General features: G+C 40.2%; 4 protein-coding genes and 2 long non-coding RNA genes across 21 annotated transcripts in view; 2 read left to right on the top strand and 4 right to left on the bottom strand.

The window, feature by feature from the left end:
- Positions 1-40,535, bottom strand: part of bcl2l11.L (BCL2 like 11 L homeolog) — an 88,118-nt gene extending 47,583 nt beyond the window's left edge. The window contains exons 1-3 of one of the 10 annotated variants that reach the window (XM_041562320.1): positions 39,793-40,119; positions 24,974-25,376; positions 3,996-4,096 (exon numbers count right to left, since the gene is read on the bottom strand). In XM_041562320.1, the coding sequence (XP_041418254.1) occupies positions 3,996-4,096; positions 24,974-25,361 (489 nt within the window). In that variant the 5' untranslated portion in view covers positions 25,362-25,376; positions 39,793-40,119. 10 annotated transcript variants of the gene reach the window in all.
- LOC108716608 overlaps positions 1-55,734 on the top strand; it is a 442,310-nt gene extending 386,576 nt beyond the window's left edge. For all 7 annotated transcript variants that reach the window (XR_005961207.1, XR_005961210.1, XR_005961206.1 and 4 more), the window contains one exon: positions 55,042-55,734. This is a non-coding gene — a long non-coding RNA (uncharacterized LOC108716608). The remainder of the gene's footprint in view (positions 1-55,041) is intronic.
- A 9,056-nt stretch (positions 55,735-64,790) lies between these two features.
- LOC108716607 (acyl-coenzyme A oxidase-like protein) lies at positions 64,791-216,077 on the bottom strand. Its single transcript, XM_018262858.1, has 19 exons — positions 215,689-216,077; positions 202,652-202,748; positions 200,478-200,561; positions 199,481-199,567; positions 194,879-194,977; positions 192,995-193,109; positions 181,867-181,953; positions 180,144-180,216; positions 171,165-171,297; positions 170,338-170,372; positions 147,690-147,806; positions 143,233-143,386; positions 139,626-139,715; positions 138,987-139,096; positions 128,550-128,661; positions 126,211-126,298; positions 114,080-114,150; positions 102,915-103,016; positions 64,791-67,054 (listed from the first exon to the last, which is right to left on the bottom strand). The coding sequence occupies exons 1-19, from the start codon at positions 215,817-215,819 to the stop codon at positions 66,872-66,874; spliced, it is 1,968 nt and encodes a 655-aa protein (XP_018118347.1). The 5' UTR covers positions 215,820-216,077; the 3' UTR covers positions 64,791-66,871.
- Positions 216,078-224,149: 8,072 nt separating this feature from the next.
- Positions 224,150-261,476, top strand: bub1.L (BUB1 mitotic checkpoint serine/threonine kinase L homeolog). The gene is given in 25 exon segments (NM_001088647.1): positions 224,150-224,195; positions 227,718-227,777; positions 227,860-228,001; positions 228,739-228,935; positions 229,146-229,189; positions 229,724-229,824; positions 230,975-231,036; positions 231,131-231,324; positions 231,948-232,099; positions 233,810-234,162; positions 234,545-234,603; positions 234,903-235,037; positions 242,265-242,378; positions 243,090-243,195; positions 243,275-243,347; positions 247,263-247,440; positions 251,269-251,356; positions 254,541-254,809; positions 255,310-255,456; positions 256,268-256,380; positions 256,767-256,928; positions 257,683-257,840; positions 258,742-258,919; positions 259,651-259,757; positions 260,245-261,476. Coding segments are annotated over 25 exon segments (3,408 nt in total). The 5' UTR covers positions 224,150-224,172; the 3' UTR covers positions 260,438-261,476.
- LOC121393631 lies at positions 240,146-241,150 on the bottom strand. Its single transcript, XR_005961204.1, has 2 exons — positions 240,832-241,150; positions 240,146-240,396 (listed from the first exon to the last, which is right to left on the bottom strand). It is a non-coding gene; the product is annotated as an uncharacterized LOC121393631 (long non-coding RNA).
- An 18,275-nt stretch (positions 261,477-279,751) lies between the features above and the next one.
- On the bottom strand, positions 279,752-283,002 carry LOC121393586 (protein kinase C delta type-like). Its single transcript, XM_041562415.1, has 5 exons — positions 282,958-283,002; positions 282,618-282,869; positions 280,980-281,171; positions 280,746-280,874; positions 279,752-280,319 (listed from the first exon to the last, which is right to left on the bottom strand). Exons 1-5 carry the CDS (start codon positions 283,000-283,002, stop codon positions 280,206-280,208), a joined length of 732 nt encoding a protein of 243 aa, XP_041418349.1. The 3' UTR covers positions 279,752-280,205.
- Positions 283,003-288,358: the final 5,356 nt, after the last annotated feature.

Below are 288,358 nucleotides of genomic sequence, written 5' to 3'. Positions count from 1 at the left end.
CACCCCATGTAGAAAGTGATAGGCCAATGTAATTTCTGTCTGTTACTACAGCCAAATAGGGTCTACTACTACTACATGCAAATGGGGTCCCCCACAGCACAGAAAACACATGGGGTGATATTAGCCTAAAGCTCAATATAGCAGCAAATATGGAAAAGTATTAGCATTATTTATTTTATGCCTTTTTAATATGCATTTAATTCCAAACGTTCAGCACCTTTGCTCATTTGGCTCACATTTTAGCATCAGTCAAAAATAGGATATTTATCTTCCTGCCCAAAATGGGAGTGTCAGCTTTAGCAGGAAACAGCTTCCAATGGCAACAGCTGTACTGGGAGGGACACCTATTACTGTGTCTGTGCCAGGGACTGCAGGAAAGCACAAACCGCAATACAGTCCACATTAAAACACATATCCAGACACTCAGTCCAATGTTTGTACACGTTTCCTGGCACCGCAAGATCTTGTGCTCGTTTCGAGAATTAAAATAACAGTAATATCGTTCTAGGCATACTTTTTCTAAGACTGAACATAATAACAATTATTTATGGAAGTGGCAAGCAACTTTTTAAGGCTGGGAAAACCCAATTTTCTCCACCCCAATGCAAGTACAGAGGTCAGCAAAGTCTGCTTAAACATGAAGCTTGACTTCCAGGGACCCTCAAATTATATAAGTTATAGTGTGGGGCAGAATTGTGCAGACACAAGTAAGACTGTAAGGGGGTTATACAATAAAAGGCACTAAGTTTGCCCAAGGGCAGTAACCAATCAGCACGTACCATATACTGGTCACCTGTTTAAAAGCAAGTATGTCATTGGTTGCTATAGGTAACTGCTTCTGGGCAAACTTAGTGCCTTTTACTGCATATGGGGGTAGGAGAGCTAAATCTACTGCCATACACTGAATACCCTAAATCTACTTAAACACGGAAATCACCTGTCAGAGCCCAACAACATTTGCCCAGATATATTTATTTTGGGCAGAATTATGCAGTCATGGGATTGCTCCACAGTGTAAATATGGGCCATTAGTTATGAAAAGGCCATATACATTATTGGGGGGTGCTACAGCCCTTTAAGAACAAGTACAGGCAAAGAAATATTTGGCAGTACAACATTGACCTCAGCTGAAGTTCCAACCACAGTATTGACAAATGACAGCAGGTTAGAGAAGCCACAATGGTATCCATTTAATGCATGCGAGTTTGCTGGCAAACACTATTTTACAAGTTTAAAACATTAGTAGAGCTGAATAATAAAAAAAAAAAAATCCTTCAATCAAAGTAATATTATTTAACACACAAGGAATCTATCTCCAAGTCCAACTCTGGCAGTGTCTGAATTCATTATCTATGCCTGGATGCACCAAAAGTAAAACCAAGGAACCCTTTAGTGCAAGCTACACAATAGAGCAGAGGTCCCCAACCTTTTTCACCCGTGAGCAACATTCAGATGTAAGAAGATTTGGGGAGCAACACAAGCATGAAAAATGTTCCTGGGTGGTGCCAAATAAGGGTTGCGATTGGCTATTAGTAGACCCAATGTGGACTGGCAGCCTACAGGAGGCTCTGTTTGGCAGTACATCTGTTTTTTATGCACCAAAACTTGCCTCCAAGAAAAATAATTCAAAAATAAGCACCTGCTTTGAGGCTACAGAGAGCAACATCCAAGGCGTTGGGGAGCAACTTGTTGCTCACAAACTACCGGTTCGGGATCACTGCTATAGAGAGTGCATTGCTTCTAAACACTAAATACTGCTCTAATGTGCCTTTTAGTGCTACAGAACTAGAATCTACCACAGCACCATAGATTCTGTTTATAGGACTCACTATGCTACACATATACATCAACAGCAGCTGGATGAGCCAACCTCTGGATTGGAAAGGGTTAAATAGTGAGTTGACTTAAATCACATACAACCACCAGAGTGTATCATCAGAGACTACTAAAGCGTAAGACTGCTTACTCCAGCAGTATACTGTTGCTAAAACTTTTTTATTGACTTCAGCACAAGACATGTTTTTGGATTGCCCCACTTCTCAAGCTTACCCTGATACATGGTACAGCCACTAAAAGCTTTTAGCAGCAGAAAACTGTGGCATAAAAGTCCTTATTGTTTAAAAGTTATGTTATAAGTTTTAATTAAACCACCCACTTACAGCAACAACTGTGGATTCGGGACATGCCTAGTCTGGGCAATTTTTAGCTGGCTACAAACTTAGCACTGCTCTGCAGAACTCTCCCCTGTGTTCTTCAGTGTTGTCAGGATCAGGACGTTGTTTTGTGATGAGCATTTGGTCTAAGCTGCCAGTCTGGGTTTATATCCACCAATTGGCTATGGCTAAATAGAAAGCCCGACCCCCACACATATAAATGTGTTGGCTGACCTCATATCAGGCTCCAATGTATATTATGCCAATGTTTAATCAGAAAACGGACTAAAAGGACTGCGACAAGTTCTTGCAGACGTAAGGCCTTTTTACACGAGTGCATGGGAGGACATAAACCCACGGGTTCTAAAGAGGACCTGTTTAAGAGGAAGTGGGCAACTCAGCTCCACCTTGTTGTGGCTTAGATCTCTCAGAAATTTCCCAGAAACCATGCACAGCACATTGCAGTAGTACTGAATCCCAGGACTGACACATATCGGCCTACATTTTCCTACCATGTATATACTTTGGGCATATCTTCCCCACCCAAGCCACATCAGTTGTACTGCATATACCCCTCCATTTGCAAGCACCATCACATATTCCTAAAACAAATAGCAGCTTTCACCCAGTAGCCATTTTCCCTCTGGCACATCATCAGTAACATTGAGACATGTATGCTGTAAAGTTCATGCAATGCAGAATGCAGTGTTACACAGGCACAAAATACTTTGATAAAAAGTTCTGCTGGGGTCGAGCACGGCTCAGGAGAGGTGGTTAGGAGTAAAATATAGGATTAGACAGCTAGAGCAGAGTTTCTATTGGAACCAGCAATGCTATATCTACATTGGCTGTTAGACTGGAGGGTGCGTTTAGTAATCTGAGCGGAGAAGAACTGAGCATGCTCATGAGCCAAGAGCCAAAGTAAATTCACGAGGGAGGGGGCAGTGTGCGTTAGAGGAGGAGAAGGAATTATAAGTAATAAGGTGATGCTGGAGTCTTACTGTTAATATTTTAATAACCAGAGTAGCAGGTATCTAAAGATTTCAAAGAGGCCGTTCACTGATTACATTTTTGTGGGAGGGGTTATATGTCCTTCAATGGATATTGTTTTGATAATAAAAATCTTTTTGTAATGAATCCCACTGAAGTTTGAGTGCAACATAAGTGATCAGTTCTTGGAACAATTGGAACCATAAAAACTACCAGCATTCTCTTTCACGCAATCAATTAACTGCGTATCTCTCCAGCTGTCTACTTAATTCTGTTACATAGTAATTGAAGCCCATCAATTTTAAAGGGCACCTGCTGTAAAAAAATATTCTCTCCAACCAAAGGTGCAGGCTAACAGAGTAAGCGCTCTTCTTTTCTAAAAAAAAAAAAAAAAAAAAAAAAAAAAAAAAAAAGTTACCACCAAGCAGAGTACAGGCTCTATTAGCCTGCACCTTTGGTTGTGGAGAATATTTTTTGGCAACAGGTGCCCAAGTATATCCTATCAAATTTTCAGTTGATTCAGAGAAAGGGAAAACCCCTAAATAGGTGAAAGGGGGATGGGGAGTCTTCCTGGCTTGAAATTGTAATTAGACCACTATGTGGATCAGCACTGTACTAACAGCATTAACTCTTTTGGCTCAGCACGTAATATATTTTGCTACCAAGTAAATGTAACTCATTTGTGGAATAAAAGGACATTATACGCATTTGCAATTATATTGATAGATTACAATAAAATCAAATGTTACTTTGCTTAAGAGTCTGTACGCTAGTTGGTCCTAACGCAGAGTCAAGTAATGTCAGGATATATATATGTTCCATCCCATCCACACAACATCAGTGTCCTCTTACCCGTCTCGGAGTAAACGAAGCATTAAATTCATCCCCAATCCGTCGGAGTTCCTGTGCTATCCACAGTTCTGGAGTCATCTGATCCACAGGATTTCTGGCAGCTGTAGGAAACATGAACAAATGTAAGCACAATGAAGAAGTAGGACTTTCTATAAAGCAGTTACATTACATTGTATATATCAAGGTGAGAACATAGACACCTAACTCATCTATCCATATTAATATCAAGCTATCCATAAGTGACTAAATACTCCCAATTAAGTTAGTTTCAGGCTGCTGGCTAGACACATTGGGGCTCATTTATCAACACTGGACAAATCTGTTACCCATAGAAACCAATCAATGAAAGAACAATGAATGCAACAATTTGGTTGCAATAGGTGACTGGCCATGGGCAGATTTGGCCAGTGTTAATAAATTACCCCCATTGTCATATATCTAGCAAACAGTGTCGTATCACTGGTTCATGGAAACCCAAGATGGTTGAATATATATTCTACCATATCTTAAAAAATTCCATACAGCGAACAGGTAATTACAGGAATGTTTCTTATACACATTTTAAAGACCAGTAAAATGGACATTATTGGCCACATCTATAAAGGCACTGTAAAAGGATAACAGAAGCCCAATATGTATGAATAACACATGTATATACACTGTAATATAGGCTACAGCTTCACTGCACATTCCAAACATCTCTATTAATTTGGCTCATGTTATAATAAATATTTATATTCATACACACACTTACATACAGGTATCCCTATTAGTGATGTGCGAATTTGTCCAGTTTTGCTTCGGCGAAAAATTAGCAAATTTCCCGCAAAATGGCGAAAAATTCGCCCACATCAATTTGGTCGCCGGCGTTAAAGTCAATGGGCATCTCATTAATGTTGAGGCGTGACGGTTTTGACGCCAGCGATTCTTCTGACACCTGCGAATTTTCACAGCAGTTTTGCAAATTTATTTGCCGGTGAATTTGTGCCTGTCGAATTTATTCGTCCATCACTAATCCCTATTTAAAACTAATTTATATTTATTCTACGAGTGTTTAAAAACATTGATGGATGTAATCATCACCACATCTACTGGAAGACTACTGCATACTGTATATGATAACCCTTTAAGCAGACTACTGTTTAGGGATGCACCGAATCCAGGATTCGGTTCAAAATTCGGCCTTTTTTTAGCAGAATTCGGATTCGGCTGAATCCAAGTCCCTGGCCGAACTGAATCCGAATTCAAAAAAATCACGCAACGTTTCATTACACAAAGAGGAAAATCAAAAAGATTTTTTGTAACCCTTTTTTTTTTCTTTCCCCCCTTGTTTCCATAATTTACATATGCAAATTAGGGGTTGGACTCTGTTTGGTATTTGCCCGAATCTTTCAAAAAGGATTTGGGATTAGCCCGAATCCTAATATTGGATTTGGTGTATCCCTTCTACTGTTGCATTACCATTCTTTTTCCATCCCTTCAACCTCATTTTGTACCCCTTGGTTCTAGCCAACGCCCTAAAATTGCGTTCCTCCTTAAAATATGTTAACTTTAATGTATTTAGAAGGAAAGAGAGTGATATTCTGAGACAATTTGCAATTAGTTTTCATTTTTTAATTATTTGTGGTTTTTGAGTTATTTAGCTTTTTATTCAGCAGGTCTCCAGTAGCCGAATGCAGCCAAAAGGTTGCTAGGGTTCAAATTATCCTAGCAACCATGCATTGATTTGAATAAAAGACTGGAATATGAACAGGAGGGGTGTGAATAGAAAGAAGAGTAATAAAAAGTAGCAATAACAGGATTTTTAATACTCACCGTTAAATCTGTTTCTCTGTAGTCGATAGGGGGACACAGGGACGCTAGGGGTTAAGCTCCATCCTCCAGGAGGCAGGACACTTATGAAAAATTTAAGGGGTGTGACTGGAGAGCCAGCTTGACCCCACACACTTACTGTACTAATCAGTTTGTACCAAAGATACTGCTATATTTAACTCCATAAAACTAAGAACAATAGCATAAAGGTAAAGCAAAGGAATATTCCCATTAGACCAACGTGGTCAACAACTTCACAATAGGGCGGGAAGCCCTGTGTCCCCCTATCGACTACAGAGAAACAGATTTAACGGTGAGTATTATAAATCCTGTTTTCTCAGTCGTCTCTGGGGGACACAGGGACGCTAGGGGACTTAACAAAGCAGCCCCAAAACAACGGGTGGGAATTTAATTTGTAATGGAAGAATTGACCCTATTATTGTACCACTGAGTGCAGTACTTTACGGCCAAACGCCGCCTCAGCTGAGGAGTAGGTGTCAATATTGTAGAATTTTGAAAATGTATGTACGGAGGACCAGGTGGCCGCTCTGCAGATCTACTCCACTGAGGCAGAATTGCGCAATGCCCATGATGCTCCGACTGCCCTCGTTGAGTGGGCTCGAACAGACAGTGGTGGGGCCTTCCCTTTTGAGAGATAGGCCTGCCGTATTGTTTCTTTAATCCATCGTGCTAAGGTTGCCTTGGAAGCTGCTTGGCCTCGTTTAGGCCCCACTGGCAGTAGAAAGTGATCTAGAACATCGAAAGTGCTTTGAACGTTCAATGTACCAACGGAGTGCTCTGACTACGTCCAACTTGTGTAGTCGGCGTTCCTTTTCATTCTTGGGATCAGGGCACAGCGTCGGTACTACAATTTCCTGATTGACGTGAAATACTACCTTTGGTAGGAAGGAAGGTAGTGTCCGTAGAACAGCTTTGTCTTTGTGGAAAATCAGGAAGGGTTCATCACATGACTCAGTTTGGACACTCGTCTTGCTGATGATATTGCCACGAGGAATAGAACCTTCTTGGTCAGTTGTGATTCTGAAATGGATCCCATGGGTTCAAAGGGCGGATCAAGCAGTGCCTCAAGTACTAGGTTTAGGTCCCACCCTGGCACTGGGGAACGGAACGGGGGCCTTATGTGTTGTACTCCCTGTACGAAGGTCTTTATTGAATCGTGGAGTGCTAGTCTTGTCTGAAAAATAGGGATGCACCGAATCCAGGATTCGGTTCGGGATTCGGCCAGGATTCGGCCTTTTTCAGCAGGATTCGGATTCGGCCGAATCCTTCTACCCGGCCGAACCGAATCCGAATCCTAATTTGCATATGCAAATTAGGGGCGGGAGGGAAATTGCGTGACTTTTTGTCAGAAAACAAGGAAGTAAAAAATGTTTTCCCCTTCCGTCCCTAATTTGCATATGCAAATTAGGGTTCGGATTCGGTTCGGTATTCGGCCGAATCTTTCACCAAGGATTCGGGGGTTCGGCCGAATCCAAAAAAGTGGATTCGGTGCATCCCTACTGAAAAAGAACCGATAAGGCTGAGATCTGGACCTTAATCGAACTTAGCTTGAGATTTAATCGGATTCCCCTCTGAAGAAAGGATAAAATCCTAGGAATGTCAAGTTCTCGAAAAGGCAGACCCCCTTCACAGCACCAGGTATGGTAGGAGTGCCAAATTCTATGATAAGATTTGGACGATGTTGCTTTTCGGGCTTTCAACATTGTAGAAATTACATCCTCTGTGTTCTAGCCCCTGTCTTCTCCAGATGTCGGACTCAATAGCCACCCCGTCAAAAGAAAAAGCCCTGGGTTGTGGTGGGCTATTGGCCCTTGAAGGAGGAGATCCGACCGTTGGGTCAAGTGTATTGGTTGATCTACCGACATGTCCTGTAGATCTGAGAACCATGTCCGTCGTGGCCAATGGTGCCACTACGATTACTGTGACTTGCGACTGTCTGATCTTCTTTAACACCCTGGGTAACATGGGTAGAGGTGGAAATACGTAGGCTAGATCAAACCGCCAGTCTTGAGTCATTGCGTCTGTTCCCTGCGCTGCCGGATCTCGACATCGAGCAAAATATGCTGGTACTTTGTGATTGCGTTTTGAGGCCATGAGGTCTATCTGTGGTTGACCCAGCGATGCACTAACTCGGCAAAAACCTCCGGATGTAATTCCCATTCTCCGGGCTCCAACTGATTGCGGCTGAGGTATTCCGCTTTGGTGTTGACTATCCCGGGTATGTGGATTGCAGACAGCGTCACTCTGTTGGTTTCTGCCCAATGTAATATCCGTTGAGCCTCTGCTAGTGCTGCCTTGCTGCGGGTTCCACCTTGTCGATTTATGTATGCCATTTTTGTGGCATTGTCGCTTTGTACTCGTACTGGTTTTGTTCGTAGCGGTTGTGTCCACACGTTGAGTGCCAGTCTCACAGCTCTTAATTCCAGTATGTTTATTGGGAGTTTTGTTTCGTCTGCTGACCAAAACCCTTGTGCTGAAAGATTGGTCCATGTGGCTCCCCAACCTTGCAGACTGGCGTCTGTGGCTATGACGTTCCAGTCTGGTGTCGCCCATGACTGACCGGTGTTGAGGTTGTGGGGTGTTAGCCACCAGAGGAGAGAGTTCCTGGTCGGTTGGGATAGGGAGAACGTTCGGGTGAGTGGTCCCCCTTTCCAGATGGCTAGTATGTTCGTCTGAAGTGGTCGAAGGTGTATCTGTGCAAACGGTACCTCCTCGATGACTGAGACCATGACCCCCAATACTCTCATCGCGGCCTGAATCGTTATCTTTTGTGCGTGAAGTAGGCGTTTTATCTGGTCTCTGAGTCTTTTCTGTTTGTCAAGAGGAAGACAGACTACTTGTGTGATTGTGTTGAATTCCATCCCCAAAAAGGTCGTTTGGTGACTGGGCTGTAGGTTGGATTTTGACCAATTCACTGTCCAGCCAAAACTCTGGAGCAATGAGATCGCTAGATGAAGGTCTTCTTTTGCCCTTTCCACTGATCTGGCTTTTATGAGCAAATCGTTCACATAGGGAGTGATTGAGATTCCCCTTAACCATAGAGCCGCCGCCGAGATCGCCATCAGTTTGGTGAATACTCGTGGGGCTGTTGATAAGCCGAAGGGTAGAGCTACAAACCGGTAGTGCTTGTTGGCAAATGCGAACCGTAGGAAGCGGTGATGGTGAGGCCAGATTGGCACATGGAGATAAGCGTCTTATGTCTAATGACATCATCAGTTGATCCTTCTCCATTCCCCTGATCACAGATCGCAGGGTTTCCATTTTGAATCGGGTCGAGCGGACAAATGTGTTCAGCAATTTTAGATCCAACACAGGTCTGAATGATCCGTCCTTCTTTGGGACGATGAATAGATTGGAGTAACCCAGAGAATTTTTCTTGAGAGGGTACAGGCACTATGACTCCTGATAGTTCCAAACTGGCGATGCATTTTAGGAAGGCTTGAGCCTTGATGCTGTTGGAGGGAACTCTGGACATGAAAAACTTGTTGGGGGGGGAAGACTGAGGAAGTCGATATGGTATCCCTCTGATACTATCTCTTTGACCCAGGCATCTGAAGAGTGACGGATCCATGCCTCCCGGAATCGCAGTAATTTGCCCCCTATTTCTTCCTGTGATTCCAGGGGGTGGGCCGTCATGCCGTTGACGATTTCTCGTGTGTCGGCTTGTTGTGGGTTTTGTTAGACTTCCATGTTAGCCGACCTCTGTCACTTGGCTTGTCCTGATAGCAAGGACACTTAAAAAACTGATTAGTACAGTAAGTGTGTGGGGTCAAGCTGGCTCTCCAGTCACGCCCCTTAAATTTTTCATAAGTGTCCTGCCTCCTGGAGGATGGAGCTTAACCCCTAGCGTCCCTGTGTCCCCCAGAGACAGAGAAAATAAAATATTTGTAGCCTTACAGAGCATTTGTTTTTTAGATGGGGTCAGTGACCCCATTTGAAAGCTGGAAAGAGTCAGAAGGCAAAGAATTCAAAAATGATTAAAAATAAATAATGAAGACCAATTGAAAAGTTGCTTCGAATTGGCCATTCTAGAACATACTAAACGTTAAAGGAACATTTTACCCCCCAAATAAATAAACAGTTTATATTGTTTGAAGAATCTTACCAAACTGGTATATATATATATATATATATATTTAAGTAAATATTGCACTTTTACATCTCTTGCCTTGAACCACCATTTCGTGATGGTCTGTGTGCTGTCTCAGAGATCACCTGACCAGAAATAATGTGGAAGCAAAAGGCAGATCTTTGTCTGTTAATTGGCTCATATGACCTAACATGTATGCTTGGTTTGTGTGCACCGTGAATCCTACAATCCCAGGAGGCGGCCCTTATTTTTTTAAAATGGCAATTTTCTATTTAGGATTACCAAACGGCACATACTACTAGTATATTGTTGTGAAAATGGTGTATTTAGATGAAGCAGGGTTTTACACGTTAGCAGTTTTATACAATATATTTTTATTCTGACCTACATTGTTCGGAGGTATAGTTTTCCTTTAAGGTAAAAGTGACCCACCCCTTTAACAGTGAACAATCAAGACAGCAAGATGGGCACCAGATAAAGTATCATTTGATCAAGGCATTTCGGGAAGATTAGGGGAGATTTAGTGGCCCGGCGACAAATCACCTCTTCTTTGGGGCGACTAATCTCCCCTAACTGCTTCCCCCTGCTTAAATGAAAAATCGCCTGTGGCATGGCACTTGGGTGCTTCGTTTTCCAAAGTCGCCCGAAGTTTACTCGTGAGGCAACTTCGGAATCTCCCAGTGTGACCTTACCCTTAGAGCTGTTTCAGAAAACAAAACAAACTCAATCATTCATAAAATAATGACAATTCTGCTGTACTGGGCAGTGCTCATACACCAGCCAAATAAGTTACTCTGTTGTGGAGGTGGAGAAGGGAGAAATTGGATTATTTTGGAAAGGGAATGTCCAAACAAGCATGTATCTATTTTTTTCCTCAAAGTTGAGACTGAGCCAAAGGCCACAAAGTGTTGTCTGGAGTTTGCTTGGACGATGTGCTGAAGGAGCTGATGTGACCAGGCTAAGGGGTTACTTGAGGTGTGGGTGTCATGTGCTGGTTGGCAGAGGATATTCATTCAGCAATATTTCTAGTACACAGTGGAAACATTTTGAAAGCCGAGAAGCAATTCAGATTTAGGGAAGAAGAGAGAGAGAGAGAAAAAAAAACTGTTGTGTTCAGCAGAGCGAGGAAAAACTCTCCTTCCCCACCCCAACATTTACACTTGCGCTCTAAACTTTTAGGTGCCAAAAACCCATCAAAACATCCTTTCACAGAGAGAACGTCGAAAGCTATCGATCATGTCCCGAGCTGTAGCTGGCGAGCTCCCCGCTGCTGCAAATACTCAACTCTGTATCATTAAAGCGCAGTAATTCAGGAAATTAATGTCGTGGTTAGAGTGGTTGATAGTGAAAATCAATCTGAGGCTTTCGGAAAGGACTTTCTGTGGTACTAACTGCAAGTGCAAGAGGCAAAATAAATATGAGAAAGATCTAAAGAGCAGTCGGCTGCAAAGGCAGAGAAGGCAAAGGATGAATGTGTTTTTTAAAGACTTTATTTTGATCCCTTAATTAGATGAAAAGTATTCAGCATAGTGACAAGCTTTCACTACAAGGAAACTAGAATTCAAAAATAGAAAGTATTTTTTTCTATGTTCTATAATAAGATTGAAGATTGAATGAAAATGCAGTCTGGACAGAAGCACAGTTTGTATTGACTTTATTTTGCTATTACAAAGGATGGCATCAATTAAACCTACACACATGCAGAACGATAGGACTCACAATGAAGAACTATCTACAGGTATGGGACCTGTTATCCAGAATGCTCAGGACCTGGTGTTTTCCAGATAAGAGATCTTTCTGTAATTTGGATCTTTATACCATATGTCTATTAGAAAATCATGTAAACCATTAAATAAACCCAATAGGCTGGTTTTGCCTCTAATAAGGATTCATTATATCTTAGCTGGGTTAAAGTACAAGGTTTGTTAGAACAGGTATGGGATCTGTTATCTGGAAACCCATTATCCAGAAAGCTCAGAATTACAGAAAGGCCATCTCCCATTGACTCAATTTTAATCAAATTTTTCAAAATGATTTCCTTTTTCTCTGTAATAATAAAACAGTACCTTATACTTGATCCCAACTAAGATATAATTAATCCTTATTGGAAGCAAAACCAGCCTATTGGGTTTATTTAATGGTTACATTATTTTCTAGTAGATTTAAGGTATGAAGATCCAAATTACGGAAAGATCCATTCTATGGAAAACCCCATGTCCCAAGAATCATGGATAATGGGTCCTATACCTGTACAGGGAAAAAGGACACTTAACATTTAGAATTACAGTAGAACCCCCATTTTAAATTTTTTAGGCGACCAGAAAAAAATTATTTAAAATCGAGGAAAATGTAAAATCAGGGAAATGTATGCATAATATATAGGCGGGACCACAAAACAACAATGTAAAATGAGGGAAAACTTAAAATCAGGGGATGTAAAATGGGGGTTTTATTGTATTTGGATAAAATGGCGTCTATGGGAGATGGCCTTTCTGCACGATGAGTTTTCAGATGACGGATCATTTACCTGTACTTTCAAAGTTTAAGGATAATTTAGAAACTAATAAATAGTATCCTATCAAAATAATCAAACTGGCATATACATATTAATTAATGTCTGATCAACAGAGGGGAATTAAAATACAAACAAAAAGTAGTCTCTAAAAAGTGGGCAATAACAATTTGAAGATACTGCCCCTATAAGGAAGAATTTTAGGATAACCCAAACGGCACTTCCCAATGACTTTTATTTTGCAAGAAGACGGCAGGCACTCTGCTGAAAAGTATCAAAGACTAGAAAAAGAGCTGACAGCCATGGGTATAAGGTAACCGATTGTAGCCACTTGGCTGTGCCTAACAAATGACTCTCCTCCCAGTAATTTTGCCTTTTGTTCTTTTTTAAGTGCCATGGGCCTGGCGACTAATTGCCTCTTCTGCGTGGCGACAATCTCCCCGAACTTCCTTCCGTTTGCTTGAATAAAGAATTGTTTGCACTAATGCACTTGGGGCGCTTTGATTCGAAATCGAAGCACCACTAGTGCATTCGCGCAGGCGATTCTTCATTCAAGCAGACGGAAGGCAGTTCGGGGAGATTGTCGCCACGCAGAAGAGGCAATTATCGAAGCGTAGCGAGTGCATTAGCGCAGACGATTCTTCATTCAAGCAGACGGAAGGCAGTTTGGGGAGATTGTCGCCACGCTGAAGAGGCAATTAGTCGCCAGGCGACTAAATCTCCCTGAATCTGCCCGTCTGCCACAACCCTTAGCAGTAAAGATCTGTGTCTCCAAAGATGCCCCAGTAGCTCCCAATCTTACTTTTCTACGGATTCCCTGCACAAACTTTGTTCTGCTGTCACTTACTGACCTTAGAATATAAATGTCACAATATAAGGCTGATTAGTGATTCATACAGATAATTACTACATAGCAGCACAGAAACCAGTGCAACTAGCATCAAAATGTAATAATCAGCCATGTAGTTTCAGATTATATTACAGGCCAACCTCATTTTCTACTTGATAATTTGTGACAACCCCTAAGTTTCATGAAACTGTAGTTTAGGGTCTGCAAGCAGAAATAAGTAACTCACCAAACTTGGGAAGTGGCCCAGGTGCACCGCCATGAGCCCTCAGCACGGAGAGCGGACAAGCCGAACAAAAACTTTATTGATCAGGCACTCAATGAAGGCAATTTTCCACCAGGCAGATAAATATCAAAGTGAAGTTTATTGTGTCCACAGCTAACGCGTTTCATGATAAACATTTAATCAACCCCTAAACTTAGCTTCTCAACAGCTGCTCAGAGCCCACTGAGCATGTGAGTGTCACATCAAAGATGGTGACCCCCTGTGACATGTTTGAAGTCCTGGATCATTGCTGCTATTGACAAGCTGAAACTTTAGGCTGGTGCAATAAGTTCAGTATATAAAAGATGGCATTTTAGTCATATTCATTTGTAGGGTTTAGCTCTCCTTTAAATCACTTGTGTGAGAATTTTTCTGACAGGCATGTCACGTTTTGCCATGAGCAAAATTACATAGAACCTGTACTACAATACCACCAAGAAATGAATGGACATTGTATGCATTTACTGTAGCTATTAAAAAAATCACTGTGCAGTGTTTTATCAATGAGAAAAATGACCTTCTCTTCCTGTTAATTTATGCCTCTAAAGCTCCTTCCTTTAGAAAGGAAACATTTATGCGGCCTTGGCAAAAACGAATAGGCCACATCTGCTGCAACCCCACTGCTACATCATAGAACATGCTACATCATAGAAAGCAATTACATATGTCCAAGCTGATCTGTCCTTCAGAAAACCATTCTAATTACTACTTATTCTCCAGGACATGACACTGTATGCAGTCCCCTAATCACCCTTTAAATAACTAATTCACAGCAAATAAACTTGCAGGCCTGTAACTGCCAGCCTGAGATCAAAATCTTGTTTTTCCTTGAATACTGAAATTACATAGGCTATTCTGCAATCCATTTGTACCAGTAGAGAGGGAGTGAGAGGAATTCAGAAGCAGTGGCCTGGCTAATACTGAAGAAAGTGCTCTAAATACTCATGGGTGTAAAAAAAAAATAGTTTGTATACTACGAAAAAAACAACCAACACATAATAAACTCGCAAAGTCTTTATTTATAACTCTTCAGAAAAGGTGATCAGGTGATCCATCGTGCGCCACTCTATTTCTCCTCCCTGCCTTCCTTATAGGAGATACGCAGGGAGGAGAAATTGAGCGCCGCACGATGGATCGCTGCCCTGACGCCTTTTCTAAAGAGGATCGCAAACGGATATTCGGTTAGTTATTTGTAAATAAAGACTTTGCGATTTTAAGTTTTAATATGTGTTGGTCGGGTTTTTTTCGTAGTATAGAAACCTTTTTTTTGTTACTGGTCCTTTAACTTTGCACTGTTCAGGACTTTCTATGTTGTGTTTCAAGTGCCGTGTATAAGTATTCAATCTCTTTATATGTATGGCCAGTTTATGGATTATTCTGATTAAAGGTCTGTAGTCTCAACCAACCAAATGATGTCTATATGAAGGAAGCGGCCTTCTCAGGTCTCACCCTTAAAAAGTAGTTTAATAAAGTTACATTTTTGTGTGATATAGATAGTGATATTTTGAGATAATTTGTAACTGGTGGTTTTAGAATTATATATCTTTTTCTGCAGCTTTCCAGGTTTGACCACTATCCAATTGCAACACTGTAAGGTTTGGAAGTCAGAGTGGATGATTCATAGGATAGGACCTCTATAGAAACAGGAGCAACAAAAAGTATTGGTAACAACAAGGGCCATTTTTATTAATATCGGAGACAAACATTGCAGGTGATGTTGCCCATAGCAACCAATAAGATCTTTGCTTTTGTTTTCTTGCTTGTAGTTGAATGTTCAAATCTAATTGCTGATTAGTGGCTACTGGCAACATCACCGATGATGTCTATAAATAAAAACATCCTTTCAAACTGTAACCTCAGATAACTTGTTGATTTCCCCTTTAATCAAGATTATTCAATTCAAACCCGTCATTTATAGTGGGTGATAGGGAGACACCCTGGGCAGCCCAATGTAAGCTCTGGAAAACGAGGTGTGCTAATGATGTGATTGTGACCCTTTAATGAGACTATTTTGCAAGTGTTGGAACAGTGCAGGATAGTGAAATTCAATCCAAGCCGAGCACCTTTTACATTTTTAGATTTCTTGGTGCCAGAAAAACACAGGCTGTGCATACAGTTCATTTTAACCAGCTCATGAACTACAGGGATCTCTGGCAGTTAAAGGACTCTGGAGTCTCCTCAGTCTGAGCTTCCTCTGCTCACAGTCAATTTTGGGAGTTAGCAAGGAAATTCAAGTTAAGTCTATCTGAATACATTTCCTTGGCATGGGTGGGTAACAAGAGCTCGGAAGGGTTTCTTTTCTTGCTGCACGTGTGCGTGACAAGTCCAGGCAGTTCTATAAATTCAGAGAACTTGCTTAAAAACAGCTGTTGGAAAAGCACCACCGCAAGTCATAAATCTTCACGAAGAGCTGCCAGCAGCCGTAACTCCCTTCCCAGCCTGCTCCCAAATCTGAACAAGTGTAGTGCTATTCACCATGAACTCTTCTGACCCGTATAGGAACCCAAATACCCATTAGTACTTTTTCATCATTAAAGGGGGGCTAATGCAATAACAGGTGCAAAGTTTGTTTCAAGTCTAGTAACCTACAGCAACCAATCAAATGTGTCAAACAGCAGGTAAGTCAAGGTTACGAGCTGCTCATCTACTGTGGGTTACTAAACCTGGAATAAACTTTGTACCCGTTATATTGCTACACCATATGCTTTAGCAGACTACAAAAGGAGCTACTAAAATGGACCCAAAAATCAGAGGTTTCACACCCTAAGATCTCAGTCTACCAAGTTATTCCGGTAGCTATTAAAGGGTGGTTCACCTTTAAATATGATATACACACCTCCCAACATTTTGGAAATAAAAAGAGGGACAAAAAAGTGTTTTGACCACGCCCATTTGTGTGGCCACACCCCTTAATTACCATGTTCATTTTACAAAATTAGGCAGGTTATGAAAGTTTGAACATATTTCTGTGTTTTTCCCTCCAGTTATTACAGTTTTGCTAATGAAGGTGAATTGCCCTTTAAGCTGTGAGTCTAACTTTTCCCAAGGGACCTATTATCTTATCTTGTTACAATTACTTATTTGCTTATCTAGAAATTGTTACAAAAGTATCTTATATTGGCAAAAGCCAATTAAGTTAGAAACTTCTTTTACTGGCTGCTCAGTGAAGAAAAAAAACGTGACTTTCCAGTACAAACGAGGGACTGCGGGTCGAGCTGTCAAAAGAGGGACTGTCCCTCTAAAAACGGGACAGTTGGGAGGTATGTGTTATAGAATGGCTAATTCTAAGCAACTTTTCAATTGTCCTTAATTTTTCCTTTAGTTTTTGAATTATTTGCCTTCTTCTTCTGACTCTCTTCAGCTTTCAAATGGGGGTCACTGACCACATTAAAAAAAACAAAAACTCTGTAAGGCTACACATTTATTGTTATTGCTACTTTTTATTACTCATCTTTCTATTCAGGTCATTTCCTATTCTAGCCGCTTATATAAATCAATGCTTGGTTGCTAGGTTAATTTGGACACTAGCAACCAGACTGCAGAAATTGCAAACTGGACAGTTGATGAATAAAAAAAAAAAAAGCTACATAACTCAAAAACCACAAATAAAAAATTAAAACCAATTGCAAATTGTCTCAGAATATCACTCTACAGCATACTAAAAGTGAATTTAAAGATAAATGACCCCTCTGTAATCAAAGGTAAAATTCCAAATGGTGCAAAAAGTGACATTGCAGCTGTCACATGACTGAATTAAGCTAAGAAAATGGTATTGTTCACAGTTTGATCTATTACTTATACGCTGTGCAGATTAGTGGCAGGTACAGGCTCTTCCTAATAGATCTACGTCATCTGTTTTAGAAGTAAACAAGCATTTAAAAGGAAAGGTATATCAATTATTCAGAATTCTAGGTACTGCCAAATTGCTTGGGTTGCTCAGGTATTTTATAGGCTGTTGTAAACTGCCGCCCCAGTGACGATAGTTAACTGTTCCACTTTGCGGCTGTATAGATCCCTTAATTGCTAATGCAGGCTCAATAACTAGGGGATGTTCAGACCGAATTGCCCAGCAGTTGACATTGAGTTACTTTTCAAAAGTAGCAAAATTTTCTTTGTGCCTAGGAGTTCAGAGTAGCTCCGTGTGGGATTGTGTCACAAATTACGTTTTCTCTGCCATTAGAACAAAAAAAATGCCAATTTGATCCGATGGCCAATTACAGCCTGAAAATGCACACTTGTGCAGATTGTAGCGGATCTGCAATTTCTCCACTGGTAGTAAGAACACTTTGGGGCCTATTTCCTAGGATTTGGATTAATTTTTTCCCCTGAATCTTGTTTTTTATCTAAAAATTCAAGTTTTTAAAAAAATTGTAAACATAATGAAATTAAACTTTGCCAAGTAAAGGTAGCGATGATCCTATTGGATGTTTTTCAGCCTTCTAGACTTTTAGAGGCTTATGTATTTTTTTTTGCTAGTAATTATTCAAAAAAAAAAAAAAATTTTAAAACACACATTTTTAGAGATTTTTTTTTTAAATGCACTTAAATCCGTTTTTACTTATTATATTTGAATCTTTTAATAACTTTCAGAGCATTCGTGATTGTAGAGAAATAGAGTTGGATTGTGGTTTCAAAAAGCTCTTATACCACTAAGATTCGACCTTTAAAGGAGAAGGAAAGCCACAGAGGCATTTTATTGCTGATAGATTAGCTGCAATAGTGCAAGGTAGAATGCTATATTTATTCTGTAGAATGTTTTACCATACCGGAGTAAAAAGCTCTTGACGCTCTCTATTTGTTTAGAATAGCAGCTGCCAAATTAGCTTGGTCTGACATCACTTCCTGCCTGAGTTTCCCTGCTCACTTATAACTCTGGGCTGAGATTACAGCAGAGAAGTGGGGGGGAGCAAACTGAGCATGCTCACGCCTGGGGCAAGGTCTAAGCTGAAGGTAGGAAGTCTGATACAGAAACCCATGTGTACACAATAGAAGGAAAGAAATGCAGTGTTTCTTTTGGCAGAGGACTCAGAGCAGTACAATTTTGAGGGTTTACCGGTCTATTTAGGTGGACCTTTCTGATAAGGCTTACTTAGTTTTAACTTTTCCTTCTCCTTTAATAAATAGGCCTCTGAATCACATCAGACTTGGGGTACTACTAACCCCTTTATATCATTACTATTTGAGCACCTTGTGATTTTATAGCACCAGGAATATGAAGAAGTGTGTGTGTTGTCTGTATTGCAGGACAGGGTTGGTGTATCGAATCCCCTTTCTGGATGCCTTTTACTACACACAGTTTGATCATGTCAGAGGCATTGTTCAAACACTTGCCAATTGGTGTGATCAAACTGAATAAAGAGTCATATTGCAATGTAATTAATATAAATGTATTTTTATTGCATACAACCTTTTTTTTTTTTTTAAATAATGCTTGTTCACTTCTAAAATGTAAGCCAATAAACAGGTCTCTAGTGACAATTCAGTTAGCATCTCTGGCATCACAGACTTGATGCAGCCTCTTCCTTCCTCTATATCAGACAAATAGAAGGCAAAAGTTTAAACAGCACAATAGGTACAAGCACATGTAGATTGACTGTGTTGCCAATTTAAGGAAAATAATTAAAAAAAAAAAAAAAAGGAACAGCAAATTATTAAGAGGCAGTGAATTCTGTTTAAATACTTTGTTTTAAAGAAGTGATTTTAAATATGGAATTATGGAAGTGCAGCATAGCTTTCCCTTGCTTTTGTTGGGGTGTTACTAACTGCTTAAAACACTCACAAATTACCTTTTTTTTAACCCAAACATACAACCCAAACTACCTTCCCTCCCCCATAGGCATAGACATATAGAGCATGAATAGGTTGTGGTGAAAGTACTTCTATGAATCACATGTAAATTCCCACAATTTCAAGTATGTTATAGGACCGCCCATTCTAAGCAACTTTCAATTGTTCTTCATTATTTCTTAATAATGCTCTGTAAAGCTACAAATGTATTGTTATTCACACAAGCAAAAAGATGGGAGCAGCTTCCATCTAAGTCTATTAATAACATCGAATTTTTTAAACTCGAACGAATTTAAACAACCTGAAAACTCTAATTGAATTAGAATTATAAAATCTTGATTCAAATTTTAAAAAACTCGATTTGAATGTCAGGCTACAAACATCACCAAATTGATCCCTGGATGTCTCCCATTGACTTATACAGTAATTCAGCAGGTTTTAGGTGGCGAATAGTCAAATTTGAGTTCTTAAAGGGCCAGAGTATGATAAATCTTGAAATTCGAATTAAAACTCAAATCGAGTTTGAATAATTCACAATTAAAATTTGAGAGTTTCAACCAAAAAATTTTTTTTTACGAAAAATAGAATTCAAATTTTCAGTTCGACCCTTATATATTACTCTACATCATACTAAACGTTAACTCAAAGGTGAATGATCCCTTTGATGCCTATACAGTTGAAACTCAATTTTACATCCCCTGATTTTACGTTTTCCCTCATTTTACATTGTTGTTTTGTGGTCCCACCTATATATTATGCATAATACATTTCCCCGATTTTACACCATTTTTTTCTGGTCCCCTGAAAAACGTAAAACAGGGGTTCTACTGTATTTGGTTGGTCTGTTTTAGCATCGCCATACTACCACAATATTTATCCATTCAGCCTGTAAACCCAATGGATACTAAATGCAATGTAAAATATTTAATTGCATAAAAGTAGATTAGGTGGGGCTTTGTGCAAAGAGCAGCACTGATCAAGGCTTGTGTTGCATAGTGCAAAGTTAGCACATACACTTTTGTTGCAGAGTAAAACGTGAAGTCTTAATGTAGCAGAGAACATCTTTTGGTGCCATCTGCAACATCAAACAAGCCAAATGTTCTTAGCCACACTTGCCAGAAAAGAAAACAAGTAGGCAATGCAAATTCAAGCTAATCTTAGATTCCAGGCTCTGCAGGAAAAATACTTCCCCCGAAACAGACCATACCAAAAAAGATCCACTTGTTTTAAAAGGTCACCAAACAAGTGGATCTTTGCCCAATTTGGCCAGCTATGTGCTACGCTAAATCAGACTCATCCAATTTTTACCGTTCCTTAAAGTCCTAGAAACTGCAAGAGCAATGTAAACATATAAAGGCGTTGCGCAAGAGACTGAAGGGTATGATTACTATGTCCTATAAGCAGTTATTTTTCAGGGGCACATTTCACTCAACAATGCACAGCTGTAACCACAGCTCCAGTCTAGAGATGAGGACACCAGCTTGTCAGGGGAGGTACACATGGTTGTAAATCAGTGTTATCATTTAGGAGACACTGTGGAAGCTGCCTGAATTCCCATACATTAAACCAAGTGAAATTCATTTATAGTATTCAGTGCCAGAAAGGGCACAGCTAATCCAGCTGGATCTTGGATCTATTTTCAAAATAAGGATGTCACCCATGTAGGCTTCCAGCTGCTGCAAACTTTAACTCCCTACTTGTTAGTTAAGACAAAATCTTCTATAAGTGCCCAATACGAATGGATGTATATATCCATCAATCTCAATCATCATGCACTCATGCAAACCATCTACCCCAGGTGGTATAAAATAAATAATGGGGGGGAGGGTTGGTGCCATTCCAAGTGCTGTGGTCCTCTTAAAGGAACAGTAACACCAAAAAAATTAAATGACATTATAATGTACTGTTGCCCTCCACTGATAAAACGGATGTTTTATGCTACAGAAACACTACTATAGTTTCTATAAAACAGCTGCTGTTTAGCCATGGGGCAGCTATTTTAACACAGGACACACAGTAGAGAACAGATTAGTTCTGAAGAATCCCATTGAATACTACAGAGCTCATCTGTTATCTGATGTGTATCCTGTGCCTTTTCTCCTTTTTCAGCTTGGAATGGCTGCCTCCATGGCTACACAGGAGATTTTTATATGAACTATAGTAGTCTTTCTAAAGCAAACACACCAGTTTTACCAGTGCAGTGCAGATTATATTTTCATTACTTTAAAACGCTTTCATTTTTTGGTGTTAGAATTCCTTTAAGAAAGCATGCACAACTTCACTGTACAGGCTGTTTTCTAGATTTCCAAAGCCCATTAAATATACAGCAGCCTCTCTTTCTGGCTTAAACAGTGGCTGAGAGGCCCTGTCCAAACACCAGATAGAGTTGAGATTTTTGAGGAGAAAACGTTCGTGTTTTTTTAAGATACACTTAAAAGCCCTAAATAATGGTCATTTGTGGAGAAACATTGGGGTGAAAACTCATTTGCTGTCCTAAATACTCAAAATAAACGAAGATTGAACCAATGTTTTCCTATGTAGCAACCGAATCAGGTGTCAACCGGTATATTTCTAGAGAGTGAGTGGAAATAGATAAGCACATGGGTTGTTACACAATAGATAGAACATTTTTTTTTTTAAAAAAAAAAAAAAAAAAAAGCCTACATGACAGCATAGCAAAACTAGGTAACCAAAAACAACTTACAGATGTAAATATCAAAAGAATCCCAGAAACGTGTGTGAAACAGTATTCAGCTCCATAGAAAGAAAGCAATGACAGCTCATGGCACTGTAGACAGTCTCAATTACTGTTTACATTGCACAGGCTGTTACATCACAGGCAACTTAACACTGCATACGGCTACAAAACAGTTCTCTAACAGGAAGATCATATACGCCAAAACATGTCTGTTGTTCTACAGTTTATACACAGAGTTTGAGGCAGTTGTGCATACAGACTAAGACATACACATATCATAAGCACATTACAAATGTTTAGAGGGCTTTTAAACCCTAAAAATGAATATGGCTAAAAATGCAATATTTTATATACTGAACTTATTGCATCAGCCTACAGTTTCGGCTTCTCAATAGCAGCAATGATCCAGGACTTCAAACCTGTCACAGGGGCTGTTGAGAAGCTAAGCTTAGGGGTCGTCTCAAATTATCCAGCAGAAAATGAGGTTGGCCTGTAATATAAGCTGATGATACAGGGCTGATTATCGATTTCTGATGCTAGTTGCACTGGTTTCTGTGCTGCCATGTAATAATTATCTGTATTAATTACTAATCAGCCTTATATTGTGACATTTCTATTCTATGTGTACTGTATATTGTGAGTGGGTCCCTAAGCTCAGTAAGCGACAGCAGCACAGAGCATGTGCAGTGAATCAGCAGAAAATAAGATGAGGAGCTACTGGGGCATCTTTGGAGACACAGATCTTTACTGCTAAAGGGCTGTGGTTGCCTTGGGCTGGAGCAAAAGCTCAGAACATAATGTGCAACATGTCTAGCTACTTCTTTGGTTAAGCTTTAGTTCTCCTTTAAACCGGATTTACTATTAATATTTATTAACTCTGAAAATGCACTCCAGTACTCTTGGCATTGCCCCTCGGTGCCAGCAGATCATCATCATGAATCCACATGTGCCACTTGTAAGCTTAAAGGGGTAGTTCACCTTTAAAGGGCATGTAAAGGTAAAAAATAAAATCCCATGTTTACTTTCTTTTTTGAAAAAGAAACCTATCTCCAATATCCCTAAGCAGCCCAGACCACACTGAGCATGTGCACGTGTCTTAGTCTTGCAAAGATGTTTAACAAAGCATAAATTATTTGTTTGATTAGACTTGTGGTGCAGTAAGTTCATGTTTATATTTAATATACAAAATACAGCATTTCTAGCCTTATTCTATTTTAGGCTTTACATGCCCTTTAAGCAGACTTTTAGTATGTTATGGAATGGCCAACGCTAAGCAACTTTTCCCATTTCAATAGTTTTTTTAATTATTTGCCTTCTTCTTTGTCATTCTTCAAATGGGCTAATGCACTGTAAGGCTACAAATGCATTAGTTATTGCTACTTTGTATCACATATTTATTAATCATTTTCTATTCAGGCCCTCACCTATTCATATTCCAAATTGCCTCAGAAGGTCACTCTCAACATCATACTAGAAGTTCATTTAAAGGATTACAACCCCTTTAAGAAGCAGCTACAATCACAGATGCAGAGGAGCAGTCTAATTAGGATGGGGAGGAATGTGGATTGACTTTTTTTCCTTTAAAAGGTCAACCAGTAAGTCTGATTTTTATCCCAAATAAGACAGAAAGCAAATATTGCCTGGGCTGCCAGTACAACCCATTTCCAACGCCACAGTGGCGCACTGGTTACCAACTGAAAAACAATAGAGACAACCTCCCCGAGATTTAAGGGATTTAAGAAACAAAGATGGTGCAGTCACTGGCATTGGAAGAAGGAGGTCTCTGCGGGATTAAAGATTTAAAGGGATTCTGTCATTTAGTTGTAATATTTGGTGTGTAGGCAGATATCTCACGTCATTTTGCCTGGTCATGTACTTTCAGAAAGAGGAAGAAGGAGGTCTCTGTGGGATTAAAGATTTAAAGGGATTCTGTCATTTAGTTGTAATATTTGGTGTGTAGGCAGATATCTTGCGTCATTTTGCCTGGTCATGTACTTTCAGAAAGAGCCAGCACTTTAGAGTGGAACTGCTTTCTGGCAGGCTGTTGTTTCTCCTACTCAATGTAACTGAAGGTGTCTCAGTGGGACCTGGATTTTTCACTATTGAGTGCTGTTTGTATATCTACCAGGGAGCTGTTATCTTGTGTTGGTTACCTTCCCATTGTTCTGTTGTTAGTCCGCAGGGGTGGAGGGTGAGATCACTCAAACTTGCAGTACAGCAGTAAAGAGTGACTGAAGTTTATCAGAGCAAAAGTCACATGACAAGAGCACCTGAGAAACTCACAATATGTCTAGTTCCGTATCAGATTTCAAAATTAGATATAAAAAAAAATCAGTTTGCTCTTTTGAAAAAAGGATTTCAGTGCTAAAGTCAGCTGGAGCAGCACTAAAATCTGATGCATTTGAAAAAAAACACAAACATGTTTTCCCATGACAGTATCCCTTTAAGAATTCCTATGTCAATAAATGTTTCACTGTGAGCCACTTCAGACCTCACTTAGCAGTATATAGGAAGAGGTAGCATTGTGGTTAAAGCGAATGGACATAGAAGGTTCCACATCTCCCATATAACACAGTACTGACTATGCAAACCTTTAGAAAGCCTCCACATCTACATATTGGTATAGAATGAGGAGAAGCACCAACACACTCGAGTGGTCAGTTGCCAATAGCAACCGATCAGCATTTTGCTTTTTGTCTTTTTTTTTTTATATATACATTTTAAAGAGTATACAGTATGCATAGCTTTTTGTTTTGATCGCACTGCTAAAAGTTAAATGTCTAATTGGTTGCTAGGTGCAAAACTGTACCACTGCAGTGACCCATATCATAGTATATTAACCAGGCCTCCAAAACAGATTTGAAGACAGATGTGAAATAATGTTTGTCACAATTTATAGTTATGGAGATAAAAAAAAAAAAGTACCGGAAAGCAAATACTGCTTACCCATTGCAGAAAGGAGGTGATTAAATGCCTGACAAGGAGGGCTTGGTGTTTGAGTTGATTTATCACAGCTCACAGGCCCAGGACTCCCTTCGAATGTAAAATAGCCACTTGAGGTTTTGGAGACAAGTGATGATCCTCTTACCAGCATGCAATGGGGTGATCTGTTGACAAAGGAACTGGGGCTATAAGGCGATAAAGTAGGACCCCAAGGAGTGCTGGCTGAGGAGCTCCCACCCTCATCTGATTGATTACCTTGAAAAGGACTGCTAAGAGAGGTGGGGGCCCCTCTTCTGCGAGGACGATGAGAATGTCGTCTGCTTGTTGATTGTAACTGGCCACCTTCACCACTATTACACTCCGGACTCAAGACCGACGGTTGTTTGGCCATTTGGTATGTTTATCTCTGTAATTAAACAAAAGGGCATGTTGAGCTACCTGACCACTACAAAAGTCAATTGTAACATGACCACTGTACTTCTTTGGATCGCTTTGCAATACTAGGGCAGTCTAGTAAACTAGGGGGACAGGAAGAGTGATCTATCTACAATCCAGGCTACCAATCATCAGCAAAGGGGTTCAGCAGTAGAGAAAACTGATAAAAAACATGTTTTATCAAGGATCTTCCAAGTAAAGCAGTATTTATTAAAGGGATTTCTGAGGCCTAGAATCAATGATGTGTAACATTTGAGCATTCCCTTTTTTTTTCATAGTAATTTAACTTGCAGGCCAGGGACATCACCTTTTGAATAAAATATATATATTTGCGGTGGACAAGATGACATACTCGAAACACTGACTGCACGTTTATATAGTCAGTTTTAGTCATCTGAAACCACAAAAGTGTAATAATATCATCTTGCTACTAGTGAAAGCTTTTGCAGATGAGGCAACAATCCTCATAAGGGTTCAGAACCCAGCAGATCTGGAGTGTGAGCAACTAAAAAAAGATAAGGCAAATCTCAGAAACGGACTCATATTGTGGTGCCGTGATCAGTAGCATTATACAGCCATTTACATGTTACAGAAGTATTTAAACAACCAAACCTACAGATTTTCACTTTACAAACCCTGTCCCCGGGACATTTGTGGCTATGAACCTAGCTCTAAAATACCATAGCCATGTTAAAATTCAAGTTCAAAACATGTTACATGTACTGTATATATGAAAGACACAAAAGAAACCACTATATATTTCTGTACGGTAATCAAAATAACAACAGCAGCCATAATTAGAATGAGATTAAGAGAATCTGTACCCATGTACTAGGCCAGTACCAATTCCTCACATGCCCCAGGGCTCTCACACTAGTAAATTTGAAGAAGGGTGTCATTAGCTGGAACTAACAAAGCCATAATTGTAACACTTGTACAGTCCCGTCACAGGTTTTTATTTTTTGGCACGCCAATCTAAATAACAGCAGGGGTATCTAATGAAATGATCACTGGTATTGCCTCAACTTAAAGGGAAACTGAGACAAGAGAGAGAGAAGGACTTCTGTTTGTAGGCTATCCCCAAATGCTCTTCCTTGTTAACATGTCTGGCCATGTCTAGTGGCAGGCTGGTTTGTATGGGTATAATGAGGTAGTGAGAACTACACAAGGACACGCTCAGATATTAAATTACTCCAGTGGTACACACAATGTGCTACTGTATATCATTACTTGACAAGCAACATTATGTACAGCAGACATCACAATGTCATCTTACTTGGAGGCAGTCAGACATTTAGCATAATGTCAAGAATCCTGCCCCGTTAAAATACATAGCTTTTATCTTGTATAACACCCTTTCCTTTCAGCAGTGTGATAATTGTTATGTTTTGCTTGCCAGTTCTCCTCCCCTTGAAAATTCCCAAGGTGGCGTCTGCCTTTCCCCTTAAAAGACTTGTCTCAGCTGTCATGAAGTATTTTACAGGCTCATTTTCCAGGTCATTACAGGAGAGAGGCTGGAAGCAAGTGCTGCTTGTAGGGACTGCACTGATTCTCTGGCGGAGCTGGCTGGCAGGGCTCCCTGTCCCAGTCCTATTGTTCTCTTTGGAAAATGCTGAGCGTAGCAAGTCTGGGAAGAGGTTTGGCAATGGCCACAAAGTTGTAAGTGCGTCACAATAGGTTTATAGTAGTGCAGAGAAGTTTGTTTTGCTCTTTATATGGGGGGAAGGAAGCTTTTTTTTTAAGCTTTTAGTGCAAGAGGGGGCATACAATAGCCTCTGGAAGAAAAGTGCAGACTTTTCCATGTATAATAAACTATTTTATTGCATTATTTATTAGTGGTCAGTCTAAACCAGAACACATAATTTGCAGTTAGAAAAACTCATCTGTGGTTTACAGATTGAGAATAATATCCTGTTAGAGCAGCCCAGAATACTGTCGGCAAGATTTTTATAGTCAAGTTCACTGATGCAGGGACACAAAAACACAGTCTCTGTCTCCTACTACAGGGCACGGACTGTATGGGGAACAGCAGGAACCATAACTAGGGCCAGTTAGTTTGTTTTGGGGTTTTTTTTAGCACCTGTATAACAAAATTGCTCAAAATAATCTGTGAGAGCTGTAAAGATATGGAATTCTCTCTCTGAATCAGTGGTACAGGCTGATACATTAGATAGCTTTAAGAAGGGGTTGGATGGCTTTCTAGCAAGTGAGGGAATACAGGGTTATGGAAGATAGCTCATAGTACAAGTTGATCCAGGGACTGGTCTGAGTCAGGAAGGAATTTTTTCCCCCTCTGAGGCAAATTGGAGAGGCTTCAGATGGGTTTGTTTACCTTCCTCTGGATCAACTAGCAGGCAGATTAAAAAAAAGTTAAAAGGTTGAACTTGATGGACGTGTGTCTTTTTTCAACCTAACTTACGATGTTAAGAGAGATTTGATTTTAATTTTAAAAGCCGTGACTACTTTTTAAGTCCATTTGTAAAACGACATATTAAACGGAATTGAAAGTCATCCAGTTGGACATTGAATATCCTAAATCTGACAAGTGACATCTCAGATATACGTTCCCAAGCTCTGTATGTAGATGCCTAGAATTGGTGCTACAGGCTTGGTTTTAATTGGGCAGAAACCCCATCTAGGTTTTGTGCTGTCCCTTTCTCTGGTGGCTACATGGGGAGAAAGCTTTCCTGTGAAACGAATGAAGCGCAGGGATAGATAAAGAGAAGGCATGATGGGTCCCTCTAGTGACTGTGACGCCAGGCTTGTTTGCAAACAAATGCTTGTGCCTACGCGAACACTCACACAGGGATTCAAATCCTGAATATCCCTCGCAGAGCTCCCAGTGCACACAATGAGCATGCCTGCTAGGCTTTATCAGTGTACGGCAATGGATCTGCTGGTGGCTTTACTCTTCATGTCTTAAACAGAATATTCCCCATATTATTTAAAATGCCACTTCCTGAATACTACACAAATGGCCAGTCTGTTGTTTACTACCCCCCCCCCAGACTGGAGGATTGTGGGAGATGTGGTGAGAGAGGCTGGCATAGAGCACTTGTGTAAAGAGGTCAGTAATAGACACAGAATTGAAGTTCAGACTGTTTATCAGCCCCACAGAAATGAGTTGTATAAAATGCCAATAGTGCTTCTATGTGACAGTCAGAAAGAACTGGCCACCAGACTACAACTCCCAGCATTCCCCGAGACACGGGCTGAAGTTACTAACACTATAGAGAAACTGTCTGACACAAAAGCAGCAGCACTTACATTCACAGCTTGGAATTCTTCATCGCTGCTCCTCCTCCTCCTCCTCACAAACCAGAGCTCCACAATTGGAAATAACGTAGTACAGCGTCAAGCAAAGGGGGCAGCGTCGTGACCGGCTAAATGTCAACAAGGACTTTACACAAAGAGCAATCCCGGCGAGCACAACACAAGCTCTCTCTCCACCAGCCTACGGAAGACTAACCGGGGTGAAAGACAAACCAGCTGAAAGCAAGCGTCCTGTTACTTAGACCACGCCCTGTAGCTTTTAATTGGCCAGTATAATCACCGCCCCGCCCTCCCCATACACACAGACAGCGCGAGTAGATTGTTTACAGGGTTTTTTTTCCCCCTCCCGCCCGGCGGCAGGGAAGGCTCGCGCCAGTCTTGATGCGAGGTCACGTGCAGGGCTGCGCCAAAATAGGCTGAAGGGCGAGCGGGAGAACGGAGACTCATCGGCCTTCCACCCAGTAAACTAGGACTGGGAGCAGGAAATATTTGGATCCTCGCTTGACCTGTACCCAGAAACGGACCCGTCACACTGACGTCACGGTGTCTGCTGCGTGACCTAAAGGAGTGGGGCACTGACTACCTTATTTGATATTGGTACCCGAGACTTTTTTCCTGAGCCGGCATTAGCGCTCCCCCTACAGGCCTATAGCGGAAGCGCAACTTCCACAGGTCTATAAGTAAAACACGAACATAGACCCGTGTATAGATAGATCTGTTTACATGTAGATAGAGACAGAATACGGTGTGTCTGGCAACCCACGCTCCAGGAAAGCAAGCCTTTGATTAGGTAAGAGGACAGATAGCCAGGAACAACCTGCTGTACGGTGTGACACGTGCAACACTGCAGCCAAGACATTACTGCAAATCCATAACGCCTCCCCTATGCCAATTACTGCAAATCCATAACCCCTCCCACTTGCCAATTACAGCAAATCCATAACCCCTCCCACTTGGCAATTACTGCAAATCCATAACTCCTCCCACTTGGCAATTACTGCAAATCCATAACTCCTCCCACTTGCCAATTACTGCAAAGCCATAACTCCTCCCACTTGCCAATTACTGCAAAGCCATAACTCCTCCCCCATGCCAATTACTGCAAATCCAAAACTCCTCCCACTTGCCAATTACTGCAAAAAGCCATAACTCCTCTCACTTGCCAATTACTGCAAATCCATAACTCCTCCCCTATGCCAATTACTGCAAAGCCATAACTCCTCCCCCAAGCCAATTACTGCAAATCCATAACTCCTCCCCATGCCAATTACTGCAAATCCATAACTCCTCCCCATGCCAATTACTGCAAATCCATAACTCCTCCCCCATGCCAATTACTGCAAATCCATAACTCCTCCCACTTGCCAATTACTGCAAATCCATAACTCCTCCCCATGTCAATTACTGCAAAGCCATAACTCCTCCCCCATACCAACTACTGCAAAGCCATAACTCCTCCCCCATGCCAATTACTGCAAATCCATAACTCCTCCCCCATGCCAATTACTGCAAAGCCATAACTCCTCCCCCATGCCAATTACAGCAAATCCATAACGCCTCCCCCATGCCAGATTTCATGAAATCATGCTGGGCACTACCAACTGAGTTCCGTTGGTTAATCCCACACCCCCGACCCAGAACCTGACAACAGCAAAGACAACCTGAGTGTTAGATCCCAGACAACCTGAGAAATGAGTGACACAGCTAGTAAAGAGAGTGCAGCTGGCTTGCACGGATTGCCCATTAATGGTACCTAGCCTACCTAGCTCCGTCTGCCAGCACTGGAGCACTTTCCAGCTGACCTCTGCAATATGGCAGCATGAAGAGCGCCCCCTGTGGGATAAATACTGGCATGTTGCAGATATCAGATGGAAAATGCTCCAGTGCTGACTACTGCTGCTGCTATTTATTCTATAAGGTGCATACATCCTTGTTTAACTGCTGAGAGGAAGAAAGGCTGCAGCATATGAATGGTTGTTTCATACCCAACAATAAAGTGATACTGTCATACTGCTAGATGGGATAGATACCCTGCCAAATGCCACAACTAAAAATCACAAGGTTAACGGGGGGCAACTAAGCAAAATAGGGTCCATTAAAAAACCGTCTCCAAATAGAATATATCTGAAAACACCTAGTAATGCCCAAATCCCACCCATGCAGTCTGCAATCCTTGCCCCTTTTCTTGCACTTTTTGAAACATGAGGTTAAACATACAAAACATAATACATAAAACCTGCACAGATCATGGATTGTCACACATACACAATGTGCCCCATGAAAAGATGTAGCATTCACGAAATCCCTCAAAACCCACACAATTCTGCTTCAACCAGAGACAAAAAGTGCAGAACCAAGCTGAGCTTCTCATGACCTGTACTCTAATTAGAAAAGTATGGATTTAATTCCCATTCCATTCAGACTGTGCAAGCAGAAGCCCATTCAGGCACAAATAACACATAGGGTCCTGAGCTCTGCACCTTGATAGGATGAGAGTCTCAGCTAAAAGAAAACTGCATATTACTATAGTATATAGTTCCAATTATATATATACCAGGGATCCCCAACCTTTTGAACCCGTGAGCAACATTCAGAAGTAAAAGGAGTTGGGGAGCAACATTAGCGTGAAAAATGTTCTTGGGGTGCCAAATAAGGGCTGTGATTGGCCATTTAGTAGCCCCTATGTGGATTGTCAACCTACATTGAGACTCTGTTTGGCAGTGCACCTGGTTTTTATTAGGGATGCCCCGAATCCACTATTTAGGATTCGGCTGAAACCCTCGAATCCATCACGAATGATTCGGCCGAATACGGAACCGTATTTGCATATGCAAATTAGGGGTGGGAAGGGAAAAACATTTTATACTTCCTTGTTTTGTGACAAAAAGTCACGCGATTTCCCTTTCCGCCCCCTAATTTTCTTACGCAAATTAGGATTCGGTTCGGCCAAATCCCAAACCAAATCCTGGATTCGGTGCAACCCTAGTTTTTATACAACCAAAACTTGCCTCCAAGCCCGGAATACAAAAATAAGCACCTGCTTCAAGGCAACTGAGATCAACATACAAGGGGTTGGAGAGCAACATGTTGCTCACAAGCTACTGGTTGGGGATCACTGATATATACAGTCACAACAATGAATGTAGGGAATAGCAGAATAGACATATTGCTTAAACAATAATTATATTTACAAATAAAATTTTAAAATTCATCAAACAGTATAAATTAAAGTAGATTGAAACATAGCTTAGAACATTTTCATTCATTATACAAAATTTATATTTATTTTCATATTTCCCATTAGTTTACAATTAACAATAAAGATGTAAATGCCCCATAGCCTCTAGCCTGTGCAGCATCTCTTGCAAACTTTGTCACTGATCACTCAATGAATCTCTTCCCACAGATACATAATATACGATGAATAAAGAATAGTAACCCCATGTTACAAGGAAATCATTTCTAGTGGCATGTCTTATGTGAATATTATATCTTTGTCATAAATAAATCATACAAACCAGTGGCATAACTAGATATTACTGGGCCCCACAGCAAATTATTTTTTCAGGCCCCCAAAATGCCTAGAGGTTGACCTGTTTTACCAATATATTTTGAAATTGTATTCGAATTAGGCTCTCATGGAGACCCTATACCTGTTGGGCCCCTCTGCTTCCTCTGTAGTTATGCCCCTGATACAAACCTAAGTATAACACAGCATATAAAACATACAAAAGTGCACCCAGAAGGTGCCAAAGGCTGTGAAGTCACGAGACAGCAATGACATCACTTAGCTCCAATTATAACTGCTGACATCATTAAGCACGGTTTGCAGGTTATTCATGGCTCTTGTGTTTTATATATATATATATATATATATATATATATATATATATATATATATATATATATATCACTATTCAGTTACTATTAGCTATTTATTGAAATCATAGTAGCAGTAGCAGAGTAGCAATGGCTCTTTCTCAAACGATATAGATAAGATTATCGCAACAGTAACACAAGGCTACACAGTATTGTCAAAGGCCAGTGGCACGCTTAGAATTTTTTCTGGTGTCTTATCTACGGCAGCTGAGAAGAGGCCTTCCTGTTCCCATCCACCCCATGTTATGTACACACTGACAGGCATAGCATTTGCATATACCCTTAAATTCCCCTAGATATATGTTTTCTCCTTTGCTACAATAAACTGCCGAGTTGTTTTCTGATACCATTAAATACTACATTTTTACTAACAAAAAATAATCATTGACTACCCCCCGGATAAGGGAATGTTCACTTTTTGTTGCATTTGGAATGCTGAAATCTGATTGGTTGAGTAGACAGGTTTACAGGCTGCACAATTTTATTTAGTATGTACCGTATGTTTATATGTATGGAAACCACCATACTTCTCCAGAGGTGAAAATGCCATCCTTAAAATACAAGCAGCATGACCGTAGTCTTTATAATTAATCAAGCATCTTTCAAATATAGAAATGATCTCCTCAGAGATAAATACCACTCGTAGACTGTCGGTCAAGCCTTCCTATCATTGAATCTCCCAGTGGGCTGGATGGATATTATGGCAAATTATACACTGTGTTATTTATATAAAATGCTACCTTACAGCAAAATAACAGAACAGATATAGAAATCACAATTGTATACATGACTTGCATGGTTGTGTACCAATATTCCCAGAATTGTTTTGCTTTTGTTTGGTGCGTGACATTGGTGTATCCCAGTGGCAAAGTTTTCAATGAAAAAATAAAAACAAGAAATAAAGGCTTTTAAATCATGGCGGTTCTTTTTAAAAGCAGAAGCAACTCCCACAACCTCTCAAAGGATAAGTAAACCTTTAAAATAAGTGAATGTAAAACTGATGAGGGTGCAGTGTACATTTACAATTTTTTTTACTATATAAAGATATTAAGGGATACGTGTACTGTTAAAGGACTAGTAACATCAAAAATCTTTTAACGCAATTTGTTAGTATACCACGGAAAAAAAAACACCAATTGAACTTTAAAATCGCACAGCCTTTAAGAAATAACTTAACAAAACTCTGATTGCGATCCTCTTCAGAAAGGCAACAATCGATTGTGCAGTGCTCAATTTCTACTCCCTGGTTATCTCCCATAAGGAAGGCAGGGAGGAGAAATTGAGCGCCGCACGATGGATAGTTGGATCGCCTTTTCTGTAGAGGAGCACAAGCGGAGTTTCAGTAAGTTATTTCTTAATAAAGGCTGTGTTATTTTAAAGTTTAATTAGTCTTTGTAGGGTTTTTTTTGTGATATACTAATATAACAAAAATGATATATATATATATATATATATATATATATATATATATATATATACATACACACACTAATATAACAAAATTTGATGTTACTGGTCCTTTAACATGAATGAATTTTGTTAAAGGGGACCCGTCACCCTAAACAATTATTCCAAATCCTATTTTATTACACTGTATAAATTATTTTAATCTGGGGACTCATAATTATAGAAAGCAGACAGGAGCCATTTTGTGGACACTGTTATTAAGACAAGCCTTGCATCATCTCAGAATCTTGTTTGTGCACCAGAATGGGGGACCTGATGTCCATCTCCATGCCCTGGCTACACAATTAAATGGTTAAGAGAACGGGGGAATGTGTGGAGAGCAGCGACATGTAGGAAGTGCTGAATGGAATGTGAAAGTAATTGCTTGCCCCGCCTCTATGCCTAAGGCATAGAGGAGGGGCATGCAATATTTGATTGACAGCTGAGATTTTTCAATGCATTTACAACAGCTATGAATGCTTTAATAACTAAAAAATGGATTTCATGTTTAATTTGAAAAGGACTTATACAGATTTGTATGTCTGGATGACAGGTCTACTTTAAAACAACTCCACCAGCTGGTCACGTTCGGTCCATTCTGACCACCAAGCAGTCAAGGAAGTTGTCAGGAGAAAGAAAGAGGTTGCTCTGATAATCTTCTGGTAGGAAAGATTTGAGAAAGGTTTCTGTTTTTTTCCTAACTGGAAGGACATCAGAGCAGCCTCTTTCTTCCTCTTGACAACTTCCTTGACTACTTGGTGGTCAAACTGGTCAGAAACTGATCAGCAGGTGGCGCTGTTGTAACAAAAGTAATTCTTATTAACAGTACATGTATCCTTTTATATCTTGGAATCAAACAATGTAAATTACAAAAGTGCTTAGATTTGTACATTCACATATTGTTTACTCATACTTCAAAAAGTGTTTTTCCCGGAGAATGACATTCATCCAGATGCATTTATATAATTGTGTGCCTCTCTGCAAATATCAGAAGCCCTTTTTTTTGTAGCAGGTCATTAGATTAGATCTAGTCCAAACTCTCTTTTTTATTGCACTAGAGTCAACATTTCTGTTTAGTCAATGCTGGGAACATAAAGCTCAAGTTCAGGCACTATGTCCATGCACATGATTCGGCGATACAATGCAGTTATTATGGTTCTCTGAGGTATGAGTAACAGGTGGCATGATACCCCTGTGCCACTACACTAAGATAAAGAAATGACCACACACTGGTAAAGGCACAACATTCCCTTCAGTTTCAATTGACTGATATAATCTTGTTTCTATTGCTAGTAAATGTTTATTGGTATCGATAGTGGAGATTCCTCTTGACCCTGGCATGCCAGATGCAATACAAACCTCCTTAATTATATCACAATGTTGGATTTAAACAGCCTGTGAAATGTCCTATGATATTGTATATTCATCTCTGCAGTTTTAATGCTGCTCAACACTACAATATATACTTTTTTTCTTGTGTGAAACGCTTCACATGTTGTACTTCAAATTCCTACACGCCTTGACAGCTTTTTTGGCTCTTATCAGAGACACTATGTATGTATGTATGTATGTATGTATATTTTTATTTGTAAAGCGCTCCTTGAGGGCAAAGCACTGTACAGCAAAACAATAAATTAGTAGTAACAAACAAGGGGTCATTGAAATAAAAAGTAACAATAAGTGCATTATTAGAAATACAATTCACATAAATATAAAAAATATAATTACAATACAGATTAAGTGCTCAGTGTCAAGGAAACAAAAGGCTAGAGGACCCTACCCCGTAGGGCTTACAGTCTAAATGGGAGGGTAACATACAGACACAATTCAGAGGGGTATTAAGGTGCTGTTGGTTACACTATAGCTCATTTTCCCATACCAATCAACAGATGTACAAGATAAATAAATGCTATGGTCAGTTCTACTCTAATATCACTCTGCTGTGAAATATATTGCAAATCTATAAAAATGCAGAAAAAGCTTCAAGCTTCACAGCAATTCTGCATTTAGCTGTAAATACATGTACTGGCAAAAAATACTTTGACACTGAGGGCAAGATTACAAATGATTGCTTGGGGGATTGAGTGAAAAATATGGTTACTGTTAGCAAAACAAATGTTCCAATTTACAAATCTTTTCCAGTATTGATTAGCAATCGAAATAATGTGAAAACATTTTACCACATAGACTTGCAAAGCATTTAAATTAATGCAAAGCTCACTTTTTTCCATAGATATTATGAATTGGTTCCCAAATTCTGCAGCCTTGCAAAATGTATGCTCAATGAAACAATGGAATTCAGCTATAGAAATGCTTTGATACATTTAAAAAATACATTTCCCCAATAAAAAAAAACATAATTCCAAGCAACTTTACAATATACATGTATTACAAATTTTCAGTAGTTTTAGGGGGTTATTTACTAAACTCCAAATGCGAAAAATTCATGATTTTTTTTACATTAAATTGGACTTTTAATAAAATCACGAATTTTTCGGAATTTATTAAACCCTGAGGATGGAAAAGCCCAAATCTGAAAATCCGGCATCTCAGACCTGTCGAGGTAGCATATAAGGCAATGGGAGAAGTCCTAATGATTTTTTGATGTGTGCTGGGTTTTTGGCAATACCCCGAAGTTTTCAGGCAACATTTCGGGTGAAAACCGGATAAAAGAAAATCAGATTTTTCACGTTTTTTTCTTGCAAACAAAATTTTTGTGAAAGTGTAATAATAAATAATCCCAAAAAACCTGTGCGTATTTGGTCTGGTTTTTTTTTCAAAAAAAAAAATTAGACCAATTCGGACTTTGATAAATAACCCCCATAAAGTTATTTGTAAAAAATATTTGCTATTGAAGGAAGCATTTGCTTAACTCATGGTTGTTACTTTTTAAACAATGTTCCAATGTTTTTTTTTGGGTTGACATTCCATTTATTTGTTCATTCTTACCCCGCCCCCCTTACAATTGTGGATGCAATAATGCTATTATTTGATGGTGACATCAAAGATGTGTAGGGAGTTTGAAATCTCAGTTGACTCACAGATAACTGATAATTGTGTGTGGTGGTGGTGGAACTGGTAGTTGTCAGCACTCAATAAACTATAGGCAATATATATATATGAAGAAGATAAATTTCTATAGTCTGTAGTCATGCACGGGCAACAAAAAGTTCACCTTTACCTTTTTAAACAGCACACATAATGCTTTTTTCAGTTGATTTCTGTTTTCTATTCTAAAATGTAACAATTGATTTTAACAATCGGTTCGTTTATTTTTTCCCTTTTCTTGTTCCCCGTACCATCTCAGAAAACCAGGACACCAGTTCAGTAATCTGTAAAAATGTGATGCATTCATTGATACATGATCCTGGATGTTTATTCAAGTTTTTTTATACACAGCAATTGTTACATTTGTAGCTGTTATTTAATGCTGCTCTGAAATGTAGCAACTAAGGAAGACAGACTTCCCCTTAGCTCATAACAAAGTTACAGATAAATGAATTAATGTCTGTATCAGCCATTCAACCACAATCCAGAGAATCTCTAGTACAGCACATCAGTATTTGCCCCAGATCTTACTAATGGGCGTTCCAGCTGAGATCCAGAAGTAGAGAGAGAACAGTCTCCCAAAATGTCTCCCTTCAGGCTGCCCCCTTCCTTCCCTGTCATAGACTGGACACGTTTGGAAAAAAAATGAAACAATCATTTTTAAAAACTAAATTTTAGAGAAATAAATGGAAAGTACTGAGTTGCACGATAATTAAAGGGATACGTTTATTTGCTTTGTTCTCTAACATGACGCTGTGTGAAGTAGAATTCAAAATAACATTTACTATCAGATACAGTAAATAATTCCCTTTATGATAAATGGATCACTGTCAGCTGTAAAAAAAAATATATATATATTGTTGTGGGAATTAGTTGTGACAGTTAAAATATGGTAACATGGACTATTGTTATATACGATGAGTTTGAGTGTGTATTCATTTATTTGTATGTAATCCTCAGAGTGATGATCGGACTACTCCCCCTGAACAAATAAATAAGAATTTATACAGTTGAACCTCAATTTTACGTCCCCTGATTTTAAGTTTTCCCTCATTTAACATTGCTGTTTTGTGGTCCCACCTATATATTATGCATGATACATTTCCCTGATTTTACATTTTCCTGGATTTTACATCATTGTTTTCTGCTCTGCTGAAAAATGTAAAGTGGGGGTTCTACTGTATCTCATATATATATATATATATATATCTCACATACCTGCTATACCCTGCGATACTCAGAATAGTTAGATAGCTGAGAAACACTGTGGGAATTTGTAGTGAAAGTAAAAAGAGTATGGTTTTATTGGACGAGTTTGAGTGTGTATTCATTTTTTTGTATGTAATCCTCAGAGTGATGATCGCTCTGAACAAAATTAGAGTTTTCCCTCATTTTACATTGTTTTGTGTTCCCACCTATATATTATGCATAATCCATTCCCCTGATTTTACATTTTCCTGGATTTTACATCTATTATTCCTGGTTCCCTGAAAAACGTAAAATAGGGGTTCTACTGTGTATATATATATATGATCACATGCATGTTATACCCTGCGATAATAATTAGATAGCTGAGAAACACTGTGGGAATTCACTGTGAAAGTAAAAAGAGTATGGTTTTATTGGACAAGTTTGAGTGAGTATTAATTTTTTTGTATGTAATCCTCAGAGTGATGATCGCTCTGAACAAATAAATAAGAATATATATATTTATATTACAGTGGAACCTCAATTTTACATCTCCTGATTTTAAGTTTTCCCTCATTTTACATTGTTTTGTGTTCCCACCTATATATTATGCATAATCCATTCCCCTGATTTTACATTTTCCTGGATTTTACACCTTTTATTTCTGGTTCCCTCAAAAATATAATATGGGGGTTCTACTGTATATATATATATATATTATCACATACATGTTATACCCTGCCATACTCAGAATAATTAGATTATCTGAGAAATACTGTAGTAAATGTTTCACACTCGCATTTTGCGGCAGGTTTTATCCACTTGACTACATCAGTGAAATAAAATAAAAGTTGTAGGAAAAAGATATATGGTGGCAGACAGTTTCCCATTATAGTTCCCAGGAGCAGCAATACACAATGCGCTTGTATCACTTAGTAGCAGGCAGGAGAGCAGCCACACAACATCTCCCAGCATGCACATCTATACGCCTATTTTATCTCTAGTGCATCTAAAAACAATCCCCGGTTATTAAACATGAATAAGAACAATAGACACGTTATTTTTGATGATGGGAAGTGAAGTGGCTAGGAAGGATAATAGGGTTTTAGTGTGTGGGGTGCAGGGAGCTCAGTGAAATGGGGGGGGATTTGCCTGAGCAAGTGACACCTGACTTACAGGCGAACTTGTAAATCCTGCACCTCCCTCCCCCCATGAGCGCGTTACTTTGGTAGCTTCCGTGCCAGCACTCCCAGCAGTGAGAGCCGCCATCCAATTCTAGTATCCTGTCCCGCGTCTCCAGCGTGACTACACACACCTACACGATCGTCCCGCCAACCCGACCCTCCTATTGCTGATGGAGACTGGATCTTATCGCTTAGAGCTGCACGTCGCACCTTGTCGCACATCAGCCACCCGCGGGGCTCAGTAGCGGCAGTGCCTGCAGACGATACTCGCTACACAGAAATTTCACACATTGAAATGGCGCTAAAGTCTATCACCCAAGCTCAATTGCCCGTGCGCATGCGTAATGGCATAGCCCGGGGGGCACTTACCCTGCCACACTGTCGCCAACACCGTGAGGATTATTTGCAGAAGATCTGCGACCCCGTCACGTTCCATCCTCTTCTCACTACAATGCAGAATCGCTGTATATATGAGCTGTGCGGGCTCGGTGGCTAAAGCGCACACACCGGACTGTCCTATCTCCAACCTGCAGCTGCGAGGAATGACAGGGAGAAGCGTCCGGTGGGCATCATGTAGCGCGTTAACTCCGCCCCCTGAGCGTGAATGTGAGGAGCGGGTGTAGCTTTCCAGACTCATCCACTGGCAGAACTCGGGGGGCGGAGGGACGAGCACCTCTTTCACCCCTATTGAACTTGCAGTCACCTCGTGTGTCGTGACCGTGCCCAAAGCCGCCCGTGAGGTGAGGGGAGAGAGAGGATATTATATAATGGACACAGCGTTTCATGTTCTACTTTCAACACAGTCAAACTCACAGTCAAACTCACAGTCAGTGGGTAATGAAAGCGCTACACTAGAATGCGTTTAACCCCTCATGTCTGTCTTTCTCTAGCTTTATCACTTCTCTCTCTTTATCACTTGCAATTATCTATCTACCTACCAATGGGACACACACACACTCTCTCTCCTTCCTCTTCCCATTCATTCTTCTTCCCTTTCCCCCATCATTCTCTCTCACTGCTGAACAACTTCCCTCAACTCAATCCCTGAGCCCCCAAATCATTCTCTAATATCTCAATCTTTAGCCCTGAGTACAGAATATAGTGAATAAAGTACCCCCTCTTGTAAAATATAAGGATATCATAAGTTACCGAGGAGTTTCATGACCATATAAAAACACGAGGCCGAAGGAACTCATAAGTAACTTCTAATATCTTCATATTTTACAACTGGGGGTACTTTATTTATTATAATACACAAATTTCAGTGAGTCATGTGACTGAAATGACATCAGAAGTCACCGTTTATAAGGATATAATTTACAAGATATTCATGGCTTTTGTGTATTATATAGTGAATAAAGTACCCCCTCTTGTAAAATATAAGGATATTATTAGTTACCGAGGAGTTTCATGACCATATAAAAACACGAGGCCGAAGGCCGAGTGTTTTTATACAGGTCATGGAACTCCGAGGTAACTTCTAATATCCTCATATTTTACAACTGGGGGTACTTTATTTATTATAATACACAAATTTTAGTGAGTCATGTGACAGAAATGACATCACTACTCACCGTTTATAACTGATGACATCACTACTCACCGTTTATAAGGATATAATTTACAGGATATTCATGGCTTTTGTGTATTATAAACATATACGAGCCCACGAATAATTCAATAAGTGTCTCTCTCTCTCTCTCATTCAAAAAGACCAGCAACTCCAGGATTTTAGTGCAAAACAAAAATATATTTATGTGAGTTTATACAACCATATATAGTCATATATATACACATTCCCCTATTCCCCCTACACTCGAGTGCCTTGCCAGATTTACCCAGGAATCCCAGATGAGATAATACCATGGGTACTAGTTACATCTAATTTAATTCTACCTTCCTCTCCATTCAGTTAAATTAAATCAGTTATCCAGATATCATGTGTAGCTTGTATTCATTTCATTCTTGGGTTCATGGTATCAGCAGTGATCAACATATTTACACACATAGGGGCATATTTATCAAAGGTCGAATTGAAAAAAATGGCGAAATTTGAATTCAAAAAGACCAACTGAAATTAAGTCAAAGTTTTATTTTTTTGGTGGAATAGGTCAGTTTTCGATCGAATAGGTCCGTATTCATACGAATCGAAGGAATAGCGCAATCGATCTAATTCGATTCGATTTCAGAAAAAAACCTTAAATTTTTCAAAGTCCAGCAATTGACTCCTTTCAGATTTATCAAGGGTCGAATTTTGAAGTTGAAAATACTTCGAAATTCGACCATCGAATTGAATTACTTCGACTTCGAATATCGAAGTCGAAGTTTTTTTGTAAATCGAATTGGCCATTTGCGGTTGAAGTAAAATCGTACAATTGAATCGAACGATTCGAAGGATTTCAGTGATCGATCAAACAATTTTACTTCGACTTCAAGGTCGAAGTTGAATTTGAAGCGACAGTACATGATAAATTTCGAATTTTTTGAAATTCTAATTTTTATCATTCGAAAATTCAACCTTTGATAAATCTGCCCCTACTTATTGTTATTGCTTCTTTTTATTACTCATCTTTCTGTTCCAACCCTCCCCCTATTAAAGGGGTTGTTCACCTTCCAAACACTTTTTTCAGTTCAGTTGTTTTCAGATTGTTCCCAAGAAATAAAGACTTTTTTTCAATTACTTTCCACTATTTATTTATTTTTACTGTTTTTCCAAAATCCAAGTTTAAAGTTGAATATCCGTTTCTCTGGCAGCTCAGTAATTCATTGCAGACTCTGAACTGTTACAATTTTGCAACATTTAGTTGATACCTTTCTCAGCAGCATCTCTGGAGTATTAGCAACTATTGTATCAATATTAACAGCTCCCTGTAATGAAACCCAGAGATTCTGGTCAGCAGGGACAAACACAAGAAATGTATCAACTAAATGTATCTATTTAGAACAGTTTACAGGGTCAGCGACTCCCCCTCCCAGAGCTGCTTTAGAAGGTGAAGAATTACACTTATTAATATTAGAAAAACAGTGACACATAGAAAATAGGAAGTCATTGGAAAAAGTCTTTATTTCTGGTTATCTATCTCAAAACAACTAGTTGAAGGTGAACAACCATATTCTCATTCAAATTAATGCATGGTTGCTAGGGTGATTTGGACCCTAGCAACCATATTGGTGACTGCAAACTGGAGAGCTGCTGAATAAAAAGCTAAATAACATACAAACCACAAATAATAAAAAATGAAAACCGATTGCAAATTGTCTCAGAATATCACTCTCTACATTATACTAAGGGGCCAATTCATTAACTTCGAGTGAAGGAATAGCTTCTTCGACCTTCGACTACGACTTCGGCTTCGAATCGAAGGATTCGAACTAAAAATTGTTCGACTATTCGACCATTCGATAGTCGAAGTACTGTCTCTTTAAGAAAAAACTTTGACCCCCTAGTTCGCCACCTAAAAGCTACCGAACCCAATGTTCCTTCGATCGTTGGATTAAAATCCTTCGAATCGTTCGATTCGAAGGATTTAATAGTTCGATCGAACGATTATTCCTTCGATCGTTCGATCTAAGTATTTGCGCAAAATCCTCGATAACCCTCGATATTCGACCCTTGATGAATTTGCCCCTTCAACAGTTAACTCAAAAGGCGAACAGCCCCTTTAAAGGAAACAATAATTGGGGAACAAAATATTTACATTTTTCTAACTTCACATATTTACTTGTTGAATTCATATGTTCTGTTAATTCCTAGTGGAATCCAGATGATTTCCTGATAATATTTAGGGGGTTTCCTCCAGATACAGTCCTGCTCCATGTACTGAACTGGAATTAATACCTTCCACATTTCCTCAACAGTGATACCTTTTACTATGTCCTAAACTGTATTTGATTAAAGTAACACCAATAGTATGTATCAACATTGGCAAAATGATCACTTTATTATATCTAGATTAAAGACACAAATATGAAGTGCCAACATCATAACATAAAATATAATAATATACAAATATGATGGTAGCTCAGACCAGTAATGCAGATTGTAGTAAATGTAAAGTAAATGCATTACAGTAATGTAGTAATAAATAAAATATATATATATATTTATAGAGAGAGAGAGAGAGAGAGAGAGAGAGAGAGAGAGATTCGCAATGCAGAGTAAACAGATGTGCTGAGGGTATTGCTCAGTTAGAAGCATGAGCTGTCATTTTCCAACTACTCCAGACGAAGAATATATAAGTTTTCAGGGTCTGGGTTTCATTGAGTCTGTCTATATACGCTTTCTATGCATTTCTTTTATTGTGGGGTTGCTGATCCTTATGTGAATCAAAAGGAAGTGATTTAACAATGCGATGTAAGCACATTTACTTGAATTCAGTTTTTGGAGTTTTAAATCTGCCTCATTGTTTTTGAAATTTCTGCAGTGCCACATGCCTCATAGACAGCGTTGTTTATAGTTCCTTTAGGAATTTATTATACTGTATTTACTTTCCTCTTATATTTATAAAGAGAGAACATTGCTGCCTGCTATGCACTCATGATACCCAGACTCACTTTCAGCCCATCACCCAAAATCCTACGTTAATGCCTTATGGGTGCCAGGATTTGATTGTACATATCAACACAAACAACTTAGAACAATGTGATGTATGAAGATCAACGTGTCCCATTTATTACAATACTAGTTCCAGTGTCTAATTACAATGAAAAATCATGACTTTTCTACTCAGGCAATAAGAGCCAACGCTTCTATAGGTTTCTCGGTGTAAACTGAACCTTGTTGTCTGTAGCAAATCAATTGGGAGAAACCGAGTCAGCATTTTTATGAATGACGATTTAAATGATTTCTATAAGAAATAGTTTTTTCACATTCGTTTCTCTACCCAGTGTGTCAACTAGTTTAAGTACCGATATCACATACGTATTTTAGTACTTACATCACTTATTAACACAAATGCTTTTCCTTTTAAATGAATTTTCTTCTTTGCGCACTGATTTACGTAGAGCGTTTATCTGTAAAATGAATTTACATTCGTATATTTACGCTCACTGGCCTGCTCAGTTACAGTAAATATCGCGTGGAAATTATATTTCTACGAACGAAGGTTAAAATATTCACATCATGGTACAAGAAAGAGGACTATTCGTTTCATTCTAAAATGCGCATCTAAGCAAAGAACGAAGCCGGTAAAGAACATTATTTTTGCCCTAGGTATGGGAATATAATTGCTTATTTAATTACATGACAATAAAGAAAAATAATTTAATTAAGGAAAATAAAATCCTGGGTCACAGTTGGTGGTTTAACTTCTTGCTGGAAGATATTCATTAATATTTCGTGCTCCATTTGGTGGGAGAGAAATACAGAATACGGTGGATTATTTTTCAGACCTTGATCCGACAATGCTACTTACCATTACTAACTTCTAAATAGCGATCTCAGCATCTAACAAATTCATTAAAGGGGAACTATAGCGAAAATAAACAATTAATACAAGCTCCAGCATACTGAAATAAATACAGTCAATTAAAAATGCTGTATTGTTTCTGAAATAATCAAGTTTATCTTGACTATTCCTCTCTCAGTATCTGTTTTTCCTCATTCTGTCTTCATTCAAGAGTTGGGTGTCAGATGAATGATCCAATATATCTTATAGGGGGGCTTATTTTACCTAGAAGATTTATTAGAGCTCAATCTTTTAAAATCACCAAACATCATGTCTCTCTACATGCAGAATTTGTGCAAAATGCAGTTATTTTTGTTAGATTTTGTTTGTACTGGAATCAGTTATTTGAGTGAGCTCTAATACATCTGCAAGGAAAGGAGCCCCCCTATAAAATATATTGGATCATTCATCTGACACCCAACCCAACCAAGACAGAATGAACAAAAACAGATGATGAGAGAGGAATAGTGAATATAAACTTGATTATTTAATTGATTGTATTTAGAAAGCTTCTTACTTCAGTATGAGGGTGCTTATATTCAATTTTCATTTTCATGATAGTTCCCCTTTAATGAATATAAATTGCTATGGAAGCGCTAGATCATTCAAACAAAGAGACATTTTACTGCAATGTTTTAAAGGGGTGGTTGACTTCTGAGTTAACTTTTATTATGATGTAGAGAGTGAGGTTCTGAGACAATTTGCTATTGGATTTGATTTTCAATTTTTTGTGGCTTTTGAGTTATTTCGCTTTTTGTTCAGTAGCTCTCCAGTCAATGTGGTTGCTAGGGACCAAGTTACCGTAACAACCATGCATATGCTTGAATAAGAGACTGGAATATGAATAGGAGAGGGCTGAATAAAAAGACGAGTAATAAAAAGTAGCAATAACGATACATTTGTAGCCTTACAGAGCATTTGTGTTTTAGAGGGGACCAGTGATCTCCATTTGAAAGCTGGAAAGTTTCAGAAATAGAAGACAAATAATTAAAATAAATAAATAAATAAATAAATGAAGACTAATTGAAAACTAGTTTAGAATTGGCCATTCTATAACATACTAAAATTTAAATTGATGGTAAACCACCCCTTTAAAGTTATATAGCATCTACCCAAAATAAATATAAGCACGTTCCACCCCCCAGATCTAAACTGTCTGAGATAAATTCTACAGTACATGAAAGAGGATTTCATGGATTTTGAAAGATAGTAACATAGGCGGGTGATTATATTTTCTCTGAGTGAGGCTACACTTGCCCATTCATAGTCAGATGTAGTGGATTCATAACTGGTGTAAAATGAACACCCCCCAACTACAATGCAAACAGTGCAGATGGGAGTGATTTTTCCAAAGAATATCTTCTAGAATTAGAATCACTGTCTGCCACCCTTGATTGTTTTCAATGGCAGGCATACCGGTGATTCTAAAAAAAATGACGATCCAAAAAATGATTAGGTTGAAAAAAAGACTCATGTCTATTAGGTTCTGCTTTTGGTCTCAATAACACCTGCCTAACTGCTAGCTGATCCAAAGGATCCAGTGAAAGGCAGTTGTACACAACAGGCACATTATATACAGTGAGAGGCAGTGGGTACAGACATCACACATACATTATAGTGAAAGGCAGTGGGGCTCATTTATTAACACTGGGCAAATTTGCCCATGGCCTGTTACCTATAGTAACCTACTGTATCTTTTGGTAGAGAAATGACTAAACATGGGCTGAAGCAGAGGAAACAGCAAACATAAGGAAGGGATTTGTCTGCTTATGATTAAGACCGAAACAGTTTAGGGGTTAACACCTTCCAGAAGCAGCTGGAGTGTGCCATAAAATAACTGAAAAGCCATCTATTCCTCCAGAACTCTGTTACATAACCTTTTCATGATACTGGGTCTCCTCTCAAAGTTTAATTCTGATCACACCCGATTTTCAGACCATTTGTGGATCTTCCCAACATTTTTTGTACCAAGGTGATCATTTTTAGTCGAAGATTTCTGTCAGCTAACGATAATATCTGACGATATCAATGGGTGCTTTAAATGAAAGGGCCAGCCGCAACAAACTTTCCTGGATTAGCGGGGCCCTCTTGCATGGCAGAAACCTGCCGAAGCTTACAAAAGCCACAGAAAGCTTCTGAAAGCCGGCGAACTGAGAAAGTCGTGAGAAGAGCCAAGCCACTGTATGGAGCTGAAAGCTGCTGAAAGAGCCAAAAGCCTCTGATTGGAGCCGAAAGCTGTGAAAAGAGCTGAAAGCCACTGTATGGAACTGAAAGCCACTGTATGGAGCTGAAAGCCGCAAAAAGAGCCGAAAGCCTCCGTTTGGAGCCGAAAGCTGCGAAAAGAGCTGAAAACAACTGTATGGAGCTGAAAGCCACGGAAAGAGCCAAAATCCGTGGATAGATCCTAAAGCCTCGGATTGGACCCGAAGAAGAGGAGAATAAAGAAGACCTTTAAAGTTAAGTTCCACTGAACACCAATGGTCTTTTTTTTTTTACGGGGACCAGGGGGCCCAGAAAATTTAGTTGTACAGGACCCTGTGATTTGTGATGGCGGCCCTGGTCACTACTATTTGTCAGACATAACTTTTGTACGATAGCTGTCAACTGATGTCCAGAACATCGTCTGATTTGTTTTCTTTGCCACATTATTTAATCTGAATGGTTAGTTGCAGGTCAGAAGATTGCAACAGACAATTGTTTTGATTGCAAGGATAAATCTGCACGTTCATGGCCAGCCTAAGTCCTGATAAAGTCTTACAGGAATGTGATTGGCTGGAGGGAGGTTTCTTGTATCTTTTTAAACCCTAGCCACTGCTAGTCTTTTTTAACTTTTATGGGGGACAATGGGCACCAATGTTTTTAAAAAACTTTTACGGGAGACCCTAGCCGCCAATTTTTTTTGACTACCAATGATTTTTTTAACTTGTAGGGGGGCCTGACCTCTAACGTTTTTAAAAAACTTTTATGGTGAGCCCTGGCGCCAATGTTTTTTTTTTTTTAATTTATAGGAAAGCCCTGACCACCAATTATTTAAACTTGTAGGGGGCCTGACCTCCAATGTTCTTTAAAAATGTTAATTGGGGGCCTGACCACAAATGTTTTTTTTCAAAAACTTTACTTATAGGGGGGCCCTGACCACCAATTATTTTTTTTAACTTGTAGGTGGGCCTGACCAATGTTTTTAAAAAAAACTTTTTATGGCGCCAATGTTTTTTTTTTAATTTATAGGGGGGCCCTGACCACCAATCATTTTTTTTTAAATTGTAGAGGGGCCTGACCTCCGATGTTTTTTTAAAAACATTAAAGGGGGGCCCTGGCACCAATGTTTTTTATTTAATTTATAGGGCCACCAATGGCTTTTTATAACTTGTTTGTGTTTACCATTTTTAGCGCTGATGTCTGTGTGGTCATTTTACTGTGGTGCGGGTGGGATCTGGGGTAGGGCTTGGGGGGCCGGGCTGTGGTGGGCGGGGTCCAGGGGGCCCAGAAAATTTAGTTGTACAGGACCCTGTGATTTGTGATGGCAGCCCTGGTCACTATTTGTCAGACATAACTTTTGTACAATTGCTGTCAACTGATGTCCAGAACATCATCTGATTTGTTTTCTTTGCCACATTATTTAATCTGAATGGTTAGTTGCAGGTCGGAAGATTGCAACAGACAATTGTTTCGATTGCAAGGATAAATCTGCACGTCTATGGCCAGCCTTAGTCCTAATAAAGTCTTACAGGAATGTGATTGGCTGGAGGGAGGTTAACATTCAACCTACAGCCAATCTGCTTTCCAGGCAGCTATACAGGAACCTAAACTTGGATGCCAAAACCAGGCAGGACCAAAGTATTATAGAAGATACCTACAATGCAGTCTGCAGCAACAACGCCCCCAATATCTATCCCCCACACACAGGCAGTTTGTTTGTATTATTTTTTCCTCTATGTTTTTTTTAGGTGTCAGAGGCTTAGGCTCTCCTAGCCTTAAAGGGGTTGTTCACCTTTGAGTTAATTTTTAGTATGATGTAGAGAGTCATATGCTGAGATAATTTGCAATTGGTTTTCATTTATTTATTACTTGTGCTTTTGAGTTACTTATCTTTTTTAATTCGCACATCTCCAGTTTGCAAGTTCAGCAATCTGGTTGCTAGGGTACAAATTACCTTAGCAACCATGCATGAATTTAAAGAGAAACTATCATGAAAATGTAATATAAGCTTCAGCATATTGAAATAAGACATTTTCCAAATATAATCAATTAAACATTCTGTACCATTTCTGAAATAATCAAGTTTATGTTCCCTATCCCTCTCTCATCATTTGTTTCTCTTCATTCTATAGTCTTCATGCAGGAGTTGGATGTCAGATATTCATTGACAGTTAGATCCAATGTATCTTATTGGGGGCTCCTTTTGCCTAGAATAGGTATCAGAGCTCACTCTATTAAAATCACCAGACATCCTGTCTCTCTACATGCAGAATTTGTGCAAAAGGAAGTTATTTTGTTAGGTTTTGTTTGTAATGGAATCAGTTATTTGAGTGAGCTCAGTGGCGGAACTACCGGGGGAGCAGGGGGTGCGAGCGGGCCAGGGCCCCGCACCCCCTCAGGGACCCCCGGCAGCTCACGCGCCACTGACAAATGCGGCCGTACTGAGGGGGCGGGGCCCGGCTGCGCGTCACGCACCAGGGCCCGCCCCCCTCTAGTGACGCTACTGAGTGAGCTCTAATACATCTGCTAGGAAAGGAAGCCCCCCAATGACTATAAGGAAACCCCCCAATGACTATAAGGAAGCCCCCCAATGACTATCTGACACCCAACTGCTGCAAAAAGAGAGAATGAAGAGAAACAGATGGTGAGAGAGGGATAGTGAACATAAACTTGATTATTTCAGAAATGATGCAGAATATTTTATTGATTGTATTTAGAAAGTTTTTCTATTTCAGTATGATGAAGCTCATATTACATTTTCATCTTTGCGATAGTTCCACATTAAATAGGAGAATTGAATATGAATAGGAGAGGCCTGAATAGAAAGAAGAGTAATAAAAAGTAGAAATAACAATACATTTGTAGCCTTACAGAGCATTTGTTTTTAGATGGGGGTCAGTGATCCCCTGTTGAATGCTGGAAAATGTCAGAAAAAAGGGAAATAATGAAAAAAAACTATAAAATAATGAAGACCAATTGTTGCTTAGAATTGGACTTTCTATAACATGCTAAAAGTTAACTACAAGGTAAATCACATCCAGGTATGATTCTAGGAGCAAATTCCTTTATTCTTTCTTTTTTTAGAGATTGGCACAGCTATCAGACATGGCAATCTCCTTTACCCTTAGTTTGGCTGATTTATACATGGGATTTGGGGAGTATAGTTTTATAGATGTTAAATACAAACTCTTTACAAACTCTGTACAGACTGCATGTTCCTGATTTGACAAATTTCGTATCATTTCTTAAATAGCTCAATGCCATGTACTATTTGTAGCAAAGTTTTCTCTACTGTGATTATAAAGGACAGTGATCTGGGCACTACCACTAGTTTTAAACCATTCTGCTGAACTCTGATTTGCACCCCAAGAGAATACACCCCTCTCCATAATAATGTGAATGTTCCACTGGGATCATTGTTACAGTTAGTGCCCTGTAATGACAAACATGATTTTAATTGGGCTATTTGGAATCACATTCTATTTTCTATTTGTGACTGGTTTTCTGATATTGATGTTTAAAGTTTAATTTTCCATCTTCTCATGTCTTTCTGAAGCAGCTCTGGCAGGGGGGCTGCTTTATGCATTATATTTTTATAGAGACCTGCATTGTTCGGGCTATAGTTTTCCTTTAAAGGAGAAGGAAAGCTACTGATGCAGTTTTATACCAATAGATTAGCCACAATAGTGCTATATTTATTCAGCAGAATGTGCTACTATACCTGAGTAAACATCCATAGAATCTCTCTCTGTTTGTTTAAAGGGATAACTTTTCTTTAAAAAAAAATGTATCAGCAAATAATGCCGCTCCAGCAGAATTCTGCACTGAAGAGCAAACAGATTTAATTTAAAATATTTTTTATTTTGAAATTTGGCATGGAGAAGATTTGAGCATTTTAGAGCTCAAAATAAAGTCAGATATCTTTTGAGTTGCGTAGACATGAGAAAAAAATCGTGCTTTGCTATTGCATGACCTGGGTCGTATTGAAGTACAATGACTGTCTCCAAGCAGTTCTATTGTGCAGCACTGGCTCCTTCTGAAAGCTCAAAATCAGATAGACTGCAGCCTTGACACCAATATTACAGAAGAATAACTTTTTAAATGGTAGAGTGAATTATTTGCATTTTGCAATGTAAATAGTGTCATGCCGCTCCTGGTACTTTAAGAGCCAAATTTCCAGTTTTCAAACCGGACATTCAGCTCTTCTAGTGCAGAGAGCGCAGTAAGGATCTCTGTACTACCGCACTGGCCCTCTCTGCCGCCCCCTCATGGACCCCCTGAGGCGCAAAAAGGTAAGCGCACGGGGAAGGGGGCGGCAGCAAATGCTGCTGCCTCAGCCGGCGGAGGGGCCAGGATTGCCCCTGGTCCCTTTTTTGCCTAATATTGATAGAATTCTGACTCTCTAGTGTTCCAGAAGACAGTCATCTACTGAGAATCCCTTTTTAACAACCAAGGGATGCACTGAATCCACTATTTTAAAATTCGGCTGAATCCCGAACCCCTTGTGAAAGATTCATCCGAATACCAAACCCAATCTGAACCCTAATTTGCATATGTGGATTAAGGTGGCCATAGACGCAGAGATCCGCTCGTTTGGCGATGTCGGCCAAACGAGTGGATCTCTCCCCACTATGCCCACATTGAGGTGGGCGATATCGGGCTGATCTGATCGGCCCAACAATCAGATCATAATGCAACTGATAAGGGCGGTTGGATTGCGGGACTGCATAAACACACAGATGCGCCCCCGAGGGATTTTTTAATCTGACCAATCAAGATCTGGCCAACTTTTCGCCAGTTATCAATCAGGGAAGCCCGTTGGATGGCCCCACACACGGGCCAATAAGCACAGGGCCGGGTTTACATTTCTTGCCCCCCTAGGCCCAGCTGCGGTGTCACCCCCTCCCCAATCTCTTGGAAGCAAATTACTGAGCCCTCCCTGAATACTTGAACAACACTGGGGGTCTTACAGAGCCACCCAGCATGAAGTGCTGCCCTCACAATCAGCACCCAATACTAACATGTCTTTAGAACATTACATCCACTGTCCACAGACAGATAAAGTACGTTTTTATAGTAAATTCATTTACAATTTACTGGCATAGGATTGTTCAGCGACACCTTTTTAATTTGGATGCAGAGATGTGTCCCTTGTTTTGATAATCACCGACTTGTGCTCCAGTGGCAGTTAAACATTAATTATAGAATAATTTTTTTTTAAAATCTCAGCAGCACCATTTGAATCTATTTTGTTCGCAATACATTAGTCAGCAGACAGCACAGCATATGTATGTAATTAACCATCTGGCCTGCCAACTGTAAGATTAACAGTAAAGAAAAAAATACAGTACTGCGCAGCCTGCACTTTTTAATTGTACAAGGCACTGTTCTCTACCCCCTTTTTCGGGATTGAATAAAGTACCGGATCCTGGGTTGGAATGGCTACGTGGGGGTGACAATGCTTTATGAAAATAAATGCCACAGTTTTTAAACACAGAGCTCAGCAAGTGGTCTGTTTTGACTATTACTGTAAGACAGTGATCCCCAACCAGTAGCTCGTGAGCAACATGTTGCTCACCAACCCCTTTGATGTTGCTCCCAGTGGCCTCAAAGCAAGTGTTTATTTTGTAATTCCAGGCTTGGAGGCAGGTTTTGGTTGTATAAAAACCAGGTGCACTGCCAAACAGAGCCTCAATGTAGGTTGACAATCCACATAGGGGCTACTAAATGTCCAATCACAGCCCTTATTTAGCAGCCCAAGAACATTTTTCATGCTTGTGTTGCTCCCCAACTCATTTTACTTCTGAATGTTGCTCACGGGTTCAAAAGGTTGGGGATCCCTGCTGTAAGACATAAAGACTTTAGGGGTGCCTGTATGCCGCCCCTAAACATCTTGCGCCCTAGGTCCGGGCCTAGGCAGCCTCTCCATAAATCAAGGTCAGGCACTTGAATTTGGCTGAATCCGAATGCTGTTGAAAAAGGCTGGATCCCAAAACAAATCCTGGATTTAGCGCATACCTAAAACAAACCCCTCGCTTCCCCTAGATGCAGCCTTTGTTAGGCTTTCGGATAAGCAACTGCTCATTATACAGACTGCTTCTCAGGGAACTGCTGGTTTGCTTTGGTGGTGGTGTGTGTAAGAACCAGAAGGAGAATGTGACTTTTCTTCAGATTTTGCAGTTTAACACAAGAAATAATAGAAACTGTAGCTATTACCTAAGCTTTTTGAAGGGTTAATAAAGTATAAGATACTGAACTTTATAGCAAATAACAATACCATGAGTTTGTCGCAGCTTTGTTTCAGCGTAATAGAACTTGCCAGACTAACTTAATTTCTTTTTATGAGAAGGTAAATAGGGACCTAGATTCTGAGATGTGATTTACTTAGACTTTGCTAAAGCATTTGATACAGTGCCACACAAAAGGTTACTGGTTAAATTAAGGAATGTTGGCCTGGAACATAGTATTTGTACCTGGATAGAGAACTGGCTAAAAGATAGACAACAAAGAGTGGTGGTTAATGGAACATTTATTAGAAGAGTACCGCAGGGCTCTGTACTAGGTCCCTTGCTTTTCAACTGGTTTAATAATGGAGCTGGGCATTGAACTATAGGTTCCATGCAGGATGCTGCCACTTTGCAGAGTGATTTGTCTAAGTTGGAAAACTGGGCAGCAAACTGGAAAATGAGGTTCAATGTTGATAAATGCAGGTTATGCACTTTGGCAAAAATAATATAAATGCAAGTTATACACTAAATGGCAGTGTGTTGGGAGTTTCCTTAAATGAGAAGGATCTAGGGGTCTTTGTAGATAACAAGTTGTCTAATTCTGGGCAGTGTCATTCTGTGGCTACTAAAGCAAATAAAGTTGTGTCTTGCATAAAAAAGGGCATTAACTCAAGGGATGAAAACATAATTATGCCTCTTTATAGGTCCCTGGTGAGGCCTCATCTGGAGTATGCAGTGCAGTTTTGGACTCCAGTCCTTAAGAGAGAGCTATAAATAATTTATATTAAAACAATTGTTTTTTAGATGGGGTTAATGACCACCATTTGATAGCTGAAAAGACTCAGAAGAAGGAGGCAAATAATGCAAAAACTGTAAAACAGAAAAATGAAGGCCAATTGCAAAGTTGCATAGAATTAGCCATTCTAGAACATATTAAAAGTCAATTTAGAGGGGTTGTTCACCATTGAGTTACCTTTTAGTATGATGTAGAGAGTGAGATAATTTGCAATTGGTTTTCACTTTTTATTTGTAGTTTTTAAGTTATTTAGCTTTTTATTCATTAGCTCTCCAGTTTGCAATTTCAGCAATCTGGTTGCTGGGGTCCAAATTACCCTAGCAACCATGCAGTTATTTGAATGGGAGACTGGAATATGAATAGGAGATGGTAAGATGAGCAATACAAAGTAGCAATAAGTAGCATTTGTTTTTAGATGGGGCCAGTGACCCCCATTTGAAAGTTGGAAAGAAATTGCAAATAATTAAATAATTATAAAAAATAAATAATGAAGAGTAATTGAAAAAATGCTCAGAATTGGACATTCTACAACATTCTAAATGTGAAGGTGAATCATCCCTTTAATAGTAGTATAGAAATACAAGTAACACCAGCAGCAAATCAAATAGCTCCCATGAGGAACAGCAGTATTTTAGTAGGAGGACAGAATTACTCCCTATATTACAATTATTAGGGAAAGATGGAAATAGATGGAGCTGAAGTTTGATCTTCCAGGGATAGTGCTGTTTTTTTCTAAGAGGAGCACCAGCCCTGGGAACAAACCTAGTGATTGAATTCATTGGGGGTGCTTAACATTTTGGGCTTTCCTTGTCTTTTACATTTGCACATCGAATAACAAATTGAGTCCAGTTACCTGTTGCAAAAATATTTGTTGAGCTTTACAGACATGCTTCCCGTTTGTCTTATACTGCTCATTTTCAGTCTAATGACTATTTTCTCTTTGTTTCAGGCTGCCAAGCCATCGGAGGTGGAACCTAATACCACTGAAGTGCCACAAAATATTGCCTGAATGAGAGATACAGGAAATGACCTTCAAAGCTCTCCAACATAATAACAAAACCAGTGAGAAAGAGGTTTAAAAAAACTTTGGAAGACGTTTAATTCTTTTGCAGTGAAGATTGTCATTTATGTAGCATGCCCATAGCCTAATGTACTTTAGGCCACTTGACAGTGCTCCTTCCTCCGCTGTCCATGGGTCCCGTGCAACATCTGCATATCACTTACTGTACCATTCAATGACACTTTATGTCTCTCTCTCAATGTGATAGAAGTGATAGAACTGAGCAGAGAAGCATCAGAACCTCTTCCTGCTTCAGAAAATTAAGTTTTTGCTGTTCTTTATGGGCCTTGTCATCTGAACCAGTTTCATTAACATCATGAGAATGTAGAAAGTATGCACTTCAACAGTTGGAGATCAAGCAGAACGGTGGGCAAAGAATTTACGGTTGTGAAATGTTTTATAAACTCTTATGTACAATAAGAATCCCTGGAAAATATGGTGGCTAGTTTAAGGGAATGTGTGCAGAATTGTATATGCTCATAATACAAAAGAACCATCAATATCCATTGGCACACACAAGGAACATAAGGCAGGCAGAGTATGGCACACACAGGGAGCATAGGGCAGGCAGAGTATGGCACACACAGGGAGTATAGGGCAGCCAGAGTATGACACACACAGGAGCATAGGGAAGGCACGGTAGGGCACACACAGGAGCATAGGGCAGGCACAGTATGACACACACAGGGATCATAGGGCAGGCAGGGTATGGCACACACAGGGAGCATAGGGCAGGCACAGTATGGCGCACACACAGGAGCATAGGGCAGCCAGAGTATGACACACATGAGCATAGGGCAGGCAGAGTATGGCATACACAGGAGCATAGGGCAGGCAGAGTATGGCACACACACAGGGAGCATAGGGCAGGCACAGTATGGCATACACAGTAAGCATAGGGCAGGCAGGGTATGGCACACACAGGAGCATAGGGCAGGCAGGGTATGGCACACACAGGAGCATAGGGCAGGCAGGGTATGGCACACACAGGGAGCATAGGGCAGGCACAGTATGTGGCGCACACACAGGAGCATAGGGCAGCCAGAGTATGACACACATGAGAATAGGGCAGGCAGAGTATGGCATACACAGGAGCATAGGGCAGGCAGAGTATGGCACACACACAGGGAGCACAGGGCAGGCACAGTATGGCATACACAGTAAGCATAGGGCAGGCAGGGTATGGCACACACAGGAGCATAGGGCAGGCAGGGTATGGCACACACAGGAGCATAGGGCAGGCAGGGTATGGCACACACAGGAGCATAGGGCAGGCAGGGTATGGCACACACAGGGAGCATAGGGAAAGCAGAACAGAGCAGGACACAGGGAAATCTATCAGGACCACTCTAAGATGTACTACATACAGTGACACAGTGCTGGTGCCCCATTAGCATTTTATATAAGGCCATGAACATGGGTCTCAGGTGTGAACAGTAAAGGGATTTAGGGGTGTGAACAATAGAGGTGTCACAAGTGTGAACGCCGGATTTTATAGTCTGAATTTGAGGTGTAAACAATGCAGGGGTGAGTTAATCGCAGTACTGATACCTTTTTAATCTTACACATGGTAAACAGTCACAGCAGGCAGACTTTCATGTGGAAGGGCCACACAAAGGGAGGGGGGGGGGTTGCAGGCCAGATGAGGCCCTTGGCCACCAGTTGGACATCCCTGGTTTATATAAACAAGCTGTTGTATTGAAATGGGGGCAGCCAGTCAAGCACATGACACACAGTAGATAACAGATACATTCTGAAAAATCCCATTGAATACTACAGAGCTTATCTGTTATCTGCTGTGTATCCTGTGCCTTTTCTCCTTTTTCAACTTTTAATGGCTGCCCCCATGGTTACAGAAACTTGTTTATATAAACTATAGTAGAGTTTCTGAAGCAAACACAACCTTTGTACCAGTGCAGTACAACAATACATCATATTTTCATTGCACTTACATTTTTTTTGGTGTTACTGTTCCTTTAACAATGATACTCAGCCAGAAGGTGTGGGACTTGAATGACCACATAAACCACAGGTTAATCCTTGATTATAGTGGATGTTATTCTCCTGGAGAAGACTCGCCTAACTCAAACTGAAGTGTCAGCCATTAAATGCCTGTGAGTGATTCAGCAGTATCATTGAACATATCTTAGACTGAGGTGCCTGGGACCCGGCCAAGGCTGTGACCTCAAGGGCCTGATGTCTGACCCTCGGTGCCTCATATCTTTTACATCCTTCCTCTGGAAGTGATTGGGGGAGAGGGGCCTTGGGGGAGGGTCTGCAGAATCCGTGGGGAGAGGACCTGGCCCACCATGTCTTTTCCAGGAGTCCCGCTGGTCCAGTTTGACCTGCATTCAGCTGACTCCATGCACTCCTCAGTAGTATGCATTTTAATCAACAGGACAGACCCCTACAGATGATTAAACCTAATTATTTATTTCAACATATGAGAGTGCTTGCATTTATATATTGTATATCCACCACCCTGTACCATGAGACAATGTCCAAACCTTGCATTAGGTGGCACTTTATCAGGGGGCTGCAAAAATCCACCCCTGGTAAGTTTAAGGGTCATGTATGTGTTTTTTATTCACCATTCCTATGTCTGTTATGTTTCTGTGTTACTTTATTCTCAATATAGACTGAACAACAAGAAATAATCAATTGTGAGTTCAAGTGCTTCAGTGTAGGCTTTGTTATTATGTTACATGAAAGACAGAGGGATAGAAAAGGGTGGAGGAGTGTGTTTGTATGTAAAGCCTGAATTAGCGCTAAAGAAATAACCATTGCTGGGACTGGTGAGGGAGTGGAATCCCTCTGGGTAGAGATTTTGACTGGGCAAAAGGTTACAAAAAGAATTATCATTGGTGTATGTTATAAACCACGAGTATAAGTGTCGAGTATGAAGCCCAGCTACTCTTGCAGATACAAGCGGCTTCACAGCTGGGTCAAGTTGTTGCTATGGGTGACTTCAATTATCCAGACATTGACTGGGGTAATGGGGTTGCCAAGACAGAAAAAGCTACTAGGTTTGTAAATATGCTGAATGACAACTTTTTATTCCAGCTCGTTCAAGAACCTACTAGGAATAACTCTCTTTTGGACCTTGTAATAACTAATAATACTGAACTCATCTCTAGCATTTAGGGCAGGGATCCCCAACCTTTTGAACCCGTGTGCAACATTCAGAAGTAAAAAGAGTTGGGGAGCAACACTAGCATGAAAAATGTTCTTGGGCTGCCAAATAAGTGCTGTGATTGGCCATTTGGTAGCCTCTATGTGGGTTGTAAACTTAGTGCACCTGGGTTTTATACAACCAAAACTTGCCTCCAAGCCTAGAATTCAAAAATAAGCTCCTGCTTTGAGGCCACTGGGAGCAACATCCAAGGGGTTGGAGAGAAACATTTTGCTCACAAGCTACTGGTTGGGGATCACTGATTTAGGGAATAGTGATCATAACATAGTCTCCTTTGAGATTCTGTTGCAGAAGCAATTCTATAAGGGAGTAACTAAAACACTAAATTTCAGACATGCAAACTTTGACAGTATAAGGGCATCTCTGCAACATATTAAGTGGGAAATGCTTTTCACAGGGTTAAACACGGAACAAAAATTTGAAGTCTTTAAAATGCTGCTTAATAAATATACATGTCAGTATATTCCACTTGTAAGCAAGGAACGTCGTTGCAAAGCAAAACCTTTTTGGTTCAATAGAAGCGTTGGTGTTGAGGTGGGTAAGAAAAGACCTGCTTTTAAGGCTTTCAAGTTAGCTGGGACAGCCGAAACATTTATAAGGTACAAGGAGGCCAATACAGTAAATCATGCAAAAAAGGCAGGCAAGCTAAAATTGATATGGAAAAGGATATTGCAGCAAGCAGTAAAAAGAATCCAAAATTATCTTTTAAATATGTAAATAGCAAAAAAAATGAAGCAGGATGGGGTTTGGAGCTGGAGAGAGTGCAGAGACTAAGTGCAACTAAACTGGTTAGAGGGACGGAAGACTTAAATTATGAGGGTAGACTGTCAAGGTTGGGGTTGTTTTCTCTGGATAAAAGGCGCTTATGAGGAGACATGATTACACTTTACAAGTACATTAGAGGACATTATAGACAAATAGCAGGGGACCTTTTTACCCATAAAGTGGATCACCGTACCAGAGGCCACCCCTTCAGACTAGAAGAAAAGAACTTTCATTTGAAGCAACGTAGGTGGTTCTTCACAGTCAGGACAGTGAGGTTGTGGAATGCACTGCCGGGTGATGTTGTGATGCTGATTCAGTTAATGACTATAAGAATGGCTTGGATGATTTTTTGGACAGACATAACACCAAAGGCTATTGTGATACTAAGCTCTATAGTTAGTATAGATATGGGTATATAGAATTTAATTAAAAGTAGGGAGGGGTGTGTGTATGGATGATGGGTTTTCATTTGGAGGGGTTGAACTTGATGGACTTTGTCTTTTTCAACCCAATTTAACTATGTAACTGCTGGATATTTTACCAAAGTACTTGTCCCCATATGTAATTAGGCAAAAAGTTTGCCCAGGAGCAGTAACCCATAGTGAGTTGTTTGCTTTTAAACAGGAGTTTATATTGGTTATTGCCCCTGGGCAAACTTTGTGCCTTTTATTAAATAACCCCCCTCCCCCCCAGCTTTGATCCACACCTCATATCATTTATTTCCAGGTAAGCATTGATACAGCATCCAATAACTAAATGTGAAGCTTCTCTGTAGAAACAGGGGCCTCAACAAGAGGCACAGAAACAGGTCTTGATTGGGAGTCAAACTAGGCCCTGGCATTTCAACTGCACAGAGGCTCAAACATTCCCCACAGCCCAATAAATAGTGACTGTCTATGGCATCTTACAGCAGCCCCTCTGGCATTTGCCAGAATCCACAGATTGCCAGTCCAGCCCTGCACAGAAATATTACATGCAACCAGGGCCCCAGATAATCCTTGCAATAGCTGATGCACACACTCGCTAGCTGATTCACACACACTCGCTAGCTGATGCACACACACTCGCTAGCTGATGCACTCACTCGCTAGCTGATGCACACACTCGCTAGCTGATACACACACTCGCTAGCTGATTCACACACTCGCTAGCTCATGCACACACTCGCTAGCTCATGCACACACTCGATAGCTGATGCACACACTCGCTAGCTGATTCACACACTCGCTAGCTGATGCACACACACTCGCTAGCTGATGCACACACTCGCTAGCTGATTCACACACTCGCTAGCTGATTCACACACTCGCTAGCTGATGCGCACACACTCGCTAGCTGATGCGCACACACTCGCTAGCTGATGCACACACACTCGCTAGCTGATGCACACACTCGCTAGCTGATTCACACACTCGCTAGCTGATGCACCACACTCGGCTAAGCTGATGCACACACTCGCTAGCTTGATGCACACACTCGCTAGCTGATGCACACACTCGCTAGCTGATGCACACACTCGCTAGCTGATGCACACACTCGCTAGCTGATGCACACACTCGCTAGCTGATGCACACACTCGCTAGCTGATGCACACACTCGCTAGCTGATTCACACACTCGCTAGCTGATTCACACACTCGCTAGCTGATGCACACACACTCGCTAGCTGATGCACACACTCGCTAGCTGATGCACACACTCGCTAGCTGATGCACACACTCGCTAGCTGATGCACACACTCGCTAGCTGATGCACACACTCGCTAGCTGATGCACACACACTCGCAAGCTGATGCACACACACTCGCAAGCTGATGCACACACACTCGGCAGCTGATGCACACACACTCGGCAGCTGATGCACACACTCGCTAGCTGATGCACACATACTCGCTAGCTGATTCACACACTCGCTAGCGGATGCACACACTCGCTAGCGGATGCACACACTCGCTAGCTGATGCACACACACTCGCTAGCTGATGCACACACACTCGCTAGCTGATGCACACACACTCGCTAGCTGATGCACACACACTCGCTAGCTGATGCACACACACTCGCTAGCTGATGCACACACTCGCTAGCTGATGCACACATACTCGCTAGCTGATTCACACACTCGCTAGCTGATTCACACACTCGCTAGCTGATTCACACACTCGCTAGCTGATTCACACACTCGCTAGCTGATGCACACACACTCGCTAGCTGATGCACACACACTCGCTAGCTGATGCACACACTCGCTAGCTGATGCACACACTCGCTAGCTGATGCACACACTCGCTAGCTGATGCACACACTCGCTAGCTGATGCACACACTCGCTAGCTGATGCACACACACTCGCAAGCTGATGCACACACACTCGCAAGCTGATGCACACACACTCGGCAGCTGATGCACACACTCGCTAGCTGATGCACACATACTCGCTAGTTGATTCACACACTCGCTAGCGGATGCACACACTCGCTAGCGGATGCACACACTCGCTAGCTGATGCACACACACTCGCTAGCTGATGCACACACACTCGCTAGCTGATGCACACACACTCGCTAGCTGATGCACACACACTCGCTAGCTGATGCACACACACTCGCTAGCTGATGCACACACACTCGCTAGCTGATGCACACACTCGCTAGCTGATGCACACATACTCGCTAGCTGATTCACACACTCGCTAGCTGATTCACACACTCGCTAGCTGATGCACACACTCGCTAGCTGATGCACACACACTCGCTAGCTGATTCACACACACTCGCTAGCTGATACACATACTCACTATCTGATACACATACTCACTAGCTGATTAACACAGTTAATGCCTTTAAGAATGGCTTGGATGATTTTTTGGACAGACATAATATCAAAGGCTATTGTGATACTAACCTCTATTGTTAGTATAGGTATGGGTATATAGAATTTAATTAAAAGTAGAGAGGGGTGTGTGTACGGATGCTGGGTTTTCATTTGGAGGGGTTGAACTTGATGGACTTTGTCTTTTTTCAACCCAATTTAACTATGTAACTGCTGGATATTTTACCAAAGTACTTGTCCCCATATGTAATTAGGCAAAAAGTTTGCCCAGGAGCAGTAACCCATAGTGAGTTGTTTGCTTTTAAACAGGAGTTTATATTGGTTATTGCCGCTGGGCAAACTTTGTGCCTTTTATTACATAACCCCCCTCCCCCCCAGCTTTGATCCACACCTCATATCATTTATTTCCAGGTAAGCATTGATACAGCATCCAATAACTAAATGTGAAGCTTCTCTGTAGAAACAGGGGCCTCAACAAGAGGCACAGAAACAGGTCTTGATTGGGAGTCAAACTAGGCCCTGGCATTTCAACTGCACAGAGGCTCAAACATCCCCCACAGCCCAATAAATAGTGAGTGTCTATGGCTCGCTAGCTGATGCACACACACTCGCTAGCTGATACACACACACTCGCTAGCTGATGCACACACTCGCTAGCTGATGCACACACTCGCTAGCTGATACACACACACTCGCTAGATGATACACACACACTCAGGGCTGCCATCAGAAATCACGGGGCCCCGTACAACAAAATTTTCTGGGGCCCCCCCTCGCCACCTCTCCCTCAGTATGAAGGCCACACAGGCATTAAAAGATGAAGTGCCCCCCTACAAGTTAAAAAAATAACTTTGGTGCCTAGACCCCTCCTACAAGTTTTGGTGGTCAGGTGGTGGTTAAAGAAAAAAAACATTGGTGGCCAGGGCCCCACACATAAAAAAAAAAAAACAATTAGCCAGGGCCCCCACACATTTTTTTACAAAAAAAAACAATTAGCCAGGGCCCCCACACATTTTTTACAAAAAAAAAACAATTAGCCAGGGCCCCCACACATTTTTTACAAAAAAAAAACAAACAATTAGCCAGGGCCCCCACACATTTTTTACAAAAAAAAAACAATTAGCCAGGGCCCCCACACATCTTAAAAAAAAAAAATAGCAAAGGGCCCCACACATTTAAAAAAAAAAACAATTAGCCAGGGCCCCCACACATTTTTTTACAAAAAAAAACAATTAGCCAGGGCCCCCACACATTTTTTACAAAAAAAAACAATTAGCCAGGGCCCCCACACATTTTTTACAAAAAAAAAAACAAACAATTAGCCAGGGCCCCCACACATTTTTTTACAAAAAAAAAAACAATTAGCCAGGGCCCCCACACATCTTAAAAAAAAAAAATAGCAAAGGGCCCCACACATTTAAAAAAAAAAACAATTAGCCAGGGCCCCCACATATTTTTTTTTTAAAAACTTTTAGCCAGGGCCCCCACACATTTTAAAAAAAAAAAAAATAGCAAAGGGCCCCCACACATTTAAAAAAAAAACAATTAGCCAGGGCCCCACACATTTTTTAAAAAAAAACTATTAGCCAGGGCGCCCACACATCTTAAAAAAATAGCAAAGGGCCCCCACACATTTAAAAAAAAAACAATTAGCCAGGGTCCCCATACATTTTTTTTAAAAAAAAAACTATTAGCCAGGGCCCCCACACATCTTAAAAAAAAAAATAGCAAAGGGCCCCCACACATTTAAAAAAAAAAAACAATTAGCCAGGGCCCCCACACATTTAAAAAAAATAAACTATTAGCCAGGGCCCCCACACATCTTAAAAAAAAAATAGCAAAGGGCCCCCACACATTTAAAAAAAAAAACCAATTAGCCAGGGCCCCCACACATTTAAAAAAAATAAACTATTAGCCAGGGCCCCCACACATCTTAAAAAAAAAAATAGCAAAGGGCCCCCACACATTTAAAAAAAAAAACTATTAGCCAGGGCCCCCACACATCTTAAAAAAAAAAAAACTAGGAAAGGGCCCCCACACATTTAAAAAAACAATTGGTCAGGGCTCCCACAAGTTAAAAGAAAAAAAAACTGCACGTACCTTAGCCAGAGAGTTCAGATGCCGGTATCTTCAGTTTCTTGTGCTCTGATTCGCCAGTGAAATGTAAGTCCCGGTAAAGGCGCATGGTGATTGGATAAAATAGAAGGGAGGTTCAAACTTCTCCCAACCAATCAAAATGTGGCTTTACCGGGACTTACATTTCACTGGCGAATCAGAACACAAGAAGAAGTCATCGGAGCTCGGATGCAGGGGACCGGCTGTGCAAGTAAATGCAAGTAAGTGCAGCACGGCCGGGCCCCCCTTAACTCCCCAAAACATCCGGGCCCGGGACAACAGTCCCCCCTGTCCCCCCCTGATGGCGGCCCTGCACACACTCGCTAGCTGATACACACACACTCGCTAGCTGATACACACACACTCGCTAGCTGATACACACACACTCGCTAGCTGATGCACATACTCACTAGCTGATACACATACTCACTAGCTGATACACACACTCGCTAGCTGATGCACATACTCACTAGCTGATACACATACTCACTAGCTGATACACACACTCACTAGCTGATACACATACTCACTAGCTGATACACATACTCGCTAGCTGATGCACATACTCACTAGCTGATACACATACTCACTAGCTGATACACACACTCACTAGCTGATACACATACTCACTAGCTGATACACATACTCACTAGCTGATACACACACACTCACTAGCTGTCAACTTAAACCACTTACTGGTCAGTTTGTCTCAAAGAAATTTCAGGAAATTGCAAAAAACATTGTAAACAAGAATTTTATTCAGTACTGTGTTTTGGCTTGTTCAAAATGTATTTTCATTTAAATAATGAGCATATTTTGCAGAATTCTGCTTCCATTGGACAACATTTTTACATCTACTAGCACCAAAATCGTAGGAAAAATAGATATACACTCCCTAATGTTAAAACAATTAATCCTTGAATAATGTAAGTGTAATGTAAGTGTAAAAGGTCACCAGGATTGATTGGAAATATGACAGGTATAGGATAGAGTCCTGTACAGGTATGGGATCCATTATACAGAAACCCTTTATCCAGAAAGTTCCAAATTATGGAAAGGCCATCTTCCAACAACTCCATTATAATCCAAATTTTTAAAAATAATTTTCTTTTTTCTATGTTATAATAAAACAGTACCTTGTACTTGATCCCAACTAAGATATAATTAATCCTTATTGGAAGCAAAATCAGCCTATTGGGTTTATTTAATGTTTACATGATTTTCTAGTAGACTTAAAATATGAAGATCCAAATTACGTAAGATCCATTACCCGGAAAACCCCAGGTCCCAAGCATTCTGGATAACAGGTAGGGTTGGTTACCCCTAAAATACCCGCAATGTGATCGGGACACGGCTGGGTTATGCTTCATGTGCCCACTGTGTGGGTATCCCGCAGGTACCTGATGGACTCCAGTGGGGTGCGCTACAGGCATCAATCTAAGCTTCCTAATGCATCAATATGACATCACGTCCAGTTAATGTGACATCACTTCCGGCTGGCATTGCAATCACAGTGGGGAGAGGTGGAAATCCATGGGGTTGAGAAGGTGGGTAAGGCTTAAGGTAAGCGGGTACGGGTTGGGTGCAGGTATTAAAAAACAGACCAGTGCAGGTCGCTAGTATAGGATCCCTTATCTGGAAATTCATTATCCAGAAACCTCCGCATTACGGGGAGGCCATCTCTCATAGAGTTCATTTTAATCACATGATTCTAATGATGATTTCCTTTTTCTCTGTAATAATAAAACCGTACCTTGTACTTGATGGTAACTAAGCTGCACCAATCCATGGTGGTGCAATCCTATTGGGTTTATTCAATGTATTAATGATTATTAGCCAACTTAAAGTAGGTGCCCCAAATTCTGGAAAGAACCTTTATTCAGAAAAAAACTCCCATGTAATCTGGATAACGCACAAGGGGTATCTGCTACAGGATGGGGGTGTATAGGTTGTTCCTTACGTTACTATACAAAGAGATGTTCCGCAGCCTAATACATACATTATACACATTCAGCTCATTAGTTGTCTCCGCTTCTTGCCCCTCCCTAAATCATTAAGTGGTGCATCACCTACAGGGCGTCTGTATAGTGGAAATCAGAGGAGGGCACTTGATGCAGAAGCCAATGAGAACACAAGGCAGCCAATTAAATAAAGGGACTGTATGGAATGGAACTCTGTATTAGACACATCTCGTGTCAACCTGAACATTTTCTTACTCAGAATACCATCATTTTTATATTGGGGCAACCATTTGAATTATAAACAATTAATATAAAGATATGGATTATTTCTCCCCAAATGTATACAATGCCGTATCTACTTCAAAACAAGGACTAGCCCCCAAAGCAACCAATCAGCAGTAAGCTTTTACTGATCTAATGTAATTACCGCAATGGACACAAACATCTGATTGGTCGGCGTGGGTGAGAGAGCTTGATCATGTGAATTTTCCTATTTTCCATAAAATGGATTTTCTGTTGAATTTATGCCCCACAATACTTAAAGCTATTAAAAAGAACTATTTAAAGAAGCTCATTGCCTAAGTAAAATTATGGCCTAAAAAGAGAATTGGTTCCTGATTTTTATATTGTATATTATTTAGTCCTTTTTTAGGTGTTTGGTCCCATGAATTACTGGCATACAGTAACCTAACATGTATAACTATATGCAACAAAAAATATCCTTTACAATTATCTTACTCCTATGCAGCTTGCTGGTTGTTTGGATGAATTAAATAGAGTCAGTTGATTTGTACTGTTGGTTCATGTTCCCCTCCTTTAATACTCAGCTGGATTTCTTCTCCCCTGATCCTTTGGTTTAGAGTTTGGCACTGATGTTGGCTGCCATCTCCCCGTTTTCATCATACTGGGGGTAGTATGCCCACTTTGCTCTGGGGTTTAGGATGCCGGCGATAGGGGCCTGGATTATCTTGTGAGGGATGTTAAAAGCAGACACAACCTTTAAGGCATCATCTTTCACCAGTCTGCAGATGTCCAGGAACTGGAAAAAAAAAAAAGAGGCAATTCTGTGTGAACAGAGAGAAACTGAATGAGACCCACCCAGCCTGGAATGTTGCTGAAACAGTTCCACATTCCTTAAAGGAACAGCGACACAAAAAAACAGAAAAAGTGTAATTAAAGTAATTAAGATTTAGGGGCAGATTTATCAATTTGAATTTTCGAATGAAAAAAATTCAAAGTTCAAGCAATTTTTTTGTGTACTTCGACTAGGGAATAGTCCAAATTCGATTCGAATTTGAAAAAAATTGAAAAATTGGAATATCGAAATTTATCATGTACGGCACTGTCGCTTCGACTTGAACCACATGCCAAATGGCTGTTTTAGCCTATGGCTAGAACCTATTTGGAGTCAATTGGTGGACAAAAATCGAAGTTTTTCAATTTTCGACCCAAAAAAAAGCTTCAACTTAATTTCGGTTGGTCTTTTTGAATTTCGAATTTTTTTCAATTTGAAATTCGACCCTTGATAAATATGCCCCATAATGTACCATTGCCCTGCACTGCTAATAGTTGTGTGCTTGCTTTAGAAACCCTACTATAGTTTATAAAAAAAAAAAGCTGCTGTGTAGCCATGGGGGCAGGTGGTGGATAAAAGGCACAGGTTACATAGCAGATAACAGATAAAACACCATTGTATTGGACAGGGCTTATCTGTTATACGCTACGTAGCCTGCGCCTTTTCTCCTTCTTCAGTTTGAATGGCAACTACTACTATAGTAGTCTTTCTGAAGCAAACACACAGCTTTTATCAGTGCATGCTAAATGTTAATTAATTAAATTAAATGTTACTTCATTTAAAAAGCTTTCTTTTTTTGGTGTTACTGTTCCTTTAAATGGGGAAATACATCACATTATGGGGCAGATTAAGGGTCGAATCTCGAATTTGAAAAACTTCAAATTTCGAATTTGAAAAACTTTTAATTCAAAAAGACCAACTGAAATTAAGTCGTAGTTTTTTTTTGGCCGAATAGGTCCGTGTTCGACCAAATTTGAATTGTACAAATTGAAGTAATAGCGCATTCGATCGAATTGGAATCAACGTTTTTCCCGAAAAAAAACCCCGTTGATTTTTCAAAGTCCACCAATTGACTTCTAGGAGGTCCCCCATAGGCTAAAACAGCAATTTGGCAGGTTTTACATGGCAAATGGTCGAAGTCGAATTTTTAAAGAGACAGTACGGGGCAGGTTATCAAAGGTCGAGGTGAGTTTTCGTATTCAAAAAATTCAAATTTCTAGCTATTTTTTGTGTACTTTGACTAGGGAATTTGATTAGAATTTTTCATGTACATTCGACTTTGACCATTTGCCATCTAGAACCTGATGAATTGCTGTTTTAGCCTATGGGGGACCTCCTTGAACCTATTTGGAGTCAATTGGTGGACTTTGAAAAATTTTTTTGGGAAAAACCTTGATTCAAATTCGATCGAACGCGCTATTACTTGGATTCGTCCGATTAGAATTCGGCTAAATACAGACCTATTTGATCGAAAGCTGACCTAATCGGCCAACAAAAGAAACGTCAAAACCGTAATTTCGGTTGGTCTTTTTTAATTCTAATTTCTACGTTTTTCAAATTCGAAATTTGACCCTACATGATAAATTTAGGTATTCATGATAAATTTAGGTATTCAGATTTTTTTTTAAAGTCGAATCGAATTTAGACTATTCCCTAGTTGGACTACACAAAAAATGGCTTGAAATTTGAATTTTTTGAATTCGAAAATTCACCTCGACCTTTGATAAATCTGCCCCTATGTGTAAGAAAGAATCTTCTGCTTCCTTTCTCCCAAACCCCCTACAAATATTCAGCTCCATAGCAACCAGATATCAGAAATGCATTTAATTATTCTACCTACAGTAGAGCGATTTAAGCAGATTGCTGATTGCTTTGCCATGGCTGCACTCGTAAGGGAAACAACGGAATAGCCCACTTGTCTACATATGCAAAACAGTAATACAGGTATGAGATCCATTCTCCAGAAAGCTCTGAATTATGCAAAGGCCATCTCCCATAGACTCCATTTAATCGAATGATTTCCTTTTTCTCTGTAATAATAAAACAGTAAATTGTACTTGATCCCAACTAAGATATAATGAATCATTATTGGAAGCAGAACCAGCCTATTGGGTTTATTCAGTGTCGGACTGGCCCGGCGGGATACCGGGAAAATACCCGGTGGGCCCCGACCCTAGTGGGCCCCCGCCGGGCCAGTCCCCCTCTCCCAAACAGTTTTAAAAAAAATAATAAAAAAAATTTCGGCGCATCGCAGCGCCGTTTGCGCATGCGCGCCGTTTCCCTTTGCCGCCTGGGCGCCGAGCAGGGATTCGCCAACAAGTAGGTAGCGGGGGCCAGAGGGGGGCCCTGGACACCAGTCCCGGTGGGCCCCGGACCCCCCAGTCCGACCCTGGGTTTATTTAAGGGAGGAAGTCCACGGTGCGGCTCGAGCCGACATGCAACGAAACGCATGCGACGTGCCGGATGTTCTGAAGATACAGAAAGTGAAGGAGAAATCGCAGGTAAGAACTACATTTATCCGACTGTCGGATGAAAACGCAGCGTTAGAATGAGAAGAAGAAAGCCTGTAGCACGAATCCCCATTTTCCATGCAGTTTCTCAGGGACAGAGGCTGATAAGAGTGAGAAGAATTTGGGAAACTGCTGGATCAATAGATGGGACCCTGCACTATATTTGCACAAGGGACGCTGGACCCTTTCCTTGTTTACTTTATCATTTAACTCTGTCTGCCATTATAAAGGGGAAAGCCTTAAAGGAAGGTTGAATTTGTACACACTTTATGAAGGAATGACAATGCACATATATTATGTAGTTAAAAAAAATCGCAGGTAAGAACTACATTTATTCGACTTTCGGATGAAAACGCAGCATTTCATCCCACAGTCGGAATAAATGTAGTTCTTACCTGCGATTTCTCCTTCACTTCCTGTATCTTCAGAACATCGACCCTTCGCATGGCGACATGTCGGCTCGAGACGCACCGTGGAGTTCCTCCCTAATGTTTACATGATTTTCTAGTAGACTTAAGGCATAGAGATCCAAATTACAGAAAGATCTATTATCCAGAGAACCCCAGGTCCCAAGTATTCTGGATAACAGGTCCCATTTCTGTTTATGGATAAAAAGTTCCTAAAAAACATATGAGGTCTCATCATATGATTTACAGAGATCTTAGGGTAGGACTACATAAGCTGCAACAAATCGCATGCGACGGAAATAAGGTAAGTAATGGAAATGACAGTCGGATCGCGCCAAAAAAGGTCCCTACCCTTATACTTCGCAGACTACCCTTTGCAAACCAAACCTCCTGTCTCCCACCAGTTGGTCTTCAAAGATCATGAATACATTTGCACAGAGAGGAAATTCTATTAAAGGCAACAGCACTGCCCAGTGGCGTAACTAGATGTTGCTGGGCCCCACAGCAAATTAATTTTAGGGCCCCCAACATATCCAGTGTTTGTCCTGTTTTACCAATATAAGTTCAAATTGCTCATCAATGAGAGCCTCATGGGGCCCCCTGTACCCCCTGGGCCCCCCTGCAGCCGCAGGGTCTGCTTCCTCTGTAGTTACGCCCCTGGCACTGCCCATAGCTAAGTGAGCCGTTTATTCACCACTGTCCTGTATTCTCTCACATCAGACAATTAGGGGCACATTTACATTTACACAGTTAATTAATCCTCGATATTCGACCATCGAAGTAAAATCCTTCGATTTCGAATATCGAAGTTGAAGGATTTACTGCATTTCCTACGATCGAACGAAAAATCATTCGATCGAACAATTAAATCCTTCGAATCGAACGATTCAAAGGATTTGAATCCATGGATCGAACGATTTTCCTTCGATCAGAAAATTGTTAGGAAGCCTATGGGGACCTTCCCCATAGGCTAACATTGCACCTCGGTAGGTTTTAGGTGGCGAAGTAGGGGGTCGAAGTTTTTTTAAAGAGGCAGTACTTCGACTATCGAATGGTCGAATAGTCGAACGATTTTTACTTTGAATCGTTCAATTCGAAGTAGTGGTCGAAGTAGCCAATTCGATGGTCGAAGTAGCCCAAAAAAATCATTCAAAATTCGAAGTTTTTTTTATTCTATTCCTTCATTCAAGCTAAGTAAATGGGCCCCTTAGACTTTTCTAATGTTCTGTATCTGTATGCAGTTTGTGGTTAAAGATTTATTTTTTTATTTTCTATATTCAGCTATGGGTCTATGGAAGCTTCATTGGTCACAAGGTTTCGCAGCAGAAAGCCTGTAGTATGAATCACCATTTTCTATGCAGTTTCTCACGGACAGAGGCTGATTGAGAGTGAGAAGAATTTGGGAAACTGCTGGTCAAGGGTCACAAGTGTTTGAGATCAATAGATGGGACCCTGCACTATATTTGCACAAGGGACTCTGGACCCTTTCCTCATTCACTTTACCATTTAACTCTGCCTGCCATTATAAAGGGGAAGGCCTTAAAGGCGCTGTTCACCTTTAAATTAACTTTTAGTATGATGTAGAGAGTGGTATTCCGAGACAATTTGCAATTGGTTTTCATTTTTTATTATTTGTGTTTTTTGAGTTATTTAGCAGCTCTCCAGTTTGCAATGTCAGCAATCTGGTTGCTAGGGACCAAATTACCCTAGCAACCATACACTGATTTAAATAAGAGACTGGAAAATGAATAGGAGAGGGCCTGAATAAAAAGTCAAGTAGTAGAAAGTAGCAACAATAATTAGGGATGCACTGAATCCACTTTTATGGATTTGGCCGAACCCCCGAATCCTTTGCGAAAAATTCGGCAGAATACCGAACCGAATCCTATGCAATTAGGGGTTGGAAGGGGAAAACATTTTTTACTTCCTTGTGACAAAAAGTCACGTGATTTCCCTCCCTGCCCCTAATTTACATATGCAAATTCGGATTCGGTCAGTGACCCCCATTTGAAAGCTGGAAAGAGTCGGAAGAAGGCAAATAATTCAAAAACTACAAAAAATAAAGAATGAAGACCAATTGAAAAGCTGGCCAATTTATAATATACTAAACGTTAACTTAAAGGTGAACTACCCCTTTAAATGAAGGTTGAAGTTGTACACACTTTATAAAGGAATGATTGACAATGCACATATATTATTATTGGCTTTTTATAACTTGTAGTGCTTGTGAAATACTGCCTATCAATTTAGCTGGAGAAGGAAATGCATATTCACTAGGGAAGGGAGGTACCAAAATATTAAGTATCCCCAGTGATTACAATCACTTATCTGAGACCCAGGGCCAGTGATACTGATAAATGAAAACTGGAGAAAATTGGGAGGGATCTGGGGTGGGGCTTAGATGCTCAGGTGGGTGGGTTGTTGCACGGGGCCCTGTGATTTCAAATGGTGGCCCTGGGCATGGAGCTTCTATATTAGTACCCAGTGCTAATGGTTTTCAGTGAACAGAAGCACCAGGGGTTGTTCAGCTTTGAGTTAACGTTTAGTATGATGTGATTGCAGCTGGTTTTTATTTTTAATTATTTGTGGTTTTTGAGTTATTTAGCTTTTTATTCAGCAGCTCTCCAGTTTGCTATTTCAACAATCCGGTTGCTAGGGTCCGAATTACCCTAGCAACCATGCACTGATTTGAATGAGAGACTTGAATATGAATAGGAGACGGTTTGCATAGAAAGATGAGTAATAAAAAGTAGCAATAACAATACATTTGTAGCCTTACAGAGCATTTGTTTTTTTAGATGGGGTCGGTGACCCCCATTTGAACGCTGGAAATTATCAGAAGATGAAGGCAAATAATTCAAAAACTGTAAAAAAAAGTTTCTTAGAATTGGACATTCTATAACATACTTAAAGTTAGCTTAAAAGTGAACCACCCCTTTAAGCGATTATAAGAAAGCCCCCAGCCGAAAATTTTTGCACCCCCACCACCCCAGTGATTATGCCTTTCATTCTCCTTCAAAAGGGTGGTTAGCTTTTAAGTTAACTTTAAGTATGTTATAGAATGACTAATTCTAAGCACCTTTTCAATTGGTCTTCATTTTTTATTTTCTATCCTTTGAAATATTTGCCTTCTTTCTGACTCTTTCCAGCTTTCCAAAAACAAAAGCTGTTAGGCTACACGTTTATTGGTTTCACTACTTTTTATTACTCATCTTCTATTCAGACCCTCTCCTGTTCATATTCCAGTCTCCTGTTCAAATTAATACATGGTTGCTAGGGTAATTTGGAGCCTAGCAACCAGACTGAGACCTGCTGAATAAAAAGCTAAATAACTCAAAAACCACAAAGAATAAAAAATAAAAACCAATTGCAAATTGTCTCAGAATATCACTCTCTACATCCTACTATTTATATCTTTGTATATATTGGAAAGCTGGTTAAAATTATATTTTCTTTCATTATGTCAATTTTTTTTTTTTTGATGGAGTTCCCCTTTAAACAATACTTTTTCTTGAGCGCTATGGATAAAATAAGAAAAGCCAACTGAGAAAAAAAGAGTTGCAAAGTTATTGTGGAGTCGTTTCAGTATTTGTTTTTTACAATTAATGCCGACTAGTGAGAGGTTTTGAAAATTGCCTCAGAATATCCCTCTTTCCATCATACTTTAAGTTAAGAGACAGAACCAGCTATATTGATAGGCAGTATTTCACAAGCAATTTGAAAATCCAATAATAATTTATGTACATTTTCATATATTTTTTCTATTCCTTTTTTTATCAAATCTTGAATGGTCAAATGTTTGTCCACTAAATAGGAAATTGTGGTTAAAAAAAACAAAACCTGCATTTGGATTTTAACCCTTTTAATTAAAGGACCCTCCTCCCCCCAGCCTAAGTATTACCCCGGGCAAATGCCCCTAACTTTTTACTTACCCCTCAGTGCAGATTCAGGCATCGGAGTTCACGAGCGCCATCTTCAGTCGCTTCGGTAATCTTCCGAATGAGGCCGGTGCGCCGCCAATTTTTGTGAATTTTGCCGCATGCACAGTTGTCACGAAACAGGAAATTGCTCCAACTGCGCATGCGCCGCCAAACTGGTCTCATTCCGAAGATTTCCCGAAGCGGCTGAAGATGGCGCCCGTGAACTCCAATGCCTGAATCTGCACCGAGGGGTAAGTAAAATTTAAGGGCATTTGCCCAGGGTAACACTGAGGGGGAGGTGGGAGGGGAGTCTATGTAGGGTAGGGGTATTTTAATGTTAGGATTGATTTGATGGAAGGCCACAAAAGCCCAGACCTAAGTTGCTAAGTTGCTAAGAATTGCATTTTGTTTAATTATGTATGAACAGCGTTGGACTGGGACACTAGGGGCCCACCTAAAAAACTTAGACCAAGGGCCCACCAAAGAACCAGTACTATTATTATTCTTCCTCACTCAACCTCTATTCTCCTAGTCTATATTCGTTACATACTATAATCTATTATTCCATCTATTTAGCCTCTTTGTTCTCAAAGAAATAGGGAATGGCCATGAAATAGGCCAAATGTTTAGCAGCACAAGGACCCCCTGACACCTGGGCCCACCAGGAGTTTTCCTGGTATCCCTGTGGGCCAGTCCGACACTGTATACAACCATAGTTTGGATGGATATCCTCTATGGCTGCTGGACTACAACTCCCAGAATACTTTAACCCTGAGAAGTCCAACTGGAAGCCTGTGGGTCAGATGTGACTCTCTAAGAGATTAGGCAACCAGAAGAGCACTATGATGTCTTTGGATGACATCATTTACATGCAGTATAGTAAATATCTGTTTGACTCTATGGAAAAAGTTAGGCAGCACTATTTTTTTTAACTTTTGTCTGAGCAACTAGTTATACAGACAGAAGCATACAGATCGGCACGTGAAATGTAAAAACAATAGCATTATAAATATAAGGGGGATATTTATCAAAGGTCGAGTTTGTGAGGCTTTTCCTACCTTGCATAAACTCACAACTCGAATATTTGCTTATTTATGTAAAAAACTCAATTTAATGCAACTGGGGGGAAAAACTCGAATACCTCAAATTGATCGAGTTTTCGAGTGCAAACCACCAAAAAAAAAAAAATCCCGAAAATCATGAAGGCAAAAAACATCTTCCTCTGCAATTGACTTCTACATGACCTCGACAGGTTTTAGATGGTATTTTGCAGTTTTTTTTAATCCTGAAAAATTCAAGTTTTTACTGGAACTACACTCAAAAAATGTAATAATAAAACATATCTCAACCTTTAATAAACAACCCTCTAAATGCTATATACAATAAAGCAGTATTAAATAAAATAGGTAGACCTGATACAGATATGGGATCTGTTATCCAGAAACCCATTTCAAGAAAGTTTTAAATTATGAGAAGGGCGTCTTTCATTGATTCCATTTTAATCAAATCATTTTCTCCCCCTCCTTACCACTTTGGAGAATCTCTCATCTTCCACAACTTAAAAACCTACAACATTTTCAGTACTGGTCTCTGCTGGGGATTAAATTACTGGGAAATTTATTGGCAGAACAAGCGTTCTCCACACGCACAGACACAAACCAAAACTGGGGCCCTCATAGTCCGGTTTTATAGACATCTGCAACTACGCTATGCCTTCCAGGCACACATTCTTTCCCTCACAGTAGACTACGCCACAGTTCCGGTGGTCAAAAACCACAAATAAGTAAACTCACTTCCCATTTCTATCACTCCCTGATCAACTCGGCTTCCCCGAGCGATCGAGATCTATCTTGATCGGATGGGACTAAAAATCCTGTCTGATCACAGCCGCATCTGTTCGTTGATGCAGTCCCGCTTTCCGACCGCCCATTACCATTCGTTAGGATCCGATCATTGGGCCCTAGGTAGGGCCCACGATCGGATCAGCCCGGTATTGCCCACCTCAAGGTGGGCATATCGGGGAGAGATCCGCTCGTTTGGCGACATCGCCAAATGAGTCGATCTCTCCGTGTATGGCCACCTTTACTCCACTTAGGGCAGAGACACACGCTCAGATTTGAGGAGATTAATCACCTGGCAACAAATCTCCTCTTCTTCGGGGCGACTAATCTCCCTGAACTGCCTTCCTGCTGGCTAGAATGTAAATCACTGGAGGGATGGCAGTCGGAGCGCTTTGTTTTCCCGAGGTTTCCTCATGAGGCAATTTCGGGCAACTTTGGAAAACGAATTGCTCCTAGTGCCAGCCGCAGCTGCCTAATTTAGAAGTAGTTAGCTAATTAAGCTGTAGTTAAAAGAGTTATGGGACTACACGTCAGAGCTCTCCGGACACCTCCTAGAATGGAGGGAAGTGTGGTGGTGCTGGGAGAGACAGTGCCTGGCAGAGGGGTGTCAGCAAGTTTGTTGCAGAGGCTGATGAGCCTAAATCCCTTGGGGGGGGGGGTGTTAAGAGACTAGTGAGCTTGAATTAGGGATGCACCGAATCCAGGAGTCGGTTCGGGATTCAGCCAGGATTCGGCCTTTTTCAGCTGGATTCGGCTGAATCCTTCTGCCTGGCTGAACCGAATCTGAATCCTAATTTGCATATGCAAATTAGGGGTGGGAAGGGAAATCGTGTGACTTTTTTCACAAAACAAGGAAGTAAAAAAAAATTTCCCCTTCCCCTCTAATTTGCATATGCAAATTAGGGTTCGGATTTGGTTCGGTATTCGGACGAATCTTTCGCAAGCATCCGATTCCCGAATAGTGGATTCCGTACATCCCTAGTTTGAATCCTTGGAGGGGAGAAGGGACTGGCAGAGGCTAGTGAGTCTGAGTCCCAGGAGGGCTGAGTGAGAAGACAGAATGCTCAGACCTTTGCTGATCCTTACGCTGGATTGCTGCCAGTTCTGGGCTTGACATGTCTGGCTTTCCAATTCTTCACTCTCATACATTCCCCTACCAGTCACTCCTCTGTTCATCTTGAGGACACACCCTGTGGAGTATTATAAGAGTGGCCTTTCTTCAGCTAATTGGTTCCAGACTTTTATATATTCAATGCAAAATAAAAATCTTTTTTTTTAAAAAAAAGTATTCAGCCCGTACCATTTGAGTGCTAGCTGCATGTATCCGTTTCTCCTTACTTGTTTGTTCCTACAATATCTCAGCTACTTTAACACCTAACTGATGAATAGCCCTTTGTACAATTGCTCCTGACATGATCATCTATTAGATTTAAAAAGCTGTCCCCAGACACCCCGTGACTGATTAGCAATGAACTTGCTTTTACAGATGGCAAATCCACAGCCCCAAGGAATCTCTGAATAAAACCGCTCACACTCTCACACACTCACACACTGGGGATTCTGGAACAAAGTCCTGAAGAGCATAGGCATCTATGTGTGAATTCTCCCAAGGCCCATCCCTATTGTCCTGCTGCTTTCTCCATTTCCCCAGTTAAAGGAAAACTATACCCCCAAAATGAACACTTAAGCAACAGATAGTTCATATCATATTAAGTGGTATATTAAAGAATCTCACCAAACTGGAATATATATTTAAGTAAATCTTGCCCTTTTACATCTCTTGCCTTGAGCCACCATTTTGTGATGGTCTGTGTGCTGCCTCAGAGATCACCTGACCAGAAATACTTCAACTCTAACTGTAACAGGAAGAAGTGAGGAAGCAAAAGACACAACTCTGTCTGTTAATTGGCTCATGTGACCTAACATGTATGGTTTGTTGGTATGTTTGTGAGTACAGTGAATCCTACGATCTCAGGGGGCGGCCCTTGTTTTTTAAAATGGCAATTTTCTATATATGATTACCCAATGGCACATACTACTAGAAAAGTATATTATTATGAAAATGGTTCATTTACATGAAGCAGGGTTTTACATATGAGCTGTTTTATGCAATGTCTTTTTATAGAGACCTACATTGTTTGGGGGCTATAGTTTTCCTTTAATTTCATCTTTCAATGTGGACTTTAACATAAATAAAGAGCTAATGAAACGCAAATACGGAAGGTAGAAAAATTCATACTGAAAGAAAAAAAATGCCTGAAATCATTTGTGCTGAATTCATTTAAGTGGGATGAGTAGATGTTCATTCATCAGCACTAAATGTAAAATAAATCAGCACTGGTCTCCTTTCAGTTCTGAACTTCACAACACTTCAGACTAAATGAATTTGGCTTACAGGTTTTACTGTAGGACAGGTTGCACAAACAAGGTAAAATCCACCATGATTTCTGCATCCTGCCCTGAACTTCTGTGAATTTCCGCAGGTCCGGCCCAGTACTAGGCAGTAGGGGCATATGCCTACGGCAAAACTTAGGTGGGGGGGTAGGCACATTCCTGTCTACCCTACCCCTAGTTCAGTTTTTCACTAACAAACTGCCTGGCGATAAGAAATGAATACAAAGCTGAATAACAGAGCATTCTGTCCCTGTAACTGCACAGATCCTATCTGATCCCCGTTGGGAGCAGACGTGTTTGGAGAGAGCTGGTGATTTTGAGAGAGAGCTTGTGATTTTGACTTACCCAGGCCCTTCTGGGTCTGGGGAGGTTGATTTCTCAGTTGCTTTTGCGGCTTTATAGCCTTTACTTTTCATTTTTGTTTTTGAATATTTATTTATATATATTTTTTTGGAAATGGGTAAGAAGTTGCCCCCAACAGAGGAAACAGGGGCAATGAATACCCGAGCAAGGCTGGGATCCAGCAGGTGTGCAGTGAGCCAGAAAGCTGTGGTTGGTGCAGAAAAAAAAATGGCTGCTACTGTAAAGAAACTGAACAAGAAAGTGAAAGTTTTGCCAAAGGAGGAGGAGGTGGAAGAGGTGTCTGTGGAGAGTAAGGAGGAAGGAAAGCTGGATGAGGTCTGAAGGGTTAACATGCCTACGTGCCGACCCTTGTAGGCCTCTGTGCTTGTTTTTCTGTACGACCCTATACTGTCTCTTCTTAGACAACCTTGCACAAGTATCATCATGTACTAAAAACAATATTATCAGCTTGCCTCAGACAAAATATCTTAGCTAACGCCAATGCACATATTTGTCTCTCTTCTCCATCCTGAATGCTATACCTATTACAGACATATACTATGCTAATAACTATGCTGATACGTCACTATATTGGGACGTCTTTACTTATAACCTATATAAGCCTATGTTTGACCTTCAATAAACGGAACTTGTTATTCTGATCCACTCGTTGGTGTTTCTTTGTGCAAGTTCCCCCGGATCCGGAATACTAGGCATTCTGGATTGAGTGTGTGTGTTTCTGTTCCACCTCAGTAAGTGTCTGAGATGACTAATACCCCACATACAGTAAATCTTTTGTCACTCAAAGAAATGTCTAAGGAGGAACCTTCCGTACCTCGTGAATTTCAAAGTGATTTGTGGACTTTATCGCCGACGGATATCTAGTTGATGTCATCCATCCCACCTGTGTCCAAACAAGTAGACCCACGGCCCCCCCCCCCGCCCAAAATCCCATAGCACCCACTGTCCAGGGCGCAAGTAGAGGGGATTCGCCCAGTCATTCAAGGGTTACTTGACAGGGGAGTGTTAATTCACAAGATCAGCCCATCTTGCCAATTAAAAAGCCCGGCAAGAATGAGTTTTGTTCAGGATCTCACAGCAGTTAAAGATGTTATTGCATCCCATCGGGTAGTGCCTAATCTGACTACCAAAGCAGGTTGCAAAACTCCAGAAGGTGATGTTTCTTTTTTTTGCGCTTAGGCGATTGGCCTGTTGCACCCCATGCTCTGTTACCATATTTGGTTGCTGCCTCACACCCACATTTCAAAAAGGGGGAGGTGTGATGCAGTATCAAGAGTATGGTTTGCCCCGGGTTCTCATCTATTGCAACCAAATATGTACAATCAATGTACCCATTTCAGATATTGCAGATAGATTCAACAAATCTGTAAAGACATTGGGATACATCAAATGCTTCACACACCCTGACAAAGTGAGGTACATGGGTTTGATAATGTAAAAGATATACCTTTGTTAAATCCTTATTGTGAATTGTTTTTTGATGGTTCTCGCTACTGTACTGAGGATGCTAAATATCATATGCTGTTGTAACATTTGTTTGATGTTTTAGTTTAGCAGAATCTACCTCCACATATGTCAGCTCAAGAAGCTGAGCTACAAGCACTCATCACATCATGCACACTAGTGGAAGGTCAAAGGGCAAACATCTTTTATGATAGCAGGTACTGTATTGGTATTTGTCTCGACTATCTTCTAATTTGGAGGGCCAGAAATTTTGTGACATCATCAGGTAAACCAAATTAGAATACAAATACAAATTTAGTAAAACAGCTATTGTTAGCATTACAGCTTCCAACTGAGGAAGCCATTCTTAAAGTACAAGCGCACACAAAGCTTCAAACTCCAGAACCTACAAGGAAATGCAAAAGCTGACGAGAGAGCCAAGTCAGCTGCCCTCTTGCCTATAATGACAGTAAGTTGCTTCCAGAAAGACCACAAAGGGCCGTTGGACATGGATATCCTGGCTACAATACAGGACTAGGCCCCTGAGATGAAAAAAAAGGAAAGTGGTCAAAGCTGGGAGCATCCAAGGATGAAATGGGTCTATGGAGAAATGGCCTATTATACTGTCTATCAAAAGCAGTGTATGCTATAATGGCACATCTAACTCATGGACTTGCGCACTCAGGTAAGAATGCAATGGCTGCTTCAGTTCAGAAAAGTTGAATAGCACCTGGGTTTCCAGCATTTGTTGCAAAATATGTATTTTCTTGTGTTACCTGTTTACGTCATAATCCTGGTCAGATAGTCAAATCTCCGAGACAGCACTTTGCTAAACCAGAATAACCCTTCCAGCGATTACAAATAGACTACAGCCAACTGCCTAAAGTAGGTCCATATGGATATGTACCAGTATGTATTGACATGTTCTCAGGATGGCCTGAGGCATGGCCAAGTTGCTAAGGCTACAACAAAAGCAACTGCTAAGAAACTTTAAATGAGGTAATGTGTAGGTATTCTTTACCAACCTACATTGAAAGTAACAGGGGTACACATTTTACAGGGCAGATACTGTCTTAAATAAAAATAACCCTCAGAGTTTTGGGAAGGTTGAAAGCCTAAATGGTGTTATATAGAATAAAATTTAATAGATTCTGAAAGAAACATTAAAATCTTGGGTTAACTTCCTTCCATTGCTTTGTTTTCAATATGCACCAATCCAAGAGGCCCTTACAAACTGTCACCCTATGACATTCTGTCTGGGTCAGCCCTAAGAATGGGATTGTATATGTAGCTATTGTACAGAAATGTCTAAATGAAATACACAAATATGTTTTTGATTCTATTCCAGATCCAAATGTCAATACTGGTTCACACTATCTTAAACCGGGTGACTGGATAGTGATTAAAAAGCATATGAGGAACAGCTTGGACCCAAGGTTTGAAGGTCCTTTCTAAGTGCAATCAGTAATACCTACTTCAGTAAAATTACATAACAAAGATATATAGATACATGTTTCAAATTGTAGTAGAGCAAGTGTACCCGACAAGCATGTATTTGTATTTTGAGTTCTACTGATTTTTGGTTTCGTTCATATGTCCTTTAGCAAAAGTAATTTTTATGAACAATCAAATCATTACATAACTTTACAAAAAAAGAATAACTAAGGAAGCAAATAAAACTAATTGTTGGGTGTGTGGCATTAGGCCAACTGATTCAATGGGACTACCCATGGTAGTTTTCCCAATTTCTGCTCATAAATTAGTTTAATAATAACAATTATTATTTATATACGGTTTGGAAAATAGCACTATTAAACACGTTTAAATGACACATGGAAAATAACGATTGGTCTAAGTGTGTTTTTACAGGCAACCAAAGATGAAGCTAATGAATTTAGCATCAAGCAGAAGATGGTATTTATAAAACAACTCTTAATTTGACAGATACTAACTTTAAGAAAAGTATAGAGTGTTGGAACCTATTGTATTCTAAAATAAAATTAGCTATTTATGGATTAATAACATAGAAATCTACCTACTACTTTATATGTGGTACATGGGCTTATGTTACCAGAGAATAGCTATGGTACCTGTATTATTGCTTCTTCAGCTCCTGCCATAGCAATTGTAGATTAGGATAATGTAACAGCAACTATTTTTTTTTAATATCACGCCACAATCTTTTTAAGAGAATTGTTTACCATAGTAAAGTTTAATATTTTTTGTGGAATTGTAAATAAGATTAAAGAGTTACAATATGAAGCAAGGGCAATTAAGCATAAGGGGTGGAACCCTTTTAAAGGTTTCCAATTTAGTAATATATTTAGTTTTACTTAAGCAAGATAGTGTTTTCTTGTTCATGGTTTTCATTATATTGCTATAATTTTATGCCCTTTATTAACTTACTGTGTTTATAATTTCTCAAAGTACAAAACCTAATGCTAAACATATCTACCGTGTCAGGATTCAAGATCCTGACTCTGAAATTATTTCTAAAAGTAGTTTCTAACATTATAATTTGTTTACTTCTATAGAACAACTGAGCATGTGGAAGATTTTGGCAATCGTTTTTCTTGCTACATGTTTATGATGATGATGATAATTTCAAATGAACAATCTTTATTGATTCCATGGCATGGAATCTTTTTGGTGTTGGTTGAATTAGATATGTAATACTTCATGTTAATTCTTTTAAACTGAAGTAGTTTGTATAGTTAGGCAAATAACAAGATTGGGATGGATTAGGAACTCTCCAGCATGTAGTTGTGTTAATTCTGCTGGTCAAGAATGAGTTCTTGGTTTTGAAGACAGTCCTAGCCCCTCTTCAGAGCATAGTAGTCTCAATACGGCTATTTGCATTTAGGTGAATTTATAGTTTAGGTTAATTTTACCTATTGCTAATTATCAACTCCCTGTTTCTCTGTTTCGTTCACTTATTCATCATCATACTGACACTGTTGCTGCATATCGCAAACATACTGATAAATTGTATGATACTGTTGTTAAAACTGTTGCTACCAAACACAGATTAATTTCTTTAGGTTCTCAGTTACAAGATGATTTACAACACCATTGGTATGATGTGTTTACTGGTTGGTCACCTACTGGTTCTGCTATCATGCATTCTATTATTTATCCCCTTGTTATTGTTACAGTCATTCTTGTTCTTCATGTTATTTTCAATTTATATCTTTCCTGCTCTTTTAGGAAGCGTATCCGCTCTATGATATGTACGTCAGAAAATTCTCAGTTGAAGAAAATACATTCTCATATGTCTTTTTCACATTAGATGATCATGTTATGATCAAAGAGGGGGTTGAAGGGTTAACATGCCTACGTGCCGACCCTTGTAGGCCTCTGTGCTTGTTTTTCTGTACGACCCTATACTGTCTCTTCTTAGAAAACCTTGCACAAGTATCATCATGTACTAAAAACAATATTATCAGCTTGCCTCAGACAAAACATCTTAGCTAACGCCAATGCACATATTTGTCTCTCTTCTCCATCCTGAATGCTATACCTATTACAGACATATACTATGCTAATAACTATGCTGATACGTCACTATATTGGGACGTCTTGATGTTTGACCTTCAATAAACGGAACTTGTTATTCTGATCCACTCGTTGGTGTTTCTTTGTGCAAGTTCCCCGGATCCGGAATACTAGGCATTGTTGGTGAGATGAAATCCAAAGGTTCCAGTAGCAGTCGGTTCGTTGTCCCCTTCAAGGTCCCTGAGTCAAGTCTGTCTGGGTTCGCGGCATCTGAGCCCCCTGTGCAACATGTTGCGGAATTACAAGTCTCTGCATCTGGAGCTTCAGCAAAGGTTGGTGAATCCCAAGCTACCTGTGTCCCAGAGAGCACCCCCCAAGGAACAAGCAGGTCCCCCATAGCTATGGAGGAGGAAAGTCCTGTGGCCAGCTCAGACTGGAGCCCCTGGTCTGGTACTTGCATCAGTCAGGGAGCAGAAGGGAGTTGTGCTTTGCTGGGGAAAAGGAAGGTACAAGCGGCTGTACTGACACACAAGCAGCTGCTGCTATGGACAGTGACCCCCAGCTGAGGGAGAAAGCAGGTACCAGCTGTAATGGAGGCCGGCCATGTGCTTTTGAAGGAGGACGCCATTTTGGAAGCAGAGACAAGCTTGTGCACAGCAAAGGGGAAGCTCCGCCCACCCAGTGAAAGCTGTGGAGAATCCAGCAAAGGCAATGAGGAGAAGGAAAAGCTTCCTGGAAAGAGCCAGAGAGAGGAAAGTAAAGTGGAAGCGAAACCCTCCCCACAAATGGAACCGACTGCTGCTGCACCAGTGGGAGGAATGGAGGAAAGCATGGACTGTGTTTCCCTGTCCGAAACTGTGGCTTTACAGGTGCTGGAGCCGGACTGTGCAGGTAACAAAAAAATCTGACTTTTCTTTAATTGCCTGTGTGGGGGAGGGGGCTTCCACTAATGAGACTGTTGCTGCTACAGTCTGTGTCTCTAAAGACTTTTCTGGTACCTCCACCTCTAAGGGCTATTCCACACGGGGAGATAGCCACGCGTTTGCGGTCGCGGCGACAAAGCGCCGCGCCAGTCGCCGCGACCGGCGCAGGCGACAGTTTTGTATGGGCGCCTATGTAAAAACGCCTGTGCTAACCACACGAGGCGATGCGCTTTTCAACAGTCGCCTGAAAATGCCTGGCGAGGCATTTTCAGGCGACTGTTGAAAAGCGCATCGCCTCATGTGGTTAGCACAGGCGTTTTTACATAGGCGCCCATACAAAACTGTCGCCTGCGCCGGTCGCGGCGCTTTGTCGCCGCGACCGCAAACGCGTGGCTATCTCCCCGTGTGGACTAGCCCTAAAGACTCTGTTAATCATGAGGAAATTGTCAGTGCACTGAAAGCTATGGAGTGTTTGCAGCAAAGGAAAAAACTGAATAATGTCATTGCCAAAGTACTTAGTTTGGCTGCCATGGCGACTGGAGAGTTAAGAGGGCAGGGAATAAAAAAGACTGCTATGTACAATAAAGAGTTGGAGGAACTGGAAGAAGAAATGAAAAAGACTTTTCTAATAATTAAACCATGGGAAGAGATTTATAAGAACCGGGAGAGGTTTGAGCAGATGAAAAAAGGGAACACAAATTCTTCTAATATTTCCTCGATTATCCCTGCTATTGTTGTTGTGCAGCCAGAGTGTGTGAGTGTGAGTGCAGGTGTGAGTGGGGCAGGTGGTGAGAGAGAGGCTGTGAGTGAGGGGGTACAGGGGGGTGAGAGTGCTGGTGTGGGGGGGATGGGAGAGGGGACTGTGGGGGGCAGTAAGGCTGCCTCAGAGGTTGGGCAAGAGAGAAGCCAAGCACCTGTGAATGTGTGGGAAAGGAGGAGGCTGTTTGCCAACATGTCTGGGGTAAATAGATCCTTTGATGGGCTGGTGTTTAAAAGGCGCAATGTGGTGAGGATTAAATGGGAGGGGGAGCAAGACAAATTCCCAGGTTGGAGATATGTGGCACGTAACCTGGTGAAAGAATCTATGGGTTTCACTACCAATGATGTCAATGCTTTTCTTGATATTTGTTACTGAATATGATCTCAGCTTTAAACTGTCCCAGAGGATGGAGAGGTTTTGGGCTCTTTATGACCAAAAGAAAAGCACAAAGGAGTGGGAAAACTTTAAGGCAATCCCAATCTCACGTCCTGAAACCAAAAATGTAACCATCATTTTTAAACACGAATCAGTCCCCCCTGAGGATATCCTTGTTTGGTTAAAGAGACCCCTCTCACCAAGATCTATAATGAGGAAGGTTTTTGGGCAGGAGGATGGAAAGCCCTAACTCATTTTTCATAGGAAGAGAAAGGGGGGTTTGTTTTTACCCAGGCCAACCTCGCCAATGCTTTAAATGTGGCTCAAACAGGCACTTGGCCATTAACTGTGAAACCAAGGTGTGTGCTCTCTGTGGTGCTAAAGGAAATACCAGCAAAGAATGTAATGTGGTCAGGTGCAACTTATGTAATGCTCTGGGTCATACACACAGGACTGCCCCAATGCTTGGCATAACATTGTCAGGGATTGCCCTAATTTGGAGCGGGAATTTCAGGAGGAGGAGGAGGGGAGGGGGCATGAGGAAGGCATGGAGCTGGAGACCAGGGTGGAAGGAGTAGTGGAGCCTGCAGTCCCTCCGGAAACTAGGAGGAAGGAAAGGAAGGAGAAAGTGACAGAGAAGGGGGTTGGACTGTGGTAGGAGCAAAAGGGAATAAACAACAGGGAAAGATGGTTGTTAAGGCAGGTGTGAGCACATCAAACAGATTTACCCTCCCAGGTGGGAAGAATTGGGGGGAGAGGAGGAGGAGGAAAAAGTAAAGGTGGCCATACACGGGCAGATAAAGCTGCCGACCGATATCGGTCTTTTGGACCGATTTGACAGCTTATCTGCCCGTGTATGGGGGCTTCTGACGGGTCTTCCCGATCGATATCTGGCCACGATATCGATCGGGAAGGTTGGATTTTTAACCGACCGACCCGTTGGAGCCCCTTGGCGCATCGTAATTCGATCGTTAGGCCATACGGCCGAAAGTTCGAATTACCCCCGATATAGCCATGCTGTTTAGTGGCATATCGGGGAAAGATCCGCTCGTTTGGCGATGTCGCCAAACGAGCGGATCTTTGAGTCTATGGCCAGTGGGACAATGAGGAGAAGAAAAAGAAAAGGCGAAAAGCAAAAAAAGGAAGAATATCCCCAGAACCCGAGGCAGACCAGACTCCGAGAATCCCAGAGGTTCTAGAAGTTACTAGGGAAGAGCAGGGGAAAAAGAGGAAAGAGAGAGACTCTGGGGAGGGAGGTTCCTTTGAGGAGGAGTTTCTGGTTTTTGTAGAAGGGGATGAATCTCAGGGGATGCAAGTTAAGAGATGTGGGGAAGAAGGGGAAGAGTCTTCAGCAAACTCCCTAAAACATGATGGGTTCCCCAATTTCTTTTTGTACCCATAATGTGAGAAGCATTAAGTCTCCCAAGGCACGATTGGTAGCATTTGAGTTTCTATTTTCCTTGGTGGTAGATATCATTTTTATTCAGGAAACTCGCTTAACTAATAGGTAAGATATCTACAATGCAAAGAGAGACTGGCAGAAAGGGCCCTCATTTTGGTCCATAGCAGAGGAACAGGCGGGAGGAGTGGGGATTCTGTTTAATGGTGACAGGCACATTGAAGTTAAGAAGTTGGTGGAGGTTAAAATGGGCAAGTGTTTATTACTTGATATTAAGATAGAAGGGGAAGATCTAAGATTAATTAATATGTATGGGCCCCAATTAGTGGTGGAGAGGAAGGAACTCATAAGAGAAATGAGACAATATTTACACACCTCAATGCCAATCATCCTAGCCGGGGATTTCAACCAAGTGACAGGGCCAGGGGATAGATCTGGTATGTATAGAAAATATGAGGGTGCATTTCTCAATGAGGTGGTTCATACAGCAGGGTTGGTGGATGTGGCTACTGAAGGGGGTAGGAAGGCCAAGCACACGTATTTCTGTGGCTCCCGCAGTAGCAGAATTGACCAGATTTATATTAAGGCTGGTGCTCCTTTTGCAGGGGTTAAGGAGATTGAAATTAGGTTTTCTGACCACTTGGTTCTTTTTTTTGAATATGGGATATCAGAAAGTCTAGGGGTTGGTAAAGGTCTGTGGAGGTTGGGGTCAGAAATACTAAAGGATGAGGAACAAAAACCCTTTTGTGAGTTTGTTGTGCAAAATATTCTGTCAAAAATTATTTTTTATGATTCACAAACACAGTGGTGGGAAGAGGCTAAGAGGTCATTTCGGGCTTTCTTCTAGTCCCTATCTGTTAATAGGGAGGGAAATAGACAATGGCAGTACCAGTCCTTGAGAAAGAAGCTGGAGTCTTATATTTCGGATGGGGTTATGTGGGAAAAAGTGACCCAGTTAAAGAACCAAATGAAGCAGTATCAGTACAGCCGCCAGAGGTCACTGGTTCTTGAGATCCTTTTAGGAATCCTTTTAGAAACTGGTAAAGAGTCAGTGAAAAGGAAACTGGTGAGGGGTCTTATTGACTTCCAGGGTAAAGAGCAAAAGACAAGGGAGGGAATACTGGAAGTTGTGAGATCCTACTATGTTGCTTTGTTTAGGGAGAGAACTTTGGACAGGGAAAGGGTGACAGCTTTCTTAGAGACCACCGGCAATTGTTGAGGTGTTTAACATCTATGTAGTTTTCCTTTTTGATTTTGTTGTCAAAAGGTAAGGATGAGAAGCTTATTGAGAACTGGAGGTCGATTGCTCTGCTCAATACAGATAGAAAGATTCTCGCAAAGGTTATTTTCTTTCATTTAAGTTTATTTTCAAGCACTTTATTGTCTGACTGTCAGTTCTGCACGGTGAAGGGGCAGAGCATTTTTGGGGCTCTCTTTACCATAAGAGAGGCTCTGGAATTATACAAAGCTCATAGGTGGGGGAAATACTTTCTGTGTGTTGATCAGTCAAAAGCCTTTGATAGGGTGAATCACCAGTACCTATGGGCTGTTTTGTCTAAATACGGTATCCCGGGGCAATTTATTAGTTGGATAAAAGTTTTGTACAAAGGGGCGAGAAGCTTCCCACTAATTAACGGTTGGCAGGGTGAAGACTTCCAGGTTGGGGCAGGAGTAAGACAGGGGTGCCCTCTAAGTCCTTTGCTGTATGCATTTGCGTTAGATCCATTTCTTAGGTCACTGCAGGAAGGTAACTTGGAGGGTATCTGTGCACCCAGTGGTCAGCGCCTGAGGTTGGTGGCTTATGCGGATGATGTGACAGTGGTTATCTCAAAGGCTGAAGAGGTGGAGAGAGTCTCCTGTTGCATCAGAAGCTACTCAGAGGCCTCAGGGTCTCTGGTCAACAGTGAAAAGTCGAAAGCTTTGTGGAGTTTGGAGGATGAACCCAGTTTTGAGTTAAGAACCTTCCCTGTTGCCTCCTCTCAAGTTAAAATAGGGGTTAAATTTGTGAGGGAAGATAATGCCAGGCTCAAGAAGAGAAGTTGGATACTGGTTTGGCAAAAGTTCAGCGTTGGAAAGGGTGGAAGCTGACCTATAGAGAAAGAGTTAACCTTATCAAGACTTTTCTGATCACGTTGTTTTTGTATGTGTCCTGTGTGTTCCCTTTGCCAGAATCTTTCTATGCTCGAGTCTATAGCTTATTCTTCCAGATGATCTGGGGGAATAGGCTAAACCCAGTCAAAAGAGGGGTAACGTTCCTGCAGAGGAAAGAGGGAGGTTTGGGGATGGTCTGTCCTGTGACCTTCTTTGGTGTCATGTTCCTAAAGTTTAATTTTGGGGGTCTGACTCAAAGAACAAGCTCCCTGTGGGAAAGTTGCATCAGGTCTTGGCGCATCGTCTTTTATCATGGACTGGCTGCAGGGCAGTAGGGCGAAAGAGGTCTGTGTAAGACAGAGCTATTTCCCATCACACATTGCCCATGCCCTTAAACTGATAAAGAGGTGGGGCATTGGGGCAGCAGAAATAACATCAACCCCAAGGAAGCAAATCTATGCCAGGGTACTAACATCCTTCTTTAATGTCCCACTGGCTATAAGAGACTGTACAAGCAAAACCCTGGAGGAGATACTAAAGTATTTAAACAGTGTGAGACTCCCCCCAAAACTGTTTGATAACTCCTGGCTGACACTGCAGGGCAAGTTGTATGTGCGGGGCAACATTAAATATCTAAATCATGTAAGAAAAGAGTGTCCCTGGGGGTGTGGGTTGGAGGAGAGTCAAGAGCACTTTTTGGTGGATTGTTCGGTGTCAAACTGTTTATATGAGGGTGTGCTGAAGGTGTTGGGTATTTATAGTATATGTGCTAATGACTATGCAGAAAGAGCCTATGGGATCATTCATAGGAAGCACCGTTATAACCAAGAGACTGTATTTATTATACTGTCAGTCATTCGATACCATCTGTGGTCTATCCGATGCATGAAAACCTTTGGGAAAGACAATCAATCAATAGACCAAACAATAAGGAAAATATTAAGGGAAATTGTGTTTATTAAAGTCAATGAGATTCAGAAAAAGAGCTTGAATGAAAAAAATTGGTTGAACTTTGATTTCTCTTGGTCAAATTCTTTGTAAATAATGTACATATTGTAATATAATGTAATTTTGATATACTTTGATTTTGTTATGCTTTGTATTGTTTTTTATTTTAAATAAAAATCCCTATCTGATCCCCATTGTAAACAGCAGTCCTGAGAAATTATTGAACACGGAGCACCAGCAGTCTTTAAAATCGACTGCTGGTGCTCCATATTCAATAATTTCACTTGGAGGCTGTATGTATCGGGAGCGTTTTTTCACAGCAGGAGAATGATCCATAAGGTCTGTGAGTGCTCCCTTGTCTTTCTTCCTGCTCCTAAGCAGCAGTCCTGACCTGATAAATGGCTGAGATTCTAGCTATCTGTATAACAGAGCATTCTGATCCCCATTGTAAGCAACAGTCCTGCCCTGCTTTATGACTGAGATTCTAGCTATGTTTATATCTATTATGCTCTTTTGGCAAGATTTTGTTTAGCAATGACATTGAATTGGTGTACGGGTGATTCCTCTAATTAAAGCAATGCTGTTGCTAAATACCTAGATACTGACTCATTCTGACATTCTAGTTAATCCTCTGTTCATTCTATTTTATATCTCAAATGTGTCTGACCCACAGTGTGAAACGGAGTTGCAAAACCATGAAGTCGTGTTGCTCCCCAACTCTTTTTACAATTTAATGTGGCTCATGGGTAAAAAAGGTTGGGGTCCCCTGCTCTAGACAACTTTTGTTATCCCAAGCCTATGTAAAGAATCTAGACACTGCATCATCCCTTCACTATAGAATGAAATAATAACATTGTGTAGCCTTCTATTTTTTTCTTTTTACAGTAGGGAACGAACCTAGGACAATTATGCACAAGGTTCCTTCAAAAGGAAACCCCATCAGTGCCAAAACATTTACATTTACCAAAAAGTGAATTCACAACAGTCTGCTAGAAGGAAATTTCTCTGCTTTCTATTCAGTTCTATGCCAATTTTAATAGTGTATTTATCAATGGATGAACCCTCACTTTCATGCATTCTTAAATAGGTCTTTAAAAATCCCTTAGAGATGAAAAGAGAGCCGAAGAGTTTCAACCTAGAAGACTGTTGTGAGTGCTAAATTCGCCTTTTGGTAAATGTACAGATTTATCATAATGTGAGTTTAGAGCTTAATAAATAAAACCTCACCACGTTCTACTCATTCCTATGGGACGTTTAGAATTGTATTTGTCAATGGGTGAAAGTTACAACTCATCATTTGATAAATACGGTTCTAAAAATCCCCTAGTAATGAATAGAATGTGGGTGAGTTTGTACTTATTAAGCTCTAAACTCACATTTTGATAAATCTGCCCCAAAAGAGTTATAGGCCAACAATAACCAAAGGGCTGCAGGTTGTAAATCCTTGACATAGGGCACATTGACAAAAGAATGACTTTTCTCCATGTATAATCTCACCAAAGTTCACCTCAATTTGCCTGGTGTATTTGCACAACATATCTCATATTTACTAAAAATCCTAAGTAAAATTTTTGATGAGAAATGTGGTGAATTTTCTCCTGCCGTAAATTCTCATATTTTCCCCATACAGCTGTAGTGGGGGAAATTTCCTATAGACTTTTTTGCAATGAAAAAATGACATATGTGGCCGTTCTAGCTTTATAATGGTAGTGTGACAGCATGAACCTGGAGAAAATTTGTTCTTGTGCTCTTAGTAAATTGGAGAATATTCACTAGGGAAATTTCACCTGGCGAAAAGCTGAGAATTTCCACCAATGCAAAGAGAATTTCCACTACTGCAAAGTTCATTCTGCAACACTTGTCATATTCTACTTTTTGTAAATTGCCAATGTTGAGGGGAATCTTCATTCTTTAGTAAATTTGCCCCACAGTTTCTTCTCACATACCCCTTCCCTAAACACACATGGTAAGGACTGTTATATGCTCTTTAACACCATTTGACCCCTAAGCCGAGAAGATGGTGTCAGACAGCCATAAAGCACCATTAATGTACAAAATGCCAACATTTTTGCAGTTCTGTGCCAAGTATTTCTTGGAATTGTTAGGTCTTGGTGGCCTTGAAAAGGATCTCTTATCTTCAGATTCAGATCAAAGCAATATATTCCTCTTTTTGCATGGAGACATTTTTGTAAACATGACAAGTCAGAGGAAAACCAATAGAGAGAAATGCCCCAATACGTTTCTAGTGTTGACTCTGCATATAGAGCTGTTCTGCTAACAGATACCTGCTAAAAACTGGGTAAATGTTGTGTTGTAAGCACCTCTGCAATACAGATCCTATGTTTCATTGCATGTACATATACTCAGTCACCCTTCATAAACCGGTTAATGGTGTACTATTCCCGAAATTCCCCAAATGTATTAAAATGTGATTCTTTTTCTCCCAATAATTTGATGAGATTATATGGAGTATTTGAAGCATTTAAGCAAGTTGATGATTGATTCTTTTCTAGTATATAAAAGGAGCATTAAACCCATGTACTTAAATTACGACTACTGGATTGGCCAATCCCCCCCCCCCAAACCACACCACTGAGCTTCCCCAAAACAGTCCTGTTTGATTTTCCTGTTCCCAAAAAGCAAAGTAGGGCAGCTGGATTGGAAAAACAACATTTTCCTTTCCATTAAATGTAATCGTAATTAACCCATTAAAAATTTTCTTAAAGGAGAACTAAATCTCCACGACGTTAAGTCCCCACTGGCACCCCTTCCGTTGCCCCCCTCTTACCCTAGAATTCTGTTCCCTCTTGAAATAGTGTCCGCACATGCAGAGTGAGTGCAGCGGGGCTCACGAGCGCCATCTTCTTCTCTTCGGTAATCTTTGTGTCTTCTTCCTCCCCTTCGGCATTTTCTCTCTTTCGTGCATGCGCTGTTGTCGCAAACCGGAAGACTACTCCAACTGCACATTCGTTATTTCAGGAAGATAAGTGAAGAGAAGAAGATGGCGCCTGTGAGCTCCGCTGCGCTCACTCTGCATGAGCATACTTGGATTGAATTTCCCATAGTCACCCATGGTCAGCATTCACCCAATGGGTTAACTCCCCGTGGGCCAGCGGACAGGACCTCCCCCAATGATTCAAAAGGCTGCACCCCCCTTCACTCCCTTAGTCTTTTTTGTCCTGTCCGGGCCAGTGGATAGATGGAGTCTTAAAGAAGAAAGACCAACTATAACAAGACAGGTAATGCCTATAAGCTCCCCTGTAAGGGGGTTAGCATGGGCAAATAATGTTTTACCTGGATGGATCTTTCCTCCCGCTTGCGGGTTAGGGGATTTCCTTAGAAGTAACACGGTGGTGTTGCTGTGGCGAAAAATCCTCCCTATTATGGGTTAGGTAAGCCAGGTTTGCCAGAGAAGAGAACTGCGGGAGCTGTGATTTGCAGCGTCTTCAGCGTTGAAAGTTTTTCCGTCGGCCATCTTGGTAAGGAGAGCACGGGCCGAAAGGAAGTGACGTCAGCAACGTGTAGTTTTCGGCGGCCATCTTGGTACAGGATAGGCGCCGGAAAGGAAGTGACGCAACCGGAAGTTGCCGAGCAGCCATTTTGGATAAGGGAAAATAGCGTTTTGTTGGAAACTGAAGTTTGGCGCCAAAATATAACATAGTAGCGGCGTTTTTGACAGCACAATGGATGAAATACACTAGCAGTCTCTGGGGGCAAACGAATTATGAGGTATGCAGAGTTCAGCCTCACTTATTTAAACGAGTGTTCACTTCCTGCAGCTGCCATTTGCCAAAGCAGTGTATGCTGAGCATTGAGGTTACAAGATGCAGGTATGTGATGTTTCCTTAAGGGATTTTCAGCTAAAAAAATCTCTAAATTGAGAAAATGATGCTGAATTATTTACTCTCTTTACCTAGTTTCAACTATGGAACCTGGTATGATGGGAAAAGGTGAGGTGATAAGAGAGTGGAATGGTTTAATACAGATCAGGAAGATCTGATTTTAACATATTGTTATTTGTTCAGCCTTCCTGCTTCAGATGCAAAGAAAGACAAGTCACCAGAGAAGTCTTCAGCATCAGTGGAAACACGGCAAGATCCAGGAACATCAGTGTCACAGGAAAATCAGCTGTTTGCAGAATCCTTGGCTTCAGTTATAAAACAAGCAGTTATTCAAGGATTTCAAGAAGTTTCAAGCTCCAGGAAAAAACCTAGACATGCAAGACAAACAGAATCAATATCCGACATATCGGAAGGTGACTTATCAGAAGATCCGGAAGTTTTTTCACAAGTAGGATCAGAGGAAGGTGAAGTAGAATCAGAGGAGGAATCTACCTTTGACATAGCGGTCATAGACCCATTGATAAAAGCAGTCAGGCAGACCCTGACTTTTCCTACAGAGGCGACAAAAGTCTCTGCAGCAGATAAGCTGTTTCCTTCTTCACGGAGAAAGTCAGCAGGTTTTCCAGTTCATTCTTCCATCAAAGATATTATTATTACCGAGTAGAAGAAGACGGAAAAAAGAGCTCAAACTGCAGGAAAATGTAATAAAAAAATACCCCTTTGATGAGCAAGAAGCAAAGTTCTGGGAGTCTCCACCCAAGGTGGATGCGGCCATAGTTAGGTTGGCTAAAAAGACAACCCTTCCTGTGGATGAAGGGGCAGTATTTAGAGAACCAATGGAGAAGAAAATGGAGTTTAATTTGAAAATAGCATTTGGGGCTGCAGGAGCAGCCTGTAAATCGGCTGTCGCATTGACTTCGGTGTCGAGGGCTTTAAAAGTATGGCTGACTGAGCTTGGTGATGCGATTTCATCCAATGTGAAAAGGCCGAAGCTGTTAGAAATGCTTGCAGACTGTATGGCTACAGAATTTATGTCAGAGGCTTCAACAGATCTGGTCCATTTATCGGCTAGATCCATGGCTCTTTCGGTAGCAGCCAGAAGAGCATTGTGGTTAAAAACTTGGGCAGCTGATACTGCATCCAAGTCTAATCTATGTCAGTTACCGTTTGAAGGCGAAATGCTGTTCGGTGAGAAGCTGGATGCAATCATAAAGAAAGTATCCGGAGGTAAGAGTGTTTTTCTTCCACAAGAAAACCAGGCTAAAAGAAGTCGCTTTGAGCCCAATTATGGGAAGGCAAAAGAAAAAACGTTTAGAGCATCCAGGCAATATAAACCAGGGAAGGAATACTCTAGACAACCTTTATGGAGGTCAGGTCGGCCAATCTCGAGAGGTACAGCAAGGAGATCTTGGTTTTTTTCCTCTGCCCCTTCTACTTCCAACCAACAATGAAGGTGGCAGGGCTCAGAACATGGTAGGGGGCAGGTTAGCCGAATTCTCCAATGTCTGGGCCAAAACTATTCGAGATGCTTGGGTACAGAAAGTGATAGAGTCCGGCTTTCTGCTGGAATTCAGGTCAGTACCCAAGAGAGATTTTTTTCATCAGGTCAATCTTCAAGGATGGAGATACAAACAATCAAGTCGTTCAAGAATACTTAAAACAACTGTTCGAGTCAGGGGCGATAGAATTAGTCCCTTCAGAGGAGAAATTCAAAGGCCTTTACTCAAGACTCTTTCTGGTAAAGAAAGCATCAGGGACCTTGAGACCGGTACTGGATATGAGAAGAGTCAACAAATTCTTACAAGCAAGAAAATTCAAGATGGAATCTCTAGCTTCCATTATGCAGGCGGTCTCAGTAGGAGATTGGCTAACAAGTATAGATTTGAAAGACGCTTACTTCCACATACCAGTGGCAAAAGAGCACAGGAAGTTTATGAGATTCGCAGTAGGAGAACTACACGTGCAGTTCACTTGCCTACCATTTGGTCTTTCCCAATCTCCAAGAGTGTTCACAAAGGTGCTAGTAACACTTATTGCAGAACTAAGGAAGGAGGGCTTAGCGGTCTACCATTATCTAGACGATATTCTGGTAGTATCAAACTCAAGAGCCGAAGCCGAAAGACACACTTCCAGAGTAAAAGAGTTTCTTCTAGCCCATGGGTGGGTAGTAAACGAGCAAAAAAGCTATTTTTTCCCCAAACAAACCCTTCAATATTTGGGCGCTCTTTTTCAGACGGATCGAGACCAGGTCAGTCTTCCAGCGGAAAAACAGACGAAAATGGTCGATCTGATAAAACAATACAAGAAGCAGAGGAAGGTCTGATTTCAACAATGACTAAGAGTGCTGGGCACTATGTCCGCAGCATGTCAGATAATCAGATGGGCAAGGTGGCACACAAGGCCCTTGCAAAATTTTCTACTAAGAAATGTAAAACAACCTCACTTACATTTACTAAAGAAAATAGAAATACCCTGAGAAATAAAAAGAAGTTTAATCTGGTGGTGCAGTCGAAAAAACCTAGGAAGAGGAGTTCCCCTGGAGGAGCCAGAATGGGTAACATTAACTACCGACGCGTCAAGTGTGGGGTGGGGAGCCCACATAGGCGAGAGATATGTACAAGGCACCTGGAAAGGAGAAGATGTTTCCTCAAACATTCTGGAGTTAAGAGCCATAAGAAAATCTCTTTTTTCTCACCTGTTAAAGAACAAACAGGTAAAAATTGTGACAGACAACACTACAGCGGTGGCATACATAGTAAAACAAGGAGGCACCAGGAGCATGTCACTAATGAAAGAAGTGGAGCCACTATTTCAGTGGGCAGAGAGTTGTTTGGAAGGATTAACGGCAATTTACCTTCCAGGAAAAGAAAATTTAAAAGCAGATTTCCTCAGCAGGACACTGCTAGATCCAGGGGAGTGGAGCTTACATGGAAGCATTTTCGAGAAAATTGTACGAAGATGGGGTCAGCCAAAGATAGATGTTATGGCATCCCCACAGAACAAAAAATGCCGTCAGTTTTATTCAAGATTCCCCTGCAAAGGGGCTTGTGCAGTAGACGGCTTAAGACTAAATTGGTCAGGGAGCCTAATCTACATCTTTCCTCCGTTTCCGCTAATCTGGAAGATACTGAAAAAGATAAAGAAGGAGAGGGCTGAGGCAATTGCGATTATTCCTTTTTGGGCCAGGAGGCCTTGGTGCCCTCTCCTCCAGAAGTTGGCAATAGAAGAGCCAATGCCGATTCCGAATTTCCCAGGATGGTTTTCGCAGGGAGCAATACAATTTCGGGAGCGCAATCATTTATCTTTGATGGCTTGGCGGTTGAGAGGGAAAAATTAAAGAGCCTCTCGCTAACAGACGAAGTCATAAATTTATTGATGAAGTCAAGAAAAAATAGCACCTCCTCCCACTATTATAAAGTATGGGGTAGGTTTGCAGAATTTGTGACAGGGAAAGGAGAAAATCCTTTGTCTCCATCACCAGCAATATTGATAAGTTTCTTATTTTCAGGATATGAGAAGAATCTGCAGTTTAATACATTAAAGGGTCAAGTGTCAGCGATTTCAGCCCTAACTGGGAGAGCATGGGCAGAGGAGCCTTTGGTGAAAAGATTCTTTAACGCCCTAATCAGAGAGAAACCGATGAAGAAAAGTTTTATTCCACCATGGAATCTTCCCTTTGTTGTGAAGGTCTTGACGGAAGCACCGTTTGAACCATTGGAAAAGTCTTCTTTATGGAATATGACATTAAAAGTAGTTCTGCTGGTAGCAGTAACGTCGGCCTGTAGAGTGGGGGAGATATCAGCTTTAGCAGCTTCAGAGCCGCATACTGTAATATTTGAAGATAAGGTGGTGTTAAGACCTGCATTTGGGTTTCGTCTCAAAGTTCCACTTAAATCTGGAGATAGTTCTTCCCTCCTTTTGTCCAGATCCTAAATCACCAAAAGAAGAAGTATGGCATACTCTGGATCTAGTAAGAGCCATAAAGATTTATGTGGAAAGAACAAAGTCTTGGATGAAAAATTATTCATTATTCCGAATGGGCCAAGAAAAGGTCAAGCTCCGACGAAAAGAACCATAAGTTCCTGGATTGTGGCAGCCATTGCTAAGGCATATAATGTAACAGGCAGGAAGTTTCCCAAAGGGTTGAAGGCACACTCTACCAGGGCATTGGCGAGTTCCTGGGCGACAGAAGCCGGGGTGTCGCCAGAAAGCATCTGTAGATCAGCAAGGTGGTCTTCAATCAACACATTTGTGAAACATTACAAATTGGTTGTGTTAGCCTCCCAAGAAGCTATATTTGGGAGAAGAGTATTGCAGTCTGTATTACATGCTGATGATTAAAATTTGTTATGCAAATTGTTCCTGCCCTTCTTTTTAGCTTAGGGAATTCCCATTGGGTGAATGCTGACCATGGGTGACTACGGGAAAACAGGAAATTGTTCATACATACCGTAATTTCTGTTTCTTGGTCACTCTCCATGGCAGCATTCACCAGGGAGTTTCCCACCCTAATTTGGGGACAGCTTTATACCTAGACTAAGGGAGTGAAGGGGGGTGCAGCCTTTTGAATCATTGGGAGAGGTCCTGTCCGCTGGCCCACGGGGAGTTAACCCATTGGGTGAATGCTGCCATGGAGAGTGACCAGTTAACAGAAATTACGGTATGTATGAACAATTTCCTGTTTTTTGACCTCAGACAGGCTTGGTCGTTATACTGCAAAAGCACCTGGAACCCAACAGGAATCAGAGGAGGTAGAGCACTGCAACTCTGAGTGTCACTCTGCATGTGCGGTCACTATTTCAAAAGGGGAGTAAGGGGTAAGACTGTGCAGAGGGGAGGCAGGGAGGGGGGCCAGTGAGGTCTTAACATCGCAGGGGGTTTAGTTCTCCATTAAATTGGTGTTTCATCTTCAGGTTAACTTCTAGTATGTTAGTTATAGAATGGCATATTCTTAGCAACTTTTCAATTGGTTTTCATTTTTTTTTTTTTATTATAGATTTTGAATTGTTTGCCTTCCTCTTCTGACTCCTTCCAGTTTTTGAATGGGGGCCACTGTCCCCAGCAGCAGCCAAAAAATAATGGTTTTCTGAGCCAACAATTTTATTGTTATTATTTTTCACTTTCTTGTCTCTCTTTCAAACCACTGCCTGGTTGCTAGGTTAAAATAAACCCTAGCAACCACACAGCAGCTGAAATTCCAAATTGGAGAGCTGCTGAACAAAATGCTAAAAAACTCAAACTAATGAAGATAAATTGCAAATTGTCTCAGAATATCACTCTATACTAAGAAGGTTATTTATCGAAGGTTTTTTTGATTTATTATATTTCGACCCTGGAAATAGCTAGAATCTGAAAATCACCATCTAAAACCTGTCAAGGTCACGTAGAAGTCAGTGACAGAGATCCCTTGAACCATTTGAAGATGTTATTAGCCTTCATGATGTTCAGGTTTTTTTCGGTGGGTTTCGCTCAAAAACTCAATCAATTCGAGCAATTCGAGGTTTTTTTTGCTGAAAACTCAAGCAATTTGGGTATTCAAGTTTTTCACCCCTACTACAATGATTTGAGTTTTTTAAATTCAAGTTTTTTCTTAAATTAGAAACCATTTGAGTCGTGAATTCATTCGAGGTCTGAAAAAGCTCACAAAGCTCTAAAATGCCACCTTTGATAAATAACCCCCTAAAAGTTTATTTAAGGCTGAAAAACCCCTTAAAATATGCTACTAACTGAGGAACAAAAATGTAATGGATAAATCAGCCTCCATGGGTATTGAACATAAAACCTTTAAATAGTGTTTATCTTATTAAATGAACAACAAAAGTAACAGGTCAATACAGCAATACACAAATTAAACGGGGGGGGGGGGGCAATATCAGAAATATACATATGTAAAGCTTTAGGATATGTGAGCAAAACAGATCATCTACCAATGATATTGGATCCTAAAAGGTATCGGCAATATCAATTATTCACACAGTGTGTAATGAGTAATGGAACTATGGAGCATCGGCCCAGGTGCAATCTAATCTCTATGTGAGTCAATCCTTATCCTGAAAATGACATCCTTCCCAGCTGTGCAAAACTCGTGACTGTATAAAGATTTGCATTCGCCACAGTCAGAGCGAAGGGGGAATTTAACTGCATATAATCAAGTTTTTCATAAAAAAAAAAAACGGTACAGAATTTTTAATTAAGTATAGTGGGGATAGATTTATTTTCAAGGAATGAAAGTAAAAATGGGATTTTATTTTTGCCTTTTACATTCCCTTTAAACATTAAAGTGGAACTATCGAGAAAATGAAAATGTAATAAGCTTCGGCATACTGAAATTAAAAACTTTGATCCAATATATCTTATATCTGAGTAAGCTCTAATACATCTGCTAAAAAAGGACCCCCCCCTTTAAGATATACTGGATCTAACTGTCAATGATTATCTGACACCCAACTCCTGCATGAAGACAGAATGAAGAGAAACTGATGCTGAGAGAGGGATAGTGAAGATAAACTGGATTATTTCAGAAACTAAGCAAAATGTTTAATCATTTGTATTTAGAAAGTTTCTTATTTCAGTATGACAAAGCTTATATTTTCACAATATATCCCCTTTAAATTAACCAATAGGATTGTTTCCCCTTCAATGAAGATTGATTATTAAATTGTATAATTATATATTAGGATCAGAAACAAGGTACTCTCTTATAATTACAGAGAATTAATTTGATTAAAATAAACTCTATGGGAGATGGTCTTCCTGTAATTTGGAGCTTTTTGCATATCAGGCTTCCGGATAAGGGATCCCATATCTATAATAATAATTGTCTATAATAATTGGGAAGGTACCTTAAGGTTGAGGCTGAAGAATCATTGAGGAAGAGGTTATTTATGTGGGCATCTTTTATTATGGTTAAAAGTAAATATTATTTAGACTAATTTATAAAAGTGAATCCAAACTATATCCCAGAAATTATTAGACTAAAAGAGACAATGGGTCTGTAAACTTGTGGGTTTACAGCCCTGAAAATATATACAGGAAGCCGAGACTGTACCATAAAAACCGTGATGAACAGTATAGCCTCTCTCAGACGTGGAAATCTGGGAACTGCACAAAAAAATGTTTCCCTCATTTGAACATATTGAATAAAATGTTATATAAATACAGAAGGCAGAGCCATTTAAACAGTCTTTTTTATTCTCTAAGGTGCTGCTCCTTTCTAAAAATACAAAACACTGTAATTCTGCTTACCAAACCCCCAAAAAACAAAAGCACGTGTAAGTTGTATCACTGTGTAAAAACCCTTACTAGAAATGGATGCAGAATGTATAGAGCATAAACAATTTTCAGCAGTAGAAATAGCTATTGAAAGCAGAATTTGCTTATTCCTTTCTGATCTTCAGTTCCGAGTGTTGAAACAATGCAGCAGAAGTCAGAGAATATAAACAAGCATTATGCAAAATTAACAGTTTTTAGATTTAGGTTTTTTTTTTAATACCTTGAATGAATTTACAACTCTAATGTTTTCTAATTTAAGAAAAAAACTTGAATGGAAAAGACTCGACTCTGAACTGTTCCTTTAAAGGATTTTGCTGTCTGGCCCTGGAAGCTACAGTGTTCTGGAAGGAACAGGCAATCCGTTCAGTGGTCCAGTTTGCATGTAGGAGCTTGTTTTCATAGGAAGGCTGTCCCGTGGAAAGGTATTTAATTGTAGTGAGAGTGTTAGAAGGTGTTAGAAGGTCTCTCAGAGCAGGGCACAGACCAGGAAGGTTACCTGTCTGTGTGAGGAACTCCCAGAGGGGCTGGGCTGTCCCTGCCAGGACGTGACCCTGAGTCAAAAGTAAATGAGGAAAGGCAGAATATGAGACAGGCCAGAGGCTGGTGAGTTGATTTCCCAGGAGGGGAGAGTCAGAAGGGTTTAAGAGAGAAGCCCAGAATATTCCAGAGTGTGAAAGGCACCCTGTATGGTGAGACCCCAGAGTGGATAAAAGGTTTGAATGTGTGCTGTTAAAAATGCTAATGAACTGTGTTCCGGTCACCTTTATGTTGGGAAGAATTTGCCTGAAAAAAACCTGTGTTTGCCTTACAGGAACAGTAACACCAAAAACTCAAAGCGTCTTAAAGGAATGACAATATAATGCAGTGTTGCCCTGCACTGGTACAACAGGTGTGTTTGCTTCAGAAACTCTACTATAGTTTATATAAACAAGCTGCTGCGTAGCCATGGGGGCAGTCATTCAAGCACAGGATACACAGTAGAAAACAGATAAGTCCTGAGCATTCTCATTGTATACTACAGAGCTCATCTGTTATCTGATGTATATCCTGTGCCTTTTCTCCTTTTTCCTCTTTGAATGGCTGCCCCCATGGCTACCAGTGCAGCACAACAGTACATTATATTTTCATTACTTTAAAAGACTTTCATATTTTTGGTATTGTTCCTTTAAGACATGGTGCTCCTGATCCTACGCTTACATGCCTACCATAGCTAATTTCCCCCAAATTTAAGTGTACAGCCAACTTGTAACACCCCGAACAATTCTATTTTTTTAACCCGACTGAATGCTACCCTCAAAAAACTCAAATTGATAAATAAACCCCTATTCTGAGACAGTTTGCAATTGGAATTCATTCATTTGTGGCCCCCATTTGAAAGCTGTAAATAGAAGAAGATGGCAAATAATTCAGAAACCAAAAGAGAAGTTGCTAAGAATTGTCCATTGAAGTTGCAAAGAATTGGCCATTCTACAACATACTAAAAGTTAACTTAAAGGATCAGCAACATCAAAAATGTTTTTAAAAAAATGTGTATACTACGATGCACGATGGATCACCTTTTCTGAAGAGGAGCACAAGGGAGATTTGGTAAGTTATTTCTAAATAAAGACTCTGCGATTTTAAAGTTTAATATGTGTTGGTGTTTTTTTTCCGTAGTATACAAACACATTTTTTTAAAAATTTTTTTTGAAGTTACTGATCCTTTTAAAGGCGAACCTCCCCTTTAACTTCAACCTAAGGTCAGTGCACAAGTGGATACAACCATCTGGGCTTCTGTTGATAGATTTTGATGCCATTTCTGATGCAATACTATTACTTGATTTTTGTTCCATGTTACTTACCTGATTTCTGATCTGGATACTGGTTGCAGGAGTTAGATACTTATGTTCCAGATACCATGCTCTCTCCTGGTATACTAGCTTGGTCCCATACAGCAGGCAGAACTGCAGGTAGAAAAGAAACACACTTGGTTAATTCTTGTATCTTATAAAGACATAAGTTATGAAAACAACGTACATTCATTCAGTTGAAGACAATACAAGCAGGCCCGGATTTGTGGCAAGGCCAGATCTCCCGCACGCCAGTCTCAGGTGCGGGAGGCAGACAGGGGAGGGGAAGGGAGAGGGGGATGGGCAAGTGGCGCCAGGTATGTAAATCCGGGCCTGAATACATGGAAATTAACAAAATGGTGAAATACTTTAAAATATTCCCATGACCTTCAATGACATATTAATGTTGAGCACAGCAACCATGATGCGCAGGTTAGCAGATGAGTAGGAATAAAATTGCAGACATGCTTCCATTAATGCACACAGCACTGTACTGTTATGGAGGCCCAGGTCATTTCCAATACAGAAGGTGCGGATTCTGGGGCAGGGTGCAAAGTATGAAAAACAGAATGGCTACCTATTTTATGTTCAAAACTGATTTACCTAACCATTAAGCAGAAGTTACAATCACTTTTGTGCTTGCATAGGGAAGTTCTGTAAGACAGCAAAACCATATTTCCTTCGCAGAGTTGCACAGTCATGCTTAATTGCAAAGATCTGAGCAGGGCATTGTCATCATAAAGGCATATGATCCTATCTGAAACCCACTGTGATTAGCACATGTAGCACTGTCATCACAGGGGTAATCCAAAAACCACAGATATAGTATATTGGACAATGAAATGCCCGTTGTTATGACAGCTGCAAATGAATATTGGTAGCTAATTGCCTGTGTGTATCATAACCTATGAGGAACTGTGTGTGCTGAACAAGGAGACTGAAGTAAAGTGAAGGCTGATTGAACCGTGGCATACGGGCACAATAGGTTGTGTGTTGGGACTTTACATTAACAATTTGTTTTTATTTAAAGCCCCTGCTAATGCAAATAATTGTATTAATGCTAATAAGAATTCTGAATATCTTGTTCCATATGTTCTGCCTGTTCCTGGATTCTTGTAGATCAGTGTTGGCCCATATCCTGACCATGTGTCCGGAACTCTGCCCTTGGATTGGGTTAATCTTGATCTTTTTTCTGACATTTGTTCTGTACTCTGTCTGTCTTGCCCTGTACCTCGACTCCGATGAGCCCCTTTGTTATCCCGCTTTAGACTTTCCCTAAATTGCCTTTTCCCAGTAATAATCCGCTTGTATAATTTTTTTTTGCCTATTATCAGTGCCAGCATTGCCTGTACCAAATAAAGAGAACAGACTCTCCTGCTTACACCCAGAGGCCCATTTATCAAAGGTCGAATTTCAAATTCATGTGAGTTGTTTTTTTTTTTTTTTTTAAACTCCCATAAACTAGAAATTCGACTAATCGAAATGTATTATAAAAATCTTGTTTTTGAAACTTGGCTGAAAAGGATCGACCCAAAAACTCGAAAACTCATAAAAAACCTCGGATGTCAGGAAGGTTGCAAACAACTCCAAATTGATCCCTGGACATCTCCCAATTTGGCAGGTTTTAGGCGGCAATGGGACAGTGTATGAAATGTCGAAAATCGAATTTAGAATTTTTTGAAAACTTGAATCGAATTTGAATAACTCCCAAGTCAAATTTGACAGTTTTTACCATAAAAAATTAGAATTTCGAATTCTAACTTTCAATTCGAGCCTTAATAAATCTGCCCCAGTGTTTCACCCTAGTAGCCTGTAAAATTACAGCCAAAATCAGTTTTACACAGTTTTTTGCACAGTTAAAAATAATGACTTAAAGAGATAAAATTGAACCAACTAGTATGAAAGAACAATAAGAAATAATTATATTTGAGATTTTGCAGAACAATGTTTGGTTGACTCTATCACTTTCAATTGTCAGTGCCAGATTCTCTATGTAAACTTGTCTGCAGCAAACATAATTCAGAATACATTCAGGTTGAGCTAAAGCCCCTGGCATTTAGGTGTCTGTACATTTTAATGTTAGTAAATGTTTTACTAATGACAATAACAATGATTAGCCTTAACATCTGGCACAGTGAGGCCAAGTTAACACACACCTTCTTTCTGACTACATTTTACTTCCAAAAATAAAACTGTTTCAACTCTATCAGAGAGGAAAGGATTGCAGTGAAATGTTTAGAGGCTTCCAGCAGCCGACAGATGAGGGATACTGTGTATTTGTCTGGCTCTGACTTTCATCAATGCCAGCACTTAACAGGTCTCTATAACCAAAAACTAGGGATGCACTGAATCCAGGATTCGGTTCTGGGTTTCGGCCAGGATTCGGCCTTTTTCAGCAGGATTCGGAAATCCTTCTGTCCGGCCGAACCAAATTAGCATATGCAAATTAGGGACAGAGAGGGAAATCGCATGACTTTTTGTCACAAAACAAGGAAGTAAAAAATGTTTTTCCCTTCCCACCCCTAATTTGCATATGCAAATTAACATTCGGTATTCGCCTGAATCCTTCGTGAAGGTTTCGGGGGTTTGGCCGAATCCAAAATAGTGGATTCGGTGCATCCCTACCAAAAACGAAACCTAGCATTACAAAAATTATATGAGTTTGTATGGGATATGTGTATGGGCTATTATCTGGAGGGCTTTCGGTTCTGCCTAAGGGATATCTCTGTAATTTAGAGCATTGTGCCTTATTGCTGATAAAAATATTTAAACCTTTGCCTTCAATGTGGATTTATGTTAGGATACTCAATATCAAGTACAGGATCCTAAAGCTCATTTACAAACAAAACAACTGGTGCAAAGGGCAATTTTCAGATCAGCAGCTGTGGAAGATGATTTTGGGGTGGGATAGGTTTTGCTGCTGCTGTGCTAAACTTTTCCAGCCGTATGTGCTAACTTCTGGAACTGGATGTTATAAATCCTGGGGGTGGGGGGCTATCACCCCCCTGATCCCTGCAGTTCCGACATCCATGCTTGAGCATCACAGTTTTTTATTTATTTATTTTTTTTCTCCCAGCGTTTCTCTTCCAGAATCCCAACGAAAAATTGGGAATCCACTAAGTTGCAGAAGCTGCAATTGTGTTTGCTGCTAAAACATGTACAGGTATGCTCTTTGCATCATGTGTAAGTTTGAGCAAGCATTTTGATTTAATGTTTGTGGTATTAATACTGGCATTAACATGAGTTTAAATCAGTAGCACTTATTGATACAACCTACTTTGGAATTAATTTGGAATTATCACCGTGTCCAGGCTGTTGGTAATTTCAGGGTTCCCTTGCATCAGTGAGTGCACTTTAACACTATTCATGAACGTTGCATGGGCAGGTACTGTGGCATTGGTTGCTATCGGATGCTGCCCATGGGAAAATTTGCCCTGTGGTTATAACTGAGCCCCAGTGACTTTAAAGGGCAGATTTATTAAGGTTCGAGTTGTGTTTTCCACAAAAAGTTTGAGTTTTCAAGGTTATTTTTGAGTCAAAATCGATTTTTTTTTTTCGGGTTAAAAAAAAAATCCTCAAATTTTTTGAGTTTAGGAAAAAACCCCCACAAATAATAACAAATTAAAACCAATTACAAATTGTCTCCGAATATCCCTCTCTACATCATACTAAGGGGCAGATGTATGAAGGGTCGAATATCAAGGGTTAATTAACCCTCGATATTCGACTAGGAACTAAAATCGTTCGACTTCGAATATCGAAGTCGAACGATTTAGCGCAAATCCTGCGATCGAAGGATTATTCGTTCGATCGACGATTAAATCCTTCGAATCGAACGATTCGAAGGATTTAAATCCAACGATCGTAGGAATATCCTTCGATCAAAAAATCTCAGGCAAGACCCATAGGCTAACATTGACTTCGGTAGCTTTTAGCTGCCGAAGTAGGGGGTCGAAGTTTTTCTTAAAGAGACAGTACTTCGACTATCGAATGGTCGAATAGTCGAACGATTTTTAGTTCGAATCGTTCGATTCGAAGTCGAAGGTCGAAGTAGCCCATTCGATGGTCGAAGTAGCCCAAAAAACACTTCGAAATTCGAAGTTTTTTTAATTCGAATCCTTCACTCGAGCTTCATGAATCGGCCCCTAACAGTTAATTTAAAGGTGAACAACCCCTTTAAAGTGACCTGCTGAACTGAGGTTTTGCTTGAGGTCTGTCTTATAGAAATTGATGCTTCATGGCTGATTAAACTCATGCGCACAATGCAGTGGTTGCTGACCTGTCTTGTATTGAGTATCTGGATTAATCATTAATTAGCCATGTATTGTGACTTTTATATTATATGTTTGTACTGTATGCTGTGAAATGCTGCCTAAGTTCATTCTCACTGTAGAAGAAGAATAAACAAATATCTCTTTCTTGCTCATTAAACTAATTCTTGCTAATGCAGGCCTGTTTGTACTATGTATGCCCTGTGCTCCAGCTTTACACTGCACAAGTTATGAAAAATCCACCCATTCAAAGACAAAAAGACAACAATTATTCAAAAGAAAGGGTCAACTCTGCTCACTGCTCACTGCTCACTGCCCACTATAAAGGGTTGTTCATTTTTTCAGTTCAATTGTTTTCATATTTCTCACCAGAAATAAAGACTTTTTTCAATTGCATTCTATTTGTGACTGAGCTTCTGAAATAGAAGTGGAATTTTTCATTTTTCACCTTCTTATGTCTTTCTTAAAGGGGTGGTTCACCTTTAAGGTAACTTTTAGTATGTTATAGAATGCCCAATTCTAAGCAACTTTTCAATTGGTTTTCATTATTTATTTTTTATAGGTTTAAAATTATTTGCCTTTTTCTTCTGACTCTTTGCAGCTTTCAGATGGGCGTCGCTGACCCCTTCTAAAAAGCAAATGCTCTGTAAAACTACACATTTATCTCTGTTGCAATCGACGTGACGCCTGCGTTTTTGCTCAGCGTGTCAGATCGCGCGCAAATTGCCCGTGGAGCCCTACCCTAAAGGTAACTAGCAGGCTGCACCAATAGTAACCACTTCAGATGAGACGCTGGTGAAGAAGTTGGCAATATACCATATTACACAGCAACCAACAAGGAAACACAGATACATTTTTCAAACCAGGTGCACACACATATATATAGTCAGACATGATGGGTGTATCAATGTGACATGATAGTAGTAAGAAAATGATAAAGAACATAATAAAGTGCAGATGTGCTCTAGAGAAGAATTGTACCAAATGGCTATTTATTAATACAATAAGGTCAGATGGAGTGTGTGAGAGAGATCTGTCCAGTCCCTGAATATTCAGGAGCCTTATGGTTTGGGGGAAGAAACTGTTACACAGTCTGGTAGTGAGGGCCCTAATGCTGAAAGCTCAAATAAAAGTAAAAACAGTTGGCCCAGCTCCAGGACTGTACAAACCCGTATTTTGGCTGTAGCCATATCTCCACTGACGACAGATCTACTTCAGCAGTATTTCACACCAGTGATGGGCGAATTTCTCCCCTTTCGCTTCGGTGAAAAAGTAGCGAAACTTGAATTTTGACGCTCACGTCACTTTGCTTCAATTTTGCCACCGGCGTCCGAATAGTGTTGACACTGGGGATGCACCAAATCCACTATTTTGGATTCGGCCGAACCCCCGAATCCTTCTCAAAAGATTCAGCAGAGTACCGAACCGAATCCCAATTCTAATTTGCATTTCCTTCCCACCTCTAATTTGCATATGCAAATTAGGACTCGGATTCTGTTCTGCCAGGCAGAAAGATTCCTGAATTCGGTGCATCCCAAGTAGACACTCAACGGTTTTAATGCAAGTAACTGTTCCGACGCATGTCCTAATTTTTGTTGAATTTTCGCAGGAGTTTCATGAATTTATTCGCCGGCAGCGGAATTCGCACCTGCCGAATTTATTCACCCCTCACTATTCCACACCCTATCTAGAATTTGGAAGGGGATTATGACATTGTGTTAAATTATGACATTATAGGGGTTATGTAATAAAAGGTGCCAATCAGCAGTCAGATTTTAATGGTCATCTGTTTAAAAGCAAGCTTCTTATTGGCTGCTTTCGGTTACTGCTCCTGGGCAAGCTTAGTGCCTTTTTGGGGGCATTTTCACACAGAAGTTGCTTTAGAGAGTTGCAACAATTACTATGGTTACAGCACATATGAATGATAATCTCTTCAACATGTACATGCCTCAGCTATTCATATTAAACTTGCATAATGCTATTCTACAAAATCTGAACTGATGCTATGCAAAGTATAAAAGTATTTGGTTATTAAGATTTATTCAATTGTCCTGTTCCATAAGCACTTTTATTTAATTATATTTAAATATAGGATGTGGTAATTTGTAACTCTTGTAAATTGGGGTCCCCACTTTTTTTTTTTACCCATGAGCCACATTCAAATGTAAAAAGAGGAGCAACACAATGAAAATAATTCCTGGGGTGCCAAATAAAGACTGTGATTGGGTAATGGGTAGGCTCTATGTGGACTGGCAGCCTACAGGAGACTGTTTGGCAGTACACATGGTTTTTATACATCCAAAACTTGCCTACAAGCCTGGAATTGAAAAATAAGCACCTGCTTTGAGGCTACTGGGAGCAACATCCAATGGGTTGGTGATTAGCATGTTGCCTGTGAGCAACTTGTTGGGGACCACTGGTGTAGAGTAATGGAATGCCAGTTAAAAAAAATGAATTATATATTTATTGTAAATTGTATTTTGGATTTCAATTTTTAGCCACTCAGCTCTTCAGTTTATCAAGGCCTTTACAGGAAGCAGAAATATAGCTCTTATTACTCATGACTTATGCCCAGCTAAATTATAACTATAAACAATTTCACAATAATTCCAGTTATACAATGTGATATTCTATATTGTTAGAATGTCGTTAAAATTCTCAGTTGTGGCCACCTGATGGTTCCTTGGCCTTGTAGTCTTGATTACCACTGCTCACAGTAATATATATATATATATATATATATATATATATATCTCCACTGCAAAGGATCTGCACTCTCAGGTCTTACAATTATGAAAAACATTTTTTATTGGTTTAAAAGAGACTAACGTTTCGGCCTACCCTAAGGCCTTTCTCAAAGTGCAAAACTGATCATGAAAATGCCTTAAATTCCACTTACTGGCTGGAAACCTAAAACTGAGCAATTAAGGAAATTAATAATTGTTAAGAAAAGATTAAAGTACACCCACTCCCATAAACAAACAGGTGATTTATATAAATCAATTCTCAATTTATTCAGTTCAGTAATTTCAATTGCTTAGATTCCTAGATAAGATTGAATAAGAAAATTAGATGGTGGAGAAGTCCCTTTAGAACTGTCTTATCTTTTTCTATCTTAGGGACCCCACACAGAGGAGAAGTCAGGGACACTGGGACTGTGGTCTCAATTTTATGCAAATCTAGCTGATGATTGAGAGCTAACTAACTATAAAAACCACAAATCCCAGTGCTCTTAGGAAAGAAAATAGATTGGCAAAAAAAGGTTTAGGTTTCTGAGCAATTTGCGCAAAGAAGGCAGTAAAAGGATTTTGTTGTTTAAAGAACCCCCCAAAGTTTGCTTTAAAATGGTATAACCAAAGTTTAAAAGATCAATCGTATCTTGCATAATGTTACAAATGTATCATTCACAGAGAAAGTATTTAGTATCTAACACAATGTATATATCTCCCCAATTTTTATCAGCTGTTAAAACTTAAATTGTTTCCCGTTTCTTATTGGGAGGCTAACAGGGAGGTAGAAGACAAGAGTGACAAGTCCTGTTAAATAGAAAACCTTGTATAAGTATGGAAACAAAGTCACCAAGAGAGTGTTTTTTTCAGTTCTGCTCCACAGAAATAATTATTCAGCCAATAGTTTCCCATGTCAAAATATCAATGCAAAAATACTGAATTGAATATGCACTAAATTATACTCATTCAACTTTATGTTATGTGGCTACAGCACAACAAGAATAACATGTGATAACTAAAATAAGCAGTGTGCCGATAGATATGCACTGTATGGAAAGGAAATGATTCATCGGTTTAAGCATGAGAGCTGAACCAAATGCTATTTCTACTACTAAGGAAGAGACCAAATTAAGGTTAAGGGTGGGACGGGGGATGCCTACGTGCTCCCATTTTTTTGAACTTTGCAAACTGCCTTCCTAATAATAAATGACCCCCTTGAAATGTTGTTGGGGTGCAAATGCATAGGCCCTGTAAAATGCTGCTATGATTCAGCCTATGGCAAGCATGTGGTATAGGGGGGATATACAGTACTTACCATATTGCAGTTGTGGAACTGCAAATTTCCCCCGCAGTCACTTGCCTAAAATAACCATTCATTAAAGGTACTAGCATCGACATGTGCTCCTTGCACTATTGTATAGATACACTCCGTGCCGCCGCCTTTATCCTGCCTTCAGTTTTAAAAGAATTTAAAAATTAAAAACTTGGTAAATAGACTGTGCAAAATATAAAATGTTTCTAATATAGTTAGTTAGGCAAAAATGTAATGTATAAAGGCTGGAGTAACTGTGTGTGTAACATAATAGCCAGAACACTACTTCCTGCTTTGCAGCTCTCTTGGTTTCCACTGACTGTTACCCTGGTGACCAGGCAGGAACCAATCAGTGACTTGAGGGGGGCCACATGGGTCATATCTGTTGCTTTTGAATCTGAGCTGAATGCTGAGGATCAATTGCAAACTCAATGAAAAGATATGTACCATGTGGCCCCCCCTTCTAACTCAGATAGAGAGCTGAAAAGCAGGAAGTAGTGTTCTGGCTATTGACATTCAGTCACTCCAGCATTTATTCATTACATTTTTGGCTAACTAACTATATTAGAATCATTTTTTATGTTGCACAGCCTATTTACCCTGTTTTTATGTTTACACTGAACTGTTCCTTTAAATCGAGCTATGTCGCACCTATTGACACAGGGGATCTCTACAACTTCTGCCACAACAGGTGCTTGCTATAGGGTTCCCACAATGGCCTGTGTAAATAGGCACAGTGTAAATGCATCTACAAGTCCCAGACTTCCAAATTTTCAGGACAATTGTGTCCAATTTGTGTCAGTACTTGAGCACGACTGCTTAAGTTTTTATGCACTGGCCACAACAATGTCAGAAACAATTCCCCTCCAGCAACAACAAATTCTGGGGAAAAAACACTGCATCATGGGGAAAAAATAGGGATGCACTTAATCCAATATTTGGTTTCGTATTTTCTGGTTTTTCCAGTAGGCTTCAGCTGAATCTATGTGCCTGGCTAAATCGAATCCTTAAAATCAGGTAATTTTTTATAGATATTTAGCTTTAATGGGGGGTTTTAGTTAAAGGAGTTGTTCATGTTTGCATTAACTGTTAGTATTATGTAGAGAGTGATATTCTGAGACAATTTGCAATTGGTTTCGGTTTTTTATTATTTGTGTTTTTTTTTACTTATTTAGCTTTTTATTCTACAGGGTCCAACAATAACATTTGTAGACTTAGAGAGCACTTATGGGTAGATGGAGTCAGTTACCCCCAGAAAGAGTCAGAAGAAGCAATTCTTATCCCTCCTCCCCTAAACTAGAAATTCCAATTTTAATGCGGGACAGTTTTACGATTTCTTCAGAGTACTATACTTATTTTGGCTCAGCTCCAAGTGTAAAATACATATGCTTTGCATGAACCCTGAACCTGTTTAGCGGCCGCAGCCAACAGTGGAAGAAAGATTTCAAATGTTATTGTGCCAGTATGCAGTGTATATAATAAAACTTCTTACTGAAAAAGTTTATACTCTAAATGATTGTACCGTTGTCAAGCATCCCCCTAAGTCATATACTGTAGGTACAACTAGAAGAAACAGGTAAGATGGCAGCACTTCATTAGAATGTCCTTGGGCCAGTGCAGGTTTTTCTGAAATCAAATGTAATAACTTTGATTTAAAGGAAAACTATACCCCCCATACAATGTAGGTCTCTATTAAAAGATACTGAGTAAAACAGCTCATGTGTAAAACCCTGCTTCATGTAAATGAACCATTATCATAATAATATACTTTTCTAGTAGTATGTGCCATTGGGTTATTATAAATAGAAAATTCCCATTTTAAAAAATAAGGGCCGCCCCTGAGATTGTACGATTCACTGTGCACACATACAAACCACATGTAAGGTCACATGAGCCAATTAACAGACAGAGTTGTGTCTTTTGCTTCCTCACTTCTTCCTGTTACAGTTAGTGTTGTAGTATTTCTGGTCAGGTGATCTCCGAGGCAGCACAGATAGAGTCACGAAATGGTGGTTCAAGGCAAGAGATGTAAAAGGGCAATATTTATGTAAATATATATTCCAGTTTGGTAAGATTCTTTAATATGTCATTCAATTTGATACTATCTGATGCTTAAGTATTAATTTTGGGGCTATAGTTTTCCTTTAATTCACTGGGTGCTTAACATTTTGGTACCCCCAGTGAATTAAGTTTTCCTTTTCCTTTAATTGGAAAAACAGAGGCTACATGATTCTATCAGCCACTACCAAACATTAACAACAGGGTTGGACTGGGTCGGCGTGACACTGGGAAAAAACCCTGTGGGCCTGCAGGCCCAGACCCACACCCCTTGCCTCTCCTTGACCTCCCCTCCTGGCCCAGACTGCCTTGTGTCCTGCAGGAAAAAAAGTACGCACAGTTGGTGGGTTTCGGAGGAGGGTTGCGTCTGGAGCTGGGGGCCATTGAAGAACTTTGGGGCAGGGGGCCATCAGAGGTTCCTGGGGCAGGGGGCCATCAGAGGTTCCTGGGGCAGGGGGCCATCAGAGGTTCCTGGGCCAGGGGAGTGTTGGGGGGGGGGGCTGTTGGAGAGGAGATGTGCCTGGGGCTGAAGCTGGGGGGATGGTGTGGGGCCCCCTGAAACGGTCACCATGGTAGGTCCCCGGGCCCCCGATCCCACGCTAATTAACAAACAATGCTAATTTTAATAAAAACATGGAGTAGTGGGTCATTATCAAAAGCACAAACCACAGTACTTGGATTGCCTGTAAAACTGCGCTGGGCAAAAGTCCAACACAATTCTCCACAAAGCACAGAAATACAACAGTTTGGGGTTATTATAAGTGATAATGACACTATTCACTAAATATAAATAGAGGAAGGTCTTACCTCCATTAGTAAACTCTGGTCTTTTGGCACAGGACATGACTCCACTGCTAATATGAACTGTTCCAGGGTAACTAGTGAAACAAAAAATATTGTAACGAGTTTATTTAGGAAAATTAAAATATTGGTTAAAGAGCATTATACAGAATTTCAAAACTTTGAAAGCAGCTAGTAAGTTGCAGGTAAAACTTAGTCCCTTTGTAAAATGTATAATTAAGCCATTGAATTCTTAATGAATCAGATGAAAATTAAGCGTAGGACTGGCCAGATATGGGATGACTTTGACGTAGTTGGCCAGCTTAAATATATTGCAATATATGGACAAACAACCCCTGTGTTGTTTAAAGGGTAAGGCATTTTTTAGTAGCAGTATGCACAAAATGTCTCTGTCTTAAATATATTGATAATGGGTTGAGTGCAGAGGACCTCTTGTACTTGACTATATGTATTTTGTGGTCATACCCTCATTGCACCCCCGTCTAATGGTTTTAAAAAATAGTGGTGAGCACAACTTTCCCTTGTTTGTTATAGTAATTCCTTCCATTAGTTACTATCCAGCGTGAAATTCAAACAAACAGCTGGTTAATACAGAAAGTGAGAGCTTTGCTAGTGGAGGTTGCCGTGTATCAATTTATATTTATATACATTTTTACTTAGCAATGTGGCGTGCTCCCACAACCCCCCCTGCATTTGCCGTATAGCCTGAAGCTCTGGCTAAGCTTCCTGTGGTTTGTAGCACCCCCCATACCCACCCCTATTTATTTATTGTGGCCCTATGCTTTTAACCGCACCATATTAACACATATATATATATATACATTTTTTCAAAAAATTTGGGCAATCACTCTCTCTTAAAAGCTGCGAGTCAGTAGCGGGGGAGGATTCAGCCCATAGATAGAAACCAAGGTTCAGCAGACTTCTACTAATGCTATTATGCAGAGAGACATAGGATCCTCAATAATGTGACTGGTAGGTAAACAAGTTAGGGACCGCCATGTGGGGTTTACCTTGACGTGGTATGGTGGCTTTTCAACTTTATGATCATAATTTTGTAACTAAAAACCCCTGTCTACATGCATTTGCATATCTACTGAACTATCTAGACAGGGGCCCAGGGAATGTGCACTGACCAATTTGGACATGTCAGTAGCACTTCCCTTATATTTATATACATTTTTACTTAGCAATGTGGCGTGCTCCCCCTGTTCCCCCTGCAATGATAATAAGGAACAGATGGATTTTGAGACTAGAAACTGCCTAACGTTTTCAATTAAAGTGAATGAGAATTGTGGGAGGAAATCCCAGCCAGTGGAAATACAGAGGGCTGAAAAGTCTCTGTCCATACCTTTTGATTTTATGATAGTTATATTTATTTTATAATTTAGTTCCTGTTATTGTTAGCTCTTGCAATACAAGAGTGCAGTAGTCTTTATTGCCTAATGTTGTAATGGTAAATCATTTCTGTATTTTTTTTAAATTTTTTCTTTTGGAGTCTTTATTGTTTATCTATCACATGACAATATCAGAGTGAGCTTTTGGTTGAAGTCTGTATGGATTTTTCTATTTATTTAGAAACAATTTCATATTTCAAGAAGAACTTGTTTAATTTCTTAATGTATCATTTAGATGAATTTGCCTTTGAAATGCTTGGAAAGTTGTTTCCATAAATCATTTTTTTTTACTGCACTGTACAACTGATGTGGTCCAGTTTGTTTCTTAAGGAGTTTGATTTGGAGGCTGTACTGAAGGATACCAAAGAGTGCTTTCTCCAAGATGTTAGCAGGTCTATTACACATTTAGTATTTTGTTCAAAATACAGCTACGCACACAGGATTACCATTTATTTAAAGGGGTGGTTCACCTTAAAGTTAACTTTTAGGGACATATTTATTATATGGTGTAAAAAAAAGCGGGATAATACTGTCACGATCGGCACCCTGAACCCAGAACTAATGCTAAGCTCACGGCTCTGTCTTCTACCTGTAGCAGCTGCCTTTGGCCTCAGGAGGAGCCCTCAGCTACTCAGATGCCACCAGGTCTTAATATACGAGGAGCAAAGCAAGGAGTTCTGGACAAGCAAAGGGGCACATTTTTAATACAAGTTTAGGACAGAAGGCAACACCAACTTCACAGGAATAGACGGAATAGTGTGGTCAGGCAGGCCGGGGTTGGTACAGACAGGGTTCATCAAAAGGTTGTATATTCTTAGCAACTTATCACCTTAAGAAAGGACATAGCGGGGTACAATCACCAATTTGATATATTTTATTTATTTAAACAGAGAAAAGAAAAGTAAAACCCCGTATGTATTTATATTCTAGAATCACTTAAAGGAGTTCACACTTCTGCCAATAATTAACTAAAAACCTCTAAAGTGCCTGTGCTTATCTATATGAAGATCACCAAAGTGCTATGTTCTAAATTATGTTATACGGTCAAATTAATAAAACTGCAATTCATTAAACATTCTAATACATCAATTTTAATTAATAGTGATACTTTATAAAAAACACCAATTGAATTCAATTAATAAGACCAATTTTAAAATTATTACCTATGTGATTAATTCGGTTCTCCTATGGCCTGTTATAATACAAGGTATTAAAGATAGAGACAAACCTGCATTAGTGCTAATTAATTAACCACCATAATTACCCCCAGGGGATTTAATTAACAAAAATAAATAAATGAATAAATTGTGTGTATAAATTCCACAAAAGCTAAGGTAAAATTGTTGAAAAACACAAGCTCCTTTCACAGGACTTCCTGTGAAGGATAAATTGTACTCAATCAAGGTCAGACAGGCCGTGGTACTGGCGGAGTTCAAGCAAGTCAGGCAGGCAAGGGTTAATATCGGCAGAGTTAAGAATAGTTTGTCAGGCAGGCAAGGATCAAAATCAGGATAACCACAGTCAAATCACACCCAAATTAGACCTAACAATGGGCAAAGATTTCCAGCTCAAACCCGCAGCTTGATGGAGTCACGCGCCACCAGCATAAACCCAGAAGCGAGTGGCCGCGCACGCCATAGGAGGAGTCCCATTTGGAGGGACCTAATAGGGAGGGTGTCCCTGCCAGCCCCCTAGACCACCAGGTAACCTTACAAATACACTACACAACGCCAGGCTGTGATGTGTATGCTGTGTAAAAAACAGCATACATTTTTTACACATTATTTCTTCGAGCGACTTCAGCAATGTAAAATAACAGTGGCTTTTTAATTTTTTTATTATTTTTAATCTTCTTCTGAATCTTTCCAGCTTTCAAATAGGGGTCACTGACACCATCTAAAAAACAAATACTCTGTATGGCTAAAAATGTATTGCTATTGCTACTTTTTATTACTCATCGTTCTATTCATGCCCAGTTCTACTCATATTCCAGTCTCTTATTGAAATAAATGCATGTTTGCTACGGTAACCACAAATTATAAAAAATTAAAAACAATTGCAAAAACTGTCTCAGAATATCACTACCTACATCATACCTAAAAGTTAACTCAAAGGTGAAAAACCCCTTTTAAAAAAAAGCCACCATTGATATCATTGCACTTGTGATTACCACACTGTATGGATACAAGACAAGGATGTCTACTTTCCCTACTCTTATTTTTATTCTCACTCTGTTCTTAATCACAAGAACTAAGGGATCAAAAGGGAAAAACTGTAGCCGATTTCTCATTTCCAGAAACCAACCTAAACTCTTGAACATCTAGGGAATTATTTACCTCATGGCAGAACACCCAGATATCTCATGGGTATGGACCAAAATTATCGTTATTAAAGGAGAAGTAAAGTCTATGCCTATATTTGGGGTGCCAAATGTTAGGCACCTCCAAGCAGGGCCGGGCCAAGAGGTAGGCAACCACCTAGGGCGCAATCACTGGGGGGGCGCATTTCTCAGGGAAATTTTTTTTCACTATTTTTACAATTAAGTTCATTTGGATTGTTGGCCTTTATTAGAAGCATTATAATTTATCAAATTCACATGCACAAACCCCCTCTGGGGTTTGTTTTAGCCTGGCAGATATCTGAACGGTGAACACGCTCCCCCACCCTGGAGTGTGACTTACTTGGCTCCTTCCACGCTGTCGCGCCTGCGCAGTAGGCTGCGGCGCTGGCGTGAGATGTCAGTCACTTCATTAGAAACAATCGTTTGGGCAGAGAGGACCTGCTGTGCGCACTAGAGGGGAGCAGTCGTGCTGAAGAGACCTGTCGGTCCTGCTGGCTGGGGCCTGGGCACTTTTGGCGGTTGCACTTGCCTTTTTTCTACTGTCTGTCATTGAGGCTTGCTGGCACAGGTACAGATCATGGGGGAGGGGGCTTAGGTGGGTTGTTGGGCACAGGTAAAGGTGGGGGTATGGGCTTGGGGACTGCAGTATTATAGACATGGCTGGGCTCATTGTTGGCTGCTGGGCTTCTGACAGTGGCACAGGTTCAGATCATGGGGACTTGTTGGGCACAGGTACAGGCTGGGGTGTGGGCTTGGGGCCTGCAGACTGCAGTATTAATGGATATGGCTGGGCCGGGGCTCATTGTTGGCTGCTGGCAGTGGCACATGTACAGATGGGGGGGGGCTAGGGCCTGCTGCCTTGGGATAATATTTTGGCTGCTGGTTGGCACAGGTACTAATTTGGGGGCAATATTTTGGCTGAAATGGTAATGCAGGACGGGGGGTACTGATTGAAGCCCTTGCCTAGGGTGCCATACTACCTTGGCCCGGCCCTGCCTCCAAGTGAATGTATTTATTTACCTGAAACCTCGGGCCGGTGCTCCAATCAGCAGAAAACTGCACCGGCCCGGGGTTATTCCGGTGAGCACCACGGATCGCTTCTCTTCCTGCTTCTTCTTTCTTTAAATTTCCCGGAGCAGACACATGCGCAGTAGAATGAAAAAGCCGACGTAGTCGCGCGAATAAAGAAGAGTCTGGAAGAGGATTGCTCAGTGGTGCTCACGGTTATAACCCCCGGGCCGGTGCAGTTCTCTGCTGAGCACCGGCCTGGGGTTTCAGGTAAGTAAATACATTCACTTGGGGGTGCCTAACATTTGGCTCCCCCAAGTGCTAAACGACTTTCCTTCTCCTATAAAAAGATTATTTCAGACTATAATTTTTTTAATACATTTGACAATGGTACTTCTGTAAGAAAACAAAAAGAACATAACCTAAACGTATGAAAAGGATGTTTAATTCTCCTTATTTTTATTACGTGTATGGTAACTCCTTTGGGTGACAGGAAACCACAAAATGACAGCCGTGCATGTGCTTGCTTACAGCTACAAGATAAAATCTGCACTGAGGATACAATGGAAAGCAGCAGCACACTCAGAGCTTAGCGACTGTGAGATATTTTAAGAGCATTGCAGGTTTACACCCAACACATGTGCTTTGCTCTGCTCTTCTTTTAAAGAAACACTCCACCACATTTATTACATAAGAAACAAAAGGCATGCCTTAGTTTTCTACCCACCAAGCAAGTGTTCTAAATATGTAGCACTGATTCATTTTGTAATCGTATGTTTTATGTTCATATACGTTATGTGGAGTACATAAAAATACCTTTTATGAGTATACAGAAGAATGACTCTAGGATGTTTGCTCAGAATAACTACACTGGTAAACATTTTCTAAACTAAGGCTATGTCCAAAGAATAACTGTAAAAATATTGAAAAAAAATGTTTTTTTAAAAAGGCTACAATCGGCTTATTCCTGGAGTAACTCCTACTAGGAGTAAAGTGACTGTTGCTTTCAATGCTTTACCCAACAATAAACTTGTTATTTTGATTGGAATGGAGTACATTTGAGCAGATGTGTGGCACCCATGTTATGAATGTCTATATGTTTACTGCCCATCTGATGTCTGTGAATAACCATTTAGCATTGGTTTTACGCTATGGCAAATGCAATCTAACGCAGTAACATAGTAATTTTAGGTTGAAAAAAGACACACATCCATCAAGTTCAACCTTTTGACTCTTTTTTTTTAACCTGCCTAACTGCTAGTTAGTACAGAGGAAGGCAAAAACCCAATCTGAAACCTCTCCAATTTGCCTCAGAGGGGGAAAAAAATTCCTTCCTGTCTCCAAAATTACAATCGGACCAGTCCCTGGATCAACTTGTACTATGAGCTATCTTCCATAACCCTGTATTCCCTCACTGCCATATATATATTTTTTCTGAGAAAATTGTCAGGAGTGTGAGAAGTGAGGCTTTTGAGATATGCTGACTAATTATATGTTTATTGTGAGTGCCCAGGTACACAGCATGTATTGTGAATAGTACAGCACGTAGCTACTCTGTAGTAACCTAGAAACATGTTTGTGAAGATTCTCATTCATCCAGGTCATGGTATCTGTAGAAGTCAGTCAAATCAACTGGACTTTCTGAGTTTTTTCCTTGAAGATGTTTCACCAACTGGCTTTCTTAATTCAGAATAACTTGTAAATAGGATCTTTCTTTGGGATATATATTCGCTGGAATGGTGCTTCAATCAGCATAATCTGTTTATTACAATCCGCAAGGATGTCATGAAGCTAGGTAAGTACTACAGAAGAAGCATGACTGTGCCATGGGATTGCCAGTTTCGCCCATTGTGTCAAACCTGTACACGGAGGAAGTGGAAAGAAAGGCCCTGGATAGATTTAATGGAATTACTCCCAGTCATTGGTTCACTGAACACATCAACACAGTGGACCACAATATCAAGTTAGCACAAGAAGATGTGCAAGATAACACACTGGCTTTTTTGGACAGTTTAGTAAAAGTCAGAGAGGGTGGAAAGCTGGAAATAGAAGTCAACAGGAAACCAACCCACACAGGCCAGTACCTGCTGTTTGACTCCCACCATCCACTAGATCATAAACTGGGGGTCGTCAAAACTCTATATCACAGAGCAGACAAGATCCCCACCAGCACAGGGGCTAAGTTGAAAGAGATGGAACATCTCAAAGGGGCCCTGAAGACATGTGGATATCCAGATTGGGCCTTTGTGAAAACTGGTACAAAAAGAAGTAATAACACTAAAACTACTGTTGAATGTGGAAAACATGACAGGAGAAAGAACTTGGTCCTCCCATATGTAGCTGGGGTGTTGGAAAAACTTTTTAATAAACACCAACCCCAAAGCACAAGAAGAGTAACATTGTGTATGCAATGCAGTGAGGAATGCTCTGATTTGTATGTGGGAGAAACCAAACAACAGTTACACTAGCGTATGACACAGCACAGAAGAGCCAGCTCCTATGGTCAGGATTCAGCTGTGTACCTACAACTAAAAGAAAAAGGACACACGTTTGAAGACTTCCAAGTCCTGATTCTAGACTGGGAGAGCGACTGGTTCAAAAGAGGTGTTGAAGTCATTTTGTAAAAACTGAAAAACAAAGTTTGAATAGAGGTGGGGGTGCGGCATCTATTGTCTGCCACATACAATGCTGTTTTGGCACCTCTGCCTGGAAGGTTAAATAACACCTCAAAGCTCCAATCATGCTAATACAATCAACACCTAACTTCATGACATCCTTGCTGATTATGATAAACAGATTATGCTGATTGGAGCAACATTCCAGAGGATAAATTCCCGAAGAAAGATCAGATTTACAAGTTATTCTGAACTGAGAAAGCCAGTTGGATGACAGGTGAAACATCTTCAAGAAAAAAACGCAGCAGGTCCAGTTGTTTTGACTTATTTCTAAATATATAACCTAGAAACACTTCTGTTTAATCTTGTGTAGAATGTTTTTTTGGTCCCCCCATAATATTTTTTTTTCATTTATTGTGTGTGCTTCCCCAATCTTTTTACAGCAAACCAAAAATATGGGATCTAATATTTATAATATTGAAGCTGAACAGCAATAGATTTTTGGGGCACATTTCATAGCATCTACCGTGATCCATTTCTAATCTAGTTCTATTATAAAATGCTCTCATTAAATATATATCTGTACAGGAATCACCTGTGTACATGAACAAAAGTGGGGACATTACTAACGGTGAATTGTGTTTTTCTGTTGAAAATTTGATAAAATTACAATCCCCAGCAAATTCGCCAATTTACTAAAAGGCAAGAAGACAATTCGCTAGCGAAAAAGCTCATTGCTTGAGAAGTTTCTTATTGTTTCACCAGTGAATTTTCTCCAATGTCAATTCTCCAGCGAAAATTCTCTAGTGAAATGTATTAATTTATCAAAGTGAGAATGGTACCCTTTTAGTCAAAGTGTTCTTCGCCAGGTTCAGGCTGGCGAACACCATTATAAAGATAGAGCAGCCACTTTTAAATTGCAACCTACATTGCCCTTTCCATGCTACTTTTCTCCATGGTGAAAATCCTCTGGCAACAATTCTCTAGCAAAAATTCTCCCCACTACTATTGTAAATATTTCTCTTGAAAAAGTGAACTTACGATTTTTAGGAAATATGGAGTGTGGTTAGGTGATGAGAAAATTCACACTTCAGTAAATGTGCCCCATACACAATTAAGCTGGGATGAAAAAAGTCCAGTATTTATACACATGTATACGCATGCTTATACAAACTGGCACATGAATAGATTAGCAAAAAGTTATCACTATGTATGATTTTAAGACATTTAGAAGTGCTGATTTTTGGCTATTTGTTAATTGCACTTCACTACAGAAAAAAATGCAAACTTATTAATAATGTATTTAATTTTCAGGCCAATGTCAACTGTTTATGGCTATGCAGATACAGTGTATGAAATGTCTTAAAAAACAGCACATCATACAGGAGTTTATGTTGCAGGAAACCACAGTGGTGACAAATGGTCACAGCTCTTAATAATCTACATCTCTCATCATGCTCAACTATCTATAAGCTATGGATCAACAAAAATTGTAAGGCTGATTTGAGCTCAAAACTGTACTTGATGTTATCTGTTGCAAGGTGATATGGTTCTTACATAAGTCAAACCTAAACTTAGACAATAGACAACGATGGACTCTTCTGCACTATGACAATAACAGCATCATCACAATGTTACTATGATCTCACCACAACACAATGGAAGTGGAACACAATAACGTCGTCAGTCTTGAAAATGCTTTGAAATAATCTGATCACCCAGTTTGAAGGTCTTAAAGGACTGTTTTAATATTTGTTTGTAAAACAGGCCATCTTCCTCAAGGAGAGGAATGCCTTAACTGCAGGGTCGGACTGGGGGGCCCGGGGCCCACCGGGACTACTGTCCAGGGCCCCCCCGACCCCCTCGACCCCCTACCGTGATGCGCACTGCACACCTTCGTGACAGCATGCTTCGACGCTCCTTCTTGAGAGACGCCGCTCAGAGCTCTGTATGTTGCTGCGCGCATGCGCAGATGGCGCAGCGCGGCGCCTAAAGAAATCTTTTTTTTTTAACAAAATGGTCGGGAGAGGGGTCTGGCCCGGCGGGGGCCCATTAAGGGTCGGGGCCCACCGGGTTTTTTCCCGGTTTCCCGCCGGGCCAGTCCGACACTGCTTAACTGTGAGTATTTTGATATGCTACATGGCCCAGGATAGTTTGCTATTGTATATCACATGATTCAATCTCTATATCTTTGTTGTGATACTACTCTAACCTTGATACCTATGTTTATGCTATGTCTTAATATGCTTTCTTTTTCAATAAAAAGAGATTATATAAAAAAAAAAAATCTTGTTGCATGGTTTTCAGATTTTCAAACTACAGTATATATAAACAAATGATTCTAGCACAGGTCAACAGTTTGTAAAACAACAGCAAGGTTGAGTTGCTTGCAGTGGAAAAAAAGATATTAGATTCAAGAAGCACACTACTAAACCATAAACTATATATATATATATATATATATATATATATATATATATATATATATATATATATATATATATATATATATATATATATATATATATATATATATATATATACAAAAACTACAAAAACTATTAAAAAAATAAAACCTATTTGTGAAAAATATTTATTAAAGTCTGGGTGCATTCTCCTTTAAACCAGCAAAGAAAACAGACCTAACTCAGCAACATGAAATTAAGAGGCCGATTCACAAAGGGTCGAATATCGAGGGTCAATTAAATCCTTCGACTTCGAATATTAAAGTCGAAGGATTTTAGCGCAAATAGTGCGATCGAAGGAATAATCCTTCGATCGAACGATTAAATCCTTCGAATCGAACGATTCAAAGGATTTTAATCCAACGATCGAAGGATTATCCTTCGACCAAAAAAATTTAGGCTAACTTCCCCATAGGCTAACATTGACTTCGGTAGCTTTTAGATGGCGAACTAGGGGGTCGAAGTTTTTTCTTAAAGAGACAGTACTTCAACTATCGAATGGTCGAATAGTCGAACGATTTTTAGTTCGAATCCTTTGATTCGAAGTCGAAGTCTTAGTCGAAGGTCGAAGTAGCCCATTCGATGGTCGAAGTAGCCCAAAAAAAACTTTGAAATTCGAAGTTTTTTAACTTCGAATTCCTTCACTCGAAGTTAGTGAATCGGCCCTTAAGAGTAAAACCAGATGGAGAGTTTATTGGCAAATCTATAAAGGTACCCTGGTTACCTGTTTCATGTATTTACAAAAACAGCTAAAAAAAAAAAAAAAGGAGGGGAGGTTGTGGGAGTACTCCAAGGCTAAGTAAAATACATAAGTACATTGGAAGTGCGACTGATCTGTCCAAGTTAGCTATTACCCCCTTTTTTGCACATTGTTGTACTTTAGCAGAGTTGCTTTGCGGGAAGAATGGCCAAACTTTCATGTGGTTTTAACAGCTTCACACTCATCACTTTAATGGTGGTCCTAAGTCGTTAAAAAGGGTGGAGGGCACAGTTTAGAACTCTGCCCGACACAGCAAGGATAAAACGTTTAAAACAACATTGTTCATTCTGGGGTGCTCAAGCAGTTCCCAAACTAAAAGAGGAGCTTGGGCTGTAGAACCCTATGTTTTTTAGTTTTTTTTTAGATTTCTCCAACTAAGACACGCTTTTCAGGCCCAGTTTCCCGAGAGAGCCCTCACTATAAGTGAATGTACCCTTGAGCACTATCTCTGTAGGCCTGAGCTTACCAAACAGCTCAGTTGGTTTTATGCTATTCTACTGCAAGCTAACTTTGACCCCATTAAGTACATTAGTCATAAATGGGCCCAAGACCTCCCTCAGCTGGAGACGGAAGACTGGGATGATCCGCTTGAACAAATTTCTGAAACTAATATGTCAGCAAGATATATACTGTTACATCTCTGAATAGAGTGTACCTGATCTTACACAAATTCATCCAGGTTATCCAGATGTTTGTGTGAAATGTAATCTTGAGCAGGGCAACTATTTACATGTGTTCTGGGATTGCCCCAAGAGCCAGCAGTTTTGGACCAAAATACTCAACTTTATGAACACCTCTTTGGGGCTCCCAAAATCCTGTCCTCAACATTCTGCCTACTGGAACATACTGAAGACCTGGCCCTGTCCTCTGCTGATTGTGTCTACTGCAAGTGTTACACTTTGCTAAATTTCTTCACTGATAGCCCTTTAGGTAGACTGCACTGTACAATTACAACACCCTCTACACCACCTCCCTCTACTTTCCTCTAACTTCTTTCTTTCTGTTAAATTGTTAAAATGTTGCAACAATAATAAAGAAAAACTTTCAAAAAATAAATGGGTGGAGGGACGGGCAATCTCTCTCTTAAAAGCAGCAGATGGAGGAGGACTAAGCCTGTGGAAACAGAGTTTTGGTCTTGGTAGTCTATCTCCTGTAAAAGCTAATGGTGGTAGAGGATCAATCTCTATGAGACCAGTTCTTTGGTCACGAGACACATCCCAATAAATGCTACAATGCAGGGAGGTGCCACTCTATGAAAAATGACTAGAGGTAAATAGTTAGAGACCACCATATAGGGTTTATCTTGAATGGTAAATGGCTTATCAATTGTATGATAACTTTATAACTAAAAAGCCCTGTTTTTGTAAATACTTGCATTTGCATAGATACTAAACAACATTTTGTGGGACCACAGAATGTGCATTCATCAATCCCCTCTTTTGTAGTTTTAAGCTATCTTAGCCAGATCAGTCGCTTTCAATAGTCACCTATACAACACCTTTTCTACTATTGGCATCCCCACACCCTCTTTACAGACAAGCAATATGCACTGACCTCTGTGTATATGTGCTAATGCCAACGTCACAACATGATGGAGACAGGAGTTCCAGGAACTGAAAAACTCTTCCTTATTTTTCATTACCTGTCCAATGTAAGAATGTGCAGTCAAAATGGAGCAAGAATCTTGTATTTAGTAGTTACTGTTAGTAATATCAACACATTGCAATGTCTGGGATACCCATAGTAATACAAGTAGTTTGAACAGAACTAAAGATAAAAATTAAAAAAAAGAAAAAGAGAGACAAAGGAAAGTACAGGCAGATTCACCTATATAGGTACATTTGTCAAGCAATCAATTGGCTCTCTACCTCAAGGATCATTAAGATGAGGGTAGATTTGCCATGGATGCCATATTTTAAGAAATTGTTTATATTTCCCAAAAGATTGAGCCGTTAGTCTTTCATATACTGTATACTTTTCATATGGTGTATACCCTTGCCAACCTCTCCTTTACTTAATTGAATTGTAGATGGTGGGTCTTCCAAGCTCCCAGAATTGTCTGTTTGGTTGCATTAAATATATAGGTGATTAAGGGTAAATCACATTTAGTAATTCCCTCAATTGGTGTATTTAGTAGAACTTCCCAGGGATTTTTAGTAGGAGTGACATCCAGAATACTATCTATCATGTCATTAATTCTGCATCAAAGGTGGCTGACTTTAGGGCAGCTCCACCAGATGTGGGACATTGTACCCAGAGATAGGGGAAATCCTTTCCATTTATAGAAAAAGGATTTATCTTTAGTGAGTATTGGTAAATAGTTCATATCTGCAGCTTGGATTTGTTGAGCAATGTGTTTCATTTCCAAACAATCCAAATTCCCATTTGAAATTAATCTGGAATAACTTGATTAATGGTGGGGGGGGGAGGTTAATATTGAATGTTGAGGAATTGACATGCAAACCTGAGAGGTTAGTGAGAGATGTCATAGGTTTTGGTTTTTGAGAGGACTAGATCATCTGCGAACAGAGCGCATTTGTACTTGGCAGGTCCTATAGTAATACCAGAGATATCAGGGGATGCACCAATTAAAGCAGCTAATGGTTTTTATTGGCTATAGCCAACAGGAAAAGGGTAGGGGGCAAGGGACAACCCAGGCAAGTGTCACTGTGAATTTTGAAAACATTTTATTGACACTTTAAAGCAATGTATATATCACTAGAGATGTGATTAGCTTTTTGGTAGCTCCTATGTGGATTTGCAACTACAAGAAACTCTGTTGGGTTGGTAGGGTTGTAGGGTTGGTAGCAACATGCTTACAAGCCACTGGTTGGGGATCACTGCCTTACAACAAAGTGGTACATTTAGACGAGTATGAAGCTGAGAGTATACAATTAATGCCTGTTCTACAACGGAGCAATATAATTTTTTGTAGGTTGTAAACATTAAATGAAACAGCAAAAACATATCCAAACATAAAGAAAATATGTAATTTGTATGAAATGTGGAATAAAATTACTATTACTATTAATGGTCAGTACTTGGGGTGCCCTTGTTGGGAGTAAGGTCCTCTAGTGTGGGTATGCACCCTTGGGATAGTGTTGTGTGGGGTTTATTTTTAGGTATTTGTCCAGGCAGACCTGTCTAGTGAAAATTTATATATTGGTAGCGCTTGGTCAACTAAGAAACTTTTGGGGGTCTTTCCACGTATAGTAATGCATTTTGTTGGCATAGGATAGTAGTACAGATATTAATTTCTCTCTGCTCTAGTTGGGGCTAGATCATTTGGTTGAGCAAGGTTACTTGAGGGTCCAGCTGGATCAGCAAGCTCAGGACATAGGCTATAAATTCTGATACAGAGGACCAGAAATGATTTAATTTGGTAAAACTCCGAACCATGTGTTGGTGATTGGTGGCACCTGGGGCATTTATCTACATATATGGGAGAGATCCTATAAAGCCCATATGGAATAAGGTATGCCCTGTGTAGAAATATTAATTGAATCAGTCTATCCCTATCTGAAACTAGATTAACGTGGAATGTCTTTTTTTCCATTGCAAGTAGTCTGGGCAGCTTGCAATCATCTGCCTGGGTCAAGTAGGCATAAAAGGTAGATAGTGATGGCGCCTATGAGCTCAGCTGCGCTTACTCTGCACCGATATGTAAGCAATGTATTCAGGGTAACAAACTATGCGGGGGAGAAGCAGGGAGGGGGACTATCTAGAGTAGTAGGTAGACGTTTTTCTTATTAAGGGGTTTCATTTTCTTTTAAGGTATGAAGATCCAAATAATGGAAAGATCCCTCATCCGGAAAACCCAGGTCCCGAGCATTCCGGATGGCAGGTACCTGTACAGATATGCAATACGCAATAGTCAGCAATTTACACAATACCTTGCTGTACAGCCGAGCAGCCAACCCTCTCTGTAGAACTCTTTCTCGAAATGTAACAGCTTTCAGAAGAAATGTCAAGCTGTTGATTTTATCAGAGCTGAATGCCAAAAAGCTGTTTGGAATAAAACAGTGTGCATTAGTTCTTCATTTAATTGCAACCACAATTGAAAACGTGCAATACAAAAGTGTGCATTGAATTTGATATATAATAAACATGTATAGTCATAGTTTCACAAATATAATGTATGTATCACTCAAACAATATGAAAGGACAGATGATGATCATATTAAAGATGTAGATATGTTTGCAAGACAATTAGCCTTGAGGTGGTATGCCCATTCCATCATCACAGTTCCAACTGTAGAACTGCAGATGGGAATTAGCTATTTATCCATACAACATACTGCACATGTGGTAGATGCAAGCAGTAGGATTGATTCATCAAGCAGCGCTTCTCCGCTGGAACAAGTCTCTAAGTACAGTAACACTGGAACAAAAATACCTTTGACATTTTCTTACAAACTCCTCACCAACATTACCTTTGTACCATAAGTACTCCCTGAGTTTTGCTAGTCCAATTTGCAATTCCAGTCTTCCCTAAGTACCCATAATGCAACAGTTTTGCAGGTATCCAGGAACCCTTCTATTAATTAATTAATTAATTATTAATTGATTTAGGGCTAGGTAGTATACATTTGATGTGTCTTGTGCCTTTGACCTACATATCAGAGCAGTCAAGTAAAGCAGTAGGAGGAAGTTCCATAATAAGCCAGGAACTAGCTCATCCTGGGAGGAATCAAATTCACAAATCATGCATACTACACCATGACTGATACAAACTTGAAAGTTCTTTCAACCTTGGTAATAAACACCCCTTTTATTTTTCTAGAACTATCAGGCCATAAAAAGTTGTATGTTTGCCCACATTTAGTAACCCATAGCAGATGTTTATTTTTCCTACCTGCTGATTGTTTGCCATGGGTTACTAGCAGGGGCGTAACTACAGAGGAAGCAGACCCTGCGGCTGCAGGGGGGCCCAGGAGGTACAGGGGGCCCCATGAGGTTCTCATTGATGAGCAATTTGAACATATATTGGTAAAACAGGACAAACACTGGATATGTTGGGGGCCCTAAAATTAATTTGCTGTGGGGCCCAGCAACATCAAGTTACGCCACTGGTTACTAGACAAGTAAAAAACCTAAAACCATTTATTATTTAACAACCTTAAGCTGGCCATAGACGCAAAGATCTGATCGTACGAATCGAGGATTCCTACGATTTTCGGAACGTGTGTGGAGAGTCCCGACATTTTTCGTCCGGCGGAGATCGGTCGTTTGGTCGATCGGACAGGTTAGAAAATTTCTGTCGGCTGCCGATAATATCTCTGCATGTATTGCCAATCGTACGATTTTCAGTGGGAGACTGTCACCAGCTTTGGTTGGACATAGATATCGTACGATTGCTGTCAGGGGCAGAACATTGCTGATCTGTTCTTTAACTAATCTGACTGGTAAGACTTTGATCTGAATGGTTAGTGGCGGGTCGGGAGATGGGAAAGTCCGATCGTACGATGATTCGTACGATCGGATCTTTGCATCTATGGCCAGCTTTAGTGTTTAAGGGGTAATTTTATAAATATCTGGATTTACAGTGGTCAACAAAAAATTATTTCATAAGATTTAGTAATTTTAGGTTATCACATTAACCTCCACATCAGATGAACCATAGCCATAAAGTGATTTAGAGGTTGAGCTCTAGACCCTATTTCAGGACCAAGTAAATGGCTCTACAGCTGAAGAACATAAGTTCTACTGAAACAAATTATAGCACTTTAGACTCTAGTTATGTCTGAATTGGCAACATATATTGTATTTTGATGTTACCATAAGATGAAGCCTGTCTGTAGGTGGAATTTAATTAGCACCTGTCCTGGCTGTGCTTTATATCCCAATGGGTAAGCTTTAGCATATACAGTTTTTCATATCCTTCTCTTTTTTTATTGACGTTTACGTTGTTCTTTTATTGTCCCTTCATGTTCTGATACATTTCATTTTTTTTCTTTTATTATTTTTTAATAAGGAAAAAAAGAGTATTCCTGTAGACAATAATCTGTAGGAGATAGACACCATTAAGAAAAAACACAATTTAAAAACAGGTAGGTGGAGGGATAATGGTGTGTGGAGGGACTACCGCAGATGCATGTAAAATTTTAAATCCATTAGTTTACGCAAATTTACCTTCCCTGTTGTAGTGATATTAAGGGAGGGTGTAAGTGTTGTTGTAAAAACCTAATACCAATAATATTATGAGGAAATGCCCGTGAAACTATATAAGTGCCAGTGCTATTATGAAGGGCAGATGCCAGTGTTATTATAACAAATATATCCGTATAATGATGAGGGATTTGTGCTAGTGTTATACTTATTGTAAAGCAATGTAATTCTCCTACCGCACACCTGTAGTTCACCAATCCTGCAAGCTGGTGGTGCGTTCCTTCCGTTGACCCGGCCGGGTCCCTTAGCAACCAATGTGTAAAAGAAACGGATCCGCACACACACCGATTAGTGCAGTCGGGGATTATCCCCTTTTATTCAGCCACCAAACATCAACATTTCGGGGGGGAACACCCACCCTTCATCAGGATACAATTAACCCAATCTTCCCACGCCTTCTTTTCCCATCATGCAATTTGCCATAAAAATTAACCCTTATGTGGGATACAGGAAATTCGACCTATATGTTACATACAATAAAGCAATCAATTTGGTACAACAGTCCACAAAATGATCTTTTTCTTTCTTAAAGTGCCCATGTGCAATAATTATTATAAAATATGGTATCAAAACATTATTTTAAACAACTTTTTCTAAAACACCACATACATTAAACACCATATTGCAAAAATCCATGTGTTGTATTATAATACCTTACTGCCCTCGGGATTTTCTAATAACCCTTAATATTATATGTGATCATTCAGCAGTTCTTATCTGTAAGAAATGAATAAAAACACGCAAGAAGGTTAAAAACAGTTTTTCTCTCATAAGAAACACGTATAACTAAAATTCTAAAATTGTTTTTAGCTGCCAAATCCAAAAGGCCTCCCGTCTCAACAATGACCTCTTATCTATTTCACCTTTCTGCCTGTGTATAACCTCTAATATTTGCCATCTGAGTTGAGAAATGTTATGTTTTGCTTAGAAAAAATGTTTTGCCAGGAGGGTTTCCTTTTTAAATTTCTCTTTCTCTTTTTTTTGGCCTATAGTAGCCCCTTCTCCCTTCTCTTCAGGTTTATAATTCCTTATTCTACTCTTATGTTCATTCATCCGAGTTTTAAACGCTCTGGAAGTCTGTCCCACATAACATAGGCCGCACGGACACTTTAACAGATAAATCACCCCTTCAGTGTCACACGTAGCATATTGTTTTAATTTAATATCGTGACCCATAGTGGGGTGTTGGCAAATTTCCCCTTTAATGACTCCATTACAATGCCCGCACTGAAAGCATGGATAAGTGCCTTTCCTGTTAGATATTGGTTTCTTTATAATTTTTCTAAAATCAGTTTTAGTGAGTCCATTAGCTATACTCTTTCCTTTTTTATAGCTAAAAAGGGGTTTATCATCAAAGAGTTTACCAAAGGTTTTATCCCTCTGTAAGATCGGCCAATGCTGTAATATAGTTTTTCTAATAAAAGCAGAGTGTGGGCCAAAAGTAGTTACACAAACCGTATTTTGTTTTTTGTTATTCCTCTCTTTTTTCTTAGTTTCCAGAAGTTCTTTCCCGTCAATGCCCATGACTTCATCCTTTATAGCCTGCAGGTCCTTTCCCCCATAACCTCTCTCTTGGAATTGTTGCACAAGCCCCTTTGCTTGACTGTCATACAATTCATTAGAAGAGGTAATTCTTCTAGCACGTATAAATTGACTTTTAGGCAACCCTCTGGTGACCCCTACTGGATGAAAACTATCTTTCCTCAATAGGTTATTTCTATCTGTCAATTTCTTATACAGGTCTGTAATAAACCTTCCTTTCGAAAATGTCACCTGCACATCTAGATAGTTAACCGTTAGGGGGCCCTTATTCATAGTGAATTTTATGGTGTCATGTATTCCATTTAAATAGATGAAGAAGTCAGATAATGTTTCCTCACTCCCTGTCCATATCAGAAACATATCGTCCACATAGCGTAGCCACATGGCGATATGTTGCTTGTACACTGGATGTTTTAATACATGTATATGTTCAAATTGGTGCATGTACATATTTGCGTACGCGGGCGCCATGTTTGCCCCCATACTTGTTCCCTGTATCTGTAGATAAAAATCAGAATCAAAACGTGTTTCTTATGAGAGAAAAACTGTTTTTAACCTTCTTGCATGTTTTTATTCATTTCTTACAGATAAGAACTGCTGAATGATCACATATAATATTAAGGGTTATTAGAAAATCCCAAGGGCAGTAAGGTATTATAATACAACACATGGATTTTTGCAATATGGTGTTTAATGTATGTGGTGTTTTAGAAAAAGTTGTTTAAAATAATGTTTTGATACCATATTTTATAATAATTATTGCACATGGGCACTTTAAGAAAGAAAAAGATCATTTTGTGGACTGATGTACCAAATTGATTGCTTTATTGTATGTAACATATAGGTCGAATTTCCTGTATCCCACATAAGGGTTAATTTTTATGGCAAATTGCATGATGGGAAAAGAAGGCGTGGGAAGATTGGGTTTAAATGGGTGACTGCACAAATAATTGTATCCTGATGAAGGGTGGGTGTTCCCCCCCGAAACATTGATGTTTGATGGCTGAATAAAAGGGGATAATCCCCGACTGCACTAATCGGTGTGTGTGCGGATCCGTTTCTTTTACACATTGGATACTTATTGTAAAGGCCTAGTGCCAGTGCCCTTATTAGGGACAGGTGCCAATTAAGAGGAATCAATCCAGTGTTATTTTAGGGATCAAGTGTCAGTGTTATTCCAAGGGACTGGTGCAAGTGCTTGGATTTAAAAAGTATTCTGTTTCTTTCTATTTCATATCCTTCTCATGACCATATGAAGTAGTGCTGCACAAACACACATACTGCTTTTTGTAGTGTTGGGTGCAAGCTGTAGCCCTGTCTGCACAGGTTAGATATTTACTAAAAGAAAATGTTTAAAGGACCAGTAACATCAAAAAAAAATGTTTAAAAATTCGTTAGTGCACAACGAAAAATAAACACCAAGACAAATAAATCTTTTAAAAAGCAAAGCCTTTATTAAGAAATAACTTACAGAAAATCCACTTCCTGTCCTCTTCAGAAACGGCGAAAAGGCGACCATCCACACTGCAGCAATCGATTTCTCCTTCCTGGATATTCACTGACAGGCATCTTCCTCCTCCCGGCGTCCAGGAACAGCTGTGTCTCTCCTTCCCCATGGATCGACTTCCCTCCTTCGCTCTCCTCACCAGCAGCTGCGGGGCACAGAGTGGGTAGTGATTTAGGAGTCGGTGTGAGCGGAGGCAGGGACGGAGCTCTAAGAAACAGACAGTCCAGTGTAAAATACTTGTCTGCGTGTGAAATCCTTCCCATCGCTTCATACAATGCGGAGAACGGCAAACAATCCTAGCGTGTGTATTTGATTGTCTGCTTCTTCTAGGATAATTAGTCGCATTGAGGGTCCCCGCAGAGAGAAATACAAAACCGGCTGCCAAAGTCCCCAGACTGAGCTAAGTTGCCTGCTCGTTGCTGTCAGTGAAAGATACGTGGAGCTGCTGGGATGGGAGCAATACCGGCAAAGAACAGTATGTGTAAAGAGCTCCGTCCCCTGCCTCCGCTCACACTGAGAATTAACTCCTAGGAGCCAAGCTTTAACCCGCTTCCCCTTGGCTGTAGCTCCCACTTACCTGCGCTCCTCATTGTGCAGCTCCGAGTCCCTCTGTGACTGAAGCCTTGGTGCAGTTCTGCTTAGTGGGGTCGCCGGCAGCGGCTACAGGAACAGCCCGGGCAGAACGTTCGGCGGGGTCGGCGGCGCTGCACAATGAGGAGCGCAGGTAAGTGGGAGCTACAGCCAAGGGGAAGGGGGTTAAAGCTTGGCTCCTAGGAGTTAATTCTCAGTGTGAGCGGAGGCAGGGGACGGAGCTCTTTACACATACTGTTCTTTGCCGGTATTGCTCCCATCCCAGCAGCTCCACGTATCTTTCACTGACAGCAACGAGCAGGCAACTTAGCTCAGTCTGGGGACTTTGGCAGCCGGTTTTGTATTTCTCTCTGCGGGGACCCTCAATGCGACTAATTATCCTAGAAGAAGCAGACAATCAAATACACACGCTAGGATTGTTTGCCGTTCTCCGCATTGTATGAAGCGATGGGAAGGATTTCACACGCAGACAAGTATTTTACACTGGACTGTCTGTTTCTTAGAGCTCCGTCCCTGCCTCCGCTCACACCGACTCCTAAATCACTACCCACTCTGTGCCCCGCAGCTGCTGGTGAGGAGAGCGAAGGAAGGAAGTCGATCCATGGGGAAGGAGAGACACAGCTGTTCCTGGACGCCGGGAGGAGGAAGATGCCTGTCAGTGAATATCCAGGAAGGAGAAATCGATTGCTGCAGTGTGGATGGTCGCCTTTTCGCCGTTTCTGAAGAGGACAGGAAGTGGATTTTCTGTAAGTTATTTCTTAATAAAGGCTTTGCTTTTTAAAAGATTTATTTGTCTTGGTGTTTATTTTTCGTTGTGCACTAACGAATTTTTAAACATTTTTTTTTGATGTTACTGGTCCTTTAAGCAGCACTCCGGAGAGATGAACTAAGTGGTTTATTTGTGCCACAAAACAGCAATGTTTTGGGCTTAACCAGCCCTTTATCAAGCCTACACAGTAGTGATGTGCGGGTTGGTTTTTCTTAATCCGAACCCAACCCAACCCAAGCCTGCCAGCACCCACCTCCTCCCCTCTATTTATAGGCCCAATGGCGTCACAAAAGAGGCGGGCATGGCGAGCTCACACCTACAAAAACAGAAGCCGGCTGTGTAAGGTCGCAGACAGGGAGGACAGACAGACAGAAGAGCTCAACCTGAAGCAGCCCGCAACCCACAAATGAAGTGCTAAGGTCTGCCCGAACCCGCAGATAAACCCACGGGTCCATCGGGTATCGGGCCGGTCAGCACATCACTATGTACTACACACAGTGTAACATTCAACCTTAACAATCCAAAACCTGCCTCCTAAAAGTGACTCATCCCAATAACACAGTGGATGACCAAACACAGTGGATGACCAAATTCAAATCTATTCATAGTAAATAGTGTAAAATCTGAACATTTCTGGCTGTGACTATTGAAAAAGAGGGGATTTGGTTGAAAACAGTCTTAAATAAGAAGGGAACTATTCGTTTTCATTCCACTACATTTTAAAACCCTTTGCCCAAGACACAATTTATGAGAGTAAGGCGTATTGTCTCAGAACTGCAGAGAGAATTGCATGAAATGCAACAAAGACCTCAAGGAACGTGGTAAAGAGTAACCCTCTGAGAGAGCTTAAAGAGAAAAGGGTTAAAAAGGGAGTCTTCCAGGCTGACATTCGTTAGTAAATATACTACTGCAAGTGTCAGAATAATTTTTAGAAGACGCTGGCACATTTTACGCACTTGTGCTTCACATGTAAAGTACAAGCTTTTTCTGAGCCCCCACTAATGGCTTATCAAAGAGGTAAGAATCTTAGAGATACCCTGATAAAAGCAGACATACGGCCATCCAAAAAATGAGTACAAAGTGTTTTGGGCACAGTGAAAATGGGTACCTTTTCTTGCTTTAATTGTGGCAGTTGCAATAACATTACCAATGGTTCCCACTTTACACATCCACACACGGGGTGTAAGATTAATATCAATACATTTTCACCTGCAATTCATCATTTGTAGTATACCCGATCAAGTGTCCCTGTGGCTTAGCGTATGTCGGAGAAACAAGACAAAAGTTAAAGGACAGTATAAAGTTAGTCAAGTAATTGATAGTGTAGCACCCCTTGAGACGTGGGGGGTAACTGGGTGTTGCAGTTGAAAAAGTTGAAGCAGATACGCCAACTTGGCAGGCTTTCTCCTGGCGGTTTAAACCGGGAATATACACCTATGTTATTTATTTAATATGCGCGTAACATTGTATTTTTGCTCTTGTATTTAGAATATTACTATTAGTAGGCAGAGTATGGCACACCCAGGAAGCATAGGGCAAGCAGAGTATGACCCACACAAGTAGCATAGGGCAGGCAGAGTATGACCCACACAAGTAGCATAGGGCAGGCAGAGTATGACCCACACAAGTAGCATAGGGCAGGCAGAGTATGGCACACACAAGGAGCATAGGGCAAGCAGAGTATGACACACACAGGGAGCATAGGGCAGACAGAATATGACACACAGGGTGAATAGGGCTGGCAGAGTGTGGCACACATAAAAAGCATAAGGCAGGCAGAGTATGGCACACACAAGGAGCATAGGGCAGGCAGAGTATGACACACACACAGGGAGCATAGGGCAGACAGAATATGACACACAGGGTGAATAGGGCTGGCAGAGTATGGCACACATAAAAAGCATAAGGCAGGCAGAGTATGGCACACACAAGGAGCATACGGCAGGCAGAGTATGGCACACACGGGGAGCATAGGTAAGGTAGACTATAGCACACACAGAGAGGAAAGGGCAGGCAGAGTATGGCACACACAGGTAGCACAGGGCAGGCAGAGTATGGCACACACAGGGAGCAAAGGGCAGGCAGATAAGACACACATAGGGAGAATAGGGCAGGCAGAGTATGACACACACAGGGAGCAAAGGGCAGGCAGAGTATGACACACACAGGGAACATAGGGCAGGCAAAGTAAGGCACACACAGGGAACAAAGGGCAGGCAGAGTATGGCACACACAGGGAGCATAGGGCAGGCAGGGTATGGCACACACAGGGAGCATAGGGCTGGCAGGGTATGGCACACACAGGGAGCATAGGGTAAGCAGAGTATGACACACACAGGGAGCATAGGGCAGGCAGAGTATGGCACACGCAAGGAGCATAGGGCAGGCAGAATATGGCACACACAGGAAGCATAGGGCAGGCAGAGTATGGCACACATAGGGAGTACAGGGAAGGCAGAATAGAACAGGGCTTTAGGGGTGTTAACAATATAGGTGTTACAGGTGTGAACAATGCATGAGTTTACTGTCTGAATTGGAGGTGTAAACAATGCACTGGTCAGTTAATCTCAATACTGATACCTTTTAAATTTACATCAGGTAGGCAGTCACAGCAGGCTGACTTTCATGTGAGTGAGGTGCCAATTGGACAGCACTTCTCTAGACTGTTCCTTGCATATTAGAAGCAACGAACATGTCAAATTTGAAAACTTTCCATTGAAATTACCCATCTGCACACTAGTGATTTGTCCATGTTTTAGTATTTTTAAGACAGAAGAAAATAATTTCACTCCCCTCTTGATTCTTTACGTCCCTGTATTTGCAATTCCATTTTTCACCATAATCAAGGGTTTTAAGACAATTTCATAATTGGGAACACATCATATGACTGAGATGCATATAGATCAACTGGCAGATAGGTAGTTAATAAAAAAAAAAAAAAAAAAGGTTGAACTCGATGGACATGTGTCTTTTTTCAACCTTACTTACTATGTTACTATGTTACTATGTTACTATCTAAGCAGCGCTTTAAAAATTCTGCAGTGCATTGTAGAGCTTTTATCTATGGAAGTCATACATCACCATAAAACTATACATATTTGGTCTCGGTGTTTTGGAGACATGGGATTTGCTAAAATAAAATATGCTTTTGACATGTATCGTTATTGACATGTTTTGTATTTTTCATTTATTTAAGCACAAAAACAGAAAAAGTCTCCCTCCAGGAGAGAGCACAAAAAGTACAAAAACAACTGGCACTTGAAAAAGCAAATTTCTGATAGGTACATAAAAACGAAATCCCCAGTACAAAAGCACAATATGTAAGCTGTTTGCGGAATTTTTGTCTTCTTTATATTGCACCATAAATGGGCAGAACACCCCTTTTCAATATTCAATAAGTATGGTTTATGCTGAATGTATTTTTTGTCTGACACCAGTCACAGTTAAGCTATTATAATCACTTGGGGTTCCTCTAGTGATTATGCCTTTCCTCTCCTTTAAATATTAAACCCAACATTTGTCAGGACTTTATTTACCTTAATACAGTATAAGATAGGAAATAAAAATAGGTCTAAACTGGGCTGGGCAAGCGTGTGGAAAGCAAAAATCTGGGAACGGAGCTCCTACAGATGCAAGCAACAAATCTTGGTCAGAGTAACTAGTTGGAGCAGTGTTTGTTACTGGATGAAAACAAAAATAAGGGAACACTGTGTATAAACTGAATAGGCCTGTAAGATGTTGCAAAATGCCTACCTTGTTCTCAGTCTGTCACCCATAGAACTGGTCCAGTTTCGAAGAAGACCGAATATAGGGCTTTCTTCATACTGCCTAGTGTGCTGAGCGAGAAGTTCCCGAACCACAACCTGGAAAAAGTCATCCCATCAAACATTACCATGCTACTAATACTTAAAACAAATGAATAGCTTTTATATAGAAGCTATATACCTAGCACACATCTTTATAGTATCTATATAGTTGTTTTGCCATAAAGTCTGATGATATAGTTCATTGCATGTGCAGAACATTCCTTATATACATTTCACAAAATCATTAGTATTCAGCCAAACCCATACTGTTGCCATCTGATCATTTTTATGTTGGCGAGGTTTCCTCATTTTCCCACTGATATGAATTAAGATAAAGATGGAATTAAATAATTGCCTTCCTATGTAGAATTTCCTACATCAGTCAAAAGAAAAATAAAGACCCTTTAAATGTTGCTATACTACTGGGGGTGCCAGGTGTTGTAATTTAGTTTTTGGAGGGTCTACACTTGCCCATCACTTCCATACACTGAAAATAAATTTGCTAAAATTTGTAAAATAAAGGGAAACCAAACTCAAAATATATCTAGGCAGCTTTTGCCAAAATATAAAAGTGCAAATGTTTTACCTGTAACATTACAACGTTGTCACCTTCAAATGTCACAAAAACATCAGAATCACATTTTAAACCAGGAATTCGGTTTTCCATCATGAACCCCTGCAGAAGAAAATTAAAAATCTTTGTTCATTTTTCAATATACATTTATCTTCACATTTATGCCCTGCTTTTTTTATTCCGATTTCCTGATCTTATGGATTTTCAACTCGAAAGTTGTGAAACTGAATTAAAAGGTTTAGCCTGAATTATGATGTTCTTGGATGCCTGTAATGGTACATAAAAGGTACACTGCATATTGATGTGAAACCAATTCCAGTTTACTAGAGTGATGTGAAAATGTAATTACACCCAATGGCAATTTTTAACCTTTTCAACATACAGAGATGTCAACAATATTGATAGATACAGGTGAAATAATATAATAAATATCATTCACCATTTCTAAATACAATGTAAATACAAATATTGCAAATGGAAAATATAAGTACACCTCTACATTTATTACTAGCTCACATATCTAATATATCAGGTGCACCAGATCATGTGCAAATAAATGATTACAACATTGAGGATCTTGGAGGAACCTGACTGATTTCAACTTCAGACATTTAGGGGGTTATTTACTAAGCTCCGAATACCCGAAATTCCCCGAAACCCGAAAAATTTGTGTTTTTTGTGTTATAATAGGCTGAAAAAAAAATCACGAATTCTTCGGAATTTATTAAACCCCGAGGGCTAAAAAGCCCGAATATAAAAACACGGTATCTCAAACCTGTCGAGTTTGCATAAAAGTCAATGGGAACAGTCCCATTGATTTTTGGCTGTGTCGGGGGTTTCGGGCAATTTCCCGATGTTTTCGGACCTTTCGGGTGTAAATTCAGAGTTTTCAGGGAAAATTCACGAAAAAATCGTGATAATTGGAGCTTTTCCCAAAAAGGCAATTTCGGGAAAATTTAATAATAAATAAGCATTAAAAACCCGAGCGGGTTAGATCAGAGTTTGTAGCAGCCGATATTGAGATAAATTCGGACCTTGGTAAATAACCCCCTTAGTTTGTCTGCTGTTTGTGATGAAGTATATGGTATGAAAAGACAATGCCAGTGCTTGTTATCATAGATTTCAAAGCATCCCACAAGGGTCACCTACATGCTATTCTTACAGTGCTACAAAAACAACAGAATGTTAGAAAGGGCTGTCCTTGCCTGTAAGTTTTACTACATAGGAAAAGTCAGAACATACAGTTTTTTAAGGATTCACATCTTGCTACACATTAAAACAGAAGCCTGCATTATTCAGAAACATGTAACTCAATCCACTGTTTCCTAGAATTGTTTACAGTAGTTTCTACCTCATCTGTTTTTAAATATGTGATCACTGCAAAGCTGGAACTCAGTAGTGTGCAGAATAACACTATTCAGTCTCCTGATTGCATTAAAAAGATATTAGCCTGATACTAATATTTTACAATGTAAAATGTGCCTAAGGTGGACAAATAACCAATGCCACCTATAGGAAAGCAAAAAATGTCAGGCTTGGGCCCACTAAATGAGAATCTCTTTGTAGATGATCATTTATAGATATAGAGATTGGCAATTTAGACAATAGAAAGGACTTCCAGTTGACGGTCACAAACTAAAGTGATATAGCAAGGGCTAATATCAATTGTAAATGTATGGCAGTGATATATTTGGGTAAATTTCCAGATTACACTTGCACAACCCTGGCACTCCAAGTGATGGGAATCCCTGGTGCACTGTGAAGTAGGAATCAGCAACCTCACGTCCAATATGGAGAAACAAAAATCACTGGCACACAAGGTATGGCTGGCAGGGTGAGCCCTTGATAAATGTTATTGCGGCTTGCAACATTTCGGGGTGAAACCACTTTGTAAAGCATACAGGATATTAGTGCATGTAACAATTTAAAGCAATTAACATAACTTAATGAGTGGGCGTGACAGCAGGTACATAACAAGGTAGATTACAAAAATTAAAATTTAAGAATAAAGAACGCAAAGGCCAATACAAAGTCCAAAAAAGTACATATGCCTCATGTAAAGTCCATAGTCCATAGGGGGAAAAAAGTGAAAACCATAAAAAATATATAATGTGAAAAACAACATGTCCTTTGGGGTGAGAAACATTGGAGGCTTTTATTATTAACATATATCCATTAAGGATCAGGGTATAATACAAGTATATTGCAAAGTGGATCCAAAGAAAATTATAGTGATTAAACAGTATCAAAAAGTAGCATTTCTAACACCACCGAGTTTCTAACCAGACTGAATAGTGTAAATTTCCCTATGAATTATGGACTTATATACATGAGACATATGAACTTTTTTGGACTTTGCATTGGCCTTTGCACGTTCTTTATTATTTAATTTTTATTTCTTGTAATCTACCTTGCTATGCACCTGCTATCACGCCCACTCATTAAAGGGCACCTGTTGGGTAAAAATATTATCCCCAAACAAAGGTGCGGGCTAAAAGAGCCAGCATTCCAATTGGGGATAACAGTAGTTTTTTTTTTTAAAGAATGAATCTGGCATAAGAGGGGGAACTGTATTAACGCTGCTCCATAAAAGGGAAACATTTTGGATTTTTTGTGTCTTTGACATGGCTTACAAAAACGAGTATATATAAAAGTGCAGAAGGTTTTTACTGGTTAGAATGATAAGGTATAAATGGTATCTTTAATTCTGGCACCGTATAGTTAGTAGATAGATAGTAGATAGAAAATATAAAAGTAATTATGACCTGAGTTTCTGGTGATCATAATTCCTTTGTGATTTGGTTTGGTTATATTTAATTGGGTCAATCTTTTACCTAGGCACGATAAGAGTATAAGAAATTAACTTGTGCCCCTATTCCATATATATCCATATATACCTTTAGAAAAGCTCAGAAAATGTGTCTTCAAGTTCTGTTTGCCTCTAATTAGTTTCTTATATTGTTAGTCAGTTTCTATTGGTCTCACTGAACTAAAAAAAATGTGGTCAAATTAATGGTACAAGCCAAAGGCCCAGACCTGAAGTACAGTAGTAATTTTCAATATCACAGCCAAAGGGGTTATAATTAAGGCATCAGTTAATAGTGCTGCTCCAGCAATATTCTGGACTGAAATCCATTTTTCAAATGAGCAAACAGATTTTTTTATTTTCAATTTTGAAATCTGACATGGGGTTTCCCAGGTGCCCCCAGTCATGTGACTTGTGCTCTGATAAACTTTAGTCACTCTGTACTGCTATACTGCAAGTTGGAGTGATATCAACCCCCCCCCCCAGCAGCCTAACAAAAGAACAATGGGAAGGTAACCAGATAGCAGCTCCCTAACACAAGATAACAGCTCCCTGGTAGATCGAAGAACAGCACTCAATAGTTAAAGCCAAGTCTCACTGAGACTGATTCAGTTACATTAAGTAGGAGAAACAACATCCTGCCAGAAAGTAGTTCCATCCTAAAGGTACAAGTCACATGACTGGGGCAGCTGGGAAACTGACAATATGTCTAGGCCCATGTCAGATTTCAAAATTGAATATAAAAAAATCTTTTGGCTTTCCATGACAGTATCCCTTTAATTTTATGCAGTTGCAAAAAAATCTGTCACTTACCATCCCTCCAGTGCATTCCCGACAGTCCTGTAGGCACGACAGGTTTTCCCATGTGCTGTAGGCCTTTAAACCAGCCACTAGTGCCTGTAAAGGACGATTATTTACAAGGTCTCTACTGTGGTACACATCCTCATCTAATATTTCAGCTGCATATCTACAAGGAAATACAAATAACTGTTTACAATATTTTACAGATAGACAGGCCATAGGCAGTGAGAGGGAATTAGTTTGGCCTCTAGCTTTAAGGCTTTATATACCTTTATATAAGTGACGTAAACAATGGATCTCACGTATGGGAGGTAGTTTATGAGTCTGGAGATAAATAGCTTTTATTTTAAAGACTGTAGTAAACTGATCATAACTAAATGCTGATTAGTTGCTATGGTCAACAGGACTGGTGCAACTGATATTAATACATCAGCAATATGTATAACACAAGTGTGGTCAGAAAGCGCTGTTATAAATATTATATATATTATAGGTGATCAAGTTGTCCCAACCTAAGCAGCATGGGATCCCTTTTGCATCTTGATAGGTCAAGACATGCTTGATTTTCATCATTATAATATTGACACTGGGGGTTATTTTCTATTCCGTATAAACAAAACTTCATCACCTAGAGACCAAGCTGTCCAATATTGTTCCTTTTGTGCCAAGACAATTTACTGAAACAGGAATCCCGGACGCTGGCGGAAATTATACTGCAAAATGTAAGTATAATTTCTGCCAGTGTCCAAGACTCCTGTTAGGATAAAGGTTTTATTTTCTACTCCCCAGGAAGCAAGAGTGCTAGAGCAAGAGTATGCCCCTTAGTGCTCACTTAAGAAGCACTAGCCACACTCTGCTCCTCACAGGCTGCACCTGCACATACTTGCCTCCCGTCCCTTGCCAATATATTTCTAAGGCAGTAAGAGCTGTATTCTAGGGGAAAATCATAGGTATTGACCCTCTAATACAGAGCACTGAGACCTGCAGCAAATCAAATAAGACAAAATGCAGTGTGCGAAAATTAAATGGATGACTGTGGCCTTTTTTGCACACCTTGCATGATAAATTATCCCTTTTGTGTTTTTTTTGTGGTCATTAAAGCGTTAAAATATTTCTAGCCTATGACTAAAAGTTTGTAAACACAAAACGCATAAGGCTGAGAACACAATAAACTTTTTCTACTCTTGTTTGAACAACCTGGTGGAAGATTGCCTTTATACTGAGTGCCTGCTCCATTGTAATTTTCGGTTTGTCTGCTCCCTGGGCTGAGGGCTGAGGGCGGTCCAGCTGGGCCACTTCCAAAATGTGGTGAGTGAAAACTATACTTTAATTGGGGACCCCCATCTTAGTTTATCTTATTTCTGTATGGATTGTCAGTTTGAAAGGAGAATGAAAGGTTAAAACTAAGTAAGCTTTTTAGAAAGGTCTATATAAAATATAAATACACCAGTAAACCCTCGAAGTAATGCTGCTCTGAGTCCTCTGTCAAAAGAAAAACCACATTTCTTTCTTTCTATTGTGTATACATGGACTTCTGTATCAGACTTCCTGTTTCCAGCTTAAAACAGCGGGGTACGGGCTTGAGCATGCTCAGTATGCTCCTCTCCCTTCTCCCCTTCCTGCTATAATCTGAGCCAAGAGCTATAAGTGAGCAGGGAGAGGCTTAGGCAGGAAGTGGTCACACCAAGCTAATATGGCAGCTGCTATCCTAAACTAACAGAGAGAGCATCTAGAGCTGTTTACTCAGGTATGGTAAAGCATTCTGCAGAATAAATATATTGTTATAGCTTGCACTATTGTGGCTACTCTATTTGTGATAAACTGTCTTGGTAGTTTTCCCTCTCCTTTAAAAGCCAAAGGAAGATTCCAGGCTAATAGAATCTAAACTCGGGAGTGTCCCTGAAACTCCACCGAAAGCCGCCGTTGAATGGATCAGAGAGCCACAAAAAGACACAAAACTGCCGAAAAGGACTCGAAAGCTTCCTAATGTCGCCGAAAGTTTCCAAAAGCCACTGAAAGTACCCGAAGCTGGTGAATTAAACCGAGGAAGAGTAGAAGGAGCTGAACATTCTCAAGAGGAGAATGAAGAAGACATTTAAAGTAAGTTCCACTGAACACCAATGGTCTTTTTTTTTTGTTTAAACCCCTGTCCAACTTAACTTATGGGGGGCCCTGGACACCAATGTTTTTTTTTACTTCTAGGGGGGAGCACGTCACCAATGTTTTTTTTACTGTGGGGGGGCCACGCCACCAATGTTTTTTTTTTTTTTTTTACTTGAAGAGGGGGCTCAGAAAATTTAGTTGTACTGGGTCTGTTCAGTTGTCTGATGGCGGCCCATGCACACAAGCAAAACTTTTGCAGTTCTCATGCTGGCTTGCTGAAGTAGAATAATTAATGATCTTCCCACTATTAGAATCTCAATTAATTTATCAATATCAGTATATCTCCGAACGAGAAATATAGATATATTTACAGTGAACAGGGGAGTCAAAAGAATTGGGTTTTTTTTCTATTTCTCTGTCTGGTCTGGTGTTATCTATGATTTGAGTAACAATGTCATGACTTTTATGTTTTAAAAGACATTCTGTGGCTTGCAATACGTTCATTTTATGGCTTTGTGGATTCATTTTGTTAGAAGATAGAAGCTGCCTGTATAATTTATGCAATTTATATTAATTTATAGTTAAAAACTTTGTTTTATTTACCTTTTCACTGCAATTCTGTACAGCCTTATTTGATTTAACAGCCATTAAATATTGACTTTCTTCAATTTATGACACCATATCAATGCAAAACTTCTTTAATAGAAGGCTACAACTCTACTGTGTAATCAGACAATCATAAGTGTAAGCAGGGCAGTGATCCTGGGGTACAGGTGGTCCAAGTGCAGGGGGGGCACTAAAAAGAAATATTTTGAACTTATCAATAAACAGGTATGGGACACGCTATCCAGAATGCTCAGGACCTGGGGTATTCCGGATGAGGAGTCTTTCCGTAATTTGGATCTCCATACCTGAAGTCTACTAAAAAAAATATTTAAACATTAAATAAACCCAATAGAATTGTTCTGCCTCTAATAAGGATTAATTATATCTTAGTTTGGATCAAGTAAAAGTACAATGAGAATTATTTCATTATAATGGTGTCTATGGGAGATGGCCTAGCCATAATTTGGAGCTTTCTGGATAACAGGTTTCTGGAAAACGGATCCCATACCTGTTTCAGAAAGGGACTACAAAGTTGATTTGTGATGGTAACCCTAACTATAAGTTACTCATTTAGTAAGAATATAGCTGTTCTTACAACTTCTAAACACTTTCTACATTATCTTTTCACATGATGTCGACACAATTGTTTGCACTTGCGACAGAAAATCACTGTGTATTTGCCTTCAGGCCTAAAATAAATATAAAACTGGTGTAGAATTGCAGCCATTAACACTTACATATAGCAGTACTTTGCACTTATGATACAAGGAGCTTAGGCACAGGAGATCAATTTACATAATATCTTGACCCAACATCTATGAATAAAAGCACCAAAACCACCTATGTGCCTATCCTACCCTAAAGCTGGCCATAGACGCAAAGATCTGATCGTACGAATCGAGGATTTTCGAACCGTGTGTGGAAAGTCCCGACATTTTTCGTTCGGCGGAGATCGGTCGTTTTGGTCGATCGGACAGGTTAGAAAATTTCTGTCGGCTGCCGATAATATCTCTGCGTGTATTGCCGATCGTATGATTTTCAGTGGGAGACTGTCACTAGCTTTGGTTGGACATAGATATCGTACGATTGCTGTCAGGGGCAGAACATTGCTGATCTGTTCTTTAACTAATCTGACTGGTAAGACTTTGATCTGAATGGTTAGTGGCGGGTCGGGAGATGGGAAAGTCCGATCGTATGATGATTCGTACGATCGGATCTTTGCATCTATGGCCAGCTTAACAAGAGCAAGTTGTGCAATCAACTAAGTGGTGCAAATTTTAAAGGAACAGTAACACCAAAAAATGTAAGTGTTCCAAAGTAATTAAAATATAATATATAATGCCTACTATAGATTTTATAACTAGGTGCTGTGTAGCCATGGGGGCAGCCATTCAAGGCACAGGTTACACAGAAGATAACAGATGCACGCTGTAGAATACCATTGTATTCTATTACAGAGCTTATTGGTTATCTGTTAATAACCTGTGCCTTTTCTCCTTTTTCAGCTTAAATGGCTGCCCCATGGCTACAGAGTAGCTTGTTTATATAAACTATAGTAGTCTTTCTAAAGCAAACACACAACTTTTACCAATGCAGGGCTACAGTACATTATAATTTATTTATTTTAAAATGCTTGAATTTTTTGGGGTTACTGTACCTTTAAGTGCACATTTTCTGCCTTTGAATTAAGCATTCCCATAGTAAATTGGCAATCATATCTGGAGGTACATTCTAAAGTGCAACAGAATGTTAGTAAGTACCTGCTGGTGAATGTCAGAGCTAAAGCAGTGGCCAAGTGTGGCATTAGTCTCAGGTGCTGAGTTTGATGCTCAATTATTTTTACTTCTTCCTTGCCCTTTGGTCCAAATTGTCTTCGGCTTTGAAAAAAAAAAAAAGGAAACAGACATCAGAACACAGCATGGATCTGTATACTTAATACTTTACTGTTTTAAATATGTTTTTTATTATTAGAAAGAATATCACTGGTATTTTATATCACCAATTCTTAAACATCATTAGTAACAATAACACTACTAGAAAATGCTAATGCTTATGCCAAATGCAATGTATTAGCTTTAAAAAATGCATGCTTTGCAGCAAACCAGCCAACCAGATATCTCACAGTAGGTGTCTGCATATAAAATCACATAAAAGGATGCTTCCCCTTTAAAACACCTTTTTCTTCTGACTTTTTCCAGCTTTTAAAATTGGGGTCGCTGACCGCAGATGCCAAAAAAACTATTGCTCTTTGAGGTTACAATTCTATTATTATCGTTACTCGTATTCATATTCCAATCTCTCATTCACACTACTGCTTTGTTGCTAGGATCGTTTGGACCCTAGCAACCAGATAGCTGCTGAAATTCTAAATTGGAGAGCTGGAGACCAAAAAGCTAAATAATTCAAAAACCCCACATAATAAAAAAAGGTCAATTGCAAACTGTCTCAGAATAACAATCTCTACAGCATTCTAATGGTTACTGTAAAGATGAACAACTCTTGAATCAAAAGAGTAGAGTTTATTATTTTCAGCATATATCCATACATAATAAAGGTTATTAGAATTGAAATATACATTGATTAACTTTTAAAAACATACATAAATGTTACAGTTTTAGAACCACAGATAAAATATCATGTAAGATACATTATCAATGCAAAACATTGGAAACTAAACCCTTAATGCAATAAAAGTCACTGAGTTTGCCTAGGAGCAATAACCCATAGCAACCAATAAGATGTTTGCTTTTAAACAGATGACCAGAAAATGCTACCTGCTGATTGGCTGCTATGGGTTACTGCTCCTGGGCAAACTTAGTGCCTTTAATTTCATAACCCCTAAAAGTCTTATTCAAACCCCTGATCTCTGTATCCATTAAAGGGGTAGTTTACCTGTAAGTTAACTTTTAGTATGTTATAGACTTGTCCGTTCTAAGAAACTTTTCAATTAGTCTTCATTATTTATTTTTTATAGTTTTTGAATTATTTGCCTTCTTCTTCTGACTCTCTCCAGCATTCAAATGGGGGTCACTGACCCCTTCTAAAAACAAATGCTCTGAAAGGCTACATATTGTTATTGCTACTTGATTGAGTTTTCCGCGGGAAAAAACTGGGACCTCTGCCATTGACTCCTACATGACTTTGACAGGTTTTAGATGTTGTATTTTCAGATTAGATCTATTTCCAGGGTTGGGGTATAATAAATCTGGAAAATTTTCAAGTTTTTTTTTAACCCAAAAATTTGATTTTTAACCAAAAAAAATAACTTTTCATGGAAAACACAACTCGTTCCTTAATAAATAACCCCCTAATTGTTCTATTTTACATACATACATAAAGTACATAGATTCTACATCTTGCATCACCTGTTGCCAGTTCAGTGTAGGGGATGTTAGATACCTCCAATTTTGTGTGATTAGTCTCTTTGCGAGAAAAAGAGATTCATGTTGAAACAAAGGGGCAGATTTACTAAACGGTGAAGTGGCCGTTGCCAGTGAAAATTCGCCAGAAATCTCATCCGCAGGGACATTGCCAATTTACTAACAGGCGTAGAGGACAATTCGCTAGCGAAAGAGACTGGTGCCAGCACAGTTTCGCTCCATATCGCCAGTGGCCACTTCAAGCATTTGCACCAACATTTCTAATAAAGACGTCCATACGACCTGTATGTGCCCGCCCTACTAACAAAGTTTTGCTAGGCGGAAATGAACACTAGCGAACGATCACTATGAAAAGGTCATGCTGGTGAAGTGGCACGAAGTGTGGCGGATTGTTCGCTTGCGAAAATTCGCCCCTTTAGTGAATTTGCCCCAAAGACTGGTGGAAGCTGAGTCTGAGGCCTTGTAACACAGCTAGAATACACATGTTGGGGTTCTATTAAGCACAACCGGCATTATTGATTCACAATTTCTTAGTATTGCGTGATCTTGCTACAGCTCCACAACATATGAATGAATGTCCCCTTCTCTAAAGTACACCTAGTACAAACATCTGGGATATCAGCAATAGTATGGTGCAGCCTAACTGGGGTATAGTATGCAATGGTATATGGGGCATTTCAACCACACTGTTGCCCAGTAAAAAACAGGGGCATTTTTATTTCAAGACCTAATATGTAAGCGCCACCAGGGCACTTGCATACAGCTAGGAGAGGTGCCCACGGCTGAACACTGCTGTTCTTTTGCTTGTTGACAGCTGCAGACAAAAATGCCCCTGTTGCCAAGGGGGTCCAAAAGATATAAAAGCGTAAATTTTAGCCTGCAAAGGGCAAGGGTGATTGTGGAGGAGTGGGCAGGTTATGGGTGGATCATGGGCTGAGTTTCATCATAATGGGGTGTGATTGGGGTGAATGGGGTGTGGGCATGCATGCAAGGACCATTTTTGTAAGATTGGGCTTCAAACATATGATGGGCAGGGACTTCTTCCCAAGGGGGTCACGGTGACCAATGGAGTTTAGAGCAGTAGTATGGAGTCCTGGGAATCTTAATGGCGACCCTAGATACCTGTGACAGTTTGCCAGAATGTGTTTGCTTTGAGCTGTCAAATGCCAATCTGTTCAATAGAGTCATGGGCCAAATTTGCTAAGTGGCGAAAATTCGCCAGCGAAGGCTTCGCAGGCAGCGCAACACTTTGCCAGGCGAAAATTCACTCAGGCAACGCTAATTCACTAACATGCAAAGTTGCGTCCAGGGCGCTGAACGCTGGCAAAGTTGCGCTAGCGTTAATTCGCCAAGCAGAGCGAAGTTGTGCTAGCGTTGCCTAATTTGCATACGGCGGGAAGTTAAAGTTGATTGGACGTATATGTTGCAGCAAATACATTATACTACACAAGCCCAGGAACACCTAATAAAATAAAATAGACTTGTTATATTGCCCTACACATGAGCCCTTTGTATAGTTTATGTGCCATATGTTAGGAAATATAGGGGGGAAGCCGGTTACCCCCAAAAAAATGACGCTTTTTCGCAGCCTATCACCCTGAAAAAAGGAAAAGACGCCAGTGTTTTTTGGGACTTTTTTTTAACCAAGTCCTATCCACTCTATTGCACTTTGTCTGGTCTGAGGTGGCAAAGGCAAGTCTGGCGCAAGAGGTAACGTTCAGTAAAATCCGCATCTTTGTGAATTTGCGCAGTTACGTCCCTTCGCCAGATCGCAACTTCGCCTGGCGATTGAGTGAGAATGAGCGCCAGCGTTAAGCTGGCCATAGATGTTGAGATTTTTAAAAGATCAGATCCTGATCGTGAGACCAGGATCTTCTCAGAACGATCGTACGAATTTACCATCAACTAAAAAGACCAATTTGCCAGGAAAACAAAGGGGAGCTGCCTGCTTGGCCCTGCTAGCATAGATAGATTGCACTGGGACCGACAAAGATTTTTTGACCTGGCCGATCAATTTCCCGACAGATGTCGGATGAAAAATCGTAAGATGTACGATCGTTCGAATACCACTAACCGCACGATAATTTCGAAGGATTGGTCGGGCATCCCTAAAATCGGTCGTTTGGCAAGAAGAATCGTCGCATCTATGGGGAGCTTTAGTCTCTTTCACTAGCAAAGTTACGTCCGCGCCCATTAGTAAATCGGCAAAGTACCGAAATGACGTCATGCTGGCGAATTTTCGCCAGCGTTAGTCACTTCGCCCTTTAGTAAATTTGCCCCATAATATTTTAAGATAAAGTCATAAGAGTCTCAGTACTCCACAGCAGCAATGAGCACTGCAATTAGCACCTTATGGGTACTGCATGCGGGGAGAAAGGGTTCAAACACAAGGATACGTAAAAGGGCACCTCTACCAAAAAACTGTTTTTTTCTGCAGAGAGAAAGAAGATGTAAGTCTAAGCAACTTTCCAATATACATTTATTTTAATGGTTTTAATATGTAATTGCTATTCAAAGCATTTATATTGTTCTAAGAGTCAGCCCTAGCTAGTGAAAGCAATTTCACTCTTACTATACTATTCACCTTGTGGTCATTAGCCAGTACTTACACACACACACACACCACACACACACACACACACACACACACACACACACACACACACACACACACACACACACTAGGAGAGTCTTTTTACACATTGTAGTGTAATGTATAATTTACAGCACCAGATTCGCTGGGCGGGCGCCCCTAGGTCGTGTGCTCCGCGCGGTCCTAGCGCCCGTCCGCACTACCACACGCTGGCGCAAAATCGCCAGCGTGCGAGCGCCGGAGCACTGGGAAGCACAGGCTCCCCACAGAGCGGCTAGGTGGCATGCAGCCCCCAAAAATGTGCCGCCCCAGGCCCGGGCTCGCCACAAATCCGGTCCTGATTATTTACCGAAATGAAACATTTCTACAAAAGCAGAGGAAAGAACACAATTTAAGAGACACATTCACTTATTTTTTTAAATGATTATTGTTACTTTATTTGTTTATGTATTTTAACCCACACAATACATATGCATTATTGAGGCCTTGGCTCACAGGCCATTTTTCCACTGCGGCTGATGGCAGTGAAAACAGTAGGTGACAAAACATCCCACTCCACTTATTTGAATGTTATACAAGGAAAATCGACCTGGTTGACGCCCATGGAGCTGTTAACCTTCATGTGAAAAATGATGAAATATATACCGCATAATGAAAATACTAAAATGGAATAAATGAATATAGGTCACTGACCGATTGTCTGCAGCTACAGCAGGGAATTGGTCTTGGCCAAGTTTAAATGACCGAGTTTCTAAGCAAGATAGCTTCCTTGCTAACAAGGCTTATAAAACACTTTCATGTTCCCTGGGGGGTTATGATGGATATGAAATTTAGTTATGACATGCATTTTCAGTAGAATTTGTAAAGCCTACATTTTCCTATCATGTTTATAAGTTAATATAAAACAAAAGCAGCTTTCACCTGGCAGCCAGTAACATCATAACTCCCAGCTGTCCCGTTTTGACAGCAAAAACTGTGTTTGGAAAGTCCCTATTTCTTTGCACCGAGCAGCCAAAAACAAATACAATGTTTCTAACTTAATGGACATTTGTAACATTTTTGTCTCTTGTGAGAAGTTAGACTCCCAGCTTAAAGGGTGATTCACCTAAAACTGTAATAAAACATAAAAAGTACAGAACTGTGTTCAAACTTTCATAACCTGGCAAATTTTGTAAAATGGGAATGGTAATTAGGGGGTGTGGTCGCTACGTGGGGCAAATTTTTTTTGTCCCTCTTTCCGTTTCCAGAATGTTGGGAGGTATGGTAACAGGACATCTGGTGACATCTGCAAACAGGACATGTATGCTGTAAAGTTCATGCAATGGAGAATGCAGGTTTACGCATGCACAACATACTTTGATAAAAAGTTCTGCTGGGGTTGAGCACTGTAATGGTTAAACTGAGCTTAGAAGAGGTGGTTAGGAGAAAAAAAATAAGATCAGAGAGCTTGAGTTTCTATGGGAACCAGCAATGCTCTCTTTTCATTGGCTGGAGGGTGTTTTTAGTAATCTGAGCTGAGAAGAACTGAGCATGCTCATGAGCCAACAGCCAAAGTAAATTCCTGAGAGAAGGGGCAGAGTGGGTTAGAGGAGGATAAGGATTTCTAAATGATTAAGGGGATGCTGCAGCCTTACTGTTAACCTTTTATCAACCAGAGTGGCAAGTATCTAAAGATTTCAAAGAGGCTGCTCACTGATTACATTTTTGTGGGGAGGGTTTACATGTCCTTTAAAGTGACCAGTATTCTACTTTTAGGACCACTATAATGTAAGAAATGATGGGCCCAGCCTGAAATAGCAGGTGGTGATACACTGGCCTAATCAAGTCTTCAACCTTGAAAGGTGCAAACCCAAAAAGTCTGCTTTATTTATTTATTATAATTAAAGACAGAGATTGTGTGCATTGGTATGCATATTAATCTAACAATTCAAATACTTCTGAATGGAAGACTCACAGATTTGTGTACCTTAGATGTTCCTAAATCCAGGTCTCAATCTGTCAGGAATCACGAGGAATCAAACCCTGACCTTTGTATTTGGACGTTCCTGCACTATTCTGGTGAGCCACTGGGGAACCTTTCTCCACTGCTAGCCTCATCACAGGCCTGTTTTTTGTACTTCTGTCTGTTTGACTACTTTATAATTTTGCTATTAAAGGGGACTTGTCACCCTAAGAAATAATTCCAAATTCTTATCTATTATGTTTATTAAGCAAAATAAATTTTACTTCCACTATATCATTTATTTAAATGTTGTTTGCAGTCAGCCTTGAAATTCACCACCACAGCAAGCAGGCAGCAGCCATTTTGTGGACACCATTATTAACACATGCATTGTAACCTCAAAATCTTGTTTATGCACCAGAATGGGGGACCTGATGCCCATGCATTTCCATTATAGACTGTGAACAGAGAAGGGGTTGTGGGGAGTACAGCGACATGTAGGAAATGCAGAATGGGAAGTGACTGCCTGCCCTAAGGCATAGAGGAGGGGCAGGCAATATATGATTGACAGCCGATATCTTTAAATGCATTTATAACAAGTATGGCTGTTTAATGGAAAAAAGAATTTGAGTTTCATGTCTACTTTGGAAAGGACTTTTACTATACAGCTTTATATGTCTGGGTGACAGGTCCACTTTAAATCTCTTCTTGTTGCTTAATCATGGCTTCTGCTAATTATCCATCCATTCAGGGGTATTTCTGGGATTACTCTGCAAATAGGCTCCAGCCCGGTGGTCACTTACCTGTAGCCAGACATGACACAATCTTTTGCAACAATCTGCCTTACAAGCTTCCCTCGCACAATTTGCCTTGCTTCTGCAGATATATTTTTCATTTTTATATTTAATTATTCAGGTACTCCACAAATATATTGACAATTTGACAAACTCAGGTATGGGATTCATCATCCAGAAACCCATTATCTAGAAAGCTGATTTTTCTCAAATAAATGTATAATTAAATCCAGCCTATTCGGCTTATTTCATGTTTACATTATTTTCCAGTAAACTTAAGGTATGAAGATCCAAATTACGGAAAGATCTGTTTTCCGGAAAACCCCAGGTCCCGAGCATTCTGGATAACAGGTCCCACACTTGTACTAAAACCAGGGAAATTTTGAGTTTAAGACCACCAAAATTTAAACACATCAGAGAAGGCAGTATACAAAACAGCTTTACAGTTCAGGACTCGACCCCCTTTCTATGACTCCCGTCTGTGCCTTTAAAAGCCAATACTGCACACCTCCAGCACTGCTGATTTTTTACACTTAGCATTTACGCATCATGCAAGATAAATTACCTCAAAACTGGAAAATATTTCTCAGGGACTTAAGACAAGAATAGAGACGAATTTTCCCTACAAACCCATTCATTTCCTCTCTGGGTGCTTATAAGCCAAGTACTCAGGACCACAACGGCACCCGTCAGCTTCTGCTAAAGTTTAATCTCCAATCTTTGCATTCCTCTACAGCCGGCACAGCTGTGCTTATAACCATGAGGTAACCTTTGCATTGTGCCAGAGCTCAAACAGATGGGCTGCATTTCACGAACACTGTGGAACCACATACCAATCAAATTCACGTTTTTTTTTTTTTAATGTAAAATTCTATTGCCCTTTATACAATTTTTATATATATATATCTGTCATACCTATACATAGGTACCATAGGGTTTTTAAGTTGTTGACCTACATAGATGTGAGGCATATATACAAGTTCAATATTTTTACAAAGTAAAAACCAAAATCAACTAGTTAATATCAAAGGCCAGTTACAGTAACAACTAAAGGTGGCCATACACGTATAGATCCGCTCATTTGACGATGTCGCCAAACGAGCGGATCTCCCTCCGATATGCCCACCTTGAGGTGGGCAATATCGGGCTGATCCGATCGTTGGGCCCTAGTGGGCCCTAGGGCCCAACGATCGGATCCTTCACGTTCCCAAACGGGCGGTCGGATCGCGGGACCGCATCAACGAACAGATGCGGCCGCGATCCGACGGGATTTTTAACCCCATCTGATCGAGATCTGGCCGACTTTCGGCCAGATCTCGATCGGGGAAGAAACTCGATCGGGGAAGAAACTCGGTCTGTCGGCAGCTTTTATCGGCCCGTGTATGGCCACCTTTAGTTACAACTTAGTTGGAATACTAGGGATGCGCCCAATCCAGCCATATCCCGAATCTTTCATGAAGGATAAGGCCAAATCTTGAACCGAACCTTACTATTCATATGCAAATTGGGGCAACGAAGGGTTAAAGAGAACCAAACATATACGGGGGTTACTTACTAAACTCAAATTTATCTAGTCAGGCTTTTTGGGGCAAAAAAAAGAACTTGAATTTTCGAGATTTATTACACCCTGATGCTGCAAAAAACCTGAATCTGAAAATTCGCCATCTCAGACCTGTCGAGGTCATGTATAAATCAATGGTAGCTGTCCCTATCTAAATTTAAAGATATCATATACCATAAATTGTATCATTGTGGTTTTCAGGTAAAGACCCAGAAAAATTGAGTGATTCTGGAAAAAAGTCCTAAAAAATCGTATGATTCGGGTTTTTCCCAATTCGATTTATTCAAGTTATATTATAAGTAAACAAGGCAAAATTGGCCCTAGGAGTTTGGTCAAGCTTTTTTTTTTTTTTTTATCTTAAAGCGGATGTAAAGGCAAAAAAAATAAAATCCCATTTTTACTTTCTTTAATGAAAAAGAAACCAATATACTTCACTTAAAAATGTATACCATTTTTTTAAGAGACTGTATGCAGTTAAATTCCCCTTTGTTTTACTTGCTTTGACTGTTGTGGATAGGAAACTTCAGACGGTCCCTAATTGCTCTGCAGGGAAACAATCATACATTCAAACGGCAGGGGGGGACCGCCCCCCCACCTTACTTCCCAGAACTCGAGCAGCTTTGTTTGTTTCCCTGTAAATCCCTGTATCCACAGACCCAGTTCAGTCTGTATAATCTGATTATTAATCAGTCTTGCTGTATCAGCTTCTATGGCAGAAATTATTTGACTTGTGCTGTTTTGATAATTTATGATGATCCCTAAGCTTAACCTCCCAACTGAAGCCCAGACCACACTGAGCATGTGCAAGGTCGTGGTATTGTAAAGATGTTTAACAAGATGGTAACCCCCTGTGGCCAACTTTGAAAACACAAATCATATGTTTTATTAGGCTTCTGGTGCAGTAAGTTCATGTTCATGTTTCGTATACAAAATACAGCATTTCTAGCATTATTCTGTTGTAGACTTTAGAGATAAATTCGGATTTTAGTAAATAACCCCCAAAGTGTGCGAAAGAAACCTGCAATGTTTGTGTGGTGATGAGTCATATGATTTTAAGGATTCTGATTCGGTTCAGCCAGTCATTTGGATTTGGCTGAATCCTGCTGAAAAAGTCAGATTCTTGGCTGAATCCTGAACCGAATCCTGAATATTAATATTTATTAATGGGTTTGCCTTTATGTTAACTTTAGCATGTAAAACTTTTCAATAGGCCTTTGTTTTTTTTGTTTTTTTATAGTTTTCTTCTTATGACCCTTTTACAGCTTTCAAAGGGAGCTTACTGACCCCATCTAAAAACAAATGCTCTATAAAGCTACAAACTTATTTGAGTTGATACCTTGCATTACTCATCTTTCTATTCTGGCCCTCTCATATTGCAGTCTCTTATTCAAATCAATGCATGGTTGCTAGGGTAATTTGGCGCCTCGCAAACCAGATTGCCGAACAGAAAAAAATCTTAATAACTGAACCACAAATAATAATAATAATAATAAAAAGAAGACAAATTGCAAATTGTCTCAGAATATCACTCTCTACATTATACTTAAATATTTATCAAAGGGTCGAATTTCAAATTGAAAAAACTTTGAAATTCGAATTCAAAAAGACCAACCAAAATTAAGTCGAAGGTTTTTTTGAGTCGAATAGGTCCATTTTCAATCGAATAGGTCTGTATTGGCCGAATTAAAATCGTATGAATCAAAGGAATAGCGCATTCGATGAAATTCGAATCTACGTTTTTCCAAAAAAACTTTGTTTTTTCAAAGTCCACCAATTGTCTCCAAGTAGGTTTTAGGAGATTCCCCATAGGCTAAAACAGCAATTCAACAGGTCTTAGATGGCGAATGGTCGAAGTCAAATTTTTAAAGAGACAGTACATGATAAATTTCGATATTCAAATTTCCAAATTTTTCAAATTGAATTTGGACTATCCCCTAGTCGAAGTATACAAAAAATAACTTGAGATTCGAATTTTTTGCATTTGAAAATTCACCTCGACCTTTGATAAATCTGTCCCTAAAAGTTAACTCAAAGGTGAACAACCTTAAACCAATTGTTGGTCATGTCTTACATTTGGATTGTCTACTACATCCTCCTAAAATGTATTCTGAACTCCCTTTAATAACCCCTTTAATTGATTGATGTATTAGCGAAATAATGGTCTATCTTTGTCTTTCCTATACCATATATTGTATTTTCCTAGTTTCATAAGGAAACAAAATACTTTTTTTTAAAGGAAAACTATACCCCCAAAATAAACACTTAAGCAACAGATAGTTCATATCATATTAAGTGGCATATTAAAGAATCTTACCAAACTGGAATATATATTTAAGTAAATATTGCCCTTTTACATCTCTTGCCTTGAGCCACCATTTCGTGATGGTCTCTGTGCTGCCTCAGAGATCACCTGACCAGAAATACTTCAACTCTAACTGTAACAGGAAGAAGTGTGGAAGCAAAAGACACAACTCTGTCTGTTAATTGGCTCATGTGACCTAACATGTATGGTTTGTTGGTATGTTTGTGAGTACAGTGAATCCTACGATCCCAGGGGGCGGCCCTTATTTTTTAAAATGGCAATTTTCTATTTATGATTACCCAATGGCACATACTACTAGAAAAGTATATTATTATGAAAATGGTTTATTTACATGAAGCAGGGTTTTACACATGAGTTGTTTTATGCAATATCTTTTTATAGAGACCTACATTGTTTGGGGGGTATAGTTTTCCTTTAAGTACCTTGTGCATGTTATTTACTGATAACCACAAGTAGACTGTAATCTCTATAAATCCCAGTTCTAAAGTCTAGACTAGTGGTACCTTGGGGTTCAAGATCCATGACCTACATATCAGTTAGAGAGTGTCAATCCCCACAGCATACCCCTAGTCCAGGCAGGGTTCTCTCTCTAGTGATATAGCTACCTCATCAGTTTATGTACTCATTACAAACATCCTCCCAGTATGCTGCCTACATGAAAAAACACACAATGTTCATAGATGTGGCTAACAATTCTGCAGAATAAATTTCAATACAGCAGACCCTTTCACCACAAGTCATACACACCTGCGACTAATGGATATCTTTCACATTAATCAGACCACAAAGCCAAAGTGTTTTAAGGCAGAGTGAATTCTAAGCATCGATTCTTTGTTCAGGTTACTTCAGAACATTTATTACAATGCACGCAAAGATTTCAGGCTTGTGTTTGGTTTTTAAGTGTGTATTATGTTTAAAGGAGAACTAATGCTTAACTAAAGAAGTAGCTAGAAATGTTGTACATTATGTTTTGGGCTTCTGTACCAGCCCAAGGCAACCACATGCCTTTAGCAGTAAAGATCTGTGTCTCCAAAGATGCCCCAGTAGCTCCCCATCTTCTTTTCTGCTGATTCACTGCACATGCTCTGTGCTGCTGTCATTTACTGAGCTTAGGGACCCACTCACAATATACAGTACACATAGAAACCAGTGCAATTAGCATCAGAATTTAATAATTAGCATTATAGCATCAGTCTAACTTACAGGCCGACCTTCATAATTTGCAACGACCCCTAAGTTTAACTTCTCAGAGCCCACTGAGAATGGTGACCCTCTGTGACAAAATTGATGTCCTGGATCATTGCTGCTATTGAATAGCTGAAACTTTAGGCTGGTGCATTAAGTTTCGTATATAAAATATGGCATTTTTAGCCATATTCATTTTTAGGGTTTACTTCTCCTTTAAAGGGACATTAATCTCAATATTGCTGACCTTCTAGTAAAAGGGCAGGTCGCCACATGAGCAAAACAAGTGATCCAAAAACTTCCAGCAGGCCAACTACTACCTCAGCTTCACAGAAGGAAAATGAGCTCTTCTGATCAAAACCATCCACTGGAATCCTACCTGGGACCAGTTATAATTTAATTCAGGCATGGGATTCATTATCCGGAAACCCGTTATGCAGAAAGCTTCGAATTATGATATAGATTCCATTATAATTAAATAATATTTAAAAATGATTTCCTTTTTATCTGTAATACAGGTATGGGACCTGTTATCTAGAATGATCGGAATCTGGGTTTATTTTCTGGATAATGAATCTTTCCATAATTTGGATCTTCATATCTTGAGAAAATCATGTAAACATTAAATAAGCCCAATAGTCTGGTTCTGCTTCCAATAAGGATTAATTATATCTTAGTTGGGATTAAGTAAAAGCTACTGTTTTATTATTACAGAGAAAAAGGAAATAATTTTTAAAAATTTGGATTATTTGAATAAAATGGAGTCTATGGAGAAGGCCCTCCCGTAATTCAGGGGTTTTCTGGATAACAGGTTTCCGGATAACGGATCCTACACCTGTACTACCTTATATAAAACCTGTTCCTTGAAACTGCCATTTCTTGTTAATTATTTCAGATTGGGATCTAGTCTACATAAGGGGCACAGTAACAGTATTTTCCCTTGCCTTTGAGAGATACGGCATTTGGTAAATAAGTAAACCTCAGGTTTGCATCATTCATATTTTGGTCATTTGTTTATTTTATTTATGTTATAATGCCATACATACTGTATGATTTTCTACTATTGTGTTTATAAATCTACCAACCAATAGACTACGGCTCGTCTTGACAAGTAAGAAAACATTTACTTGTTATGATTAAAGGAATGCCATCTTGTAAATAATATACAGGTGTGGGACCTGTTATCCATAATGCTCAGGACCTGAAGTTTTCCAGATACGGGATCTTTCTGTAATTTGGTCTTCTAGAAAATCATGCAAACATTGAATAAATCCAATAGGCTGGTTTGGTTTCCAACAAGGATTAAATATATCTTTTGGATCAAGTACAAGGTACTGTTTAATTATTACAGTGAAAAAGGAAATCATTTTTAAAAAGTTGGATAACAGATTTCTGGATAACAGACCCCATACCTATATATTACCATGCAAAGCAATATAAAGGGGGTTATTTATTTAAGGTTGAGTTGTGTTTTTCCCGAAAAATTCAAGCTTTTCTAGGGTAGTTTCACTAAAAACTAATTTTTCGTGATTAAAAAAAAAATAACAAGGTCCTTTGAACAATTTGAAGATATTTTTTGCCTTCGTGATTTTTGTTTTTTAACTGTGGTTTTCGCTGGAAAACTCAATCAATTTGAGGTATTCCAGAATTTGTAGCCTATAACTCGGTTAATTCGAGGTATTCAAGTTTTCTCCCCAGATTGCATTCAATCAAGTTTTTTACATTCGGGTTTTTTCATAAATAAGCAAACATTCGAGTTGGGAGTTTATTCGAGGTAGGAAAAAAAACTCACAAACCTCACAAACTTTAACACAATATTGGAGCAACCTGTCCCTTTGTTAGACAGGGACTGAAAGGCATGCTCACTAATTCAGAGACCGTCTTTTCCCCAAACTCTGTAATTACTATAGAAATTAATGGATATTCTCTACTTCTGAAAAGGTGAGCAGAATTGTCGGCAAGTGCATTGTAGAAGACTGGATGTTTGTAAACTACATGGCCTGCAAAGGTTATCGACACAATGTTCAGGATTACAGATTTGATAGACGATGCACCTGGGACAGGTCTGCACAATTTTAAAAATGCAAATAAAGTTCCATCTACTTGTGACCCTCAGACACTTGTTAATGTTACAATACAGCATATGTTACATAAGAGACTGTATTTGTTATATACACACCACAGAGCCTGCACCTGTTGCACATCTGCTCTAGATGTTAAAGTGAGATTGGGTTCAGTCTGCAAAGTTCAAGGTAAGAGCTAGTTCAAGCCGTGAAAGCTGGGTTTATTTGGTTGATAAAATTACCCACCCTGTGTTGCTTAACATGTGGCACAGACATATTAAAACATATTGTAATATATTATAAGTGCTTATGCATAAAATGTAATTTATTTTGATGATTTGGATCAATGGACAATATAAGCGCATCCATAAAGACAGAACTAACACATTGAAAAAATTATCATATTTGAAAAGAAATATAAAACCTCAGATCTTGTCCCTAATATAAATGAGAAGAAAAGAAAGAAAGACCCGTGTTGCTTTAAAAAATGCTGACGACAATATAAACAAAAAGTAGATTTCTGGGAAGATTTACCGAATTTACGTGAATTTTTTTTACTCTAATTCAAATATACTAACGAGTGATGGGCGAATTTATTCGCAATTCACGTGATTTGCCTCCGGCGAATAAATTCACAAAATGCCTGTGAAAAAATGGACGCCGGCGTCTGTCTTTTGGATGCCGGTGCATTTTCACCACAAAAACAGTTCAGCGAATTTTTCGCCGTTTCACGAATTTCGCTAATTTTTCGGCAAAGCGAAACGGTGCAAATTCGCCCATCACTAATACTAACAACTCGAATGGGAGGTTATTTAAGAAAAAATGTCAACATCTAATATCAAATAGTCCCGACCCGAAAATTCGAATCAAATTTGAAATCGAGTTTTCCCTCTGAAAAAAACTTGAATGTCAGAAAGGCAATTAATATATTCAAATGGTTCAACAGACCTCTGCCATTGACTTGTAAATAAACTCTACAGGTTTTAAGTGGAGAATATTCGAATTAGAACTGTTTCCATGGTCGAGGTGTGATCAATCTCACATTCGAATTTAAATCTGAATTGGGGGATTAAAATTCGAATGTGTGAATTTTGACACCAAACTATTAGAAAATGCTAATCTGAATTTACTATTCGACCCTTCTGTCTCTTAATGTGACAAGTTTAAAAATGACTTGTGTCGAAGATGTATTTGGCCTTTTCTTCTATTTCCAAAATGAAATGTTTTTGTTTTCATGGATCACTGTACTGTTTTAACCATTGCTACTTCCCCTTTACTACCCCTGTTCTCAGGATTACTTGTTTAAATAGAGATAATGAGCTCTGTATAAACAAACACTTTCTTTCTTCAAGAAGCTGATTGTGTCTTCCTTACAGAAGGATTTCATTATACAATGGGATTATTTAGGAAATCTAAACTGATTAATTGCCTTTTCCATTATTGTTTGAAAGAATCAGAATGATTAGGGCTACAGATTTTTTAAATAAAAGAAAATAGTCAGAATATATGTTTAGCATAGGTTCTATTTATAGTGCTCATGTTGTATAGCCACATAGGTGTACACTGTCTCTTTAATTCTACATGCTGCAAGGCTGCTTAGTTCATATCACTGAATAGCTGCATCGAATCGGGTGTATCCTGCAGCATGATAGTTTTATAAAGTTGGTGCTATATAAATTTATGGGGGGGGGTGAATAATAGGCAGAGGTTTATTATTTTCAGTTGCAAGGCAGTAGTAACCACGGCTTCTGTGTTTTGTGCAATGAATCTGTCATAGACAATGATGGTGTATTTTGTGGATAAATTCCTGTTGGTATGGTCAGTTAGCGTAAAACTGAAAAAGGGCATATGTCAGTACTAGCCAACAAGTTTGTTACCATGTAATGTATCGGATGCCAGTGTTTAAATGTGTGATACAATCCTACTTTTAAATCAAAGCAAACATTCATTGAGGCATATATATATATATAATACACAAAAGCCATGAATATCCTGTAAATTATATCCTTATAAACGGTGAGTTCTGATGTCATCAGTTATAAACGGTGAGTTCTGATGTCATTTCTGTCACATGACTCATTGAAATTTGTGTATTATAATTAATAAAGTACCCCCTGTTGCAAAATATGAGGATATTATAAGTTACCTCGGAGTTCCATGACCTGTATAAAAACACTCGGTCTTCGGCCACGTGTTTTTATATGGTCATGAAACTCCTCGGTAACTTATAATATCCTTATATTTTACAAGAGGGGGTACTTTATTCACTATATATATATACTGTAAATGACTGTGTGGTTCACCTTTACATTACGGCTAATATAAGTGTTGCCCTGCACTGGTAAAACTGGTGTGTTTGCTTCAGAAACACGACTATTGTTTATATAAATGAGCTGCTATGTAGCAATGGGGCAGCCATTCAAAGGAGAAAGGCTCGGGTTACACAGCAGATAACAGATAAGTGCAAAGTGCTTTTTCTTATGACCAAATCAGTAAATTTTTGTCTCACCAGTCCAAAGCACTTTGTTCCAAAATGACTGTGGCTCGTCTAAATGAGCTTTTGCATACAACAAGCGACTCTGTTTGTGGCATGAGTGCAGCAAGGGCTTCTTTCTCATCACACTGCCATACAGATGTTATTTGTGCCAATTGCGCTGAATTCTAGAACGATGTACAGATAACACCATCTGCAGCAAAATGTTCTTGCAGGTCTTTGGAGGTGATGTTTGGGTTTGTAACCATTCTCACAATCCTCCGCATATCCCTCTCCTGTATTTTTCTTGGCCTGCCAGACCTGGGTTTTACAGCAACTGTGCCTGTGGCCTTCCATTTCCTGATTACGTTACTAACAGTTGAAACTGACAGTTTAAAACTCTGAGGTAGCATTTTGTTACCTTCCCCTAAACCATGATAGTGAAAAATCTTAGTTTTCAGATCATTTGAGAGTTGCTTTGAGGATCCCATGTTGTCACTCTTCAGAGGAGAGTCAAACAGAAGCACAACTTGCAATTGGCCACCTTAAAACGTTTTCTCATGATTGGACAGGACACACCTGCCTTATCCAACCAATTTGGTGTTGCCAGTAATCAGTATTGAGCAGTTACGTGCATTCAAATTAGCAAAGTTACAAGGGTACCCACATTTTTGCACAGCGAGTTTTCCACATTTGATTTAATTCCATACAACTGAATACTGCTTCACTAAAAATCTTTGTTCAGAAAACACCCCAGTACTCAGATGTTCTTGGGAAATGAAAGACATACCACTGTTATCTTGTTTGTTGAAAGTGGAGTAAATTATTTTGCAGGCTGAGAGGGGTTCCCAAACTTTTTCATATGACTGTACATAATATTTATATTTCCTGGTGTAGTAAATTGTTACTTTTGGACTCACTTATGAGATAATGTACCGTGTTCTTTTATAAAATATCAAGGTGAATTTAATGCCATTTTAGTCTGAGTCGGAAATTGTTCAGATAGAGCTGTGTTTACACTCTGCTCAATTTCCTGTACTTTTGCTTACTTACATTTGTGATTTTATAGCATGGCTGAACTGGTTTGAGATGAAAAGATTATTTATGTTGCATCTCACAAACTAGTGCGTAGTACTAAGAGGAAAACGTCACCCCTATAAATAAAGCCATAGTATTTGCCTCCTATGTTTTTGGTTTAAAGGAATTGTTCAGTATAAAAATACAAATTGAGTAAATAGGTAGACTGTGCAAAATATAAATGTGTTCAATATAGTTAGTTAGGCAAAAATGTAATCTATAAAGGCTGGAATGGCTGGATGTCTAACATAATAGCCAGAACACTACTTTCTGCTTTCAGCTCTCAGTAACCTGAGGGGGGGCACATGGGTCATAACTGACCTGCACGCTAAGCTTCAATTGCGAACTCACTGAACAGTTATGTCCCATGTGGCCACCCATACCCCACTGACTAACTCAGAGTTAAAGCGCTGCAAAGCAGGAAGTTGTGTTCTGCTCTGTGCATTAATAGTGTCAATTAGAGCTTTTTATTAATTTCTATATTCACGTGTGCATTTGCAGGGGTATACTACTCAGATACTGGAATATTAGTTTTCCCTTGGCATTTTGTCTAGAAGGATTTACATGTATGGGATGTATTAGCCAAAATATTCAGGGCCTTGGGTTTCTGGATAAGGGACCTTGCTGTCATTTACCTTGCAATACCTTAAAGGGGTGGTTCACCTGTAAGTTACCTTTTAGAATGTTATAGAATGCCCAATTCTAAGCAACTTTTCAGTTGGCCTCTATTATTTAATTTTTATAGGTTTTTTTTTTTAAAATATTTGCCTTTTTCTTCTGACTTTTTTTCAAGATTTCATATAGGGGTCACTGACCCCATCTTAAAAACAAATGCTCTGTAAGGCTACAAATGTTTTGTTATTGCTACTTTGTATTTGTTCTCATCTTTCTATTCAGGCCCTCTCCTATTCATATGCCAGTCTCTTATTCTAAGCAATGCATGGTTGCTACGGTGATTTGAACCCTAGAAACCAGATTGCTGAAATTGCAAACTAGAGAGCTTCCGATTAAAAAGCTAAATAACGCAAAAACTACAAATAAGAAATTACAACCAATTGCAAATTGCCTCCCACTCTCTACATAAGAAAAGTTATCCAATAGGATTGTTTTGCCACCAATATGGAGTCATACAGCTTAGTTACAATTAGGTACAAGGTACTGTTTTAGTAATAAAGAGAAAAAGGAAATATTAAACATAAAACAGAACTATTTTCTTGAAATGCATTCCAAAGGATGGCCTTCCAGTAATCCTGATATTTCGGCATTATGGGTTTCTGGATAGGAGATACCATACCTGTATTAGCAGAATCTTTTACCATCTGACCCCCCATTTCTGTCAAGGGAAGCCAATTTGGTAGCACATGTTTACACTCTGTAGAGGTATGTGTACTCCCTTGAACACAAGGAATGCTGTAAGCCAGGGATCCCCAACCTTTCAAACCCGTGTGCAACATTCAGAAGTAAAAGGAGTTGGGGAGCAACACTAGCATGAAAAATGTTCTTGAGGTGCCAAATAAGGGCTGTGATTGGCCATTTGGTAGCCCCTATGTGGATTGTCAACCTACATTGAGACTCTTTTTGGCATTACACCTTTTTATGCAGCCAAAACTTGCCTCCAAGCCTGGAATTCAAAAATAAGCATTTGCTTTGAGGCCACTGGGAGCAACATCCAAGGGGTTGGAGAGCAACATGTTGCTCATGAGCTACTGGTTGGGGATCACTAAGCCTTTAACGGTTTCATTAATTTACTTTCTTTAGAAAAGTTGCTAAACCATACATGGAGAAAAGTAGTAGGAAAATGGCACACAGTTGTTCTACAGGGCCTAAATACAGAAGCTTGTATTGTATATTGCTCAATACAATATTTCGGCAGAAACACAATGTGACAATGGTGCAATTTGCAAAGTACATTTTTTTCTGCTGTCAATTTCAAAGAAAACAGCCAAATGAAGAAACATCAGTCTAAAAGTTTGAATCTGGCACTAATTGAATAAACACCGTGATGACAAATGTTCAAGCAAAACCACACATTTGTTTTCTGTACAAAATATGTAGGCAGGCTGCTGGCACTATCTATACCACTTGAGAATCTCTCATTTTTTTTCTAAATACACCTACATGTCAGGAAGTCTATCCCCGGTGTGTAGGTGGCGGGGGCCTGTGAGGAAATACTGGGGTGATTCTGGGGATACCAAGTAACACCAAGGTGGTTTTCTCAGATAAAAAGACTGATGCGCAAGAAATGGAAATAAGAAAAAATAAGAAATAAGAAAAATCAGTCATATACAGGAAATTATTTATCTGTGGGCTGTGCACACCTACTCAAGTGCCATTATGCCTAACAAATACACAATGGCTGAGGAGCATGAATCTCTAATGTAACTCGTTTGCTACTAGTGATTCGGGTGGATTTCCTTTTAATTTACTTGTTTATTTTACAAAATCTACTCAATAATCACATAAACAGTTAAACCTGTGAAACACATTTTCACATACAGTAAATTATGCCCAGCTTTTAACCCATCCTGATGTGCATATAGTCATTTAAAATACCAACTGAAATGCTTTAATTTGTAAGGGTCAACATATTCTTGAATTTATTGAAAGGAAACTATACCCCCTTGTTGACATGAGCTTCTACATATGAATTTTTGTAGATAATGTGCAAAAATACTACCTGAACTGCCAAAAATAAATAAAAATACATACAGTATTTTTTTTTTCAGAGGAAATCATGAATGGAAAGCATAATAGTTTGCCTCTGTTCACAAGGACCAGCTCCTCACATCCTTAGACTTACAGTGTAATGTAGCCCCTTGCTCACCTTGTTCTGTTGTAAAGTGAAAGATTGAGTGTTTTGTAGTTTCTCTTCTTTCCAGAGAATCTGTGCATCATCCTCTATGGAAAGCAATGGGGCTTCAGGTCCCAGAATCCAGCTAGTGATTTGCACCTTTTCTACATAAGCCCATCTGAATGAGCTCATATCAAAAAGGGGGTATATTTTACACAGAATATGTCACCCTCATAATAAGACAACAGTGCTAGTGCCATAGATACATTTGATCTATGGCATATTCGCGTTTCCATGACAATATGCAGCACTAAAAGGATTCATACCTGATGCACATGTCAGTCAAATTGCCCAGGTGCTGGGGCAGCTTTTGTTTACATAGTCACGCTAACAATCAAAAAACAACTGAAGTGTGAGTCAGGTGTCCTGATAGCCAGAATACCTGTCCTACAACTCCCAGCAACCCAGTTCAGACCGCCATCAACAGTGCTGGTGATAGCTTAACACTAGTTCCCCATAGCTTAAAACATAAGCATACTTTCCTATTAGGAACACTTTGGTGATTCTGGTCACGCTGCAAGTTGGCACGAGACCATCCACTCGTCCACCTGGGCAATTTTATTGAATGTTTTTAAGGACACAGTCCAGCACTGACGTAGTTAACGCAGTGGGTTTTGTTTGGTTGTGGGAAGTGTGACACACTAAGGGTGTGTGTGGTTTTTAACCAATAAGTTATTAAAAGTTATGTTTTAAGCTATGGGGAACTAGTGTTAAGCTATCACCAGCACTGTTGATGGCGGTCTGAACTGGGTTGCTGGGAGTTGTAGGACAGGTATTCTGGCTATCAGGACACCTGACTCACACTTCAGTTGTTTTTTGATTGTGATATATTGTATTCAACCTTGCAGACCAGCTATCAAGTAAACATTGTTGTGTAGTGGATGTTAAATTGAACAATTGATAGTCACGCTCACCCCAACAGTGACATCAGCGAAGGGCGGACAGGTGCAGGTCTACAAATAGGAGAAACATAGAAGCCCGGGAGGGGTGTAGATTAGTCTAGTGTAGGTTGACATTTTTTCAACCCGCACATCACTAGTGTTGTTGTATGCATATGTGCCTGACCTAAAATCCAGCACCCATTAAGTTGTGCATCACGCAATACACAGATCCGGTCAATTCACTGACCAGCATTTGAGGGCATGGACTCGATATTATACAAATTCAAGTTTCTGACCCTGATCAGTAAGCCTTTATCGACTGTACTACATTTGTGAAGAAACCATATTAATGGTCAAATTTGGCCCTCCCCAATTAATTTAAAAACTTCCTAATAGATATCTGGCAGATCCTCACCCCATTAAGGTGGTCATACACGTAGAGATTGCCAAACGAGTGGATATGCCCACATTGAGATGGCCAATATCGGGCTGATCCCATTGTGGGCCCAGCAAGCCCGGATTTGTGGCAAGGCCACAAAGGCCCAGGTCTAGGGCAGCAGAATAATAGGGGCGGCAAGCCACCCAGCCGCCTACCGGGGAGCACTGCTCCCCATCACTCCGGTGCAGGCACGTATGTGGTGTATATGGGACCGCGCGGCCGGGCGCAAGGACCATGCAGCCTCTGGGCGCCCTCCCACTAAATACGGCCCAAGGCCCAATGATCGGATCATAATATAGGCAATACAGGTGTTCTGATTGCGGGACTGCATCAATAAACAGATGCGGCCACAATCCAACTGGATTTTTAACACTGCCCGATCGACATCTGGCCAACTGTCGGTCAGATATAGATCGGGGAAGCCTGTCGGAGGGCCCCATGCACGGGCCGATAAGCTGCCAACTCAGTCTGTTGGCAGCTTTTATTGACCCGTGTATGGCCAGCTTAACTCCGAAGCTAATCAATAACCAACTGAATCTGTAGGGGCTGAGTCTGCAACTAACATTCACAAATTCCCAAAAATTAGCTCTGCATCTTTAATGTCTGGGCAGCCAGGAACTATAGAGTAATAAACCCCTCACAAGAAGTCAGTAAGGGATACCCCTTATTTGGGCAGCAGAAAGCAGGCCAAGCATGAAAAAGGTTAAAGCAAGCATAAGTAGTAAATACAGCTGAATAATGTATCAATAATATATTTTCACGCACAGGTAAGCAAAACAGATGACCACTTTATTATATGGCCATTTTCTCTAAATATCATTTGCATAAACAATGAAGAGCCATTACCTGTGACTGTACCGAATGGCTATTGTCAGCCCAAGCTGCAAAAACAAAAATAAAAAAAAAGAGAGAAAACATTTTAAGTTAAGCATATGAGTTCCTAATTACACCAATAGGGTCATCGTTATATCTTACACATGTAAAGTATAACTCAGCATTGAGCTAATAAGGAAGGTGAGATCACTGATGACATTTGTGGGAGGATTGCAACAATTGCTTAGTATCATATTGCTCGCTATAGTCTGTGATAAGCATATGAAACTTGTACAGTGTAGGATTGGGGTGCCAGGGGCTCCCCAGAAAACTGTAGACTGCAGGACCACACTCCAAACTATTTTCCTTGTCTTACATTCTTCATTCTCTTTATCGCTTCTCCATACATAATATAATCTATTCTATTCACCATTTCTCCTCCTTGTTCTTACATAGAAATGTGGAATGGCTATGGTGGTAGGCATACAAGGCAAATACCTCTTCTCATGAAGCGCTCAATGGCGCAAAACGTGTCAGGAGGGAGTGGCTGACATGAGGTATGCAGACAGGGAGGAAGACACTGCCTTTGTGGTGTGATATGAGTGAATATTTATATTTTAATATTCATTATTGCACAACATTGTATTGTCGTGATTTTGCACTAATAAATGTTCGAAGCAATTTCGTGTTGGTAACTATTAAATAGATGTAAACACACTAAACATTCCATCACTATTAATCATTAGTTTTGTTGCTTCCATGCACGTACAGTATTGGCATTGCATTTCTTCCTGTGAAAGCATTATATTCAAATGAATCACATCCTGAGAACATTATTCCAAGAAAGAATTAAAACAAACCTTCATAGCACCCAAAGCTTGGAATGTTAGGGCTAATCTAGTTGGCGTAAGAGCTGCAAGCATAGCATTAAATCTGTCACTCTTGTTTTCAATGGGAGACCTGTATTTTCCATCTTGTGAAACTGAGCCAAACCTAGGGGAGGAGGAAATCAGGGTTTACACTGAGATTTGCAGGAGTATATGTATATTTTTTCAATAAGTCTCTGTATCTAAAGGCTCATAACTCTTACATGCATACTGTACATACTAACAGTGAATAGAATATTCTCAGAAAGATAAATGGATAGATAGATAGATAGATAGATAGATAGATAGATAGATAGATAGATAGATAGATAGATAGATAGAAGAGATAGATGGGATAAATATATATTTTATGACAAGTTTCTGTAACTAAATGCACATAAATCCTACATGCATACTGTACATATTACAGTGAATAGATTATTCTCAGAAAGACAGATGATAAATAGATAGATAGATAGATAGATAGAAGATAGATAGATAGATAGATAGATAGATAGATAGATAGATAGACAGACAGATAGATGAGAGATATATGGGCTAAACATATATTGTATGACTAGTCTCTGTAACTAAAGGCACATGCATACTATACATACTTACAGTGAATACAATATTCTCAGACAGACAGAGAGATGATCTAGTTGATTCTATTTCCAAGAAAGGACTATGAAATATACTAAGGTGCAATGTACATTTCGGGCTGTGTAATGGAGCCACTATAATTGTTCTGGGCATGTGCGGCTACACTGTGCATTATTTTCTGGGCAAACCTCTGCCACTTCGGAGAAGACAATAATTCCTCAGATTCAGACAGAATGAATCTGCTAAGATCACATAGAGGATTGGCACACTCAGAGGCAGGGACAGTGCAGGGTAAATCCCCTTAGGACTCTATTCACCAGAGCCAGACTTTTGCAAAAACACAAAAGAGAAAGCTATAAGAAAGAAGTTTGAAGTCATTTATAAAAATGTTTAGAGTAGCCATCAAGACTTTAAAGGGATACTGTCATGGGAAAACCTTTTTTTTTTCAAAATGAATCAGTTAATAGTGCTGCTTCAGCAGAATTCTGCACTGAAATCCATTTCTCAAAAGAGCAAACAGATTTTCTATATTCAATTTTAAAATATGACACGGGGCTAGACATATTGTCAATTTCCCAGCTGCCCCAAGTCAAGTGACCTGTGCTCTGATAAACTTCAATCACTCTTTACTGCTGTACTGCAAATTGGAGTGATATCACCCCCTCCCCCCCACAGCAGCCAAACAAAAGAACAATGGGAAGGTAACCAGATAACAGCTCCCTAACACAAAATAACAGCTGCCTGGTAGATCTGAGAACAACACTCAATAGTAAAAACCCATGTCCCACTGAGACACATTCAGTTACATTGAGAAGGAAAAACAGCAGCCTGCCAGAAAGCATTTCTCTCCTAAAGTGCAGGCACAAGTCACATGACCAGGGGCAGCTGGGAAATTGACAAAATGTCTAGCCCCATGTCAGATTTCAAAATTGAATATAAAAAAAATCTGTTTGCTCTATTGAGAAATGGATTTCAGTGCAGAAGTCTGCTGGAGCAGCACTATTAACTGATGCGTTTTGAAAAAAACATGCTTTCTGATGAAAGGTCTCTGTCTCCTTCAGCTGTTACCACAAACCCCAAAAGCTTTCAGACTTTGAATGGAAGATGCTGCTATTAGTCACTCATTTGTTGACTCATGTGTTTAGAAACTTATCAGAATCCCAGTCCTGATGATTATCTTTCTCATGTGGAGGCAGAAGCACCCACATGACTATTAAGCAATAAAATGCAAGTGGGGAAACTGAAGTACAACCTAATAAACTGGCATATGATAAAGTCATTTACTGTGAGCTTTTGGGGTAAACATTCGCTGACCCAGATATCCTTGAAAATATTGCTGGATGTCTGATACCTCTTAACAAAGAAACATCTCATAACAAGGAAATGTTGCAATGATTGTGCATGCTGGTCTTATCAGAACTACATTAATAAGCATTACCATATTTTCTAAAAAAAAATGTAAAATAACTGTTTTATGGAAAACCTTTGTTACTTAAAGGGGTTGTTCACCTTCAAATATTTTTTTCAGTTCAGTTGGTTTCAGATAGTTCACCAGAAATAAAGACTTTTTCCAACTACTTTCTATTTTCTATGTTTGACTTGTTTTCTAATATTGAAGTGAACAAATGCTCTGTAAAAGGAAAATGTATTTTTATTGCTACTTTTTATTACTCATCTTTCTAGTCAGGGCCTCTCATATTCATATTCCAGTCTCTCATTCAAATCAATGTGTGGTTACTAGTGTAATTTGGGCCCTAGCAACCATATTGCTGACATTGAAAACCAGAGAGCTGCTGAATAAAAATTAACCATGGGTCCAATAGCAAAAACAGGAAATTGTTTATACATACCGTAATTTCTGTTTCCTGGTCACTTCCATGGCAGCATTCACCCATGGGTTAATTCCCCCCTGCAGGCCAGCGGACAGGACCTCCCCCTACAATTTAAAAGTTCCACCTGTTCCTCCCTTCCCTCGTCTTCGTAATAAAGCTGTCCCCTATACCGGGTGGGAACTCCCCGGTGAATGCTGCCATGGAAGTGACCAGGAAACAGAAATTACGGTATGTATAAACAATTTCCTGTTTTCCCATAGTCACCCATGGTCAGCATTCACCCATGGGAAATACCCAAGCTTAAACAGAGGGCGGGGACACATATATATATTTAACAGAACTTTTAATTAGTAGAATGCACTACAGACTGTAAAACTTTCCTCCCAAATTTAGCTTCTTGGGAGGACAAAACATCCAGTTTGTAATGTCTAACAAATGTATTTAAAGATGACCATCTTGCCGACTTGCAGATGCTTTCTGGCGACTCTCTGGCTTGTGCCGCCCAGGAACTCGCCAACGCCCTGGTAGAGTGAGCCTTCAACCCTTTTGGGACACTCCTTCCTGCCACATTATATGCCTTAGCAATGGCCGCTACAATCCAGGAGCTAATTGTTCTCTTTGTAGGAGCTTGACCCTTCCTGTAACCATTCGGAATTATGAACAAATGTTCTGATTTTCTCCATTCCTTTGTTCTCTCCAGGTATATTTTTATGGCTCTTACTAAATCCAACGTATGCCAATTTCTTTCCTCTCTAGATGTAGGAACAGGAAAAAATGCAGGCAAGATGACCTCCAAATCCATATGGAATCTAGATATTACCTTCGGCAGGTATCCAAATGCAGGCCTCAACACAACTCTGTCTTCAAATATAATTGTGTTCGGCTCAGAAGCCGCCAGAGCTGCTATTTCTCCAACTCTGCAGGCTGATGTTACGGCCACCAGGAGAATCACTTTCAATGTCATATTCCACGCTGATGTTTCTTCCAAAGGCTCAAACGGAGCCTCAGTCAAGACCTTCAGGACTAAAGGCAGATCCCACGGTGGAAGACAATTTCTTTTCATAGGTCTAACTCTCACAAGGGCGTTAAAGAATCTTCTTACCAGCGATTCTTCTGCCCAATTCTTACCAGTCATTGCTGAAATTGCCGACACTTGTCCTCTCAATGTACTGCACTGCAATTTCATTTCATATCCTGAAAACAAAAATTCTACCACCACTGCCGGTGATGGTGACAACGGATTCTCCTCTTTCTTTGAAACAAAATCCGCAAACCTTTCCCACACTCTGTAGTATTGCTGGGAAGTGCTTTTCTTTCTTGACTTCAATAATAGGTTTATAACTTCATCTTTCAGAAGCAACTCTTTCAATGTTTCCCTCTCAATCGCCAAGCCATCAGACAGAGATGACTGCTTCCCTGAAACTGAATGGAGTTCTGTGACAGCCAGCCTGGGAAGCTCTGAATCTGCATCGGCTCTTCTATGGCCAGTTTCTGAAGCAGGGGAAACCATGGCCTCCTGGGCCAGAAAGGGATGATTGCAATGGCTTCTGCCTTGTCTTTCTTTATCTTCTTCAACACTCTCCATACCAAAGGACATGGAGGAAACACATAAATTAGGCCCTCCGACCAACTCTGTCTTAAGCCGTCCACTGCCTCTGCCTCCTTGCAGGGGAACCTTGCAAAAAATCGCTGACACTTCGTGTTCTGTCGGGACGCCATTACATCTATGGATGGATGACCCCATCTCTTCACCAACTTCTCGAAGATGTTCTGGTGTAGACTCCACTCTCCTTGGTCTAACACTGCTCGACTGAGGAAATCTGCTTTCCAATTCTCTTTGCCTGGAAGATGTATTGCAGTTAATCCTCCTAGCCAATTTTCTGCCCACTGGAACAGTGGTTCTACTTCTTTCAGCAGAGCCCCGCTTCTGGTGCCCCCTTGCTTCACTATATAGGCAACCGCCGTTGTATTGTCCGTCATTATTTTTACCTGCTTGTCCTTCAACAGGTGAGAAAAATGCATGAGAGCTTCTCTGATTGCTCTGAGCTCCAAAATATTTGATGGCACATTTTCTCCTATCCATGTGCCCTGTACCACTCTCTCTTCCATGTGGGCTCCCCATCCCACACTTGAGGCATCGGTGGTTAATACCACCCAGTCTGGTTCTTCTAGAGGAACTCCTCTCGCCAGATTCTCGTACTTGCACCACCATATTAGGGTCTTCTTGACCTCCTGTGGTACCGCCAGTCTCCTTCGTAAATGCAGATGGGGCTGGTTTACCTTCCTTAGAAGAAAGAACTGCAAGGGCCTTAAATGCCACTTCGCCCATTTCACAATCTGTATAGTTGCTGACATAACTCCCAACACCTTCAGGCAATCGTGCACAGTCACTGTTTTCCTTTTCCTGAAGTCTTCTATCAGATCGATTACTTTCCTTTGTCTGTCTAGTGGCAGACTGACCAGATCCCGATCTGTTTGAAATAAAGCCCCTAGATACTGTAGGGTCTGAGTGGGAACAAAGTTGCTTTTTTCCTGGTTTATTACCCAACCATGGATCTGCAAAAATTCCTTTACTCTGGAAGTTTGCACTTCGGCCTCTGCCCTCGAGTTTGCCACTACCAGAATGTCGTCGAGATAATGGTACACCGCCACACCTTCCTTCCTTAACTCGGCGATGAGTGTGACCACTACTTTTGTGAATACTCTTGGTGACTGGGCTAGGCCAAACGGCAGACATCTGAACTGCACATGTGTGTCTTCTATTGCAAATCTCAGATATTTTCTGTGCACCTGAGCTATGGGCACGTGAAAATAAGCATCTTTTAGATCTATGCTCGTCAGCCAGTCCCCAATTGAGACTACTTGCATTATGGATGTTAAGGATTCCATCTTGAACTTCCTTGTTTGCAGGAACTTGTTTAGATTCCTCATATCCAGCACCGGCCTCATTGCACCTGATGTCTTCTTTATTAGAAATAGTTTTGAATAAAACCCCGTGTGTCTTTCTTGAGGCATCACTGTTTCTATTGCTCCTGACATGAATAACTGACTCAAATAATCTTGAGCTACTTTTCTGTTTGAATCTGTTCCTTTGATCTTTGACTCTATGAAGAAGTCTTTTTTGGGTACTGTCTTGAATTCCAGGAGGAATCCTGATTCGATTACCCCTTGTACCCAAACATCTTGAATCGTTGTGGCCCAGACCTGCGAGAAATTGGCCAACCTGCCACCCACCATGGCCTGGACCTTGCCACCTTCATTGTTGGTTGGAAGTTGATGGGGTAGAAGAGAAAAACCCCGATCTCTTAGCTGCCCCTCTGTAACTTGGACGTCCTGATCGCCAAGACGTCTGCCTGGAATACTCTCTGCCCGGCTTATACTGTCTGGAAGTCTTGAAGGACTTGTCTTTAGCTTTGCCAAAATTTGAGTAAAAACGTGCCTTCTTGGGCTGATTTTCCTGCGGAAGGAACACACTCTTGCCTCCCGACACCTTCTTTATAATCGCATCAAGTTTCTCCCCAAACAGCATTTCTCCCTCAAAAGGCAACTGGCATAAATTAGCTTTTGAAGCTGTATCCGCTGCCCAGGATTTTAGCCACAGAGCTCTTCTGGCTGCTACTGATAATGCCATAGATCTTGCCGAGAAATGCACCATGTCCAGTGATGCTTCCGATATAAATTCTGTTGCCATTCTGCAATCGGACAACATCTCCAACAACTTTGGCCTCTTGACATTAGATGATATTGCTTCTCCAAGATCCGCCAACCATACCTTTAATGCCCTTGACACCGATGTCAGCGCCACCGCCGGTTTACAGGCTGCTCCGGCAGCCCCAAAGGCTTTTCTTAGATTAAACTCCATCTTCTTCTCCATCGGCTCTCTATAGACTGCTGCATCATCAACTGGAAGTGTAGTCTTCTTTGCAAGCCTCACCACAGCTGCATCCACCTTAGGCGGAGACTCCCAAGTCTTAGAATCTTGTTCATCAAAGGGGTACTTCTTATTGAATTTCCCTGCGGTTTGAGCCCTTTTTTCCGTCTTTTTCCATTCTGTTGTAATTATCTCTTTAATCGATGAATGCACTGGAAAATGTACTGATCTTTTCTTTGAAGATGGAAAAAGTCTGTCTGCAGTCGACAATTTTGTAGCTTCCGTAGGAAATGTCAAAGTATGCCTCACTGCCTTAATCAATGGGTCAATAATCGCTAAATCAAATGTCGATTCTTCCTCCGATTCTATTTCCCCTTCTTCTGACCCTGCCTGCGACAGGATGTCTGAATCAGCCGACAGTTCCTCTTCCGAAATATCCGACAAAAATTCTCCTTGTCTATGATGATGTCTTTGTCTCTTTCTGGAGCTTGACACTTCTTGGAATCCCTGTATCACCGCCTGTTTTATTACAGACGCTAGGGAATCAGCAAACAACTGGTTTTCTTGTGACAACGAAGTTCCAGGTTCTTGTTGCTTTTCTGCTGAAGCTGTCTTCTCCGGAGACTTGTCTTTTTTTGCATCTGTGGCAGGAAGGCTGCATATAAATAACAAATTGTTAGAATCTGAGCCTTACCCATGCTGAATCTCTCTGATTTATACATCACCTTTTCCCTTTAGGATGAGAGGTTTTCCCCGTACCAGGTTCCATAGGTAACTAGTCAAGAGAGAGTAAACAAACAATCAGCGCTTTCACTTAATCATGCAGAAGAAAGGAGCTTAGCTGATCTGCCACACATACCTGTTCTGCGTGCCTAATGCTCAGTCAAAATGATGGCAATCTGACACAAACAGGAAATGCATACCTCTTTAAATAACTGAGGCTGCCCTCTGCATAATCCATTTCATCCTAGGTAATAGCCATACCTGTATAACCCATGCTCAATACAGGTAAAAACGCTAACTTTCTTGGCGCCCATTCAGCGTCCTCACCATCCCTTGCAGACGCGCATTTCTGCCCTCTACCAAGATGGCCGCTCGAGCACTTCCGCCATGACGTCACTTCCGCCGCACTCAGCCGCACCGCAATCCGACGGCTGTGTACGCATCCTTGGCGTCTTTTCTCCTGAGGGCTGCGGACTTCTCCTAACCCGCGCTGCGGGAGGATCAGCCACCTAAGCTGCCAAATAGCAACGCTCCCTCCACATCCCCCTGACCCGCAGAACGGGAGGAGAGACATGGGCACGTAAGTAAGCCTCTGCTAACCCCCAAAGGGGGAGCTTTCAAGGCCCTCACCTTCCATCCTGAGATTCCACGTTCTCCCAGAACTAAACTCCTATCCCTGGCCCGGACAGGACAAAATAGACGAGGGAAGGGAGGAACAGGTGGAACTTTTAAATTGTAGGGGGAGGTCCTGTCCGCTGGCCTGCAGGGGGGAATTAACCCATGGGTGAATGCTGACCATGGGTGACTATGGGAAATATCTGTGCTCTTTAAACTGTTTCCTATGTACTGAAACTGCCACCTAGCAACTGCTGGGCCACTGTTACCATTGTTATCCCAGCATTGTTTTATTTCACACTAAAATCAAGCTCAAGGAATTGCTGCAACTTGTTAAAGAGAATTGTCCTTATCCTGGGTGAGACTAACCATTATTCTAACTTTTGTCCAGCTCTAATATAGCTACCATTCCATGTACTCTATGCCCCAGAGCACACGAAGGGTAAGGCCACACTGGGCGTTTTGGGGAGATTTGGTCGCCTGGCGACTAATCGCCTCGTCTTTGCGACGACCAATCTCCTCAAACGCCTTCCCTCACTCTGCACTGGCTTAAAATTAAAAATCGCCGGCGCTTATCACATGCAGCGATGCGTTGCTTCACGAGGAAACTTCGGGCGACTTCGGAAAATGAATTGCCGCATGTGATTAGCACCGGCGATTTTACATTTTAAGCCAGAGCAGAGTGAGGGAAGGCTTTTGGGGAGATTGGTCGCCACAAAGACGAGGCGATTAACTTCAGGCGACTTCGGAAAACAAAATCGCTGCATGTGATAAGCGCCAGCGATTTTTCATTTAAAGCCAGTGCAGAGTGAGGGAAGGCATTTGGGGAGATTGGTCGCCGCAAAGACGAGGCGATTAGTCGCCAGGCGACCAAATCTCCCCAAAGTGTGGCCTTACCCTAAAGATTTATGAAGTCTAAATGCTTGTATTTTATTTCCAGTCATTCAGCTGCAAAGACATTTCTCTCAACCACAGCATCAAACAGCCTATTAAATAAAGTCCACGAGTCTAGATTTACTGATAGCTATTATCAAGCAGAGCAGTTAATCAATGCAGGTTTATGATGATGCCAATCCACATCTCAATGCTTTGCAAGAGAAGCCATATTGTCATTGCTCTGGAGCCCTACACAACTAGAACAATTACTTCAAAACAAAAGAAACAGATACAAATCACAAATGAGATTTCATTCTAGTTCTAAATTTAGATATTAGAGCATTTCCTGACTGAATAGAGTTTGAAAGCAGTTGATTTCCTATAGCAAAAAGTTTCACTCAAAATAAAGGCCACAGTACTTTCACAATTGAAGGATAAATGTAATTTACTCACTTATCTAGAAGGTTTTCTCTTGGTATTCTAACATGATTGAATGTCAAAATCCCATTATCCACACCATGAAGGCCTTAAATGAAATAAGAGGATTTAATGTTACAAAACAACAAATAAGGTCAGATAAGTACATTATCTTAAGTACATGCTATGGACATTATTACAGTATTTATGGACATTTTGCATGTGTGATAAATTCAGGGGCAGTCTGAGAAGTCTGCAAATTCCTCCAGAATTCCCTTATATATCTGTGAAAAAATACATTTATATTTATAGCTGGAAGTTCAGGTAATGTTTATGCACCTTTTCTACATAAACCCGACTGAATGAGCTCATGGGTACATGGGGGTATATTTCCCCTTAAAGGGGTGGTTCACCTTTAACTTAACATTTAGTATGTTATAGAATGTCATAGAATGGCCAATTCTAAGTTTCAGTTGGTCTTCATTATTTTTTGTCGTTTTTTTTAAATATTTCCCTTTTTCTTCTGACTCTTTCCAGATTTCAAATGGGGGTCACTGGTCCATCTAAAAACAATTGCTATATCAGGCTAAAAACTTATTGTTATAGCTACTTTTTATTATTCATCTTTCTGTGCAGACCTCTCCTATTCATATTCCAGTCTCTTATTCTGATCAGCGTGTGGTTGCTAGGGAAATTACAAACTGGAGAGCTGTTGAATAAAAGCTAAATAACCCAAAAACCACAAATAATACAAAATGAAAACCAATTGCAAATTGTCTCAGAATATCACTCTACTAAAAGTTAACCCCTAGGTGAAAGCGCCCTTTAAAGAAGATGCTGCAAAAGTTGGCTCAACAAAAAATGTGGGGTCAGAAGAAAAGCTATGCATTTCAATACATATATATATATATACACACAAACAAGGGAAAGTTGTGCTCACCACTAATTTTTAAAACCATTAGGCGGGGTGCAATGAGGCTGTGACCACAAAATGTAGCTCCCACCCTTCCCAGCTATAGTCAGGTGATCCCACTGGTGTCTAATAAAAGCAGCTAGTAAGTTGCAGGTAAAACTTAGTCCCTTTGTAAAATGTATAACGAAACAATAGAATTCTTAATGAATCAGATGAAAATTGAGCATATGACTGGCCAGATATGGGATGACTTTGACGTAATTGGCCATCTTAAATATATTGCAATATATGGACAAACAATCCCTGTTTTGTTTAAAGGGTAAGGCATTTTTCAGTAGCAGTATGCACAAAATGTCTCTGTCTTAAATATATTGCTAATGGGTTGAGTGCAGAGGACTCTTGTATTTGTCTATATATATATATATATATATATATATATATATATATATATATATATAGACAAATACAAGAGTCCTCTGCACTCAACCCATTAGCAATGGATCAGCACACACTGTAATTTTTTCAAGGTCCCCAGGTGGGACCGAAACGTCGGATTAAAATGTGTTTTGTATGAAATAAACACTATTGCTTCACAAAATTACAGTGTGTGCTGATCCATCGTGTTATATACATGCCTGCCTTTGATCGTGCACTACTGGAAACATCGGTTTGAGTGCTGGTACTGTGGGACTCTATATATATATATATATATATATATATATATATATATATATATATATATATATATATTTTAAATATTGAATAATTAGGAAATCTATAATTGGTATGCCAATTGGTGTGCCAATACGAATGGGGCACGGCCAAGATCATCTTTTCATTTCTTACCTTCCTTGTGCATCATGTCAACTACTTCGACACCTGGATACATTTTCCCATTTTCATTACGTATAGGAACAATGAAACAGTGAGGCCCTATAAAACAAAAGCCCATGCCAAAATATGTTATTACTGTTTGTATTTAAAGATTCTGAAGACAATAATAAAATGTTGCTTCTTGAGGAAGTACGTAAAGTTTACTGTTACATACAGTTGCTATGTGTTAGTAAGAACAACACAGGGCACAAGGGTCATATTGTTAAATCATAATGATTTTTCAGCTGGTCGGCAATGTTGTACAAAGATGAGTCATGCTGCTTACCCCAGATATACTTTATTATTCAGAGATTACAATACATGTATGAATGGTATTTCCCTGGTTAATATGGCATCACTTAACAAGAGGGTAATTCCCGCCCCCACATCTGACTGGACAGAGCACGTCACACAGCAATCGAAAAAACTCCTCTTAGGCTATATTAACTGTTCCCCTTCCCCTTGCTCCTTGTCTTTTTCTCTCTGTCACGCATGACTGGATGAGCATTTTTATTTTTACTGCACACTAAGTGTTTTTATTCCTATTGGTTGTGTCTCTTTAAATATCAAGGGAACGCCTGGTGGCCTTTCACTAAGAGTACAGCTAAAGAGAATGGAAATACTGCGTAACTACCTTTGCCTGATGATTTGGTATGCAGTAAGGAGACTGTGGGTTGTCAGACCTGGTGGCTGATGTGCAGGTAAAAGTTGTTTGACACGGATCGCAACAGACCACTACTTCCGCAATTGGGCGCACAAGAGTGACATCATAAGCGGGGACAAGCATAAGGTACGCATGCAAGTCAGAAACAGCAGCAGCGTTGGCCTACACGGACAGCAGCGTGTCTAAAGAAACATTGCAGTTGGCGCAATTGGTAGGCATGCTTAAAAGAAAACCTGATTAAGTTTTACAAGATGTATGCTTATGGTTACTTCTCTCTTACAGACTAAGTGTTTGATGGAGTCTCGACATTCTCATAGCCCAGAGGCTATGTGCAGAGAGGATAGGAGGTGGGCAGTTTTTTTGCAGCAGATTTTTTAAAGAAAGAAGGAAAATAGAAGGAAAATATTATTTTTTTTTTTTTGGCTAGTGTGTCAGACACGCCTATGACTAAGCGCCGGAGGGTGGCAAACGCGTAAGGTGGGATATGTGAGGTAGTATGTACTGAATACTTTTTTAAATGTGATTATCAATAAATTATTTTTGTTTTTACTCTAAGAGGCCTTGGGACATATATCTTTTTTGATATAAAGCTTTTTGTAGTGTGTCTTCCCCAATAAGAACTAAAGAGAGGTCAAGATATGTGGCATGTGACAACCCACCAGCAAAACATTCAAAATTTTGCCAGGCTTGTACAAAGAAGCTTTCAGGAGAATCGTCTGCAGATTCAGTAGGCATTATGTCTTGGATTAAGGAGGCGGTGGCACAGGGAATAAAAGAAGCAGCAGTACCAAGTACTTTAAGGCAAACAAGAAAGAGAATCACACAAACGGAAAAGGTTTCCAGAGAAGAATCACCTGAAAGAGAATTATCAGTGGGTGAATTATCAGAAGACGAAGAAGAGGAATTTTCTGAGCAATTTGAAATGTTTGATTTTAATTTTGTGGAACCATTAATAAATGCAATGAGAGAGGAACTAAAACTGCCAGAAACACATGAAAGTCAACCCTCCATAAGTAATCCATTCAAGATGCTCAAGAGAGAAAGAGACACTTTTCCTCTGCATGAGACCATAAAAGATATAATTGTAAAGGAATGGGAGTAAGTAGATGCTAGATTCACTGTGCAGACTAAGATGCAGAGATTGTACCCATTTGCGGCAGATCAGGAAAGAATTTGGGAGAAACCACCGACGCAGCTATGACAAGATTGTCAAAGAGAACTGTGTTACCAGAAGATGATATATCATCTTTCGCCAATCCAATGGATAAAAAGATGGAAACTATTCTAAAGAAGAATTATTTAGCTACGGCAGCTGCATGTAGATCAGCCATAGCTTTAACTTCAGTATCACGTGCTATGCAGTCATGGATACATAATGTGGAAAGGTCACTAAAACATGGGATAGATCGAGAAAGTATTATTAAGTCATTGACAGAACTAAAGATGGCAGCGGATTTTATGGCGGATGCATCTATTGATTTAGTGAAGATATCATCTACAGCTTTAGCCTTATCAGTCTCAACACGGAGGGCGTTATGACTCAGATCATGGAGTGCAGACAAGGCATCAAAGATAAATTTGTGCAATATGCCATTTGAAGGTGATATGCTTTTTGGAGCAAAGCTGGAAGAATTAATAAAGAAGGTAACAGGGGGAAAGAGTGTCTTTTTGCCCCAAGATCGTAGACAAGTATTTTTGACTGAATCAACAACAGATAGACAAAGACAGTACTTTCAGGACAGGAGATCCTTTCGTGAACAAAGAACATACAGACCAGGCAGAGAATACCCACAGGCACAGGATTGGAGAAGAGGACAAAGTGCAACGGCAAGAGGATCCAGAAGATATTTCTGAAATGGAGGCAGCTCAGACCTTAAAGATCCCCAGAAGATTAGAGGAATATTCAGAGGTCTGGGCAAGGTAAATTTCGGATGTCTGGGTGATAGACACAATCAAGAGAGGATACTATTTAGAATTTGTAGAGATGCCAAGAAAGAACCATTTCGTTATATCACAGATTCCACACAACAGGGAAAGGAAGAAGATTCTACAAGATTATATACAACAATTAAAGGCACAGGGTGCAGTGACAGAGGTGCCGTATGCACAGAGAAAAACCGGGTTCTACTCACCAATATTCATGTTTAAGAAGAAGACAGGGGACTACAGGCCAGTGTTAGATCTAAGACGTCTGAATCAACATTTCATAATAAAGAAATTCAAGATGGTGTCATTATATACCATAATTCCAGAGGTTATGCCGGGAGATTGGATGCTATCGATAGATTTAAGAGACGCATATTTACACATACCAATTGCAATAACTCATCAGAGGTTTCTCTGGTTTACAGTGGGACACATACATCATTACCAGTTCACTTGTCTGGCAACATCACCAGGGGTGTTCTCAAAGATTCTGGTGACACTTATAGCAGAATTGAGAAGGAAAAAGATCAACATTTTTTATTACTTAGACGACATCCTTCTACTGGCAAGAGATCCTCACATTTTGATGAAACACAGAGATCAAGTAATTGCATTCCTACAAGATCATGGTTGGGTCATAAATATAGAAAAGAGCCAGTTGTCACTGTCCCAAGATTTGCCATATTTAGGAGCGAGATTTCAGACAGACAGAGGAATAGTGTCTATGACAGAAGACAAGAAACAGAAGATAAAGGAAAAGATCGAATGGATACAAGGAAGAACGAGTTGTTCGGAAAGACAGTTCATGAGTCTAATAGGATTATTGACTTCAGCAATACCGATGACTCAGTGGGCCAGATGGAACATGAGGATTCCACAAAGAGAATTTCTTTCACAGTGGGACACTTTAAAAAAGGATTGGGATCAAAAATTATTTATCTCAAGGGAGGTAAAGACAGCCTTAGAATGGTGGACAGATACCAATCACCTGGCAAGAGGAAGACTATTAGGAGATGTAAAATGGGAAGTGATGACTATGGATGCAAGGTTGGGGAGCAGTTTGGCAAGAGAAGACAACACAAGGACTTTGGTCTGCCAGGGACAGCATTTTACCAGCAAATGCAAGAGAGCTAAGAACAGTAGCATTGGCGTTAAGAAATTTTGGGCACTTGTTCAAAGACAGATCATTGCTAGTTCAGATGGACAATGTTGCAGCGATGTCCTACATAAAGAAACAGTTCGGAACAAGAAGTACACAATTAATGATAGAGATGGAACCAATCATGCAATGGGCTCAGAACAATCTAAGAGATCTATCAGTGGTATATTTACCAGGGAAGGAGAACAAGACGGCAGACTTCTTGAGCAGAAGTTTATTAAACAGACACGAATGGGAATTGAATCAAGAGATATTTCAAGGGATTATCAGAAGGTGGGGATTGCCAGAGATAGACCTGATGGCAACAAGAGGTAACAAGAAAGTGGAAAAATTCTATTCAAGGTTACCGGAGTCAACAGCAATAGCAACAGATGCAGATGAGACAGAACTGGGAGAAGGGCCTCTTATATGTATTTCCTCCAATTCCATTGGTGCCCAGAATATTGAAAAAGATAAGACAGGACCAAGCGAATGTAATAGCGATAATTCCGGATTGGCCAAGAAGGCCAAGGTATCCACTATTGAGGAGATTGACAATAGACAGTCCAATCAAACTACCTCTTCGTCCCTGGTTGTAGACACAGGGACCGATCTAGCATCCACCAGTTCACACGTTAACCCTCAAGGCTTGGCGTTTGAGAGGGAGAGATAAAGAAAAGCAGGTCTATCAACATCAGTTATTGATACCATGATGAATTCAAGAAAGAAGTCCACAAATAAGTCATACCAGAGGACTTGGGGAGTATTTATAACATATATGGAGAAGACTGGAATGCAGTTAAAGGATCTCACGATCACGGAGGTGTTATATTTTTTACAAATAGGTCTAGACAAGGGGCTCAGTATGAGAACCTTAAAGTCACAAGTATCAGCCATATCCGCTTTTTCAGGAAAATCATGGGCTCAAGAGCCAGCAATGATGCAGTTTATGGCAGCAGTGCTAAGATTGAGACCTCCAAGGAATAAATGTTTCACCTTCCTGGAATTTACTTTTAGTATTGGAGGCGTTAAAAGAACAGCTTTTTGAACCTCTGAATTGAGGTGTCAGAAACAATACTGACATATAAAACAGTATTGACTGCACTAACTTCAGCAAAGAGAGTTAGTGAATTAACGGCGCTATCAATTCAACACCCTTATATGGTTCTATCGACAGATAAGATCATTTTCAGAACCAACCCATCTTTTCTACCAAAGGTAGTTACGCCTTTTCATATAAAGGTAGATATATACAAGGTGGAGAGTATCGCCAGTCCTGTAACTGTCTCACTGGCGCTCCGTCCTAGCACCAAAATTTAGTAATGCAACTTCACCAAAGTTGAGAACAGACAGGACGCTGAAGCAGAATTACTGCTGATATGCTCTTTTATTTTCCACACAACATGTTTCGGACAGCATATGTCCTTTTTCAAGTGTGAATACAAGTGAATTACAAAACGATTTATATAGACCACACAGAGGTGAGTGTAACCACACCCCCCACCTGATAAATTAATTAGTAAGCATTAAACGATCCCATATGTGGATATATGTAATATATCAAAAGTTCATGTTGTGACAATCATATAAAACAAAGTGCAGGATTTCCCATTTTCAAAGCCTGGAAGATTAAAAAAGACTGTTAAATAAGTGTTAATAATAATTCATGTGTCTTAAAAATTTTAATATGTATCATAACCACATATATAAATAAACAAGTTAAAAACATTAGAAAACTTGATACAAAGCGGAAGCACTGCCTCGAATAGGCCTTCTGCTCAGGACACATATTGCACCACAAACATATATATATTAAGCTTTCCCTGCTGAAATATGCATTTCGAAAGAAGTATAATCTTACCCTTTAGAAGCGAAAATTTGATTTTCAAAATCTGTAAAAAGATTAAAAAATTGTGTTATCATAAGGCGAATTATAAAAAGGGTATTAAGCTCCAATGGTCATTAAGGCCCATGGGTGACATTGTGTTGAGTTTTTTAATCCATCGAGCTTCATGTTGAAGGAGCATTTTCTGAATATTACCCCCTCTTTTGGGTAATTTAACATTTTCCAATACAAGCCACCTTAATTGCATTTGGTTGTGACCATGAGACGCAAAGTGCCTAGATACTGGGGTGTCTGATTGGGTACCTGATTTAAAATTTCTAATATTACCCCTGTGCTCTTTAATTCGTTCTTTTACTGCTCTACTTGTTTGGCCTATATAGGCCAAACCACAGGGGCATTTTAGCATGTAGATTACGTTCTTAGTGTCACAGGTAGAAAAATCTCTTAGGTTTATAATGTTACCTCTAGTGGGATGATTCACTGATTCACCTTTAATAATCGACGAGCAACATATGCAGTTTAAACATGCAAATGTGCCTCTTTTTGGTGGTCCCCAAAATGTTGTTTGTCTTTTATGGTGTATAATGTCCGAAGGACATAAAGAGTCTCTAAGATTACGACCTCTAGTGTAACTAAAGATAGGATTTTGTTTAAAGGCAGACCCATATTTCGCATCCTGTTGCAGAATAGGCCAGTATTTCTTGATGATTTGTTCAATTTTTTTACTTTGTCTCCCATATTTTGATACAAAGGGAATTCTATCTATGTTCTGCTGTTTAGAAACGGACCCTTTCAAAAGATCCTGTCGATTAATTTTACTAATTTCTTTTTGTATCGATTTTAATTTTACCAAAGGGTACCCTCGTTCAGATAATTTGTGGGTAAGGGTGTCTGCAGCCCGTTTGTACTGTACGTCAGTGGTTGCTATGCGTCGTGCACGTATATACTGGCTTTTTGGTATGGCACCCAATGTATGTGGATTATGATAACTGGAATGGAGTAGTAGTGTATTACGATCTGTAGGTTTAGAGTACATTTCAGTGTAAATTTTACTGTCACAAATGCTCAATCTAACATCTAAAAAATTTAGAGATGTGTCAGAGAATTCACCAGTGAATTTTATAGTGGGATGGAACGAATTAGCCATAGTCAGCATATCTGTAAATACTTGTTCAGTACCTTGCCAAAGTATCAAAATATCGTCCATTCTTTTGAGAATGTAATACGTAAGGAGGTCCAAAAAATATGGGATGTAAGGGGTAATCCAAAGTATTTACACAATCTGTCTGTAAAGGAAAAGGAGGCTCTACATACTTTAACTAATAATTCAGCAATTATAATTAGACCAGCTGATAAAGGGGGTGCTATAGTCATAATGAACACTTCCCAGTATATGGAAGAGGCCAATAGACAACTGTCCATACCTGAACATTATGAGTTAGTATCTAATGACCCCGTTTGGGCAATCAAAAGGGAGGTGGATGGTCTGGTTACGGAAGCATGGGAACAAGGTGTGATTAATACATCAACTAAGGATTTCCTTATTACAGAACACCCCCGTACACCAATTTTACATCTGTTACCCAAAATCCATAAATCCCTGGCTAACCCACCAGGGCGCCCCATTATTTCTGGGATTGGATCGGTTCTGGAACCCTTGTCTAAATTAGTGGACCAATATCTTCAACCTATTGTACGTGGCATACCCACATGCCTTTTGGACACTAATGATTTACTTAGACAAGTTCAGGACATATCCCTCCCTAATACCGGTTTACGTCTTTGCAGTATAGACATACAGAGTCTGTATACTGCCATTCCCCAGAATGAAGGCCTCCAGTATATAGAAGAATCACTTCTAGAAACAAATATCGACCATCATCTAATCTATTTTCTATTGGATTGCCTGACCTTAGTATTACATAAAAACTACTTTAGGTTTGACGAGAAACTCTACTGGCAACGCCAGGGTACGTCGATGGGGGCATCGGTGGCACCATCCTTTGCAAATATTTTTGTCCACCACTTGGAACAAAAAATCTTTTTGAATGGTCCGTACAGTAAATATATTTTTAAATACTGGCGGTATGTGGACGATATTTTGATACTTTGGCAAGGTACTGAACAAGTATTTACAGATATGCTGACTATGGCTAATTCGTTCCATCCCACTATAAAATTCACTGGTGAATTCTCTGACACATCTCTAAATTTTTTAGATGTTAGATTGAGCATTTGTGACAGTAAAATTTACACTGAAATGTACTCTAAACCTACAGATCGTAATACACTACTACTCCATTCCAGTTATCATAATCCACATACATTGGGTGCCATACCAAAAAGCCAGTATATACGTGCACGACGCATAGCAACCACTGACGTACAGTACAAACGGGCTGCAGACACCCTTACCCACAAATTATCTGAACGAGGGTACCCTTTGGTAAAATTAAAATCGATACAAAAAGAAATTAGTAAAATTAATCGACAGGATCTTTTGAAAGGGTCCGTTTCTAAACAGCAGAACATAGATAGAATTCCCTTTGTATCAAAATATGGGAGACAAAGTAAAAAAATTGAACAAATCATCAAGAAATACTGGCCTATTCTGCAACAGGATGCGAAATATGGGTCTGCCTTTAAACAAAATCCTATCTTTAGTTACACTAGAGGTCGTAATCTTAGAGACTCTTTATGTCCTTCGGACATTATACACCATAAAAGACAAACAACATTTTGGGGACCACCAAAAAGAGGCACATTTGCATGTTTAAACTGCATATGTTGCTCGTCGATTATTAAAGGTGAATCAGTGAATCATCCCACTAGAGGTAACATTATAAACCTAAGAGATTTTTCTACCTGTGACACTAAGAACGTAATCTACATGCTAAAATGCCCCTGTGGTTTGGCCTATATAGGCCAAACAAGTAGAGCAGTAAAAGAACGAATTAAAGAGCACAGGGGTAATATTAGAAATTTTAAATCAGGTACCCAATCAGACACCCCAGTATCTAGGCACTTTGCGTCTCATGGTCACAACCAAATGCAATTAAGGTGGCTTGTATTGGAAAATGTTAAGTTACCCAAAAGAGGGGGTAATATTCAGAAAATGCTCCTTCAACATGAAGCTCGATGGATTAAAAAACTCAACACAATGTCACCCATGGGCCTTAATGACCATTGGAGCTTAATACCCTTTTTATAATTCGCCTTATGATAACACAATTTTTTAATCTTTTTACAGATTTTGAAAATCAAATTTTCGCTTCTAAAGGGTAAGATTATACTTCTTTCGAAATGCATATTTCAGCAGGGAAAGCTTAATATATATATGTTTGTGGTGCAATATGTGTCCTGAGCAGAAGTAGGCCTATTCGAGGCAGTGCTTCCGCTTTGTATCAAGTTTTCTAATGTTTTTAACTTGTTTATTTATATATGTGGTTATGATACATATTAAAATTTTTAAGACACATGAATTATTATTAACACTTATTTAACAGTCTTTTTTAATCTTCCAGGCTTTGAAAATGGGAAATCCTGCACTTTGTTTTATATGATTGTCACAACATGAACTTTTGATATATTACATATATCCACATATGGGATCGTTTAATGCTTACTAATTAATTTATCAGGTGGGGGGTGTGGTTACACTCACCTCTGTGTGGTCTATATAAATCGTTTTGTAATTCACTTGTATTCACACTTGAAAAAGGACATATGCTGTCCGAAACATGTTGTGTGGAAAATAAAAGAGCATATCAGCAGTAATTCTGCTTCAGCGTCCTGTCTGTTCTCAACTTTGGTGAAGTTGCCTTTTCATATAAATACAGAAATTGTATTACCATCATTTTTCCAGAATCTCAATCTGATCTAGAGAAAAAGTGGAGTAAACTCGATCTAGTCAGATGTTTATCTATATATCTGGAAAGAACGGCTAAGTGGAGAAAGTCGCAGCAGCTATTCATTATCTCTTCAGGAAGGGGACATGCAGCAGCAGCATCTACAATAAGCAGATGGATTATTTGGAGTATACAGAAGGCTTATGCTGCAAAAGGAAAACAGATGCCAGTGGGGATTAATGCCCACTCCACTAGAGCTGTAAGTACCTCATGGGCTATTGAGGCAGAGGTCACACCAAATGAAGTATGCAGAGCAGCAATGTGGAGCTCTTTCACAACTTTTCTAAAGCATTATCAATTAGATGTGAAGTCAACAACTGAGGCGCAATTTGGAGAAAGCGTTTTAAGGGCAGTTCAGTTGGCAGGACAATAAAAGTTTATTTTTTCTGGAAAAGCATAGATTGTTGTGTGCACGTAGGATTGAGAACATTTCGGTAAGTATGATATTAATTTTCTTTTATATTTAAGCCAGTGGGGTGTGTCAAATAACAAACTACTACAGTCATGCAGCTGGATTGTTAGCTTTAACTTGATATGGCTTTGCATTCTAGGAATACAGCCAATCATTACCGCCTGGTTCTTTAAATCATCCTAGTAAACGGTAAATGCAGGGCTAATATGGTTGTGTATCATTCTGCTTGCTGCAAATTCATCAATCACAGAAGACTCACTCATATCCATCTAGGAAATAAAAAAGCCATAGAGCTGTGAGGCCACACTGTGTTTGCTTCTTTGCCCCCAAACCGCAAAACCCCTATGGCACATTTTCCTCTCTCCTGCCTCTTTTCTTTCCCTTCCTTTATTATCTTATCTGCAATGTACTGTAATATAATATAATTTTAATATGATCAAAATAAAAAAACAATTTTTAGGGAGGGTAAAATGTTTTTGGGCACCTCCAGTGATTCTAGTCATTAGCCTGCTACCCCAGCTGGTGCTCATCTTCTTCAAAAAAAGGCACTACAGTTTGCTTAGTGCTCTCGTATTCTATTGTTGGTCCCAGATTCACATGTGTTCTAGAAGGGTGCGTGCACTGACTGAAATTTTTGGTGAAAGTTCTGTACTATTCTTATTCATAGAGGGCAATATCAACAGTCGAATTTTAGCAAGTTCGAGGTTAACAACCCAACAACTCAAATGGATTGAGTTTTTGGGAAAAAAAAATCAAATAGCTCGAATTGATCAAGTTTTCGAGTGAAACCCACCAAAATTCCTGAACATCATGAAGGCTATTAACATCTTCAAATATTTCAAAAGACCTCTGCCACTGACACCTACATGACCTCAATAGGTTTTACATGGTGTATATTTTTGGATTTGAACTATTTCCAGGGTCGGGGTATAATACTTTTTTTTTCTTAAACCTTGAAAAATTTGATTTTTTTAATCAACTAAAAATAACCTCGAAAACTCAATTTTTTTTGTGGAAAACACAACTCAACCCTTAATAAATCTCCCCCATAATCTTGCTCAAGTCTGATGGATGAAACCCTCAGCAGAAGTACCCCAAGAGAAGCAGATAAGCAACTAAAAATGCTGGAGGTGTCTAAGTGATTTTAGAATATTGTAGCTTTCCATGTTTTTTTTTTTTGTTTTGTTTTTAAAACGCTCATACAAACCTTGAGATTTCCCATGAATGATGAGTTGTGCAAATACAGCTGCATAATTCCCTCTTGTTGCATTACCGATATACATCTTTGCAGCATCTTCACAAGGAGTGTCTATTATAAACTCCTGCAATGTCACAAGAAAAGACAAAAAGGGATTGCAGCCATCACACAAGGGTCTTTTTTATATTTTTTTTAACAGAATTTGCAGGGAAAGAATGAGTTACCAGCTAATATAACCCTTAATCAGAAAGTGTATTGTGAAACCGTTGCTTATTATAAAAATAGGGCATTTGTTTTCTATATATTAGTATCTATACTGTACATAAAATGGGAGCTGTTGTACTACATTCCTCCAATGGGTCTGGGTTGAAATTTAGGTGACCATTGTAAGTTCAGGTTGGGTGTGGGTCAGACTGGGGAAGTACACTTCTCTGTTTCTGAAGATGCCCTTCCTTGGAATAAGAGGTACGCACAGAAGTGGTTTATGGGGTGAGAAAAAGGTGGATTGGGTGCAGGTCCTACAATTACAACAGGTTAGGGTCAGATGGAGGTAAAGGTTTTGTATGGGTCAGGTGGGGGTTGAGTTATTCCTGATTTGCAAACCACTTTTATCAATCCCTAAAAGTTAGTACAAATGGCTGGTAAAACTGTTTAGTGTTAAGGACTGTTGCCATGCAAAGAACTAATTCCAATATGGGTACCCTTCAAAACAGTGGTCCTAGTGTGTAATGGTGTGAATGTGACAGGAAATGTAGATTGTAAGCTCCATTGAGGCTGTGACTGATGAACAGTATGGTTCCCAAACTGTAGGGCTGAAACCCCTGGTAGGGCCTAGAGCAGTGGCAGGGGGCTCAGCTTGAAGTCTAGTTAGATAAGATCATTAGGGAATGACTATAGTGTGCTGGCACTATATATAAATACAGGATATAAATAAATAAATAAATGTAAGGAAAATAAATAAAAGTGAAGGCCCTTTAAAAAAATTTTTGTACAATTTGATCATTTTTCCAGTACATGTATGCAAATGCTCTTTACTGTTTTTCTGATATTGACATTTTTCATGCCCCCCCTAGAGCAGTTCTGGGAGGGGGGGTCAAAGAACTATGTAAACCAGTCTGATTTAATACATTAGTTGATACATTTCTTATCTTTGGCCCTGATGAGCAGATTTCCTGAGTTTTATTAAAAGTAGCTGTTAGGGTCAGGGCACACGTTCAGATTCAGGGAGATTAGTCACCTGGCGACTAATCTCTCCGAACTGCCTCCCGTCAGCTAGAATGTAAATCGCCGGCGGGATGGCACTCGGATTGCTTCATTTTCTGAAGTCGCCTGAAGTTGCCTCACGTGGAAACTTTGGGCAACTTCGGAAAACGAATCGCTCCGAGTACCATCCCGCCGGCAATTTACATTCTAGCTAGCCGGAGGCAGTTCAAGGAGATTAGTCGCCCCAAAGAAGAGGCGATTCCCCCCAAATCTGAGCGTGTGCCCTGACCCTTATAATCGATACAATAGTTGCTAATATTCCACAAATGCTGCTGAGAAATGTATCAACTAATGGAGGAAAGTGTAACAGTTCAGAGAGTCTGTTTCTGGATTACTAAATTTCCAGACTGAAACACCAGAGAGGAACAAGTTTAAACTTCAATATTACAAAAACAGTAAAAAAAAATTTAAAATAGAAAGCAATTGAGGAAAGTCATACATTCTTGTGCCAAATCTGCTCTGTGTGCACAACGGCTGATGCACCGCCTGTGAGTCCACTTAATACACAGCAGATAGATACAGATCCACTCCTATCAGTCACTTGCATAGAAACAGTCTAGTGTTACATTAGCCTTAATGCCTTAATTTATATTTTCTCATCGGCATTTGATTTTGGTAGCTTTTGCCTACCTGAGATTGTGGATCAAAAACTGCTTCTGTGAGAATGCCCCTAACATTGCTGCCGTGACCTCGCTCTGTCATCGCGAACATCCCAGTAAATGCGTGAACCTAAACACAATGAAAGACAGTACTTCATAAATCACTTTATATGTAGCAACCAATCTGACTGGTTGATCATCTGCTGCAGTTCAAACTATTTTTGACTCATGTTAAGCGCAACTGCATATTTTGAAGAATACAGCTCAAAGGTTTTGGGAATCAAATAACATATTTAGTTCATTTTGTAAGTTAAAGTAGTAGACAACTACTGCAGGAATTAGTGTGCTAAAAAAAATATCTGCAAATGTTAATGCTCAGCTTTGTTTTATTTAACAAACACAGGAACAAAGAAAATAGTAATTGTGGCCATATCAGGGCAAGTGTAGCCTAGGGCCTCTGATCTCATTAATCCTCCACTGAATATGATTTAAGACATAACTTTCTAGCTCCTCCATTATGCTGTTTTACATGTTCAATTACCATTCAATTACCATAACTCTTGTATTTGTCTATGTGAATTTTGTGGTCACAATCTCATTGCACCCCTGCTTAATGTTTTTAAAAATTAGTGATAAGCACAACTTTCCCTTGTTTGTTATAGTTCATATAGGAGCAGTGACCAGCTCCTTGCTCCAAAATGACTGCATTTGCATTCCCTTCAAAGGGGTTTGTTCACCTTTAGTATGATGTAGAGAGTGATCTTCTGAAACAATTTGCAATTGGTTTTAATTTTTTTAATATTTGTGGTTTCTGAGTTATTAAGCTTTGTAAACAGCAGCTCTCCAGTTTGCAGTTTCAGCAATCTGGTTGCTAGGGTCCAAATTACCCTAGCAACCATACATTGATTTGAATAAGAGTAATATGAATAGGAGAGGGTCTGAATAGACAGATGAGTAATAAAAAGTAGCAATAATAATAAATGTGTAGCCTTACAGACCATGTGTTATTTAGATGGGGTCAATGACCCCCATTTGAAAGCTGGAAAGAATCAGGAGAATAAGGTAAATAATTCAAAAACAAAAAAATGAAGACGAATTGAAAGGTTGCTTAGAATTGAGCATCCTATAACATACTAAATGTTAACCTACAGGTGATTCAACCCTTTAAGTTCTCCTTTCTCAAACCCTTCACAGTCAGAGTCAGATTGGACCAGTGAGATACTGGGGTAAAGCCAATGGGCCTCGGCTGACCCAGATTCGATCCCGGTGAATCCTGACGACATTTCCCCGACTGTTTATAAATGCCCATCCGCAGCAGGAAAAATAAAGTATAATGTATGCAGGGCTGTGTGGGCGGGGGGGGCATCAGATTGCAGCAGCAGGAATGCTGCATGCAGTCTTTATGTGATATTTGTGTTTCGAGAATCTTTTTTTTTTTTTTAAAGATCCCGTTGCTATCGCTGATACAACTGTTCCATGTGTAACTTTCTAATTGAAGAGAGCTAATGAGACATACAGGTGACTTTTTTAAGACCAAGGGCCAGTATACGTCACACACAGACTACTGTGTTTGTTTATTAAAGTACCCTATTCTCTGCTATATCTATGGGAAATTGTTATGCCCTTTAAAATAAGATTCTCTTGGAATAAAAAAATAAAACAATGAATGTACATTGCAAAAGTGCTTAGAATAGCACCCTTATCAATGTTACATACACTTTTTTACTTATCCTTTAACCATTTCCTCTTCTTTGCAACTTTTATGTGCCTAGGTCTTGTGTATTAGTAATTAAACATGAATATGCTCTTTTTCAGACTAAGAATAAATATATTCATAGACCTGAATGTGTCATTTCTATTCCCATAAAAAAAATCCGTCACATATTTTCAGAAGAAGCCCGGGCACACATGTGTTTCAGTTTTATCTCCATTTTCACATAGCAGAAATGTTACTAAGCAGGTGGAGAATATGAAGAAACTTCCCTATATTCCCAACTGCTGCGCTCAGTAACATCCTATTTGATCAGCAGACTGTGATTTCACCCAGCCTATCCGGACAAGCACGGAGCAGCAGGGTGAATGGGAGGCCTGAGCCAACATTATTTTACAGGCATTTCTGGAAACCACGGAAATTATACAAGGGAAATAAAGAAGTGAAGTAAGAAGCAGGTCTTCAGACAAAACAAGAATAACATCAACATAATACAGAGCACAAATCATGAACATTAGTGCAAAGAAGCTATACCTTAATAAAAGGTTAAAACAATGGATTACAAAAAGGGAACATGAAAATGTGCCTTTAATCTCAATTTAAAAGAAAATCATATTTTGTATGTACCATTTTTGCTCTTTATCTTATTGTGGTCCCTACACTTACTGTACTTCCTCATTGCTTCATGAAAACAATTCCTTCTGCACAGCCCCAGGCATAAATGACTTGTTTGTCATGTCATGAAGTGCCTGTATTGGGAGCACTATAACATCATATTTTCTCAGTGCTGAGCACAGCAGAGGGAAAGGAAAGTGTTTAAGGGGTTGTTAACTTTCCAAATACTTTTTTTCAGTTCAGTTGTTTTCAGATCACCAGAAATAAAAACTTTTTCAAATGCTTTCCATTTTTTCCAAAACTAAAGTTTAAAGGGAATGTCAACCCAAAAAATATTTTTTTTGCCTAATAGAAGAAAACATAATTTTGAGTAACTTTACAATATACATTCATTACAATATCTCTTATTATATATGTATTGCTATTGAAAGCAGTGTTTGTCTGTCCCTTTCTATAAACAAGCTGCTGTGTAGCAATGGTGGAAATTTAAAAAAGGCTATTTGGCACAGGTTAAATAGAGGATAACAGATAACACCATTATGTTCTACAGAGCTTATCTGCTGTGTAACCTGAGCCTTTTCTCCTTTGAATGGCTGCCCCCAATTTTTATTATATTTGTATTACTTTAAAACACTTTAATTTTCATATATTACTGTTCCGTTAAGGTGGCCATACACGATAAGATCTGCTCGTATATATCGAGGTTGACAAACGAATGCATCTGTGCCCGATATGCCCACTAACAGCAGGGAGATATCGGATTACAACAAAGAGAATGGACACAGACAGGTTGTAGGACCGCATCAACTAGCAACTGCCTGATCGATATCTGGCCGATTTTTGGCCTGATATCGACAAGGGAACTATCAGAAGCCCCCACACACAGGCAGATAAGCTGCCGAATCAGTCTAAAGGACCGATATCGGCAGCTTTAAACTGCCCGTGTATGGCCACCTTAAGACTTTTGCAACATTGTTTAAAATGTAACAGCCAGTAGTTAAGCAAATGCTGCTTTCAATAGCAATTATTTTTAGAAAAAAATTTAATAGAATTCCTTAGAATTATGTTTTCTTTGATTAGGCAAATTTCTGTTTTGGGGTTGACAGACTTTTCTGTCTCTGGTGTTTCAGTCTGGCAGCTCAGTGATCCAGATACATTCTAAACTGTTACAATTTGCTCCATTAGTTGATACATCTGTGGAATATGAGCAACTATTGTATAAAACAGCTACCTTTAAAGGGCACCTATCACACCCAAAATCAAACACCTTTTAACAATCTGACCAGTACAACATAAACACGTTTAATCAAACTACATATATAGTTTTTTGAAAAAAACTGCACGCTTTAAAAAATCCCTTACTTTGTCAAATGGGTTCTTTCACTGAGGGAGACCATACTGAGACTATAATATGCAAATTTCAGGAGCATGCTCAGATTGTAACACTGCTTTGAGTATTCTACCCAGAATGCCTTGTTTTAGTAAACTCCTCCACTAGAAGTATCAGGAGATTTCCCTATCTTGTCCCCTGCTGGTGATGTTATTATGCAAATGAAGGGCACACACTAACTTCCAGCAGGTGGCAGCACTACTGAACAGCAGCTAACACACAGGTTTGGCTGATTTGAAAATAGCTTAGAAGGGTTAATAAGCAACAAGGAATTTTAACTGAGCATGTGCGAGATTTCAGCGCTGCAGTTGGCTGGGAAGATATAGGTAGGAGGAGCCAGTGAAATCCAAGATGCCTGCCTCAGCTAGAACTGCAGTGGAGATAGGGGAGATCTTGCTGAAGGTATAGTGAGCTGATGATTTACATTATACAAAAAAATCAAACTGTTTTAAAAATCAGATTTCTTGAACTTTCACTTTTTTCTTAGAAATGTTCTTTTCTTAGAAATGTAAAATAATAGCGGCAAATCTGGCGTTCGCATAGCCTAAAAGTACGCACAGCTTCATAGATTTGCCATTTATTTTACACAGATTGTGACGAAGTTTTATTTGGCGAATTTCGTTTCACGCAGCATACCCTAAATGATGTATTTCTATAATGAATGTTGTACATGATGAGCATACATTCGTTCTGATATTGTAAGATAGGCAATAACCGAGCATTTCCATAGTTTTTAAATGATGTAACGGAACTTTTAAGGAAACAACTTACAATTCTTTTTTGCTAGAAAAATAGTTAAATGTATGCTCTGCTGAAGGACAATAGCACCACCTACTGCCGGATATGAGAATTGTTTGGTAAATGATGTTTGGTAAATGTTATAATAGTTGTGCTCACATGCAGACAGAAAACAATACCTTTAATGGAAGGAACCATTTCAAAACATGATCTGGACTCCCAAGGTTAAAAACAGCTCCACCAAACAGCCAACAAACCACCCCACACTGGAAAATAAGGAAAACGCCATTAATAAAAATAGACAAAATCTTTGACACAATTATGTATTAATAACTAATGTTTGCATTGCATTACAGACACTTTTAAAATGTGCAGAAATGTGTAACTTAATTAGCAGGTCAGTGGGACATCAATTGTAAGAATTTACAAGTGTAAAGACATTTGCCACCGCTGCATTTCTGAGCACTTGCAAGGACACAGAGATTAAAATGCAATTCTATGGGAAATTATCTTCTTATTATTCTTATCTTATTGTCACATGCCCAAGAGGTGGCAAAACAAAATGCCCTGTGTGTCCCTTATAGACAGATTTATCAAAGGTAGAATTTTGAATTTATGTGAATTTTTCTTTACTCTAATAAATTCGAATGTAATCACAACTGGAATGGGAGGTTATTTAAGAAAAAATTTGAACATCTAATATTCGAACGAATAGTCCCGACCCAGAAATTTGAATCGAATTCGAATCCAGCTTTCCCTCCGAAAAAACTTAAATGTCTGGAAGGTAATTAACATATTCAAAAAATTCAACTGACCTCTGATATTGATTTGCAAATGGTGAGACAAATATTCAAATTAGAACTTTTTCCATGGTCGAGGTGTAATAAATCTCACATTCAAATTGGGGGATTAAAATTTGTGAATGTGTGAATTTTGACACCAAAAAAATAAAAAATTTGAAGTCTTCTGCTGATATTGGTCGGGAAAATTGTATGATAATTAATTTCAGGCAATATTATCGGTGCATCCATGGCCACCTTCAGAGCCTTTAGCACAAAACACAGACTGTTTTAAGAATGCTTTGTCAATAAACATTTAAGGTTTTTACATTTACCTTTTGTAAGTGGCTGTCTCTATTTTTGAATTTGAATTTTGGGAAATAGCATATAAACTTACCTTTACCCCTGTAGTCATATCAGCTGTGCAGAGTACTTCTCCAATAATCATACTTTTATTGATGAAGTGCTTCTTTTTCTCTATCTAAACATATGAAACAAAACTGTAGTGTTACTTATGTCTTTCCAAACCGTGCCCTAAATGCAAATAAACAAACAAATAAATAAAGTCACCATATAAAGAACAGCATGCAGTATCATTCATTTCTCAGCCTCAGCTGAATCTGAATCAGCATCATGATGAGTCTACAGTCTTGCAATGTTCCATTTAATATCATTACATAAAAACATTGTACTGTAGCCAAGACTGAATAGTTCAAGTTTAACAATATTTTGACAGTGAGGCATTGTCATGGATTACAGTACTTTCAGCTGCACGTGACTTTAGGCGTGGCTATCACGGGTAACTTACTCAGTCTCTCACGCACCTTGCACCCAGGTTAGACTCAAGCACCATGCACCGAGGTTGGACTCATGCACCTTGCACCCAGGTTAAACTCGCGCACCTTGCACCCAGGTTAAACTCGCGCACCTTGTACCCAAGTTAGACTCACGCACCTTGCACCCAAGTTAGACTCACGCACCTTGCACCCAGGTTAGACTCATGTACCTTGCACCCAGTTTAGACTCGCGCACCTTGTACCCAGGTTAGAGTCATGCACCTTGTACCCAGGTTAGAGTCATGCACCTTGCACCCAGGTTAGAGTCATGCACCTTGCACCCAGGTTAGACTCATGCACCTTGCACCCAGGTTAGACTCACGCACCTTGCACCCAGGTTAGACTCACACATCTTGCACCCAGGTTAGACTCAAGCACCTTGCACCAAGGTTAGACTCACATACCTTGCACCAAGGTTAGACTCAAGCACCTTGCACCCAGGTTAGACTCACGTACCTTGCACCCAGGTTAGACTCACATACCTTGCACCCAGGTTAGACTTACGCACCTTGCACCCAGGTTAGTGTAATGCACCAGCACCCAAAACACAAACCAACACCCAGAAGGGGTGAAACAAGTGCAAACAAAACGGGATAAAACCCCATGGAAAGAAGAGCTGACTGACAGTGATTTCAGAGGCATCAGTTACCTGGACACTCCCCGACCCCAGGAATGCAAGGAGGCAGGGCCTAGCAGGACACAGATTGAGTTTTTTATGACCACCTGTCAATAGGAACTGGACCGAGAATATAGTGACCATAACTCCAGGAAAACCATAGAGAAATTATATAATATGTAGTGGTCATATTTCTTCCTATTGGGTCCATAGATACCAAATATCAATACTGTGTGAAATGCCCCTGCACAGATATTCCCATCTGATAAACCCAGGGCCAAACCTAGAGTCATGTTTGGACTCTTGAAAGCTAATATGGCATTGAATCCATTACCAGTTTCTTATAGTGTTGGTGCATCAGGTATGGACTGATAAATATGTTAACGTGTGACCTCCACATCACCTATGAGGGAGCTTAATGTGAACTCTAAGTCCCCCCTCCTTGGGCTTTCACCCCTCCACATAGAATGGCTGTTATCAGACAGGGCTTGGAGAAGGACATCACAGGCTATGACCCCTTTTCACATGGCTAAATCCAGACCTTAGTGAAGAGAGGCCTGTTACGTATCTGATTTAGGTACCGACAGAAATGTTTTTTCATGATACCTTGTATTATTAAATAATGAAGGCCTGTATCATGACAGGCACATATTGTGATTCCTCTCCCTCCTGCTGGAGTATCATAAAGAGAAAATACATCCGGACCCGAACAAGTCACACGGCACTATGCTTGTTTTCATTGAGAATCGGTACATGAGAGCACGTACTAGAAATGTTTATTTATTTTAATCCATATGTCATAAGAAGCAAATCAATATTTCTTTCCATTCAAGTGATAATTGGACACAAATGCATAATGCCGCAGCGTTTCTTGGGAGTGAATCTACCAACATGGAGAGTAAACAAATATCATTTGCCATTTCACATTTACCTCTTTGGTCTGGACTTCTGCCTTTATATTGTGACACTATAACATCTTTTAGTTAAGTTGCACCATTAAAAAAAAAACTGACCATTCTTTATGGCTAACAAGCACCATCATCACCATCGTGTCACCTTTCTTTCTCTTTTGCAAATAATAAAAAAAAATGCCTAAAATCTTAAAGTGTTATTTCTTACCATCTCCTGAAATGCTGACTGGACTTGAGGTATGCTCATGGCAAACTTCACCCTCTCGGCTGTCAGGTTTCTAACCTCATCCAAACTTAAGTCAAACCTGTAAAATTACACAATGTAGAGATTAGAGGCAAGTTGAAAAGTCATGATATTTGCAGAGTAAAACTGTGTTTTTGAGTGAAAAAAAAAATGTTACAGCTGGAAATCTGCATGGACAGGGACTGGATGTAACTAGGTCAAACATAGCGGCCCTCAACTCTGCTGCACAACTCTGAATTGGGCCAGCAACTATGCTTGAAATCTTTATATTTTAGAATCTGGTGGTGCAGTTAAGAAGGGGAGCAAGAGGCTACTACTTAAAAACCTTAAAAACTACTTTAAAAAGGGTTAGATTCCACTTAAAATATGTTTTATGTTATGATGTTTCATTGCTCAGATAAGAAAGGTCTAAAAAAATAAATAGATAAAAGTCAGTTTTGGGAACCAAAATATCACATAATAAAAACATCATATTTTAAAGGGGTTGTTCACTTTCCATACACTTATTTCAGTTCAGTTGTCGTAAGATTGTATACTTTTCTCAATTACATAGTTACATAGTTACATAGTTACATAGTTAAATTGGGTTGAAAAAAGACAAAGTCCATCAAGTTCAACCCCTCCAAATGAAAACCCAGCATCCATACACACACCCCTCCCTACTTTTAATTAAAATTCTATATACCCATACCTATATTAACTATAGAGTTTAGTATCACAATAGCCTTTAATATTATGTCTGTCCAAAAAATCATCCAAGCCATTCTTAAAGGCATTATTTAAAAATTGCTTCCAATGTTTTATTTTTTACAGCTTGTCTAAAATTAAAATCTCAAGTGTAAAGGAAATATTGTGTGTGAAAAAGCCAGTGCATTATACACTTTAAATACAGAAGGTAAATGCCAGTGGTACTTTGCGCACTACACTGTAGGATAGGAACCAATCAGCAGCCAGGCTTACCTGATAGGGAACTGAAGCCTGTCTTTGCTTGTGTGACCGCAATGCTGTGATTGGCTATCCCCCTGCTACTGTGCTTCTGGCACGGAATGTAAGGACACACCCACCCCTCATTTAAGAAAGGGACAGTATTGGATCTATTGGGAGCTCCAATAAAGGGGCCATTTTTTCAAATTAAGAGAGTGCAAGATGACACATATTATTCATTACTGCCTACAAGATTGGGGGGGGGGCACTTATCTATAAGTCTCCTTTAATGTTCCTGTCTCTGGTGTTTCAGTCTCGGTTTCAGTCTGGCAGCTCAGTAATACAGATGCAGGCCCTGAACTGTTACAATTTGCTACATTAGTTGATACATTTCTCAGCAGCTTCTGTGGAATATTAACAATTATTGTATCAATTCTAACAACTGCCTTTAATAAAGCTCTGCTCAGCAGGGACAAAGATAAGAAAATAAATGTATCAACTTATGTGTCAACCCTTCCAGAGCCGCTTTAGAAAGAAAGAAGGTGAAAAATGAAACTTTAAACTTCAAAATTAGAAAAAAAAGTGTTGGAATGTCATTACAGCCATGGAAGTTTCATTACATTTCTGGTGCACAGTCACCACTGAGCATGGAGCTACTGCACTAAGAGTGAGTGAGTGGTGGAGGCCCATTGGGAAAAAAATGGAATGGAACTGATTAATCAGTTTTTTTTTACACATGTTTTACTAATTATTTTCTATTGCTTTAGAGACTGGGATATCAAAAGTTTGCCCATCCCCACCCAAAAAGTGCAGCAAACATTAATGAGCCATTCAGAAAAAGTTTAATTGTTCCTGTTTGTTGTCTTTTGAGACATTTTATAGTTTTGCATGTTTTATTATTCCAATACTTACTTTCAATACCACAATTAATACTTCACTGACCGTCGGGATAGTGATTTAGCAAAATTACACACGAATTACAGAATTCTGTTTTTATAAGGTGCCAGCACAACAGGAGTTATGTAACTGCTCTGAGCAGTCAAAGCTGCTTGTTTTCTACAGAGTTCACTCGATTTATTCAGTCCCACCAAATCAGAAGCAAGTGTTACAGCTAGAACTACTGTTACCACTTGTAAAAAAATCCTTCAAAATATTTAAAAAAGAACGCGTTTCAGTATATTTACACACCAAAAAAAAAACCCATACAATTATAAATGTATATTGCAGTATTCACCTCACTACCCTGCAATGAAAGCTAAAATATAATATTAATATCTGTTTGATGAAATAGCCTAATAGAATGAGAGAGAAGGGTTGGGGTTTTCCTCCTGGCAGGTGTATAGTGTAGGGGCCCCTAAGCAGGTGTGGAAAAATGTAGAATAGTTGACGCATGTATTGCATACATTGTACAGCACAGACAGTAATGTGCAGATACCATTAGGAATCAATATACTGTACCTGTACTGATTTTCCACAAATTGCCTGTGTAATATGGGCCCAACAGTCTGTTGTTTTGTATGTTTTTGTGGGTTGGTTAGTTGGCCTGTAAGCGCAATGCAGCCTCCTCCGTAACAGCTCCATCTACCAATTAGTTCTAAATAAGTCAGTCCCTGCTGACAGCTGTCTTGCCTGCTTCTTCTTTATTCAGTCTCTTTAAAAGAGCTGTCTAGTGGATTACTGTAACAAATAGGATTATTTGTGTGAAGAAAAATCGAAATTACCGGAGAAAAGCAGGGCAGCTGTGCAAGCTGGTTCAGCTTCGATTTATACAAAGTAGGTACCGGTGCTGGTGCTGCATCCCAAGGAGAAAGGTGCAAGAACGTGGCTAACTAGTAGTGACCCTTCCATTTCTCTCCACACCTAAAGAGAGATCTCAGCTAGAGGTAGGCAGTACAGGTATGGGATCTGTTATCCAGAAATCTCAGATTTACCGGAATGCCCTCTTCCATAGATTCCATTTTAATGAAATAATTAACAGTACCCTGCACTTGATCCCAACTAAGATATAATTAATCTTTATTGGATGCAAAACAACCCTATTCGGTTTAATTAATATTGAAATGACTTTTTAGTAGACTTAAAGGAGAAGTAAAGGCTCAGCTTACTCAGGGGTGCCAAATGTTAAACACCTCCAAGTGATTGTATTGACCCCAGGTCAGTGCTCCTATCCGGGGGTTCTTCCAGCAAGCGCCACGGAGCAATTGCATCCTTCTTCTTTCTTTGCATGAATACACATGCGCAGTAGAGTGAAAAGCCAAACTTTAACATAGAAGTAGGCTATTTCGTTCTACTGCGGATGCGTCTGCCCTGGGAAATTTGAAGAGAGTAGAAGCCAGAAGCCAATCACTCCATGGTGCTCGCTGGTAGAACCCAGGACCGGTGCAATTTTCTGCTGATAGGAGCACCGGCCTGGTGTTTCAGGTAAATATACACAATCACTTATGGCCTAACTTTTGGAACCCTTAAGTAAACGCAGCCTTTACTTCTCCTTTAAGGTATTGAGATCCAAATGACAGAAAGATCGCTCTGGTTCTGAGCATTCGGAATAACAGGTTCCATACTTGTAGTGGCACCTGCCTAGGATGCAAGCCCAACATTTTTTTATTGGATATACAACTTTATATGCTACTGCAGTTGCCCTGGTAAGAAGACTGTCCCCTTTTTTCCAATTTGTAGCCTTAGAACACAGAGAGGTGCAACAGGGTTTGCAGCTGCTATGTCCGGTCAAATAACATCCAAAAGTCTCTAAAGCATCAATCACATCCAGGAATATGCACATCTGGTGGGTAATCTGGCTTGGTCCTTACTATGCATGAATGCACGGGAGGCTGTCTGAATAATGTAGGCTGTCCATGTAATAATCCATTGCTGCATGTTTTACGTGATGTTTACAGGCACAGGTGACTGTACAAATATACTGCGTCCTCCCCATGAGATAATTCCACCTTAGAACCAGTTTATCAGGAAAAGGTGGCAAGTACAAATAACATATATTGCTGACAAAAGATCTGCCTTCTTCCTTTGCCAGTTATTTTCATTACATCTCTGCTATTAATATATACTAATAGGTTGGGTTTCTCCTGGTTTTTGGAATAGAAAACATATTTTCTTCTCTTATGTCTATTTAGTAATTTGTTTATGCTTTAAGACAAAACATGATTAAGTACTAAAAATTAATTCCCCACATATACATACTACAAGTTAATTTTTCTTAATTAAAGAGCCACTGTACCCTAAACATTTGCAGCAGGATTGTGTACATTTTCTATTAACCCTTTGCCTGCCATGCAAGTACAGCGTACATGCTTGCAGGCAGGGGCTCTATCTGCAAAGAACGTACTAAGTACATTCTTATGCATATAAGAGAGTGGGGAGCATTGACAGCCCCCTGGGCAACGAGGCTGGAGGGCTGCCATGTCGGTCCTGTGACACAATTGTTGCAGGGTCAACCTTTAAAGCAGCAGATGCGATCAGAAAGCAGATCTGTTGCAAAGCCAACTTCCTTGTTCCCCCAGCGGCACCCACGCACTTCCTACTGAGCAATACTCTGCAGGCACAGACCTCCAGCGATGGCATCATCCCTCCTTATCCAGGAACAGTAAGTGGCCTTTATTTACACACATTTATACACTCTTACATACACGTTTTAGTTTTGCACACTTATATACACTAAAGGTGGCCATACAGGGGCCTATAAAAGACCGAGTCGGCAGCTTATTGGCCCGTGTATGGGGCCCTCCGACAGGACTAAAAATCCCGTTGGATCTCGGCCACATCTGTTCGTTGATGCGGTCTCGCGATCCAGCCGCCCGTTACCCACCGTTAGGATCTGATCGTTGGGCCCTAGGGCCCACGATCGGATCAGCCCAATATTGCCCACCTCAAGGTGGGCATATCAGGGAGAGGTCCGCTCGTTTAGCGACATCGCCAAACGAGCGGATCTCTCCGTGTATGGCCACCTTAACACACTGTCACACAACTTTTAGAAGTGTACACACATGTATACTCAAAAAACTCACTAAAGGGTTTTTTTTTTTACTTATTTCATTTTTTGCGGTGGTGAAAAGACATTTTTTTTCAGTGCGTAGACTTAGCAAAATGTGTGCAAGTGTAAACAACCCCTTGTTTCATGCTCATTGGTGTCTATTGTGCAATTTAGATTATATCTTTTGTAAATCAAGTATGTATGAATACTATCATATGTATGTTAGACATTTCATCCACTGACTTCTGTTCAAGTAGAATGTGATTTGCCAGCTGCTGCAAATATTGTTTCACAGTATGAGCCAGATCTGAAATGTAGTTCATGCAGATAAAGGGCACTCACCAAGATTAACTGCTGGGGTACCTTTATTATGCCGTACCAAATGGAAACATAATTTCAGGGAGTAAACACCTCCCCTCGTCAGGTTTCAGACCTCGTATACTACCCCTTAAATAGCAGGAGCACCAAAATTATAAAAATGTATTTTTGTACAATAAAATGAACTCATTTGCTCCTTTAAACAAGGTATAATTGTTTATCAGATGAAACCACAGATTACAGAAAAAATTATATAAACCCTTTTAAAGATTAGTAACGTGACAGTTACAAAGTTCTCTTGCAATCTTCATGGCCTTGTTATCTGGTAATGTTTAGTTGCTAATTCCCTCGGCTGGGAATGTAAATCCCACAGAGACCATTAGTATCTGCTGCTGTTATGCTGCTTTCACAGGCATAATTTGCATTTATTTTAAGGGCTATTCCACACGGGGAGATAGCGACGCGTTTGCGGTCGCGGCGACAAAGTGCCGCGACAGTCGCCGCGACCGGCGCAGGCGACAGTTTTGTATGGGCGCCTATGTAAAAACGCCTGTGCTAACCACACGAGGCGATGCGCTTTTCAACAGTCGCCTGAAAATGCCTCGCCAGGCTTTTTCAGGCGACTGTTGAAAAGCGCATCGCCTCGTGTGGTTAGCACAGGCGTTTTTACATAGGCGCCCATACAAAACTGTCGCCTGCGCCGGTCGCGGCGACTGTCGCGGCGCTTTGTCGCCGCGACCGCAAACGCGTCGCTATCTCCCCGTGTAGACTAGCCCTAAAACATTGTCACAGTAGCAGCATAACCCATGGTTTCAAATAAAAAAACGAATCTGAACGCCTCAAACATGCACTGAAGGGAAATCGATAAAACAACTCTTACAAATTATATTGTTTTATCTGTTGAATTTATTGCATGAAGTGTGCAAAGATCAAAGATCTTGTATCAATAATTATCTAATTCATACCCAGGTCATGCAATGGTTTCCCAGAACAGGCAGAGAATCTCTGGGACCTTTGTATTGATCATTTCATCCAGGCCAACTGCCCCAACATTATTATTATTATTATTATTATTAATGTGTATTTTTAGTGCCAACATATTGCACAGCGCTGACATATTTGGAAAAGTAGCAAATGAAGAGAAACAGACTTGCAGAAATCTTCCCAGGCAACACTACTGTCCACTGCACCCCCTCCCTGTCCCCCCAAATGCATGCGAATGACTAGTGGAGTGAAGGAGTTTACTGGCGAGAAGTGGGTGAAGGAGCAGGTGGTAGTGGAACAAGGGCCCAGATTTGGGGTAGGCAACAGGTACAAGTGCCAGCGCACCCCCACTGCTTTTTTTGCCTCCGACTCCGAAAAATGAAAATCCTTATTCCACAGAATTGCAGGATTATCAGTCAAAACAGACACCCCCAACAAGTCAAACATACCAAAACAGCAGGGTGGCTGAAATCGGCCAATCTGCCTGAACAAACCTTGGCATGTAGGACCAGCTTGAAGGACATGGAAAGGGTTAAAGGAAAACTATACCCCCAAAATACTTGAGCAACAGATAGTTTAAATCAAATTAAGTGGCATAATAAAGAGTCATATCAAACTGGAATATATATTTAAAGGAAAACTATACCCCCCCCAAACAATGCAGGTCTCTATAAAAAGATAATAAAACAGCTCATATGTACAGAAATACTACTACTCCAACTGTAACAGGAAGAAGTGAGGAAGCAAAAGAGAACTCTGTCTGTTAATTGGCTCATTTGACCTAACAAGTATAATTTGTTTGGTATGTTTGTGTGCACCGTGAATCATACGATCCCAGTGGGCGGCCCTTATTTTTTAAAATGGCAGTTTTTTATTTATGATTACCCACATACTACTAAAAAAGTATATTATTATGAAAATGGTTTATTTACATGAAGCAGGGTTTTACATATCTTTTTATAGAGACCTACATTGTTTGAGGGGTATATCTTTCCTTTAATATCTGTGAAGTGCCAATATGCCTGACACCCTCAGTGAAAAAAAAGTGCTAATATCAGACACTGTCATCTTTTCTCTTGGATCCTGGATCCCTTTCAGCTGCTCTGTGCCACTTGCACAGTAAAATAAAATTTCAGATTTTATTATTATTTTACTGTAAAAGTCCAAAAAGTCCACTATATGAGTTATATTAAAAAATATGTGTAGAATGTTGACCAGCCACTATTTTATATATAACTTATTCTTAATAAATGATTTATAATGAGAAACGAGATGCACCCAATCCAGGATTTGGTTCAGGATTCGGCCAGCATTCAGCCTTTTTCAGCAAAATTCGGATTCGGTTGATTCCCTCTGCCTGTCTGAACCGAACCCGAATTTGCATATGCAAATTAGGGAAGGGGAGGGAAATCACGTGACTTTTTGTCACAAAACAAGGAAGTAAAAAATGTTTTCCCCTTCCAACCCCTAATTTGCATATTGAATTCGGATTCGGTTCGGTATTTGGCCGGATCTCTCGCGAAGGATTCAAGGGTTCAATCGAATCCAAAATGGTCGATTCAGTGCATCCCTATAAGAAACTTATTTAGAAAAAGCATTGGTAAACAAGAACAAGTTGCAAATCAATGGGCAGTGCTGCCAATCAATGGGGGAGGGCTGACCAAAATATAACAGAATATATGGGATATGATATGCACACACAATAAAGCCTCCTTTTCCTAACAGAATAAATATATTGGTGTCAGTGATGGGTTCCCTTTGTGGGTTGATTCAAAACCAGCAGTGACCCAAGTGACAACTACCAGCTGGGTGTGTTCGGGTTGAAATTTGGCCAACCATTACCCGAGTTAGTGTTAAGCTGGCCATAGATGTAAAGATTTTTAAAAGATCCGGTCGTCATCATGAGACCACGATTATCTCGAAATGATCGTACGATCGTACGAATTGTCCATCAACTAAAAAGACCATTTCAGGCGATATTGCCAGGAAAACAAAGGGTAGCTGCCTGCTTGGCCCTGCAAACATAGATAGATTGCACTGGGACCGATAAAGATTTTTTAAACTGGCCGATCAATTTTCTGACAGATGTCGGCCGAAAAAATCGTAAGATGTACGATTGGTTGAATCCATTAAAAGTACGATAATTTCGAAGGATTGGTCGGATTTCGCTAAAATCGGTCGTTCGGCAAGAAAAATCTTTGCGTCTATGGGGACCTTAAGATGTGGGTCAGATTGGGAAAGTACACTCCTCCTCTGCTTCTGAATATTCCTTGTCTTGGATCCAGAGATGGAAACAGTAATAGCGTACAGAGAGAGAGAAGACGGGTCGGGTGTGGGTCCTACAAAGGCAACATTTTTAGGGTTAGGGTTGGGTGTGGCTTTAAGGGATATGTCATGGGAAAACATGTTTTTTTAAAAACCCATCAGTTAATAGTGCTACTCCAGCAGACTTCTGCACTGAAATTCATTTCTCAAAAGAGCAAACAGATTTCTTTATATTTAATTTTGAAATGTGACATGGGGCTAGACATATTGTCAGTTTCCCAGCTCCCCCCAGTCATGTGACTTGTGCTCTGATAAACTTCAATCACTCTTTACTGCTGTACTGCAAGTTGGAGTGATATCACCCCCCTCCCTTCCCCACACCAGCCTAACAACAGAACAATGGGAAGGTAACCAGATAACAGCTCCCTGGTAGATATAGGAACAGCACTTAATAGTACAATCCACGTCCCACTGCGACACACTCAGTTACATTGAGTAGGAGAAACAACAGTCTGCCAGAAAGCGTTTCCACCCTAAAGTGCTGGCTCTTTCTGAAAGCACATGACCAGGCAAAATGACCTGAGATGGCCTGAACTGTGTATAATCCAGGAATGGAAACAGAAATGTTGTATCTACTCAGTGAGAAAGGGGAAGAAATGAAAAGCTTTTGGTCAGATTAAGTCACAAGAGACTCAGCACTCAGAGTTGTTCCCTGTATGTCACTGCTGCAGTCTGATCTTTGTGCCATAGGTTAGAGCTGTTCGGCTGAAGGCCTGGAGGCTTAAACCTTTGTTAAATTGATCCTGTCATCGGAAAACATGTTTTTTTCAAAACGCATCAGTTAATAGTGCTACTCCAGCAGAATTCTGCACTGAAATCCATTTCTCAAAAGAGCAAACAGATTTTTTTATATTCAAGTTTGAAATCTGACACGGGGCTAGACATTTTGTCAATTTCCCAGCTGCCCCTGGTCATGTGACTTGTGCCTGCACTTTAGGAAAGAAATGCTTTCAGGCAGGCTGTTGTTTTTCCTTCTCAATGTAACTGAATGTGTCTCAGTGGGACATGGTTCTTTACTATTGAGTGTTGTTCTTAGATCTACCAGGCAGCTGTTATCTTGTGTTAGGGAGCTGTTATATGGTTACCTTCTCATTGTTCTTTTGTTTGGCTGCTGGGGGAGGGGGGTGATATCACTCCAACTTGCAGTACAGCAGTAAAGAGTGATTGAAGTCTATCAGAGCACAAGTCACATGACTTGGGGCAGCTGGGAAATATATACTGTATATTGTGAGTTGGTGACAGCAGCACAAAGCATGTGCAGTGAATAAATAAAAAGAAGATGGGGCGCTACTGGGGCATTTTTCATATTGTTAGTTCTCTTTTTAAAGCCACTGTTACATAAGACAACATCCATGGGAAATAATGGCTTATTCATACTACTTTTCAGTTTTAACTCTTTTTTTTTTATAGTTTTAGAACTGTTGGCCTTCTTCTTCATCTGCCTCTTTCATTGACCCCGGCAGCCAAAATACTATTGTATTTTTTATGACGACGTATCCAAATTATATCCTATTTCAGTGTCTCAATCAAACTACTGCCTAGTTGCTAGCATAAATTGGACCCTAGCAACCAGATAGCTGCTGAAATTCTAATCTGGAAGAGTGCTGAACAAATTTCTAAATTATTCAAAAATTACAAAAAAATAAAAAAATGTTTACCAGCTGCAAATTCACTCAGAATATCACTGCCTACACCATAATAAATTATATTTTAAAGGTGAACTACCCTTTTAATACAATGCTTTGACTTTCTACAACAAGATATACCCACTAATATTAGCTATATTATTGATGTGTGAAACCAGTGTATAGCGGGGTTTTCTGCAGCCCAGAGGGACACTGTTACATACTTATGGAGAACAGTGTTGCAGTTGTCACTCCAGACAAATCCAAAAATGAATCTACATCACCATTGCTGCCATTGATAATTCTGTTTCTATGGATTCCTTTAAATTACCCAATGCCATCATGTTGGCAATCTTTGAACAAGAGGCTGATATCTGTCTAGAAGACAGAAAAAGAGTGAAGAGATGGACACTAAAAGGAGCTCAGTAAAACTGGGAATAGTTCAAGAGGGCTGCAATTGTCTTGTGGTGCTCTATCTTGAAACCTTACTGCATCAATTGGTTCCAATATTCCATGCAAAATCAGAAGTAAGATGGCACACACTTCAGCAAATGTGCTAATTCTTTAGTGATTTATTGAGCTCTCCACATGGAGATCTCAATAAATCACTAAAGAATTAGCACATTCTCATTATTAGTCCGCTGCTACACCAATGGAAATGAGAGGCCAGCCAATAGAAGCAAATAATTGTATTTATTTATATACAGCTTGCTCCTATTTAAAAATAATTCAGGGTGTTGCCCAAGTAATTTAAAGCTCAGGAGACCAAGTGACAAAATCTTCTATTACCCTTAGCAAACGGTAAAAATAAAATATAGCGAAAAAGAAAAAATAAGAAATTATTCAGAAGCCTCAGACTGAGTCTATTGTCACCAGCATGTGTCTTTATGTACAAAGACATTCCAATTTTATCAGTTGCAGTAACTCATTATTATCACATCAGACCTTTGCTCTTATTCTTTCTTCTAGGTCAAATTATTTAGGGTAAAGGCACACCGAGTTTCCTCTGCTGGCATAAACACCAAGGATGTGCATTAGTGACAGGATCACTTGCAGTATACTGACACTGATCACAAAGCAAGAGCAACACTGGAGTCCTAGGTTTGATTCCAGCCAATGCTCTTAATGCAGGGAATTTCTACATTCTCTCCATCATTCCAAAAACATACAGGTAGGTTAATTGGCTCCTCATAAAACTGACCATAGAAAATATAAAAAGTAACGTTTGACTGTACAGGTTAGAGAACTGTGCGATTCCATTTTGTTAGACCAACTCACCCTCCAACCTGGGTACATGCGAAACCAGACGTGACGTACAGCGCCCCTATCCCAGCCACAAACCACTCCCATCCACCGCGCACCTTTTCCTACGTGCAAGAAAAGGGAACAAAGCTGCTGGAACCAGAGGGAAGAGTGAAAGCGATAAAACCTGCACCTTTGCTGGGTACCTAGCCAGGTTACCCGTGGACTGCCTGCACGGCCAGGCCAGTGCACGGTCACTTTGCAGGTATTCTGTGGGTACCCAACCAGGTGTAGGACCACAGGTGCAGATTAATACATTGGCTACCCTAGGTTATAGCCTATGGTCCCCTCTAGCTTTTCCTCAATTATTGTTTCTATTTTTTTTTCTTTTAATATTTATTTTTATTTACTGGCTACCCTATGTTATAGCCTAGGGTCCCTTCTAGTTTTTTTCTCAATTATTGTTTCTATTTTCTTTTAAAATTTAATTTTATTTACTGGCTACCCTATGTTATAGCCTAGGGTCCCTTCTAGTTTTTTCTCAATTATTGTTTCTATTTTCTTTTAAAATTTAATTTTATTTACTGGCTACCCTATGTTATAGCCTAGGGTCCCATCTAGCTTTTTCTAAATTATTGTTTCTATTTTCTTTTAATATTTAATTTTATTTACTGGCTACCCTATGTTCTAGCCTAGGGTCCCATCTAGCTTTTTCTCAATTATTGTTTCTATTCTTTTCTTTTAATATTTATTTTTATTTGTGGTGCTGTGTCTGGTTGGGTGCACCAGCTGGGAGAAGAAGGAAGGCAAGCACTGAACCCAAACCCAGCATAGAGAGTCTAGGTGCACATGTATCTGCACACATACACAGACCTAGCATTAGCCTAGACGTGGGGCCTGTGTAGATGTAGCCTAGGGGCCCTGCCTGCCATTAATTCGTCACTGATGTTCCACTAAGGCAAAAACTGATGTGAATGCGATAAAATCATGTTAAAGGGCTGCAAAATAAAAATTCTTATTCTATGTGATCAGATCCAATGACACATGTCCTGAAAAATCATATACACTATTTGTAGCCTACAGTGTGCCATAATAACCATAGGATGTTTTAGAACAGTCCTAATCTGTATTGCTAATATAATTGCTTGTATAACCAAGGCAAATTCAGCATACTGGTCACTGACCAATGATTATAACCAGGGATCTCATTGATGAACTATAACTCCCAGCTAATGCTAGTTTGCAAAAATGACCCTGGAAGAGGTTTGACAGCTGATCAGTTGGGCAAAGCACCAGTCCAAGCATTTGGCTCCCTATGCACTAATAAGAGTTTGGGGAAGTTGTGTGTGTGTGTGAAGGCTGCAGGTTCCATTGTGAATATAAAGTCGAACCAATGTGAGCGTCCTGCACCTGCCTTGCAGGTAATCTCTATCACACCGCTGTCACACGGGCCTCTCTGCCGGGCTTAATGCTTTTCAGTCCAGCTGTTGCAAAGCTAAAACTCTGAGCAGCCCGAATGGTAGCAGGAACCCGGGCAGCTCCTGCGTGAAATGCCAGCGCTTCCTGTCCCTACACAATATCCCACCCCTCGGCTGTACCTTTGTTGGAAGAGGGGGTTCGCCGCGATGTGTCTGCGCAGCTCATTCTTCAGGTTCCAGAAGTCCCCATCCAGGAACCGTGATAGCGAGGTCTGGGTGATACCAAGTGCTGCGGGGTCTCTCTCCATCATTTAGTTACACAGGAACAGAACGGACATACACGAGCGACAGCCTCGCCCAATTGTTCACTCCCTGGGGGGTTCCGTGTATTTATATGACAAACAAGCTAAAATCAGAACCTTCAAACGCTGCTCTCTCTCTCTGTCTGTCTCCAAAGTGCATAGGTTACGCTCGCTCACACAGACGCTCGCTCCCGCAGCTGCCTCCGACATAGGCGTGTGCACGTTTTGTTACACGCCCATTCATTTCTCGCATCGGGAGCGTGCGTCTAACTTGGTGAAAGGGCAGAAGCAGCAGTTAGAGTGTGTGGGTGGCTGTGGTAAAGCACAATCTGTCATATAACTTGGAGAGTTACATAGTAATAGCCTGGAGAGGGCTAGGGTTGCCCCTTGTGTGTTTATTAAACCAGTGTGAGTTTTACAAGGGTTAGGGTTGCCAGCTGTTTGGTTTTGACCCAAACTGTTTGGTTTTTGTAAGGCCTGTTTGGGTCTCATCCCCATACTCGGTTTTCAGCCTTGTGAAACCCGCAGGGGCACTCCACCAATGAGGCTAGTTGAGGCACTCCACCAATGAGGCGAGTTGAGTACCCCTGGTTGCCAGGGGCGGCAAAAATGCCGCTCCTGCTAAATAAGAGCTGAATTTCCACTTTTCAACCTGGAAATCCAGCTCTTCTAGTGCAGAGAGCGCAACTGCTCTCTGCACAAGCAAAGTGGACCGACCCCTCTAGCGCGACGTGGACTGCACCGACCCCCTCCGGCGGTGAGTGCTGTGGGGCGGCAAAAGGAAGGTCGCCTCAGGCGGCAAAATGACCAGGATCGCCCTTGGAAACCCAAACAACAATCGGGCCAATAAATGAAAACCAATTAAATACAAAGATACTCACCTTGACATGCTTAGTTATTATTAAGTGCAGTTAATTTCTTGTTATTACAGAAACAGAAATAAGCAAATCAATCAAAAATAAGAAATAGTTTTTCGAAATGAGCATGTATTTCAACGCTTTCTGGATAACTGATTTCTGTATAATAGATCCCATACCTGTAGTTAATGGATTGCTCTTATTTATCAGGCAGAATAGATAGAGTGGGTTTTCAACTGGACATCTCGGTTTCAGAAACGGAACTAGAGGGGGCGGGATCTGGCGCAGGACGCGCAGCCGGGCCCCCGCCCCCCTCCGTACACCCGGAACTGGCCAGGGACTATGCGCCGCGACTGGCCTGGGACTGCCGGGGGGCCCTGAGGGGGTGCGGGCCCTGGCCCGATCGCACCCCCTGCTCCCCCGGTAGTTCCGCCCCTGCGCAGTTTGTCAAAGGGCTGTCCATTCAAAACTTTCTGTCCCATTTAAAACATTGCAAAAAACAGAAATACTGCCAGTTGCATATAAGTGATGCAATAACCCTGACCCGGCATCATAACTCCACAACATCATCTCTGATGTCATCATACCCACCCAAACATCACTGCTCCATCCCCAATGCTATCTGCCCGCCCCCCTTGTTCTGGTTTAGCCACTGGCAAAGGTGGCAACCCTATCCAGTTCATAACTGTCTGGGACACTGAGTAGTGATGTGCGGGTCAGGAAAAACTCATACTCGACCCTTAACTGCAGGGCCGTTCCTGCAATGAGGCAAGGTGAGCACCTTGCCTCAGGCGGCAGGGAACGGCCAGTTACAAGGGGTGGCAAAAAGCCGCTTCCTGTAACTTTAAGTGCTGAATTTCAGTTTTTTAAACCGGAAATTGGGCTCTGCTAGTGCAGAAAGCGCAGTACGCGCTCATTACACTAGCAATGCAGCACATTTTAACCCGCTCCGCCCCTAAACTTTTAAGAGCGGAGCGGGAGAGGGGGCGGCATCGGGGTTGCTGCCTCACCTTAACCCACACCCAGCCCTTACCTGCAAAATATTGCCATTGTAGGGCCTGGCCCCAACCTATACTTGCGCTGAGAAGTCAACTCTATTGGTGAGAAAATTGAAAAAAAGAAAAGCTGTGGTACACACACACACATAAGCGCAACTGCAAGATATTTCCACCAGGCCTGAAGCAGCTGATTACTCACTGCGCATACTCAAATTGACCCGCTGATGTAACTGAATGCTCATATGCGTCCGCACATTGAATTTCAGCCAGCGAAAATCCTGGGGTAATGAGGTAAAGTAATAGAGACTGGGGGAGAGAGCTCAAAATCAAATAAGTTCAGGAGAAATAGAAGAAGTTGACAGGAGTCTTCCCACTCCATATGCAACTTATGTGCAGCCAGGGCCGCCATCAGGGGGGGACATGGGGGACAAGCGTACCCGGGCATGAAGGGGGGCCCGACAGTGCTGCATTTTTTGAAGATCCGGGCCCCCCTTACGAGCGCCCGAGCTGTACGTCCTCCGTCTGCGTTGCCGATGCGGAAGTGCCGGAAAGCCGAATCGCTGAAAAGACCCGAAGTCACGAAGCGCCGAAAAGACCCGAAGTCACGAAAACAGCGGAAGCCGAAGTCCTGAAGAGGTGCAAAGACCCGAAGTCACGAAAGGAGGCAAAGTTGAAGTACTGAAGCCATGAGTTCAATTCTACTGAACACCAGTTTGTGTATTTTTTTTTTTTTAATCCCCTGGCCACCAATGTATATTATTTTAATATTCTATAGGCCCCTGCCACCAATCTTTTTGTAAAACATTTTTTTTTTGGGGCCCCAATTTTTTTTTAACTTATAAGGGGCCCCTTGCCACCAATGTTTTTTTTTAAAATTTTATTTTTTGGGGCCCCAATTTTTTTTAACTTGTAAGGGGGCCCCTGACACTTTTTTTTCAATTATCAATAGCTTTTTATAACTTGTGTGGGGGGTTACTTTTTTAGCGCTGATGTCTGTGTGGTCTTTTAACTGCGATGTGGAGTGGGCGGCATATGGGGTGGAGCTTGGTCGTCAGTGTGGGCGGGGCCCAGGGGGCCCCAAAAATTTTGTTGTACGGGGCCCCATGATTTCTAATGGCGGCCCTGTGTGCAGCCTCTGGTTTCAAGACAGGGAAGCTGAAGAGCAGTGCATTTCTCCAATGAGACCTGCACCCAGGGCTGGATTTAAATCTGCAATGGTCACTGAAATTTCAGTCCCAACCCGTCCAAGCCGCAGATTTCAGGTCAACTGATCTGAAATGCGCCAATCACTACTGGATATGACATAGCCCCACCCTAGACATCATTGTCCAAGCCCCTTAAAGGAGAAGGAAACCCCCTGGGCGCAAAAACCCTCTCCTGTGTTGCTCCCCCTCTCCCCTGGCCTACCTGTCCCACTGGGCAAATGCCCCTAACTTGTTACTTACCCTTCTGCGCAGGTCCAGTCCACGGAGTTCACAGACGCCATCTTCTTCCACGCGATCTTCTTCCTGCTTTGACCGGCGTTTTTGGCGCATGCGCACCAGGAGCATTTCGCTGGTACGCATCTACTGCGCATGCGCCAAAAGTCACAAAGTTTTCCAATTTCACTTTGTGACTTTTAGCGCATGTGCAGTAGATCCGTACCGGTGAAATGCTCCTACTGCACATGCGCCGGTCAAAGCAGGAAGAAGATCGCGTGGAAGAAGATGGCGTCGTTGAACTCCGTAGACTGGACCTGCACAGAGGGGTAAGTAACAAGTTTGAGGCATTTGCCCAGCGGGACAGGTAGGCCAGGGGGGAGGAGGGAGGGGAAGCAACACAGGTGAGGGGGGAGGGTTTTTGCGCCCAGGGGGTTTCCTTCTCCTTTAATGTAACCACCACCCTGACGTCTATATCTGATTCCAATAAAAGGTGGCAACCCTAGACAGTGCTCTATGAGCGAGCCAATGTGGTCCTAACCTGACTGTCCCTAACCTTTGCCTGTTACTTGCATTACAGCAACTAAAACATGCTCTATCTAGTATGAAGTTCATAATGCATTGCCTTGCTAGCTAGGCATAGCAGTTAGCACCACATAAGAAGATTTCACTATAATGGGGAATAAGTTTTGTTATGTACATATTAAAAATTGAAAATGGGGGTAAAATATCTGGCGGCAGGGCCACTTCTGCCATAAGCAGGGCCAGATTTACAACGTGGGTGCCCCTAGGCCTGCTGACATTCCTTGCCCCTTACCCCTCCCCTTTATTTGTGCACATCCGCAAATTTTCTTCATTGGGTTTGGAGCACTGGAGATTGGCGCACAGGAAAGGAAAGCTTTGAGGAATTTTTCAGGTATTTGATTTAAACTGAAAATGTTGTCAAAGGATTGCGATTCTGTAGTTTGGAGCAGAAACACATGGTTAGCCATTTTGGATTTGCCCCCAAATGTGTATTTTTCAAAAAAATATGGTCAGTGTAAATTTATGTGTTTCTACCCTGCAAGAAAATGATGTAAATGTGTTGATTATTCGGTAGCTTAAGTGTCTTCTGGGACAATTTGTATGCGCTAACTTCTATTTGTGTTATCAAGGAGTCATCACTCTTAGCATTTTCCACATACCAGAAAAAAGAGCAGAGAGATAAGGTAGGTGAAACCTAGTGTCAAACAAAAGCTGACACCCTACTATGCACGTTCACATTACTATCCAGGCACCACCTGCTGTCTGAAACAGAAATACAATCTAAAGCTGGCCATACACGGGCCGATAAAAGCTGCCCACAGACCGTGATGGCAGCTTATCGGATCGTGCGTGTGGCCCTCCAATGGGCCCTAGGGCCCACGATCAGATCAGCCCGATATTGCCCACCTCAATGTGGGCAGTAATAAAAAGTCACAATCTCAATAATTTCTCCAAAACATGCTATTCAATAAAAAATATATATTTTATTCACATCAGTAGTTAAAAAACATGTATAGTATTCCCTCTAACGCATAGTAATAAAAAGTAGCAATAACAATACATTTGTGACCTTATGGAGCATTTGTTTTCTAGATGGGGTAAGTGACCTATATTTGAAAGCTGTAAAGGGTCAAAATAAGAAGGCGAATACTTCAAAAACTATAAAATAAAGTCCAGTTAAAAATGGCTAATTAAAAAGTTGCTTACAATAAGCCATTCAAGAGTATACTAAAAGTTAACTTAAAGGTGAACCACCCCTTTAATTAGACAAGAGCAAGGCACATCTCATAACATTTAATATGTCTAGTACAACAGATCCAACACACTGAATTGGCTTTAGGGTGTTACTCACACACCACAGGTACTTGTTCCCAGTGATCCATGCCACATCAAGGGTGCTTAAATGAATTGGATAGGAGCTTTTATCCACTATCCATATTGCATTTTCTCTAGGGGTTACCCATTCTCTTGTCTTTTTAGATTCTACATCTCAGTTAAAACTGAGCATGTGCAGTGAGCATTCAGTACCATTGAAGGCCATGGATAGCCATTAGCAGTGAGAATTTGGTAATGCCCGCAGGGCTTTGTATGCATGCCATGTTTTTTCTAGATTACAACCCTAGTGTTATGTGAATTGCAAAAGAGAAAGAGCCATGAGCTCTCTGCTTTTATATAACCTAAGGACAAGAACAACTCACACTACATCTGTGCCTATGGTAATACAGCATTCTCTATGCTTGCCACCTTTGCGGATTGCAAGATCTGGCCAAAGAGGGCAAGCTGATGGTATCACAGGGAGGGCTATAACATCATAAAGATGCTATTGTGCCAGTTCTTTCTGGGTCCAAGCATACAAAAAAAGGGGGGTTTTGATCAATGCACAGTCCCTGGTTCAGTAGTATCTATGCAAGTGCATGTATTTACAATAACAGTTTATTTTAGTTATGAAGTTATGATCATAAAATTGTAAAGCCACCATACAAGAGACCAGGGAATGTGCTTTGTTTAACCTCCTCATCCCTCTTTTTTGAATGTGTTTGTATGTTTGTAGCTAATTTGGCTGATGACTAGCACTACTTATTACATATTTTAACTTAACCTTGAGCTCCCACACCCCCTTCCCTATTTGCATAGTTCTTTCTTGGTTTCACAACACTAAAACCCAGACTGGAATGTTGAAGTGGACAACCCAATCCTTCTTTCATGGTTTTAGTCACAGATACAAGGATTTCTGAGGTAATAATATTATTAACCCCTTGAGTGTAGGGTTTTCACTTGCGCATTATTATTTAACAGGCCTACTCAGCAAAAAAAACAAAAACCCAGACCAGTATTACAAATCAGCTTGTAAGATGATTGTCAGAAAATGTTTAATTCCCCTCCCTGGCTGCCCAGTTTTTCCCAACAACTTACCTTAGAGGAGTTGTTCACCTTTAAAGGAGAACTAAACCCTAAAAATTAATAGGGCTAAGAAGGCCATCTTTTATAAACTGAACTTATTGCACCAGTTAAAATAGCAGCAATTATCCAGGACTTCAAACTTGTCACAGGGGGTCACCATCTTGGATGCGACACTCACATGCTCAGTGGGCTCTAGAGTTACCACCTTTTAATAAAATTTCCACCGGCTGGTGGAGGGGCGGTAACAAATGGGCGGGTTGTGCCATCAAAAGGGGCGGAGCAACTGTGGGCAATTGGATGGGGCAGGTTGTGACGTCAAAGGGGGCGAAGCCACGGTGCGCGATTGGCCAGAAGAAAAAAGGTGAGTTTTTACCAGACTGGGGGCAGACCACGGGCTTTTGTTAGGTGTGTTACAAATTTACTGGCAGGTACATTGCTGGTAAATTTGTAATACCTGCTCCGGCCTTGGCAGGTGTTTTACCGGCTAGTCCGGTAAAATACCGGCCGGGTGGCAACCCTAGTGGGTTCTGAGCAGCTGTTGAGAAGCTAAGCTTAGGGGTTGTCACAAATGATCAAGCAGGAAATGAGGTTGGTCTGTAATATAAGCTGATACTACAAGGTTGATTATTAACTTCTGATGCTGCCATGAAGTAGTTATCTGCATTAATTTCTTAGAATGAAAAGAGAGGAGTAGGAAAGGCATCATACACTTGGGGGTGCCAAATGTTAGGCACCCCCAAGTGATTGTATCGACTTACCTGAAAACCTGGGCCGGTGCTCCTATCAGCAGAAAACTGCACCGGCCCAGGGTTATACCAGTGAGCACCGCGGAGAGATCTTCTTCAGTCTTCCTCCTTCTTCAGCAGCTGCGCATGCGCAGTCCAAAGAAAAGATGAACTTTAACGATAAAGTCGGCTATTTAGTGCTTGCTATAAAGTGGAACGCTCCGTGGTGCTTGCTGGTATAATCCCGGGCTGATGCAGTTTTCTGCTGATAGGAGCACCGGCCCGGGGTTTCAGGTACATAAATACAATCACTTGGGGTGCCTAACATTTGGCACCCCCAAGTGTACGATGCCTTTCCTTCTCCTTTAAGTGCCTTATATTGTGACAGTTATAGTCTATATGTACTGTATATTGTGTCGGTCCCTAAGCTCAGTAAGTGACAGCAGCACAGAGCATGTGCAGTGAATCAGCAGAAAAGAAGATGAGGAGCTACTGGGGCATCTTTGGAGGCACAGATCTATACTGCTAAAGGGCTGTGGTTGCATTTGTAGCCTACTTCTTTTGTTAAGCTTTACTTCTCCTTTAAATTAACTTTTAGTATGATATATAGAGTTATATTATTGTAGAGTTATTTTTTTATTATTTGTGTTTTTTGAAGTATTTAGCTTTTTATTGAGCAGCTCTCCAGTGTGCAATTTCAGCCATCTGGTTGCTAGGGTCCAAATTACCCTAGCAACCATGCATTGATTTGATTAAGAGACTGGAATATGAACCCAGAGAGGCCTGAATAGAAAGATGAGTAATAAAAAGTAGCAATAACAATAAATGTGTAGCCTTATATTGCATTTTGTTTCTTCAGAAGGGGTCAGTGAACCCCCCCCCATTGCATAGCTGGAAAAAAGGAGGCAAAAGAAGAAGGCAAACAATTCAAAAACTATACCAAATAAATAATGTAGGCAATATGAAAAGTTGCTTAGACTTGCCCATTTTAGTACTAAGAATTAACTTAAAGGTGAACCACCACTTTAATATTTATTAAATAAAGAAAGACCATCAAGTTACTGAAACACAACTGAATTTAAACCATAAGTAAAGATGAAAATGATATATCAGGGATTTTCAGTTGACAGGAAAGTGATCCCTTCCGCCTTCCTTCTATTATCTTAGCCAACAACACAAGATAAGGGGATAATGTGCCCATTGCCCTTACTTAAAATGGCGGCGTGAAACCGCGATCACGTGGCTCCCTGGAACGTTACAGGTTTGCCCCCTTTTTTGTGGTGGAGAAAAATGGACGCGACCAATAAGCATAGGGTATTTTGAAACTGGCGCATGCGCGAATTATTTGAATGTATTGCTGGAAGAAGAAGAAGAAAAAAGGAGGGACTTTTATAGCGGAAAAGCGGGGCCCTGAATCTCCGTATTGGTGATTATAAAACATGGATCTACAGAGTCAGGCACAGTAAGTGATTTGTTTTCCATGAGATCTGGCCGCATACCCCCCTGTTTCTTGCATAGAAATACATTACTGTTTATGCGCGTCATGAAAATGAGAAGTTCTTTGTACACTGAACAATAAAGCTGACACGCGCTACATTTTCTTCTAGTGTCTATGTCAGTGCTAACGCTGGCTGCTTATTTAATAGAATACGTGACATATCATTTTTAATAACTAATCAAAATGTGCATTGCTTGTCAGTCACGGTGTCCACAAAGGGACATGTCAGTGAGCAGCAATATTCCTACTCCTGCCATAGATCCACTGTGACAGCTCAATGCTTCTCAGTAATAATAACTGTACAGCCTGTTTTTTATTCAGCTGAAACAACTCCTGGGAAATGGGAATCTTAATAATATGCTACAACTTATAGAATTCTTTATACTGTTTATGGTGTGATAACGTTGCCTCATTTCTGTAGGTGATTGAACTTCCTCTACTGGAACCACAAATATCTGACTTGGAAACCCGTTATCCAGAAAGCTCTATATTGCGGGAAGGTTGTCTCCCATAGACTCCGTTTTAATGAAAAAATTCAACATTTTTAAAACACGTTTCTTTTTTTGTTTGTAGTAATAAAACAGTACCTTTAAAAGTGTCCGTACACGTAGAGATCCTCGCATTTGTCGATTTCGCCAAACGAGCGTTCTCTCCCAAATATGCCCACGTTGATGTGGGCGATATTGGGCTGATCTGATCGTGGTCCCTAGGGACCAACAATCAGATCATAATGTAGGCAAAACAGGCGGTAGGATCGCAGGACCGCATCAATGAACAGATGCAGCTGCAATCCAACGGGATTTTTAACCCTGCCCTATAGACTTTCGGCCAGATATTGATCAGGGAAGCCCGTCTGAGGGTCCCACGAACGGGCTGTCGGCTCATGTATGGCCACCTTTACTTGATCTCAACTAAGATATAATTAATCCTTATTAGTGGGAAAAACAATCCTATTCGGCTAAATTTCTTTTTTTTTTTTTTTTTTAGCACCTATGCAGATCCAAATTACAGACAGCTCACTTATCTGGAAAACCCCAGGTCTCGAGCATTCTGGATAACAGGTCCCATACCTGTATACAACAGTTTGTTGTACAATACACATACTAGGCAAATACCTTGCTATTGGCAAACTTTAAGCAGCTGCGCCTACTTTTTTTTTTTTCTTGTTCCTTATTGTTCGGTTGATTGGAAGAATTAGAATTGTCAGTGACTGTGTATCTAAACCAGCATTGCCCATACTTTACTAATGTGAGGTCTACTTTTAGTGATGATGTCCCATTATGATCTACATCCATAAAAGCATTGTTAGCATTCTGTTCCATGGAAAATATTACCAAAAATAGATTTATGGGAAAAAGTATATTGCTATATTTAACAAACAACTATTTCTTATGTAGGGTTGTTCACCTTTGACATAACTTTTAGTATGATATAGAGAGTGATACTCTGAGACAATTTGCAATTTGTTTTCATTTTTTATTATTTGTGTTTTTTGTTATTTAGCTTTTTATTCAGCAGCTCTTTAATTTGCATCTTAAGCAGTCTGGTAACTAGGGTCAAAATTACCCTAGCAGCCATGCATTGATTTGAATAAGAGACTGGAATATGAATAGGAGAGGCCCGAATAGAAGGATCACTAATAAAAAGTAACAATAACAATAGATTTGTAGCCTTACAGAGCATTTGTTTTTTTAGAAGGGAGTCAACGACACCCATTTGAAAGCTGCAAAGAGTCAGAAGAAAAAGGCAAATAACTTTAAATAATAAATAATGAGAACCAATTGAAAAGTTGCTTAGAATTGGCCTTTCTATAACATAATAAAAGTTACCTTAAAGGTGAACCACCCTTTAACGTAATATATATCTGAATGAAATAGGAGGGAGATTTAGACAAGCTGTTTGTTGACGGTGCCTTGATCTACTGATCCCCAGCTAAGGTCTACTGGTAGACCCCGATCTCCCTTTTGGGCACCACAGATGTAAACCAAGCACACTGCTAAGGCTGGGAAGTGAATTTGAACATAAGCATCCTCTACTGAATTTGGATTAAAAACCATACACCTATATGGGATAGGTGGGATGGGATCTGTTATCTGGAAACCCGTTATTCGGAAAGTTCTGAATTAAGGAAAGGCCATCTCCCAAAATCAAAATTTTCTCAGTATATCCAAATCAAAATTTCTAAAAATGATTTCCTTTTTTCTCTGTAATAATAAAACAGTACCTTCTACTTGAACCCAACTACATATATTTTAATCCTTATTGGAAGCAAAAACAGCCTATTGGGTTTATTCATGTTTACCTGATCTAGTAGATATAAAGTATAAGATCCAAGTTACGGAAAGATCCTTTATGCGGAGAACCTCTGGTCCCAAGCATTCTGGATAACCAGTTCAATGCCGACAGTATATAAGGGGTAAAACAAGAGGGCAGATACTCATGTTAAATAAACACATCTTACATTTGATTCTTCACCCTGCTTTTAGTATAGTCATCCTGCTAGCAACATAACATAAACAACCGAGAAACTGTCCAGTAGCTCTGTCCATTTCAGACTGTAGAATCACTAGTATTTGTACTAGCTTGAATGTCGTGTATCAGTTCAATGAGCTTTTTGATATTTTGGTTTTGTAGTTAATTTAATTGATTATTCAGGCTGCAGTACTTTGCACTGTTTAGAAAATGTGCATATAAGTTTTAATACAAGCGCCCCAGTTTGGTGCTCATTCAGTGGATGCCCTGCTACTTCTAGGTTGGAGCTCCCAGAGACACTGACTTAAATAAACCAGATGAACTGGTTTATTATACTGTAAGTCAGCTTATATAATAAACTATAGGAAATAAGCATGGCAGATTGTGCTGTATGTTTCTTTTGTTTGTAAGGTCTGGCATATTTCTGGCAAAAGATGCCATCAAATATTAAAGGAAAACTATACCCCCCCCAAACAATGTAGGTCTCTATAAAAAGACATTGCATAAAACAGCTCATATGTAAAATCCTGCTTCATGTAAATAAACCATTTTCATAATAATATACTTTTCTAGTAGTATGTGCCATTGGGTAATCCTAAATAGAAAATTGCCATTTTTAAAAATAAGGGCCGCCCCCTGGGATCGTAGGATTCATTATACTCACAAACATACCAACAAACCATACATGTTAGGTCACATGAGCCAATTAACAGACAGTTGTGTCTTTTGCTTACACACTTCTTCCTGTTACAGTTAGAGTTGAAGTATTTCTGGTCAGGTGATCTCTGAGGCAGCACACAGACCATCACGAAATGGTGGCTCAAGGCAAGAGATGTAAAAGGGCAATATTTACTTAAATATATATTCCAGTTTGGTAAGATTCTTTAATATGCCACTTAATATGATATGAACTATCTGTTGCTTAAGTGTTCGTTTTGGGGGTAAAGTTTTCCTTTAACGTCCAGTAGAAAGCTGAGCTTCTATATCTGTTAATGTCCAAAAATCTCATTGCAGGATGTTCGAAGCCCATATTCAGGGATACAAAGGCGACGATCCACTTGATCTCTGGGATAGGTATATTTAATATTATAGATCTCTTGTTTAGTTGCTGCATTGAGGAAAAAAAATATATAATTCAACTGACTGTTCTCTCCAGGTATGTACTTTGGGCAGAAGAAGCTCTCCCCCCACAAGAGAAGCAGAACATTTTTTGTCTGCTTGAGCGTCTAGTTCGGAACTTCATAGGAGACAAAAGATACTGCAACGATGAGCGATATCTGAAGTACTGCATCAGATTTGTGAGTTATTATTTTGTACCTGTTGATGAATTCCGTTATGTAGGTGTTATTCTGATGGGGACATTTTGACTTTCGTATAAAGTTCACAGCAGCAGTTGCCAGAGAGGAAGGGCAGGCTATGTGTTTCTTCCCAGAGGGCTTCTGACGATAGTTGGTGTATCAGCTCTTTTGAGTTGGGGCTAGTTAGTTGATTAATAGTTATTAAAGGAGAAGGAAAGGTTAAAACTAAGTAAGCCTTATCAGAAAGGTCCATCTAAATATACCAGTAAACCCCCAAAGTAGTGCTGCTCTGAGTCCCCTGTCAAAAGAAACATTGCATTTCTTTCCTTCTATTGTGTACACATGGGCTTCTGTATCAGACTTCCTGCCTTCAGCTTAAACCTCATTGCCCTGGGCAAGAGCATGCTCAGTTTGCTCCTCTTCCCCTCCTCCTTCCTTCTCTGCTGTAATCTGAGCCCAGAGCAGGGAGAGACTCAGGCAGGAAGTGACGTCACACCATGTTAATACTGCAGCTCCTATCCTAAACAAACAGAGACTTTCTAGAGCTTTTTACTCAGGTATGGTAAAACATTCTACAGAATAAATATAGCATTCTAGTTTGCACTATTGCAGCTAATCTATTGGCAATAAAATGCCTCCGTAGCTTTCCTTCTCCTTTAAGAGCTAATATTTAGAATGACCTTTTGAAATAGAACTGACTTTAGTACATATAACTCTTTCAATTCTCACTTTTGCAGGCTGACACAATCAATGAGCCAGGACAGTATTTTGAATACCTATATAACCAAGGCATTGGACATCAGTCTGCTGCTCTGCATGTGACATGGGCTCAGTTGCTAGAAACACAAGGAGATCTGCAGAGTGCCAGTGCTCTGTATCAGAAGGCAATTCACAGCAATGCAAAGCCTATGGAAATTCTGGATCAGCACTACAGGTAAACCCCCATTCACACATTTACACTTTCACTCAAATCTCATATTTTAATTCTATGACTTTATAACATTCATAGTATCGTGATTTGCTTTAGAGGCCCTAGTTATTAAGGGTTTAGTTATATCGTACACCTTGAATACAAATTGTCATTAAAAAATGCTTAATTCTGTGTCATGCTGAATGCGCATCTATTTATTCTGTTTCAATGCAGAACATTCCAGATCAGGAACTCTCAAGCAAATATAGCAAATCGTGGTAAGTTGTTATTATCCCAAGCTATAGAAAGACAAAAAACCTTTGTGATAAAATTGCTTCTATTAAAGCTGTTTAGCTGGTACAGGCAGTCACTGGGTTACGTATGAGATAGAGTTTGAATTTGTATGTAAGTTGAAACATATACTTTTGCTTATTAAATGCAAACTAGATAGATGTTTGTCTTAACATAGTATTTATTTTTACCTTTCTGTGCTCTGCAGTAGACACGCACCGGAGGGGGATTGGGGCAGGTGGTTTATTAAAGCTAAATGCTAATAAAAGTCAAGCAAACCATAGTATGTTACTGTTCTAGCCTCCGTGTGTAAGGGCAGAGACAGACGCGAAGATTCGGGGAGATTTAGTCGCTGTACTTTGTGTCTGCCATTGAATGGACTAAATATATTCCTGTTACTATGAAACACAAACCGTGGGAAAAGAAAAAGAAAAAAGTACCTTATGTGAAAAATTAAATGTCCCATTTAAATGACACAAACATGAATTAAAACTATTATAATATTTTTTTCCCCCCTCTAGGTGCACCAGTGGAACCCCTTGGGAATTCTCAGATTTTAAATCAAATGAACCCAACTTCAGCATCATCAAATGTGGATCAGTTATCTGTTGCTAAATGTGAGGTAATGACCTCTTGTATCAAGATCCTATTCAATCAATTTACTGCGGTAGTTAAAGGGGAACTCCGCACAAACATAACGTTTTGAAAAGTAAACATAATTTCAAGCAACTTTGCAATATTCATCAATAAAAAATATGCAGACTTTTCATGATTTTTAATGGTTTGGAACAGTTCCCTAAGCCTAGCAACCTGCTCTCCTGCTGATCTGACTACTTTGCTGAGCTGGCTGACTACTGTTACTTTGTATCAACAGCCATCTGTCCTCAACATGCATCCTCCAAACTTCACAATTACCTGCACACGTGATTTCAATAAGGAAAGGAACATCACAGTGCATTGTGGGTTATGTAGTTCCTGTCTGTAAGCGTTGGAGAAGTTATTACAATTTGTAAAATCAGTGTTAAGTCCCTCCTTCCCTGCCAGGATTTCAAATGATGCAGAAAGAGAAGAACTGTTAAACAGCTGGATGTCAGCATAGAAAATGGCATTTATTGATACTTTTTGAAGAAACCGGTAACTGTGATGTGTATATTAGGGGTTTCTGTGTTACGTGGGCCTCTTTATCAAATTTGGAAGCCAGAGTTCCCCTTTAAAGGAAAATGTCACCTTGTTAGTATGGTGGTCTTTATTTGTTATATAGTAGATCATACTTTTATACTTTTGGCCATCCCTGAATTAATGCTGCATGTTCTTTATTAGTTATTTGTAGTTGCTATTTTAGTTTGTTTAATGAATCTCCATCGTGATTTTTATGTGTCCTTTTTATTTCTAAATGACATGGTTTGTTTACATTGTTAATAATTCACTGATCCATGTGGCTAGATGTGGAGACATATGCTACATTTTTAATGGATTCCTATTTAAAAGATCATATTGTAGGTAGGGTATAGTTAACTACACATGTAAGTTTTCGTAACTCTTTATAGTACTGCCCAATAATCGGCAAAGTATATGATGCAGAGGTAGAACTTGTTTGAAAGTGAACCTATATTAACTTGCTAATATTTGTGGGGATACTTGCAGTGTAGCTGCATAGAACCTAATGCAGTATGCATTACATTTCTAAATCAATTACTAATCAGCCATGCAGCATATTTTTTAAATCTGGTTTAAAAGTATTTCAGTGTTTACTCTGCCATCTCATTTTCTAGAGCTCTACACCTTCAGAAAATCACCCTTCTCAAGAATCTGCATGCAATGTTGATAGAAGTGGGTAAGTTGCCCTAACTTTCAACATGCCTGCCCTTTATTTACTTTGTAACCTCCTAATCTAGAATCTACTCCCCTGTACTCTTCTCTTTCTCCAGGAACAAATGGGTCACCATCTCCAAATCAGCAGTGGTTCCTCAGCCTGTGAAATGTGTGGGAGTGGAAGTGAAACAGGTCCCTATGTACTGTAAAGATAAGCTGGTCTGTGCAGATTCTGAGTTGTCGTTTGAGGAATTCCGAGCGAGTATCTACAGAAAGAAATATGAGCAGCGCAGAAAGATGCAGCAGTGGGGTAATTAAGCATTAGGAGTTTTACATATATATTCCCCTTTTATTGGGGTGTTACTACTAATTCTGCCATTTTTGACTGCTTTTCAGTGCATGCTGGTTGCAGGCCAACCATACTGACTCATTTCAGTGGCTGTCTAGTGCTTACTGAGCTGTTGCTGGGCTTTGTTTTGTGTTTTGCTCTTCGTATCCCTTTCTCATCTCTTATAATATAAGGCAGTGATCCCCAACCAGTAGCTTGTGAGCAACATGTTGCTCTCCAACCACTTGGATGTTGCTTTCAGTGTCCTCAAAGCAGGTGCTTATTTTTGAATTCCAGGCTTGAAAGAAAGTTTTAATTGCATAAAAACTAAGTATAGTGCCAAGTAAAGTCTCCTGTATGAAGCTAGTTCACATATAGGCTACCAAATAGCCAATCACAGTCCTTATTTGGCACCCCAAGGGACTTTTTTATGTTTGTGTTGCTCCCCAACTCTTTTTACATTTGAATGTGGCTCACAGGTAAAATAGGTTGGGGACCCCTGATATAAGGGATTCTCTCCTTCTCTGCAGAATGTTCAGATTCAAACTCCACACCTCTATTTGTCAGCTTGACATTTATATTTTGTTATTTTCTGTGCTTATCAGAGGAAGAAGAAAGGAAATACAAGAAATTTAAGGAGGAAGCGGCTCTCCAGGAACAACTGTTAAAGCAGAAGATGGAGCAGCTGAGCAGTCTGCTGCATGTCCAGGGAAGGCAGGAGGTGCTGCCCCAAAATACTGCTAGGCAAATGCCTGAGGTAAGTTCAATGCTGTATAATCCTGCTACAACAAAATATCTTATTTTGAACTGTCATAGGTTTGTTCTCACTTTTTTTTGCCTTGTTAAAGGAAACCTGTAGGATATGTGAAATCAATCTTGTAGGCAAATATGAATAATATATGGTGCTGGTTAAAAACTATAATTTACTTTAAAAATGGTCCATCTATTGGATCTCTTCATAGCTTTACTATGGTCCCTGTCTGTGTTTCAAATGAGTGGTGGTAAATGTTCTAATGGTCCCTGCCAGAAGCAGTAGGAAGGGGGATAGCCAATCGCAGCCCTGCATTCACACTAGAAAAGCAGGTGTTAGTCCCCTTTCAGGTAGGGATGCACCGAATCCACTATTTTGGATTTGGCCGAGCCCCGGAATCCTTCACGAAAGATTCGGCCGAATCCCAGCCGAATCCGAACCCTAATTTGCATATGCTAATTAGGGGTGGGAATGGGAAACAAATTATTTCCTTGTTTTGTGACAAAAAGTCACGTGATTTCCCTCCCTGCCCCTAATTTGCATATGCAAATTAGGGTTCGGATGGGCAAAAGGGTTCGGCCAAATCCTTCTGAAAAAGGCCGAATCCTGGATTCGGTGCATCCCTACTTTCAGGTCAGCCTAACTGGTTCCTATCCTACAGTGCCACCAAGCTCCTCTGCACAACCTGGAAAATGGCACAAATGGGTGGGACTAGTAGGGTTTTTGCAAAAACTTTCAATAAATCAACACTACTTTTTTAAGCACTTTCCTTCTGTATATTCCTGTTTTTCACACAATATGTCTCCTTTAATGGAGTCCTCCACATAATTAAAAGTAATTCTTGGTAACTTTCCAATATACAGTACAGTAAATGTAATTGCAAGCAGTATTTCTTTATCCCATTCCGTTCTCATGGCTGATTCCTAAAACAATGTAGCAAATCAAAAATCCTTCAATTTATTGTATCCGCTTTTATCAGCTGGTGTGTGCAACAATTGTTTCAGAAATCGGGAATGCAGGTGATGTAAACTGATACTGTTTCGGTTGCAATGAAAAAAAAATCTGTACATTCTAGTATATTGTAAAGTTGCTTAGAATAACATTTATTTTCTTTCACTAAGCAAATAGTTTTTGGATGGAGGCCCTTCAATATTTTCAGGAGTGTATCTTAAGGACTTGCTGCCCACACTGAAATGGCAGGCAGCGCAGTAATGATATTTGTCTGGGATATTCACTGGCTTACCCACTGCCAGGCATTAACCTCTGCTGCTTCCCTGGGCAGTGCTCCATCTATTGTTGTCTGCCAGCTCTGCTCCCCTAGGGCCCTCCCTTGCATCTATAGTCACTGGGTGACCAGCCATGTTGCTCTTATTGTTAGCCACTGCTTACAGCCCACACTTCCCCCTAATTGGTAAATATTACGAGTGCTTTGTGTGCAAAATTAAAATGTGGTAATTTGTGTTGGTGGCACTGCATGTGCTCCATGCTCTTTGGGCCAATAGACTGCACGAGGGCCAGAGCTATGGCAGGCAATGTTGATCTCATGGAAGGGTCTTCTATCGCCAGAATTTTACAGTATCCTATGCCTTAGTTACTTCATTTCTAATGTTATTCCTATGTGGTTTTAGTTTAGACACTCGAAGTAACAGTTACGCACTTGTCTTGATCTTGTCTGGTAAAGTAAAGTAAATGGATTGCTTTTCTTTTCCTACTCAGGTCCCCCAGACTACAAATAGCCATTTTTCTATATCAAGTGGGCCAATAACTCAAAATCTTCCAGAATCGGAAACACAAGCTTCCCTTATATCTGTACCAATATCTGTACCTACCTCTCTATCTGCTCCTGCTATGCCACAAATGGCTTCCTCCAGCATGTCTTCTTTTGGGAGAAAGGGGTGCCCAGCTGCTGCTGAAGAGTGGATGCCAGCTCCAGTGGATCAGAACTCTGTTCTCTCTGCAGCAGCACCACATGTTCCAAGGGCTCGTGTGTCTGAACAAAGTATCCTAAACAAATCCCAATCAAATCTTGACAGATCGACGGCCACTGTTCTTGAAATGTCCAAACAAGTGTAAGTATTACACTAATAGAATATGGGTATTAACTGCCAAAACCTTATTGACCCCCTTACCCTTATATCATATAAATTTATATTCAACAAATATTTGCATTCCTGAAACAGTTTCTTCTTTCCTTTTTTGCTTTGACCAAGGTTATATCTATTTGTGATTAGGTGGCAGTGAATTGGGGTACAGCTTTATTACCCCTATTTTGTTATATTAAAAAAAGCTTTAAATCCTTTGCATTTGGTTGTGGCCTGTGGAATCCCAAAATCTGAAAAAGTGTGCCATTGTAGGACTGATGTTTTGGAAAAGTCACTGAAAACTAAATGTATGTATATAAACATATCTGTATGAACACTGAAAGACACTCTCTTGTTCTTATATTAAAAGCTGCCAAGACACCAGTTCAATAGTACAAGGTCTCAGAGTCCAGCCTGGGAAAAAGGAAGGTAACCCTTACTTTTGGTTTATATTTTATATGTATCTCTTTCTGTTTTATGGATAAAAAGATATTGTAAAGGCTAATGTCATGCTGTATTATGGCACCACATCACCACCTCTGGTAATTGGCTGTAGGTCGCTGTACTTTGAGTCAGGATGGGGCTAAATTTCTATGTTGTTGGTGGAAATGTTGGGATGCCTAGACGGGGTCGTTTACTTTCGGCACCTTACTAATGTGCAAGATGTGATCACACGGCATCACAGAGGAGATATTGATAACCATATGTTGTGCTTTTGTTTCTTCCAGTATCTGCAGTCGGAAACTCGTCTGGGTATTTAGCAAATACATCACATGTAACACCGAACACTTCTTTGGGCTTGGTGCAGGCAACTCCATCCAAAGTATTGCCTTCACCCACTGTCAATACTAAAGAAGCACTTGGTAAGTGTTTTTTTTTTTTTGGTTTGCGCTTGTTAAAGGGGTAGTTCACCTTCAAACAATTAGATGTTTTCCGATAGATCACCAGAAATAACTACTTTTTCCAATTACTTTTTATTTTCTACGTGTCACCGGTTTTCTAATATTTATTTATTTTTTCTTCTACAGAGCAGCTCTAGAAAGGGGGGGGTCGCCGACCCAGTGTAAACTGTTCTAAATTGATACATTTCTTATCTTTGTCCCTGCTGAGTAGAATCTCTGGGTTTCATTACAGGCAGCTGTTAGACTTGATACAATAGTTGCTTATACTCCAGAGATGCAGCTGAGAAATGTATCAACTAAATGGTGCAAAAGAGAGATTTTTGTACTTACCGTTAAATCTTTTTCTCTTGTCCTATATTGGGGGACACAGGCACCATGGGGATGAAGATCCTGCAGCTGGAGATGGACACTATGTTGCAAAAGATGACTCCTCCTCCTCCTGCTCTGGGCTTCATCCCCTGCCTCCTCCTATTACTCTCAGTTTCAACCGAAGAAGGAGCAGAATAGCCCAAAAAGACAGAAGCAAAAAACAGCAACAACACCCGAGTACAACTGGAAAAAACTCAGATCAAAAGGAACTAACAACTATTTATACAATCACATAAACAGAATGTGAAAACAGTGTCAGAATCGGGAGGGAAGGCCTGTGTCCCCCAATATAGGACAAGAGAAAAAGATTTAACGGTAAGTACAAAAATCTCTCTTTCTCTTGCCTAAATTGGGGGACACAGGCACCATGGGGATGTCCCAAAGCACCCCAAAAGGGCAGGACACTGAAAAAAGGTGGCTAGCGAACAACAGCGCTTAGCACCTTCCTCCCAAAGGCAGCGTCAGCTGAAGCGTGTGTGTGGAGCCTGTAGAAGCGAGTGAAGGTATGAAGAGATGCCCAAGTGGCCGCTTTACAGATTTGATCCGCAGAAGCATGGTGTCGGAAAGCCCAAGAAGTGCTGACAGAACGTGTAGAGTGCGCTGTTACACGAAGTGGAGGATCCTTCCCCTTGACAGTGTAAGCTCTGGAAATGATGGCTCGAATCCATTTTGACAACGTAGACTTGGCGGCCTTGGCACCGCGTCTGGGGCCAGCAGGTATAATGAAAAGAGCATCCGATCTTCTGATGCCCTCCGTGGCCTTGAGATAACAGGAAATAGCCCTGACGACATCCAGCGTGTGGAGTTTGTTCTCAACGGGACCCTTAGGGTTCGGACATAAGGAGGGAACAACAATGTCCTGGTTGAGGTGGAATTCTGAGACGACCTTGGGCAAAAATTCCGGAGTGGGCCTGAGAACCACTTTGTCCATGTGTAGTACCGTGTAGGGCGATCTGCATGACAGTGCCGCAAGGTCGGAAACCCTCCTAGCCGAGGTGATGGCCAAAAGGAATACAACCTTTTCAGTGAGTGTGGACAGAGGTAGCTGGTCCAATGGTTCGAATGGGTCCTCCTGTAGGGCGGAAAGAACCAGATTGAGGTCCCAAGGTGGAATTGGGCAACGATATGGTGGTATGATACGGGTTGCTCCTTGCAGGAAGGTTTGAATGTTGGGATGCAGGGCCAGTTTCTTCCGAAGGAGAATAGACAGCGCCGACACCTGCACCTTCAGAGAACTCAGCGCTAAACCCTTTGCCAGTCCGTCTTGTAGAAAGGAGAGAGTTTCCCGGTCCCCCGCTATCTGGGGGTTAAGGTCTCTGTGCTCGCACCACGATATGAAAGTCTTCCATACCCTATGGTATATTTTAGCCGAGACGGGCTTACGTACGCGAAGCATAGTGGGAATCGCCTCCACAGGAGCTCCAGAGTTCTGTAGAATCAAGGCTTCAAGAGCCACGCCGTTAAAGCCCACAGATGAGAATTCGGGTGGACAAGAGGACCCTGGGTGAGAAGGTCTATCCGATGCGGAAGATGGAAGGGTTCGTCTGCCGCCATGTTCACAATGTCCGCGAACCACGCCCTTCTGGGCCAGAACGGAGCCACCAGAATGGTTGGAGTTCCTTCTCTCTTTATTTTCTTGACGACCTTTGGCAGGAGAGCGAGAGGGGGAAAGACGTAAACCCTGGAGAAGCGCCAGGGAATCACGAGGGCGTCTACTGCGTGGGCCAGGGGATCCAGGCTTCTTGAGACGAACCGCTGGACTTGTCTGTTGGTTCTGGACGCCATGAGGTCGATCTCGGGCAGCCCCCACTTTTCCACTATGAGGCAGAACACGTCGTGGTGGAGGCCCCATTCCCTGTGATCGATGGTCTCCCTGCTCAGATAGTCGGCTATCCAATTGTCCACTCCGGGAATGTGGACCGCGGATAACGCTGGAACATTGGTCTCCGCCCACCGAAGGATCACCTGAGCTTCCTTGAGAGCTTTGAGACTTCTTGTTCCGCCCTGATGATTTATGTAAGCCACGGCCGTCACATTGTCGGACTGTATCCGCACCGGTAGGCCCCGTAGTAGCGGTGCCGTGCGTTCGAGGGAGTAGCGTATCGCTCTGAGCTCCAGAAGGTTGATGGGTAGTTTCGTTTCTTCCGGAGTCCAAAGGCCCTGTACAGTGGTTTGGCCTACGACTCCGCCCCACCCGCGTAGACTGGCATCTGTGGTGAGGACCGTCCAGTGATGGGGTGGGAATAGTTTTCCCTGAGATGTCCGAAGCGGGTGGAGCCACCAGCGAAGAGAAAGCTGCACATGGCTCGGAATGTGAATCCGGCGATCGAGGTTGGTTCGATCTCTGCGTTGGTGGAGAAGGATGGTGTGTTGGAGAGGTCTGGTGTGGGCTTGCGCATACGGAATGGCCGGGAAGGAGGCAACCATCGTGCCTAGAGTCTGCATGGCTGCTCGAAGGGGAATGCGGTTGGGCCCCATGAGAGATCGAATACGTTTCTGAAGGAGTTCGGCCTTGGCTCGTGGTAGGAAGGCTTTCCCTTGTCTGGAGTCCAGGATGAGGCCCAGGTACTCTATAGATTGAGTTGGGCGAAGTTTCGACTTGTTGAAGTTGATCGTCCAGCCAGGGTGGTCAGGCTCTGCAGGACGCGGGACGTGTGAAGGAGGGTTACTGGTGCGGAGGGACCCTTGACCAAGAGATCGTCCAAATAGGGGATGACGGAGATTCCCGAGAGTCTGAGGTCCTCCAACGCCGCCGCCATTACCTTCGTAAACGTGCGTGGAGCCGAGGACAGACCGAATGGAAGAGCTACAAACTGCCAATGCTGTCCATTCACGTAGAATCTGAGGAAGCCGTGATGAGCTGGGTGAATCGGTACATGAAGATATGCGTCCTTGATGTCGATGACTGTCATGAACTCGTTTTCTTCCATGGACGATAGCACCGATTGGATCGATTCCATTTTGAAATGGCATTTCCTGACGAAGGGATTGAGATCCTTGAGGTCTAAGACGGGTCTGAGGGAACCGTCTTTCTTGGGAACCATGAAGAGGTTGGAATAGTAGCCTCTTCTTCTGGCCTTTGGAGGAACGGGTTGTATGGTTCCCGCTAAGGCGAGGTCTTGTATGACTGAGAGGAAGTTGTTTCTGTCGGAGTCTTTGGCCGGCAGTCTGGATATAAAAAATCGGTGGGGTGGTGTCTGAGTGAAGTCTATCAGGAGTCCCTGTGACACCACCCTGAGGACCCACTGGTCCTGAATCTTGTTGTGCCACACCTCTCGAAAGGATTTGAGTCGGCCTCCTAAGGGTATCCCTTCGGGAGGGGGCGCACCTTCATGCAGCGTGAGATTTGTCTTGAGAGGATTTGGAGGTAGACTTGGATGTAGACCAAGGCTGTCTTTGCTTGCTCTGGAAGCGGGAGCGAAAGTTAGAAGTGGATTTGTCAGGTTGCGTCTTGGACCTTTGACCTTGTCTGAAGGGACGAAAAAATGGTCTCCTTTTGAACGGTGGCCTCTTGGGTCGAGTTTGAGGGAGAAGGGTGCTCTTACCCCCGGTCGCTTGAGAAATTATCTTATCAAGTTCGGCCCCGAAGAGCAGTTTTCCTTGGAATGGTATGCTGACTAGGGAACGTTTGGATGTTAGGTCAGCGGACCAAGTCTTTAACCAGAGAAACCTGCGAGCGGCTACAGACTGAGCTGAAGCTTGAGCAACCATCCGCGCTGCGTCAAGAGCTGCGTCTCCAATGTATGTAGTGGCGTCTGCTATTTGGGAAAGCAAAATGTCTGCAGCAGGTTCCTCCGAACCAATGAGTTGTGCCACCTGTTCCACCCAGACTTCCATGGCCTTCGCCACCCAGGCTATAGCGAAAATGGGGCGAAAGGCGGAACCTGAAGCTGTGAAGGTGGATTTGCAGAAACCTTCGAGACGCTTGTCAATGGGGTCTTTAAATGCGGCCGCATCAGCAACCGGAATGGTAGTATTTCTGGATAGTCTGGAAACGGGAGGATCCACTGCGGGAGGCGAGGACCAGAGGTCGATGCATTCCCGTGGAAATGGATAAGTCTGTGTGAAGCGTTTGGAAAGTTGCACCCTGTGGTCAGGAGCTTTCCATTGGGACTTGATAATTTCGTCAAGCTGTTCGTATGCTGGGAACACACATGCGCTCTTCTTGTGTCTCTTAAAAATGTTTTTCGCTGGTTCGACAGAGGCAGCCGAATCTTCAATGTTAAGTGTGTTTAGTACGGCTTGAATGAGGCCCTCAACCTCCCCTTGGGTTCTGGGAGTGTCGACATCCAGATCAGGGTGGTCCTGATCAGAGTCCTCTGCAGACAAGGCCTGACCTTCCTCATCGGAGGGGCTGAGGAGTTCCCCCGGAGAGTCTGGAGGGGAGAGAGCACGACGCTTTGAGGTCCCTGGACGGGAGTCAGAATGAGAGGGTTGAGATAAACGCTCAAGAACTTTGTCTAAGGTCTCGGGTATGCGGGCCAGGTGTTGGATGCCTGCAAGTGAGAGGGATAAGGCCCTAAGTAGATCAGAGTCTGAATTTGTTGCCTGTGTAAGAGGCAGTGTTTCAGGATTTCTGCAGGCCCCACACAAAGAATCAGCCGAGGCTGAGGTAAATTTTGCTTTACAATTTGAGCAGGCTAAAAAGGTGACCTGTGGGTGTGTTTGAGCTGAGGACTTGTTGGTCCTGGGCTCCAAGTGGCAGGGGAGTGGAGACAGGCACAAAATTGCAGAGGTGCTGTAGAAATGGCCTGCAGAGAGAGGAGAGATAAAAAGGGGTGATCCCTCAGTCCCATGCTCCCTGGGTAGCTTTTAAAAGTATAATACAAAACACTGTTACAGAGTAAGCCAGAGAGTGTAACTTGCCTGAAAGAGGGTTGAACAGGAGCTGATGGGAAGCGGAGTAGAGGGCAGCTACAAGGGAGCTGTAGGTAGGCGCGCTCCAGAGACTCTGCATAGGAGAGACGGAAGGGTAAAGTAGAGGGTTTAAGGAGAGAGAATAATTTGCTGCTTCCCCTGTCCGCCCCGTGATGTAAGCCAGAGCCGAGTAGCAATGCTGCTAAAAACAAACCTGCTCCGCAGTTGGAAGAGAAGGGATCCGCCGTGCTGTGTCTGAGGGTGACGGGCGGGAAGAGAATAGAGGCGCCGGATATGAAGGGGCGTGTGCGCTGTGATGGAACGCATATGCGTGTCACAGGAAGAAAGGGCGCGAACAAAGGCGCCGCGCGCCAGAAGTCAGGAGGGAGAGGGGAGTGGAACGCAGAAGTGCGTGTCACAGAGAGTAGAGCGCGGAATGGCGCCAGGGGAACGGAGCGCTAAGAAGAGTGCAGGAGGGGGGGGGTTGCTAATAAAACAAATAAATAAATAAGTAGAAAAAAGTACTCACCTGATAAAAAATGCCAGCTGAAGAGTGCCCTGAGTAGAAAGACCCCTGAGAAGAAAGAACACACAGATAAATATATAAATACACAGCTGTGAAATATATATGTATATGTATGTTATTATACACTCAGGAGAGTGTATATCACTGCTGCAGACCTCCGTAGAGCGGGAAGACAGTGCAGGGGTGAGGAGCAAGCCTGCAGACCTCCGTAGAGCGGGAAGGCTGAAGGGCAGATAGGATGAAGCTGGAGAGGCTCTTGAATAAATTCAGTGGCCTCTAATCGTGGCGAGATCTTAGACCTGGGGCCCTGATCCGTGCTCCAGCCACATTGTGTCTTCTCCTTCTGAGGACACTAAAAGAAACTGAGAGTAATAGGAGGAGGCAGGGGATGAAGCCCAGAGCAGGAGGAGGAGGAGTCATCTTTTGCAACATAGTGTCCATCTCCAGCTGCAGGATCTTCATCCCCATGGTGCCTGTGTCCCCCAATTTAGGCAAGAGAAATTGTAACAGTTCAGAATCTGCACCTGAATTACTGAACTGCCAGACACGAACATTCAACTTTAAACTTAGATTTTGAAAAAATTGAAAAAAGTGTTTGGAAGGAGAACAACCGCTTTAAATTATATATAAAAAGAAAAAATATCACAATAGAAACAAGTATTTTTCCCATGGGTGCAGGTATATGTGAATTTAGTCTCTCATAGAGTCGGTCCTCCTGGCTGCGTTTTTATTACCTCCTATAATAAGCCAGTATCACATTATAGGCAAATATTTTTCTATTTAGTGTTGTATGCTCACACTTTCATTTTCTTCGTCAGTTTGCTCATTGTGTTTATAAAACTCTCTGTACACTAGAACATTTGCTTGTTATAGCATATTAGCCTGCTTTAGCATCCTAGGTGGTGGGCAAATGATCCTCTTTATTAATTTTGAGTCTCTGACCAATGATTGAATCACAATAGAAGCCTATGCAGGACTGCTGGGAGTGGACTGTATTAACAGACCAGTGTAGTCCTTGTATTTCAAAACCTGCCCAGTAGATATCTGGCCAGCCAGATAATCTACAGTCTCATAGCAGATAACAGACAAAACACCATTGTATTGGACAGAGCTTATCACTTATTTGCTATGTAACCTGTGCCTTTTTGCCAGCTTGAATGGCTGCCCCCATGGCTACACAGCAGCTTATTTATATAAACGATAGTAGTCTTTTCTGAAGCAAACCCACAGCTTTTACTAGTGCATGCTAACCATATATTATATGTTAATTACTTTAAAATGCTTTAATTAGTTGGTGTTACTGTTCCTTTAATATTCTCTGGTGCAAACTGAGACACGTGTGAGGGTTAATTAATATTTGTATTGTGATTTAGACAAGCACAATCTGCCCAAAGCACCAGGTGTAGACTGATCCTGATCTGCTGTTTGTCCTTAAGGGTTTATAATGGACATCTTCCAAACATCCACACTCCCAGATAATGTGGAAGAAGAAGAGGAGGAAACCCAAGATGAAATTGACCAGGAGTTTGAAGCCTTTTGTCGAAATGACAGTAAGTGTCTTCTCTATTGCAATCAGTGGGGTAAGTCATTAAGATGCTCAGCAGAGCTCTGTATAAAGCGTCCAAGATTGGAGACCCTTTTACTATTTCTACTGCAAAGGGCTCTTCAAAGAAATCTAAGCTTTTTCCAATGCAACAGAATGGTCAGTACATGGATGGGGTGCAACAGTAGATCTACGGAAGCTAGAGTCCTGCGCGGGTCCATTTTTTAGAACCTGTACATGACCCATACCCACAACCAGCAACCCGCATTCTTTCCCGTTAGCCCCGCTACCCGACCCTCGAGTACCTTATCCGCGACCCGCTGACCATCAAGAATCAGGAAGTGCTGTCATTTTAAACTGGAAGTGACATCATCGGAATTAAGCATTCTCAGGAAAAGGAGTAAAAATATTTTTTATTGAGAAGGCCCGACCCGCGTATATACCCCCCCCCCCCCACAAACTTCAACCCGCAGTGTACCGCAGATTTTTGCGGGTAAGCCGCGGGTACCCGACCAGCTGCAGGACTCTAACTGAAGCAGAGATTTTGGCCACTTGTCTAAAAAACTTGTTAGAGAAGGTCCTATAAGTACATATCGTTTTAGCTTCACAGGAACTTCATGAAAAAAGGTCATAGTAAAATTTAAAGTAATAAGTATATTTTCTACATGTTTATTCCTGATCTGCTTTTAATGTTCTTGTTACGTGAATTATTTTGTAGACAAAACGGGTCCTAACACTGTTGGCTTCCCGGTACTGCCCAATGTCGCCCCTGCATTGCCATCAGACTTCTGTATCTTCGAAGACAACGTGGGCAAATTGAACGAGTAAGTGCACACATTTTCTTCAACATTTATCCTTGTTATCCTGGGTGCCACACTGTGCTGATGTTTTTGTTTTTCACAGCTTACAGAGCAAACCAGTAGAAGTAAAATCACTCCGCGAACGCCCTGCACTGAGACCACCTTTGAAATCTAATGTAAGTGTGTTTATTGGAGGGAAGGGCCTTTTAAATTTCTCTCTGCTAACCAACCTGCAATCCTCTTGCTGCTGAACATCCGTTCTTGGCAACTTATTGCAATCAATAAATGTTAGTCAATGGGGTAAAGACTGCGCTCTGTCCAAAACGTGGGAAAGAAAGCTGCACCAAAATTCAATCTATGGATCCACTCGTCCACATACAATTCGAAGGAAAACAGGGGGGATGAAAGGTGCGCTGGGAATACCTGTAGAGAAAGGAAGACAGGGCCTATCTGGCGTAATATCCTCTGTACACTTTAGCAGATATTAGATAGTCGGATCTACTCACATTCGTGGAATATTCATATCGCAAAAAGGAATCTGATCGCGTATGCCTTCAGTGTAAGGTTAGTTTGCGGCTGGCGTGTCTGGTCAGGTTTTGTGCCTCGAGTATGTGTAGAAATGGCTTAATAGACCGCTATCTGGATCGCATTTGGATCGACCTCTGCGGGGTTGGATTAGCGGCACTTGCTGGGGTTTAGATCAGGTCGCGGTCCGGTTTCTAAACTGGCAATGTTTCGGTGTTTCCCGCAAATAAACAAGTCGGCGTTCTCCTCCACGCGGTCTTCACTCTCGTCTGGGGATGCTGTCGGCGCTGTCTTCCACTTCTCCACTGGGTGTTTAAGCTCAAAGGGGTTTGTAGCAAAATGAATCTACGGCAGTATTTTTTGCCTTTAAAGAATTTATTAAAGTTAAGTATTTATAACACAGTACAATGCCCAACGCGTTTCGTATATAGTTATACTTCCTCAGGGGCTGATTTCCCATGTTGCTTCACAGAGGTGTTTTTATCCCTTCCGTGGGAGGTTCTCTTAATTAAAAATGCAAATCACATTTATTTAATCATGCCATATAAAATAGATTATATAATAATAATAAAATACAATATATAATAAAACAAACTTAAAAAATTTATCTTTTAAGAAGCATTTAATATCGATGTCAATATTTAGGCCTTTGGGGGTTAATGTCTTTAATTTATGGATCCAGTAAGTCTCTTCCTGTGATATTACTTTGGTCATGTCACTCCCACGCCAATGGTTCTTTTTAAGCTATATTCCCATAAAAGTTAGTTGTGTGGGATCTGAATTATGATGTGTTTTAAAGTGTGCGGGGACACTATGAGTAGTCATGCCTTTTTGTATGTTATTTACATGTTCGCGTATTCTAGTTTTCAGACTTCTGGTAGTTCTCCCCACATATTGTAACATACATGGACATTGTAATAAATATATTACGTTTTTATTATTGCAAGTAATTGTATCTTTTATGTCGAATGTTTCTTTTGTTACATTAGAATTAAAATTAAACGATTTTCTTGTATTGTTTTTGCATGTTTTACAAGCTTTACAACTGCCGCATGAATAAAATCCCTTTTTTCCACTACTGAGAAATGTATCGTTTTTTGCTTCATTAAGAGGTAAACAGCTTGGTACTAACATTTGTCTTATGGTTTGAGGTCTTCTATAAATTACCTTAGGTTTTTCGGTTAGGAAAAAAAAAAAAAAATTTCACAAGAAAACTGTATTTCGTTTATCACTACATTTAATAATTCGAATAAAAATTTGGAACGAATAATAAATAAACATTGGCATATCTTAAAAAATGATAGGGATTTGTCTGGATTCCTAACCGAAAAACCTAAGGTAATTTATAGAAGACCTCAAACCATAAGACAAATGTTAGTACCAAGCTGTTTACCTCTTAATGAAGCAAAAAACGATACATTTCTCAGTAGTGGAAAAAAGGGATTTTATTCATGCGGCAGTTGTAAAGCTTTGTAAAACATGCAAAAACAATACAAGAAAATCGTTTAATTTTAATTCTAATGTAACAAAAGAAACATTCGACATAAAAGATACAATTACTTGCAATAATAAAAACGTAATATATTTATTACAATGTCCATGTATGTTACAATATGTGGGGAGAACTACCAGAAGTCTGAAAACTAGAATACGCGAACATGTAAATAACATACAAAAAGGCATGACTACTCATAGTGTCCCCGCACACTTTAACACACATCATAATTCAGATCCCACACAACTAACTTTTATGGGAATATCGCTTAAAAAGAACCATTGGCATGGGAGTGACATGACCAAAGTAATATCACAGGAAGAGACTTACTGGATCCATAAATTAAAGACATTAACCCCCAAAGGCCTAAATATTGACATCGATATTAAATGCTTCTTAAAAGATTAATTTTTTAAGTTTGTTTTATTATATATTGTATTTTATTATTATTATTATATAATCTATTTTATATGGCATGATTAAATAAATGTGATTTGCATTTTTAATTAAGAGAACCTCCCACGGAAGGGATAAAAACACCTCTGTGAAGCAACATGGGAAATCAGCCCCTGAGGAAGTATAATTATATACGAAACGCGTTGGGCATTGTACTGTGTTATAAATACTTAACTTTAATAAATTCTTTAAAGGCAAAAAATACTGCCGTAGATTCATTTTGCTACAAACCCCTTTGAGCTTAAACACCCAGTGGAGAAGTGGAAGACAGCGCCGACAGCATCCCCAGACGAGAGTGAAGACCGCGTGGAGGAGAACGCCGACTTGTTTATTTGCGGGAAACACCGAAACATTGCCAGTTTGGAAACCGGACCGCGACCTGATCTAAACCCCAGCAAGTGCCGCTAATCCAACCCCGCAGAGGTCGATCCAAATGCGATCCAGATAGCGGTCTATTAAGCCATTTCTACACATACTCGAGGCACAAAACCTGACCAGACACGCCAGCCGCAAACTAACCTTACACTGAAGGCATACGCGATCAGATTCCTTTTTGCGATATGAATATTCCATGAATGTGAGTAGATCCGACTATCTAATATCTGCTAAAGTGTACAGAGGATATTACGCCAGATAGGCCCTGTCTTCCTTTCTCTACAGGTATTCCCAGCACACCTTTCATCCCCCCTGTTTTCCTTCCAATCAATAAATGTTGTCTAGGTCATAATATTTTAGGCATTTTATGGTTCACTTCCCCATGTGAAAAATCAGTGAACCTTTACAGAATTCATTTTAGAAGGCCTGCACTGCTTGCATTTTATTTAAAGGGCAAGCCAACCTCAAAATAGTAATTTGCCTAATAAAACATTCTAAGCGACTTTCCAGGATTTGTGTTAACATTTTTAGTTCTTTTAAAGTTATTTGTAAAATTGCTATTGAAAGCAACATTTGCCTAACTCCTAGTTGATACGTTTTAAACAATGTTGCAAAAGTCGTAGTTTCCCAGCAAGGACATGTCTGTTAAGCAACAGTCTTAGCCACCATGACAGAGACTAGAAAGGGGCAATAGCATTTCAATACCAATACATACAAATAACCATAGAAAATGTGTGATGAATGAATATTGAATAGTTGCTTAGAATTACGTATTCTTTTATTGGGCAAAATTTTTTTTTGGGTTCGGATTCCCTTTAAAAGCAATCAGTGGAAATTGGTGCAGACCAGCAATTTAGTCATTTAAATAATGCCGTAACCAACCCCACCATCAAAAGCAGACTAGTTTAATTTTGCAATATAGCTTCTTCTGTGAATCCCTAAACTTAGTGGAATGACTTTTCAGCCATATCAAAACCATTATATTAATATTAATGTAACATTCTCCTATAATTGGCACTGGCTAATGGCCTGTGGTATAAATACAGTTTCCCAATTTCAGTTTGATGAACCATTTTCAAGCAATCAATCATGACTCTTAATTGCACAATGCTGTGGCATTGAAATTCAGTACAATCTAACTTTTTATTTAGCAGTCTGTATGCAATGTACTTGTTACATATTTTAATAGATTGTGTTTATTAAGAACATTATTAGAAATATTCTCACTTTATCATCATAGGAGGAGGTCAAAGCAGCAGAGTCTTTGGTAGATGACAGTACAGTGTGGGCAGTTCGATGCAACAAAACGCTAGCCTCCAGCCCAAACAGCACAGGGGACTTTGCTCTGGCAGCCCGACTTGCATCTACTCCTGCAAACAAGCAGACACAGCCAACATGGCAGACCCTGGAAGATAAAGGTAATACTGTTGCTTCTGTTGCTCAAACTGCCTGTCTGTGTATTCTACATCTATTTGTCAAAGTATATTAACATGCAATATTAAAAAAAAAAAAACTTTCAATCAATGTTTTCTCTTCAATCTAGTAAATAAAAATATACATTTAAGAGAAGTTAAACACTTTCTGTTATTAGTATGATTGCTGCATCAATTACATGTAGTTGGTTGTTACCCCCCCCCCCTTCTCTTTAGTCGTAGGATAAATTCCAGAGAGTATTTTTTTTCCTGTGGTCATGTACCCCACAATTGTTTCAGCCAGCATAATAAAAGTAAGGTTTGATAGCATGAATTAGAATTTACATTAGGTAAAGTAGCTGCCCATTATCTGGCTGTATTGGGAAGCTACTTTCCAGTGGCACAAACTGGAAATGCACCATGTAGGGCAGTTCTTAAAGGAAAACTACACCCCTAAACAAATAGTGTAGCTCTCTAGAAAAATATATTGTATAAAACAGCTCATATTTTAAAACGTGCTTTAAAAAGCTATTTTCATAATAAAAAAATGTGTCCTTGTGTAATCAAAAATGTACACAAAAGTTGCCATTTGAAGTACTAGGGGCCACCTCCTGGCATCATATGATTAATGGTGCACTCAAGCAAACCAAGGGCACACATACATGTTAGGTCACATGAGTCAATTGATGAACAGAGATCTGTATTTTATTCCCACACTTATTCCTGGTACGGTTAGAGCCTAGTCAGGTTATCTCAGATGCAGCACACAGGCGATCACAAAGTAGTGGCTCAAGGTAAAAGATGTAAACGTTTCATAGAAAAAATGTATGTAATGGGATGCTAAAAAAAACAAAAAAAAATTATCCCAAAACTCTATTGTATTCAAAAATCATGTTAAAGAGAGAGTCATACAGACTACATGGTATTCGGCCTTACGCGTTTCATAGCCCCTGGGCATTAATGATCCTCACCAGATCATGCAGATGCCTTACGTGCCAACATATGAAAGTATCGAAAGAATTTAAGTCGACAGTAACAAAAAAGGGCTTTAAGATAAATGACTTTAAATTGTAACACGTCCACAGTGATCTATTTAGTGACCCGTTTGAAGTGTCAGAAGCAATGTAGGGTGCACTAACAGGGCACGAAAAGAATAAGAGAACACGTAGGTCAAATTAAGAATCCAAAAGCTGTTGGAAAAAGTAATCTAACAAGACATTTTTGTGAGGCATGGTAGGAGAGGTGGGGATTTGGTAGGTCTTTAAGCATAAAGGGAGGTGTACTGGATTTTTTATTTGCACATTTGCATAGTCGGCCAGTTTGGGTATAAATCTTCATGATCTGGTGGGGATCATTAATGCCTAAGATTAAGTACCAGGGGCTATGAAACGCTTAACGTGGTTAAGCATTCACTCTTTGGGTGTAGTTGTCCTTTAAACTTCTAGCCCCGCCTCTCCATGTTGTTGGTTTATAGGGGCTCCTTTCCATATCTGTCTTGTACCATCAGACAGGGTGAATACCTCAATTGTGCCTTTGTCTGTCTTATTAATGGAAATCCCATGAAACCAAGCTAGAAAAATTCATTAAGCAGTAATCATGATCCAGCCATGAATCAAATCTTGCCAAGTACTGCATCTGTTTGAGGATATGAGAAAGCAATAGAGCAGTGTTTTTCAACCTTTTTTGAGCCAAGGCACATTTCTTTCATTGAAAAAATCCCGCGGCACACCACCAGCTGAAAATGTGAAAAAAAGCTTATATTAACAATATAAGTGCTATTGTTAATGTAAGCTTTTTTTTAAACATTGATGCATGAGGCAGAAAGTTGTCAGTAAGAAAGTAGAAGGAAACATATATGAAAAGGCCAATTGAACTTTATTATATATCATCTGCAGTCTTTTTACCTGATAAGATTTTCCAAAGCAGGGTAGCGCTGCCCTCTATTTAAGCTGGTTGGGGCAATAGTTCTCTCACGAACACAGAGATTAAATTATTTTGTTATTGTGTTTTTTTGTAATAACACTCCCCCAAATATTTTATAATTGCTGCCAAGACCGTTGGGGTTTTATAAATAAACAATACTGATAATCAAATCTCAAATCTAACTAACTAGATCTGGTGCTTCAGCTAGCAACTGTGCAAAGGGAGAAGCAGGTCACTTATTATTATTTTGTTATTACAAAAAAACACAATAACAAAATAATTTAATCTCTGTGTTCGTGAGAGAATTCTCACATTCATCATTCAAGGCCAGGGTAAGCTTGCTATGCCGGGTACCCACGCTATTGCCCCTACCATCTTAAATAGAGGGCAGCGCTAACCTGCTTTGGAAAATCTTATCAGGTAAAAGTTCAATTGGCCTTTTCATATATGTTTCCTTCTACTTTCTTACTGACAACCTTCTGCCTCATGCATTGCAGCCAGACAGCTAGAAATATGGTTCTCCTTATTACAGCATGGCTAAGCCGCAGGGTCTGCTTCCTTAATATTTTGATAACAGCACTAGCCGTTCACCTGTCAGTCCGTGCACTTCTGCCTTCTGCCTTCACATCGAAGCTGCACGCAGTGCAGCCAGCCAGGGTTGCCAGGTTTTCATTTCAAAACCAGCCAAAGACTATCAAAAAACTAGCCACTGTATAACTCAGTCTGTAGCCTTGTGCCTTTATATGGTCACACCCCTCAGTGACTTCTAATATCCTTATATATATATACCTCCCATCCCCCATATACACTCTGTGCTGCACTTACCTACACTATCCCTGGATGTATACCTCCAATATTAACTCACATATACAGCAAGCAAGAATATGATTGTATCCTGCCTCAATACCCTGTAATGTAACTTAATTCTAAACAGCAGAAACGGAACAGTGCAATTGTCTTCTATCTCTACTCCCCTGAAACAGTTAATTAGAAACAGCAGCAAGCAAGCATAGCCAACAATTAATCTGCTATACCTCCTTAAAGCCCCCCTTTCCAGCAGCCAGTGAATGAATGATCAGTCTTGTGACCTTAACCCGTTAGTTAACTTTAAACAGCAGCCTTCCAGTAAGAGTTTGCACTCCAGAGCAGCAGCAAACAGGCACTGGATGCAGTGCAATCCACCCACATGCATTTATTGAGATAAGTGCACACTCTTACCTGATCTGTGCTGTTTAAAGTTAATTGGTAGAGTGGTTCAGATAAGCTACTATTAGAGGTTTATGCCGGTGCTGCTCCTGCAGGTGTACCTTTGCTAAACTCTGCACACACACAGTCAAACACATGCAGGCCATCGATCTGGTAGGAGGTGAGCTGGGCCAATTGTGAGGGCAGAACGGCGCCACGAGTGAGAGAGACCAGCCCGGGCGTGGCGCTTTGCGCGCCGCCGCCCTGGCCTGCATGCTGCGTGTTCTTCTTCCAGCTCTGCCCCGCCCCCTGGCCGGCGTGCCCCGCCCCTCTCTGAGACTCCCTCTGGCTCTGCCTCTGAGTCCCTTTCCCAACAAGTCTCCGCCTCGGCTCCGCCCATTTTCGTATATCGTGCAGCCAGCTGAGCAGCAGTGTCTGTGCGGCGTGCGCTACTATTTGGGCAGATTGGGCGGTTTTTCCAAGTCCAAACCCGCGGCACACCTAACATTAGTTTGCGGCACACCAGTGTGCCGCGGCACACAGGTTGAAAAACACTGCAATAGAGCAGAACCTCCGGTGCATAAATCTAGATCTTATTCTATGCTCTGTGCATACACTGCTCTCTAACTGGATAATATGCGTGAAAGACTTTTACCGCATACTGTGTAGTGGGCTTCCTACTTTCACACTTTCTCAATGCCTTTTTGTTTTGATTTGTCATTTCAGAGAATGCAGTTGCTGAAAGTGTCGTCCATACTGTCTTTGACTTTGCTGAGGATAAAGTAATCCAAGTCTCCAAATCCCGTAAGCTAAGGTAGGGTACAGTTGTACTTTTTAACTCCTTCCTTGCAAACTTTGTTCGCGAAAGAAAATGTATCTTTATATTTATAGGAGGTGCTCAATGCAGGCCATGCTGCAAATAGAATGCCTTCTTGTATGCAAATCCAAACGAAACCAAGGCACACTCCATTCAATGCTTCTGCAAAAATCGAAAACGCTTCTTTTTGCTGGGATCTCACTTAAATAAAGAAGCGTTTTTGATTTTTGCAGAAGCATTGAGTGGCGTGTGCTTTTGTTTTGTTTGGATTTGCATACAGTTGTACTTGATTTACATATGCAACAGGTATTCCTTTTAGGCTCATGGCACATGAGATGGATGTTTTTAGCTGGTGGAGAAAGACCGTGCTCATAAGCAAATATGATCTACTGCATGGTTGATTTACGTTACAGTTAAGGAGGCTACTCTTCCATGAAAATAAGTACCTGCCCAGGGTATATTTGTATCAAGTACCTCTCTACTTTTACTCTTGTGAATGGACACTGCCTAGGGCAGCTGCTAGGGATCCTTGAACAAGCGACAGTTGGGGTCATTTATAAAGTTTGCGCATCGCATATTTATTCGCAAATGGTTGTGTTGCCCATGTTTTTTCCTGAACGCTAATATATTGCACTACTCTGTCCGTTTTTACGAATTTGCATTGAGAATACATTTTCGCAAATGATACGGGTGTTTTCTTGAGTGCACCCACTGTGCGGGGTTGTTGTGCATAAAAACAGCATTGACATTAAATTTAAATTTGCAATTTGCAAAATTGTTTTGCGAATATTTTCCTTGTAGCATAATTCAAACGCAATTTGCTATTTTTGCCATATTTAAAGAGCTCTAATAGACATTCACAGTGTGAAAAAAAAAATCACAATTCTGTTTGCACACTCTTATTTAGCTTTATAAATGTATCCATGTGCAGGGCAAATATATTCCATGTGTGACCCAATCTGCCCAGCACCAAGTTTATAATTAAGCCCCACTATGATGTCATGCTAGTCAATAGTACCCTAGTCCAGTAAGATACTACCAACCAAATTGGCACTCTCTGGTGATTAACCCTTTCTTTGTCCTTTTATGACCGATTCAGGGTTCCTGCTGAGTTTGTAAATATGCTGAGAGCTGGAGGGACAGAGGGTTGGTTTACCTTTAAGATAACTTTTAGTATGTTATAGAATGGCCATATCTAAGTAACTTTTCAATTGGTCTTCATTATTTATTTCTTTTTATAGTTTTTTTTTTTTTTTTTAAATATTTGCCGTTTTCTTCGGACTCTCTGCAGTTTTCAAATGGGAGTCACTGACCCCATCTAAAAGCAAATGACATGTAAGACTACAAATATATTATTCCTCTTTTTATTCAGGCCTCTCCTATTCATATTTCAGTCTCCTATTCAAATCAGTGTATGGTTGCTTGGGAAATTTGGACCCTAGCAAACAGATTGCTAAACATTGCAGAGCTGCTGAATAAAAAGCTAAATAACTGAAAAACCACAAATAATGAAAACCAATTGCATATTGTCTTGGAATATCACTTTCTATTCATACTAAAAGTTACCTCAAAGGTGAACAAACCCCTTTAAGCTGATGCACGTATCCAGGGCCGCCATCAGGGGGGGACAGGGGGGACAAGCGTACCGGGCCCGGGCATGAAGGGGGGCCCGGCAGCGCTGCATTTTTTTGAAGATCCGGGCCCCCCTTACGAGCGCCCGAGCCGTACGTCTTGCCTCTTCAGTGCCGAATGCGGAAGTGCCGAAAAGCCGAAGCCGATGCGACGAAAAGACCCGAAGTCACGGAAAAAGCCGAAGTCCCGAAGTCACGAAGCGCCGAAAAGACCCGAAGTCACGAAAACAGCCGAAGCCGAAGTCCTGAAGCAGCGCAAAGACCCGAAGTCACGAAAACAGCCGAAGCCGAAGTCCTGAAGCGGTGAAAAGACCCGAAGTCACGAAAGGAGGCGAAGTTGAAGTACTGAAGCCATGAGTTCAATTCTACTGAACACCAGTTTGTGTTTTTTTTTTTTTTTAATCCCCTGGCCACCAATGTATTATTTTAATATTCTATAGGCCCCTGCCACCAATCTTTTTTTTAAAACTTTTGTTTTTGGGGCCCCAATTTTTTTTTTTAACTCGTAAGGGGCCCCTTGCCACCATTGTTTTTTTTTGGGTTTTTTTTTTTAAAAAAAAATTAATTTTCTTTTTGGTGGCCCCAAATTTTTTAACTTGTAAGGGGGCCCCTGCCACCAGTTTTTTTTTTTTTTTTTCAAAAAAAAATTTTTTTTTTTAAAAAATTTTTTTGGGGCCCCAATTTGTTTTTAACTTGTAAGGGGGCCCCTGCCACCATTTTTTTTTTTTCAAAAAAATTTTTTTTTTGGGGCCCCAATTTGTTTTTAACTTATAAGGGGGCCCCTGCCGCCAATGTTTTTTTTTTTTTTTCAAAAAAAAATTAATTTTTTTTCAAATTTTTTTTTGGGGCCCCAATTTGTTTTTAACTTAGAAGGGGGCCCCTGCCACCAATGTTTGTTTATTTTTTAGTTTTTTTTACATTTTTTTTTGTTGGGGCCCCAAGTTTTTTTTAACAGGGGGCCCCTGCCACCAATGTTTTTAAAAAAAAAAAAATTAATTTTTTTTTTTTTGGGGCCCCAATTTTTTTTATAAGGGGGCCCTGACCATCAATAGCTTTTTACAACTTGTGTGGGGGGGGGTTACTTTTTTAGCGCTGATGTCTGTGTGGTCTTTTAACTGCGATGTGGGCGGGATATGGGGCGGAGCTTGGTCGTCAGTGTGGGCGGGGCCCAGGGGGCCCCAAAAATTTTGTTGTACGGGGCCCCGTGATTTCTAATGGCGGCCCTGCACGTATCTGTCAGATTTGCAGTGTCCTATTAGAGCATTGCAACAAGAAACCAGAATGGTCCATACATGGGCTTTTATAATAACGGTATATTAAATCCCACATACATGGGCCTGTGTGTTCTCCAATGCTACTAGCAACACCCAGTGCAGTGCAATTAATATGCTTACCTTGTTAAGCCTGTTCAAATCCACAAATTGTGGGGAAATCATTATCTGAGCCTTGCTTTCATATAATTGCTTTAAAAAACAATATATTAGATATGCAGGCCAGGCTGCTTTTGTATACGTGCAATGATTGTAAATCTGTATTGTTTCTCTTTGTAGTCCAATACAAGAACAAAGCCCAGAGCATTCCAAAATCTCGGGTGCAGTGCAGTCTCCTTCATGCACTGTTATACCTGCTGAATCTCCGGCAGCTGAGCTTATATCTGATTATGTGGAGCAGACCGGCCAGAAACTGGCAGCATGCAAACTATCAGATACATTGTACCAACCCGCACTGGGAAGCTTGGAAGATCCCTGGGGGGTAACCACACAAACTCTGGATCCATATGAAGAGGAAAAAACAGAAACCATTGTTAATGCTCCACCTGGTAAAGTATTTTTTATATATATATATCTATCAATTACATTTGGGTTAGCTGGACTTATATAAAGCACAAACATAATATATGATATAAGAACAATTAATGTATATTGGGTATTTTACATTTTGTGCTGTAATATATGCCCTTTTTTTAAGTGGATCTACCATATTCAGCTTGAAAGGGTTTCCCAAACTACACAGCAGCTTTTTGTTTTATATAAACTATAGAAGTGTTTCTGAAGCAAACATTTTATTTGGTGTTACTTTTTATATTCTACCAATCAATCAGCCTTGATAGATCCCTCTACTATAACTGGTTGCTAATTGATTTAATTCTAGTAAATTAGATATTTTTGTTTTTACCTGGCCTTCTGCAGCAGGATTAACCTTCCCATATACATACTCCATTATTCAACTCTCCTGTAACTGCAAGCTGCAGCCATTCAACTCTAGATAAACCGTAATGATGATGAATGATTAGAAACTATACTTTTATTCTCTTAACAGAACTGGTTATTATTGAAAATGCATGGGATGAAAAACGAATCGACCGTCTCCTGTCTGAACTACCAAAATCACTTGGTTCTCATGAAAACTACTATCAGTGTCACACAATGGTTCCTGTTTTGAAACCCAAGATGGAAGTGAAGCTGGGTATGTACTTATCCTTTTCTCATTTGGTTTCATCTTTATTTACGTCCAAGCAGTGTTATTTGTCTAACCCAGTGATCCCCAACCAGTGGCTCGTGAGCAGCATGGTGCTCTCTGATCCCTTGGATGTTGCTCCCAGTGGCCTTCCTTAAAGGCAAGGTTTATTTGCATAAAAAACATGTCTACTGCCAAACAGAGCCTCTTGTTGGCTTGCAAATCCACATAGAAGCTGCCAGTACCCAATCACAGCCTTTGTCACCCAAGGGACTTTTTGCATGCTTATGTTGCTCTCCAACATTATTTATACTTAAATGTGGCTTACGGGTTAAAAAGGTTGGGGACCCCTGGTCTAACAGCTTGCTATCTACAGTGAAATCTAATGCAGGCTAAGGATAAATCTAGGCACAGTTATACTAAGAGCAAAACCGACAATGACACTTATGGTGTTTTTCTCAGTCACTTGAATAGCAGACACCACTTTCCATTCAAGTGAAGGGAAACGCCTACTCGCAGAGAAGGTTGTTTGATTAGTGCTGTTCTCCCTGAGAGTGCCACATTGATCAGCATGGTCCCAAGTACCATTGGGCTTATAAGAATAGCTGCCCTGTACCTGCATGTGAATATGTCTACCATGTTGGTATATATACGGGAGGAAAATAGATCATCATTAAGCCCAGAAGAGCATCAGTTTGCATTTCAAGCAACACGCAATTTTCTGGCAAAACCCATTCTAAGTAGATAAACAGACCAACAGCATTTGTATGCCTGCATAAAGTATTTACTTCTGTATTAATTCATTGTTCTTTTCGAAAAGGATCCAATTCATTTTATATTGATAATCTGCTCGGGGAAGGAGCATTTGCGCATGTCTATCAGGCCTCCTTGTTGGATACAAATATCCAGAGTAATCAGAAGTTTATATTAAAGGTAAGGAAACCAGTATGTCACTATCTACTGCCTATTGCACTGTATCTGCTTGTGCCATAAACAAGTATTGTTTCGTAATAGGTATGAAATTATACTGAGCACTAAAGAGTTTTTTTCAGTTGCTGAATAGTATGAAGTTATGACCTTGTTTGAGAGTGTAATTACCCAGTAAAGACGAGCAAAACACCAGCAGAGTGTCCGAGCAAACACATGTGAATGTTCACATACTTTTTACTCTAAGGTCGATTTTTATGCTAGTTAGTTCAATGTTGCTGTAATGTCTTTGAGACTTTAAATAACAAAGGGAAATTCATTATTTGATAATTGAGGGTGCACAGTTATATTGGGGACTTACATGTATCTGGATTTTATTTTTTGACATTTAGGTTCAAAAGCCAGCCAAGCCCTGGGAGTTCTACATTGGAACACAGATAAGAGAGAGGATAAATCCAGAATTAAGGCATCTGTTTATAGGCTTCCATGCTGCACATCTGTTTGACAATGGAAGCGTGCTGGTTGGTGATCTGTACAACTATGGTTCATTGCTGGTAAGATTATCATTATTTACTTATTCATATTTCACATTTAAATACACACTATGGTAATTTTAATCTGGAACCACTTAACCTGCATGTATGTTTTTGGAGGGTGGGAGGAAACCCAACCAGACGCTGAGATCATGCAAACGTCTTACACTTCTTTACAACCATTCTGTGTTAGTGTTAAAGGAGAAGGAAAGCTACAGAGGCATTTTATTGCCAATAGATTAGCTGCAATAGTGCAAGCAATAACACTATATTTATTCTGTAGAATGCTTTACCATATCTGAGTAAAAAACTCTAGAAGCTCTCTTTGTATGTTTAGGATAGCCACTCCATATTAGCTTGCTGTGACATCACTTCCTGCCTGAGTCTCTCCCTGCTCACTCATAGCTCTGGGCTCAGATTACAGCAGGGAGGGGAGGAGACAGGGGGAGAGGAACAAACTGAGCATGCTCAAGACCTAGCCCTGGAGGTTTAAGATGAAAACAGGAAGTCTGATACAGAAGCCCATGTGTACACAATACAAGGAAAGAAATGCAGTGTTTCTTTTGACAGAGGACTCAGAGCAGCATTACTTTGAGGGTTTACTGGTATATTTATATAGACCTTTCTGATAAATCTTACTTAGTTTTAGCCTTTCCTTCTCCTTTAAATAGAGCAACATAACAGTATCCTCTTTGTTTTAACCCCCTAAACTGCAATGTAAATGAGTCCATTAAGACTATTATTACATTCACATCTTTCTTTTTTTGCTCTATAGAATGCCATTAATCTGTACAAGAAACTGAGTGAGAAAGTAATGCCAGCACCACTAGTCATGTATTTTGCCATCAACATCCTCTACATGGTGGAACAGCTCCATAACATTGGGATTATCCATGGAGACGTCAAGCCTGATAACTTTGCGATTGGTGAAAGGTAATTGTCCTACCAGTGGCAGTTTATGTTAACATCACAGTTGTTTTACTATTTTGATTTGATGTCCTATTTGTTATTGCGACAGTCGTTTTTACACTTTTTAGGCTTAAGACCCCACTTGAGGTATGCAACAAACTCATTAAGAGTTTACACATCTATTGTCATTATAGATAGAAATCCTATATTTCCAAAAATATGTTTACAGAAAACACGCATTAAACACGAATATCCCTGTAATTTACTTTCTGCCTTTGGGCAACCCAAGGTTTCTACAGATTGGAACTGTTTTTGTAAAGTGATTTCAAACTCAAATAGGGATGCACCAAATCCGAATCGGTTTTTGATTTGGCCTTTTTCAGCAGGATTTGGCCGAATCCTTCTGCCTGGCTAAACCAAATCTGAATCCTAATTTGCATATACAAATTAGCAGTGGGGAGGGAAATTGTGTGACTTTTTGTCTGAAACAAGGAAGTAAAAAATGGTTTCCCCTTCCCACCCCTAATTTGCGTATGCGTCCGAATCTTTTGTGATGGATTCGGAGGTTTGGCAGAATCCAAAATAGTGGATTCAGTGCATCCCTAAACTCAAAACGCTTTAATTTAATGATTTTACGCTTCCTTGATGCATTTTGGTTTTTTTTGCAGGAATTTCACTGTTTCATAAAGCAGAACCTGACCAACATGCCTGACTTCTTTGCTCCCTTATTGGAGATGTACAGTTTAAGGCTAGATGCCCCATCTCAACTACTATCCAGTATATTCTTAGACCTTATGTAAATTGTGTATGGAGTTTTGTTCTCCATAATAAACATAAGAAAAAAAATCTCAAGACTTTAATCGACACAAGAATTTCTAAAGGAAATTGTTTAGCCTTTGATTAATGTAGGATTTTTGTTTGTCAGGTTCCTGGAGAATGAATCGTGCAGCCTTGATTTTGTATCTCATGGTCTGGCATTGATTGATCTGGGTCAGAGCATAGACATGACTCTCTTTCCTAAAGGAACTGCTTTCATGGGAAAGTGCGATACGTCTTGCTTTCAGTGCACTGAAATGCTGACTAAAAAGCCATGGAACTATCAGGTAAGTTTCATCATATTGTCTTCTCCTTGAAATGGCTGTCAATTGACCTTTGCCAAGAGCAATGTCTGGCCTCTACAAACAGCTTATATAGAATTCATAAGAGACCAGTGATCAGCAGTGCTCATAGAAGCAATGTCACCTGATTATTACCACATTTTGCCTAAGGGTAAGGCCAGACGTGGCGTTTTTGCAGCGTTTTTACGTTGCGTTTTTAAAAAAGAACAGCCAGACGTAAATACGCTACTGAAAACACATGCAACCGTCAAAATGCGTTTTTCAGCACGTAGGATTCTTTTCCCAACATGCACTTCTCATTGTTCTCATTGAATTTGGACGCCATATTTAAAATACGCTGCGTATTTACGTAAAGTGTGGTTTCAAACGTGCAGATCCATCGAGTCTATTGATTTGGTAGTTTCTTGACGTATTGGCGTTTCTGCTAAAAAAACACCAATACTAGTGTCCTGTGGCGGATTTCAGCCAGTAACAGGAATGGAAGAAAATCAGATATAAAGTAATTAAACATTCACCCTTTAAAAGTCCATACAGATATTGCAAGCTCAATTATAGCATCTGGTGCAGTCTTTTCCTTCTAAAATTAATGATATGATGCATACATTGGATACATCCATCAGATAATTTGTTTTCAAGTGATTTACTGGTATTAAAAAAAAAAACAGAAAAATGCTGCCTTTCTCATCAATCCTATGAAATAATGTTTCTGCTTCCAGACTGACTATTTTGGAGTGGCCGGGACAGTTTACTGTATGATGTTTGGCAATTATATGAAAGTGAAGAACGAGCAAGGAGTCTGGAAACCAGATGGATCTTTTAAAAGGTATTGTACTCATTATTACTCAAATAATTCTAAATGCTGACTGTAACAATTTAAATAAGCCTCATTAACCCTATAGTGTCCTACATGAACAGACAAAGTAGAGACAAACAGAATAAGCTGCTGTTCTCAAGCTTACCTGCATTCATGTGTGTACAGCTCCATAGGTAATACTTTGGCTTATATTTGATCCTCACCTTACATTCACTGGCAATTGTAGCTCCAACCATGAACCATCTACTTCTAGTTGATTACGTAGGCTGGTAACACTGGGTGCATTTGGAGGGGAAACCCGTGTTTGGGATATGCTACAGGCAGCAAGAAAGCTTTGGCTCGTACCTTTTTAGTTTGAGCCAGTGTGTTTTGTTTGGTTTTTTTTTAGCTCATCAATGTACTGTAAATGCCTTTAAAGTAAATTACTAAAGAATGTTCACATGTTTGATACTAGTTTATAGTTTATCCTGACTTTCTTTATGTTCATGTTGTTTAGATACCAACACGGGGAGCTTTGGACGGAGTTTTTTCACACCTTACTGAATGTCCCTGACTGTCACAGTCCATCCCCACTCCGGGCCCTTCGGGAGAAGCTCATGTCAACATTCATGCTGTACACCAACAAGATCAAGTCATTCCGCAACAGACTTGTCATCCTGCTTCTAGAGAACAAGCCTTCCCGCAAATAGACTTTTAAATCCAAGCTCAGTCCTTAGTGTAGGTTTTATGGAAATGTATGGACTTTGTAAGCACTGCAAGTACCTACTCGGCTCAGTGGTTTGAAAAAAAATGAACCCAAAATAATTCCTTTGCCAATACATCTGCAAGGAGGAAAGATCTACTGGCAAACACTCAAGTCGTCCAGGCTTCGTAGTAATGTGCGTAGAATTGTAAACGGCACAGTTTTAAGATGTAACTTCTCTGGGACTCCAGCCAATCTGTTTACAACTTGCATTTCTCATTAAAGGAGAAACAAACCCTTAATAAAAAAAAAATAAAAAAACCTACCCTACATAGACCCCCCTCCCAGCCTAGCTGCTCCCTGGGCAAATGCCCTTAACTCTTTACTTACCCCTCCATGCAGATTCTGTTCAGCGGAGTTCACGAGCGCCATCTTCAGCTGCTTCGGTAATCTTCGGAATGAGACAGACGCTTCTGCAATTTTCGTGAGTTTTGGCGCATGCATAGTTGTTGCGAAACAGATAATTGCTCCAACTGCTCATGTGCCATTTCGCCAGTCTCATTCCGAAGATTACTGAAGAGATGGCGCTGTGAACTCCACTGGACAGAATCTGCATGGAGGGGTAAGTACAGCGTTGGGGGCATTTGCTTGGGGGGGGGCAGCTAGGCTGGGGGGAGGGGGGTCTATGTAGTTTAGCAAGTAGGGTTTTTTATTAAAGGTTTGTTTCTCCTTTAAGAGTATACCAACCAATATGGTGCTAGCCAATTCTATCTGCCATGTGCTCTGAGATCTGCCAACATCATGATGTATTGTTTATAAACAACACTTTTATTAAAAATGTTATTGGCTGCGTGATGTTTTTACGCAGTTGTCTTGCAGATGCTTTGATTAGATCCCGCTATGTACGAAGCAGAAAGAATTTTATGTGTAGACCATTTGTATTTTGTAATATTTCTGTACATAATTTTTTTTTGTGGGAAGGAAAAAAAAAAAAGAAGCAACTTGACAATACAACTGAACTATATTAATAAAAAGTATGTATATAATTTAAGTTGCAATGCGTCTGTTATTTTTGTTTGCTTTAGATATACTGAGCAGGCCAAGATCATTTGATATGTGCTTTTAGTCTGTGTTTTCTTTTGTGCTGTAGAAAAGCATCCTCTGCCATCAGTTTAGCTCGCGAGCGTCTATAGCAATGCACTAATCAGCAGTTGTCTTTGCTATGGTGTTAAGGATGTGCTTTAAATGGCAAGAAAAACAAACCCACAGGAGTGGAGTAGTCTTTATCTTACAATACAGTCTCATGCACATTACTTGCACCATATGTTATGTTTCTCTTTTTTACATATATATTGTCTTTATGTCTTCAAACTTTTTGGAATTTAGGTCCTATTTGAGTCTAAGGGCCTATTAATCATGCTGTGTAAAAGTTGGAGGAAAACATCACTGGTGGTTTTGACCAAAGCAACCAAGCGGATCTATGCTTTGTTTTCTAACTTGTAGGTGACTTTTACTCCGCTTTTTACACAGCATGATTAATAGGCCCCTTATGGTCTGGCCCTCCTTGGCTCATAACAAGGGTACATATGTATAAAAACATGGTCATTAACAGTTACATAAATATCCAGTTCCATGAATATTAAAGTTAGCAAATAAGCAATGGCCCACACATTTATTCCAATTTGACCTTCAGATGAAGTACCCTTTCCCACTGTTCTGGCCCCACAGTATGAGTACTACTGGCTTAGGCTCTGTCTTTATCTGTATCCCATTCTATTTGCACCTTATGCTGCCAGCCCTGCTACCCAATCCTGCATAAAGGAGAAATGGAAGGGGGTAGTATCTGAAACTCACCCTTAAAGCGACTTCGGAAAAACGAATCGTTCCGAATGCCACCCCGCCAGTGATTTACATTCTAGCCGGTTAGTCACCCGAAGAAAAAACGATTTGTCGACTAATCTCCTGAAATAGCTGCGTGCGTCTCTGCCCTTAAAAACTAAAATAATGACCTTGGGCAAATGCTAACATGATTTCCATGTCACATCAGAATGAGTCAATAGCACTTTAAAGGGCCGCTATATCCCATATCCCTGTTGAACAGGAGTTCAATAATTCAGACTTGTACCAAACATACATTTTTTTTGCCTATTTTAGTTAAAGGGGTTGTTTACCTTCCAAACCGTTTTTTAAATTCAGTTGTATTCAGATTGTTAGCCAGAAATAAAGACTTTTTTTCAGTTGCTTTCCAACTTTTATATTTTACAATTTTTCCAAAAGCTTGTAAGTTTAATGTTCCTGTCTATTGTTTTAGTTACATTCAATGATACATTTCTCAGCAGCATCTGTGGAGTATTAGCAACTATCGTATCAGTTCTAACAGCTGCCTGTAATCGGGGCCGCCATTAGAAATCAGGGGGCCCCGTACAACAAAATTTTTGGGGCCCCCTGGGCCCCGCCCACACTGACGACCAAGCTCCACCCCATATGCCGCCCACTCCACATCGCAGTTAAAAGACCACACAGACAAAAAAAAGTAACCCCCCCACACAAGTTATAAAAAGCTATTGATGGTCAGGGCCCCCTTATAAAAAAAATTGGGGGCCCAAAAAAAAAAAAAGTGGCAGAGGCCCCCTTACAAGTTAAAAAAAATTGGGGCCCCAAAAAAAAATGTTTTACAAAAAGATTGGTGGCAGGGGCCTATAGAATATTAAAATAATACATTGGTGGCCAGGGGATTAAAAAAAAAAAAAAAAGACACAAACTGGTGTTCAGTAGAATTGAACTCATGGCTTCAGTACTTCAACTTCGCCACCTTTTGTGACTTCGGGTCTTTGCGCCGCTTCAGGACTTCGGCTTCCGCTGTTTTCGTGACTTCGGGTCTTTTCGGCGCTTCGTGACTTCGGGTCTTTTCAGCACTTCGGGACTTCGGCTTTTTCCGTGACTTCGGGTCTTTTCGGCGCATTGGCTTCGGCTTTTCGGCACTTCCGCATTCGGCAGCGCAGAGGGAGGACGTACGGCTCGGGCGTTCGTAAGGGGGGCCGGATCTACAAAAAATGCAGCGCTGCCGGGCCCCCCTTCATGCCCGGGCCCGGTACGCTTGTCCCCCTGTCCCCCCCCTGATGGGGGCCCTGGCTGTAATGAAACTCTTTCAAACACTTTCAAACAGCAGGTGGGGGGCAGGGACTTCCCAGAACTTGAACAGCTTTGTTTGTTGTTTCACTGTTTAGTGATCTGTACCCGCAGACACAGTGCAGTCTGTATATTCTGATTAATCAGTCTTGCTGTATCAGCTTCTGGCAGATACTATTTGATTTGTGCTGTTTTGATAATTTATGACAATCCCTGAATTTAACCTCCCAACTGAAGCCCAGACCACATTGAGCATGTGCAAAGTCTTGTTATTCAGAGATGTATAACAAAATAACGTTACAAGATGATGACTCCCTGAGGCCAACTTTGAAAGCATAAATCATTTGTTTTGCTTCTGGTGCAGTAAGTTCATGTTTATGATTAGTATACAAAATACAGCATTTCAACATTATTCTATTTTAGACTTTACTTCCCTTTTAAGGTTTGGAAAGATCCCTTATTCATAAAACTGTTGGTCCAGAGATTACAGCCACTCTTTATCCTTTGCTGGGATCCCCTGGGCAGATGCATATAAAGTATACAACCTGGCATGCAATTTCTGTACTGCACCTGCACCTTCATTCAGCCTAAGAATGGAAAGAAGGATTACAATCACTGCTGCAAAATGTACCCCACATGTTTTAAAACTTATGGAGAATAACATTACTAGGGGCAGATTATGCTTTTGTTCGTGCATTCCCCTCCTGAAAGAGCATTTTCAAATACTAGTGTTGAGCCCTTATACACGTATAACAACAAAAAGAATGGGCGCTTTGTTAAAAAATCTGCAGAAAAAATCAGCTGAAAGGAAGATTTAACAGGGAACCAATCCAAAGAAAGGAAGATGAAGGGGAATCTGCAACCTATCTTTCCTTGTGTAAAGGCAGAGCTGTGATTGGCTACCACATCCAACCATGCTTTTGGACAAGGACCCTATGACACTTCCACCTGTCACCTGTAACAGACAGCAGCCCACAGGTAGCTCCAATAGAGGTAACATTTTTAAAGTTTAACAGTCATTTTTAGCCCAGATTGACATCAGATAATGCAAATCAACAGTAACTTAGATTTACAAATAACTTTAAAATGGCACAAAATACTAAATACGTGTATGGGATTTATCATTTGAAATGCCTGGGTCCTTGAGTTTTCTCAATATGGTATTTTTTCTGCCAGTATATACGGTTTTATTATTATTATAGAGAAAAAGGACATTCTTTTTTTTTTTTTTTTTTTTTTAATGGAAATTTGCTTAAAATGGACTCCATGGGTGAAGGTCTTCCTGTAACTCAGTTTTCTGGATGTTGAGTTCCCAGATAAAAGATCCTGTACTTGTAATACATATATTGGAACATTGCTTTGAATTATATTTTCCTTCACTGCAAAAAAGCAGTTTTTGGGTGGTTTCTCTTCAATAGGCTTAATTTGACATTAAATGCATGAACTCCTGATTGGACATTTGTGTTTATGCCATATCCCCACTTCAGAGGGAACGCTTCAATAAGTTATACGCTTTAGTGTGATGGCAGACGTGTCCTTTAGTCACCCAGTGAGGACAAATAAACATTTAGGGGCAAATTCACTAAGATACGAAGTTGCACCAGCGACAGCTTCGCCGCACTTCGCCAGGCATAGTTTCGCCAGCGCTGCGCAAATTAACTAAAATGTGAAGTTGCGCTCATGGGGCGAACGGTAGCGAAGTTGCACTATCGTTAATTCGTCAGGCAAAGCAAAGTTACGCTAGTGATGCCTAATTTGCATACGGCGCAAAGTTAAAATATAATGGACGTTTATGTTGCAGCAACTACATTACACTACACAAGCCCAGGAAACCTTTAAGAAATAAAAAAAGGTGTTCTATTGCCCTACACATGTGCCCACTGTTGAGTTGAGTTGCCATATGTTAGGAAATCTAGGGGGGAAGGAGGGTACCCCAAAAAAAAATTATGCTATTTTTCACGCTATCATTCTTAAAAAAGTAAGACACCAGCGATTTTTGGGACTTAAAATTTTTTTTAACTATTTTTGGACAAACTCCTATCTATTGTATTGAACTTCGCCTTATCTGACGCAAGAGGTAACGTTCAGTAAAATGCGCAAGTCAGTAAATTAGCGTAGTTACGTCCCGTCGCCATAGCACAACTTTGCCTGGCCAAAGGGTGCGAAGAAGCACTTCGCTAGCGAATTTACGACAGCAATCGGTGAAGTAACGAAATGACAAATTTGGCGAATTTGCACTAGCGTTAGCCGCTTCGCGCTTTAGTAAATTTTCCCCATGGTTACATGCCTACCAGGATTACTATAAATCACTAATGATAAAACATTTGCATTGCACAAGGCAACTTCAGGCTATAACATGATGAATATTTTTTACCACCAATGATTTACATTAAGTAAAGAATATAACGGGACGTTTTGTTGTCTGCTGGTTGTGGGATAAGCAGGGGTGACCAAACATCCTGTCTACCATAACCCTAAATATTATATTTGGTTTATGATATGGACATTAGCAACTGCATGTGTTATAGCAGTCAAAATCATGATCCCCCAGTGATGCTTGTATCATATTGATAAGGCAAAAATGATTGCCATCTACTTCATTTGCATTAGTCCATAACCAGCTGGTTAGTCTAGAAACCAAATCCAAAACTTTGTTGTCATGTGACTTCAGTGTTTGTGTGTAAATATATATTTATCTGGCGTATGATTCCATTCACCCCAAAGTTTCATGTTATGTTTAATTTATATATCTATATTATCATATTTATATAGGACTCCGGTAACAGCAAGGTAGCTCCTCCTCCCATCAGTAGGGGAAAAAACAAGCCATGAGCCAACCAGGTATATAACATGTTCTGTGTTCAGTCTTTTCTTTTACTATATCCTGTATATATACGGTAGTCATATAAAAAACTTTGGGAACACCTCTTAATTCTTTGGAGTTTTGTTTATCATTGGCTGAGCTTTCAAACTAACAACTTCCTTTTAATATATAACATGCCTTATGGAAACAGTAGTAATTCAGCAGTGCCATAAAGTTTATTGGATTAACAGTAAATATGCATCATAACAATTAGACAGTTGCATAAATTTGGGCACCCAACAGAGATATTACATCAATACTTAGTTGAGCCTCCTTTTGCAAATGTAACAGCCTCTAGACGTCTCCTATAGCCTTTCATGAGTGTTTGGATTCTGGATGGTTGTATTTTTGACCAATTGTCCATACAAAATCTCTCCAGTTCAGTTAAATTTGATGGCTGCCTAGCATGGACAGCCTGCTTCAAATCATACCATAGATTTTCCATGATATTCAAGTCTGGGACTATGACGGCCATTCCACAATATTGTAATTCTCCCTCTGCATAAATGCCTTTGTAGATTTCCAAGTGTGTTTAGGGTCATCGTCTTGTTGGAATATCCACCCTAAGTATTGATGTAATATCCCTGTCTAATTTTGTTATGATGCATATTGCTACTTTGAAAGCTCATCCAATGATAAACAAAACTCCAAAGAATTAAAAGGGGTTCCCAAACTTTTTCATATGACTGTATGTATATATATATGCACATGCCCCTGTTCTATACTTTAAATTACCTGTTCAGTTTGTTTCAGCATAATCTTTAATATATCTATAATTATATTTTACTGTATAAAACAGCTTCACCTGGATTTTTTGAAAGAATTCGTAGGCTTTGTGTCATCTTGCCCCGAGAGGAGAAGGTAAGAATACTAAGACCTTTGGATATTAGGGATACATTAAATACAGGTTTTTCTTTGAACTTTTTGTTGCCATTGAAGAATTTTACTTAGATGAATCCTTAGGACTGGGGTAACCGAACCTGAACCCTTTCATCCACCAAAGAGAAAAACATTTGGCTCATAACAGATCCAGTACACTTTTTAAAGAAAAGTTTGTGTTTATTTTATTTTACTTGACTACATCTTTATATGTCTGTGTATACAGGTATGGGATAGGATATCTGAAAACCTGTTATCCAGAAAGCTCAGAATTACGGGAAGGCCATAGACTCCATTATTATCAAATAATAAATAACTTTTTCCTCTGTAATAATAAAACAGTACCTTGTGCTTAATCCAAACGATTATATATTTCATCCTTATTGGAGCCAAAAACAATCCATTTGGGTCTAATTAATATTAAATTATTTTTAAGTACACTTTCGGGCAGATTTATCAAAGGTCAAAGTGAAAATAAAGTTTCTAGCTAATTTTTGCGTACTTCGACTAGGGAATAGTCCAAATTCGATTTGAATTTAAAAAAAAATTAGAAGATTCGAAATTCAAAATTTATCATGTACTGTCTATTCGATTTCGAACATTCGCCATCTAAAACCTGCCGAATTGCTGTTTTAGCCTATGGGTGACCTCCTAGATCCTATTTGGAGTCAATTGGTGGACTTTGAAAAATCTGAGGTTTTTTTGGGAAAAAACTTTGGATCATACGATTCGAATGCGCTATGACTTCGATTTGTATGATTTGAATTTAATCGAAAACGGACCTATTCGATAAAAAAACTGACCTATTCGGCCAAAAAAAACCTTCGATTTAATTTCGGTTTGTCTTTTTGAATTTGAAATTTCTAAGATTTTCAAATTCGACTCTTGATAAATCCGCCCCTTAAGGTATGGAGATCTAAATTGCACAAAGTTCCCTTATCCTAAAAACCCCAGGTCTGGAGCATTCTGGATAACATGTCTCATACCTGTATATCCAAGCTACAGAAAAAAAATCATATATAATAATTTATCAATGATTTTACATCAATATGCTTAATCCTTTTTTTATATACAGTAGAACCCCCATATTACGTTTTTCATGGGAATATGGTGTAGAATCCAGGAAAAAGTAAAATCAGGGAAATGTATTATGCATAATATATAAGTGGAACCACAAAACAACAATGTAAAATGAGGGAACACAAAATCAGGGGATGTAAAATTGAGGTTCCATTGTATTATTTTTTTTATAGGAAACTTTTGTCATCATTAAACCTAAGTCTATGTCCTCTCTGGAGAATGAGAGGATGGCCCGTCTGGAAAGCCTGGAAATCAAAAGAGATCTTCTAATTAACAAGATGAAGTCATTAAGGCAAGAAATACAGACACTAATGGAAGAATTAGATAAGTTTGAAGTTGAACAGAATAAGAAAAAATCCAAGCTCTTCAAAGGTATAGTTTGAGAGGAATCATATTGGCCTTCATTTCTCCATTTTCGGTAAATTTTACAGCTAGCAAGAGAGGGGATTACATTGTTTTTTATTTTTGCAGCCTATCTGGATAGGAGAAACAGTGACACATCCGATGGATCAGAAGAGACAGACGAATGAATAGAGAGGGAAAAAGGGAGAGAGAGGTACTTTGCGCAAGAGAAGATATCTTAAGCAAGCAAGAGAGACAAAGGACAGTTCAGAGCCAGAAGACATCATTTTTTCTGCATGATCAAGCTCTCAATAAAATCCAGTGGTTTTCCTTCTGTAGAGCATTTTATGCATTTCTAGTTGTTATATTTATTGTATAGTACAGGGCCAAGCTCCAGTATTACTCCCTCTTTATATTAAATATATATTGAGAGCAGAGCTGCTGCTGCTGCTGCAGGTAAATGTGCTGTGCTCTCACACTTATGGGCTTTTCCTTAGATGTGTGGGGGAAGAGTTCTGGTTGTTCCTGGTGTGTAAGAGGAAGCCCAAGAGAGGAGCAAGAGGCCTGAGAGCCTCTTTTGAAATTTGAATATTACATTGCGAGATGTGAATTTTTAATATTATTTGTTTTTCTCTTTGCGATTTTTATTACATTCCCCCGTAATTATTTGATTAATAGGGAGTATATGGGAGATGGCCTTCGGAGCTTTCTGGATAACGGATCATATACCGGTACCTTGTAACAGAATTGTAACGAAGTCTCACCGGTAACCCTGGTAGTCTAGTGGGGGGACGGCAGGGACACCTGCCGCCCCCTCGGCGGGGACGCCCGCAGCTCCTCTTCTTGCGCTGGCTCCTTCTTAGTGCGTGCGGGTTTAAAGGCGCATGCACGCTGGCGTAATGACGTCAGCGTGCAATGGCGCCAAATTTAAAGGTATTAAAGGGGCATTCCCACTGTTTGTCATTGCCCGTGATAGGATTGAATTTCCTGGTGCCCCTGAGCCTTGTGCTAATCTGTCTGTTATCTTCTGAACCTGTTTTGACCCCTGCCTGGCTATTTTGACTATTCTTACTTCTGGATCTTGACCTTTGCCTGCTTTCGACAACGCTTCTGTTTAACCCCTTATTTGATCACCCGGTTTTGACCCTTTGCCTGTTTGACGATCCTTGCTATCCGTCTGCCTCGACCCAGCCTGCCTGACTACGATTCTGCCTATTCCTTGGTACCGTGACCTTCAACCCAAAAAGACTCTGCTAACAGCCGTGCCCCTTTGCTAGCCAGAACATCTCGCCTTGTACCTCTCGTTAAGTCCAGGTGGCACCCAAGTAAGCTGAGGGCTCCTCCCGAAGCCCAACGGTGGTCACACTACTGGTGAAGCCGAGCCGAGACCAGGGTACTTGGCACTTGTTCTGGTATCGGGTGCCGGCCGTGACAAGAATAAAGCACAAATGGTTTATTAATTGAAATCTGGGTAATTCCCACTTGGAATGAATCCCAATACAGTTCAACACATGGCCTGCATACTAATAGACGGACCCATCTGCCCTTGGAATTCTTCAGTTCCACAGTAGCAATACAAGACAAGCAAACACAACAAATGAGAGGTGTCCTGTGTTTCAGGTGCATCCATGGGCTCCTAGTGCAACACCCGGCACTGTATGAAGCAACATAAGGCACATTCTCCCACACCCATTCAATGAACAAACCTTTCTGAGCATCTTTTTCCCAGATCTGATTTATTTCCCAGATATCATTATTGTTAGCCTATAAATGGAGGGCATGTGAGAGAAGAATACTAGTTACATGACACAAACAGTCACAATATTTATATTTAATATAATTTAATGTGTGAACTAGAGATGCACCTAATCCAGGATTCGGTTCGGGATTCGGCCAGGATTTGGCCTTTTTCTGCAGGATTCGCATTCGGTCTAATCCTTCTGCCCGACCGAACCCAAATCCTAATTTGCATATGCAAATTAGGGGTGGGGAGTGAAAACACGTGACTTTTTGTCACAAAACAAGAAAGTAAAAAATGTTTTTCTCTTCCCAACCCTAATTTGCATATGCAAGTTAGGATTCAGATTCGGTTCAGTATTGGGCCGAATTTGGGGTTCCGCCAAATCCAAAATAGTGGATTCGGTGCATCCCTAGTGTGAACATTCATTTAGCTACAAAATACACAGTAGTAAAAAACATATTTACACTCAGTTATAGCAATATAAAGAAGGACAGGACAGTCTGCATCTGGCACAGTCGCAGAAGAGAAGGGTGTCCCCCAGTCCCCTCGACTCTGCTACTGGATATAGCAGCAAGTGTCCAGCAAGCTCATGGGGTTTAAAAGCAGCTGCTTCTAAATGAAGTGCAAAGAGTTGTCCGCATCCTGCACATACAGGAGGGGCAGCACATGTGTGGGACTTGGCCATTACCTGGCAGTTGTTAAGCACAGGGCTATGCTGCATTATTCTCTTTGCCTTGCCTCACATGAACTATTAGGTGCAGGGGGCACAATAGCACAAGGGCATAACTGGTTTGTATTAGAGCCAGAAGCAAGTTGTGGGTGCATTGCATGTTGATGGAGACAATTCTGTACTATAGGGGTACATCATACCCTAATATGGTAGGAAGGTTTCTCAGCTAATTCCTCAGACTTTATAATGAGAACAGAAAGAGCATTGCTGGCCCCTTGACCTTAGCACAGAACTCATTCTCTCCCTCAGTGGCTCTATAAACACATACAAAGTCTTGTCAATGCAGCACGTGGGAAATCACTTGTGCAACAAACATTACACATACAGAATGTGCTTATTCATTTATTGAGTTGGATTTTCCTTTCTCAAACTCCCAGTGCATTGTAGCTAATGAACAAATCACAAAGACGCATATTTGGCCAAGCAAATTGTCAGCTAATACTCACTATGTTTACAGATTGTAATTACCCATGGTTTATGTGGCCATTTAAGTATGATTTAATTGGACTGGCATTCATTCTGCACAATGCGTGCCAACTCAGTTTAGTAATTGGGGTCATTGGGATGTAAAGTGTTTAAGCATTTTATTATTTTCCAATACTGCATCACTATTGGCTTAATCATTGACTCAGGGTTGAATAGCTTTGATTGATTTAATTTTTTCCCTGTTTTCCCTCTACCATTTTCTTATATTAAGCAGCATAAAAATAGATCTTGCATCTATAACTGGATGAATGTTTGGTTTGTGCAGAAACGTAAATGTCTCCCTCTTGTGGCTAGGAACAAAGCAGGATCCCGCACACCCAACAGATAACAGCAATATCATATGCCTGGTGCTCACTGGCAGAGGTTCGGCAGCTCCACAACAGAGTACAGCAAAGGAATTCCAACGGCACACAGGACTGTGAGAAATCTTCAAAAATGTATTTCAATGCGGAGTGCGATGCAACGTTTCGGGGAGTAAAACCCCTTTGTCAAGCATCTACATACATAGTGCAAATAAATAGAGCAGTGTATTGTTCAATTAGCGTGTCATCATTAATTATCCAATCAGTGTAAGTTAAGAACACATCTAAAAAACTTTCTCATAGATAGTTAAAATGATCCAATAAATAGTGTACAATACGTAAAGTGTCATAAAAGTACATACAATAGCAAAACTAATACCCACAGAATTGTACTCGATAAAAGGAACAAAATTACAATGAGTAATCAGAAAAAATTATTACAATAATATTTACTGTGTCACACTGCAGCCATAAAGCACTGCGTATCTTGACAGCGCTATATAAATAAATGATGATGATAAATGGTTAAATTAACCCTTGCAGGGATTCTTCCAAATTGAATCTTACCCTATACAGGGAAAAGGGGAGGCTGACCCTGGAGTTGCATCGCACTCCGCATTGAAATACATTTTTGAAGATTTCTCACAGTCCTGTGTGCCGTTTGTAATTCCTTTGCTCCCTCTTGTGGCTGATACTGCTCTCTGCTAATAAAATACAATGAAGCTTATGACTAAAACTACAAACTCATGTTTACAGAAAATTGATCATAGAATTGTTCTTAATTATTAGCCGAACACATAAGAATTATTCTAAATAGATTCTTCCTGTTTTATGCTAATCACACATTAACTAAGGAAGGAATATCGGCAGTTTTGATGAGTTTATATGAAAGGTTATAATTGATGTTGTTAAGGGGTAAAACAGTCAGAGAAGACAGCGGGATCATGGGGTATGTGACACAAGAGGTGGGATAAGCAAGACAAACAACATAAATAATGGCTGCCATTATGTTCGACACTGAGAGCCACCAGCCTATCTGAATAGAGAAACAGCCGGCAGAAAGTGAAAGAGTTGATTGCTGCTAGCGAGGTTTTTCGGGAAATATTGAGAAAACCTTTCTGGATGGGAAGCAGTGTTCTCTCATAACTGCTATACCTTTTTTCTGATATCAACAGATTCCTCCACTTTGGGCCTTATTTTAGTGTTCCATTTGAAGGATGTGCTAATATATGGGGAAATAGATCTTTTAAAAGTTGGATGTTTAACCCTTTAACTGCAAGGAACTGGCACCAGTTCCAAAAACATAACAAAGTGCCAGCATTCCCAGCAACATAGATTCTACATTACTGACAGTCACAGCGATGAAGAACATCTCTATCTGTGAGACCTGTCCATTGCTCATATTCTCAGTACTTGAGTCATTCAATATTATTAAGAACACTAGGCCTGAAGTAACCCTCAGTTTGGTGTTGTCTGATTTATTGTTACGGTGGGGAAGGGTTATTAGAGGTGATATATTTATTTATAAAGAAGTAAGAACCAGCCCCAGCCTATGCTTTTCATCAGGTCACTGCTGTATAACTGAATACAATGTAAGAGACCCCTCAGATACTTATAAAAACAGAGAAATGCCCCCGGGTGCTCAGTCACCAAAGCTCTATCCCATTTATTATACAAACAACACACGCAGTAAGACATGGCCTTGTGGGCACCTCCATCTGAATTCTGGGAGCCTCTGCCTTTTGTTCCATGACTCTAACTGGAGAGCTGCTATTGATCTAATACAGAGGATACAACAAATAATACCCATTGCAGAGCTGAAGGTAATATGCTCCGTCCAACGCAGTCGTAGGGAAAAAAGAGACTTTCACTATAAAACTGACTGGAGGTTAACTCCCAATTTTGGTACATATATCACTATAAAACTATTATTGTGTTAAGAAAAATGAAAGAAAAAACTACCATAGATTTCATTTTATTGCTTATATTAAAGGGGTCATTCACCTTTAAGTTCAGGCATCAAAAAAGCCGTACAATCCAAGATTTCGATTTTATCCAGTCTTTTCTTGCCCCAACTTTTTCAAACTTATTATTTGATAAATGCCAAGGGTCCACAAGAAATCCTTAGACCGTGGGCCCACTTTCCAAACTATTATTCCTCTTCTCCTTTCTCAACCTCTTTATTCTCCTAGTCTTTTATATCTACTTACTATAGTCTATTCTTTCATTATTAAGCCTCTTTTTTGCCATAAAGAAATAAGGAATGACCATGAAATTGGTCAAATGTTTAAAAGCAAGAGGCCCACTGACACCTGAGCCCACCGGGAGTAATTTGGGCCCTAGCAACCGAATTGCTAAAAATGGCAAACTGGAGAGCTACTGAATAAAAAGCTAAATAACTGAAAAACCACAAATATTAAAAACTGAAACCCAATTGCAAATTGTCTCAGAATATCACTCTCTACATCATACTAAAAGTTGACTCAAATGTGAAGAACCACTTTAAGCTTTCATTACCAACGTTAGTGTTTAATCAGAGCAGCAATTTATACATTCTGCCATACAGATAGGTTATTATATTTTTTTTATAAAATCTCAATGTTCAGTTTAGACTCACTAGGCACAGGGAACTGAAAAGGACTGGAACAAGATGCAGAACTCCAGATGTACTGTGTTACTATAGACCTACCTTAGCAGGTCACACATTTGGGCAATGCCCCCCCACATACTCACACACCCCAGCACTAAATGTAAAAGCAGTGGTGGGATGGGGGGTCCTGAACAAGAGATGCAGGGTTAGTCATGGGGATCTGGAATAAAGGGTTGCAGGGTTTGCTCTCATCTATTTACGCCCCTCCATGATTCTGATGAAAGTAAGAGAACAACTCATGGGCACTGGATGACTTTTAATCACAATGAGAATAAAGAATGGGGAATGTATTTCCTCATAGAGGCACCACATTTGGGCCACAAGTTTTACACGGATTCACTACTGACTCCAGCTCTAATATCAGGAATGCAGATTTATTATGAGGCCAAATATTATCCATAGAAAAAGCCAGATCAGTCTCTGACAGCACAGATATAAAAAGGTAAAGAATGAGATGAGATTCTTTGCTTTCTTCTGCTGACCCTTTCCAACTATGAAATGGGGGTCACTGACCCCATCTAAAAACAAATTGTCTGTAAGGCTACAAAAGGATAATGTTGGTTTACTACTGTTCCTCCACTTCTGCTTCTTAATTTTTTTCTTATTCTTAGTGTTCCCCCATTTTCTAAACTTCTCCTTCTACAGTTTTAGGGGTACATCACCCAAACTCTTCACACTTCTTCATCCTATAGTGTAGCAGGTTGCTTGTGCTTTTCTAAGTGATCCTGCACTCTGGGTCTTTTTGCGGCGCCCCTTAGAACACCCTAATTTTTCCATTGACTTTGACAGGGAAGATATTCAAACTGCTGCCACTCTTACAGCTTTGAAGCTAAACTCACCAAACTTGAATCACATAATCATGGGGTCCCCCCTGAATGAACTAGGGATAGACAGAAGAGGAATGTACCTAGGGAGCAACGAAGTGGGGGTGCCACATACCTCTTCTTTCACCTACCCCTTCCGCTTTTTAATTTTTTTCTTATTCTTATCGCCCCGATTTTCAAAACGCTTCTCCTCCTACAGTTTAGGGGTTCATCACCCAAACTCTCCACACTTCTTCGTCCTAGAGCTTTGAAGCCACACTCGCCACACTTGAATCACATAATCATGGGGTCAGCATAAATGAAAAGATAAATGAAAAAATGAAATATTTGTTGAATGCCCAAAGGGTTAGGAGCCAACACCCTTTGTCTTCCAATGAAGAAATTTAAACTGCTGCCACTCTTAAGGTGGCCATACACGGGCAGATAAAGCTGCCAATATCGGTCGTTTGGACCGATTTGACCGTTTATCTGCCCGTGTATGGGGGCTTCTGACGGGTCTTCCCGATCGATATCTGGCCACGATATTGATCGGGAAGGTTTGATTTTTACCCGATCGACCCGTCGGTGCCCCTTGGCGCAACGTAATTCAATCGTTCGGCCATACGGCCGAACGTTCGAATTACCCCCGATATAGCCATGCCGTTAGTGCCATATCGGGAAAAGATCTGCTCGTTTGGCGATGTCGCCAAATCTCTAGGGCGCAATGAATTGGGATGCCAAGCACGTTCTTCTTCACCTAACCCTGGTCCGGCCCCTTGTTCTCTCACCTCCACTCTCCAGTGCACTCCTCCATATCCAAAATCTTTCAGTAACAAAGGAAGGGAAACACTATTTCCATGGCACATGCTATCAATGACAGACCAATCAGAAATACTCTGTTTGGTTCAACTCCCTGTAAGCAGACTGCAACTATGACAAAATTGGTCCATGCTATGGAGCTGCTTTTCATCAGGAAAGACTGATTTTATTCTACTGTGCAGCCAGAATTCTAAATCTGGGAAAAAGGTTGTGGCAAGTAGAGTAGCATATATATATATGTATATATATATATAACTCAATCCAGGGATAACATTACAGATTGAAATGAATCAGGAGTACCTAAGATTTTGCCACCCCCAATGAATTTAGTTTTCATTATCCTTTAATTACCCTACAATTAGGGTTTCTTACTCTTAGAAATTGCGGGGCTTCAATCCCACCTGGAAATGCCTTGATCCTTCAATCCCATAACCCTCATCCTCCAAAACTCTGTCCCTAACCAGCCACAAACCTTATGTAGGAAGCCCAGTCCCTTTTGTCGCAGTCCAAGTCTCCTGCTGGTATATGCTTACTCAAGTGCTTAAATCTGTTATGGAGCCAAAACTTTACAGAAAATGAAAGTGAATAATTATGCAAACTGTATATTTCCTTTTTTCTACATAGTTTCAGTGTTTTGAAATAAAAATAGCCTAGAAAACAAAATGTAAGTATAAGATTCATTTTTCAGTAAAATTAAGTTATTCAATGGTCTAAATACTAAATATACTCCACAATCACTATCACAGCCTCATAAATGGTTGAATTGGCACATGGTTACCCATGTGAGCAGTAACGCCACGTCAAGGCTTCAACTCTTGTTACTGTCCATTTATTGCAGCAAATGGCTCACCCTATAATTTGCTGCAATAGTTCCCTAGCTGGTCCAGCACTGAGTGACAAACCGTCATGGGACCTTTCCTCCTCAGTAATGACTGAGAGGCACAAGCTAAATATTCACCAACACACACACATAATTGGCTTTTATTCACACATATACTAGCTAATTTTATTTTGTTGGAGCAAATCTTCTGGTGATAATAGGCATAAGGGCTGAACTCCACGGCAAATTGAGGACCGATTTGTCGCCAGGTGATGACACGCATGTGATGTGTCGGACGTGCAGAATATAATGGGACTGATCGAGAAATCGCAGGTACAAATGACATGTATCGACTGTCGGATGGGAATGCCCCATGCTGCGTCTTCATCCGACAGTTTTTTTGTGTGTCGTTTGTACCTGTGATTTCTTGATCAGTTCCATTATATTCAGCAAGTCTGACACATCGCATGCGTGCCATCACCTGGCGACAAATCATCCTTATCGTGATGTGGAGTTTAGTCCTTAAGAGAATGAAATCCCCAATGATTTGCTAACCATATGAATTGCTGCAATGTTCCCTATTTAGTCCCTAAAGATCTTCACTGGGATTTTTTAAATCAACATTCAGACACAACACTGACACATACATTGGCTATTTTTACTGTGTTGGAGAAAATAACATTGAGACACATAGAGCAGGTGGGATTTATACTGCGCTGCTTGGCTAAGTATATTATTTGCTGCACTACTCCCCTAACCAGTAAGGATTTTAGATTATAAATACTGGTGAATGACTAATGATGTCCCTATTTAGCTGATCAAATTACTAATTTAACTTGGGGTACAAAACAGGTAGTGTCTAGGCAGCGTTTTGAATAATCAAGCTATTTTATGCCCTAGATATTTTTGGTTTGTTTTTACTATGCTCATATGTCTCACAAAGCCATATAACATCCATGCATATTAAAGCAAATCACATAGTAAGCTATCGGTATATATAAGCTAATATTATTGCTGTGGTTTGCTGGAATAGTCCCTGATCCTAGATTCATATGTAGCCAATTACTGGCTTAAAAAAGCCAGCACTGAACCCCCTCCTATTTGATTCAGTTTTGTTTTTAGGGGATTTTGTTTTAGTTTGTTTTAATTTATATTCTAATGGTGATTTGAATTATCTTATCTGCACTTAGTAGTGAGGCTAATGCCACACCAGGCTGTGAAAAAGCAGATCCACTTCCATCTTCTCCATGGTGTAAGTGCCCTGACACACACAGAGTAGATATTGGTGCAAAGCAGCATAAATATGCATTTTCACACCAAAATCTGTTCCATGACTGTGAGTGCACTTATACCATGGAGTGAATGGGTGCAGATCAGCTTTCTCAGCCAGGTGTGGCATTGATCTTATGGTTGAAAAAAGGTGTCCAAATTCAACCTTTTGCTCAAACAGACCCTACCTAATTTTTAGATGATCCAGAGGAAGGCAAAAAACCCCCGTCTGAAGCAGCCTCTAATTTGCTTCAGAAGGGGGAAAAAATTCCTTCCTGACTCCAAAATGGCAATCGGTATAATCCCTGGATCAATGGTTTCCTATTTCTACTAAAAACAGTAGCTTTGTACAGTAAGTACAATGCTACCTTCAGGGCATATGGGTTGGTTCAGTATTGGCATACATTTGGGAAAGTACCAGGTTATAAAAATATCCTGGCACTGGTAACTGATTCATTGAACAGGAGAACAGTAAGGATGATACACACAGGGGCATTTGAAGGTGGTTCTAAGCCAATTTCACCTCCAGTACAGTCAGCAGCAGCTGCGCTATTAATGCAAGCTCTAAAAATACAGTAACCACTAAACTGGCTATGGACTGCAAGTAAAATGACTCTAGATGCACTTAGAAATACTAGTGGATAGTAGTGAAGAAATATATCTTAGTGTTCTCCTGTTCAACAAATGGGTGAGCATTTCAAATGACTAAACTGACTTACACTCAATCACACACACAAATACATAGAGCACACACACTCACAGAGAAGAGTTGGGAGAGAAGTTGGGGAGAGGACAAAGAGGGAATGGGTATGGGAAGTGCTAGGGTTAAGGTATGGAAGAAAACCTGGAGGGTAAAGAAGCTGGGAATAGGGAAAGGGATTGAGAGTAAAAGAGAGAAAATGTAAATAAGGAAGAAGGAAATCAGGGGAAAGGGAAAAGGAGGACACAGTATAGAGGAAGTAGACGCGTGCCCCCCGCGGCCACAGGGTCTGCTTTCTTTATAGTTATGCCATCACAGGTAAGGAAATAAGGGAGGAACAGAAGTTGTTGTTAAGAGATTTGGAAGGAGGGAAATCAAGGATAAGGGAGCAGAAGGGAGAAAGTATAGAGGAAGAAGACCTGAGCCCCCCGCGGCCAGGGGGTCTGCTTCCTTTATAGTTACACCGCTGCTTATGAAAGGGGTTAATCACAGGTAAGGGAATAAGAGGAAGGCAGATGTTTGAGGTGTTGTGTAGTGAGGGAAATCAGAGGAAAGGGAGTAGGAGGAGACAGTATAGAGGAAGTAGACCTGGGCTCCCCGCAGCCAGGGGGTCTGCTTCCTTTATAGTTATGCTGCTGGTGTGACCCACTTAGGAAAGGGGTCAATCACGAGTAAGGGAAATGAGAGAGACAGAAGTTTGGGGTGTGGTTTAGTAATTAGAAAAGAGGGAAATCAGGGATAAGGAAGAAGACAGTATAAAGGAAGTAGATCCGTGCCCCCCGCGGCCATGGGGTCTGCTTCCTTTATAGTTATGCCACTGGAGTGGGGCACTTAGGAAAGGGGTTAATCATGGGTAAGGGAATAGGAGGGAGGCAGATGTTTGGGGGAGGGTGGGGGTAACCTGGTTATGTTTAGCAATCTCTTCATTCCAGATGTAACCTCACCATTGTACCTTTCCATCCTTTAGAAGCTACAGTCAGAGATCCCGTCTGGTGCTGGCTTTGATGGTAGAACCAGGTGACATTCACAGGAGATGGTTTAGGTTTGGTACAGCAGGTGGATTGGTTGTTTAGGGGTGCAGCTTGCCACAGATGTTAAAGGCCTCAGGTTGTTACAGGCAGCAACTAATGATGGTATCCCATGTTAGAACAGAGGTAATGCCTTACTCCTGCCAATTCCAGTTGGGATCAACTTCTGAGAAATCTTTTAAATTCTTTCCATTGCAATTATGAGTGGAGAATGGCAGCGGAAAGTCATAGAAGTCGTCCGCAGATGGCTGTGAACAAGAGAAAAGCACTTAAACTTTTATACAAAAGTAGAATTAGATTAACTCAGTTGCCTGGTGTTATTATGCAAAAGATCTGTCCTCCATCCCAATAACAGCAGGGGTTTTATGCACCGGACAACCTCTGTCTTAAAACTGTTATCCTTATCACTCTGGTAGATATCAGCAGCAGCAATTTTTGGAGCTGTCTACTAAAGGGGGCTTTTAGTTATTAAGGGAGGTCCAACTTGACAACTATTTTGGGTAAAGGCTTATGATAGATGATTTAGCTGACCATCACTGGAACAATGGGAGAGTTACGGTTATGACCATGTTTTCACATAATTCATACATGTATAAGAAGTCAGAAGACCTCTGCCCTACCATTTCATGAAAGTATACAAAAAGTGCATTGATTGCTGCAGCGCATTAATTTACCATTCCTGGCTGAAAAGGTGTCTCCAGTCTTCGATTTTCCAGATCATCCCAGTTGATAGTGCTGTAGAAAGGATGCTCCCTGATGTTCCCATTCAGTCCAATTCGTTTGGTGTCATCACTCTCCAAAAGCTAAAGAGAAACATGGTGATATGTTAGAGTTTTGCAGATGTTATACTAGGTAACTCCCTGCATTATTGGCAGGCACATAAGCAGTATGCCAGTATATCTATTTACCTTAGACAGGAGGTCCAGCATTTCCTCGCTCATATAAGATGGGTAATCTGGTGTTTCCGTCATAATCGCATAGGTCTGATTTAGAATGCTGCCTGATGTTGAATATGGCAATTTACCTGTGGCCATTTCATACATTATCACCCCGAAAGACCACCAATCCACGGCTGCATTGTACTCATCCTGTAATAGAACCTTTAAAGAGAAAATAAATAAAACAAATTATACCAACAAATTTATTTACTCCTTATTTGTGTGATAGTAAAGAGAACCAAGCTTTGAAATTACAAGAGTACAGTTTTCTCCATGGAATTGCTATAAACTGCTTCTCATGACTGTCAATAGGAATCACACTGCTTATAGTACAGCAACAAGATCATTGCCCAACACCTGGGATGTCTTTTTGCAACATATTGGAACGTCTAAACTGCATCAGAAAAGGGACGGACACAGTTACCTTAACTACATGTAATATTAACAATTAAACACACCATACATCAATATTGAAACAAATATATTTATTAAGCAACAAGTATAAAAATTGGATCTAAAAATCACTGGTGGCTAATTAGGAGGAACACATGCACCTGGGAAAAAGACACATGCGGTCTCCCCTTTAATTTAATTTGCAATTAACATTCTATGACAACTAACAAACTGAATCACACAAGCTTTGGATATATTTGCACTGGAGTTCTGGATGTACAACAGGAATTACTAGTGGATTAATGTGTTTCCACAGTAGGACCTTTTGTAACTGGATGAGTTAAAGTTCTGCAGTTACAAACTACATATTAATACTAAGATCCCATATAAGACTTTGTAACTATAACTGACATTTCTGTGCTGTATAAAATGTATTGAATTCCATTTAGAATGCTTTGTGTTAATTAAGTTTTAATTGCAACAGGAGAGGTGCCTTCTTTTGCCTACCAGTGATTTTAAGGTGGGAAGTTCTGTTAACCTGTTGTTTAATAAATATATTTGTTTTAATATTGAAATACAGTGTGTTTAAATGTTAATAGTACATAGTTGGTCTATTTTCTGATACAGGATTAAAGGTTATAACATTGGGACTGACGGTTTCAGTTTCATTTCAATACTATAGGACCTGTTATCCAGAATTCTCGGGACCCGGGATCTTCATATCTTAGGTCTACTAGAAAATCATATAAACATGAAATAAACCCAATAGGCTAGTTTTGCTTCCAATAAGGATCAATTAAATCTTAGTTTGGATCAAATAAAAGGTACTAATGTATTATTACGGAAAAAAAAAGGAAATCTTTTTTAAAAATCTGGATTAATTGGATACTATGGAGTCTATGGGAGACAGACTTTCTGTAATTTGGAGCTTTCTGGATACTGGGTTTACGGATAATGGATCCTATACCTGTAATCATGTAAAGGTCACATTGGGTTCAGACCAGTGAAAATTATAACATCTAAACTGGACTCTAATAGATTCAAAGAAACTAAATTGCCTGAATTGGCATTGTGCCAGCATTTGTTAGGTGATAGATTGGGATAGATGGGAATGGGATCATCTGAGATGTTGATACTATTGTCTCTTTTTTTATACACACCTTTTTTTTCTAATATATATGCTAGTATGCATATATAATAAATATTTTATGTTACCTCTGGTGCCCGATATCCACGGGTTCCTGCTAAGCCGTAGTTCTTCCTCTGGCCATCGATGTTCTCTTTTGCAAGGCCAAAGTCGCAGATCTTTATGTGGCCGTCTTTATCCACTAATACGTTGTCCGGCTTCAGATCACTGTAGGTTAAACACAAGAACAATTTACTTTCAGAAAAATATACAAAGAGGTCAAGGTTCACGGAACAAGTTAAGTCTTTGAAGTTAAATGTGATCACATATTTTATTCCCTTCTGTTTAAAAAAGTTAATTGTTGTTAAAAATAACCTCAATTAAATGAACCACAAAAGAAGGTGATAAACTAATTTAAATTAAGCGTACAACAAAGCCCACTGTGTGCCACTGTCCTTGATTGATTGAGGGCATAATAGAGTACCCTATACGTATACAACTTATAGTTGATAAGAAACCACTTATACTGACCTCAAAGAACAAGGTTAAAGAACACAAACACAATATACTGAGATGTTACTGACCGATGAATGATTCCCTTAGAATGCAGGAACTGGAGGGCAACCACCATCTCTGCTGTGTAGAATATGATTCTCGACATTGGGAGATTTCCGTCACGAAGAATCATTTGCCATAAAGATTTCCCACTGGCATACTCCAGGACAAAGAAGGCTTCAAGCTGGTAAGTGCAGGTTAGAAGAATGTGAGACATGAGACATTACTACACAGAAGTAGAGCTGGTAAAAAGAAGGGCTAAAGGGACTTGTTTAAGGGGAATAAAACCATCTATGTAACTTGGGCCTGCTGCAATGATCTCATACCCCCTCCCCAACTGGATCAACATTAACAGGGCAAATAGGGCAGTATTGGGAGCTGTGTGGGTGCATTTAAGGAAGTGAGTCATATAAATAGGTTTTGTTTAACATATTTAAATGCAAAAAATTATATATCAAAGATATATGTTCCGAGGCTCAATTAGCTAAATTTTGTATTAAAGTTTACATTTCAAATGGTACATATTAACCCCACATAGCCCACCTTACGCGTTTCATACCTTCCGGTACTTAGTCATAGGGGTCTCAGAGACACCTATGACTAAGTACTGGAGGATAAGAGCCTTGGGACATATATCTTTGATATATACTTTTTTAGCATTTTGACTGCCTTTGGAATCAGGGCAAGTCCCTCTGGCTCAGCCTGGGATTCACAGGAATCGGTTGCATGAATTCCCCATTAAGAATAGAGAATAACATATTTAAATGTTAAATAGGTACCCCTGTAATACACACCATGAAGGTACCACCACTCTATACCAACAAGAATATATTGACAATGACCAAGTAGATTATGCTGTTAGTACTAGATGACAATAAGCCTGGGAGTGCGAAGAATTAAATCTCAGAGACACATACAAAGTGCTATTTTAACCTGTTATTGTGCATAAGGATCAGTATGCTTTACCTCTGACTGAAAAGTTGCATAAGAATGGCATAAAAATGCACATTCTCTGCTGATCTTCAATAGACGGGCTTCTTTAGCGATGGAATCACAGTTGTTCTTCTGTTTCTTCAAGATCTTAATTGCCACCAGTTGTTTTTTTGGTCTGAAAGAAGCCAATATCACCTAATAAGAATAAGAGAAGAGATTCAATATCACGGGGTCTCTCGTAGAGACACAATGTAACTTGCTATGCAAACATGCTTCATGACTTGGGAAATCCATCACTCACCCAGCCAAAGCCTCCTTGTCCCAGTACAGTGTGGAACTTGTAGTTGTTATTATCCAGTGTAGCAGGTCTTTCGATGTCCAGACGGGATCTCTTCTGTATGCTTCCACCTTCTTAAAGAGAAAAAAATGCCATTAACAGATCACATCACAGATAAATTGTAGTGATGAACCAATTTTTTCACCACACATTCCACATTTCGCCAACGGTGGACAAAAATTTGCCACGAAAAATTCACCAAGAAAAAATGCCCATTCTCTTTAATACATTTGGAATAAACTTGAAAAAAGAACCCCATTGATTTTAATGCATTTAGAGCGAGAAAAAAAAAGCTGATTGCTGCAATAGGAGTGAGAAAGAAAGTCGCCCATAGACTATGAGTTATTTTGCTAGCAAAAAATCACTGCAAGAAAAAAAGAAAATGCCTATAGACTTTACTGTGCTTGGCAAATTTCTCTCCATTTCGCAAAAATTTTCTGCACTTTTACAATCGCTAATAAATTGTACATGATACAGGTATCCGATCCATTATCCAGAATGCTCAAGACCCAGCATTTATCGGATAACGAATCTTTCCATTATTTAGAACTTCATGCCTTAAATCCACTAGAAAATCATTTAAACATTACATAAACATAATAGGCTGGTTTTGCTCCCAATAAGGATTAATTACATCTTCGTTGGGATCAAGTACAAGCTACTGTTTTATTATTACAGAGAAAAAGAAAATCATTTTAAAAATTTGTATTATTTGGATTAAATCATAAAACAGTCTATGGGAGACAGCACTTCCCTATTTCGGAGCTTTCTGGATAATGGGTTTCCGGATAACAGGTCCCATACCTGTAGCATATGTTAAAAATTTAAATAACAAATATAATGAAAATATACATGTGAAAATCAAAACAACCTTTATATTTTAAATGTATAAATGGTTTCTTGGGAGGTACTTATTTATAACATATAATTGAAAGGGTGATACCTACCCACTTATATGTATGGCCACTCACAACCTCATTTTATGACCCAATGGCTCATTTACAAATGTGAGGGGCAACATGCAGAAAACAGCTGTACTGCAAAGTGCCATGTTTTTTCTACTTTCTCCAAATTTGTTCACAGAGACCAAAATGGAGTTGTGCCATTCTCTCTCTGTCTGGAAATGGATGTGCCTACGTTTGTCAGTGTTGCACAAAGGATCAATGGGATTTTTGCAATACAAGGTATAGAGGGAAATTAGCAGATAAGGGATAGGTTGAAGGGGAACTAAGGTGTATATCGGACAATGTAAAATTGCTCAGCCTGCTAATATACACACTTTTGCAGTTTACAATAGCCAATTTACTATTCATGGTGGAACAACAGTAGTAGTGGGGAACTAGATTCAATTTCAGCTAGGAATTGAAGAAATGTGTATGTTCAGCCAAATTGATAATACAGGTATAGGATCCATTATCCAGAAACCAGTTATCCAAAAAGCTATGAATTACTGGATGGCCATTATCTCATAGATAATTTAAGTTTTAAAAAATGATTCTCATTTTTCTCTGTTATAATAAAACAGTAATTTGTCCTTGATCCCAACTAAGATGAAATTCATCTTTATTGGAGCCAAAACAATCCTATTGGGTTTCAATTCATGTTTAAATTGGTGGTTCACTTTTTAGTTAATTTTTAGTATGTTATAGAATGGCCAGTCCTCAGCAACTCTTCAATTGGTCTTCTTAGTTATTTGCTTTTTTTGACTCTTTCCAACTTTAAAATGGGGGTCACTGACCCCATCTAAACACAAATGTTCTGTAAGGCTACACATTTATTGTAATTGCTACTTTTTATTACTCATCTATCTACCCAGGCCTCTCCTATTCCTATTCCAGTCTCTTATTCAAATCAGTGCATGGTGCTAGGGTAATTTGGACCCTAGCAACCAGATTGCTGACATTTTAAACTAGAGAGCTGCTGAATAAAAAGCTAAATAACTCTAAAACCACAAATAATAAAAAAAATAAAACCAATTACAAATTGTCTCAGAATATCACACTCTATGTGATACTAAACATGCTTGGAAGGTGAACAACCCATTTATATTATTTTTAGTACACAGAATAGGGAAAGACACTTTATCTGGAAAATCCCAGGTCCCAAGCATCCTGGATAACAGGTCCCATACCTGTAATGTAGTTTGGGGCTTAGCAAAAGTGTTTATAATGGCACTGTAATTTCACATTAAGTGATCATGTACCTATATGTCTCTATATGCCATACAAAAAGGGTAATGTATTTTTCTTACCTTCTAATGGGTCTTCTGATCTTGATCTTTTATTCTTATCTTCATTTTGCTTTATATTTCTTCCTTTACTGTTTTCTTCTCTGATTTTTTTATCATCTTCATCAACCTGACTTGTTTTACTTCTCTCGTGCTTACTGGTCTTTTTCTTTGCTTGGCTTTCCTTTTGTAACTGTCCTTCTTCAACTGCTCTCCCTTTAATGCTCTTACCTTCATTGGTCTTCTTCCCTGCTTGGCTTTCTTTTTCTATTTCTCCTTCTTCAAATCTTCTCCTTTTAATCCTTTCATCTTTAATGGTCTTCTTCTCTGCCTGGCTTTCCTTTTCTATATCTCCTTCTTCAAATCTTCTCCTTTTAATCCTCTCGTCTTCAATGCTCTTCTTCTCTGCCTGGCTTTCTTTTGAAATTTGTCCTTTTTCAATGTTTATCCTTTTAATGGTCTTCTTTTTATTTTCTGTCTGTTTCTCTACTCTCCATCTCCTTTTAATGCTCCTATCCAGACTTGTCTGTGCATTTCTGCTAATCTTTTTATCATCATTTGCTGCATCTGATTTTCTTTCTCCTGACTCCTTGATCCAATCCTTGTTGGTCTTACCTTCTATGCAGCTTTTCACTACCTGTCCAGCCGGACATCTCCTTCTCTCACTCAAATCCATGTTAGTCTTTACTCCTATACTACTCCTCCTATACTTTTTTTTATTTTTAATCACGCTTTGAATAAATTTAGCAATCGCTATCAACAACTCCTACTCTCTCCTACTCACTGTCTCTCCTACAAACGGCGGTTGGTCTGAACCAACTAGTAACAGTTAAGCTAGGTGTGTCATGTGACCACCAGCAGTGGCATGCGGGCATCATTGGGTTTACCATGGAGCAACAAGCATGCAGTTGAGAGCTGAATACATTACTATGGCACTACAAACCTTTCTCTAATTTAGAAGAAAAGAAAACTTTCTAAGAATAAAAAACTTACGCTGCTCCATGTTAAAGTATATAAAATATCTGCAACAACACTAGCAGAGCTTGAATCCTTCCAGGGATGATCAAATTTTTCGCCAAATTTTGCAGCAAAAATAATGCCCATACACTACAATGGGTGAAAAAAAAAATTTTTTGTCACCCATAGACTTTACTGCATTTTGGAAAATTTTTACCGTTTTACGAATTTTCATACAAACGGGTCAGATTTGCGGATTACTACTTCTAACGTATCCTATAATATTTATTAAATACGAACTGCTAACAAAAGTTGTTCAAAAATATATACTGGTTGGTGCTATTGGTTTGTTGTCTTCTTTAGATAAAATGTTCAGCTTTAACTCACAGTGCCAAAAGTGACCATCTGCAATCCCCATAATCCTATATCCACCTGGACAGCATAATTTTTATGTGAGGATGGTAATGCACTGACTTTGATCAGTTATGTAATGGCATTTGAACCTCTACTATCCATCTACAAGCAAGTGACTGCAGAGTCTGTATAGCTTTCCCTCCTAACGTATATTTTACCTTTTTTTTCTTTTATTTTGGGCATACCTTTATAATTATTAATAAAAGTTACCTTTTAACTAATAAACTTTTGGTTGTGGGAATTTCCGTTTTATATACTGGGATGATGCAATCCAATGGGTCATTCTTTTTCTCTCCTTTGGTCAATTAGTATTTCACTTGACCCTACACACTGGTAATTTGTATCAGCATTCTATCTGATGGAAGGTGCTCCCATTGTTACCTTTGGTTTATTAGTTCAAAATTTCT

The sequence above is a fragment of the Xenopus laevis genome, chromosome 5L, assembly GCF_017654675.1.
Source record: "Xenopus laevis strain J_2021 chromosome 5L, Xenopus_laevis_v10.1, whole genome shotgun sequence".
In the NCBI taxonomy this organism is placed as follows: domain Eukaryota; kingdom Metazoa; phylum Chordata; class Amphibia; order Anura; family Pipidae; genus Xenopus; species Xenopus laevis.
This window is presented reverse-complemented; position numbering and strand designations above follow the sequence as displayed.

Excerpts from the sequence above, each read along its gene's own strand:
- LOC121393586 (XM_041562415.1), bottom strand. The coding sequence starts at position 283,002 with ATGCCCTCAATCAATCAAGGACAGTGGCACACAGTGGGCTTTGTT. Across the intron at positions 282,870-282,957 it reads GGCACACAGTGGGCTTTGTT|AAGGGAATAAAATATGTGAT; the intron begins GTACGCTTAATT and ends TTTTTTAAACAG. Across the intron at positions 281,172-282,617 it reads GTGGATATCGGGCACCAGAG|GTTCTATTACAGGATGAGTA; the intron begins GTAACATAAAAT and ends TTCTCTTTAAAG.
- LOC108716607 (XM_018262858.1), bottom strand. The coding sequence starts at position 215,819 with ATGATGGAGAGAGACCCCGCAGCACTTGGTATCACCCAGACCTCGCTA. Across the intron at positions 202,749-215,688 it reads AACCCCCTCTTCCAACAAAG|GTTTGACTTAAGTTTGGATG; the intron begins GTACAGCCGAGG and ends GTAATTTTACAG. Across the intron at positions 194,978-199,480 it reads AATGGTTCCTTCCATTAAAG|GTTCACGCATTTACTGGGAT; the intron begins GTATTGTTTTCT and ends CATTGTGTTTAG.